Consider the following 288,358-nt stretch of genomic DNA (forward strand, 5'->3'; position numbering starts at 1 on the left):
GTCACACACCTTCCACTGGGCTCTGGACCCTAAATGACTGTCTATCTCATACCCACATATAACTTCAGCACCTTTAGAGATATTCTAAATCCCGTCCCCTCAAGACTCCCAATCCTCTTCCTTTCAGGATTTTATCTCTTTGCTGAGAAAATTAGAGCCATTGACTATGTGCTTCCTCTTCTTCTCTTGCTCACTCTCCTCTCCTTTGTTAGTCTCTGATAATGAGACAGTCCCAAAGCTGCCCTTCCTTGTGTGCTACTGAGCCTCTTCCCTCCCTTTGTCTCCCATGCATCTTTAATCACTCTCCATCTACTGGCTTCCTGCCTTCCTACCTGCCCAAGTCTCCTCCAGCTTTTAAAGAACATTTCCTCAGACTTACCATCTGCTCAAGCTTGTGTGTTACCTTTTCTCCCTTTCTCAGACTCCTAGGAAAAAGCCATCTGTATTTGTTGCCTCAACTTCCCACCTCAACGCTTTGCATTCTGGCTTCCAATATCATTGCTCAGCTGACACTGCTCTCCAGATTTGCTAAGAATCTCTTAATTGCCAAATTGGATCTTCTCTTCTCAGTTCTCTTTTCTTGGGTCTGCTGCATTTGACACCGCTGACTCCCTTCTCCTGTATATTCTTTCCCCTTTGGGTATTTGTGTCGCTCCTGTCCTGGTTCTTCTCCTGATTGTCTAATCACGCCTTCTCTAACCTTTACCGGCTTAATAGCTGTATAAGACCCCAGGAGGGCTTTCCAATTCTGTTCTGAGCCCTTCTTTTTCTCCCCCTTCTCTTTAGTGACTTCAATAACTTTCATGGATTTAACTGTCATCTCCATGCAGCTGGTTCACAGATCTATATATTTAGTTGCAGTCTCTTTCTTGAGATCATTTAGAGTTCCTAGTTAATATTGATTGAAATATTGAATTATTGGTTAAGGAACAGAAAATATAAAGGCTCAGTTCTAGATCTTTGGTTTTCAATCTGAAAATACTAATACATTATGGTTTATGTAGAAGGAAGAATGAATAAATGAAGTGAGTAAATGAATGAAAAAAGCATTTATTGAGCACTATGTACCAAACTCTGTGCCAAATGCTGGGTTAGAAAGGAAAAAAAAAAACTTGAGCCAGTGTCTGTTCTCAAGGAGCTCCTCCTTGAATTGGAGAAGACAACCCATAAAAAAGTTCAGCTGCAGAGTAGATGGAAAGGTTGAAGTCTTCTTAGGGTGTGTTCTCTGATTGAGCCATATTGGCCTGTTGGCTATTTCTCCACCCTATATTTCATCTTTTTTCTCCTATCTGTTGTACTGGTTTTCCATGCCCAGAATGCTTCAGTTCCTTACCTCTGATCCTTGGACTCCATGCTTTTCTTCAGACTTAGATCCATTGTTCCCTTTTTCAAAAAGTCTTTCAGGATTCTCCTTAGTTGCTAAGAAATGCCCTCCCCAAACTACCCTGCACTTATTTTGCATATATTCTCTAGTGTACCCACTCCCAAGTGCACCTCTTGTCTCTCCCATTAAAATGGAAGCTCCTGGAGGGCAGACGTGATTTTGCTTTTATCTTTGTAGCTCCAGAACCTAGCTCAGCACCTGGCATCTAGTAAGTCCCTCACAGATATTTTAGATTGATGGACTGAGCAATGAAACTTTCTCATTAGCAGAGATTATATTTCAGAGTGATGACCTTTTTAGAAATAATTTATCACTCTGAACTTTCTGAAAATGATTACTTTTAAATGGCTGCACTTTCTTAAATGACTACATTTAATGTGAGATCCCCCTCCCACTTCTCCAATTCAGAAGTAAATCACTGAGACTACTCAGACATACTCTTTATATGATAATCAATCAATCAATCAACTAGCACTTATTAAGTGTCTTTGTGTGTGCCAGGCACCGTGCCCGGTCTATCAGTTATACCGGTGACCATTAGGAGTAAGTTCAGATGGTAAAATCTTGCCAGATTCAGCATAAATCCTGACATTGATAAATTGGATTGATGAAAAGAATCAATATCATGGACCAGACCTCCCTTTTGTAATAGTCTGCAGGATCATAAATGATTTACTATAGGAAAAATATGTCAGCAGGAGAAATAATGTTATCTGTGGTCCAAGTGTATTGACAATTTAATTCTTAGAGTCCACATCATCATGGCTTAATGCAAGCCTGATTATATTAAAACTAAGTAAGCCAGAAATAAAGTGTTCAAGGAGATACTGAGCCCAGATAGCGACCATTCATCTCTCTGCCCTTTTCATGGGCATGCATTGTCCCTAGTCCTTCTTACAGGTTATTTTTACAGATATTTTTATAAAGCTTAAACTTTAGCATTTTCTAAAACGAATTTACTTTACATAACACAAATACTCAGATATGCAGCATTCTCAGGCTTAGGGGCTGGGCTCCTTGAGAATAGGACTGACTTTTGCCTTTCTTTATATTCTCAATGCTTAGTAGAGTTCCTGGCACATAGTAGGTGCTTAATAACGTTTAATGATCAATAAATACAGATACAATAAATTACTAGCAATTCCAGTGCTTGGGGCAAGAGATACAGGTGGAAGAAACCTCAGATCTTAGGACACAAGGCTTCTTACTTTCCATCCCTCCAATATGTATGGCAATCTCCTGGGGTCTTGTGATTTTGCTGCTGTGGAGAAGGGAGAAGGGAGGAGCCCACTTGGAAAAGAGCCCATACTTTTGTATGTTTACACATTATTATTAATTGCATGCTAAGCTCAAGGGTTTCTATCTGCCCAGGTGGCACCAGCACTATTAGCGCTGTCCTTGTTTCAATGCAAGCCTTGGTTGCCCTGCCCTAATGCCAGCTTGGACAGATCAATCAACAGTGCTTGTTGAGCACCTATTTACCATATTCTAGGCACCGGATTGGACTCTAGGAACATTAGGATAGAAATGAATTTCTGCTCAAGGGGAACTGATGTTGTCACGACTTGGGAGGGAACGCTCTCTGCTTAGATCCCACCTCCAATATTTACTGGATGTGGGACCTTGAGCAAGTCACTTACTCTCTGCCTTAATAGGGGTAACCCCGACTCCCAGGATTATTGGGAGCACTGATGTTTAAACTGTTATATTAATCTGAGTGACTTTTAATATATTTGTAAGAAGATACTGGGATAAAAGCTCTCTTGGCTGACAGATATTCTTTCCTGGGAAAGACTTAGAATGGGAGTAAAACTTCTTCCTGATTTTCATTGACGTTACAGCGATTGTGGGCCCTCCTCCCCCAGTTATGGCAGGAAGTCAATCCATGGTACTCACCTCAGTGCCTTCTTCCGAGCCTCAGGGGCTGATGTTTCCAGAGCGGAGATGTTGTGTTACGTTGTTTGTTTCTTATATTGTCTTTATTGTTACAGGGATAACTGTGTTTGATAGTGTGTTGCTTTGATGTTTTAAGTTTCCTCTTATGTCTTGTTTGAATCAAAGTTCTGAGTAGTAATAAACTCATTCTCACCTCCTTTAAGTCTGTGCCCATTAAATGTGAATTCCAGACCTGGATTAACCTTAGAGAGTCACGGATGGTGATCTTTCCGGTGAGTCAAAAGCTGCGTACTGCTATCTGACCTGCTGATACATCCTTAGGACCACTGGGCTTTTCCTTCTGCCCTATAGATGAACTCTTCTGTGTTGTCTCCCTCAATCATAGTTCCTTGAGAGCAGGGATTGTTATTGTTTTTTGTGCATTTTTTTTCCCTATTTGTATTCCTAGTGCTTAGCATAGAGCTTGGCATACAGCAGACACTTAAAATCATTTTTCCTCCATTGGTATACTACCTTGTGTTAGTATTTAGATTTGTTTGAAAGCTGGTCTTCTGTATTTTTGTTCAACCCATATTACTTCAATACTCTGTTGCTTTAATCATAGCCAAGTAGATCACTTTATAATGACTACTCCTAAACTAGTGTCCATTTGTCTATAGTCGTGGCTAATAAATATAGTTGTACTTCAGGGAGAAAAATCAAGATATGCGCAAAATGATTGATTGACTAAAAGAAATAAAACTCTGGGAGCAGATACGCCTGAGCAAATTTATTTGGCATGATTTCTGCATGTATTAGAATACTCCAGTCTTGCTGTGCTTTTCTTTATGGGTTTCCCTTTCAATTAATTGGGATCCTGTGCTCCGTGTTGATTCCAGCGACTTATTTAAAACCAAAAATTCCCCCACACTTGTATTGTCCCCTGGTTCCATTAATGATACCCACTAGTTAGGATTTGCCATGACTAATAAATTCAGAGATGGCCAATTTAAAATCACTCATAGGGTGTACACTGAATTATTTGAGATTGTCTTATTTTATACCTACATGTCTATTCAATTCAACAAGCATGCATTAATTGCTGACTATGTGCTACCTATATTGAATTCAGTTTAACATTTATTAATTGCCTACTATGTGCTAGAAACTGGGGATACAAATTTTAAAATGAACCTAATGCATGAAGGGAGGGATGGAAAGAAGGAGACCTCATATCCTACTTTCTTTTCTTTTTTTTTTTTTTTAATAACTTTTTATTGATAGAACGCATGCCAGGGTAATTTTTTACAGCATTATCCCTTGCATTCATTTCTGTTCCGATTTTTCCCCTCCCTCCCTCCACCCCTTCCCCCAAATGGCAAGAGTCCTTTACATGTTGAATGGGTTGCAGTATATCCTAGATACAATATATGTGTGCAGAACCAAACAGTTTTCTTGTTGCACAGGGAGAATTGAATTCAGAAGGTATAAATAACCCGGGAGGAAAAACATAAATGCAAGCAGTTTATATTCATTTCCCAGTGTTCTTTCTCTGGGTGTAGCTGCTTCTGTCCATCTTTGATCAATTAAGGCTCTCTTTATCAAAGAGGTCCACTTCCATCAGAATACATCCTCAAACAGTATCATTGTTGAGGTATATAATGATCTCCTGGTTCTGCTCATTTCACTCAGCATCAGTTCCTGTAAGTCTCGCCAGTCCTCTCTGTATTCATCCTGCTGGTCGTTCCTTACAGAACAATAATATTCCATAACGTTCATATACCACAATTTACTCAACCATTCTCCAATTGATGGACATCCTTTCATTTTCCAGCTTCTAGCCACTACAAACAGGGCTGCCACAAACATTTTGGCACATACAGGTCCCTTTCCTTTCTTTAGTATCTCTTTGGGGTATAAGCCCAGTAGAAACACTGCTGGATCAAAGGGTATGCACAGCTTGATAACTTTTTGAGCATAGTTCCAAACTACTCTCCAGAATGGCTGGATGTGTTCACAACTCCACCAACAATGTATCAGAGTCCCTGTTTTCCCACATCCCCTCCAGCATTCTGCATTATCTTTCCCTGTCATTCTAGCCAATCTGACAGGTGTGTAGTGGTATCTCAGAGTTGTCTTAATTTGCATTTCTCTGATAATGATTTGGAGCATATTTTCATATGTCTATAAATAGTTTCGATTTCTTCATCTGAGAATTGTCTGTTCATCTCATATCCTACTTTCAGATGATAGTTATGAAGCCAGTAGTCATGGGGATGTTTCTTCTCCAATGCCATTTCCACTGATCAATAAATATCACTTCCTCCTGCTGTGTCATTTGCGAGGCCCACAGATTTTGGTGGTGGAAGCTCTTTCTATATCAGTAGTGGCTGTGGCTATGGTCCCAGTAGCAGCATCTCCATGGGAAATACCCCCAGGGATGATGGCTGCGGGCAGCTTAGAAGTTCCAGGACCAGGGCTAGTGCCACTGCGGTCTGAGGGGACTCACTTGACCACATTGTCCCTGACTCTCCCAGAGAGACACGTCTTGATAACTGATGAGTTATGAGAGCTAAGGAAGAGTAAAGAACCAAAGATGATCCAGAGGCTGTGAATCTGATGACAGGAAGGATGATGATGATGATATTTATTTCTATTTTGGCTCCAACTCATTGTAGTACTTCTTCCTCCTCAACCACTTGGAAAAGTGTGGGCAGTTCTAAGTGAGAAATCTCAATCTTCAATTAACTGTGGTGGCTGAAAGCAATATCGTTAAGTGGAGATGCACACTGAGGTATGGGATGTACCACTGGAGGTGATATGATGTATGGGAGACACCTCCCTCTTCTGCATCTCTTGCCTTTCACCACCACTTGATCAACAGGCACCCATGTGGCAATTTGAAGATGCTTTAGAATTGGCCACAAGAAGCACCAGACAATTCCTTCATTGTTTTTGTTAGAATTTTCCATAGTATTTCTTTGGGTGATTCCTTATAAAATACAAGAGACATTTAAAAGGAGTTAATGAGAAGGATTTTTTTTTATTCCCGAATGTCTTATTTGTGGTATTTCTGCTCCTGGTCCTGAGACCAGACAGGGATCGCATCATTTGTAGGTCATACAGGGGCTGCTCGCTCCAGTCAGGACAGCAGGAAATGGAAGCAAATCCACTTTTAAGAAATCATTGACATTGAATGGCTGGAAAGTATGCTGAGAACATGGGGCCTCAGGTCATCCCAAATGAAAACTGGTGAGAATTAACTCAGAAGGACTCAGTGGAGAATGGAGCCATGTCATTAAGCATTTAATGAGTTATCACATGATCACATAAAAACTATTCTGCTCCCTGGGATCCCAGAGGGAAGAAGCAAGAGTAATGGGTATCAGATGAGAGGCCTGATGTCAGGCCCCTCCCAACAACAAGAACAAGCCTTTTTAACAAAGAGCGCTATCCCCCAATACAGTGGACTGCCTTGAGAGGGATGAGTTTCCTCTGACTGGAGGTCTATAAGCAAGGGCCAGATGATCGCTTGTCAGGCACATTGCAGAAGAAATTCCTGTTCAAGGATGAGTCGGACTCAATGACTGCTGAGGGTCTTTTCAAGTTTGAAATCTGGTAACAGGTATTCACTGCTTTATTGTAAATAGGAAAATCCTGGCTATCTATTCATCACAGAGTTATTCTTTATGATCAGAAGGATTAAAATTTTATGATCAGGGATATGGCTCTAAATAATTGATCATCCCTTGAATAGTGGGCCCAATCTGCTATTTAAATTAAGAACACATTTTCTACTCCAAGCTGTTAACACTAAGTGACTACTATTAAGAGCCTGAGACTATACACCCATCATTTTTCATTTCAAAAGGCACCTTACTTTATTAAAAAAAATTGCCTTATTAAATAAAAAAATACAGCAGCTAATGTAAGTGTTTCCTCAGGCTCAAGAAGACCATACTTGGCAGCTATTTGAAGGCTATCTTCCCCGGGGCTTGAAGCACACGACTGCTTCTTTATCATACAACTGTACTTTTTAGCGGACAAAAAGAAAGACACTCTGACCTCGGATGAGCCAGAGATTGGGGATCTATCAGGTTTGTGGAGTTTTCAGATTAGGAAACTAGACCGCTATAATTAGAATTCCGAGATAATTGGTGGAAAAATTCAACAAGATGCACTTATGTTCTTCTCTTAAAGACAGGGCTAAGGAGACAAGTGGCCTGAATTGATAAGCAGCGAGCACCGTAATGTTTGGCAGAATCTGCAGGAATCATAATGAAAAGGCAACTCCAAGGCCTTATAAAGACTAAGCTGATTAGGGATGGCTTCCTTATTTTGTGACTAAGAAAAGGTAAGGACTTCCAGCAATATTTTGGTAAAAATCTAGGGGTAATACAAATACAAATATGCTACAAAACCGCAGAGCAACTTACAAGACTTTTCTTTGACTATCACATTTTATTTTCTTTCTGGTAATACAAATATATAATAAAATAGAAAGTACCCAAATAGATTTTTAACAGGTAAGAAAAGAATACAGTTTCTGGATATCAAGCCATCATTTACAAATTAACACTGCAAAACATATGAATTAATAACTCTTAATTGGTTTACATAAGGATTATAATAGGAAATAAACAAAATCATCTATTTGATACAGAACAAATAAGAAAAAGCCCCCAACGTCCTAAGATTTTGTCATTATATTAGTTCTTCACAACGTTTTAAATGAATATAAATCTGTAAAAACGACATAGCTATTTCTGAACATTCTGTGGTACTTACAGACACGGTTGATTCTCTGCCAAACTATTTTGATTGAAAGTGTGACCACACAACGTGCACGCACATTTTGGGGAACACTTGACAAAGCGTGAAAGCGTGAGATAATGTCTTGCTGGAGGTGGAGGCATCCTGGGTCCTGGATAAGGGGCTAAGCTAGCTCGTAGTATTTCCCCGTCTGGGGATCAAAGTAGCAGTTTAGACATGGATCATACAACAGAGTCAGCACTTCCTCATCTTCTTCAGTGCTTAAGTCATCTTCACCTGTGGGAAAGAAGAGAAAGACATGAACCCACAAAGCTGAACAAAGTTGGAGAAATCCATTATTTATTAAGTGCTGACTGTGTGATCCATGGAGCTAGAGAGAGAGAAAGAGAGAGAGAGAGAGAGAGAGAGAGAGAGAGAGAGAGAGAAAGAGAGAGAGAGAGAGAGAGAGAATAAAGAACCGACTTCCTGTCCCCAAGGTGTGATCCACCTTCTTGAGGTCGGTTATTTATAAAAATGCTTGAAATCTATGATTTTGTTGCTGTGGGCAGTCACCCAGTAGAAGGCCCTTTGGCCAGTGGATTTAGATTGAGAATTGGCCCTGGATACTCAGAGGTCCCCTGATTTCTTGAAAGTCACAAAAGTTAGGAAAACATTCGATAAACAAGCAAATATTCATGTCTGAGGGTGGACTATAACAATATTTAAAGTAGAATGAGAAAGAAAATAACAGAAATTTAAATAAATAAATTTAACTTTAGTGAATATCTAATCCTTTGGGATCTCAACCTAATATTTTGAGTCCTCCCTATTGTATTGCACAAAGGGAGAATCAGTGACTTCAGGAACTCCCTCTAAATTGTTGGTTTTGGGATGGTGGTGAAAGAGAGGAATTGGGCAGATGGGAAGAAAAGCACAGGGACAAGCAAAGCCAGATAGAATAACTGGGAACTGGGCTCCCTGTTACCCTGGTATACACTCAAACCCCACAAGCTGCCTTTATTGTGGTCCTTCCTGAAATGGGGGGAGCAGGGAAAATGAAGCTGGGATTGTACTGGCTTTGATCGTGTACCAACCCTTAGAAAAAGGTAAACAATAAAAATGAATTTTAAAATCCTCCTAGCCTAATTCAAAGGGTCTAGCTACAAAAAGGACAGAAGTAGCTATGGAGACAGGAAAGGATTAATTTATAATCATCCAAGTGGCTAAAAGGATGATGTCTGCTAGGGAAGCCGGCATTAGGTGCCTTTTATGGGCCAGGTTGCCAGACCCCTGGAAGGATGGGGGACAGGCTTTGTCTTTGAGGGGCTTATATTCTGTCACAATATCTTTATCATTTGCATGAAAACGAACAGACCTGAAGCTGAATGAGATCTCAGTTGGTGCCCATTTGACAGAGAAGAAAACTGAGATACTGATGGGGTATAGCTTCTAGGAGAAAAATAGCAATAATCCTGAGGCCCCCTGTCCTAATAAGTAAAGTTTCCTGGTCTTAGAATGCTATAATATAATCCTACAAATGTGGCTGGCTGTTGGTCAGCGATAACAGGGTTTCTGAGACAAATGGTGAGGTGCATACCAGACCATTCCTCAGTTCTACCTCTGGGCCATAAAATTAGCATCTCAGTGTCATGAAGAACCAGATCTGTCTTTTTCTATAAATTTATCTTCTTGCTCCTGGTTCTTGGCTAAATCCTGTTGGAACTTAACCCACTTCAATACAATTATTATTATACAATTATAATAAACTTAACTTAGAGATGGGTTCAAGCCTGCAAATTATTTTGAAATACCTTGTGACACTGGTCTGCAATCCCAACCTTTTGGGGTCTCTTTGAAACTCAACAATACCATGGCTTGCCCTGGCAGGAAAAAAGAAGGCCTTGGAGATCCACTGTTTTTTTGATGGCCAGGCTGGCTTTAGGCCCAGCTCTGGGGCTGGGGGGCCCTTAGAGATCATTCCCTCGAAAAATGGGGAAACTGAGTTCTGGGGAATGAAGTAACCTGCCCAGACACTCAGGGCCAGGATGGGAACTCAAGGCCCAGGGCAGGATCCTTTGCTGGATGGACCTGGACCACAGCTCACTGTGACACAGTCCACTATGATTAACTGAGTTTTGGAATAGACCAGGATTCATTCAGTTTGCCAGAAGCCCGTGGGGGAGGGAAAATCCTGAAGTAAGTAAATGCCCAAGAGGTTAGCTCTTCAGCTGCAGGGAAGGGACTGCTCCTCTAAGGAAGAAATCCCATTCCTTCTAATTTCTGGAAATCCACGGGAATAAGAGAGAAGGGGCTTTGGGTGGGAGTCAGCTACTGGAGGACGTGCTGAAGCTGGGGTGATGGGGACGATTCCAGCAGAAAACTTTCAGGGGCAGATCTGGAGGAGAGGCAAGGGTCTCTTCTGGGCTCCCCAATCACCACATACTGACTTCCTGGGTCTAGGTACATACACCCCCAGGACCCGGCACAGTGCCTGGCACATTGCTGGCATCTGAGATAAGCAGTTTCATCTGATTGGCTCTCGCTGTGGTGGGTGCCACAAAAATGGATGAAGTCTCTGGGAGAGTGAGGGGGAGCAGACAGGAGGGCCCAGGGCGCAACGGTGGGATGTGTTCACTTCAGAAACAGACAAAACAAAACAAACCAAATCTCCATAAAATTGCCTCTACTAATCAAATAGATCGCTTCTTAATCCAATATTGTATTCCCTTACATTAGAACATAAGAGGCATCTCTCACATTCAACTCCAAAGTCACCCCCACTAACTCTGGTTTACAAGGACAGGGCTGGGACTAACCAGCGCCATCATAGCTACCAGGCTGAGAAGCTGGCTGCTGGAGGGGCCTGGGAAGCCCGACTGGGGGGGTGGTTGTGAGCAGGGGATCCCCTGTGCTTATCACTGTCAAGAGACAGAGACACACAGACACATCCCCAGAGTGTGACTACTGCCGTCAGGAAGATTATCTACTAATTTAAGGTTTCGTGGTCTGTAGTTAGAGTGCTAGGCTTAAAGTCATAAAGAACTGGATTCAAATCCTGCCTCAAAGGCTGGCTATGAAAGAATGGGGGGGGGCCCTTACTCTCTCGGGGTCTCACTGAGTTCAAATGCAAAATGAGGGGGTTGGACTGGCTGGACCGGGAGCTCGCTCCCAGATCTAGAGTGAGCACCATGGGACCAAGTCTTCCTTGCACGTGGCCCATAATCGGCAGCCTGAGAGGGTATTTTACATTGCTAATGTCCTCTGCAGTATTTCCCTACCTAATGTTCCATTTTTGCAGATTTAATTAACCCTATTACTTTTACTATGAGAAAAATACCCTTGCTCAGGACCCCGGCCTGGACTACATGATATGCCTTTCTAACCGTAGCCTTCCCTACATATGGTTCTTGAACTCTTAGCCAAAACCCACTTTTTCATGGAGTAAAACTAATTTTCCCAATAGAGATAACCGAAAAATCATAGAGCTGTGGAGGTGAATTCTTTTGCGTCATCAATCTCTTGGGGACCTCAGTCTATTTCTTGTCATGACTAAATAACGCTTTTGGGAAAACTGACCTTTGTGGTGAAGGATTATACGGAATGTAACTGTTTATGGGTCTCTCTACCTGTAATTTATGGAAAGGCAGATTTACGGGCTAGCATTCCAAGATGAGAAACACTGGCATGTTATACGGCCAGTTGGGAATCTTGCCAGGATGGTGGGTGGCAGGTGGGGGATGAATCCTATACCCAGCTGGGCAGGGAGAATCAACCAGGACCCAATTCATTTCTAGATGTTTTGCTAGGAGGAAACCGTGGTCCTGATGAGGATAGTCTGGCACGTGGTAGGGACTGTGTGGTTGTGAAGCTGAATTTTTGTCAAATTTATAATTGTTTCATATGTACATGCACATGTGGATAGAAAATCTATCCCTACACAGACATTATGGACCTACACCCCACCCTCCCACGCCACAAACTACCGGCTTCAGCTCGGTGTGTGAGCACGCACGGGCGTGAGATGAAACCGAGTCACCGCGATGGAGCGTCTTCCTTTCGCACGTGTCCAGCACCTGGAGGGGCCCGAGTGCCGGGGGGGGGGGGAAGAGGGAGGAGAGGAGGGAGGAGAGCTGGATTCGGCCACCGGAGCCCAGGGCCGGCCTCCTCTCTGGGCCCCCTCAGTGCTCAGGCTCCTCACTTGTAAGCACAGAGGCAGCCAGAGGAGGCGGGGGTGCAGCGGGCTGCTGCGGGGCTGGAGCTCCAGCCTGACTTCAGCTGCTTCCTGACCTGGCCAAGTCGCCTAACCTCCACTGGTCTGTTTCCTCAGCTCTAAACTGGGGGTCATCTATGCGCCTGTCATGGGGCTGTTGTGAGAGTCAAGCAAAATAATTCTTGTAAAGTTCAGAGAACTTCAGAAATATGAATTGTTATTATTAATCAATTAACAAGCGTTTCTCGAGTGTTTCCTATGTTCCAGCTGCCGTGCTGAGCCTGGGATATTTTAAATATGTGCTTGGTTATTTTAATTATTTTGCAATATGGCGACCATCACGAGTTGAACCTTGGTGTATCAAAAAACACCTCCTTGGAGCCAAACCGAGTGAAACGATCTCCTTTGACACTGAAATGTTCAATCCAACTTCATCAAAAGATTTTGTTTTGGTTCTAATGTAGTTTTCCCAGACTTCAACTAACATCACTTTGCCATTGTAATCACTATGTAATGAAATTATAGTGTCATTAAGCAATTACCATTATGATGTCAAAGCAATGGGAAATGTTATGAAAAGTAATTACCGTGCATGGGTACGATGAAACTTTCAATTACATTCTTGGATCACACAGGGTTTGTTTTTTCCTCAAAATGGCAAATTGCTCTTTTTAAGGCTGAGCCACAGTACCTCAACAAGGAGATATTAACAAAAACAACCAAAAAAAAGACAATTTCCCATACCACTAGAACAATCTAGACCTGGGTCCAAATCAGGCTTTTTATCTTTCCCCCATAATAAAATGATTTCTGGTTAAATGGAATTGCCTTTTATTTAATAATCAATTTATTGAGTTTCAGCCTCATCCACTCTGAAATTGGTTAACGGTAATAACAGAAGAAAAACCAACTCAACCATTGCTAATGCTGTGATATTGGCTGTCTGCTGATCTGTCCATTAAGAGTTCCTGGGAGGAGTCAATTCTCCAGTTCACCTACTTTTATTAAAGCCAATTAATGTAAATAATTACCTACATTTAATGTACTTATAAAACAAACAAACAAAAAACACCATCCAGCTTGTGAAAAAGAATCGCTCAACTTTTCAATCTAGAATATGTCATTGGAGGCCAGATACCTTGAACACCTTTGAATTACTTTACTTATACTTCGATTTTCTGCCTCTGCCGTATCCCCCCGGCTCCCATACGGAGCTTCAGAAGTGATGGACTACTTTCCTATGTGCATACTAACACACTACTGAAACCATTCCACGGGGAAGGATCTCCATTTGGGATGGCCTGCCCCTCCATCAATAACGATGGCGTTTTGAGAGAGGATCCCACTGAATGCAGGGTTTTCCAACAACCCGGAGCATCCCTCTGGCAAAGTAGCATCCTCGAGGGAAGCTCTCTGTAAGTTGCACAGTGTTCTCAGCAGACGTGAGCCCCGGGGGAAGAACAAGATAAATGAAAGGCTCAAATATGATTTCTTTGACAATACAGAATTAGAATCTTATTGCTGCTCAGAAAGCAAGTGAACGACAGGCAGGGAGTATTGATTGTTGTTCGGGCATCAGCTGGAAAGCGAGTACATCAGACACTGTGGAAGCCAGAAGCAATTTTCTATTCTGGTGAAATGCTACTTAAAAGAGAACTCTGAAGGTTTGCTTCATCTTGAAGTATCAATATTTCACTGTGTAAACAACTTCTTATAAAGCCATTGCCAATTTCTAAAAAGATTGTGCCCCAAAGTCCGTTTATCAATGAACTCTTGAGACTTGTAACAGATTTTCTGTTACAAGTAAATGGTGAGCTGCTACCGCTGTCCCCGGATGAGAGGAGAGGCAGTAACTCAAAGGTGGGAGATGGAAAGTCCTGACACCAGTGGCTGCGAGACCCTCTCCAAGTCACATCAGCTCCTGGAGTGCCAGGCAGCTCACCAGGGCCCTAGGATGCTGCACAAGTACTGAGCTGCCCCGGAGGAGGGTGTTTCTCCACCTGGGAGTTCCTGATGCCGGTGAAGTCAGTCCCCACTGCTGGGTTTTTTGGCTAATAACCAAAGCCTGGTAGAGTGGAAAGAGGACCGGCCCGGCCCAAGACACGGCTCTGGCAATCACTCTGCAGCCTTCCGTGAGTAACGAGAGCTTTCTGAGGCCCAAGGCAGACATAGGCATGGGGGTGGTGCCTTCCTTGTGGATCCCTTCCGAAAGTCCCTGAGCCGCCAGCGTGGCCCTAAAGCACTCGGACCTCAATGCTTGAAAAGCCATGTTTTTCACTGGTTCCTGTCCTTGGGCAGATCCCCAGGGCCCATGTGATGACATGCCTGAACTCAGGGCTCCTTCCAGACCCCAATGAGGCTTTACAACAGGGTGTGTGTGCACATGAATCCCTGCAGCTGGAAGCAACCCCCCCCCCCAATACAACCCTCATCATGGCTTCTCAATTACACCTGACAAACTTTATATTACTGTTTCCATGAAAAAATGAAGTACGAGTTGCAATCGGGAGCCCTAAAGCTATATCTTAAAGGGGCACTTGATACAAGAGAATTTGGGCAAGGGTTCCTTATTCTTAATTTAAGATGGTTATCTGAATTATATTCTTTTGTTTCTCCTTGCCCAATACCTCTCCTGGCTTTGCACTGTTTCCCCCTCCAAAATCACCAAAGTTGGTTGTGACTGAGGAGCTGGAACAAAATCTATTATGTTTCAGCTAAAATGAAAAAAAGCAGGAGTTGCAATCATGACTTCTAGATAAAGCAAAAGCAAAAATAGAGCTAATTAAAAGAGATAAGCAGGGGAACTTCATTTTGCCAAAAGATATCATAGACAATGCAGTCACTATCAAACTTTTTTAAAGACAAATTTCTCTGATAAAGGCCTCATTTCTCAAATGGGGGAACTGAATCAAATTTACGAAAATAAGAGCCATTAAAGCTCAAAGGGTTATTAACAAGCATTTTTCAAAAGAAGAAATTAGTTACCTATAGTTATGTGAAAACTATTCTATATCACTATTGATTAGACAAATGCAAATTAAAACAACTCTGAGCCACCACCTATCAGAAATGACAAATATCAGAAGGAATAAAACTAGAAACCAGATACATTAATAAACTTTTGGAGGAATTGTGAACTGGTCCAATATTTCTTCAGAACAACGTGGCACTAGCCCCAAAGGTTATAAAATTGAATATAATCTTCGTTGCAGCAATACCACTCCTAGCTCTGTACGCAACAGTGATCAAAGAAAAAGGGAATGGACCTATGTGTACAAAAATATTTTTAGCAGCTCTTTTTGTGCTGGCAAAGAATTGGAAATCGAGGGGATACCCATCAATTGGATAATGGCTGACCAAGGTGTGGTATATGACTGCGATGAAGTATTAATGCAATGGTAAGGGGGAGGTTTCAGAAAAAACAAAACAAAACATGGCAGCACTGATATAAAGTGATGCAGAATGAAGAGAGAAGGCAGACTGCTGTGCAGAAAAATAACAATGTTGTAACGATGACTGACTGGGAAAGACTTGGCTTCTCTGATCAATACAATTATTTAAATAAGACAATTCCAAAGGCACCATGATGAAAAAAGTGCTAGATGAACTCTGAGTGCAAATGGAAGTATAATGTTCTCCCTTTTTAAAATCTGTCTTGCTTTTTTGTGAGATAACTAACAGGAAAACATTTTTGGCATGATTTCACATCTATAATATATTTTGCTTGCCTTTTCCCTAAGTGTGGAAAGGGGAGGGAGGAGAGAATTTGAAACTCAAAATTTAAAAATAAAAGAATGTTAAAAAAATGAAAAACAACAAACACATAAACAAAATTTTCTCCTTTCTCAAACTTCTAATTTGGCTTAAAGCCCTGGGAGTGGTGTAGGTACAGTAGGAATATTGGGGGACCTCTTGGACTGGTAACATGTGGAAACAGGAAGTAGAAGACCACAGGCTTCCTTGGTCCACCGAGGCCAGAAAGGCGGTGACACCGGGACCAGGAGAAGGTGCTGAGCCATGAGGAGTTAACATGAGAGAGCCCATTTGGAAAGGACTCATTTGAATGCAATCCTTTAATTTCCCCTCTGGCAGAAGCTCAGTTTATGTTCCACGTAACTGAGTTGCTGCTGTCAGTGCTCGCCTTTGTGACAGTGACTTCAAGATGCCTTTTGAGGCACTATCAGAAATCTATCTCTCGGGTGCCTTTGCTCAAGGATCAAAGTCTCATTCTCTTTGGCTTATTTGGGACATTTAACAGAACAGATCACGTGCTTCCTCCCAGCAAGGTCCCTTCTTGACAGCAAGGCCCTATTTTTCTGTCATAAGTAATTATAAATGCACACCTCCGAAAAGATGCCCAATTGGGGGGGCATAATCTATTTCAGATAGTAAATCACAGAAACAGCTCCATCCCCGGGGCAGCCAAAATATACAAGTCAGATTTATGAGCTCTCACTCTGAATTCTCTAGACCTGAAGACAAATGTGGAAATATCAGTGTTCTCTCCCTTGGGCAATCAGCAGAAAACTGGCACCTTGGGTTGGCTTCGGCTGTGTTTTTTTTGTTTTCCTAACTCTAGGTCTTGTGCTCTCTCTTTCGAGATAAGATGCAGAGAATGTTCTTAGACAGCCATGATGTCAAGGCTGAGCATACATTTATTTTCCTTTGCTACCACTCAAGTTGCTCTATTTTCAGCAGAACTTATGTTGTTGCTGTCTCATCCCTGGTCCTTACTGGTAATGCTGCGATCCCAGAGCCAGAACCAAGTGGGTTACCTGGGCTGAGATCGCTGACAAAGGATCCCCCGTCTCAGGTTTTATCTCTTTATTCTTTTCAAATTTCCACTAGAGACCAGCAGAGTTGCATTGAGTGATTTTTCCCGATAAAAATGTGTTGACTTTGTAGTGTTCAGGAAGTGAGATTAAAATATTACAATTACTTTCTTAGAAGCAATAATTAGAAATCGGGGCCACTTCTTTGATTTGTTTAGGTTATGTATATAGCCTGTTATAGTACAATAAATATTCACTGAAATTATGAAGGAAGAAATCAAGACAATATCCCCCCCTCCTTCCCTCCCCAGCACAGAAATGGCCCTATGTGGCTGGTATTTCACAGCTGAAAAATAGCAAGATTTCTTCCTCCTTAAATGGAGGAGAGGAAGGAGGCAGATGAGATGACCTTAGGAGCCCCCTCCAGCTGTGGGCTTATTTTTAAAAGTTTATAAATTCATTTATTTTCCTTTCCAGCAAATGCTACTATTTAAATTCCTACCTTGGACACTCGAACTTCCTGAGGAATCCAGGTGTTCTGCAGGCTGCTGGCTTGGGGGGACAATAGGTGGGCTGAATACATTTAGCCAATCTCTGAAAAAGAAGAAATCAAACAGATGATTTTAAACTTGAGAAAAATGAGGGTGAGATGATAATGCAATTAACAGATTTTTTAAACTGTCCAATTATATATAAAAACATTCAAAAAACTGCTCTTGATTTAATGATAAATGATAATTATGACTATTCACATTTTTACAGCATTTAATGTTTAAGAAGTGGTTTTCTTGTAAAAAGCTTGGGAGTTAGAGAGTTCAAGCATTATTATCCCCATTTTATAGATGGTAAAACTGAGAATGAGAGAAGTTAGCTCACTATCTCCTGACATCAAGTACAGGGCTCTATTACTGGCAAAAATCCAGTGTGTGTGGTGTGGAGGGCCTGACTTCTATCCACCTCAGCCATTTAATGCTGGGGAGATCTTGGGTCAGTCACTTCAACTTTCTGGATCTCAGTTTCCTCACCTTTAATATAAAGGGATTGGACTGTGTAGCCCTGAAGATCCCTTCCACCTCTAATTCTTTAATCAAATAATGTTCTAATCCTAAATCAGATTATTCTGTATCTCAAAGGATTCCCAGACCTTCAGCCTCAGGGAATCAATTCATATTACCTCCAAATTTGAGAAGCATGATTCTGTATTGTCACTTAGGATCCTGATAAAAACATTATATGGCTCAAGGCCAAGCAGAGATCCCTGGGACACTCCCTAGGACCTCTTCTAAGTCAGCAGTGAACCACTGATGATTATTCTTTGATATGGTTAACCCAAAGCCATACTCTAGAACTGTAGCCATTAAGGGATCTTTGAACTGAATGCTTTTAACACATGTACAAGAGACAACTTGTTGGAAGAGAGCCCTCAGTGATGGATTTTTCTCTACCAAGTCAAATGATCTATCACTTTGCTTTGTCCAGAGCAAATCGTGAAATGATTTCTTAGTAATAAGAACAAAATTTCTACGTTAGAGAAAAAAGCATCTCTATGACCTTTTAGTTTTGACAAGATGGTAATTTTTTTGTTTCATTTATTACACAACAATGCTGGGCTTAACTTCCCACATGGGAGCTTTGTTTCATGGACTGTCGCGTTCAAAGAATTCATCACCCAGTGGCCGCTGGTGTACTTAGGTAGGCTGGTCCTTGGATAATGGACGCTGTCACCAGACCGTAGTGGAAGGGCTCTTCATGCTAGCTCTCTATCACTGCTTATGTTTTGCTGGCAGAGCATTCAAGAATCCAGGGTCACCGATGTATCCGGATGAGTCACATAAGTGGGAATTTTGTGGAGGAAAATGGACAAACATTGGCAGAATTATAGCATCGGTTGGATAAGAATCCATGTCCATCACTGATGACAGTCCCCAAATGGACTCAGCTTTTGCTACTCTCTTTCAGTAAGTGGCAAATGGCATTCAAGAAGAAGATGGTGGGGAGAGCATTGGGACCAAAGTAAGGACTTCCGGACAGAACCATGCCCAGAGGAAGACGGCTCTGAAAACATTCTGAAGCTGAAGAAGGGGAAGGTATATCAAAGGACTGGAAAAATCACACAGAACACTTAAACGTGGTCCAGAGGGCATCAGCAGCTCCCGACTCACACACCCACGTGGTTATTGATGTAAAACTTTATGAGAATGACCTGGAGACTTATTATCAGAGCTTTGGTGATGAAAATACACGGGGGGGGGGGGGGGGAGAGACAGGCGGCTGCCAATGACCTTCTCCAGTAGAACTCGTCTTCGCAGCCACTGGGAGGATAAAGAGGAAGATAGACAAGAACCCTAGCCGAGGAGAGAGCAGGGGCAGGGTGGGGTGTGAGTGCCTATTTTTGAGCTCTCTAACTTATTCACATGATTGAGGAAGGAGAGTCCCCCTCCTCAAGTTTTCAGAATGGTTCAAGGATTCCAGAATGCATATTCTTGAATAAGGCCCTTCAGCCCTAGTTTTGAATAGCCCATGTAGGCCGAACCCCGGGAAGCCCATGGCTGCACAAATACCTTCAGGCTGACTGAGGGCAGATTGTGGAGGCGAAGGAGGACTGGGCTTCAGCTTGACCAGAAGGGCTCTCCTCCCTGCCTTGTCTTCCTGCCTCATTTTTGTTCCATCTCTACCATGATTCCAAAGCGCGATTGAGTTCAAATTCTGGCTGTGCTATTTGGTACCTGGAGGGCCTGTCTGGGCCCAGCTTCTTGAAATGATGGGGAAGAAGCAGCTGCCCTCTAATGTCCTTTCTAACTCTAAATCGAGGAGCCGGTAACTGCTTCCATTCATCTTTTGTATCCCTAGCACTGAGCAGTGTCTGGCGTAGAACCGATGCTTAATGAATGCTTACTGAATTGACTGCATACAGATGAAGGAAACAGAATAGCAAACGGCAGTGGTCACAGGGCTCTGGTTTACTTCCACTGATGAGGGGCTGGTGGGGTGTGAAATGGGGATATTTTTAGCTGTGGGAAGGGACTGAGCTGGGAAGAGAAAAGGGACTCGTTTGCATCTTTACATGTTTATTTTCATATAGGTGACCCACTGAAAATTTTGTATTTCTTATAACTTCTGATTATAATTAAATGTATCCTATAGTTTCGGGAGTAATTTGGTGGCAAAACTGCCTCTACACCTTCCTTTTTACCCACCTCCCCCCCAAATCTATCTAATTTCCCTTGCAGGCTTTAAATCAAGCAAATTAAATTCAAGACGGCAGTGTGGTCCTAAGTCTTTTTAGTAGTGGCTTTCCTTAAAATACCATCACTCACCCTGCAAATGTAGAATGATTATAATGGGGAAATGACTCACTCGATGTATCCTACTTCAGGATACCTTTCTCTTTCTGCTAACCCTGGCTAGCAATAGATTATAGACAGTAAAATGAGTGTGGTGAGCATGCTGTGTAATTGAATTTCATAATAACACATTAAGGAAATCAGAAAGGATTTGTCCCGAACTTTCATGCTAATAGGGTATTTTCTGATAAGCACCTTTTATTTAGTCCATTTAATTATAGCAGACGAAGAAATTTCTACTTTACAGAAATTTTACCAAAGTTACATACAAATTGCTGATATGGTGACCTTATTAGTCACTCAAAATGATGGAGGACAAGGATTCATAGGGAAAAAAAAGTTATATAATCCTACAAAGGAATCCCCAGTGACAAATTATAAAGCCCAGTCATTGATGACATTTGCTGTATGAACATATGCATGATTCCTACAGAAATTCAAACAATTCACTACAGGTGGTTATGAATTATTAATGTGAAAACCAAGGAAGGTCACAGAGAAAAGCCTTTCCTCGTTAATCGAACAACTGTACTAATGTCCTCCTCTTTATTCAGAACCAAACTTGAAAGTGCAGAGCTTCTTTAAGTTACAAAGTTATGATTTTAAATCAGTAGAATATTGGGACTAGAATCGGAAAGATCTGAATCCAAATCTGGACTCGGAATATTCCTGGCTCTGGAATCCTGGGCAAATTTCAATTTCCTCATCTGTAAAATAGGGATGATAACAGCACCAACTTCCCAAGGTGGCCGAGAGGATCAAATGAGATCATATTTGTAAAGTACCAACTATGATGGCTGGCTCACAGCAGGCAATTAATAAATGCTTATTTTATTGCTTTTCTGATTCCCCTCTGAGTACACTAGGCAACTGGGTAAGATACACAGTGATCTGCATTAGCAAGTAGGGCTACCTCAGCCAAGAGGTCAAAATGACCCCTCCAACTGCTGCTCGTTGCTTCCTTCATGCCTAACAGATTTGGAAGGGCCTCCAGAGACCATCTTATCTCCTTTAGCCTCCTCAGTCAGAGTAGGGGATGGAGCTGATGACAAAGGGCTTAGAGGACATGTTTCTTTCCTATGGCTTCTTCCTTGCTGACTTAACATTACATTTTAGCTATTTGTGCTGCTAAACAATTCCTATTAACGTCATGTAGGATGTATGTCTGGAGCACGTAAAAAACCTGAAGTCCTCATGCAAACATACATGGGGTATTGGGCTCAGCCTAAATACAAAGGACAGCAACAACACTGTTTGGTCAATGTTAATACTATCCTTCATCCTAACTTTAGCTAAACAGTTCCTTACTGGGATAGCTTAGAAAATCAAGGGAAAACGTATGGCTCTCACAACATCGCTAAACTTTAAGACCCTTAATTATTAGCAATTTCATTTTGTATGTGATGATCCCGTAAGCTCAGTTAGGAAGAAGAAGCCTTCAGTTTTTCTTGTTAATGTTAAGGTTGACCAGTTTATAGAAGCCAGATTATTTTTAACCACAGCCTATAATCTGCTCACGCGTTCAAGGAATATGTTGAATGATATAATATGAAAAAAAAAACTCCCAATATTAATATGCTTATTCTTCTGGTTCTTGTACTCCAATTTCACTACAATAAAAATATCTGAATGTATTATATAACCTGGTTAACCCCCGTAATTGGTTCCACGAAAATATAATGCCAGGCAGACCCATGTTTCCGAGGGCAGTTTGCGTTACGAGAACAACATTCTACATGATTAGTTAATGTTACCACAAAGTATTACTACTTTGAGCTTGGATTGGCTTATTATTCTGTACATAATGACGTTAGTGAAAAATGGTGTTGATCAGAGGAACTTTGGGCTGCTAACCTATTTTAAGGACAATTTCTTAATAGCTTTTGAGCGTGACTTATCATACATAAGTCATTTGTAACAATCAGAAACAAGCTGTCTAAAAATTGTGATGACTTACACATACCAGAAGCTCTTAATTCATTCTCTGCTAACATACCAGTATCAAGGACTTCCTAAAGTGGGCTCTGAGCACATAGACAGATAGGGAAGACACAAAGATGAGTAAGTCATGGTGTCTGGTCATAAGAAGCTCATGAGCTAATGCTCGTGGTAATTCTAAATTGCACGACAGAAGCCCGATGACAGTAAAAGAGTTAAGGACATAACTGTCTACACATCTGTCCATCTCACTAGCCTAGAATGTTTCAATGCGCATAATTTGGGGACGGGGAGAGGCCGTTTGATACAACAGAGAAGGCAGTGATGGGACTGGCAATCGCAGAGGGGCAGACAAAGGGCTTCTGACGTGCCCACCCTAGGCCAGGAGACCGGGGAAAGCGAGTGAGACACACTAACGAGGGGCACACAGAAAGGAGAGTTGGGACAGGGCTGGTAGGGCGTGCGGGTGTGGAGAAGGCCTAAGTCTGCGCTCCTACACTCCGCTCCAACGTGTGGCCGTACTGTCTGCTCAGGGGAAGCACAGAGAGGGACAAAAACTCATGAAGAGGGAGGGCGTCCCTGGTGGCAAACCAAACGTCTCAAATCGGTTCTCTGCAAGGGATGGCTGCTGAGGATCAGTTTCCAAACTAGGGATGATACTGGAGACTTTTTGTTGAAATTTGTTTTTGGCTTTATGAGTGTTCCAAGAGAAAGCTGGGGAGAGGCCCCCTTCCTAATGCAGACATGAAGTCTCGCGATGCAGACTCTCACAGAGCCGCCTGGGGCCCTGAGGGGCAACGTCCCTTGCCCAGGGTTGCACAGGCAGGTCGGCAGAGCCCCCGGGGCCACAAAGACTCCTGTCAAGGATACTGAAATAAGGCCCTTTCATCCCAGAGACAGTATGGGGAAGGGAAGAGGGAGATTTCTTATTCCAACGAGCAATGTCACGGGATGCCAGCCTACACGGTGTCCTGTGCGTGTGGACACCCGACCTCCAGCCCTGCCGGCCCGGAGGCCAGCCTTGCCCCCTCTGTCATGTTAACTCAGCAACTGATCTTTCGAATGACGTAAAAGGCGGTTGCTGCCTCTGACCCTGCTTTTTCATTTTTGGGCTGTCTGAGCACACCCTGGTTTCCACATACACACAATTTTGGTATTCACAATTTCTCCCTGACAGCCAGGAGAGGCAAGCCTCAGAAAAGAGAAAGCTGGGGCAGATTCCCTTGGTTGTACCCGTGAGTCCACCTCCCCCGGACCCCACCTCATTCCCCAAGTGAGCCTTTCAACTTTTGTCAATCTGAACACAACAAGAAAGTTCTCAACAGTGTCTATTAAGGAGCTTGAGATCTGATTTGGTCTTGGATCTTTGAAGAAGAATTAGGAGGATTTCCAAATATTTTCTCATCATGAATTGGGTTTCTGTTTATTTTTCCTCAGAATGCTAAATAGCATTCGATTCAATTTAATTAAACAAATACTCATTAAATCCTTCCAAGGGATTTTGAAATCTATTGGGTAATTGAGGGAAGGACAAAAAAAACCCCAACAACTAATGACTATCACTCTAAATATAAGTCATACTCACTTTTGCCTTCTCTTTCCTTCGATCTGGCTCATACAAAAATCTGAATCCATTCTGATCTGGCATTAATTTCCCATGTTTACTTATATAGTTTTTCATTTTAGGATATCTTTTAGGGAGGGAGCTTATATTTATATGACATTATAATCATATTTTATGTGAATACAACTCATTAGAGCTTATATGTTTTCCTCTTGAAAACCACATTATAAGATAGGTAGTAGAGGTATTATCTCCATTTTAGAGAGAAGGAAAATGAAGCTTACAGCAATGGCCTATGGTCCCTCATTCCTGACTCTTTCCATGGTGTATGATAATAGCAGCTAGCAGATATGGAAGGTTTAAGATTTATAAAGCTCTTTCCTCCCAACCATCATCGAAGTTATGGTAGTCATTTCATGCAAGAACAAGCTGGGGCACCGAAACATGGAACAGATTGACTGGAGGTCATAGAGCTGCTAGGGATGAGTGCCAGAACTGCACCTCACAGATCCTCAGCCTCCAAGCGCCCTGAGCTTCACCTGGATTAACTCCCTGTCTTCCAGGAGGAGGCAAAAGGTGGCACTGTGAATGACATAGAGAAAACTTCTTTAATGAATTGGTTATGGAACAGTATTGTGGGCAAAACCTGAAGCTCTGTATCCTGTGTGAGTCTCTCTAATTCTTCCTATAAAGGGGACCACAGGACCAATCCAATAGGTTTCCCCTTGGTCTTTTAACATGTCATTGTTAAAGATAATGTGAAAGACATTTCATGGTCCAAGCTGGTGCGGCCCATGGGAATCCATTGGTTCTCTGTTATTTACTTGACCAATATGCAGCCTTTTGTATGCAGACTGCAAGCTAGACAAGGACAAAACAATGACTAAGCTGCCCACTGCTTGTTTGCACACTTACAATGAAGTCCATTATGTTACTTCTTGCCTGCATCATTGGGATGCCTGTACTGGCTTGTATCTTGGCTGCTCTTTGGGTCACCTGTAATTTTGATTGTTTAGAGACAAAGGCTTGTATCTCTGAACATCATGAGGAGATAATAGCGTCAAAAATACAGGCTTTTGTGCTCATGCATGGATTTTGATACATAATTTCCCTGATGCAATTGAGCATGCTCTTTTTATTCTATTTAATTCTGGGCCTACTTATCCACTTCATTGTCCATCTACAGGACTTGTCCTGTTTATATGTACTGATTTAATGGTGTTCCCATTCAACTGCATTTCGTTCCCTGGAGAATAAGTGCCTATATCCACTTAGTTTTTCCTGTGTAGATTATTAGATCATTGACAATTGGAAAATTCACTGAGGAAGTCTTGATTTTTGTTGACTGATACAATCAAATCCATGATACCCAGAGCAGGGTAGTTACAGTGTTTAACCCTGGCTTTTGGATTTTGAATAAAGTATTCTTTATGACAGCATCAAGCACCTTTGGCAAACGTGTCTTCATGTTTTATGGAACAGTTGTTATCTCTAACAAAAGTCACAATTGTGTGAATTTGGCCAGGTCAGCTGTTCTTCTCAATTTTGTATCATTTACAGAACATAATTCAACAAAAGACCATGGAAAGGCAGATTAAAATTAACTTGGGAATTAAATAATCTAATCCTCAAGAAGGAATGGGTCAAAGAACAAAATGGAGAAACAATCGATAATTTCATTAAAGAGAATGACAATGAGACAACATACCAAAATTTATGGGATGCAGCCAAAGTAGTAGAAATTTTATTTTTCTAAAATTTTATATCTCTAAACATTACATCAATAAAAGAAAGAAGTAGATCAAAGAATTTGGCAGGCAGCTAAAAAAAATCTAAAAACAGAACAAATTAAAACCGCTCAATTAAACACAAAATTGAAAATGCTCAAAAATCAAAGGAGAGATGAATAAAATTGAAAATAAGAAGACCATTGAAATAATAAGTAGAATAAGAGTTTGTTTTGTGGGGGAGGGGAAAACCAAACAAACAATAACTAGATAAATCAATGATTAATTTTATTTAAAAAAGGAAGAAAACCAAATTATAGAAAAGGGTGAACTCGCCACCAATGAAGAGAAAATCAAATCAAATATTAGGAACTATTATGCCCAACTACATGTAAATCTGATAATCAAAATGAAATGGACAGATATTTACAAAAACATAACTTGTCTAGATAAACAGAAGAGGAAATAGAATAAATATTCCCATCTTATAGAAGAAATTGGAAGCTCTGTGAGAAAAAAATAACCAGGAAGGATTCACAAATGAATTCTATCAAATATTTAAAGAACAACTAATTCCAGTACAATTTACAATTCCAATATAAACTCTTTAGAAAAATAAACAAAGGAGTTCTATCAAACTCATTCAACAACATAAAGATGGTGCTGATACCTAAATCAGGAAAACTAAAAACAGAGAAAAAAAATTATAATCCAAATTCCTAATGAATATTGATGAAAAGAATTTAAATAAAATACAACAAGGAAACTACATCAATATATCACAAAGATCATACACTATGACCAGGTGGGATTTAAGTTAAGCATGCAGGGCTGGTTCAATATTAGGAAAAATATCAGCATAATTGTATGAATAATAAAATCATCAGAAATCATAGGATTATCTCTAGAGGAAGAAAATTTTGATAAAACATTGATATTTATAAAAAACATTAGAAAATATAGGAACAAATGGCATTTTCCTTAAAATGATAAATAGTATCTATCTAAAGTCATCAGCAAATATTATTTCTAATAGGGATATGATATAAGCCTTCACTATAAGATCAGGAGTGAAGCAAGGAAGCCAATCACCACCACTACCATTCAATATTATATTAGAAATGCTAGCTATAGTGATGAGAAAGATAATTGAAGGGATTAGAATCATTAGTGAGGAAACAAAATTATCATTCTTTACAGATACAGTGGTAAACTTGGAAGATCCTAGATAACTAACTAAAAATTAGTTGAAATAACTTTAGTAGAATTTTAAGACAGACAATAAACCATATAAATCATCAATATTTCAACATATTACCCACAAAAAATAGCAGTAAGAGATAGAAAGAGAATTTTTAATAAAAATAATTGTAGACACAAAATACTTTGCAAGACTCTACTTGTCAAGACAAACCCAAGGGCTCTATGAGCATAATTACAAAATGTTTTTCACACAAATAAACTCAGATCTGAACAACTGGAGAAATATTAATTGCTCATGAGTAGGCTGAGAATATAATAAAATAATAATTCTACTTAATTTATTTATTCGGTGAAACATCAATCAAACTACCATCTTTTTTTTTAACACAGCTAAGAAAAATAACAATAATTAAGCTAGAGGAACAAAAAGTCAAGAATATCAAGGGAATTAATGGAAAAATATGAAGGAAACTGGCTTCGCTGTACTGCAAAGCAAAAATCATCCAAACAATGTGGTACTGGCTAAGAGAAAGAGTGGTAGATTAGTGTAATAAATTAGCTACATAGTGCTCAGTAGGTAATGACCAAAGTAACCTAGTGTTTGATAAAGCCAAAGATCCCAGTGTTTGGGACAAGAATGCCCTATCTGACAAAAATTGCTGGGAAAAATGGAAAGCGGTTTGGCAGAAACTAGGTATAGACCAACATTTCACACTTGTACCAAAGTAAGGTCAAAATGGGCACATGATTTAGATATCACCTGTAAGATCTATGGATAAGGGAAGAATTTATGACCAAACAAAAGACAGAAAGCATTACAGAACGTAAATGGATAATTTTAATTACATTAAACTAAAAAGATTTTGCATAAACAAAACCAAAGCAACCAAGATTAGAAAAAAAAAGCAATGAACTGGGAAAAATTTTTTTTACAGCAAATTTCTTTGATAAACGCCTCATTTCTCAAATATATAGAGAACCGGGTCAAATTTATAAGAATACAAGTCATTCTCCAATTGATAAATGGCCAAAGGATATGAACAGGAAGTTTTCAGACAAAGTAATCAAAACTATTTACACACATATTGAAAAAATGCTCTAAATCACCATTGATTAGAAAAATGCAAATTAAAACAACTCTGAGGTATCATCTCCCATCTATCAGATGGTGATATGAAAGAAAAGAAAAATCACAAATGTTGGAAGTAATGGGGGAAAAATGGTACAGCAATGCACTTCTGGTGAAGCTGTAAAGTGTTCCAACCATTCTAGAGAGTTTTTGGAACTATACCCAAAAAACTATGCCTATCCTTTAATCCAACACTACTAGGTCTGCATCCCAAAGAGCTTAAGGAGAAAAAAGGAAAAGACCGATGTGCACAAAAATATTTACAATAGCTCTTTTCGTGGTGGAAAAGAACTGGAAATTGAGGGGATTGGCTGAGCAAGCTGTGGTTATATGATTGTGATGGAAGACTATTGTGCTATAAAAATAATGAATAGGATGGTTTCAGAAAAACTTGGAAGACTTACATGAATTGAAGTAGCACGAAGTAAGCAGAATCAGGACAACATTGCACATGGTAACAGCAATACTGTGTGATAATCAACTATGAATGACTTAGATATTCTAAGTAATACAAAGTTCCAAAAAATTCCAAAGGATTTATGACAAAAAAGGTTATTTACCTCTAGAGAAGGAACTGATAGAGTCTGAATACAGATCAGTATTCGTGTGTGTGTGTGTGTGTGTGTGTGTGTGTGTGTGTGAGAGAGAGAGAGAGAGAGAGAGAAAGAGAGAGAGAGAGAGAGAGAGGGAGGGAGACTTTTTTTGGGGGGAGTCTGTGTTTTCTTTCATAAAATGACTCATATGGAAATGCATTTTATATGATTGCACATGTATTACTAATATCGAATTATTTATCTTTTCAATGAAAATGGAGGGGAAACTCCATTTTGGATATTTTTGGAATAGAATTTGGAACTCAAAATTTTAAAAATGATAAAAAAATTTTACTTGTAATTAGAAAAAAATCATTATTTAAAAAAAAAAAACAAAATTAAATGCAAATATGCTTGGAAATTCTCCACTGGAAAACTCAAGAAAACCAGAGTGTTCTCTGGAGGTAATGAGATGATATGACTGCAAAGAAAGTGATTGGCTTTCTTTCCACATGGTTTATACATTTCCTAGTTTGGCTTTGAAAACAAAATGGTATCTGGTATGAAGTCTACAATGCTAAGTTCTGACAGTTCAATGGTCCCCCATGAAGAAATAGGCTGAGGATGGGAAATGTTGTTACATTCTACAACAGGGAGTGAGATGGACAAAAAGCACACCTGAAACACAGGATCATAAGATGCAGAATAGGGAGATCAGTTGGTTTAATTCTGTTTTACAGATGATAACAGAAGGTGGGTTTCTTGCTCAAGATCCCCCAAACAGTAAAAAGTAGAGCTTGGGATTCACATCTAAACCCCAAGGGTGCCCTGCTGGCTCTGAGGAGTATCACACAAGTGTATTCGTGTGTATGAAGAGGAGGACATTTAAACTGAAAACTGTTTTCTGAATTTTTTTTTAAACTTGCTAGAACACAAAAGAGCTTCATGAGATATCCAAAGTAAGTCTCCTTTACCCTTTATTTTTCCCTGAAGGAGAATTATATGGGATGAAATTTCTTGAAGCAGTCAGTTTATCTCCTCCAAACAGGAAAAAAAAAATAAAAAACTAATCAAGCATTGTCTGATTAATTAGACATTTTTTTTTTTTTTTTTTGCTATCAAGGCCTGGGGCTCTAATCAATTCAATCAACATGCAAAGAGACAATCTATGGCCTTCTAGATTAACAGAGCTGAATGTTAAACAGCAGATTGACACTGTATTGCCCACCATCTAAAGCAACTAGAAACTAGCTATTTTCCCTGATTTTTACAATGCAGGTTAATTTAATGTTAGTGCTCTCTTTCACAACTACTTCTTAAGGTAGATTACAAAGAAATCATGCTTCTATCTTCTTTTCATGGGCATTTTCAACAGAGTAAATGGCTTTCTGTCAAAAAAAAAAAAACAACCCAGTAACTTGAGACCACTTTCAAGGAGGGGGACCACCAGCAGCAACCTAGAGAGGTAAAGGGTAATCCAGGAAATGCCTCTGGCTACTTGTTTCCCTTCAGCAGCAGATAGTTGGCTCTAGAGTTCTTCCAAAACAATGAGGCAACTAAAGCCAGAGAAAAGTGAGACTCCATCCGTGTCTGCCAGTCTTAGGAAGTGGACAAGGTGAACAAGACCCACTCTGCACCGTGGTTCAGGTGAATCTTCGGCCTGCTTGCTGTACCACAACTGCCTGAACAGGGCATGCCGGGTGGGCTTCCTGCTGATGCCAGCTGCGCTGAGTGGTGCCCACAGCTGGCAAGCACTGCTTCCTGACCACGTTCCCTGTGATTTACTGTTACAGATTTCAGGGTGACTCAGCTTCGAGCAGGATCTCTCCTCCTTCCCCAGAAAGTCAGCTCCTTGAGAGCAAGGTCCCTTTCATCTTTGTCTTTGGATCTTTGGGGCTTATCATCATTTGTCCTTTTGCCTTGGAGGTTGGGAGGCTTTCGCCTGGGGGCCTGACAATGTCTCAAGTTGCATAAAATCATTTCAAAATCCCCGGATTTCCAATTGGATTTGGTCCTTTTGATGTAGTCCTATCAGTGACAAGGTTCCAGAATTCTTCATAAAGATGCCATTATTGATGATAAAATGGAGAAAAGGTCCTACCATACGCATTCTTTAATGCATCATAATGCATGTTTCTACTCTGTGTCTTGGTCAAACTGACCTAGAATGATTCTCTGAATCAGCCCTCCATCTATTCCCAGGTCTTTGGGCTGCTTCCCCCAAGGCCTGGACTTCCACTCCTCCTTCCCTTTGACTCTTTGGAGTCCCTCACTTCCTTCAGAGCTAGGGTCATGTCCTGCGTTCTACAGGAAACCTTTCTACAGCCCTTAGTGCTCCCTCTCTCTACCTCTAATTACAATACACACATTATAATTAAAGATATATATATATACACACATATTGTGTATACACTTGCTTTTGTGTTTTATCTCTAGCAGAGTGCAATAACCTTCTAAGGCAGAGATTCATTTTTCTATCCTCCAGCTACGAATACCTAACAGGTGCAGAATAAACGGAGGCTGGATTTGATTAGGAGGGTGTTCACTCCCCTTCTCTTTCCACCTCAAATGAATATGTACATAGCTGTTTTTACATTCTCTCTTCAATAGACTCATGTTCTCAAGGAAAGATACTACTTTTTGTTTATTTCTGTATTCCTAATCTGAATAAATGGTTGGATTGGATTAGATTAGAGGGCCTCCCCTCACTGTAGGTCTTCCAATGAAAACATTTGTTAGGTATATTGTAGGGAAGATTTCTCATTAAAAATGGCTTGGACACCGAGATTCTTCTCGATTTGAAATACCGTGATCCTAATAACACTACAGAGGCAAAACTATTTCCCATCAGAGACTGCTGTCTCTTTGGAAGGAACACAGAGGTTTCTTATGATAAACTTCTTAAAATCTTGCAAGAAGGGGCCACATGTGATATCCATAGTTCCCAGAATACTTAGAATTTTACCAATTTAGGGCTGTAAAGGACCTCAGAGGTCATAGTACAAGTCTCCTCACTGGCCTTTTACAGATGAAGAATGAGACCGCAGAGTAAAGCGACTTGCCTAAAGTAACCCTGGGCAAGTAGAAAGAACATCTGGGTGTTCACTCCATGCCTTTACCAGGATTTTTTTCTACCTTGCCCTGCCTTCTGCCTGTCATCTCCCTGAGCTTTCAAATAAGCCAAAAGACTGAGGCATAATTATAAAACTGAATGGTAATCATTTTGATGATTAGATGAGTAGGAGTAACTGTGCAAATGACAGAAAAAAAAGATCCAGTCTGAAGTAATTCTACAGTTGTGTATTTTAAGGATCACAGCACTGATGTTAATTTTTGGCAAGCCACCCGATGTAAGCCATGTCACATCAGGAATTGGAAACGTCAATGATTTTTCTAACTTTAAATATAGCTCATTACCTTACAGCTAGAATAAAAAGAAAATGACATCCAAACTTTTTATTTTTTAAAGAGAAATGTGACTCTGAAGTAGTTACACAGAAAAGAAAGGACAGGCAGGGCTTCACTGAATGTTTTAATTTAAATGTATGGGTTTGGAGAAAAAATCAGGAATAGCAATTTCACCATCAACTCTGACAAACTATAAAAAAAGACCAAACTTATGGACTGATTTTATTTTCTACATGTACTCCCCTCCCCCACAAATTCAATAGTAAAATAAAAGTGTTACGAGAAAAGAAAAGTGCTGCAATCTGAATGACAATTTAATTTCACCCAATATTGGCTTGGATGCAAAACAAAACCTTGGAAAAAGATGCCAAGAACTGAGTTGGGCTGAAGTTATTTTCCAGTTCTTGTTAGGTGTGATACTAATTGTAATATTTCAGTTAATGAAAAATATTGTGACATAATGATACTGTTGAATGTTGGGCAATTTAAAAAAACTAGATGAGGGTAAAATATTATATGAATATAATAGTAGAATACAATTTCAGGATTTCTTTATGGACCAAGTCCTAATGTAGGCAGTATTTAACCTGGGGGGGGGGTCTATGAATTTTAAAAAAGTTTCACAACATGAATTATTTCAAAATGACTGATTTCTTTTATAATTCTTTGTATTTTATTTTATATATTTAAAAAAAAACATTATTTGGAGAAGGGTTCTACAGGCTTTTCAAGATTTCCAAAAGAGTTCATGACATAAAAAAGGTTCAGAACTACTGTTCTAAGGGATAAATTGGGAAGACTATTAACTGCCAACTCTTCCAGATCACCATGGCCATCACTACCAGGGACCTCTACCTTTTCCTTCTTCCTTAAATCCCATTGATTCACTATATTTTTCTGGTTGCTGTGTAACTTGTTTGTGGAGTATGTTCCACAGGAAGCTTATTCTCTAAAATGTATGAACATGGAACAATATGCAAATACATGCAAACACTTTTAAAATAAACTGAGGGACATGGCGTCAAAAAGGTGTGTCAATGAATTAAAAATACATAATAACCCCACACATATGTAATATTTCTTAATATTTAACTGTAATTTTTGGCACTGAAGTATTGAGTGAATTGGGTGTAGAAAATAACAACAGTAATAAATGATACTACTATTGCTGCTGCTGTTGCAGAGGCAGTGGCTACTACTCCTATTACTTTTAAATAAAACTTTTTTGCTTTTCTAAGTCTGCAGGAGGACCCTAAAGGGGACCGGGTTGGAAAGCAGGATGTATGGAGTGGGGGAGAGTGAAATACAGCCAGGGAGCCAGCCTGGGGAGAATGGAAAATGCCGGACTAAGGAGGCTGTGTTTTATGCTCCAGGCAAAGGCACTGTGGAGACCTTGGTTCCAGTTGAGCAGTCGAGATGGAAAGTTGATTTGAGGAGTTTGGAGTATGGAAACCAGGTGTCTGATTTCCCCCTTTTCCAGTTACTCAAAGGTTTACTGAACTGAATGGAGGCTGAGGACCTCATTCTAAGACAATGGAAACAGTTTCATGTGCACAAGCCACTTCCAGGTACTTCAAATAAATTTACTAAAAAAAACGCAAACCTGAGCAAGTAGGAGCCATTTCCCTTATTCAATAAGCAAGGTCTCCACTTGCCCAAGTACTTGTCGAACACAAGTGCCACAGTTGTTACACAAACTGAAGGACAAGAAGGTAGGCCTTTACTAACTATAAGACAAATATCCAGCATGGATTAGTTTGTGGAGAAAAATCAGACCTCAAGTTCTAATCAGAATGCTGGGGCAAGGATGTCCCCTGAATTAAAATCTGGCCCCACACTCACGAGCTGGGTGACTCTGGGAGAGTCATTCAAACCTATTTTGCCTCAGTTTCCTCACCTGTAAAAAGAGCCAAGGAAGGAAATGGAAAATCTTCTCTAATAACTTTGCCAAGAAAACCCCAAATGGGGTCAAGATGAGAGTATCTCTCTGCAATAATGGATCTAAGGTAGAGTCCCTCATTTCATGGATCTGAGGGCTAAACTAGCCAATAGCAGTGAGTTGGATTTAGAAAATTAATCATAAAAATGTGATATCACCTGAGAAGGGGATAAGGCAGGCTTCTGTAATAATAAGAACTACCACTATTTACATAGTGCTTTAATGTTTGCAAATATTATCTTGCTTTATTTTCACAACAGCTCTGGGAGATAGGTACTATTATCATCCCCATTTTACAGCTGAGGAAACTGAGGCAGAAGACTTGCATCACTTGTCCGAAGTCACCCACATGTTATTATCTGGACTGAACTCAGATGCACTTGACTTAATGCTCACCTGCTTTTGTGGATACTTTCCTAATGCTTAACCCCAGGAAACACAGCTTTATAGCAGACCATACCTTGGTACATATAACTCACTGAATCACAGCTGCCAAACTGATGTTCTTCAAGGCCAGGTCTCATCAAATCCTTGCCCTCCCCAAGAAACTCCAATGGTTCTCTACCCTCCAAAATAGCATACTGAAGCAGACTCCCTTCCTAATCTGGCTCCATTTTCTCTTTCTGGACCCAGCTTTACCTTGCAAACATTATGCTCCATATTGACTTCTGCTCTCCTTACATGGTACTGCCCAGGTTCCTTCTCCATGACTTCCCATAACCTGTCTGTGCCCCCAGATTGGACGGCCTCATCATCTCTGTCTCACAGAATCTCTCAGCCTCCTTCAAAGCACAACTGAGATTGCTTTTTTACATTTAGATCTAAGATTCTGGGAAATTAAAAAAAATGCTTTCCCCTACAAGGATAACAAAATATGACTCAGGTCACTCGTGGTAACTCATCAGCTAAAAAACAAAGAAAGAAAATTCATCAAAAATTTTATTGCTTGTTTCCAGATTTCTGACCATAACTCTGAGAAGACTGGGAGCAAATTACCCAGAGAAGCACATGTTGCTATGTGAGATTCAGCAGAAAGAAACAAGGTGGGTAATTAGATTTTAATTGGATAGCACCCTGATGGTAATTTGATTCCTACTTCAAATTCAACATAGCTTGCCTTATTAAGTGTCTGCTACCTGAAAAGTATAATGCCCCAATTGCTAGGCTTACAGTAAGAGCACCTGGCATTCTAAGCAGGGAGAACAGGTAAGGGAGGGTGGAGATGTCCGAGGTCCTCTTCTGATCCACACTGAGATCCTCATCTTCCTGTCAGAGTGGTTTCCCTTGTACCCGGAAAGCCAACAATGTCCCTGACAATGTAAAACATCGTGGTCCATGAGCATCTGGCCTTTCTACTGAGAGGGCGACAAAGATGGGCACTCTGGGGCACAGGGCATTAGGAAGGGCAGGGCGATGGCGCTGCAGAGGGCAGAATATGGGGGTTCTGACTTACCTGGACAACGTCTATAGTATTGTTTAGTTATAAATGCTATGTTTTAGGATAAATGTGGATAAACGCTGACAAACTGGAGTGAGTTTAGTGGAGGGTGAACATGTTAGAAATGACTGAAAGAACTAGCATTATTTATAATGGAGAAGAGAAGACTTGGAAGGATAAGTCAGCTTGATCTGAAGGGCCACCGAGTAGAAAAACTAAATTGATCCTGCTTGATCCTAAAGGGAAAAACTAGAAGCAAACAGTTAAAAGTCATAGAGGGCAATTTAGACTGGATGCAAGAGAAATCCTTCCATTGATTAGACTCATGTCAATAAGAATTTCTATGTTCACTATGTAGCAGGCAGTATGCTAAGTGCTAAGGATACCCAAAAAAGCACAAAAGGCAGTCCCTGTCCTTGGGAAGCTTACAAACTAATGATCATATGCAAACACTAAACAAATAAGATATACAGATGTGTACTTATTCAAACACAGGACAACTTGGAGCTACTCCACAGAGGGAAAGACTAGTCTGAGAAGGGATCAGGAAAGGCTTCTTGTAGAAGGTAGACTTTTAGCTGAAAACTGGAGGAAGGCAGGAGATAGAGGGGAGGAGGGAGAGCACTCCAGGGATGGAGAATAGCCAGTGAAAAATCACACAGCCAGAATATGGAGGATCTTGCCCTTGGAGAAAGAGCAAGGAGATTGATGTCACTGGACTGTGGAATATGTGGAGGGGAGTAAAGAACAAAGTAGGGAAGGCAGGAAAAGGTCCAGTAATGAAAGGCTTTAAAAGTCAAACAGGATTTTCTATTTGAACCTAGGAGGGATGGGGAGCCACTGGAGTTTATGGAAGACCATGAGATCAGACCCATGCTTTAAGAACAACAAAATGACAGACAAGAGGATGGACTGGAGTGCATTGGGATGGTCCGGGCCTAGGGTTCTGCCCCAGAGTGCTGACACTGTCAGAGGAGAGAAGGAACATTTCCAAGAGCGGTTACCAAGGCGGAGTCCCCACGCACCAGACTAGATGGGGGAAGAGTGTGTGAGGAAGGAGGCTGACGCCTGGGGGGCGTTGGGAGGGCTGGGGATGCCCTGGACTGTCAAAGGCAAGGAACAGGGAAATGGAAAGAAGGGAGGGCTGTAGGAGGGAAGTCCACGGGAAGACTTCTCCTAAAGAGGGCTACTGGTTAGCAATGGAATTAGAGGGAGTTTTGTTCAGGTTCCATTGGATTAGATGGTGCTTTTAGACCCTTCTAAGTGTGACACATTGTGATCTTTTAATATCTTCATCTTAAAATCTTTTTCTTCACCCAAAGACCTGTATTTGAATGAGAGAGACAGGAACAAATAAAACGCTGAGATGCTGGGCTAAATTTCCCTTGGAGGTAAAGCATGACTACCTAAAACCCAAGGATGCGTTGTGTGAGGGAGCACTTGGTGAGTGCCAGTGGACTGCATCCACTTACTTGTGTTCAGAGTCCATCAAGGACTTAGAAAGGGAGAGTAATCTTTTTATTTGCATATAAGGTTCATTGTATCTCATTATGTAAAACCATTAGAGGTGGAATGAGAGGATAAGTCAATACAAAATGACTTAAACCTCATATTAATATCTTTATATGAACTTGGTCACATCATTAGATGGGTTTATATGCAGCAGAGATTTGATTCTGGACACCTGGCAACGCCTTAATTCAGGGTCACTTTACATAACTGAAACTGTTTTACACAAATTACAATTTTTAATTTACATAAAAAATAGAACAAGCTTTGCCCTGAAGTCCATTAATAAAAAACAATAACAACACACATTAAAAAAAAAAAAAAAAAAACAAGGTTTTCTACAGAACTGTAAGCGGATCTAATTTCTATCCCCAGACTTGGATTCTAATGGAAACCCAGAATTATTTCATCTGCTGCTCTTTTCATTACATACTGTAATCATTTGACTATAAAATAGTCCACGGTGTCTAAGCATATGAACCATTTTTCTATTTACAACAATATTCCCAAATTTAAAAAGTATGCTGGAAATGTGAAGATAATTCAACAGCATTTATGGAGGACTTTCCCTGAGAAAACTGATTTTGGTTTTATGTAAATCCTAAATGGAAGGTCACAATTTCTGTTGAAAAAAATTTAATCTTCTGAAGAAATAGATGTGACATTATTATGCAAAATCCATGAATTAAAACCTGTATTTTCAATGCTGCTTTAGAAGAGATTCTGACTAGAAAGCTTTCTAAAGCTTTCTATTAAGGTCATTGTTTCTGGTATTTCAGACAGTGCTGTTTAGTGATTTAAAAGCTAAGTATTTTAAGAAGGATATCAAAATTATTTTAAGGTCAAACTGGCAATATGTTGATTATTAAAAAATGCAAGGCAAGTGCTTTATTACATTACACTCTGAGAGTGTTATTGTAGTTTAAAAATATCATTAAATCAGCACAAACCAACACTTATCATTTCCTGCACATTTTTCACACTGAGCTGTATTCTGACTATGAGTAATCTGTTAATCTGTTCTTTGCCACGCAATCCGTCAAAGTGACAGATTCATTCCATCCCTAATACATAATATCTTCATTTACTGTATGCCTTAGTGCAACTTTTTTTTTTTTTTTGCCAGCATTGAGATTTGGAAAATCACAAGCAAATTTATAGAATGTCACTTGGGTTCTTGCTTGTTCTCATTCCTTTCATTATTCTAGCAATAAAAATAAAACTCTCCCCTTCCTCCCCCCCCCCCCATTTCTAATGTAAATTAATTGTACTTTGCAAAGTAAGGCAGTTTCAGGTTTTAACAAGTCTCATTAAAGAGGTCAAAAAAAGGGCAATGATAAAATATGGAGAGAATACACCAGTCCTGGAGTCCAAACACTAAACATAATAGAATTTTCTGCCAACGTTTGTGGCTAATGAATAGATTTTTCTCAGCCTCTAGCAGTGAAGAAGATATCATTTCATTAAGCTGTATAAAGATGAATTGCACTAAAAGGGGGTAAGATAAGATTTCAGTTGGCAGACAATTCTTTCCTAATGATAGCTACGTGGTAATTTTCTTTTAGGCTCAACCTTCTTTTCATCATGGGGCTGACGAGACACCCGGATTGTAGATTTTTGCGGCCTGCTATCGAGATGATACAAATGGTACCAATTGAAAAAATGCTTCAAAGTGTTTTATTACCTAATTTAACAGAAAATATTAAGCCCTTTCCTACCTTAATTGCTTTGATTCATCTGTTTATAAGTCTATTAGCTTGGCAAATAAATAGCATTAAGGACTTTGAGAAAGGCAATGTGCTCTTCTGCAAAATTCCGGCTAGTTCACATTTAATCTCCGTCAAATAAAGGATAATGAAGCTTATCAGTTATAAACTATCACTGGTCTTTACTCTTCTTCTGGTCCAAATGCTCATGTACTTTAGTAAAATGTAGATAGGTTTGCTTTTTTTTTTTTAAAACTTCAAGCTTGTTAATGAGGCCATTGATTTTGGGAATGCTTTCACAAAATACTTGGTTAACTTTTAACTAGTCTATTTCTGTAATTTTCTTTACACATTTAAGGTTCAATACTCTTCTGTTGGTTTGAGCTACAGATTTTAGCAGATTTGTCTTAATGGATGACTAAGAGAATAAGACTTTTTTTTATTTTAAATGAACATATAGGGAAGAGTCACTAGAGCAATAACATTATTGTTAATACAATTAAATCTATTCAGAGTTGTTTGCCTTTCCTTCTTTAATTAGAAATGGGTACCAGTATATTTATTACTCTGAAGAGATTTAGTTTAGCCTTCAAACTGATGTTCTTAAATTATGGATTTCCATTCTCCACTCAAAAATCTACAATGATTATCTATCATCCCTAAAAGAAAAACTTCTCTATTTGGTACCCAGAACTCTTTGAAAGCTGGTTCTAATCCACCGCTCCAGATCTGCCTGTCCCAAACTTCACTGCAGTGCACTTCCATGGCCAGCTGTTTTCTGAGCATGACCTTGGGGTTTCTGCTCTCCTGGCTCCCTTCTACCTTCTACTGTCCCAGTCCCTGGCTTCCTCCTGCCTCCCTGTCCCAGGCTTCTTCTTGGCTGGTTAGCTCCTTGTGTGTCTGTGGGTTTCATGTGTCCAGTAGAATATAAACTCCTTGAGAGCAAGTACTGCACTTTGTATGTTGAGTTGAATTTTAAAATGATATTTCTAAATAAGCATAATACAAAGATTGAAAATTGAATAAACATTTCTACAATAAACATTACTGGCTTCAAGGGGAAAAAGTTTTTAAATAGAAATTTTTTAAATAGAAAGAACTCCCTGAAAGGTGGTTATATCATCAATGAGCAAGAGGGGCCTATATTAAATGAACAAGTATATGTTTGAGGAAGAGCAACTCCTTTTTTTTCCAAATAGTACAAATTTTAAGTCTTAAATATTATGATAGTTGATTGTTTAAATATCAAGGGAAACTACTAGATTGGGAATTCCATTCCCATGGGAAAAGAATGTGGCTTAGTACCAAGTGGTGTAGCATCTAAATTCTTAAAAGAGAAATTAAGAGAGCTGCAAGAAGAAATAGACAGTAAAACTATAATAGTGGAAGATCTTAACCTTGCACTCTCAGAATTAGATAAATCAAACCACAAAAGAAATAAGAAAGAAGTCAAAGAGGTAAATAGAATACTAGAAAAGTTAGATATGATAGATCTCTGGAGAAAATGTAATGGAGACAGAAAGGAATACACTTTCTTTTCAGCAGTTCATGGAACCTATACAAAAATTGACCATATATTAGGACATAAAAACCTCAAACTCAAATGCAGTAAGGCAGAAATAGTAAATGCATCCTTTTCAGACCACGATGCAATGAAAATTACATTCAACAAAAAACCAGGGGGAAGTAGACCAAAAAATAATTGGAAACTAAATAATCTCATACTAAAGAATGATTGGGTGAAACAGCAAATCATAGACATAATTAATAACTTCACCCAAGAAAACGATAATAATGAGACATCATGCCAAAATGTATGGGATGCAGCCAAAGCGGTAATAAGGGGAAATTTCATATCTCTAGAGGCCTATTTGTATAAAATAGAGAAAGAGAAGGTCAATAAATTGGGTTTGCAACTAAAAATGCTAGAAAAGGAACAAATTAAAAACCCCCAGTCAAGCACTAAACTTGAAATTCTAAAAATAAAAGGAGAGATCAATAAAATTGAAAGTAAAAAAAACTATTGAATTAATTAATAAAACTAAGAGTTGGTTCTATGAAAAAACCAACAAAGTAGACAAACCCTTAGTAAATCTGATTAAAAAAAGGAAAGAGGAAAATCAAATTGTTAGTCTTAAAAATGAAAAGAGAGAAGTCGCCACTAACGAAGAGGAAATTAGAGCAATAATTAGGAGTTACTTTGCCCAACTTTATGCCAATAAATTCGACAACTTAAATGAAATAGAAAAATACCTCCAAAAATATAGCTTGCCCAAACTAACAGAGGAAGAAGTAAATATCCTAAACAGTCCCATCTCAGAAAAAGAAATAGAACAAACTATCAATCAACTCCCTAAGAAAAAATCCCCAGGACCAGATGGATTTACATGTGAATTCTACCAAATATTTAAAGAACAATTAACTCCAATGCTAAATAAACTATTTGAAAAAATAGGGATTGAAGGAGTCCTACCAAACTCCTTTTATGACACGGACATGGTACTGATACCTAAACCAGGTAGGCTGAAAACAGAGAAAGAAAATTATAGACCAATCTCCCTAATGAATATTGATGCTAAAATCTTAAATAAAATATTAGCAAAAAGATTACAGAAAATCATCACCAGGATAATACACTATGACCAAGTAGGATTTATACCAGGAATGCAGGGCTGGTTCAATATTAGGAAAACTATTAGCAAAATTGACTATATCAATAACCAACCAAACAAAAACCATATGATCATCTCAATAGATGCAGAAAAAGCATTTGATAAAATCCAACATCCATTCCTAATAAAAACACTTGAGAGCATAGGAATAAATGGACTTTTCCTTAAAATAGTCAGGAGCATATATTTAAAACCATCAGTAAGCATCATATGCAATGGGGAAAAACTGGAACCTTTCCCAGTAAGATCTGGAGTGAAGCAAGGTTGCCCACTATCACCATTATTATTTAATATCGTATTAGAAACACTAGCCTTGGCAATAAGAGTCGAGAAAGATATTAAAGGAATTAGAGTAGGCAATGAGGAAACCAAACTATCACTCTTTGCAGATGATATGATGGTATATCTAGAGAACCCCAGAGATTCTACTAAAAAGCTATTAGAAATAATTCATAATTTTAGCAAAGTAGCTGGCTACAAAATAAATCCCCATAAATCCTCAGCATTTTTATACATCTCCAACAAAACCCAACAGCAAGAGATACAAAGAGAAATTCCATTCAGAATAACTGTTGATACCATAAAATATTTGGGAATCTATCTACCAAAGGAAAGTCAGGAATTATATGAGCAAAATTATAAAAAAGTCTCCACACAAATAAAGTCAGACTTAAATAATTGGAAAAATATTAAGTGCTCTTGGATCGGCCGAGCGAACATAATAAAGATGACAATACTCCCTAAACTAATCTATTTATTCAGTGCTATACCAATCAGACTTCCAAGAAAATATTTTAATGATCTAGAAAAAATAACAACAAAATTCATATGGAACAATAAAAAGTCGAGAATCTCAAGGGAATTAATGAAAAAAAAATCAAATGAAGGTGGCCTAGCTGTACCTGATCTAAAATTATATTATAAAGCAGCAGTCACCAAAACTATTTGGTATTGGCTAAGAAATAGATTAGTGGATCAGTGGAAAAGGTTAGGTTCACAAGTCAGAATAGTCAACTATAGCAATCTAGTGTTTGACAAACCCAAAGCCCCTAACTTCTGGGAAAAGAATTCATTATTTGATAAAAACTGCTGGGATAATTGGAAATTAGTATGGCAGAAATTAGGCATGGACCCACACTTAACACCATATACCAAGATAAGATCAAAATGGGTCCATGACCTAGGCATAAAGAACGAGATTATAAATAAATTAGAGGAACATAGAATAGTTTATCTCTCAGACTTGTGGAGGAGAAAGAAATTTGTGACCAAAGATGCACTAGAGACATTACTGATCACAAAATAGAAAATTTTGATTACATCAAATTAAAAAGCCTTTGTACAAACAAAACTAATGCAAACAAGATTAGAAGGGAAGCAACAAACTGGGAAAACATCTTCACAGTTAAAGGTTCTGATAAAGGCCTCATTTCCAAAATATATAGAGAACTGACTCAAATTTATAAGAAATCAAGCCATTCTCCAATTGATAAATGGTCAAAGGATATGAACAGACAATTTTCAGAGGATGAAACTGAAACTATTACCACTCATATGAAAGAGTGTTCCAAATCATTATTGATCAGAGAAATGCAAATTAAGACAACTCTGAGATACCACTACACACCTGTCAGATTGGCTAAGATGACAGGAAAAAATAATGATGAATGTTGGAGGGGATGCGGGAAAACTGGGACACTAATGCATTGTTGGTGGAGTTGTGAACGAATCCAACCATTTTGGAGAGCAATCTGGAATTATGCCCCAAAAATTATCAAATTGTGCATACCCTTTGATCCAGCAGTGTTTCTATTGGGCTTATATCCCAAAGAAATACTAAAGAAGGGAAAGGGACCTGTATGTGCCAAAATGTTTGTAGCAGCCCTATTTGTAGTGGCTAGAAACTGGAAAATGAATGGATGTCCATCAATTGGAGAATGGCTGGGTAAATTGTGGTATATGAATGTTATGGAATATTATTGTTCTGTAAGAAATGACCAGCAGGATGAATACAGAGAGGACTGGCGAGACTTACATGAACTGATGCTAAGTGAAATGAGCAGAACCAGGAGATCATTATACACTTCGACAACGATATTGTATGAGGACATATTTTGATGGAAGTGGATTTCTTTGACAAAGAGACCTAACTGAGTTTCAATTGATAAATGACGGACAAAAGCAACTACACCCAAAGAAAGAACACTGGGAAATGAATGTGAACTATCTGCATTTTTGTTTTTCTTCCTGGGTTATTTATACCTTCTGAATCCAATTCTCCCTATGCAACAAGAGAACTGTTTGGTTCTGCAAACATATATTGTATCTAGGATATAATGCAACATATCCAACATATAAAGGACTGCTTGCCATCTAGGGGAGGGGGTGGAGGGAGGGAGGGGAAAAAAATTGGAACAGAAACGAGTGCAAAGGATAATGTTGTAAAAAAAAAATTACCCTGGCATGGATTCTGTCAATATAAAGTAATTATTAAATAAAAATTAAAAAAAAAAGAAGAATGTGGCTTAGTTAAAAAAAAAACACAAAAAAAACTTTGAATCTCTCTCCTCCAGCCCTCTGGCAAAAGTCGATGAAAAAATTCTACATTCTTGAGGGGGAATGGGATGTGTGTGGGGTAGATCACACCTGTTTCTTAATGAAATAGTATGGCAAGGGCGCATTAAAATCATCTTAGATTGGAACTGACTGTTAAATTTTCAGTGTGAATATGTATACACCTTGGATATAAGCAAATGCTACAAGCCAGGGCTTGAGTTAGTGTTCTACTAATTGTTTAGAATTAAAATGATGGAGAAAATGTTAACTTAAGAGTGTGCTGTGTATAATTTTTCTTTTTCAGAGAGTCAACTGTTTATGTTTCCTAGCATACCACTGTAGTATGACATGATGGATTTAGATTCAGATCCTGTTTTAGATAATTTTCTCTCAAATGGCTCTGTGGCTCAGGTGTCTCATTTGCAAAATGATATGATTGGATACATGACTTTCGAGGTCTCTGTGATACAATGATCTATCAGTATTTGGTGGTATTCCTGGTGTGGAAAAATCCTCCACCCATGAAGATCAGCACTTCCTCTGACAATTTAGAAGGTAGCCTGGGGCAAGGAAAAATTTTGGTCAGAAGCCAAGGAGGGCTCACTTGTAGTGAGAGCAAGGGAGAACCAAGAGATAGCCTACACATTCCATGCTCTCTGAGTGATGTCAGTGGATCAAAAGGAAGGTCCTTAGCACAATGGCTGATGGGAAGACACAAGCAAGAATCATCCACAAGAAGAGGGCAAGGGTAGGCTGCAATCCTCATCACTGAGGGAATGCCCCATCAAAACTGAAAAGCTTGTGTGATGGGCTATATTAATGAACATGCTTGGATATCAAGGGCAGCTAAAATGCGCAGAGACTCATGTTGAAACACAATGATAAAAATCTTAGAATATCTATCCCAAACATGCTTTTCCTATGAGAGAACAATTTGTTATTAGAACATACCCTAATTTTTTGTCCTAACGAATCATGAATCTTTTTTGTTTTAAGAAGCATAATAATAACAGTTGGAATCTAAAGTCACTTTTAAAATTTGCAAGACATTTTATAGGAAATGTCTCATTTTATTCTTGCAACAACCTTGAAAGAGCCAAGATTTTAACAGACGAGAAAACTGAAGCAAATGGGTTAAGTGACTTGCCAGGATAACACAGTCCATAATGTCTGAGGCTCGATTTGATCTAATGCTCTCCTCACTCTGGGTCCAACACTCTCTCCATTGCAACCACTGGCTGCCTCCCATAATGAGTCGGTTATCCCTATTTCTCAATACTTAATGTTACTTTCATGGAATGTTGCATATACTTAAAGAGAACCTATTTAAAGGCAACTTGGTGTCAGAGACTGGTATTTCTTGGGTTCTTCAGACCATTTTATTTTATTTTTTTCTCAATAGTATTTTATTTTTTCAAATGCATGTAAAGATCGTCTTTAACATTCATTTTTGTAAGATTCTGTGCCCTACTGTGCCCAAAAGGCTATCAATTTGTGCATTCCCTTTGAAAACTCCATCAGTGTCTCTACTGGGTCTGATTCCCAAAGAGATCATAAAGGAGAGAAAGGGATCCACAAGTGAAAAAATATTTGTGGCAGCCCTTTTGGTAGTAGCAAGAAACTGGAAAGTGAGGGGATGCCCATCAGTTGGGGAAAGGCTGAAAAATTAGGGTTTTTGAATATAATGGAATATTATTGTTCTATAAGAAATGACAGCAGGATGATTTCGGAGGGTCCTGGAGAGACTTAACATGAACTGATGCTGAGTAAAATGAGCAGAACCAGGAGGACATTTTACACAATAAAGATAAAACTGCTGATTTAGTTGTTGACTGATGTTTTTAACCTGGTGTCCATGAATTTATTTTTAAAAAAATATTGTTATAATTATATTTCAATAGAATTGATTTCCTTTGTAATCCTCTGTATTTTCCTTTATGCAATGATCAGAATGATTCTGTGAAGGGGTTTATTAGAACTTGCCAAATCACCTAAAGGGTCACAACACAACAAAATTAAGAAGGCCTGGTTGAAGACAAGACCATCTAAAACCAAACATGGCCTGTGAAACAGGAGCCATCACATCCGCGCAGCTTCCCCAGACATTCCTCCATGTCTCCCTCTCACCACTGGTTCACAGAATTCCCTGGCTTCCTTCACGGCACTGTTCTGGTGCTAGAACAAAAGATCCTCCTACAGAAAGTCTTTGCCGATCTTCTCCCTAACCCCTTAGACATCTTTCCCCCTGGAAATCACTCCCTTATTTTTCTGCACACTGTAATTTTTTCTCTGTGCACATGCATGCTTCTTGAGAGTGTGGACTGTTTTGTTCTTGTATTCCTGGTGCCCATCACATAGCACAGTAGGTGATTCATATTTGCTGATTTGCATTGTTCCTGAACACTTTCATTGATTGTTTTTAAAGTACTCACTAATGTATGATAATAGTAAACCACACAGCCCTTAGATAATGTAGAATAAAGGTGGTGCTTGGATTGTATATAGCAGAAGGTCTGATTGGGAGAAGAGAACTATTCCCCTGTGTTACTAATGCCTGAGAATACTTTGAATACCACCACCATGGGATGTTGGGTAAACAAAAACATAAAATTAGAATCCATCAGAATGAAACCTTTTCAGGAAATGGCAAATTCTTCAAAATTTTCAAATAAAGGCAAATCAATAAAGCTTGGTCCCTTTCAAAAAAGGGATTTCCTAAGAATCATATGTAACTTCTTTGAGACTTGAAAAGACATGCAATTGGACTGTCATTTACATATGGAGCAATGACAAGGAGTCCTTTATTATTTCAAGGCCAGGAATCATTTCAAGGCACTTCCACCAGGCTGAAGACAATCTTAATAAATAAATAAATATCCAACCATATAAATTAATATATATTATATAATATGCATATTATATAATATATAAATAAATAAATGCATGAAGGAAGTGACCAATAAATAAATAAATAAATGATTAAATAAATAAATGGGATATGATAGGCATGCTACAGAGAAAAATGATGGGAGGCCAAATTGAAAAGAAGATACAAAAGATCACTAAAGAAAATAAATTTTTAAAAATCAGAATTCAGCAAATAGAAGCAATGACTTTATGAGAAATCAAGAAACAATAAAGCAAAACCAAAAGAATGAAAAAATTGAAGGCAATGTGAAAATATCTCACTGAAAAAAGAACTCACCTGGAAAACTGATCCAGGAGAGAGAACTTAAAAATTAATGGACTATCAAAAAGCTATGATCAACAGACAAGCCTGAGCGTCATCTTTCAAGAAATTATCAAGGAAAACTGCTCAATTATTTTAGAACCAGAGGATAAAAGAGAAACTGAAAGAATCCCATGATTCCCTAAGATGAAAACTCCTGCAAAATATTATAATCAAATTCTAGTGCTCTCAGGTCAAAGAGAAAATATTACAAGCAGCCAGAAAGAAAAAAAATACAAGTATCATGGAGCAACAGTCAGAATAACACAAGATTTGTGGATTAAAGGGCTTGGAATATGTTACTTTTTATACTGAATATAATCCTTCAGGAGGAAAAATATACATTCAATGAAATAGAGGACTTTCTAGCATTCTTCAGAAAAAGACCAGAGGTGAAAAGAAAATCTAACTTCCAAATAAAAGGCTCTAGAGAAGCATAAAAAGGTAAACATGAAAGGGATGAGAAAGGAATGGATTGGGAGAAAGGGAAAGACAAAATGAGGTAAATCATCTTACATAAAAGAGGCAAGAAAAGCTTTTGTAGTAGAGGGGATGAAGATGCAAGTAAGAGACAGTGAGTGAATCTTACTCTTAGAATTAGCTCAAAGAGGGAATAACATAAATCTTCGATTGGGTATAGAAATCTATTTTTACAGAAAAGTACAAGGAGAAGGAGATTAAAAAGGGGGGGAGTGGTTATAGAAGGAAAGGAAGATTGGAGAGGAGGGAGTTAAAAGCAAAATATTTTTAAGGAGGAACAGGGTGAAAGGAGAGAGAGAATAGGAAAAAAAGTGAGAAAAATGAGGGAACTACTGTTAGCAAAAACTACTGTGAAGAAATGTTTTAAACAAGTTTCTCTGATAAAGGCTTCATTTCTCAAATGTATAGAAAACGGAGTCAAATTTGTAAAAATAAGCCAGTACTCAATTGATAAATGATCAAAAGATATGAACATTTTTCAGATGAAGTAATCAAAGCTTGTTATTGTCATATGAAAAGGTGCACTAACTCACTATATTTGGAGAATTGCAAATTAAAACAATTCTATCTCATACCTATTAGATTGGCTAACAAATGATGGAGGAGAGGTGGGAAAAATGAGACACTAATGGTGGACTTATGAACTGCTTTGAGCATTTTGTAAAGCAATTTATATAATACCCAAAGGGCTATAAAACCATGCATGTCTCCAATATCATTACTAGGTCTCTGTTTCCCAAAAGAGATGAAAAATAAAAAAGGAAAATGACCTATCTATACAAAAATATTTTAGCAGCTCTTTTCTGGGAGCAATGAATTGAAAATTGAAGAGATACCCATCATTTGAGAATTGGCTAAACAAATTACATTATGTGACTATGATGAAATAGGATTGATCTATAAGAAATGATGAGCAGGATGCTCCCAGAAAAACCTGGAAAGACTTCCATGAGCTGATGCAAACTGAAATGTACCAGTACAAAATAATAAAAATATATAATAATATATGATCAGCTCTGAAGTACTTTTCTCCCAGCAATATGATGATCCAAGACAACTCTAAAGGACTTATAGTGAAAAATGGTACCTATCCGCATAGAAAGAACTGATGATATGTGAATACACAATGAAAGCATGCTTTTTTAAACTTTATTTTTCTTGAGTTTTTTTTTTTTTGGGGGGGGGAGCTATGTTTTATTTTACAACATGACAGAGAAATGTTTTCCATGACTACACATATATGGAATTGTCTTCTCAGAAGCTTACGTTAAAATAAATAAACAAACAAAAAACTTCCTCAAAGGGTCTGAAAAGGTTGAATTCCATGTGACAGATGTAGGGCCATAAGTTCTGATTCAGGGTGAAGATTTCTGACTTGTAAGATCTGGCATCTGTTCAAATCATCCAGTATAATACACTATGATCTGATTTAATCTGATATGATCAAGTCTAACTGAATCTCATCCCATCCAATCAGATCCCATCCTACCCAATCCCATTCCTTCTAATCCCATCTCATCCCAACCAATCCGATTCAATCTAATCTAATTCCATTTGACCAGCAATTGTTAAATACCTACTGTGTGCAAGACCATCTAGCTAGAAATTGAGAAAATAAAGAAGAAACTGAACGAAAGCCCTGTCTTAAAGCACTGTGCATTTTACCTTCTGTAATTCAAATTCAGAAAATAGAGAACCTATGTAATATATTTTTTTAAAAAGGCCTTTTTGTTTTGATGACTTAATAAAAACTTCTTATTGTACTATGGTCTGAAAGAATTATATTGTTAACATGCTCTTAAAAAGCAAGTAGGTGACATAGTATATGGAATAACAGTCTTGGGGTTAGGAAGACCTACATTGGAACTCTGTCTTGGGCCTTCATTAGTTGTGCCATCCTGCTCAAGTCACTTTATTTTTTTCAGTCTCACTTGCCTTATTTGTAAAAAGGGCTGATAATAGCATGTACTTTCCAAGGATGTTGTAGAGATCAAATGAGATAATCTATGCAGCTCTGTAAATCATAAATCACTATGTAAATATTAGTGATAGTTATTCATAAAACTTTGATAGATTAAAATGAATTAAAATCATATAATTGTTAATGACTACTAATTCTGAAACTACTCAGATCAGAAGATAATCTTTAAAACATAAAATGAATATAAAACTTAAAAATGTTTTAAAAGTGGATACATTTTCTTTGTGTTTGGGGAAAAAATATTGACCAATAGAAAAGAAACATTAGATTTACTCTGTTTGGAAATCCCCAATCCTGCAGAGAAAAGAAAAATGATGACAATAAGATCAGTTCGATGTATTGTATGTAGGGAAGGAGGAAAGAGAGAGCTTGCTTCAGTCAGCTTGTGCTGAGCTCGGGTGAAGCAGGGTCAGTGTATATTAATCATCTGTCAAAGACTGGAGGACTTTATCGGCCAATTATAGATAGAAATAAGTTTATAGCACATAAACAGGGAACAGAGCTACCAAGAATTCCAGCCCTAACATAACCAACAGTGACATTTTTAGCATAGAGATAAGAGATGCATTTTATCTACTTCTGCTTGGGTATTTTAGAGTTATTTTACAAAATTTGTATTTCTGTTAAACTAGATATTTTCCCCCAGAAACTTACCAAACCTCTCACTACTCTTACTCCCAATATATCTAAGCTGAAGCAAGAATAGCAAGTGTCATCATACTCTGAAAGAAGGCCCTGATTATGGGCTCCATCCCTAGGATTTGCTACCCAGAAGGTAATCATGGCTTATTTTATAAAATCAAGGACTAAGCAAAAATATCCTCAACTGTTTGGAGGACTCTAAACAAACATATAAATAAATGTGCCTGCTCCAAGAACAGAGCAAACCTAGAATACCAGGGGAAGGCATCTGAAAATAAACTATGTTAACCCGAGAATGGCATCCATTTTGCTTGCTTTGGCAGCATGTCTGAGTCTAAGGGAGGCGGCATTGTTCCCCTGCCCCACTCTCTCTCCATGTCTGGGCTCACCAGGTGACTTTCTGGACTTCCTGGAGGCCCAGGGCATTTGTAACCTAGAGTGTGGACCCCCATGAGGGGTTGAGGTTCTGTTTTACTCCCCAGGGCCATGTTGTTGGAAGAGCTCCACCCAGTTCTAATAGGACATCCCTGCTCTGAGACCTACATGTGCAGGAAAAGTGCTAAATAAATAGGAGTTACATAGTAATTCCTAAAGATGAATTCCTCTAGGTCAGAATTCTCTACCCCTTCTACTTCCTTGTATTCTTTATCACTTTATTACTGTTCTGGGTTTAATGACCCTAATAATATAGCATGGGGTAATAAATGAGAAGCAACTGAAAGAATAAATGAATGAAAAAAAGCAAACTCACATTCATACAGCATCAGTAGGTGTCAGGACTGTGCTAAACACTCTATGAAAATCTCATTTGCTCCTTCTGTGAGGTAAGTGCCATTATTACTCTAATTTTACAGATGAGGAAACTGAGGCAGACAGAGATTTGAGTGCCCAGCCATACAGCCATATCTATGTGAAATGCTGCGGGGGGCCACGTCCGTCTGAAATGCCATGGGGGCCACGTCCATCTGATGTGCTGTGGGGAACCACATCTATCTGATGTTCTGCAGGGAGCCACGTCCATCTGAAGTGCCACAGGGGCTATGTTTGTCTGAAGTACCAAGCGGGACCATGTCTGTCTGATGTGCAGTGGCGGGGCCACGTCTAGCTGACGTGTCACAGGCCGCCTTCAGTTTCTTCCAGACTGATGACAAGGACGCTGGTTCAGCGTGGGTTGTCCGTCAGTTGCTGGCTGTTGCTATAGGACCAACATTTATCGGGCACTTCCCCGTGACAGACCCTTGTGTAGGAAGGGCAGAAGCCAAGCTCTGAACTAGAAGCTCTTCAATAAATGAAGTTTCATTCCTTTCCCTTACCCATCCGACTCTCCAAAGTGAATTCTCCCATATAACAGGATGTAATTAATGTTAGCTAACACCACTCTCAATGGCGGCCATCCACAGGCTTCCATTCCAAGGAGAGACAACATGTCAGTAAACTCATCTTCTCTTCCCATCATTCACTTTCCAAACAATCTCTTTTCCTTTGGTAAGAGAGACTCTCTCACTGAACGTGCTCATGACATCTGAATTGTTTTCATTTAAGAAATCAGATCCAGAGGTAGCTCCCTGAAGTCCCCAACTCTGTGGAGCATTTGCAAAAACCAAACACTCAGCCATGGAAGATATTCCCTCACTATTTTGTGGTCCTATGTCTCCTTAGGGACAGCTCCTTCTCCCCATGGGGAAAAGTACGGTCATCTCGACTGCTCCCATTACCGCCAAATATCAGATTTAAGGCAGTAAATAAAAAGAGCACAAGGTTCCTGCAGAGAATCACACTTCTTTCTCTTGAGGCCTACTATGCTGAACTGTTTGGATTAAGCCCAAAACTCACCCTGAAAAGGCAACTAAGTTAAGTGAATAGAATGATGGGCTCCTACTTTTATAACTCCTTCAGAATTCTTTTATTTTTCCATTTTAATTATCTGTATCCTTTAAAGGATGTTCTTTACTCTGGGGTATAATAGCCTGGGATATAGTTGGTAAGATATAAAATAAATAAATGTCATGAGATGCGGCATGGCTTTCAATTATAAGTTATAAAATTTTTTTTTAACAAGATACGATTTCTCCAATTTTTATATGATGATACATGCTGACCTCATAATTTTATCACCTTTTATATTTATGATCCAATAATGCCTTCTTGGCAAACCACAAAGGCTGCTGAATTTATGACACAACAGCCTGATAGGTAATTTACAGATTTTCTGATTGACTGTAAAACAATTTTCTAAGAAAACTGGTGGATAACATACTGGCAAATTCAGTTGACTATTTTTTTTTTCTTGAAGAAATCTAGCTCTTAATTTCAATAAATGAAAATGTAAATCACCTTTTCTGAGTGATTAAACATTTACTGAATGATATAAAACATGTTATTTATTTAATTGATGAGGCACTTCAACATACTGTTTAGCCTTTTCTGGGCCTTTTTCAAAATCTGGTGCCCAGGACTTAGCACAGTGCTCAGGTATGGTCCGACTAAGCCAGAAGACAGAAGGATAACATTTCTATTCGAAAGTTTGCCTTTCTTTGTATGAGAGTGTGTGAGCATTTTTAGGGGTCAAATCACTGTGCTGTCTCTGAAGGAACTTGCCATTCACTGAAACCCTTCTATCTTTTTCAGGCAAATTTCTAATTATGTCACTCCCAATTTTCTACTTAAAGAGCAATTTTATGGAATTCAAGTATACTATTTTACATTAAATTTCCATGCATAAACTGTTTTCAGTTTAAACTTAAAGGAACTTAAATAAGAAGTTCTTCACCTTTGGTGAACAGATCACATTCACAAATGAAAATGGGAAGTCAGATTACGAAGTAACAAGACTTGTTTTGTGTCTAAATTGGATGCTCAGTCATTACTTTCTTGTGATGCCTCGGGTAGCACAGCAGATAGCAGAGATTGGGGAAGGCTTTGGAGGGTATTTTGAAGATTGACATAAAGGAAATTAATCTCCAAAGACAAGACTGGCTGGACCAAAGCCTTCCTGATAGCTAGCTAGGGGGCGTGGGCCTCCATCCCACTTCAGTGTCAATCCTGGATTGCTCCCACCACATCATATTGCCGCTCTCATGCATTCTAATATCATTCATCTATGCTCTTTGGCAGGAAGGGTGCTTTACTCTTGCATCATCTAGAAAAAGATGTTGTTCATAAAGTGATTTTTTTCCCCGGCTTTAACTTGTAAGCAAGGGTCCTTTTAGTCTGGGAGGGAGTCCTTTAGTCTCCATTTTTGGAGAATGGCAATTCCTATGTCACTCGGGACAGGCCGAGGCCTTCACTAAGATAGCAAAGAGTCAATAGGGAAATTCAAGTCCTGATTCCGGAGTGGTCCTTTACCCTCTCTGTTTCTGCTACCTCTCTAGGAAACAAATGGCAGCAAAAACATTTATCCTAAAGAAATTAAATTTCCTTGAAATACTTCAGAAACAGCTATTTACAAAAAAAGGTCAATGCTGGCAGAAGCTAATTCCATATCCATCTTATCTACTGATTATATCAGATTATAGTTTATGGATCTTGTAAAAAAGTCAAATAGCTTTGTTGAGCAACTTGTATATCCAAAAATGATACAAGTCTATTTATTTCCAATTAGTCTGATCCTTACAGCTATGGGACTTCTCTGCTCTAAGCCTGTTTTCTCTTATGGAATATGGGAACAATAATATTTATACTGCTATGAAAAAGCACTTTGTAAACTTGTAAACAGTATAACCACACAAGTCATGAATGATAAAAGTGGGATTTCACTGAATTATTCAAGGTTTCTTTATAAATTTGAGGTTTTAAAAATAGTGGTATTTGGACCCAAGAAATTCTGAAACATGAAATGGTCATTTAAATTTGCAGAAATATATTTCAAATGCTTTAATGTTATAGAAAAATAAATTTAAAATATAATGAATTATCATTTGCCAATTAAAAATAAAAGTCATGATTAGCATTTTTTTCCCCAAAGCAATTTCTTAGATGGCACAACTTGTAAGTGTGAGGTTGCATTTGAACTCGGGTCCTCCTGTCTTCAGAGATGGTGCTGTCAGCATCACTAGATGACCCTATTACCATCTATTCTGAAGAAAAACAGAACAAAGCCCAAGCCAATCTTCCAAGCAGTTTAAACTCTCCTCACCAGGAGGGTTGAGGATTGCTTACCGAGGGTTAGAAGGAGAAGGAGGATCCATTTCTTTCTGATAGTGACGTCCTTGATTGACGGGCTGCAAAAGATAGTGAAAAGAGTACTTAGAAGATACCGTTGCAAATATTTTATTTGACAAGGTGCTGTTCTTAGGCACATATCCTACCTAGGAATTCATCACAGCTGTCTTAGTTTACCTCAAACTTGTCTTAGTTTATCAGTATGTTGACTGATATTGGGTCATCAATGAGTGTGATTAAAAACTAGCCCCAGCCTCTCAGGCTGACTACTGGAATCCCCAAAGGAGAAGAAGTTCAGTCACTTATTAAGTATAATCCTGTACAAAAAAAAGGACATTCAATGAATTGTCAGACTTTCAGGATTTTGTTGCAAAAAGACTTGAATAGAAAATTGCACCAAGAAAAATATAAACTAAACATCAAAGACTAATTACAAGGTACATAATAAGGACAAATTGTTTTCTATATGGAAATGGAAATGTCCAAGATTATCATTAGTAATTGGGGGTTTGAAAGAAATACTGGAGTAGAGGGCTGAGTATGATATGATCCTAAAAAGCAAAATCATGTAGGGAAAGGTAAAAAAGTCTAATTAGATCATACAAATGAGGTGCAAGAGCAAGAAATGATACAGAGGAAGTAGGGGAGAAGGGCTGGTAGTTCTGGAATCCTACTCACATTGGGAATGGGTTAAAGAGGAAACAAAGTTCAAAAATCTTCTAAATTCAGAAAGAAAGAATAGGGCAAGGAGATAGGGAGGAGGGGAGAGGATAAGAGAGATTTTTAGAGGGAACCCTACTCAATATCAGATTAAGGTTAAAGATGGAACAACATATACATTTAGAAAGGAATAAATGTCTTCTAAATTTATAAAGAAATAAAGTGAGGGAATAGAATATGTGGGAGGATATAGGAATGTATGTGTATAAATAGTGGATAAGGCATATAGACTAATGGGAATGGAATAAAGAGAAATAAGGTGAGGGGAAGAAGATAAGGGAGGTATCTTTGGACAGGGGATACATTAAGTAATAGGAGGGGGCAAGGTAGTTTTGAAAACTGAAGTATCCTTCTTGGCTCTATACTCTCCCTTTATTCATAGTCAGTCCGTGGTAGGTTTTTTAAATATCTATATCTGAAATTTCTCAGCCACCACTGCTCTTAATAGTATTTTTCATGGGTTACTGGGATTGCTTTGTTTGAACAATATTATAAATAACATTTTTTAGATATTCACCGTCATATTCATCATCATATTCAATTGTCACACATGTCTTTTATGTATAATCCTTCTAACTGCCATAATAATGATTTCTTATTAGGAGTTACAAGTATCATCTTTCCATGTAGGAATGTAAACAGTGAATTCCTTTTGATTTCTCTTTCCTGTTTATCTTTTTACGTTTCTCTTGAGTCTTGTATTTGAAAGTCGAATTTCCTTTTCAGCTCTGGTCTTTACATCATTATTTTATTTTACAATAATAATAATAATAATGATATATTATTTAACTCATTTTCCCTCGCAAGAATCACACTCAGTTGTGCTGGGTGGGTGGTTTTTGGTTATAATCCTAGCTTTTTTTGCCCTCCAGAATACCACATTCCAAGCCCTTTGATCCTTTAACGTAGAAGCTGCTAACTCTTGAGTTATCCTGCCTGACTCCACAATATTTCAATTGTTTCTTTCTGGCTCCCAGAAGATCTGGGAGTTCTGGAATTTGGTTATAATATTTCAGGGAGTTTTCCTTTTGCAACCTCTTTCATGAGGTGGAGTCTTTCAATTTCTATTTTACTTTCCTCGATAGTTTCATGAAACGATGTCCAGGTTCCTTTTTTGGTCGTGGTTTTTGGGAAGTTTCGCATCCAGTCCCAGCAAAGGGACTCCAGTAATCTGACTAGTTCATGGGCTGAAAGTTCTGGAAGCTGTTGCTGCTTCTGCTGATTTGGTCACGCTCATGGCTTGCCGCTTGTTTGCTGGAGCTTGAACCGTGCTGATGTGGGCTCATCATGGTGCAACACACTTTGCTTACTGACCTCAATTCTCTTGGTCTGGAACACTGTTTCACCCCATCTTTCTGTGGCTTCTGCCACATTAGAGTTTGTTTTTCTTTTCTTTTGTTAAAACATTTGGGGTTATGTGACTTGCCCAGGATCACACAGCTATTAAATGTCTGAGACCAGCTTTGAATTCTTACTACGGGGGTGAGGTGAGGAGGTGGGATGTGGGATAGATACCATGAGTGATGTACAGCAGAAAGCTCAGTTTGGCTGGACAGAAGATTATGGGAAAGGGGTCACGTCTAATTTCACTGGGAAGATAGTTTAGGGTCAGGTGGTGATGGACTTTAAAAAGTCGGCCCAAAGCATGTAATCCTATAGATCCTATAGGCAATAGGGAGCCACTGCAGAATGACACAGTCAGAGCTACACTTCAGGAAAGTCTCTTTACAAGCTGTGTTTAGGATGGCCCAGAATCAGGAGAGACCAATTAGGCAGGGAGACCAATTAGGGGATTTCAAGATGAGAGATGATGAGGGTCTGAAGAAACTCACATATGCACAATGCATATTCCAACTTATTTATGAAGTCCTTCCTGACTCACTCCAGGTGAAAGTGATCTTTCACCTTAGAAAATCCACAAATTAATATTAACTATGTAGTATTATCATTTTATTGATTTTGTTAAGCATCTTCCGATTACATTTTATTCTGGTTTAGCAGCATTAAGAGATTTTACAGGGATTTCTAAGAGTTTGACACCTTTGTTCTAGACCTCTGATGGTTGCCAACACCCTTTATGAGGTCAAAACTACTCCCAAAATAACATGTTATTTTAATTTCTAATACAGTAACTATGGATATAATCCACATAAACAAAAGCTTCTTTGGAGGGTCCTCAATAATTTTTATGAGTTTAAAGGGGCCCTGACACCAGAGTTTTAAAAACCATGCTGTTATTTTGAGACTGGGAATTGTGGGACTTCCATCTTGGAACTTATAGTTTAGAGAGACAAACATGGTCCCTTCAAAATTGAGAGTGATTTGAGATTGTCAAGATTTTTGAGTTGGTTCATACCTTAGACACACAGTTTAGTGAAAGACAGACTGGGTGGAAGCAGGGGGACCTCAATAGCTGCAATGTAATCAACTTTCCCACCCTTACCCAAGCTGTAATGAGCAAAGTGGGAAAGAATGGGATAACAAGCTAATGAGAAAGACAATTGAGGATTGAACAGAAAAGGGACAGCTTGAAGAGAATCATTGCCACCTGGGAAGAAAAGCCTCAGACTGAATCCACAGGTTGGACTCATCTTCTCTTCAAGGATCTGAAGATCCAAAGACACAGATAAACACTTGTGCTTCAGTGGGTCTCTCTAGGATCAGTCCTCTGTGAGCCAGTGGGGACGATGGTGGCCATTCTTTGCAGAACAGCATTAGCCCAGAGTAGATGACAGAATTGTGAACATTGATCCGGGAATTAAAAAAAGATATTTCATAAAAACATTTGGTACTGAATAGTCTGATCACACAGTATTAACCTTAATGCTCTGTTCTACTTGTTACAAAGAGCTGGATGACAAGATTACCTCGAGCCACAAAGAACCATTTGATCTCCTCTCTTGAGGCTAATAATGGAGGAACATGACTCAATATTGATAAACTAATGTCTCTCAAACTCAAGAAACAATGTAAAGAGGCCCCAGTGTACCTGTGTTATTGCTGACTGTCAATCATACTCCATACACAAATACATAGTCACCATGATCTTACTTCTGTACATTACCAGAGACTGGAAACAGGTGGGTGTGTCTTGGACTCCATCCAAAGGCTTTAAAACTGAACTGAATGTTAAATAAATTTTTGGGTAGCTAGAACACCCAATGAGAGGCTTATTTACTCTAGGGCCATAGAACTTTATAGCTGGAAGAGCCCTTAGAGTTCATTTAGTCTACTCCTACTCATTAACCATAAGGATCTGATGCCTGGAAAGTGGAATTGATTTGCACTCAGGGTCAGGAACAGGATTTAAATGTGTTCTTGACTTTAAAGAGTCCTATGCTTATTCCTCTACAATTCAGTGACTGACTTTGTGATATCAAGGACAGAAATGATGCATAAGGGTCTTTACAGTGAATCCTTTCCCTTTATTATTTCTTTGAATATTCCTATTTAATTCTTAATTCTTAAGCTGGGACCATGAACTTAGGTTTTTTTTTTTTTTAATATTTTGCTCACTATTTCAATAGTGTTAGTTTTTGTTGTAATACTAAGTATTTTATTTTATTCATTTAAAGATATTTCTCGGAGAAAGGGGTTCACAGAATTCACCAGACCGTAAAAGGGAGTTCGTGATATAAAAAAAGGTTAAAAAGCTTTCCTTTAAGTGAAATTGAATATCCAATCTCAGCATCACAATCACTTAATCTGATGAGATATCATGTGGCATAAGTGAATTTAAGTGCACGTGGGCAATCAGGATCATGGCACTTCAAAGCAATGACAATAAAATAAACATAATAGCTGTGAGAACAGTAGAGTGAAGAACACATCCAAAATTTGGTTTTATGATTTCACTGAGTAAAATATTAATTAGTTATATAATTAAGATTTTATTATCAGGGGAGAAAAAGAAGAAATTAAATCAAGAAAAGGTCATAACTTATGATCTTGTCTGGAAAGGACCTGTTCAGGATTACTTGCTATGATAAATAAACATGGAGGGGTTTACTGTTCAGTCTTTGGCTACACATTTATGCTTTACATGATAGAGCATCTACCTACTTATTTTAGACATGCCTATAATTCATTTTTGGCTCACTGTCAGGAAGATTTCTTGATATTCAGCCAAAATGTCCATTTTCTTAATTTTATCCCATTAATTGTATTTACCCACTCCCTTGCACCAGACTAAAGAATTCTTTCCCCTCTCTCAGCCATGCAAACATTTGGATAATTCTATCACAGCTTTTGCAGAACGGTCATTTAGCTATGTTACCAAGAATGTACTCTCAACTTTTTTGCATGTGAATATTTTTGCTTCTACTAACTGTTGTTTAAAAAATAAAACAGAACAATAACACAATAAAAATGACAAGGCAGAGATTACCATAAAATATTTAAATCCTTATTCATGGTTCAAATTGTCAAAATCAAACAGAATGGGAAGAGCAGTAATTTGTATAAAAGGATGCTTGTAGAAGGCATAAAAACTTAGAAAACCACATATTAATATTAGCTCTATTCTGTTCTATTTTTATTTATGTTGCTAAATATTTCCTGAATTCATTTTAATCTGGTTCAGGCTCAAGCTGCACTAGGGATTGTGGTGGCCTCTGTGACTGACACTTTTGATCTAATATGCATCTTTACAACTAATTATTTTATATTAAGGGTACAATGAATAAAGTGCTTGACCTGGAGTCAGAAAGATACATCTTCCTGAATTAAAATCTGGCCTCACTTACTAGGCTGGGTGACTCTGAGCAAGTCACTTAATCCTGTTTGCCTCAGTTTCCTTATCTATAAAATGAATTGGAGAAGGAAAGTAACTTTGCCAAGAAAATGCCAAATGGGATCATGAAGAGTTAAGACGTGACTAAAAATGACTGAGCGACAACCTTTGTAAATGGAATCACAGAATTTCAGAATTGGATGAGACAACATCACTCATCTGTTCTGAACACACCCAACAAAGAGGTATCCAGTCTAGTCAACACTGCTAAGTAACAAAGCTTACTGGAAAGACATGTAAGAATGGAAAGTTGGCCTAAAAGAGATTTTTACTCTGAGTCTCAAACACTGATTTATATCAGGAAAGATTTATATCACTGAGCTGTTTGCTTCAGTTTCTTCAACTGTAAAGATAATAAAGATAAAATTTAGCTACCAGAGTTATTGTGAAGATTAAATGAGATAATATTTATAAAGTACTTAAAATAACACCTGACGTTTAACAGATGGTTAATAAATCCACACACACACACACACACACACACACACACACACACACATACAGATAGATGGATTGAAAGACAAACCGATTAATTCCATGGATGCTGGTTTCCTTTCCAATGAAATCTCTCTCTGAACTTAATATCATAATCAAATTGATATATAACAAGGCATAGTCATGTATATTCTAAAAGGTAATTTTGAGCAACTTCAGCTCTAGGAAGTTGGTTTTGATAGGCAAAGAGTGTCCACTCAAGCAATTTCTCCTGAAGACAGAACATTATTTCCTTTCAGCTTAAGTTAGATTTAACGGAACCTAATGGTTTTCAATGGTTTACTGCACCTGGCAACCAGAGGCCCATTTGATCATCTTGGCGTAACATTCCATTCTGCCAAAGGGCAGTTTTCCATAACCATGCTGCAGAGAACATGCAGAAACTAGAAAGTGATGTTCGGTAGACCTGTGAGGTTATTTGTGTGGGTGCTTATTTCACAGAGAGTGATCAAAATCCTCGGTGCCATTTCCCTACATGCTGAAGGCCTCCCTCTTGGTTTATTAAAAAGTATCTCAAGAATAACAATGGGTTAAGCAATAATTCTGTCCCTCTCTCATTTTTCTTTCAAATTGTGTGAATTATTCACCCCCATTTTCTAGCCGTCCATCTCCTTGACAATGTCCTGTATGGTATTTCACTTGTCACTGGCAACATGCCTGCTTATACCCACCATATATCATCTTTTCATATTCCTTTAAATGATCTGTCATTTTAATTCTTCTTAAATTGTGATGTGCTACAATTTGAAGCCTTAAAGTACCATTGGGAAAGTATCTGATGCCTTTGGGCACTCTAGATCTCCTCTCTCACCCAATTCAACACGTGTCTTTTGAAATATTTCAGTTTTTCCAACTCAATCTAGCCCAAGTTTATTCTCTTATTTAGTTCCTGGCTTGGTTTATTATTCATTTGCAGAATTTGTCTAAGGCATGAGTATTGATGAAACTGTTCTGAAGGGTTCTTTCCCATGAGTATATCTTTCTCTAAGGAGATGATAGTGTTCTGAGGGTTCTATGCAAACAATACAAGGTCATTTCATCTGTGAACTACTTCGATAAGTAGTATTTGGCATTGTGGAGACTATCTATCACGGGAGTAACAAAATCATTGTTTCAGCTCTAAAAGAGTAACTTCATCCATCTCGGTTCAAGGCAAAAGGGGGCAAAAACAATGAATGGCACATGTATTCGGGATGCACACTGATTCACAATTGAGAGTTTATTTATTGACCAATGCAGATATATTTAAGTTAATATTAATGATTATTAATTATATATTATATTTAATATTGTTATATATCATAGATGTTGTTAATATTGATTATGTATAATAATTAATGTATTCAGTTAATCAAGTTTTGCCATTTAACCAGAGATGGCAGAAACAGAATTAAATAACAGGTTGAAAAAGAAACAATTTGCTGTTTGAAGTGTAGATTGAATTTAAACCAACCACTAAACAACTTGCATACTTCAACAATTTCTCTGACAGCATAGATATTACTCTAACTATAAAATACAGTTTTTGGTCTATCATTTTTATAGATGCATAAGAACATCTGTTCATCTGATTTATCCATAGCTTAGCAAAATCAACTCTCTTTTCAGTACTGGACAATTTTTTAAACCTCATTAAAGCTCAAAAGTAGTGAGCAGCTAATGAACCTGATTACAAAGGGGGGAGGGGAATGCAATCCTAAATTAACCATAAAGAGCCAAAGACCAAGTGCCAGCATGTAACACACATAGAGCAGAAGGTCACCCCAGAAAACACTTGAACCCTATGCTAGGTGGGAGACAACCACCAAATGGCACGCCCAGACAAGCTCCACCAAAGCATCCTCTGGGGGCGCTGTTGCCCTTTACTGACCACCCCAATGAATGGCCACTGAGACTAGGGAGCTTTGCTTTAAAGGGTGGTGGTGGGGGGGGAACGAGGGGAGAAAGAATCTTTCTGAAGAACGCTCCCAAAAACGTTTTTGTCTTGTTTTTGGATAACAATGTTCCCAGGTTATTAGCCAGAACAGTAAATAAGTTTCCAAAAACCTTCTCCCTACTAATCAATGGACTAATTCGGTTTCCGAAACCAGCCTAATTTCTCTCCGGTGGTGGGAGCGACGCAAGGCGATGTGCAGACAGATGGAGGCACCCGTCACCTTCTCTCTGAACCCAGGACACAAAAGAGTTCTTCATGAGATAGAGGAACTGTGCAACTTGGAGGGATGAAGGATGCTCATGCAGCACAGATGTCAAGCCCTCTCTTCTACAATTTATCTTCAAATGATGATGACCTGAGAGTCTGGGGGTTCTGCCTCATGGCTGAACCATGGGGTGAGGTCTTCCCCATCTCTCTTCTCCCTTTCCTCCTCCTCCTTTCTGCTTCCCCTCCCTTTATCATCAAAATGCAAGGAAAGGGCAACTAGCCCTCTAAATGTCCTGTATGGCACAAATCATCTCAAATTAGAAGATAAACAATTTTTCCTTGTTTAGATCCTTGTGCTTGTTCATATTTGCCTTTTCTTATAAGTCTCCTGTGTTTGAACTTTGAAGCTCTGATCTTTTCATCAAGTTTTGGAAATCCTCTATTTCAATCAAAGTTCATTCCCCTGCCCCAGTTGGATTATATTCAGTTTTCCTGGCTTTATTCTTGGTTCTTAAGTCTATATCCTTTATCTTCTGGAATATTCCAAATTTTCTACTTCTTTGGAATGGCGCCTGTGCCTGATTATGTGTGATTTTGACCCATTCCTCTGTACATGATTTTTTTTTTTTTGGTTGCCTAGAGAATTTTTGTTTTGACCTAGAATCTCTGGTTTTTGGTTATTGATAAGAGATGCACTTTGAAGTTTCTTTCAGGAGGTGACGAGTGGATTTTTTCTATTTATACATTGTCCTCTGGTTCTTAAAGAGATCTTAAGAGAGAAAAGTTTTCTTTTATGATTTCTTTGTTTTTAGTCATAGCTTTCAGGTCATCCAAATCAATTGTTTTGCTTTACATTTTTTTCAGTCTTTAGATTTTGTTTTAATATTTCTTGTTGTGTTATGGAGTCAATGCATCTATTTGGTTTATTCTAATTTTCAAAGAATTTTCTATTTTTTAAGTACCTCTTGAGTCTTTTTTTTTTTTATGTAAGTCTTGTATCTTTTCCATCTTTTCCCCATGGTCTTGTTTCAGTTATATAAAATATTTTAAACTCTCACTTCTCTTTTACAAGAATTCTATTTGAACTTGTATCCAAGCTGTCTTTTTACTTGAGGTTTTGCTTGTAAACATTTTGGAGTCATTCTTCTAGGTTTGTGTCTTGAGGGTCTCGGTTGCCATAATGACATTTTACCAAGGGATTCTTTTTTTTTTTGTTTACTCATTCTTCTAGTCTGTTTCATGGCTTCAGACTTCATGTCAGGTCCAGGTTCTGAGCACTTCTAAAAGGAATCTTTGGGGGAATCCTACTATTACTTTACTGGAATATTGTGTAATTCTAGGACCTCAGGGAGAGCTCAGTCTGTTCTCAAAATGGTATGAACGAGGGCAAAGTTTGGTCACTGTACACTTTTCTTCTCCATCTTCTCCCCACACTTCCATCTTTCATATCCACCTGAGCTCTGTAAGTTTCTGACCTGGGTTTGAGGAGGAGCCTGCTGCTGGACTCGGCCGCTGTCAGGCAGCTCTCCTTGAAACCTGCATTGAAGTCCTGCGTCCGTGTGACCCTGAGCAAGCCACAAGAGCCTCTCGGTGTAATTACCGTCTCTCAGAGACCGCAGATTGCAGCGGAGCTGCCGTGATGCATCAGCGAGGTTCAGGACTAAGGCTCCCTGGGGCCTGGGATTCCTGCCCTTGTTATTCTGCTGCAGGCTTCACCCTGGACGGAACCTGAGTGGAGATCACGCGCCCCTGGCTCAGCATCTTAGAGCTGCTCAACTTGCTCCCTGTTTGGTACACAGCCCAGGGCTCATGCTCAGCCTGGACAGCCCGTCAGGGCACAGGCGCCGCCTCAGTCAGACTTCGCTCTTTCCCCCAGAACAAGGTGGGGCATCTCTAGCTATAGCCAGGATGAGGTTGGGTCTTTCTTGGATGGATTTGGTGAACAGCTTCTCTCTGTGCTGGAGTGCTCTGGATACCTAGTTAAACCCCCACCTCCAGCATCCACAGACTTCGTTGCTTTTCTCCTTATGTGGATTTGGCCTGGAAAAATGACTTTTTTCTCTTGGGTTTCCCCAAAAGAACTCAGTTTGGTATATTTTCTAAATCTTTTTCATAGGTAATATGAATTTGGGAGGGGGAAAGGAAGCTCAGTTACACTTTTTCCTGATATTCTAGGTACTATTAGAATGATTATCATAAAAAATCTCCTTCTTACGGAAGGTTTTGCAAGGGTCAATGCTGAAAGGTTACCCATGCATATATCTTGTAAATAAAAAGCTATAATAAAAAAAGATAAAAGAATAGATTTGAATTCTAAAAAAAAATCTTATGCTTTAACTGCTCTTTTAAAAAACTTAATGGGACAACTAGTTGGTACAGTGAATAGAGCACCAGCCCTGAAGTCAGGAGGACCTGAGTTCAAATCTGGTCTCAGTCACTTAACATGTCCCAGCTGTGTGGCTCTGGGCAAGTCACTTAACCCCAATGGCCTCAGGAAAAACAAAACAAAACAAAAAACCCAAAACAAAAAAAAAACCTAAAAAAAAAAAACAACCCAACAACTAAACAACCAAAAAAACTAAAAAAACTTTGAGTTGATTTTTTTCTACTGATGTCAATCAAGATGGCTCAAAATGATAAATTCCTTTAAAAATCCATGAGAACTCTCAGTATTCTTTTTTCCAGGCCACCCCAAGTGCCACTCTGAATAGAAACCGAACAAAACTGATCACTTGAGACCTGGTTTTCCCAGAAGTTGCAAAGTATTATTTTAATTAAATTTCCTCACAAAAAATGCTGAAAAATTTGTCTATCAAAGTCTAATGGATTTCCCAAGGGGTTTGATGTACTTAGAGTTGCCCACAAAAGACAATCTGCAACAAGAATAATGACTACATTAACTATACTAATTGAGAAATTTACAAGTATATCTAAATACTTTTTAATTTATACCTATTAATATGATTTAGAGTACTAACAATGAAAACGGGGCATTTCTGAATCTCCTTCTGGGAATTTCTTTGTTATGAGTCATCCTTTATGGAATGGATACACTCCTTCCAATTTCTGTCAAAGTTCCTCATTCAAGGGCCAATTTGAGTGATACCTCCTCTTTCATGAAGTCTTCCCAGAATCCCCTTGTGAACTCTTCCCCACTCAAGCTGTTCACAGCAGCTTCTCTGGACTTCTGCCTGCATGTCTTCTCCCCAAGAACTTGTGCACTTCCTGAGAACAAGGACTAGGTCACTTCAGTCTTTGAACCGACAAGGACTAGTACGGTGTCTTGCACAGAACAGCTGTTCTGTAAACACTTTAATTGTCACCTGGGAAGCCAAAGTTCTGCAGAGACAAGAGGCCTTGGAGGAGTCGCCAGCATGTTGTATTATTTGTGCTCTTCCATCTTTAGAATGGAATATATGTGAAGTTAATATAGAGAATATGTTGAACCAAACTTGACTTCTCTTTGCTGATCACTGAACTATGTGAAGAGTTAGATCTTTATTCTGGGAGGGTCTTTAAACTGTCTGGAATTTAAGCACTGTGGGGGATAAACAACAACAACAACACAAGTGCACACTCAGAGCACCTGCTAATTACCCACTGGCTGATTCTTATAGTTGGAATATTATTTTTAGTAGTACAGGGGTAAGTTTAATAAAAGCAACATGGTACAATATGGAGAGAGGGCAGACCCAGGAGTCAAGAAGACTTGGATTCAAGTCCTTTCTCTGATCCATGTTGTCTGTAGGACCCTGGGAAAGTCAGTGGATCACTCAGGGGCTAAAGTGGCTTGGAGAGGAGCAGCCCCATTGCCTCCCACACAGGAAGGTCTCAATACCACTGAAATCACAGATCCTGACAAAGGGGGGAAAATACCAAAAAGTACCCGTGACTATATGACAAAAATTTCTAGAGGGCTTAATATTACAAAAATTATTACTGGGCTAATTTCCTTCATTCCTTACCCTATTACTGCCCTGAAGTGAGAGATGAGCTTTCTGATGTCCTCCACTGTGAGCATACTAGCTCTAAATCTGGACAATCTTTATATTCCACTGTATTTGGACTTTATACAAAGAACAAGATGCAGAATTTGCTTCTATGTCTTTACATTCGAGACCACACAGATCTGAGGACCCTGAATTTGATGCAATGAGAAATGTACCTTCTGAAATCAAAGGTAAAGCATTAAGTTTTTTTTTTCCTTTGGAGAAAAATAGACTATTTTCAATCTTCTCATTCTGTCCACAAGACAGTGATGTGATTAGAAACAAGAGCAGCAGCACCAGGGAAAGGAAGGAGTTCCAGTGGCTCATTCTCCCTCTGCTCCCAGCCCACCAGAGAACAGAGTGATGGGAGGGAGGATGTGGTATCCAAGGCAACAAGCACCCAGCTCTTTGGGGCATAAATAATCCTGCCTTTAGCTCCTCCTTTATTTTGTCCTTCTTTGAGCTTTTCCACAGAGAGAATTTATCATGGGTTCACAGTTTTCTTTCTTGTGGCTTAAATTACTTTTGTACGATATTTTTATAAGGCAAATCTCCAATTCTGCTGCAAATCCTATTTGCTGCTCTCAAAAGTTGCCTTTGTAGTTCGTTGCTCCCATCCCAATTTCCATCTCCCGGTTTGGTGCATGGCTACTCAATGGGATGATACAGGTCTGCTGAAGGCAGCAAGTCCAAACCTTCTCCTAAAATGACAGTGTAACTGACCTAAAGGGATACCCCCATAGGGAAACCCAGGAAACCCAGCCAAAGAGAGTTGTCTTCTATTCCCATTGGAAGGTTTACCTTCCACTTCACAATACCTTCTCCCCCTTCTCTGAGAGTCAAGAGTCATCCCTGCTGACACCAGGCATTGGGCAAGGAACCACATGTGGGCCTGGCTTAGCTCTTGGACTGCTGGGGGAACTGAGACCTGGTTTCTGAAGGATTATTTAACATGTGTGTCCACTACGTATCTCTCCAAGTAGACTGCAAGTTCCTTGAGAACTGCAAGATTCATGTCTGGGGTTTTTAATCCCATAAATCTTCTGTACATAGTTCTAAAACTACATACATTATTAAAGCTCTCCACAATTGTCTCCAGCTTAGCTTTAATTTTTTTCTTTAATTATTAAATATTTTCCCAATTATATGTGAAACAGTTTTTAACTAATTTCTGAGCTCCACATTCTCACCCTCCTGCTTGAAAAAGGAAACAGGCTGATGCTGATTACACACAAGAAGTCAGCTTCCTTTTCCAAGCTAATTTCAAGTTGTTACCTCTCATACAACCTGTGGTACACCTACCAACTTGGTCTAGCTCCTGCTCCCTGTTGCCAATGCTCTGGCTCTTCCCCCCAATCTGCTCTCTCTCTTCACCTTCATCTCTTACAATCATGCTCTGTCTTTTCAAAGCTAAGCTCAAAGGGTCCTACCCATAGGAAACCTTTTTTAATGGTCTGCATGTGGAAAAAAAATTTTTTTTCCCAATACTGAATATCTTGCAAACTTAATTATGTACCGACTGTTTCCCTGCAGTAGAATGTCAACACTCTGAGAGCAGGGATTATTCCTTTTTGTTTTTCTTCTCTAGTAGGCACTTAACAAAAACTTGCTGAATTGAATACATCCTATACCTCTGAACAATTAAAGAATGCTGATGATTATGAGAGTGAAAAGCAAGATCCCAGCTGGTGAACACGCTCTGTTTTGGCCCTGATTTTCTGAGTTAGGGCACTGTCTAGAAACAAAGGTAGAGAAAGCATTTTGACTTACTGGTGGCAGGCAGGAGTTCCAGGTGGTGGTATCATCACTGCTGCTACTGATGCTGACGTTACAGTTGTCAACCTGGGATGCACTCAGACCATGAGAGGCTCCCACGTCTTCCAGTTCTTCTATCTGTTGTCTTCTCATGCTGGCCAGCATCTGCAGCTCAGACTCACTCATCTGACTTGGCTGGTAGTTTGTCCAGTCATATTCCTTACCAAAATAAAAAAGGAGAGAAAAGAAAAAAGGGAGGGAATGAGAGAGACAGAGACACAGAGAGAGACAGAGAAAGAAAGTGAAAGACAGAGAGACAGAGAGGGAAAAATTTAATAGATAGGAAATAGAATGTGGCTTGATTTCATATTAATGACTAACAAATAACTCAAAAGCAGAACATATGAAATAAAGTGTTTTGCGAGTGCGAAGATCTCCAATCAAAATAAATTGTTATCAGATTTTTTAAACAAAAACTTACTGAATACCACTTTTCTTTTTCTTATTGAGAATACAAGTCCATCTCAGAAGTTTCACACATACAGAAACATAAACATTGTTATTGGAGCAGTATAAATGAGGAATGTGTGAAAAAATACAGTTGTACTTGGGCGGGGGATCAAGGATAACCACATCATAGCAGCCTAAGGTGGAGCATGAGTGTTGCTGAGAAGAATTCAGAAAGCATCTGGCGTTAACATGTGATAGTGTATGAAGAGGGGACTGGTTGTACCAATGACACAGAGAGGCTCTAAGAGGATCAATCTAAAATGAAAGGGAGACCTTAAGGAAAAAGAAAAGGAAGCCTGCTTGGTGCTGAGCAAACTGAGAGCCTTCCTAGGTCCGCTGAACTGAATGGTGATTAAAGCTAGCCCAGACTTTTTATCTGACAAGTTCAAGCTACTACTCCTATAGCCTGTTCCTGGAGCTGCGCTTTTAAAAGGCCAAGAAAAAATGATATGAATTTCCAAAACCTGCTCCAAAAAGATCTGTGGTAACAAAGACATCCCACAATAGACCATCCTCTACTATATTTTACAAAACAATTATACTATCGCATTTTTCATACTACACCATACCTTACTATATTATACTATATTTTTAATACTAAACTATTATATTATACTATATACTATAATATTATACTACATATACTATACTTTAATACTATGCTACATTATACTATATACAGTATACTTTAATATTATACACTATACTTTTTATTTATTTATTTATTTTAAAATAACTTTTTATTGACAGAACCCATGCCAGGGTAATTTTTAACAGCATTATCCCTTGCACTCACTTCTGTTCCGATTTTACCCCTCCTTCCCTCCACCCCCTCCCCCAGATGGCAAGCAGTCCTATACATGTTAAATAGGTTACAGTATATCCTAGATACAATATATGTGTGCAGAACCAAACAGTTTTCTTGTTGCACAGGGAGAATTGGATTCAGAAGGTATAAATATACACTATACTTTTAATACTATACATTATATACCATATACCCTATACTTTTAATGCTACACTATATTGTGCTATATATTATACTTTAATACTATATTTCATCATACCATACTATGTATATTATTTTAATACTACACTACATATACTTTACTACACTGTTATTATTTTATCCTTAATTATACATCATACTATGTATACACCTGTTTTTTAATACATTATACTTTCAATACTATACTCCTATACTTTTCTGTATACTATACTCCTATATATATACAGTACTATATATAAGCTCTGCTATGCTTATGTCCTTTTTCTTTCACGCTTTTATTTTAATAATTCTCTCCCCACTTTTTTCCTTTCAATTAGACAAATACAGTCCCCTTTCCTCTTTTCTTTCAACTAGTCCTGAACAATAGTTTTTAAAATTTCACTTTTTGTTCCCCCTTCCAAGAGGTTTTGCTTGCTCTTTCCATTTTCTATTTTGTTGGCTCTATATCCTCATATCTGCTTTCTCTCTTTTCTCTGCATTCCTCATGAATCAAAGCTTCCAGGGTATTCATTCTGGGATCTCCCTGCTGGGCAGTTTATAGAGCCCAGCCCACAGACTCCCCTTTTCCATTTTACCTCAGGCCCAGAACAATACCAATTATTACTGTAAGTGCCAGAGAAGATTCTGCCCCATGCTACCCCACCCCCAATCTCTGACTATGCAACCTTCCCTTGATCTTTACTGCTCACATCACCATTTACCTTTTCCCCCCCAACATTTCTCTTCCCTGGGTCCACTTGCTCCCACGATTTCCAACGAACTCCCTCCCCGATGTAGGAGGAATGGACTCTTTCCACACGAAATTCCCTCAGACACGACCAGAGTAGGGTCCCATCCCTCTTCACAGACCACTGGTCTTCATCCACTGAAGCATTCACCATGGAACATCCTCTACCAAAAAAGCTTCTTCCTCTCATCTCTTGTAGACTCTTCTCTCTCTGAGGACATCAGAGTTGCCTCCTTGTTACTAACTTTTGATTTGATCTCAGAACATAATCCTGTCTTCTCCCTGACCCCTTACACGTGCTCTCCCAAGCTCTAATAGAGCCCCATTAAAAACAGCAAAATACTGATTTACTTATAGTCAAGGTACCACTGGATTCTGGCCTAATGCTCCCTGTCTACTTCACTTTGCCCATTCCACATCTACCTTCACCTGCCTTCTTGTGTAGTTAGAAAGATGTCTCTGCAGTCGCTCTTGTTGCTTGGTTGTCCTTGTCTGCTTCAATTATTCAAGTCTGCCTTTCTGCTTTTGAGAAGCAAATCTCTTCAGTTCTGGATTTTCTAAAAATGTTTCTAATGCCTCTATTATGAATGTCCATCTTGCTTCATGTACAGTTAACTTTAGATTTGCAGAGTAGATCAGCATGGCAAGCATCCTGAACTCCAGTGCTCTTCGTAACATACTCCATTCCTTCCTACATCTTAAAGTGAGTAAAGAACAGTGTTATATTATTTGAGTTTTCTTTCATTTGTATTTAAAGGTCTTTCACCTGATCACTTGCATCACTTGTTACTGAAAATGATTTGTTAAAATTTCATCCACTCTACGTCTTAGAGTTTGTAACCCTATTCTTCCTTGGCTATCTGTGAATTCTTTCAATTGGCATTTCTTTTTCTGTTTTTAGAAATTCTGGGCAATTCTTCTCCATTGTTTCCTTCAAGGTGTATTCTTCCAAGAGGCCTGCCATCTTCATTCAGGTTTTCTCTATACATCCTAATTTAGCGATCAGTATGTTTTGCTTGCACAATGTCCTAGTCTATTGTTTTCTCTTTTGTTCTTGGGTTTAAGGCTTGCTACTACAATTTTTCTATTCTGTCCATAATTTTTGTTGTGCGGCCATAAGTTTTACTCTCATGATTCTGATTGCTTTTTTGAACCACTGAGAAATAGGATGCTGTGGTTTCATGTTCTCCTCACATTCCACAGTGTCCTCTGTCTTATCAAAAGCTGTATCATTTTCCTTTGTTTTGCAACATTTATTCACAGATGCTTGGAACTTCTTTACTAAACCTAAAAGCCATATTTCCTTCTGTTGAACCTAGTTTCTCTGTTGATTTATCTGCTTATATTTAAAATATGAATTTTCTTCTTCTTTAAACCTTTGGTAATTTCCCCTCTTATTTTATTTTTCCCTCTTGTTCACTTTTCTTCTTCTAACTGCAGTTTCCTCAGAAGCTGAATCTCAAAGTATTTCAGCCTATTCCCAAGCTGGACAATTCAAAGTTCATTTGCCTAAATCTCTGCCCCATTTGAATTATGAGTGGTCAGAACTAGCCCCATTTGGAGGATGTGCTCGTCTCTCAGGCTTGGTGGAGGTGCTGTACAGCTCCCCACATTCATAATGTCCTGTCCTGGTAACCTTTGCCATTTCCTCTGTTCCTTATTTCTTTGGTTCAATGCTGGAAGTTCAGAGCTTTACAGTATTTGTGATTTGGGGTTGTGGCCCCAGTAGGCTTTGCTCTTGAAAGGCTGTGGGCCATGCGGGTTGCCTATTGTAGCCAGGGTAAATTTTTGCACCAGAAGCTGGGTTCCCTGGAAAGAGGGAGGAGGGAACATGGGTTTTATTCTAAGTCTGTCTGGTTCTTGGGTATGCTAGTGTAGCTTTGTGCTTAGTAGCATGGCAGGTGGGAAAGGGAGGGGGCTAAATAATTTAGGGTCAGTGAACAACAATTTGTGAGTTTTGGTTGCTGTTTTTTTTTTGTTGTTGTTTGTTTTTTGAAATCTTCTTTTGGATTCTGGGAGTCCTAGACTGTGGAAATAGCTTAAGTTGTTTTATCTTTGGTGCATAATTGTTTTGGTGAGGTTTGAGAAGTTGTGTGAATCCAAGAAAATATTTAGTTGTACATCTTTTTACTTACATGATCCAGAAGTTCCTCCCCAGTGATTTTTTAAAGCGTACAGAGAATGAACTCTCAAGTTTTTAAAACACAAATATAATAGGTAGAAAAAGATACAGATGTCCTTTTATCCAATGTCTTTCAAATTTCACTTGCCATGTTCAAACAATTCTAGACCTTATATACTATTCTTTTAAACTTGTTTAATCCCAAATTTGTCACCATAATAATAATAATAATATGAAATCAATCTTATCAGGGTACTAAACTACTTTTAGTAAAATACTTTTCACTTACCAAATGAGGCTCTGAAAAAGTTCATTTAATTCACACAGATAAGCAATTTACTTCTAAAGTAATTTACTGATTGGTTCTTTGGAGAATAAAATCCACTAAGGATAAGAACAAAAAGTAAAGCAGTAACCATATACAGAGATTGGAGGGTAATAACAAATAAGCAATCACGATTCAATTGAAAGTATCTTGTACCTTTTAGCCCAAGTTCTCGTGTATAAAATGGGGGATTAAAAATTGCAGGATCAATGGAAGATGAAACCATAGGACTGGACTAAGACTTTTTGCTAAATATAAAGCATGTTCTAGCCTGTAGCATCAATTAGAAGGCAGGGAATTTGGAAAAAAAAAAAAACCCAAACTAAGGACATGTGCTAGGTCTGTATCATTCAGTTAGCCTTAAGCACACTCATCTCCAATTCTGTTTTTGGTAGTTTTCACTACATATTTCTCAAATATATAACTTTGAAAAATTATCTTCCACCCACACTTAGTCACTTTTTGAAAGTTAACGATGTCACAACGTTCCAAGAAGATTTTTACTAGTAATAGTACAATATTTGCTAAGTTTCTGGTAATGCCTTTTCTTAAGGTCACACCTACTCATTTATTCAGTTAGTTATTTAGTTAATCTTTAGTCACTGACAGAATGCCAGGTACTGTTCTAAGCAATAAAGATACCAAGAATAGCAAGAGATTGTTCTCTGCTCTCGAGGAGCTCAGGGTCTCATTAAGGAGACAACATGCAAAAACTATATTTGAAAAAGGCAAAGGAGCATCTAAACCCAAACTGGAGAGAATCATCAGAAGGACCAACCTAGAATCACAATGGCTGTATTTTGGAGAAGAAAGATCTAGCATAGCATTGTGGCTAGAGTGGTGGATGTGGATTTAGGAAAAAAAAAATAGGCTAGAATCCCGCTTCTCCCATCTGCTAGCTGTGAGGCCGTGAGTGAGAAAGTAAACTTCTTCAAATTACAGGTAATCAAGCCTTAGTCACAAAAACATAGCTACTACACAAAGTAGTAGCTACTACTATTATAATTGTTTCACAAATGAAAGACTTGACATAATGTTGTAGTTTGTAAAAATAATAATTTATGAACTAAAAAGAAAACTACTAATACATATTTTGAAATAGTTCATTTCAAAATTCAGCTTGTTAGCAGTTTAGAATTAATTTCCTTACAAAAGCATTGATTTAAACTTTTTATTTTTAATTTTATTTTTTTAATGTTTTTTTTAATGTTTTTTTATTTTATTTTTTATTTTTATTTTATGTTATTTTATATTTTTATTTTAATGTTTTTTATTTTATTTTATTTTATTTTTTATGTTTTTTATTTTAATTTTTAATTTTTTTTAATTTAATTTTATTTTTAATGTTAAACTGAAAGAGTAGCTTGATAATTTTCAATTCTTTGCAGCCCTACTGCTGAAATCGGAGTATTTTCCCTAGAAACACGTTGGCTAATGGTGTTTACGACCATCATGTAATATATCCTGGTCAGGTGTAAATGAAAGATGGGAGTCCCTAATGAAGGAGAGACCTTCCACAAGCTTCTGTTCATGAATAATGTTGTGGAGATGTATATGCGTGTGTGAAAAGAGGCACTGACGATGAATAACAAAGTGGCCCAGGTTTGAAGAGTCAACTGAATGCGGATTAACTTTGGAAAATGACACAGTACAGGGCTTTCAGGGAGCTCAGGCAGCTTGTGGATATAAAACCCCATCTCTTCAACACAAATGTTCTCCTAGTCACTAGTGGTCACAGTGGTTCTCAAAGTATGGTCTAGAGAATCCTGGGGATCTCTGAAATCCTTTTAGAGGGTCTACAAATTCAAAAATAGTTTTTATTTCCAATATGGTAAATGTCTATAAATATAATCCAGATAAACAAAAACGCGTTGGAGAGATCCTCAATCATTTTTAATAGGATATAGATACTGAAAACAAAAGTTTGAGAACCACTGGGACCTAGTGATTCCATGAGGCTGCAAATCTTGAAAACAAATCCTTAGGATACAGGGTGAGCAGAGCAAGTCTTAGCCCATTCTTGATGTTCCATCTTCAATCAAGCCAGGGACTACTTTATTTTCATCTTTATTGTTGCTGTCCAACCCAGACCCTTGCAGTTAATGGCTGGATAAAGAATAATGGAATAAGGGATATCATCAAGGAAAAAGGGGTGGTTTAAGAATAATAGAAGAAGTAATTCAAATACTGCCTTGGTACTTATACTTACACTAGGCGATCACAGTCTTTTGATATCATGGTCTGCTTGTGAGGCTACTGTGGCCAAAGGAAATCTTTTTAGAACCTGTTTTTAAAAATTATTCTTAATTTAAAAATAATTCTTAAAATGCTCACACTCACTTAGTGAAAATATCTCTCCATATCTCTGTGTCCCCAAACAAGTTCAGAAACCTAAAAACTAAGTTAAGGACGTCAAATGAAAGCCTCTAGGTTGAGAATCTTTGACTTTAAAGCAACAGTTTTCAAAGTGTCATTCCAGAATTTTTGGGAATCCCCGACATCATTTCAAATGATCCATGAAGTCAAAACTATTTTTATAATAGTAAGATTCTACACTTTATAATAGAGTAGATATCCAAAGCTACTTTTTTGGGGATCCTCAATAATTCAGAGTGGAACAGAATCATGGGATTCAATAACTGGAGAAATGTGGACCTAGAGGAGGGCTTCAAGCAAATTCTGAGGTTCCTCAGCAGAGAGTCTTTGGGAGAAGAAAGAGGGAGTGCTCTATTCACTGAGCCACCCTACTACTTAAAGGTTCCATCACCTTTTTGGAAAATTGTATGAGTATGTGTTGGGGAGGGGAGGAGGAAGGAAAGGGGGCACACATGCATGTTTCTAGGAACCCCTGTGAATGCATATGCTTTTTTCTTGGGTCACGTCTACTACATCAGTTGTCTGTGGCTTCACAGGACGGGACATCAGCTCACCCACTCATAGTGGGCTCCAAACCCAATCATCCTGAAACACACACATAAAATCCTTTCACTGCTTCTAAATACTTCATAGTCATTTCACCCACTGAATTCTCTTCTGAATTACTGTCAGCATGCAAAAGGCCCTTAGACATACTCTGATCTTTATATATTTTCTACTGAGAAACCCTAGGTCTCTTGTCTTGTGCCTCCATACAAATGAGGGAGCAGAACCACAGGACAGAGGCAGCAGGCCATTACAGAATCAACCTCATTCTCAAGAAAACAGAATACTGGTTTTTTCCCCCCCATGTAGCATGTAGACAAATTCTAAGCAAAAGCAAATATCTTCACTGACAACGAAGGCTAACCAAAATTGACCTTCAAATCCGATCCAATCCAAGTCAATCTGAAAAGCACTTATTAAAAGCTTATTATGGGCCAGGCACCAGGAACCCAAAGAAAGACAAAAAAGTAGCTCCTGTTCTCAAGGACCTCATAGTCTAATGGGGGAAGACAGCAGGCAGGTAGCTAAGTACAAACACAATTTAGACAGGCTATGCCATCTGGAAATAATCAGCAGAGAGAAGGCCCTACAAAGAGTCCACAAAAAGTAATCTTTGCTTCAAGGTGTTTACAGTCAGCTTGGCGATGTGACATATAAACAGGTAAGTTGATGTACCCAGAAATTTGGTGGCTTCCAGCACTAACTTTGGAAAGAAGTCTTTCCTGGTATCTAGAATTGCTAATCCTCCTTCCCCCATCCCTTGGCTTTAAACTCCCTTTATATTTAACTACTTTGTACATATTTGTATTTATTAACTTTATATTTGTGTTGTATACACAAGCTCCTTGGTAGTAGATATTGTTTCATTTTTCATACTTGTAAACCTCTACCTACTCCAGAACTGGGACTATAACATACCCTTCATAAATGTGTTGATTGACTGATAAAGCAAAAAAGTCTTTTCCAAAACTAGTAAATACCTTCAATCTTTTAATTTCAGTTATAGAATTACCAAGTGATAGTAATGTCTTATTTAATATAGACAATGGGGTCCAATCATAGTAATATCCTCAAATATCTTATGTCATAAATATAATTTATGATAATTGTTCTCAAACTTTTTGGTCTCAGGGACTCTTTACATGCTTAAAATTGAGGAACTCAAGGAACTTTTGTCCTAAATACTATTATATCTCTTAATGTTTACTCTATTGCAAATTAAAACATTCTTATTATTTTCTGTTATATTAACAACCAATTATTAAATCAAGAATGAGGGCTTTTCTCATTCAGGGACTAGCCCCTGTCAGTCCGTCAGTCTCTGAAGGACATAGCTGATAGACTGTCCAAATCCTCTGGGTACATGCTTTGCAATCTTGGGTGGAACTTTACTGAATGAAGTGGCCTTACAAACAATCTAAGTGATTTCTGAATCTTAGGAAATAAGTCCCTGTACTTGGAATTCTCCATTGGATTTTAGGGTGATCCAGTTTATGAAGGAGAAACCCAGCCAATGTGATCTGGGTAGAGATGGATTCCTTTGTCTAGATGAGACCCAGTTGAGTCTCATGATCAAGTCATGTTCTCAGCAAAAAGAGCAAAGCCTTTTGGCTTGCCTCTTTCTCATTTGAAAGTCTACCCTCTCATTAAATCTCACCAATCATGATTGATTTTTTACTTGTCAGGGGCACCCCTTTTCCTTGTGGGATCTCTTTCCAAAGATGATCGATGGATTCTTTCAATCAGTATTTCCCCCTCTGTTTCTAGAATATTGGAGTAGTTTTCCTTAATGACCTCTTACAGAATGCTATCCAGGCTCTGTTTTTGGTCATGGCCTCAGGTAGGTCAATAATTTTTAAATTGTCTCTTCTGGTTCTATTTCCAGGTTGGCTGTTTTTCCAATGAAATATTTCATATTTTCTTCCTTTTTTTTTCATTCTTTTTAGTTTGTCTGACTGACTCTTGCTGTCTCATAAAGTCATTAGCTTCCATTTGCCCTGTTCTAGTTTTTAATGTGTGATTTTCTTCATTTGGCTTTTGCATATATATCTTTTTCCATTTGGTTAATTCTACTGTTTAAGGAGCTATTTTCTTCTGATAATTTTTTCCTTTCCTCCTCCAAACTCCTGACTCTTTCATGCATACCTCTCATTTCTTTTCTCATTTTTTTCTTCTATCTCTCTTATTTGCCTTTTAAAAGTCTTTTATGAGCATTTCCAAGAAGCCTCTTTGGGCTTGAGACTAATTTATGTCACTTTCTGAGATATCCTCTGTGGACATTTTGTCTTTTTCTGAGTTTGTGTTCTGGCCTTCCCTGTCCCCACAGAAGCTTTCTATGGTCAAGGTTCTTTTTTGTTTCTTGCTCATTTTCTTTACTTTTTTTTTGGTATTTCCCTTTTTAAAAATTTTTTTTTTACTTTTAAGGTCAAGCTCTGCTCTTGGGTTCCAGGGGGCTCTGTCCCAACTTCCTTTGCAGCTCTGAGCCTTGGCTCAAAGCACAGGGGCCCATTGTATTTGCAGGAGGATAGCTTTTCCTAGTCTCTGTTTTGTTCAAGAAGCAGCCTGGTTTCCCAGAGTTTGCCTTCTGAGCTGAGACTGGAGGCTGCCCATTTCTCTGCTCCTCTACTGAGCCAGAACTAAGGGTCTTGGTTGCTGATCTGCTGTGATTGACCTCCTCACTGGCTTTCCCACAACGTGTGCTGAACACCCTTTTCACCCCAGGGAGACTGATCTTTCTTGAAGTTTTTTCAGTTTCTCTTGAGCTGAAGAGTGGTTTTATTCCATCAGACTCTGCTCAGAGGCTTGGTTTCATGTGGTTTTCGAGGAAAACTTAGAGCTCAAACAACTTTGTGGCTTTACCCCTGGAAATGTCCCCAGAGGCACTCCCTTTTAAAAGGCATTTATGCATTCAAGGATCTCCATGTCTTTGTCTTTGGTTATTGAGAGAGGCCACTCACCATCAACTTATTATTTGCTAACATATTTAGCACACTGATTATTAATTAGCTAGAAACTGTCTCTTGGGTAAATTGCAGTTGATTGGCTAGAGGAGGAGAAAGGCACCAGAATAGGCTTACTCTGAGGAAAGTAGATATGCAATATAGAAAAAGGAAGGAAGGAAAGAAGGAAGAGGGGAAGGGAAGGAGGCAGGAAAGAAAGGAGGGAGGAAAGGAAGGAAGGAAGGAGGGAAACAACCATTTGTTAAGTGCTTACTACATGCCGGCATCTGAGTTCAAATCCCAGTTATTCTTAACCTGCTGGGTGACTCTGGAAAAATTGCTTAAGGTTTTTGTAATTGGTCTAGACATATTTTAAGATCCCTTCCTGCTCAGATATTATAATCCAATGATTTTAGAGCCCACAAAGGGAAGAGCAGTTTAAAACCCTGCACACTGACCACAACAACTCACTTGGGAAAGATAAGGAGCCGAAAATATAAGACACAAGTAAAACCTCACAGTATCTTTATATTAAAAAGCAAACGGCATGGTTTTTCTCATCTCAAGCTGTGTTTACATATGCCATTTATTCATACTGCTAAAAATTGGGTTTTTCCTTCCTATTTATTTCAGTTAATATATTTTGTCACTTCTTCACTAATTGTGCCAACATCTTTTCCACTAAATGGCCACTTGATAAGTAATGAGATCTTTCAATATAAGAGGAAGAGAAATAAAATTCAGAGAGCCACCATCATATGAGACTCTGATTCCTTTTTCACAATTACCCTTAAAAAACATATAATACAGAAAACTCCCCAAATCCATTTTATAACCTCTTTTATTTCCTCTCAATGACTTTTTGGAGTAACACATCTTCTGGATATGGGAAACACTGAATTGCTTTTGGTAACTATGAAAACTCACTACTCTATTATGGCACCTAATGTCACACTCTGGTGATTTGTTGGTTAATTTTGCAAAATATTTGTTACAAGGGAGATGGTCCTCTTGGGAGGGGCGAGGCGGGTAGAAGGACTATATCTAGAAATAAAGGTGATAAAAGTCAAAATATATTGAAAAATATTTTAAGAGAAAGAAATCTGCTGAACTGATACTGAGTCTAATAAGCAGGAAGAGGTAACTGGTCTATCTACTCCTACATTTTCATCACTCATAGTTTAAAAGAGGTAGTTGAGTCACAAATAAGGCACATAAGCCAACATCACTAGGCACATTATCATAATTCAACTGATATTTTCACAAACAAATAAAAAATGGAGTAAAATACAATGAATATTTCATAAAACTTTTTTTTTGTCAAAAAATATTTTTTTTTCTTTTGAGCCACCTGGTTGAATTGTACTTTGTAGCTCTCATATTCACAAATAATATTATATTATATTCACAAATTAAGTTCAACCTTGTTGAAATGACAAATGCAATTTCAGAAAGCTTTCCTTTAAAATCTTCAAGCTGCACATAATGACATTTACATTTTACAACATTCGAATGATTCAGGCAAAATTGTTTGAATATAGTTATACGTGCGAAAAAGTTTAATTACCAGCTATGCGCATGGTTGCAATATTACCTAGAGGGTTCTACTTTTTTCTTAATTGAAACTATTTGAAGTTAATAATAAAACACTGTTAAGATATGAATCAAATATTCCAAAGAAGCTGTTTACCAAATGGTCATCCAATCCCTTTCATTAAGGGTTGCTTTCGTTTTACTTGTACTTTCAGGCCATTGGAAGGAGCAAATCTTCTCGATATCACCACAAAAACTTTTGACAGGAAATTTCCTGTGTCCTAAAGTCACTCCCTTCAGTTTCTCTTGATTATATATTTTGGATGAGAGCAGAGGCCCTTAGTTATAATTCTCTCCAACTGCTGCCTTTTTGGAATATCTTTCTTTACAGCCACTCGAGAGCCTCTCTCTCCAAATTCCTTGGCCTCCTCCTGCTTTCCAGAGACCCCAGGCTCCAGGTTCTCTGGCTGACAGCCCTAATTACCCTTACCTACAGTGACGGGGCTGTATCCCATCTCAGGACATGTCCAAGCATCTCCTATCCATGTCAGAGGGGACCTCCAGACTCAGGAGAAGTCACCAATTTTATTCTTGTACACAAAAGAAGTTTGCAGAGCTTAATGATAAAATGAGAGAGCTCTAGGACTGCTTAGAAGATTTAACATTTTGTTTAACTGATTTGTTGGGAGGCCAGGGAGGAAGGTGGTAGAGACATAGAGTTAGAGTTTGACACTTGGAGCCATAATTCAAGAATGTGAGGCCAGCAGAAAATACTCCTAGGGGTGGGTTTGGAGAGGATGGCCCTGAGCTCGCATGATGGCCCTGCTGGGTATCATATGGGGACCCTGGGCAGCGATGAACTCTCTTGTGCTCCTGTAACATGCAATCAGTCTCTCCAGACTGGGGTTTGACTGGCCTGAGTGTGTTTTTTGATCCCGGCTCATGGGGTTGGCTTTAAACCACTGGCACAGATGTGGCAACTTATGGGGACAGAGCTCCCTGGGAAGAGGATTCTCTGCATTGTGTAGACAAGGAAACTTGCCTTGGGTTTCACTGCTGCTTCTGTACCACATTACGCTGCTTCCCCCCTCACCAAACTCAGATTACCTGGGGGCTGGGATGTGAACATTATCCTGTGGGCAGGTGGGAAGCAGACCTCCAAGACCCCCGCAAAATCTGCTTGGCCGAGTCAGCAAACACAGAGGCTTGCAACTCATGGGGGAGGGTCACCGATGGGAAAGGAACCCAGGGGACACTGGAGACATGGTGGAAGCTCAGGTGTTGGCCTCCCCTCAAACTTCCGTAACGTTTCTCTGTAAGTAGGGCTTGGAGGTGAGCTGCGATCAAGAAGCAGCAGCTAAGGGCTGCCCAGAGGGTGCCTGGGAGCCTGGGGGTAGAAGGTCTCGAGTTCAAATTCAGCCTCAGACACATTACAGCTGGAGAACCCTCTGTCTGTCTCAGCATCCTCATCTGTCCAATGGGGATGACAACAGTCTCCCTCTCCTGGGGTGGTTGTGAGAATTTAACAAGATACTGCTTGTAAAAAGTACTTAGCACTGGGGCTGGGGCACAGTGGGTGCTGTAGAAATGTCAGCTATTCTTAGATGAATACAACCAACAGCAGCCTTGGTGCTCATTGAAGTCCCACCTTCTGGGGAAGATGCAGCTCCCTGGAGGCTTCTCTCTCCTACAACAGCGGGAAAACAAGCCGCTGCTGAGGCCCTGGCCGGCCAGGGCGCTTCCATGACCAGCCAGGGAAGGACACAGCTTTAGAGGGGAGCGCAACAGCAGCCATCTCCTCCTCTTAGATAGACTAACTAGAGTCACACCAACCTGGCCAACCTCTTTCTGTGGTACCTTGTTAAGCACCTGAGTGACAGCAGCCAGGCCAGAGAGGTAGGGCCCAGGTGACCCTTCCCCTTTTACAAATGAGAAAACCTCATAAACCTCAGTTTATAGAAGCTGAGTAACACGTCAATCATCAGGAGGCGTTGTCAGAGTCAGGCCTCTCACATCTGACTCCAAACCGCGCGATCTGTCAGACAATCAGAGAGGAGACGTGGCACTCAAAACCACCCAGCGACTTGTTTACACAGAGACAGGGACAGACAGACAGGCAGAAAAAGAACGTTCCACTTAAAACCACTAAGAGATTTGCAACTTGTTTACAAGACACAGATACAGACACACATACACACAGAGACAGACAGACAGACAGGGAGAGGATCTTCAGCAAACAACTGTGCTCTGCTCACTAGCATCCTTTGGGCTGAGCACAACAGTCAGTCTGTGATAGGCTGCTGAAGCTGTTTCAATATATAATTTTATACTGTGACTCAGGATACATGGGTTATGACTTAAAGAAAATCTTTTAAGTTAAAAAAAAAAGGTTGAATATCCCATTTGAAACAGCCCTATTTGTTCACAATTTACTACCTATAGTTACAGGGGGAATAGAAGAGAAAAGCCAGACTACATGAGAGAAAAATCAGTTTGACAGGCACGCACACAGCTGCCAAACTAGCCTTTGCGATTCAGGCGGTGACACAGACTTCCTGTGAAACTTCAAACATGTGCTTCCTTTTTTTTTTTTCTAAAATGCTATAAAGAGACTATCAAAGGCCCTGACTAATGAGGTTTTTTTGGTGGCTTAAATGCAGATTGTTATGGAAAGTCCATCACTTTCACTTGCAAGTTTTCAACTTTCAAGTAGGTCTGCATTTATAAGTCACAGGCAACAAGTAGGGCCATTGTGGGGGCTCTTACATGATGAAATTAACTTGTTTTACAAAACATGAGGATTTTTATTAATTTTGGGCTATGCAATCCATGCTTTAATATTGAAACAATTGGATTGATTTTGTCTTTTTTAAAAAAAATTGATCCTATTTGCAGTTAATTGATTTGTTCTGTAATTGCCTAAAGTCATGATTTTTTTGTTTCTAAACTTAGCTCAGAAATTCATCTTGCCTATAAGTTTAGAAATTCAATTTTCTCATTAATTACTGTCCTGTTCTTCCGAGAGGGTAATCTGCTAACCCTGAAGGACGTCTGGTTTGCTATCCAAACAAGTCTGGTCCACTATCTCTAATCGTGCAGGCAGCCTCAGATAATGACCATTTCTTAGTCACAGGACAGAAGGGGGGATTTTTGCTCACCTTTTGTTCCCTATTGCTAACTTATCCTAGCTTGTCGGCTGTCTATGAAGTCATATTCTTTGTCTTGCACTTTCCTAAAACTAGAAAAAGGGCAGCCATTCCCCACTTCAAGGTCTTACCTTAGCTGGGGAAATATAATATTCTATTTATTGGTAAATTTTGCTTTCCTAAATTTGACTTAGAATTCTGTTAATTTGTAACTTATCGTAGCTACTCCAGCCTTAGAATGCAAAAGAATAGAAAAGAATATAGATGCCGATTCCCCTCATCCTGGATAAAAGGCCCTATGAAGAGTGGGGGAGGACACAGTAACACAGGGAAACCAGAGGGAGATCACTCACAGATGGGTCGGGGATCGGTCCTGCGTTTTCCGCTGGGATCTCTTTTAGGGAACCTTTGTTTACTGACGCTGCGACTTGCTGGGGTTTGGTGACTCTGCGCAGAGTCTCCCTGGACAGCTCAGGCCTCCTTAGCCTGGGAGAGAGGCATGGAGAGGGCCCCGCGCTCTTGTGAATGAGGCACTTGGACTCAGATGTGTCCACGCAGGCACTTTTTACACGTTCTTTATATGTCCCGCTTCCAGACTTCCCCAGAATCCTTTCTAAGAACAGCTCAGATGGAACTGTTGATTCACGTAACCCTGCCGTGTTGGGACCTGCGGTTGGGCCTGCTGAATCATGGATGAACAGACTCTGGTTGTCCTAAAATATGGGGAACAAAAGGAAAACACTTTTGAGCAGAACCCTGGGGTGGACAAGTTATCATGTACTAACCCGTAAGCCAGTTCTTAATTGGTGATTTTTATGCTAATACAGTGACTTTAGAAACAATAGGTTTTATTTTTTTTAAAACTCTTTGGATATGCTCCCTGGCCAGATGCTCTGTATAAAACCTCTCGGTGCATCCCATATTTACCAACTCAGTGATACTAAAACATTTTATAACTAGTACTCCATGAGTATATTTATTCCAATTAGAAAAGAGAGTCATGTTGTTACCACAAATATCCATGCTTCTCACCTTCAGTTTTATGATCTGAACATACAAGGAAACTGAAATGAAATGTCACAAGACAGACTAGGGACCCATTTAATACTTTCCCCCCTCAATGATTCCAAGATCAGTGGGATGGAATAATTATATTGCATATTATCTTTTCAATTATGGGAAGAGGTGTGCCCCTAACCTGTAAACCATATTAACTAATAGTTGGTAAGCTAATGTCTTAACTATTATTTAAAACTATACTTATCAAGCAGAGCCAAGACAATGGATTAAAGGCAGGAACTCATCCAAACTCACTAATTGCTCTCCAAACAACTTTAAAATAATATCTCAAATCAAATCCGGAAATCGCAGAACCAATAAAAGGTCAGGAGGAAACATTTTAGTGGGAGACAATAAAAAAAAGTTGGCAGCAAGGTCTGTCTCACTGGGGCAGTTAGTGAAGCCATTGTCTCGTAAGCCAGGAGCACCGACGGCGCTATTGATAACTCTCAGACCACAGAAGTGGGAGGAAGGAATGGACAACTGATCAGAAGGAGATTATAGGGAAGTGAGTTCAGGCACAAGGTTCAGGACTGTGTTGCAGTCTAGGTCACAATCCCATGGTGAGAAAAAACACTAGCTCACTAGCACTTGAGCTTCAGTGGAGTGGGACCCTTGGTCTCACTCAGTTCAGAGAGTAAAAGAGTGCTCATGGTCTCTCACAGACCAGAAGATCAGTGACAACACATTTCCTGTGATCATATCAGCTTGCAAGTACTGAAAAACTTAAAGAGACTCCCCTAACTAAAGTCTTGATTGTTTCTATCATTTGTTGTTTACCTCACTCATTCTTTAGAATTAGATTATTTATTTTCCAATTGGTATTTAGGCTATTTTTCCCTGACCTTTATCGAATGCAAATTTTACTGAAAGTCCCTTCCTTCATTGAAGCCAAAATCAATGAGATTAAGCTTTAGACAATGCTCATACCCTCCTTTCTTTTCCCCTATTGTAATAGGTCTTTTGTGCCTCTTCATGTGATCTAATTTATCTCCTAATTCAATCCTTTTTCTACCCCTTAATGTCTTTTTCTTCAATATCATCACATCAGAATTAATTTATACCCACACCCTATGTTTATGTAAATCCCCTTCTAACTGTCCTAAAAAGGTACAATTCTCAAAAGTTACAAGTATCATTTCCCCTTCTGGGAATAATGTTTTTTTTTATTTCCTCTTTACCTTTCCATGTTTCTTTTAAGGCCTGTATTTAAAGACAAAATTTTCTGTTTAGTTCTGGTCTTTTCAATAGAAATGATTCAAAGCCCCTTCCTTCACTGAAGATTCATCTCCTCTCCTGAGAGATGATGCTCAGTCTTGCTGGGCGGCAGATTCTTGATTGTAACCCCAGGTCCTTTGCCTTCCGGAATATGATATTCCAGATCCTCTGATCCTTTATTGTAGAAGCTGCCAGATCCTAGAAAATTCTGACTGTGGCTTCTTTTTAAAGGCTGTGCCTTTAAGAGCAAATTAGGGGAGTATAGAATATTTTACTTGTCATATTTATGAATATCGGAAGAATTTATGACCACAAAAGAGATAGAGAACATTATGAGAAGTAAAATGAATAATTCTGATTACATTAAATTTAAAAAGGTTTTTTTCACAAAGAAAACCAATGCAGTCAAAGTAGGAAACCAAAGCAGAAAATTGGGAATTTTTTTTTAAATAAGCTTTTCTGAAAAAGGCCTCATTTCTCAAATATATAAAGAGCTGAGTCAAATTTCTAAGAATACAAGTCATCCTCAATTGATGATAAATGGTCAAAGGATATGAAGAGATATTATTCACAAGAAATCAAAGCTATCTATAGTCACATGAAAAAATATTCTAAATCACTACAGATTAGAGAAATGCAACTTAAAACAACTCTGAGGTAACACCTCACATCTAATGAGATTGATGAATATAACTGAAGAGGAAAATGATAAACATCAGAAGGGATGTGGGAAAGCTGAGACATTAAAGTACTATTGGTGGAGAACAATGTTCAAAGGGCTATAAAATTTGCATACTCTTTTATCCAGTAATACCCCTACTAGGTCTGTCAAAGAGATTTTTTTAAAAAAGGAAAAGGACCTTTATGTCCAAAATATTAGTAAATGACTCTTTTTGTGGTAGCAAAGAATTGAAAATTAAGGGGATGCCCATCAATCAAGGAATAACGCAACAAATTGTGGTATATTGGATTTTGATGGAATATTATAATACTATAAGAAAAGATGAGCAGGATGCTGTCAGAAATATCTGGGAAGACTTATATGAACTTTTGCAAAGGGAAGTGAGCAAAACCAGGTGAACAATGTACATAGAAATAGTAATATTTTATGATGATCAACTGTGGGGAGAAGTTCATGAGTGTTTCATGAAGTACATAACACTGAACTTGGGCTTAGAAGAAAGCAAAAGATTTTAGCAGGAGTAGTAGAGAAGACAATTCAGTCATACATGGCATGTTCAATATATTAGCTACTCTGATCAATGCAATGATCTAAGACAATTCCAAAGGGCACATGATGAAAAATTTTAGCTACACCAAAGAAAGAATTGATTGAGCCTGAATTCTAATTAAAGCATAACTTTAATTTTTCTTAACTGTCTTCATCGGTCTTGTTTTTTCTTTCTTACTGCTTTCTTTGGAAATATGTTTTGCAATATTACACACATATAATCTATAGCAAATTGTTTACTCTCTCAAAGAGGAATTGGGGGGGGATTTGAAACTCAAATAAAAAATGCTAAAATTGTCTTTACATGTAATTGAAGAAAAAATAATCTCCTTATGACAATAAAGACAATAGTTTTCCTTGGGAATCAAGATGATAATATTCTAGATAAAGATATAAAGACAGAAATTTGCTTTTATATTCTAACATGTATTTGAAAATCAAGTTGGGTATTACTACCCAGGAAATAATAAGTAAATGTTCAAACATTAGGGATTTACATTTTCTCTGAATATCTTGCATAAGTACAATTTTTACTATGAAGATCTGGGGAGGTTTTTGCCTTTCAAAGATCAAATATAGAAAATAAGTTTAATTTTCTCTTCTGTTATCTTTTGTCTTTTTTTTTCTTTGCTATTTATATGCCATTATTTTCCATAATTTTTGGCCTTTACTTTTTATTGTTCAAAAATGAAATAAAAACAAAGCTTATATGTCATAATCTCCTTTGTATTACTGAATAAAAAATTTCTTTTCATAAGCAAAATCTGTAATTGACAAATAATGCAGACTTTTATGAAAATCCCCATAAGCTTGGTCAAACAATTCACTGTATATCCCCAAAGTCCAGAGTTCCAAAATGGGTTTTAAGTTAAGGTCAATTTCTATTGACATGAGACATCATGGCTTAAGAGACAAAAGAAGGTACATATAGAGTAGCCAGTGTACAGTAAGATAAAAATGACTACTTATTTCTCATCACTTCCTCCATGTACTATTCTACCTAAAATAGACCATTCTGTTTTAATCTCATCATACAACATCCCATGCTTAGAATTAATTGGCTTCCCTCTGCCTCCTGCTGAAAACCTTTGTTTTCTCAGGTTAAGTTCAGATCCTCCAAACTCCCAATCTTCTTCCCACAGCTACAAGTAATCCCTCCTGTCTGCCTTCCTCTTTCAAACTCTCATGCTACTCTGTCTTTTCTGCTGCACTCACTTTATTTTTATTTTCTTTTTTTTTAAATTTATTTTTATTTATTTTATTTATTTTTTATTTTCATTCATTCATTCATTCATTCATTCATTCATTTTTTTTTTTTTTTTGTGAGGCAATTAGGGTTAAGTGACTTGTTCAGGTCACATAGCTAGGAAGTGTTAAGTGTCTGAGCACAGATTTGAAGTGAGGTCCTCCTGATTCCACAGCTGGTGCTCTATCCACTGCCTCTCACTCTATTTAAATTGGATTATAGTTACTTGACTCTATCTCATTCCTATTAGACTGAATACATCCTGAGGGCAAGGATTATTGCTCTTCATCTCTGTACACTTGGCACAGTGCTTTGCACACACTAAGTCTCAGTACTTTTACAACTGTCTGAATTACAAAGTAATCAAGGCAATCCATCCGACCTCTCTGATTCTGTCCACAATCAGTTTGGGTCACCATCATCTTCCTGGATCAGACTAACTCCTCTGTACCTTGAATCCCTTGCAACAATTCTCCTCACAATTCCCCCTTGTTAGTAATTCGCTTCGGCTCAGACTTCTTGGACAACTAACTGCTATCTATTTTTCCCATATTGATAATGACTTTGCTAGAATCGCTTACCTTCTCAACTTCCCCCATCTCATCTTTCGCCTCAGCTAGGGCTCAATACAGTAACTGAAGCAGAATCATTATCGCTATAGGAACAAGGAGACATTGTTTAGGCTGAGACAAAGCTTACGGGGGATGATGGTAGAAACGCGGAACTCATTTGATTTAAGCTAGAATAAACTTCCTTGGGCGACTGAGTAAAATCTGGCTATGCTGAGGACGGGCCAGGATTTCCCCTCCCAAGAGACCATTTCTAGAGAAAGGGCTTCACAAAGCTACCAACAATTCTGCATTCTAAGGTGTGACAATCCTTTTCCCTTGTACCACAAACTTTAGCATTTAGAGATTAGTCAGGCAAACAGCATTTATGAAACACCTACTATGCGTGAGATGAGGCAGCTAGGAGGTTCAGTGGATAAAGTCTTGGGCCTGGAGTCAGGAAGATGGATCTTCCTGAATTCAAATTTGATTTCGGACACTCCCTAGCTGTGTGTGACCATGAACATTTCACTTCACCCCGTTTGTCTCAGTTTCCTCCCCTGTCAAATAAACTGGTGAAAGAAATGGCAAATCACCACAGTATCTCTGCCAAGAAACCCTAAATGGGGTCATCAAGAGCTGGATACAATGAGAGAACAAATGTAACGTGTCAAGTTCTGTGCTAAACCCTGGGGAGCTCCAGCCAAGGAGGAGAGACAGGCAAATACAAGGCAAGCAGCGGGCAAGGTGAAGGGGAGGTAATTAGCAGAAGAATAGCCGGGTGAGCTACCAGGAGGTGGGATTTTAGTGGGGACCTGAGGGAGCCAGGGGTGTCACTAATCAGAGTGAAGGAGGGAGAGCATTCCAGGCTGGGGGACAGGAGAGCCAGAGAAAATGTCCAGAGCTGAGAGACGGCTTGTCTTGTTTGTCAAACAGGCAGCGTCAAGGGTCCTCAAATGCCAGTGCATGTTGGATTTGCTCTTAGAGGCAGAAGGAAGCCACTGTAGTTTACTAAGAAGGGGGTGTCATGATAGGACCTCTGGCTCAGGACACTAGGTGGACCAGTGGTTAGAGCATGGATCCTGAAGTTAGGAGGACCCAAGTTCAAATCCAACCCCAGACACCAGTTATGTGGCCTCGGGCAAGTCACTTAACCCCAAATACCTCCACAAAAAACTAAGCAAAAATATGAAAAATCACGTTAGTGGTTGAATGGAGGATGGACTGGAGTGAGGAGGCAGACCTATCACCAACTATGGCAATAGCCCAGTTATACGGTAATTATTACAAAACTCTGGAAAGGGGATTTTAAGGCTCAAGGTAGGCTTTTATACCTAGCACTAGAAAGGACCCAATACACAGTAATTGTAAAGACTGCCATGGTAGTCAAACACTTTGTGTAGGTCTGAAAAGTCAGGCTAAGTTGGGGAGGAGTTTCCTTTCCTTGGACTATTTAACGTTCGTTCATATTCTCTCTATCATTGGGAAACAAAATTGTAGAAAAATGTGCTGGGTGCAAATTGAAGTTCAGGGGTCCTTTGGAAAGAACACCCCCCTCCTTTGGCATTCCAAGACCATGACAATCCCCTTCCCCTTATCAGATCTTTTGAACCCATCTGATAGTCACAATCCCTAAAAAATAAATTCCCCTAGGTTGTCTGCCTTCCCTGTCCCAATGAAAGTACAGATTCAAGTATGACAGATTTTTCTGTATAAAATGCCAGTGATATGTGGCTTCTAGTGAGAGGAAGATGTGAAATGATAGATGGTACTGGGTCATGTTGGGCTAGGGACCCTCCACTCAGATGAGTAAGACAAGCTGTTATGTCTAATTTCACGAGCTTTATGGCTGAGTGAAGGACCTGGTCAATAAGGTAATGAGCTGCTACCAGCTGTGCCTACTCTGTCACGAACACTGGTGTCCTTGGACTTCATCAGGGGACTTCCATCCCAAAGACCATCATGGTGGTGTGCTAGACATATCAATACAGCCGGCTTCCTCCCTTGTACTTGTTCTCGTATAGACACTACAGAGGTAGGTGCTCTTGGAGAAATATTCCACCTACCCATTCATTTCCAGTTGGGGTCATCGTTCCTTTCACACCTTTTTAGAGCCATTTTACCTGCAAACTGATAGACACCTTTCTAAAGAATACTGTTCCCGGATATGATCATTGGCATGTTGGAACTAAATATCTATGGTTTCACTTCCTGACATCAGGATTATCAGATAACATATATTCATTGCTGATGATCAATAATGCTGTGTACTCCCCCCTAGAAAATTGAATTCCTCTCAAAACTGTCGATTTCTGATTCAGTTATTCCTACATTTAGGGTCTAACATAGCCGGACAAATTGTCCATCACGACTTAAGATGTTGGAGGTTACTTAAGTAAACTGTATTGGATGTTGATAAGGGTTACTTTGGAAGCAAAATGGGGCCGTCAATACAAAGTCCTTTTTCTTCTCTAACAATGCCACTTGAGCCCATCCCCAAACCCTTGCCCATGCTCTGTCTGATTCTTGGACTAGCAGCCTCTCTGGTTTTTGAGACTTATTTAAAATGTAGTGTCCAAAAGTAAGCACAATTCTCTAGGTGTAGTGGGACAGTGGGTAGAAGATCAAACTTGGAGAAAGACCTCAGTTCAAAAGCTGCTTCAGACACTTACACAGATCGTAATCGGGCAATGGAAACTATCAATTTCATGGGAATTTAAGAAGGGTGCCAGAAATGTTCTCACTTAGAAATTCTAAGACCAATCTAGTATGCCCTATAGTCAAATGGATTGAAATATAAGGTTAAAAAGAGCCAAGTCAAAATATTAGACTAAGATCTATGGGTAATATTTTAGTTTATTCTGATTTACTTTTGGGGAAGAGGATTAAAAATAAAATAAAAATAATCTGGTAATATACTCTGATACAACATAAAGTTAAAAAAATTAACTGTTCCTCTAAAAACATACATTTCTTAATTGTTAATGTTTATACTGCTTTGATAGGTATGAGAAAACTACAAGTATAATGTAATACATTCTGAACAACTAATATGTTTTTAAAATTTATTTGTTCATTGTTATAAGGAGGTAAGTGCATTGAAGTTATAAATTCTGTTTTAGTGTGAATTCCAGAGATAATGACATTTTTTTGCTTATTATGTGCTACTTAAAAACCCATGTTCTAATCTCATCCTATTAAAATAAGTTAGTGTAATTTTTCAGAGTATTAAAGAAGTTGTCATGCTGTTTATCTAGAAAATACAAACTGATTCTCTAAATCAGAAATTTAAAATATGTTGATTTAACATAATATATTTTCTTAAAGTTCCAAATCTCTTGGATTATTTTTCTTTTAGGCTAAGGAACATTTGTTTGTTAAATATTCAATCATGTAATTGTGCCAGGAACATCAATATAGTTTGCTTGATTAATTGTAGCTCAGCATATGTATACTGAAAATGAGAGATTTCCCCGAGGAATTAGCACTTCTACAGTTAAAACTACATTCCTTAAAAGGACATGCAGATGGTCATTTGGACAATAATTCGGGAATACATAAAACTGATTGCTCTTGCTGGGCTGTAATTCTTTAAAAGAACATTCTAATGATTCTTGAGGACTATCTCCTTGGAACAGATGGGGTACCCTTCCTTTTGTATACCCAACAACTTTAATATTCTGTAACTCAGAAGCTGCTTTTTTTTAGTCTTTGTAAAAAGTGAATGATATTGTTTATTTTTTATTAACACTGCTCTTTTAATTATGTCAAACATGAGAAAAGTTTTGATTTAAAATCTGTGTGACAAAATGAGCTGTACGTTTTTGAAGATCATTTTATTTTCACAGGTAAGAGCCATAGGCGAGGCAACATGATCTCTAACTTTTGTCCAAGCTTTCATGCTTTCACCAACTGAATGCCAATACTGATGGCTAAGTCTCAATCACTCATTCACTTTGAGCTCCCACTATCCTGCAATTCAAACAGCTGTCTCTCTCTCTCTCTCTCTCTCTCTCTCTCTCTCTCTCTCTCTCTCTCTCTCTCTCTCTCTCTCTCCCTCCTCCCTCCCTTCCTTCCTCCATTCTCTCTTTAAGGAACATGTGTAGAGAAGTACGTGCAAAATATAGGGTAAGTCACTGTGAAGCACTGGAGAGGGCCAGCAGAGCTCCCCATCCCACCCGGCCCTGAGAGTTGTTTCTGGGGGATAGGGAAAAGGAATACATTTCGGGTAAGAGCATGGCTAAGTGGGAACACAGAGACGATGGAAGATTGTGCATGAGGGACTCTGATGACCACTTTGGCTGGAGCAGAGAAGGCACACAGGGAAAGGGAAGCAGTGTATATTTAGATATCATCTACTGTTTGGCAGGTATAATACTAAGCACTTTACAAATATGATCTCATTTGATCCTCACAACCACCTTGAATAGCAGGTGCTCTTTTATCTCCATTTTACATCTGAGGAAACTGAGGCAGGTATGTTAGATGACTTGTCCGAGGTCACACCGCTGGTTAAGTGTCTGAGGCTAGACATGAAGCTCTGCCCACTGGGCCACTGACCTGCCTCTGCAAAGAGGAAAGTCCTGTAATTACAGGCCTCTGACAACAGTAAAATTGACTTGTGACTTTTAAAAGACATCAATAGGTCATTATGATTATAGCTAAGATCATTAGCTACAGGACAAACCAAGTTATTTTTTTCCCTAATCCAAGAACAGGATTGGAAACCATTGGGGAGAAATGTATTCATAAAGTTACATCTCAGATTTTTAAAGATGTTAATAAAATAGAAATATTTGGCAAAGATTAATAGTATTTTAATTTTATTGGTAATGAGTCAGTGAAAAAGCAAAGCATTCTGGGAAATGTGCCTGTTTTAAACAGAAAGTTTAACTTCAAATATAAGATTTCATTTAGAAACCATTAGGAACTTTTTTCTGGAACTAATCCTTCACATCACAGAAAATGAAGCTGCTCGATAATTCCCAAATAACAGGAAATTTCTAGGAAACAATATATTTACTAATAGTTCACATTGAAATCAGAGGTGTTGTGGTATAAAACTTCATCCCAGGAAGTTGAGGCAAGTATAGACAGATTAAGCAGCTCCAGCACTGGTACACCACTGAATCAGCCTGCAACCCAAGTCTTTGGACACGAGCATGGGCTTCCCTTCCCTTCTATTACAGCAGCTTCAGAAAAGACAGGCGAGAAATTGCAAGATATCTCAGATGGCAAGGGTTTCTTTCATTGGAGTTAAATATATACTTTTTATTAATAACATTTTTCATACTGACTTCCTTTGAAATCCTGATATATCTCTACCCATCCCCTCAAATCCCGGAACTTCACAAAGTGATGGAACAATTAGGTATAAGTGCAGACCAAGGCTCTCAGGTTTCGGTCTTCTCATCACACTAAAGATGACTGATCAACATTCAACATTAGCATACATGTATATTTTTATAATTACAAAGGATTATTTATCCAGTCCAATAAATTCAGCAGTTTTATAGATTAGGTTGTGATCTACTAATGAAAATCGAATGCAATCGATTCAAAGTTGAGTCCTCTCACTTTAAAGTTTTTTAATACAAATATGAAATATTTTGATTATCTTCCTTTCACTATACAAAAATATATACATTTATTACGCTGAAATTGTGATCCAAACATAGGCATGTTAGGGCAAAACAAAGAGGTCAAATGCATAGAGGTCTCCAGTCATAAAAACTTATATAGAATATAACAAGTATAATTATTACTGGGTTCTATTTGAATTGATTGTAGAAGAAGAAATATCTTTAAAACAAAGAGAGAGATAGGAAATACTGACTTTCAATAAGTATTCTTAAAATTGTCCCATTAAGGCATGTCTAATGACTCAAAAGAAGTGAAGATTTGGCAATTGTGCAACTGGAAGGCTGATCTGAATGAAAGTCCAAGTAAATCTTTTGGGTTTTGATTTTCCAAAGTGGGTTTTACATAGATATAATAAGGGAGTCAACAGGAAAAACCCATTTTCTTTTGCGTTGCAAGCTGCATTTTAAGACACCCAAAGTACCAATCTTTTTATTAAGGAACAAGTGGGACATCAAGAAACAGCTGCATAACTCGGTGGATACAGCATTGGGCCTGAAGTCAGGAAGATCACATTTAGCCTCATAGCTTTATCAGTTGTGTGACCTTAAAGAAGTCACTTCATCCTATTTGCCTCAGTCTACTGGAGAAGGAAATGGTAAACCGCCCCATTATCTGCCAAGAACACTCCATACAGGACCAGAGAGTCAAACATGAAAGAACAAACAGACCTGGTAGTCAGCAAGCACTTATTAAATTCCTACTATATGTAGGCAGTGTGCCAGCTTTGGAAGATACAAAGATAAAATGACACAGTCCCTTAAAAAGCTGATATAAAGGAAGAATTAAATATCAAGTATTCATTTAAATCCAACACAAATGGAAAACAGATTTCATGCCATAAGCTTTAAGAATAAGGCAATTAAAACAATTATAGACAATATAAAACATATGAGATTCTACTTGCTAAGACAAACCCAGGAACTATATACAACACAATTATAAAACACTTTTTACATAAATAAAGTCAGATCTAAATAACAAAATTGCTCATGAATAGGCCAAGTTAATATAATAAAAAAAGGCCAATTTTACTTAATTTATTTCTTCAATGCCATAGTGATCAAACTACCAAAAAATTATTCAAATCCATAAATATCCTTTTTGTCTTCCTTGTTGGAATACGGGCTCTGTGGCAGTAAGGATCACTCCATGTTTGTACCTGTATCCTCAAGCAAATGCTGATTAATTCATTTATGTTGTGTATTAAGGAAGCTGCCATACATTCTGCTTTAGAAACAACTCAAAAAAGTTAAAACATTCTCTGCCAATTATCAGGGTGTTTTTCTGTAGATTAGATGTATTTCTACTGGCTGTGAGTGTGGTAGGTGTAGGGCTTCACGAATAAGTATGACTCCAATTGTTTATCTTTCACCTTTTACAAAGGAATAAAGCAGCAGGAAACAATTCCCTTACAACTAAATCTCTGCACAGTCTTAAAAATGTTCCTATAATTATTTCTCGAGATCTGCTAAACCTTGGTGGCAATGAGGCATATAAAAAGTGTGTTGGAATTGTACAGAGGCCCTGGGTTCAAATAATACCTCTGTGAACAGGTTTAGTCTCTCCATCTCCATGATTCTGAGCTACTAAGTTCTAGGCAGATATTGCATGAAGGGTAAGACACTTTCCACTCTTAACTCTGATCCTATGATCAATTTTTATATACAGATATTTCTTACTTTATGTAAATTCACTTTATGCAAAGTTTTACTTTATGTAAAAATTTCTAAAAGAAATCTGCCTTCCCCCCAAACATCTATATTAACTTTACTGTACAGTATTCTGCTATCTTTCCCCCTACTCTCATCTTTTGACAGCATTTTGTGGCCTCCTGCACTGAAAAAAATTACCAAATTACCAAAAAAATCCCTCCAGATGAAAGCAAGATTCCCTGCGGCTGGATCATGGGCTTGGTTGGAGAGCTCCTGAACTCAGAGAGAAGAGCTGGGTCCTGCTTGGCCTGCCTGCCCACACAGGAGTCCCCAGGGGTTCCCCCGTCCTCATCTGTCAGTGTCCATGTCCATCTCCAACATGTCTGCTCTCTGATGCGTTCTTCTCCTCAGTTCTAGCCAAGCCTCAGCATGTTTCTCCTTTGCTCTTCCCTTTAAGGCCCACAGCCCCTTCTTGTTTCTCTCCTTCTCCATGTCCACGAGTAAATGAGCATTATATAAACAACACTCTGCACAGGGCTTTTCAGAATAGTCTATTTATGCAAGTGAGAACTGCCTATTGTTATTTTTAATAACTCATTTTTATAGGAAAAATAAATTTCTATCATTAAGAATCATAAAGCAGTTTTGAAAGTAAATTCATTTTAAAATAGAAAAATAAAGGCTACTGTAAGATAGGAAGCTCTTAGAAACATGGTTTGAAATAAATTCATTTGATTTTAAGGAATTTAAAAAAATGTTTCCATGAACATAATTGATATTTAAAAATTTATATTCTGGAGTTGGAGCCAAGATGAGGGATTAAAAGCAGGAACTTGCCCTACTGCTGACTAAACCACTCTAAATTCCTTGAAATGATGACTCTAAACAAACTTTGGAGCAGCAGAACACCCCAAAAGATGGAGCAGAACATTTTCCAACCCAAGGCAACTTAGGCACTGGTGCTCAGCAGACAGGGCCTGTGACACCAGGATGGGGCAGCAGGTCCCGCCCCCACCCCAAGCAGGGCTCAGCACCCTGGGTATCACAGCCAGTGAGAGTTGGGGGATACCCCAACAGCTCCATGAGGGCTCGTGGTCAGGTCCCTGGACACAGAACCCCACTTTAACAAGGAGCTAAAAGAAGAATAACAGGGAAGGAAAATGAGGGGACAACAGAAACAGTTTGCAATAAAGCAAAATCAAAAAAAGGAAAACAAAAATCTCAGTGGAAAAATGATTGATCTGGAAAATAGATCCAGGAGAGATAATTTTAAAATTATTGGTCTACCACAAAGTCATGGTAAAAAAAAAAAAAAAGAGCCTGGAAATTATCTTTTAAAAAATAATCAAAGAAAACTGTCTTGATATTCTAGCATCACAGTGTAAAATATAGATTGAAAGAATATACTGTTCAATTCCTGAAAGAGATCCCAAATGAAAACTCCTAGGAATATTATAGCCAAATTCTGGAACTCCCAGGTCAAGAAGAAAATATTGCAAACATCCAAAAAGAAACAATTCGAGTATAATGGAGACACATCAGGATAACACTAGATCCAGCAACTTCTACATTAAAAGACTGGAGGGCTTGGAATATGATATTCCTGAGAGAAATAGAGAGAAATGATTCTCTTTTTCTTTTTTTTCCTACCCAGCAAAACTGACTATAATTCTTCAGAGGAAAAGATGGACATTCATTGAAATAGAGGATTTTCAAGCATTCATGATGAAAAGGCCAGAGCTGAAAGGAAACTCTGATTTTCAAACATAGAACTCAGCAAAAGCATAAAGAAGTAATCAGAAAAGTGACAGCATAAGGGACTTAATAAGGTTTATCTGTTTATATTCCTACATGGGAAGATGATACTTATAATTCATTAGGACTTTATTATTATGATGGCGGTTAGAGTATAAATATATTCAGAGGGCACAGGTGTGAGCTGAATAATATATTTTTAAAATGATGAAATTAAGGGGTGAGAGAGGAATGTCCTGGGAAGAAGGGAAAGGGAAAAGTGGAATGGTACAAATTATCTGTCATTAAAAAGAGGCAAGAAAAAGCTTTTATAATGGAAGGTTATGGGGAGGAGAGGGTGAGTGAGGGAGCCTTACTCTCATCAGAATTGTTTCAAAGAGGAAATAACACATATACTCAATAGGAATATAGAAATCTCTCTTACCCTGTGAGAAAATAGGAGGGGAATGGAATATGGGAAAGAGGGAGTATGGTAGAGGGGAAGGCATAGTGGGGGCAGGAGTGGTCAGTAGCAAAAAAATTTTGAAGATGAATAGGGTAAAAGGAGCGAGAAAATAGAATAAATGAAGAGAAACAGAGTTAGCAATGGTAATTATAAAAAGAATATATTGAAGCAAGTTTCTCTGACAAGGCCTCATTTCTCAAATACAGAGGTAAATTCATAAAAAATAAGGGCCTTGACCCAATTAATAAATAATCAAAAGATATGATCTATGTCCAAAGGGCTCTAAATTCATGCATATCCTTCTACTTAACAATACCACGACTGGACATGAATACCAAAGAGATTAAAAAGAGGAAAAGGATTTATATGTATGAAAATAATTGTAGCAGCAATCTTCTCAGGGCAAATAATTGGAAATCAAGGGTTGATCAACAATTGGGGAATGGTTGAATAAACTGTGGTAAGTGATTATCATGAAATATTATTGTTCTATGGGAAATGATGAGCAGGAGGCTCTCAGAAAAAACCATGGAAAGTCCTCCACGAACTCAAGCAAAGTGAAATGTAATATATATAAGATATTGGCAATGTTCTGGGATGACCAGCCGTAAATGACTTTGTTATTCTCAGCAGTACAATGATGCACGACTACTGAAGCATTTATGATGAAAAATTTTATCCATACCCAGAGAAGGAATTGTGTCTGAATATAGACTGAAGTATATTTTCTCTATTTTTCTTGAAGATTTGTTTTTAAAATTAGGGTGGGAGACCGATGTTTTCTTTTATAACATGACTTTTATGGAAATGTTTTGCCTAATTTCATTCATAGTTTTTAAATGGGGTTGGGGTAAGGGAGAGAATCTGGAATTCAGAAGTTTTAAAAACAAATGCAAAAAATTGTTTTAAATATAAGTGGAGAAAATATTAAATAAAGGAAATATACAAGAAAAAAAATTTGTGTTTTGAATGAATCTAAAATAAATAACATACTATACTAATCCATGATTCATTATCTAAACCTTAATTGTTTTACCTCAGAGACAGAAAATAAGGAGCCCAAACAAGTCTAAAGTGAAACAAGGAAAAGAGTAAGATGCTCTCAGAACTCACTAAACTTAGAAACTGCAATGTAACAGCCACAGAGGGAAAAAACCCAATATTTATGAAAGTTTTATCAGTCTTATCAAATAAATCAGCTGAATTTTATTTTTTATTCTGAGATGAAGATTAAAATGTAAAAACCGCTTCTATAACTGAAAACTAAATATAGTGAAAGCTAATAAAAAATTAGCAACAGTTACCATAACAAGATGTAACTATTGATGGAGATTCCAACTGGCTGCATTTTTATAAATAGCAGACAAGTTTTCCCCTCATCCCCTGATCTGGTGCTAAGCTAACGGGAGAGTGGTGGCTGCTCTACTTCCAAGTCACTCACAAAGCTGTGTACCTCTTCACTGCTGTCGCCTCCACAAAAATCATCTTCCAACTGGGCTCCTCTCCTCCTCCCTCTGTCATTCTCGTTGAAATCCAAAAGAAGGGAGCACTCTTCTGCAAATGCAGGCTGACACCTTCCATGAGGCAAGGACCTTGGCCTTGAGGAGAAGGTGAAAATCTCCTTTGAAATACTCTGGCTTTCCTCTCCCTGATGGCTATTTTCACTTTCTTTGCTGTTTTCTGGCATCTGGTGTGAATGATCGCAGGAATCCTCTTCAAAGGTTATGGATTGGTTGCTGGCGTACAAATGAAAATGATCTCCATAATTTTCAGGAAAAACCCACTCATCTGACAGTAGGGAAGATAAATGAAGATAGTAATTAGCAGACTGTTTGATAAAAATAAAACGTGACTTTAGCTGAGGGGTCTGAGAATAACACCCTGTATTAGAGAACACTGATGAACCAACACGACAACAGTTTATGCATTCTCAACTGGAAAAATAAACACGTATAATGATCCTGTCAACCTTGTGGAATGGTGCCAAGTATTTAACCAACAGGTCAATGTCACCAATGACAGGCAATAAATTCCTTATTCTTGTTCAATTAAGAGAAAAAAAAGCGATCAAGAAATTCAGACGCCTCAAACAGTGATCATCTGGATTACCCCAAGGGGTGTACAGAGAACCGCCCCAGCTGGAATCAGAAGCCGTGGGCACTAGTGCCCAGCCATGCTGGGCATGGCCTCCCTTTTGGGCTCTCCCCAAACCCCCTAATGCTCCCTTCTCACCTCTGACTCCCACGGTCTGTCAGGCCGAGTCCGGCCATTCTTTAAGACGCTGAGGGCCAGAGAAGGCCCTCGAGAGCGCCTGCTTCTCTATATGAGGGATACCCCAGGTCTCGTCTCAGTCCCTGTCTTTCTAGTTCTAGAGAGTTTCAAGCTCACCAGAGACTCCTTCACTATAACTGTGTCTGGAGTAAAGAGGATAAACTTGACAGAGGAAGAAGCTGAAGTTAAATGGATGGTGATGGTCACTGAGCAAACAAACTCCCCTTTCTTTGGCTAAAGTAATGCAAATTAGAAATGATGGAAAGGACAGGGAGAGGTGCTCTCTCACTGGGCCCTGCTCTTGCTATAGAGGCCGGTGCAATGTGTTTCCCCTTCTAATCGGGGAAGTCAGTTCAGTGTGAACATTTCAATCCCTGACATGGACCACAAGAAGACGGAACTAATTGGGAATGTGAGAATGCAGCTGAGATGGGGCAAGGGAAAGGCTGTCTAGGCTGGGTTAGCAGTTTATCTGTGACACAGAGATTCATCAGAAAAAGCATCTTTCAAAGAAATGCAAACCTTCCCCATTTCAGTGTCTCTTTGAATGATTCTGGGTTATCTTGAAAGTGCTAAAAAAATGCTTCTTGGCTGACATATAAAAATAAATATCACAAAGACAATATATTATAATATCAAATTGATATCTAAAATGGGTACTATAAACAAAGGATAAAGACAAGGATCAGAAAGTCCACTATAGATTCACTAATACAAGGAGTTCAATGCAGGTTGATACCTTCTCTGCACCTCAGAGAACGGCCTGGGACACTAGGCACTGAGAAGATACGGACTTGGGTCACAAAAAAAGTAGTTTAAGAGGCAGGACTTGAATTCAGGTCTTCCCAACTTTGAGGCTGGCTCTCTATCAACTATACCAAGCTGCCAAAATCACTGGCAAACTTAAAGGATAATATAATAAGAAGAGTGTTTAATAAAATTAAATAATTCTGGGGACCTAGTGCTAAAAGTAACACTTGACTAATAAAAATTTTGAAAAATTTTTTTAAAAGTTACTTTCCAAATTCTATTATCTGACTATGATATTACTCAAGAATTTTATTTTTACCCCAATTATTTCCATATCAATTGTAATGAATAATTTCGTGTGTTTTCTTAGGAAAATATGTAAATTACTATGTAATCACAATATTGCAGCAAACAAGATAAATACAAGAATGATCACCTAAACATCTAATTAGTTTTCCCTACACAGTCAGATTTATGCTAGAGACTCTAATTGCACCTAACATTTTAATGAAGGTTTCAACATTGCATAAATAAGACTGACAAACTACAAACAATATTCATTCGTTTTCTTTTTTCCTTTGCTCAAAAACAATTTGCCTTTCTAAAAGTACTGCACACCTGCTAGACAAGATATGTGGATGTGTCCTGTCACAGATCTCAGCCATGTTTGTTATACAACAGAGTGGCAGGAAAAGAATAATAGATAATCTTTTGAAAGAGTGATAGGGTTGAATGAAAAATATCAGAAAATTCTACAATTTTAGTATTTATTTTGAATAGGCCAACAAAATACTGCTTGGTTTATGCTACCATGTCATGGCAATGGACAAAATTGTGTCGACTGCAGAAAGTTATTTCTGTCCTGGAAAATGGAATTTACAAAAAACACACTGTTAGATGGCATCCATTTTCCCCTAGAGGATAACAGAAATATCATAAGGTCTGGAGCTAAGAAGGAACTGGAGAGATCATCTACAAAACCCATTTTACAGATAAAGAACAGGCCCAGAATTGTTATATGACTGATCTTGAGTCAGACAGTAAGGAGAACTGGATTTAAGTTCAGCTCCTATGATTTCAAATTCACCTAACTTCCACCAAACTACAGAGCAATATCCCGCTGGCTTTTAGTAGATGTGACAGAATGGAGGCTCTCACCTGTTTGATGTGGAGAGAGTTGCTGATGACAGGTGACATTCAATGTCACTGCGCTGTTCATTCTTTGATGGGACACAGTGGTGAGCTTAGCTGGTGTCGTATCTTCATTATGGCTGTTTCCTGAGGAGCTCCCTTGATGGAAATAAATATTTTCCAGAACCTTCAACTCTACTCAACAAACATTCACTAAGTCCCTACAACATGAAAGGCATATTTCCCCTGAAATCTGTAAAAGCTGTAGACTGCTTAATAATAATCTAAAATTATTTTAGAAGGGGTAATTTTGTAATTAAGTAATGACTGAAGAGTAATTCTATGGAATCTTTCTTTTTTTCTTTCATAGATTATTTTAAAATCAAATGAATCATTTCAAGTAGATTCTTTTTTCTAATTTTTTAAACTGATAAACATTCATAAGAACTGAAAACATTTGTCATTAATAATACCAAAAATGGTGCTTCAAAAAGGTATCAAATTCTATTTCTTTGGGGCCATGAAAATAGTATAAATTTGTGATTGCTAATTTACAGCTATTTCTAAGCTATAGTTTCTGAGCAATTTCTGTCTCATGAAGATGGTTACAGAAAATTCTAGGATTGACTTTGTTGTTCACTGCCTTTAAAAGTCTGATGATAGAAGCAAGGTAGAGTTAAGATTTTTGAGTACCAACTCTACATTATTCAAGCAAGTGCAGTATAAGACTGTGTGTGTGCACGCGTATCTTGACTCGTGCTTTAAATATTTTAGTTTGATACTGAACAAGGGAAAAAATAACATTGGTGCTTAATATAAGGCCTGGCCCACAGTAGTAACACATTAAATGTTTTTTCCTCTCTTCCATACTGTTAATAATATCAATGGCTTACATTTATATAGTGCTTTAAGGTTTGCAAAGTCCTTAAGAAATATTACCTCATTTGATTTAAGACCAACCCTGGGGATGAGGAAACAAAAGCAAACAGAGTCTTCCTGCCTCCAGTTCTGGTAGTGTATCCACTGAGCTACTAATGCCTAAATAGCAGCGTGTGCTGACAGGCAGAGAAAAGGCATGAGCTCTGCTTTGGAAAAGGAGAGAAAAAGTTAAAAAAAAATGGTGGGGATGCATCCACAGAGACTTCACTACAGCCTGTGGGCAGCACCTTCACATACATAACACTGTTAGTCCTGCTGGAGGTCTGCCTGGCTTCGCATCTGGAAAGCGCAAAGCTCTGTTTCTGAACCACTCAAATCTCTGCTAGCCCTCCACAGCAATTCTTTAGGAGGTCTGATTTCCCTAATCTCTCTAGACAGACATTCATATCATCAGTGAATTGATCCATAATCCTTTAGATTCTACAACACACACATAGAGTCTATTGCTTTGAGTAAACTACAGATATGAGATAAGGTCACATTGGAGCCTTACCACTGTGGGTCTCTGTTCTGTCTCTGCTGGTGCTTTTTAGCCGTAATCTTCGTCTACTGTTAGTCTTATCTGCGGATGGTTCTGGAGGGGGATGTGGATGCATAACATGGGAATCAGCTGTACCATTACCATATCAATGAAGACAAAGCAAAAATACAGGATACAATGAGAATTTCAGATAATCCAGCAAATGACACAATTATAGCTACAAAAGGGTACTGACAGATTTACTTTTGAAATATTCTCAAAAAATTTTTTTTTTCTCCTGTAAGATGTATTTGAAGGAGCACAATTCAATCCTGGATAAGAAATGAGTTTTCACTCCTTAATTCTGAAATGTCTCTACAGGAGAATTATTACCATGTGTATTTCTACAGAAAATACATAGTGTCAGAATATGTAAATCAATATATTCCAATGGATTTGTCATCTCATTTGTGGCACCTCTCCGCCACAAGTGAAACCCATCTATGCCTTTGATCCCTGTGTAATTCTTCTGTAGAAAATCCACCTAATGAGCTGAAGACATTGTGTGCTTTTTATATCAATAGTATATGGGATGGAGTATTTGGGAAGCCCATCTGTTATCCTTGATTTATGTCATGTGACTGCGTCTACTAATTTCCTGATCATATATTACCTCAATATCCCCTATATCACTTCTTGAACATAGATCATGCTGGAAATATGCAGCAACTAACTTGAATCTAGCATACATCTCCCCATTGCTTGGAGAGTGGGGAATTCAACAATGTAACAACAGAACACTAGTGTTGAAAAATGGATTTTTGCAACATGAAGCAAATTAGGAAAAACACTGCATAATTTCAAATGTAATCCGTGATCCTCTCTTTCTCCTATTCAAATCTGTTTGACACACTATGTCAAATGCATCTACTGATGTAATCACTAAGAAATATGAATGTTTTTTATATAGGGAACAGAAAAGGGGATTGTATATGGGGAGGGATAGAATTTGGAACTCAGAAATTTTAAATTTGGAACTTAAAATCTTATACAAATGAATGCTTGTAAACAGTTTTTCCATGTATTTGGAAATACAAATAAGTTTAAAATTGCTTTTACATGTAATTGGGAAAAAATAAGATATTAAATTTGCTAAGAAAAAAAATACTGGTCATTATGCAAATTGTTCCTTTGATTCTGTTCATTTCACTTTGTACCAGTTCATATAAAGTTTTCCCTAGTTTCTGTGAATTTGTAATTCTCAAAATTTCTTATGATGTATTAATAGTACATTAAATAGATATAGTAGACTTTACTATTTCCCAGTTGGTAGTTTACTATTTCCTAGTTGATAAGCAACTTTGGTTTCTAATTCTTTGCTACCACAAAAAGTTCTGCTGAAAATGTTTTTGCTTATATGAATGACAGTAGACACTTTTCATCCATTTAGTTTTTCCCACGTTGATTGCACAGTGTCTAGCACTTAGTAGGTACTTAATGCTTCTGGCTTGATTCTTAGGTCACTTGCTTTTAAATAATTATAGGTCTCACTGGAAAAGTCCCCTAATATTCTGAGGCCTAAGTTATCCAGCATAAATTTATTTACAAACAGTCCTCTATTACAGTGGTTGACATCTCTGACAAGCATGCATCACTCGATTTCATGCCTTATTTAATATAATCATTTTATCACTGAACAGTGATATAACTGTCAAAAATTCTGTATATTCCTAAAATATGCAAGAAAACCCCTTTGTATTTTGCTTAACCGATTTCTCCTTCTTCCTTTTCCTCTTTTTTTTGGTAATCAACAAAAAAATAAACACAAGAGGATACTTTATTCTTCTGACCCTTTTGTCAATTGGTTTTCAATAGAGCACCATTTACAAAAAGTTTCATTTCAAGCTTTCACACTGCAGATATATGCAGATCATTCTCATAATGAGTTTTACAAAAAACAAGAAAAGTAGGCACTTGGCAAATTAATACAGAGGTCAGCTCTAATTTTTAAAAATATTTTAATATCATTTGAATTTTTCTCCATTCTTGAAGTATCTTTGTAAAATCAATTCTTTCAAGACTGTCTTCTGCAGCCTGGATTTCCTCAGCATGTACTTAGTTTGATCCACACATGCTTCTCAATTCTGTCTTTTTTAATGACATTTCTACCTTTTAGGATTGATGCATTACAAAAATGGTGGCTTCTCCATCCCTGACAGTGATAACAGATTGTGAGAGAAACAATGACAAATTCTTTGTCTTGAGAGTCTGCTTGTCCTCCTGCCGCCAGCATTCACAGCTGAATGCTCTTGGGCTGAGGGGGCCCTTCTCTTCCATGTGGAGCTCTCTGTAGACATGTTCCTAGCCACTGCTTATCACCACTGTATGAGCTAATACTGTCCAACCTCCTCTGTGGAGTTGACAAATGAGTCTGTGTGCTGAATGCTGCTTCTGGCTGCCATTTGTCTAGGATTGACAAAGAGATCGGGGTGATCTAGCGAGGGGGTTCCTCAGCTTTCCCTCTCCAGCAACAACTTCACATTTGCAAAAGTTCACAAGTAAAAGGTGATAATTAAAGGTAAAATCTTCATCTTTCCATTTCTATTTTTTCTTTCTTTCAAGGATCACATGAATAAGTCAGATTAAAATTGCTGCAATTTTTCACTATGCTATCTTCTCATCTTTAACTTTTCTTCTAAACTGATGTTGATTTTTGCCTCTGTCCTAAGCAGCTGATGCTCTCACTACACAAAAGAAGATGATTCTGAAATGACTCTCTTATACATAATGATAATGCTATAAATTTCAAAAGCACATGAAAATACCACAGAAAAAGATGTTTCAATTGAGATACTATTCTAAAGATAGGTTTCACCCATGAATTATAATATTCCTAATATTTTATGGTAATGAAAAAAATCATAAGGTTTAGGGAAACTTTTTGTCCAACTATATTACTTTGGGAATATGATAAAAATAATAACAACAATAGCATTAGTTGCAAAGTATTTTATAGCTATTCTCTCATTTGGTTTCTACAACAAACCTGGTGGGTAGGTGCTACTGTTATCTCCATTTCATGGATGAGAAAACTGAGGCAAGCAAGCTAAGTGATTATTTTTCAGGGTCATAGAATATTTAAAGTAGGACATGAATTCAAATCTTTCTGACTTCAAGCCCAATGCTCTCCACTGCATCATCTTGCTGCCTCTAGCAATTAGCATGCATAAAGAGGTCTTCCAAATTCCTTCTGAATCTTAATTTTATGTTCCATAATAAAATATTCAAAATAAACTTCTTTTTTGATTATTTGATATTGGAAGTTTAAATCAGAATTAGAAGGAAATTAGAAGAACTTTCATAATATAATGGGATTTTAAAGAAATTAAAATTTTTATATTAATTTTCATCATCACTTTCTTATTACATACTATATCTATTTTATATAGAATATCATTTGTAATGAAATTGGTTGCTAATTAGATCCAAATGCTGCAAAATATCAGCTTCACCTAAGATAATAACATTTTATGAAAATATTTCAAAAGTTTGTGGCCCTTTTAAAAAATAAAAAAATGTTATTTTTAAGAATCTTAAAATAACAAATAATAAAACTTCCTTAAACTCTGAGTAGCTTTTTAGTAGTGTGAATTGATAGTTGTGCTTTTTAAAAAAAAACATCAATCATCAAGTTTTGGTGATTTTTTAAAAAGCAGCAATTTGTTCTCATTTAGAATTTTTATTCCAAAGGCAAGATCTTCAAATGGGAAAATTGAAAACAAAACATGAAAACTACTTACAGTAATGACTATGTGCATCATTAAGAATTCTAAACATATTTCTTTAATAGTTCCCTACTCTTTTCAATATTAAAATAATACTTCCATTGATTTATTTCTTAACAAAAGAACAGGTCTACTATTGACCATTATGACATTATGACTATTGACATTATGAATTAATCTTTATAAATTAATTCTTACCATTAATTGGTGTAATTTGCTTTTCCAGATGAATATTTTCTTTGTCTCCTTGCTCTTCTGACTCATATAACTGTAGGCTTGACATTTCTGACCTGTTGGTACATTTTTCTATGGTAGGCTGTTGGCAAGTTCTGCTACTTCTGGATTTTACAATCTATAAGAAAAGATAAATCATCAAGAGACTGTCAGATTAAATAGTTGATTAAATCTATTTTACCTTCCCAGAATATATTTTAAAGGATATTTGTTTCTAAAAGAACTTGGAGAGAAAAACAAAACACTTAGGATTAAGATTATACATATAGATATGGAAAAGACCTTCTATCATCTAGTCTTTCCTCCATATTTTACTTATGATAAAATGGGAATCTTTGGGTGGTGGATGACTTCGCCAAAATCACATTCTGTACTAGAGCAAGAATTTGAAGGCAGGACCTTTGATAAAATAATGAGAGTTCTTCCCACATCTCTAGACGTAGATCTCAAGTAAGTAAAGAAAAAGCCTCCTTATTCAAAGCTCATTTTGTAACCTCGGGACTTTCCAAGGAGGCAATGAATTTGTAGATATTTTAAAGAAGGATTTATGGGGATTTTTCAGAGTCTGAATTATTTTACCTACTACATATATTTCATTTATGATAAGTTATCCTCAGTAGTAGAAAAAGGAGGACAAAGTTTTTTATGTATTTCATTATTGGAAGAGTTAAGGAAGGCTACAAAATTAAGTAAAGTTAAATTACTGTATATAAATAGGAAGAAAAAAACCAGACACAGAAATGAAAATAAAAATGTACTTCTTTCCTTTTTTAAGGTAGAAACTTCAAAAATCACTCAGGTTTATAATTTTTCACATGCAAGACTTTCAGGAGAAATACAAATCATAATGTTCAAGAATTTGCTCACTTACCAACTGGTGATGTCTAACCCAATTTTAAATTAAAAGAAAGGACATCTATCTCAACAGGTGAAATCTTATCTTTGAGTTTCTGCCTATTTATGCATTTAAAACATTGTCTAAAATTTATCTTGAGTTATTGACATCTATTGAATTCACTGATTTATTCTTATCATATTTATTAAGTCCCTACTGTGTGCCAAGCTCTTGGGTAGATGATGAGGGAAACAAAACATTTAGGAAAAAACATGACCGTTCACCTCATGTGCACCTGGAGTGCAAAGAGAAATAATATTACGCAATTATATATTATAAAAGTATTGGAGTTGCAAAAAAGTGAAAAGTGAGATTAAAGGGGGGAAGATCTTTAAGGATATGGGTTATCCATATATGTGAGTCTATATGTAAATGAGCTCTGACCCATTATAACAAACCAGGAGATCAGTAAATGAATAGTAAATAGCACATCTTTTATATTCCTTTGTATTTTTCTCATAATATCATGGGCATATTATAGTTGGCTTTTCAGTACCAGAACAAAGCATCACTACATCATGTCATCTGTTTAGACAGATCTCTGAACGATTCCCGTACCTCTCCAGATGTTCTTATGCTATTTCTTCTACCAGATGGTGGAGGTGGTCCAAGTACTTTAGATCCAAATGCAATGTGAGAGACATCTTGATTCTTACTGTTTCGTGCACTGCCTGATCCTCTGTTAATAAACTGATCTGTTGAGAGTTGTTTTGTTTTTTGAAAAAATGAAAATTATTAATTAACAAATAAGAATTATCAATTCATATTACTCAACATTTTAATTTCTATAATAAATTAAATATATTGAAAATAACATTAAAACGATTTCCTATTAGGGCAGTTTCTCTATAAGTATCTTTTCACAAGAAGCCAAATTCTAAATTTTTTTAAGTTATTTAACATAAATTCCAGTTTGGAATCACCAAAAATCTTTTTAGTCTTAGAGGGTTGACAGTAAAAACAAAATTATTTTCACCAAAACTACAAGCCACTTAAGAAACATAAATGATAGTAACAATATGAGATGTTATAAAGCTGTATTGCTGAAAAAGTGCTAAGTATTATGAAATCAGAGGGGAATGAGGCATAAGCTAAGAAAACTTGTGACAGAGGTCAGACTTAGTTGGGACTCAAGGGCTACAAAAGTTTGTATAGAGAGAAAAGGTGTTTGAATACATTTAGGATGGACATAAAAGACACAACATATTTGATGGATCCATTATATTAATGGCATGAGAGCTCATGTTACTGACACAGATTATAATTCTGCACACCTGTGTTTGACTATTCTCTACAGGGGTCCTCAAACTTTTTAAATAGGGGGCCAGTTCACTGTCCCTCAGACTGTTGAAGGGCCGGACTATAATAAAAACAAAAACTTTGTTTTGTGGGCCTTTAAATAAAGAAACTTCATAGCCCTGGGTGAGGGGGATAAATTGTCCTCAGATGCCGTATCTGGCCCGGGTCCGCGTAGTTTGATGATCCCTGTTAGTCTTTCTATAAATCCTGAACAGAGGCCTGAGGCCACACAAAGGAAGACATTGTTGGTTCCCTTCATTTTTCTCGTGGTCCATTCCCAACTTTCTGGACTCCTCTGGTTAAACACGTCTCTTAAATTTCTTCACAACTTAGTGTTGCTACATGTTAAAGCTTAAGTGCTATCATATCTTTTTGAGGACATTTTTTGAGGACATTTAAAAAATTAAAAATTGTTTTAATTTTTATGAGATTGTGGTATCTTATGACTCATAATCAGAAACCATTACTGAAAAAAAATTAACATTAATAAGATAGATTTTGGCAGAAACAAGGTATTTGTGAACCTTAAAAGTCCTTGGAAATAATATAGGTGTGATATAGAATGAAATTCTCCTTATCTTTAAATCTTTAATTATCTTTAATTAATATCTTTAATAGGCTAAGACCTATATACTAATATTCTGATTTAATAGGCTTCCCATTTAATATTTAATATGTCATAAGTTAGGCAATATTCAGTTTTTATACCAGGACAAAACATCCTTAACTTCATAGTACAAGTTCAACTGCTAATGGTTTAGATCAAGGTGCAGTGGTTTTTCAAGTGCAATAAGCTTCTTAACACTAAAGAAAAACATTTATCTTCAGTATTTATTAAATACATACAATCCCTTTCCAAATGCATTCAATTATGATTTTCTTTTCTAGGTTAAAGACATCTTGAAGTAGAAATCAATCATTAAAAATTAAAAAATAATCTGATTCTAGAGTTTTACACATAAAGTGAATACATGCAAATTTACTCATAATCCAGAAAAACAATGACCACTGTAAGTTTGAATAATATTCTTAAGGGTAAAAAAGAAACACTTTTAAAACTAGGGTCTTTAATTCTAAATTGTTGTAAAGACATAACTTTATGTTATACACACCCACACACTATTCTGGGTGCAGTAGAATGTGTGTGTGTGTGTGTGTGTGTGTGTGTGTAACATAAAGTTATGTCTTTATTCACAATTTTCATGATCAACAACCAAAAAATCCATCATGTAAATCTCTTCAATATTATAAGAAAATTTAAGTCATTCCTTATTTTGGTCATGATTGTTTGTGTTGGAGGAGGGGATCTTGGTTTCTCAGTAAACTAAGACACTATTTTAAGTTTTACAAGGATATCCTTTGTTGCTTATTTTCTTACACCTTCATTTTTTAAGAACTGCTAAGATTTTATGACTTTGCTAAGGGTGAAGATCCAGAAAGTATGGTGAGTCCCCAAATGACTTTATAGGTGAGAATTTACAAGTTCTTTGTAACTTTTTCCAAAAACCTATTGTTATTATTATCCTTATTATCAGTTTTAAAGCAAACTATACTCAAACAAAATATCTAAGGCATTTTTTTAACCATAACAAAAGAATCTATTAATGATAGTTTAAGTTCACAGAATTTAGATTAAAAAAGGCATTACTCTTCTAATGATATAATTGTATCCTGAGAGGTACCATAGTTTTAAAAAATTAACAGCATTTTTTCTATTATTGTTACCTCAAAATCACAATTCAAGAAATTGTAAGCATTATGTTAATATAAAACAGTATCATGGATTTTAAACATATGCACCATAACTTTTGCCAGTCACTAATTTAGTTGAATGCAATTCTAAATTATCTTACAATTATTTTCATCTGTCTATCAATTTTGACATTCTATACTAGTTGCATATGGAAACAAAATAGAGTAATTATGACCCAGTTATACTTATAAAAGCGACTGAAAACATTACCATTCAGTGCACATATCGAACTGTGAATAATAATTTTCCCAATTAATTTATCAAAGTAAATTAGAAAATTTTGAGTTTTAAGGTATTTAGTATGTCAAACATTTCTAGTAATTGCAATATGGTTTAATACATTTATAATTCTTATTCTTACAGTTTACAAATATTTTAACTCCATGCCACGTTTAAATATATTCTCTATCATAGTCTGTTTTACTTAAAGAGGGCCAAATGTCCTAAGAGGAAAAACACAATCTCTTTTAAATGAGGCCGTATTATAATTTTGTTTAGAACAATCAATCAAAACAAGTCTAGTTTGGATTTAGTTGTAAATGGCACCATATAAAGTCTCAAGTTTTCCAAGAGCCATTCATTACTTCCACTTCAAATTATAGATGCCCCCCTACCTTCTGTAAGTCTACTGCCAAAGACTGAAGTGGCAATTTTGTATTTTAAAATCTCCATTTCAAGTACATTTTTCTGCCCTCCTGAAATATGGCTATTGCAAATCTAACCTTTTTTTACATAAAAATCATGAATGTATATTCCCCACATAAAAGTTGGAACATACTCTTCTGTTGGGATTCAAGGGGAACCCCCAAAATGTTGTGGCTCCAGACAGGTGTCGTAAGGTATCCCAAAAGAATTTGTAGACTCTCAGACTTATATTCAAGTCAAGGGGTAAAGTTTATTATAACTGTAATGCAAATTAAAGTGGGCTAAGTTCCAAAAGAAGTCAGCAAAGGAGCAGGAGCAAGAAAATAAATTTACAGAGAAAAGTGAGAAAGACCAGGTGCTCCTAACATGGTTTAGAGGGAGAGTTGATAGAGGAGCGGTCAGGTTCTGACTTTGTGTGTAGAGCTCCCCCCTTCCAAGATATGTCTTGAGACCTGTCTGTGGATCAAATGGCAGATCCCCCTTTTGTTCTGTGCTTGTGTTAAATACCTCATTATTGTTGCTCATCAGTTAACCCTGACCAACAAGCTGTTTTATGGCAGGCAGTGATATCTGTGGCCTCAGCCTCCTGGTCAGAGTAAATGGGGGTAGGATGGCCCGGGGGAGAAATACATCACTTTCAAATACATTATTCCCAAGGCCAGGGACCTTAGGGCTATTGCTACTTTCTTCCCAAGAGCTGTATCACTTCTACCAGTCCTTCAAAGACAGAATTTTAAAATGTATGTCACTATATTCAAGTAATTCCATGCTGCAAACATACTTCTTTAAATAATTCACGGTAAATATTGTAACTAGATAGAATTCTGAGGATTTTAAATTGTGTTCATGATTCTAGATATTTTGCCATATCAAGAAGAATATTAAAATCAGTGAAATAAAATTCTGGGATCATCAGAAATTTCAAAAATACTTCTAACCAGCATTTCTCCAAATTTACAGGCACAGAATTCTTCCCAAACTCTTAATCTCTTATACTTCTTAATCAAAAAACTCACTGGGAAGGTAAAGCATTCATCTAACATTAAATATGCTTATTCTCAAATTATTTGAGTCTTGATTTAAACAAGTCTCTTTCCTCCCAAGGTGGAAGGAAGATTTGATAAGTGGGTGCTTCTTAAGCATGTGATCAATTTATAAATTGCAGATTGCAAAATGGTTTTTGTTTGTTTCCCTCACTTTTATACTTCACTAGATAAAACTTGTAAATTGATTTCTGTTTTGTTTATTCTTCATCCAGTGAAATCACCCTTTTCCTTTGCCCAATAAATCTGTCATTCTCCAACGAGAGAGAAGTGTACTGTTTGTGTGGGAAAAAAAGTTCTTGGGGTTACAATCCCCCAAACCCACCCGATATTTATAAAATATATCCAAATCTCATTTTCACCATGATTTTCTGAAATGCATTATAAAGATTTCTTTTCCTTGTTGGTTCAAAATTAAGTCTCTAATTAGTTTTCAATGATATGAATTGCTAAAACGGGGATTTCTCTCTCTCTGCATCCCCAACTCTGCCAGAATTAGGAACACAAAGATGAGGCTATAGCTTTTTTGAAAGTTTTAAAACATTCTGTAAGAAAAAGTTCCTACTCTTTTCTTGCCTTTTTATAAAACTTGTTTCCCATGGAAAATTCAAAGGGTTAGTAGAAATACTTTTTTTTTTAGAGAGTAAGTTTAGTGTAAGAATTGTATTAATTACAGATATCAGGGAAAAAGGACTTGAATCTTAAGTTTCAAGTTGAATCTAAGCCTATGCAATATTTCAAAACTAAAAGATTCTTTCCTGAGTCAAGAATATTGCATTTTGGCTTTTAATGCAGTCCATGGTTGGTGCTGGTTATTAAAAAAATTTTTTTTGCCCCTACAATACCAGAATTCCTTTATCAGGAGTAGATTTGACAAAGAATAATTTGGCTTCCAAATCCACAGGCATTGCCATAAAATAAAATTACTATAACTAGACCGGAATGACCAGAATTTGAGGGAATCTATGATAGATCATGATTACTGCAGTGAGATTTATATCAGTAATAGGGATCAAACTGATTCCTTGAGATTTACATCAGATGAGATCAGACAATATCTCCCAGCAATTTAGATAGGAAGGATAGAGGCAAGACAGCTGAGTCATTATAAATAACTACACAGAGAGATAAGTCACTTGCTTAGTTGCCTTCAGAAAATGACAAAATTTTTAGCAAAGCCTTTGCTTTCCAATCACAATTACTCTGCTTCTCAGGGTGTCAGGGTCGCCAGTAGTCAGAGTCCAGTGGTTTATGCCTAATAGATTGTTCAGGCACAAAAGAAACAGGCAACACAGACAAGTACCCAGATCTGTCTCTGATTTCCTAGCTAGGGCTGAATCTTTTCCAGTGAGTTGATTTTTTTCCTTCTCACAAATCTCCCTAGGTTAAATCTACCTTGTATGTGCTGAAGAGCTACCAGGTAAGATCCAACTTGGTCTAAATTGTCCCCTCTAAGTTGTTAGTAATTGAGATAGAAATTATATGAGGGCATAATACAGGGAGTGCTCTCAATCTCCCACATCAATGACACAGAGATACAAGCTACAGTTTTAATGCCCTCAGAGCAGGGGATACACAGAACATTCATTTCCCAGTCAGTGAGTTCAGAGCAATTTTCTATAGAATATGAATACATAAGCAGGATGGGTCAATGGAATCGTACAAAAGGAAGGTCCATGACAGGAAACAAGTAAGAGAAAGGGAAGGGAAGGATGTCTGCATAAGGAAGGTCAGGAAGCTAGCTAGTCCAAACTAGAGAAAGTTTCTATGCCAAGCTTGATTCTGCAGACTTCAGCAGGTGTGTCACCTGCTTGCTTCCAGCAATTCAATGTATTAACATAAAAAAGCAGTCGACAGTCTGCTTATTCTTTTTTCATGTTTTCAATGAAGACACCCTTTGATACAGGGCATTTTCACAAAGATTTAAAAGAAAGAAGACAGGCATATGGGGCTAACTGCTGACACCTTTCAATTTCTTTTGAAAGAAAGCACCCTGAGTTGCAATTCATATTTTGCATTAAAATATGCCTTGTTTTCAATAATCCCAAACTGTTTCCTGACACACAACAAAATTTCCTTTAACACCAATATTTCCCCTATGATAACACTATATTATTTTTGATTCATAGAATACAATGCAGATGACCTAAAGGACAAAGGAAAGATGTATGGTTAGAGCATATTTCTTTCAATTTAATTTAAAAAAATTATATGCATGAAAAGTGTGATTATGATGAAATGCAGACTGACAGTCGAAAGGCTGCAGACTAGTATCCACAAAACATAAAAGACTTAGAAAAAGTCTTCTAATACCTAGGAGCAATCCTCTTGAAAAAATTAATAACAAAGAGCTGAAAAACATTAGATAGGCTGAAGAGTGGACAAGTTATGTTCTATCTTGATTATACTGATGAGAAATAAAAATTAACATCCATTCTCTTTTCCAATATTTTAGAAAATTTTCTTTTTTCAGCTGTTTTTAAGATTTAACACTGAGAACCCTTTAAAACTCTGTCACTGCCTGAAGAGCTGGTCAAGCCAATGCCTTCTTTCTGAAGTTAGGGGTGCTGATTTTGTTCAGCCTCACAAACAAAAAGGAGAATTATTGGGATATGTAGAAAGAGAAAGGGAAGAGAGTAGAGATATGGGCAAAAGAGGAGAAATAATAGACTTGAGAGAAAGGGAACCAGAAACCCAGGTAGGACTGAGGCCTTTCTTCGGAGAATTCATCCAGGAAAGGAATCTCAAAGTCAAAAGACTGCACATCCTTAGTCATTTGTGCAGTAGTGGAAGAGGAAGAGACTAAAGAATGAGGAGGGAATCAGAGGTAGTGATGGAGAATATTAGAGAAAAGCTGACAAACTAAAAATTCAACAGAGAAAAACCCTCCATAAAAACCTAGACTGCAACTTCATAATGTAGTAGAGAAAATCTTAAAAACAAAAGGAAGAATAAGAAAACCCAAAAGTATGTATATTATAAAGGAAAATTTACAATTCACAATTGCCCAATGAAATATGTAATCCTCAGAATTCTCCAGAAATCATGGGAAAATAGTTAAGAAAATTCAGAATGGTTCAAAAAGCAAAAAGAAAACTTTTAAAAAACTATTTAATTTAGGTTGGAAATCAGAGCTTAAAGACACAAACAGTAAGTAAGTAAATACAACAAATAATAAAGTAATAATTTATTAGGCTCCTACTATATGTCAGGCCTTGTGCTCGATCGACACTTTAAAAATATCAATTCATTTAACCCTCACAACAACCCCTGGGAGGTAGATGCTATTATTACTCCTATTTTACAGAAGAAGAAATTAAGACAAATAGGGATGAACGAATTGCCCAGGGCAACACAATAAGTATCTGAGATCAGATCTGAATCAAAGTCTTCCTGATTCCACCAGGTTCAGTACTCTATGAACTGCTCCACCTCGCAGTAAGAAAGTAGGAATAATTGAATATCAGGTATAGTACTTCTTTATAAAAGCAGATTCTCAAATTTGAAATATGAATATATTGAGAAACAGGAAAATTTGGTAGAAAAAGCAGTAATTTTCTTTTTAAAAATCTGTGAAGTCCCTTTTAGCCAAAGCTATTGACCTTCAATTTGGCATTTAAAGATATACATCAAGAATCACAGATTTCCAAAAACACCATTAGAAATAAAAAAAACCTGAATATAATACTCTGGCAAATAATCCCCCCTCCCCCAAATTACTTAAGACTTCTGAAAATAGACCAAAAAACCCTATGTTTAAATCCAAAAATCATAGCCTGAAATATTATTCCAAATTAATCTTCCTGAATACCTTATGACATACATTCCTCTTCTTAGAGAGTAAGATCCTACTAAATATTACTTCTACATTTAGGCTAGATATATTTTTATGTGCACTTACTTGTCTCTTCTATTAGAATGTGTCTTGAGAGTAGTATTTGTATACCAGTGCCTAGGATGTCAGAGTCCAAGAGCCCAGAGCAAGACTAGTCTGTCTTGCAGAACAAGAAAGAATGAATTGTGATTTCACTAGGACCGGGACCTCCCCGCTACACAAACTCCCTCTTCCAACGCAGGCTGAAGCTGTCCCTACACGTACAGTTCTAGAGAGGTAGAGGCCGCCTGGCAGCTGCCTGGATTTTGGACTCAGATACATACCTCTAGGCATAGCACTTATGTCATAGGATTGTTGTAAGGATCAAACAAGTCTATATAAGTAAAGTCCTTCTGTAAAACAAAGCACAATATAAATGCTGCTTACTATGACTGCAATTATTGCCATTATTACTTTAGGGCCTGTGACCTGACAAGGCCCACACAGGCAATATGTGTTAGAGGTACTTCTGGAACCCAGTTTTTCCTGATTTGCTCCCTATCCACTCAGATCAAGTTAATTAATTTATAATATGATGATAATAGTTAGCATTTGCCATGCACTTTGATGGTTGCAAAGTGTTTCACAACAACCCAAGGTAGGTATTGTTATTATCCCCATTTTTACATATGTGTAAACTGAGGCAGAAGTTAAGTGGCTTGCTCAGGGTCATATAACTACAAAGTCTTCCCAACTCCTGGTTCAGTGCTTTCCACATGGTACCAAATGGCTGCTCCTAATCAGGAGACCAACCCAAAAATACACAAAGGAAAAAAACAATGGACGAACAATGCCTATTTCCCATGCTATCCTACACTGTCAGAAGGTCAGTGCACTGACCAAGCTCAGAAATTCTGCTATCTTAGGCTGGCATTTAGGATAGATGATGAGTTAGAACCTGAGTGGAAGAGAAGGCCAGAGAAAGGTGTTTCAATTACTTCCAGGTATTCTCTAGAACAAAAATAATCTTTCATTTAAATGTTCTTTTGATATTGGTTATCAATTTTGGAACACCATAATCTTCCTAAGACTTAAAGTTGCATGTGACCCAAAGGTCAGGGGAAGAAACACATCTATAGCCAAGAAATGAAATTATTCAAGAAATGTACAATAAGAAATGGGGATCAGTTGGTTATATAAGAGCAATGCATAAAATATTGATAGCCTGAATATCGCAATAAGACCCACCCAATGGAAAAAGACCAAGAGAAAGATTGTCTGGGTAGACAATCTGAGGAGGAACCATGGAAGAACATGGAAGAGATTGAAAATATGTGGATGACTTACATTTGGCACCAATGGAAGACATGTACATGTTAAGGAGATTGCAGAACCATTGCAGTATCAAAGAAGTATGTAAATACATATGGAGTTAGGTTGTTATCATCATAAAATCGTTAGAGTTAATATCATTTGATCCTTTAAGAAAATTCATATCAAAATAAAAAGCTTAACGGACAGTTTCTAAGTCATTAAATTTATAGTAACAAAAATTTTTAGATGGAAAATCTATCACTTTTTGGATTCTGGAAAGAATGGAAATTAGTATTCAAAATAACAAACTTAAAAATTGAGATCAGATTAAATTACCACTCTAGGCAATTCTTTTTCTCAAGTTTGCTGAAAATAAACTTAGTGTAGGTCAAAGATGTTACCATTAATTATTTGACTACTTTTGGGAGGGGTACATGCCTTCACAGTTAAATGATAAAACTTAAGGGCCTATATTCTAATTGTCTTTTGAAAAAAAAATAAACATTAATTTCTGTCTCAAGATACAATGTTCTAATTATTTTAGTCATTTAAATTTCTAGGGTTTTCAAAGCTTAACCTATAAAATCTGCTGAATGTTCAACTTTAATCACTAAGGGGGTCATGCTTTCAGCTTCCTTGTGCTATCTGACAATAAAGTCAGTATTAAATGTGACATTAGATGTTTGGCTTTGAATTTGAATATTTTCATATGCTAACTCAGAAAGCTTGACTAAATGAATGGCACTAGATAATGGAAATCTATTTCCACCTCTGACACTTATTTACAATGTAACTTTGGAAAATTACTTAACCAAGACTTTCATCCTCTCATATATCAAGTAAGTATGTTAAGACCTCTTCATATAATTAGCAGAATTCTACGAGTATAATTCAAATGGGTACAATGAGAATTAATGGGGTAGTAATCTAAAGACCAGAACAGATAGAATAGGAAAAATAATGGCCTTTCCTCTGAGATAATGCAGGGCATTGAGATAGTCTCATAGGGAAAGCCAAGCAGTAAGGGAAGCGGGATAAGGAAAGGAAATGGGAAGCCAAGAGGCAGAAGGGAAAAGAGTATGAGAAAAGGCCAAGTGCAGAGATGAAGGCCTGAGCGGGAAACAGAAGGAACATTGATGGACTTAGAACAGGATGAAGTGAAAGGCTGGATAGGAGGGGTCCAGTTTGGGAAGGGAACATCTACATGAGATGCTGGGATGCTACAAGAGATAAGACTGCAAGGGACCAAACATGTGGGCCAAATGTAGGAGGGCCCCAGGTGGGGAGTCTGAGGACCTGGAAGTGACATGGTACCCTTGACAGGAAGAGTCAAGTTCAGGGAAGTTTGGAAGAGAAGACCTTGAGTATAATTTTGTACATAATGAGTTTGAGATGGTCAAAGAAAACCAATATTTGAATAAAGAAGGAGCAGCCTTTAGTGAGTTTAATTTCTCAAATTTCAGCAAAATTTCTAACTAATAATAATCAAGAATTATATTTTGGCTCTCCTCAGATTCACTTTGGATGCCTCATCATAGCATCAAGACCCAAGCTTTCCTAAGAAGGGCTTCAGGGTTCGTCAGCAGGGTGTAGTGACAGACTACACACCTGCCATTCAAGGAGATAAATCTGTAACAAAATTCGGTTGGAAAAATCAAAGTTCTAGAAAATCAAATCACAAAAAGTAAGGATGAAGGGATGTTTAAACAGTCACTAACATGAATTTTCATCCAACTACCTAGATAATTCTTTAAGGAGCATAGTAGCCCAGGATGGCTACAGAGTAATGATTTTGGGGGTACATAGTAACTTTCAAGGACCATCTACCAAGATATTTGTAACAAAGGAGGTTATCTCCAAATTTACAAAACTATACAATTTTGAAGTGTCTTTAATGAGAAGAATTAATTCTTCACACTTCAAAATTTTATAGCTTTGTAAACTTGGAGATACCCTCCTTGGACACAAATATCTTATGCTCATTTATGAGTTCTGGCCAACCGTGAGAGGTACAGTTTTAGAACCTTGAATTTCCCTGACATAATCTGGGCTTTCCTTCCATGACATTTTCAAACATTAATATGTAAATATAAAAGATAAATTGATCCTATAAAATGATTACTATGAAAAATTCAATTAAAAGTTATATAACTAAAATTGTGTTTGAAAGTTAAGTATTTGATAAACTTAAGCAAAAAGGATTTTTTATAAGTATTTTAGAACATAGCTGCTGGATTTCACTTGTTTTTAAAATGAAGACTAATACCCATTTAAAAAAAAGATTTATTTTATATCTTCATTTGGGTTCAACTTGATCCTTTTAATTTTGTCACATTTATTTTTGATTTTTTGAAATACTGTGCTTTCCACTTACAGTGTTGTTGTCATTGTGGACATTTCTCCCTTCTTCCTCCTCTCCCTCCCCCCCAATTCTGCTCACTTCATTCTGTATCATAAGACATCTTTCCAGGCTTCTCTGTTTTCATCACATACATAATTTCTTACATTATAGTAATATTTCATTATAACAATGAACCACAATTGGTTTAGCTATTCCCCAAAAAATGGGCAATATACTTTGTTTCTTATTCCTAGCTATGACAAAAATGTTGCTATAAATATTTTGAGTTATTTTGAAGATATTTTTCTCATCAGTATACACAACACACACACACACACACACACACACACACACACAGGCTTCCTTGGGGTTTGAAACCAGTAATGGTATCTCTGTTACAAAGATTCAAAATGAACATTTTTTATTTGAAAATTTCAGATTATTTTCAAAAATGGTCATGCCATTCCACAGCTTCAACAACAATGTACTAGTGTGCTTCTCTTTCTAACAACACAGATTGTTGCCATTTGGGGGGGATCATTTCTGCCAACGTGCAAGATGTAAGGTGAAAACTTCAATTGTTGTGATTTTCATAGTGATCTGGAGCATTTTATGTGGTTATGAATACTTAGAAATATTACTTTTGAGAACTATCTGTTCTTATCTCTACTAAAAACGGTTATTAATCACATATATAGTTTAAATATCTTAGATAACAAATCTTTGTTCCATTTGACCACTTCCCTTCTTATCCTATATGCATAAATGTCTGAGTAAATTTTCATTTTCAAGTAATGTTATCTATTTTATCTTTTACAATTGATCCTCTCATTTCGTTAAGAATATATCTTCTACTTATAGTTGTGAGAAGTATATATCTGAATTTCTTTTAATTTTAAATTGTGTGAACTTCAGTAATAAGGTCACATATCCATTAAAAATGTATTATGGTGTAAGCTGTTAGTCTTAAGACTAATTGCTGCCAAATTGCTTTCCAGTTTTCCCTTAATTTTTTTTATCCAAAATGGGTATTATCAAATGTGTAATTTCTCTCAAAATTTAAACTCCTTTATATAGTCTGTTCCAGTGACCTATTTTCTAATTTTTTTTTTTATATCGGTATAGCCTAGTCATGAACACTGAAGACTCATTGAGCTATCTAGCTTGTTTTTTAATTCTTTAAGGAGCATCTTGTAACCGGGTGTAATACAAGTCTTTTGTGTGCTTTGGGAGGCTGATCTCCAGATGTTTTATGCATTTCACAGTTATTTGGAATGGGTTTTCTTTTCTATTATTTCTTTATATGCTTTGTCATTCTTATACAGAAATGCTCTAAATTTTGGAATATTTTATACTTTGTAACTTTCTTGAAGCTATTAATTATCTTAATTAGCATCTTTGCTGATTTCCTGGGATTTTCCAAATAAAATATCATATTACCAGCAAATAAGGACAAGTTTCTTTCTTTTTTAACTTATGGTTTATTCCTGTAATTCCTCTCTTTTGACTCATTGCTATTGTTAGCATTTCCGATTTATATCAAATATTACTGGAAAAAGTAGGTATCATTGCTTCACTTCCCATAATTACTGAAATAACTATTATATCCTTACTGCCTACGATGCTTGCTTTCAGTTTTAGACATATGCTTTTTTTTTTAAAGGTCCCTTCATACCTATTCATTGTAGGATTTTTAGCATAAAAGAGTGTCAGAGACACTAATGCTCTGTTGTTGGATCTGTGAACTGATCCAATTATTCCAATAGTAATTTGGAACCATGACCAAAGGGCGATAAAACTGTGCTTAGTCTTTGTAGTGGTAAAGAACTAGAAATTGAGCAGATGCCCATAAACTAGGGAATTGCTGAAGTCCGAACTTTAAAAAAAATGTTATAAAAATTATTTGAACTCAGACCCTTCTGTCTCCAGGGTTCCTGTTACTGTGCCACTTAGTGCCTCATTGAAGGCTTTTTGAGATGATCATATGATTTTGAAAGTTTTGGTTAATGTCACTGTTTTCCTAAGATCAAACCATCTTTACATCACTGGTATAAATCTCATTTAATTATAATGAATGATTTATTGAATAATGGCTGTTGTCTTTTTGATGCTTGTTTAAAAATTTTGAACCAATGTTTATTAATGATACTGGCCTATAGTTTCCTATTTTAGACATTAGGATTATATCTGTCTTATTAAAAGGTTCTGCTTGAATGGTTTCTTTTCTCAATTTTTGGAGTAATTTTTAAATATAGTTAATAATAATTCTTTCCAAATTTGATAGAATTCTCCTATATGGTTTTTCTTTGCTGTCCCTTTACAACTAAATCGATGTTCTTTTCTTATACTGAGTTATTTAAGATCTCTATCTCAAATGTTGGAGGGGATGTGAGAAAATTGGGACACTAACACATCATTGCTGGAGTTATGAATTGATCCCAGCCATTCTTGAGAACAAACTATGCCTGAAGGGCTATCAAACTGTTGCAGACTCTTTGACCCAGCAGTGTTTCTACTGGGTCTGTATCCCAAAGAGATCATAAAGAAGGGAAAGGGACCCACACGTGCAAAAATGTTTAGCAACCTTTTTTTGTGGTGGCAAAAAACTGGAAGTTGAGTTGGATGCCCATCAGTTGGAGAATGGCTGAACAAGTTATGGTATATGAATGTTATGGAATATTATTATTCTATAAGAAACAATCAGCAGGATGATTTCAGAGAGGCCTGGAGAGGCTTACATGAAATGATGTTAAAGAAGTAAGCAGAAGCAGGAGATTATTGTACATGGCAACAACAAGATTATATGATGATTAATTCTGATAGACGTGGCTCTTTTCAACAATGGAGTGATTAAAGGCAATTTCAACAGATTTATGATGGAGTCATCCACATCTAGAGAGAGAGAGAATCATGGAGACTGAATGAGGATCAGAGTAGAGTATTTTCATCTTTTTTTTTTTTTGGTATTGTTTGCTTTGTTCTCCCTTCTCTTGTGTTCCCCACACCCAACTGATTTTTCTTGTGCAACATGACAAATATGGAAATATGTTTTTTTAATCTTTGATAGTTTTGAGTATTTTATAATTTGAAAGCATTCCTGGTTCTTTTGCATTCTCATTTTTTAAAGCACATAACTGCATCATCATCATTATTGTAATTATTGTTATTATCTGATTATTCTTTTTCTTCTGATTTTGCCTTAGTAATTTGCTATTTTATTGATTTTTTTTTTTGCTCTTTTAAATGAAATTAGCTAAGGGTTTAACAATTTTGTTAGTCTTTTATTAGTCGATTATTACCAGGTTTTAATTTTATTTTTTTCAAAAGATTTTTTGTTTCCAATTTATCTACTTCCCCTTTAATTTCTGATCTCTTCTGTGCTTATTTTAGGTTTATTTTCTTATTTTTAATGCATATTTAGTTTATTCATTTTATTTTTTGTATTTTGTTGATGTAAGGTTATGATTTTGATGCAAGACTGCTTTAGCTGTATCCTTGACATTTTGATATAGCATTTTAATCATAATTTTGTTTTACAATTATTTCTGATTTGTTCTTTTGACCTATTCGTTAAAAATTCATTGTTAAGTCTTCATTCCCAAATGGTATCTTTTTTCATGCTTCCAGAACCAATTATTTTTATTATATTATGGTCTTCATTCCCAAATGGTATCTTTTTTCATGCTTCCAGAACCAATTATTTTTATTATATTATGGTCTTCATTCCCAAATGGTATCTTTTTTCATGCTTCCAGAACCAATTATTTTTATTATATTATGGTCTGTAAAGGATGTATTAGCTGTTTTTACCTTTTTATATTTGCTTGCATATCTCTGTGCTCTAGTACCTAGTCTGTTTTTGTACAGGTTCCATGTGATGATGAGAAATATTTGCTTTTTTATTGTTCCATTTAGAAGATACTTTTAAATTTTTTTTAAACTCTAGTTTCTCCAGAATTTTGTTTGATTCCACATTTTCCCTTTTGTTTTTCTTTTAGATCCATTAAAAACTGAGAGACTTTATATTCAAGTTTCCTATCAGTATTATGTTACGGTCTTCTTGAAACTCAACTGTTTCCTCTATGAATTTGGGTACTCAAGCATTTGAAGAGTATAAATTTATTATTGATTTTTTTTTTATGATTCAATTCAGCATATCTTTGTTTTTGCTTTATCTGATAGCATGACGGTTGTAACTTTTACTTTTCTGGATTCAGCTGATGTGAAATAATTCCCCCCCTCCCTCCATTTCCTTGGATTTTGTTATTGTTTTATTATGTCTTTGTTTTTTTAAATGTTTTCTTATAAGCAATCGATTGTAGAGTTTTATTTTTATCCAATCTGTCACTCCCTTTTATTTTTTGAATTGCTTAATCCACTCATGTTTGATATTAAGGATAAGCTTTATGTTTTCCTCCATCTCTAAAATTAATTTTTCCCCCAAAATTATGAGCTCCTTTGCTCCCTTTGGATAAAAACACAGTATTAAATTCTGTTAGTCTTTTTTTAAATTTGCCTTATTCCTACTGGGTCTAACTTTCATTTCTAATCCTCACTCGTGTTATCCCTTTTTTTCCATTAGGATTTTTCTTTTAAAATTAGTTCTTCCCTCCTGATTTTATCTAGTTACAGATTTTCCTCTTTTTCCTTCTTAGTATGGTAAATTCTCCCTTTTTCTCCTTTTTAACTAGTCCTGTTAACTAGTTTTTTTTTAAATTTCATTTTTATAACATTTTGCAAAAAGATATTTCATTTCATTTTCCTCATTATGCATCTTCTCTTTCTGTTTATTCTTGAATCATTTTCTGATTCGTGGACCCTATATCTGATTTTTCTTTTCTCAGTATTCTTTATACAATCAAAGTTTCCAGAGTATCCATTCTAGGTTCTAGCCTATAGGAATTTTCTGCTATTGTCTTAGTAGGGCTTATTTTGTGGATTGCCTTTTTCCAGCGTGCATTATTTTTAGAACAATAGTTATTATTGATACTACCCCATGGTAGGTACCTTCCTTTGCCCCTACTACACTGATCTATATCTTCTCATTGATCTTTCCCCTTACCTCTACTTATACTTGCCTAAAAATCTCTGCTCAGTCTGTGCTTTCCTTTCCTTCCAGTTGCGCCCAGGAATTCTAACTCTCCCCTCCCTGGACAAATAAGACTTTTCAGGTATCCAGTGCACCAGGACTCATCTGATATAAGGTCCCCACATTCTCCTTTAACTCAAAGAAACATTCATCTGTAAAATTCCCTCCAACCCCAAAATAGGCCTCTTTCATTTTCTACCCTTTTCAATTTCTTTCTCTTCCTTATCTGCACCCCTTTAGACATTTTTTTCTTTTTGAAGTGATATAGTCATTATTTTTTTAACCTTTAAATTGATCCTGGTACATCACCCATTCCTCTCTCAACCACTGTTCCCTTTCCTGCTTTTCATGAATTCTCCTATATTGTAAATATAGTCTCACAAAAGAAGTATTCACCTGTAGACAAGGTGCTTCCAGGTTCTGTCCATGCTCCCGTCGATTTTTTCATTGTTACCTCTACCAGATTCTGCTTTCACCCTGTTTCCTTGTATACATTTAGAAAGAAGTCTCTTACTGGTCTTTCTGTGATGGAATTGAAAATGGACACCCCACTTTATTTTTTAATATTTTATTAAGGCTTATTTAAGTCACTATGTATTAATAATCAAGCTATTATGTAATGCTCTCCCTTAGTATATGAACTTGAACTTTTTAAACTTGCCACTATTAATCCCTTATTTTGCAACACAAATCACCCTCCATGCAATAGGTTCTCCTTAGGAGTTTTCAGAGTCAATACCCTCAGCTATATTCTAGTATGTTAGGACTTGCTAGATCACAAATTGTCCTGTTCTTTCTCAGAAATTGCCAACCATGGAATATTCTAAAGAATGTTAACCTACCCGATGTAAATTATATTTAGTGACCTTAGCATTGGCCAATAAAAATGAGATATTCCTTTTTTTCTGCCAGACTGATGTCACTGTCCATTTTCCCCCGTACAACTACAGAAGAACTGCCTTGATTGTCAGATGTATTCTTGACTATTGAGGAGCCTCCCATTTATTGGTCACTGCTAGCCTTGTTAATAAATTAATCATGCTTGGAATTTTTTAATTCAATTTTTCTTTATTGCATCTATCACTGAACTTATTCCTCTGTTGCCAGAGATAGCTGTATTTATTAAATCTTCCTTCACTTCTGTCGCTTGAGGTGTTCAAGAAACAAATGATTTGTTTATAAAAAATGATTCAAAATTCTCTTTATTATATTATGTCTATATTTTGTTCCATGTATTTAAGCTCAGATTTGCAAAACAGGTCATCCTGGTTGCAGTGCTCTTCAAAACACATTATTCTAGTCTCTCCTCATTTTTCTAGTGGGTGCAGAATAGTCTTGTATTATTCAAATGTCCTTCCCTTTGTTTTTGAAGATTTTTCTCTTGATATTTTGCAGAAATTGTTTCTTAATTTGTTAAATTTAACTACTAAATGTCTTGAAGTTTTGAGTTTTTTAATGTTTGTTTGATTTTTTTTCTTGGAGGTAATTTGTCATTTCCTTCTTATTGCAATTTCATTTTCTATATCCAGAAGTTCTGGTTAGTTCTATTCTGTTATTTCCTTCATTATGGTAGTAACACTTTTCATCCTATCGTGTTCTTCTGGGAACTTCCTGATCCTTAGGTTGTCTCAACATATCCTGCAGTGAGTGTATTTTCATGTTTTGTTTTTTATTTCTTTTCTCCCAGGCTGTCTGTTACTTTGTGTGTTTGTATTCTCAATCTATTATTCTTTATTTTGTTTCTTTGCTAAGGCTTGTCATTGCAGATTCCAGTTTTTCTCTTCTACTTGTTACTTATGCTTTATAGGACATTATATTCTGATCTCATAATTCTCTTTTCTCTTTTAAACCACTGTTTAAATACTTTGTTCTGGTTTCATGTTCTCAACTTCATCAGCATCTTCTGTCTTGTCAAATGTTGAATTATTTTTCTTCATTTTGTAGTTTTATTGATAGATCGAATCTTGTTTACTACATCTGGAAACCATATTTCTTTTTGTTGTTACTCTTTTTTCTATTGATTGATTTTTTTTTTTTTTTAAGATTTCTTCTTCCTGGAATCTTTGGGACTTTCAGTCTTTTTTCTTCCTTTATTTTCTTTATCATTTACTTTGGAATATTTCCTTGGAGACTGGTTCTCAAAGTGTCTCAGGGTCTTCCCAATACTAGACAATTCATGATTTACCAGGCTAGGTCTCTGCCCCAACTGGGTGCTGTGCTCTTCTCGGGCTTGGTGGAGTGCTGAACAGTTTCCCCATCAACATAAAATCCTGTCTTGGTAATCTTGGTAACCAAGGAACTACCTATTCCTTAGTTCTCTGGCCTGGCATCTACATTTCAGCACTTGTTCTCTGAAGTTACTGGCAGTTCAGAGCTTTGCCCACTGTACCTATCAGCAGGCTTTCATACCTGAAGAGCTTTAGCAAAGCTGGCTGCCAAGGCCTGAGGAAACTTCCACAACCTGGAGTTGGGTCTCTCTGGCACTGGAAAGAAGGGGTGAAAGAAGGGATGTAGTTTTGATGTAAGCCTGTGTTGTGTCATTGGGTCTGCTAGGGCAGCCTTGCTGCCAGTAGTATAGGAGATCAGGAATGGGTGCTCAGTAGGCTCAGTGAGCACCAGTTCCTGTTTTTTTTTTTTTTTTAACTTTCTTTTGAATTCCAAGTGTCTTAGACCATGGAAACAGATGCACTAGCTTTATTTTTGGTATATAATTTCTGTTTTGGAGAAGTGTGAGAGGCTGTGGGAATCTGAGAAAATGTCTAGTTTGCTATCTTGTTGCTCATACGATCTAAAAGATTGCAATCTATTCTCTAAACAGTTGCTGACACCTTTCTCATAACAAAACTTTTTTTTTGGCACTAATTTAAGAGTCAGGCTTAAATTTAATTTTTACATTTATATGAGAAGAAAAGCCTGCGGTAGTTCATGTAGTAGGTGCTTAATAAACGCTTGTTGTACTGACACTGTAAGAGAAACTGCTGTATTTGCTGTAAATTAATGAGAGCAAAAACTGTTCAAAATGCAAGGAAAAGTAGAAGTTTTCATTTTCAGTGGTTGTGAGATGATACACCTGGATAAGTGTGCTACTGATTTTCTTTAAAACTAACTGACAGGGTCTAAAATAAGTTACGATTTGTTTCTTTTCCACTTTCAGTAACGGTAATCCAAAATCCTTTCATCTCTTTTTTAGATTATACTTCATAGGTGTTCTTCTTACAACCCTCTCTAAACAAGGTACAAATAAGGATTTCAAGAAGGATTTTGTCATTGTGAGAGAAAGAAGACATCATAGTTCTAGAGAAAATACTGTTTTGCCATAAGGTGGTATCATCTTACCAAAACCTGAGAAATAGAGAGAGAGAAAGAAAGAGAGACAGAGACAGAGAGACAGAAAGACACAGATAAAGACAGAGAGACAGAGAGAGGAGAAGGAGGAGGGATGAGATAGAGATAAAAACAAAGAAACAAACATAGTGAAGATCCCCCTTGCCAAATCTCCCCCCCCCCAACTAATGCCACTGTTCAGGAACAAAGATGTTTATTCCAATTACTTGCTAATATTTAAGTAAATTACAAGCTTTGATTTGTGTTAAGTGGACCAGTGCTTCTTGTCATTAGTGAGCCAACTACTCAATTCAAATAATCAGACCTGATTTTCTCAATTCCATTAAATTTGGATACCATGAAAAATAATCAGGTTCTCTTCTAGCTTTACACTCCTTACCTCTCATCAAGTAGACATTAAAGGAAAAAAAAGTTTTCACTTTTAATAATACTGCCCACCATCACACTTCACTAGAAACACAATGGTTTTTAAAATATAAAAGAATGTGTTTAAAATATTTCTGTTTTCTCTCAAGTTAATGAGACTCACCAAATACTGGAAAGCTCTAGACCCTTAGGAGTATTTGTGCTTACTGGAACCCCCCTCCCCCAAGCTTCTGTAAAAAACCAAGCTGTTGTCTACAGCCTAGGGTCTGACAACAATGCACTGAGAAGGCCAGGATCCAGCTCTGGGATTCACCAGCATAGGGACCTTCCTGGGGAGCACACTATGTCTACCAGCTCAGATGGCACCTTCTCAACAACTGAGAGTTTTAGGAAGCTGCAGAAGAGTACCAAGATGTTAAGTGACTTGCTGTGTCAGAGGCAGGACTTGAACTCAGGTTTTCTTGGCTTCAAGGCTAGCTTTCTGTCAACTACTCTATTCTGCCTCCCCATACTTATTCATCAATCAATCATGAAGTTCAATCATCGTTGGAAGTCAAGCTTTTGGGACATGCAAAAACAAATTGTTGGAAATAGAAAAAATTATTTCCTGGGTTTTCCATGATGAAGAAACCTTATTATTTATGATAACTGCTTATCCCAACACCCACTGAGCTTTGAAGTTTATAGAACAGGTTTCTTAGAGCCATCCAATGACACGGGTGGTCCAAGTTCTATTCCTATTTCAGAGGATTAAACCAAGGCCAGGAGAATGGACAAGACTCTAAAGTCAGTGAATGGAATGGACTGTTGGTGCTGGGCCTCGAGATGGCAGCTTCAGGTGGGAAGAATTATGTCTTGGAGGAATTTCATCGAGGACAAAAGAGGGGCTGGGAAGTACTTAGCCCATGGTCCCAAAGGAAGGAAGTGGAAGATGGGAAATGAGAAGCTGGTCGGTCTCTAACCCTGGATCATGGGGCCTCTTCTCTGGGTACAGATGGTAGCCTGGGATACAGCCCCTGGCTTTCAAATCAGATCTTCCTATAACCAGCTGTAGCAATTACTTGCTGCACAACAATTAATCAACAAATGAAAAGGTAACAAATGCTGGAAGGCAAAAGGTACTAGAAGTCAGAGTAGATGCTCATATAACCCTGAGGAGCATCCTAAATGAAAGAATCTCTCCAGCTATCTCACACTGTGGGGACAGAAATGAGGATGGTTGCAAGAGAGCTTCTAGGGACATAAGTTATATGCTGGTTGGACCATCCTTATTTCTCTGTGTATATGAGCCAAGCACAGAATGTTATTATTCACTGGGATACCGTGCTCACAACCTTGCATGGACAGTCTATTGCCCACTTGGGACAAGATGATATAAACTCGGGGAAGGAATTTTAATTTAGGTAGGAAATTGAATTAATGAGGCAGGTAACACCCAAATACCCTCTTAACCCAATGCATACTAACAGTGTCCTTGAACTTTAAAGTAAAAAGACACATAGAAAATACTTGATGGAGGGCAGCATTTTTATTAAATAAATATTTGTTATAATGCTGAACTCAAAGAACAGAATAAAAATTGAAAACACTAAAAATCTAAATTTTATCTAATTGCATCTGAAAAACTATTTGTTACTGAAAATCATCACTAGATACAAAATGAGCAACAGATGATAAAAGATAATTTTGTTGCATTTTTTAAAGAGGTATTTAACAAATGCCTGTTAACTGGTTTGCCGATGCCAACATCAAAAATGTTTATTAAATTTTAATAATTTCCATTTGGTTCTAATCTTCGGGATTCTGCAAGGAGTAATAATGGAGATCCAGGCCCAGATACTGGGCTTAATGTCAGGAGAGCCTGGGGGCTAAATCCTGCAAGTGACCCTCATTCACTGTAGATAAGCACCTTTACCTTTTGGAGACCCAGAAAGAACAATAGCTTTAGTAGTTGCTCCACAGGGCTGGTTTGGGGCTTGAGATTATATATGTCTGGCGAAAGCCTTCCAAACTTCCAACTGCTCCAGAAATGTCTGAAGTTGAGATACGACATTTTGGACTCATCTCAGATAGTGCTATATTTTGTGCCAGAGCTCTTCTCTGTGTTCCCTATTACACTATCTCCTTTGATCCTGGAAACAACCTTCGAAGATTAGTCATTAAGCACATTCCTTGATGTCCACAACTCACAGGATTGTTTCTATCTAACACACAAAGTGGTGAAAGCACTCAATCACTTAAATTAAGGCCAGCTAGCATGCCCACTGCTGGCTGCACGGCTGTTACCACTCACGGACTTAACAGTCTAAGACAGATAAGACAGATGGAGACTAAAATGTCGACAAGATGCGGGCATGGTGGGAATGGACAACTACACTGCCCTTTGAACTCTACAATGCATTTTGCAAAGATTTAGGCCCTTGAGGCCTCACAACCACCCTGTGAGGTGAGTACTACAGACATGGAAATAAGCTTCTGCCTAAAGAAAATCAGAATTTGACTCTAGGTCTTCCCAAGTCCAAATCATGCTGTCTCTCGTAAGTTGATATAAGATACATGGTTCTGTCAGCCCCATTATTTTCACTAAAGATACAACCATGTTCCCGTTCCTTGAGAACTTTCCAGCGCCATCACTAGCCAACGACCCTCCTTGTCACGCTGTCTCCTTTTTCTCAGATTCTGACCCTCCTCCTTTGCCAGCCATCTTCACAGCAGGGACGGTCGCACACCGGCACCTCCCACCTTGATGACCACAATGGCCTCTTACTGTTCCTGGCTCAAGGCCTTCCAGCCCAAGGTGGTCCCTGCTACCAGGCTGATCTTGGGCAAATCTCAGAATGTTTCTGACTAGCAGGACTTCCTATCTGAAGCAGATATATTCCAAAGTCCTCCTTGTGGAACAAGACAAAAACTCGAGAAGATGGTCTAACACAGATGAACGGAAGCCCCTTATCAAGAAATGACAGAAAAAGGCTAACAGGTGGGACACAGGGCAAGAGGCAGGAGGAGAAAGAATGTCAAAATCAGATCCACTCAATGAGGCTGCTGGAAGGGAAGGCCAGGTAAAAGACACAACATGGAGACAGGACAGGGGCACAAAGAATTACCCACAAAAATTTCTCGAAGACTATCTGTAACTACAATGAACCTGGCTGGGAGGGACCAGGCAAGAAAGGGTGCTTCTCATGGCCAAGTGCACGAGACTCCTCCCCATTGTCCCCACACAATCCCTACATACCGAGTCTTCTGCTTACGATTCTGCTACCATTCTCGTTCGGTTCCTCTCTGAGTGATATTACCTATAATTGTCTCCATTTCCATTTTTCTCTTCACACTTGTATGGTACTTGCAACAAATTTTCAGGGTTTCACACATATATCTCTTGTCTCTCTAACTACATAGAAGGTTTTAGAATAGGCTGATGCTCTGTGTGTTTGTGTGTATGTGTTGTGTGTGTGTGCGTGTGCACATGTGTGCGCATGCATCTTAAAATACCTATTAGAGCACAGAAAACACAGCAGACATTTAATGATTATCCATCCACTGGTTTGAACAAAAAAGGCTCCACCAGACAAGTGAGACACTGAGTTGTATTCCTCAAAAGAGCTAAGGGAAAACAGAAGAGGAAAAAAGTAGCCTGGAAACATTTGGTGAAGAGCTTGAAAGCAAATGCTGAGGACATGACACCAGATTTTAAAACCACCAGTAAATGGGTCTGTCACAAAACACTGAATGCTTTATTTGGGTTGTTTTTAGCCTATATTATTTTCTCAGTTTCAAAACATCACAAATGCAAAAGTCAATTAACACTATTTAAGTGAAGAGGAAGCAGGAAATCTAATTTCTCCACACTTTTATTAGTTGGTTAGTAAACAACTTGATATTTCAGTTTTTCACTTCAATTATAAAACAACATTTAAAAGTCAAATGTTTAATTTACTTTAAATAAATGACTACATTTCAAGTCTGGGTTTATATACCTGGTTCTGTTGATGTTAATGGTTGACCTCCAAATTTCATTTCTGTTTGGCGAAGCTTAGTCATATTTAGCAGCTGGGTAACCTGAGGTACATCTGTAGTTAATTGACAGCTTCGAGGAATGATATCTGTAGGCTCATCTGTTGTAAAAGGAGCATCATATATGTCTAAAAATAAAGGAAAAAAATCACTTCACAATGATGAATTCACTGATAAACATGTAGGTATAGATCGCTAGACCTATAAATGTCTGTCTCTCTTTCTCTGTGTCTCTACTTTTCCCTTTCTCTTTGAGTCTCTTTTCTCTCTAGCATGGTTACTACACTGACATCAAGTGACTTGCTCATAAAGTGCTACAAAGTCACAGATGGGATCCGAACACTGATGTGAAAACAAAAGCCAATATAACTTAAGAAAGCCAATGGATGAATAGCCCATTTGGCACATGAATGACTGTGGGCAAAAAGAATCTTTCTGCACAGTAGAGAGGGAATGAGCTGCACTGGTGGAAAGGATGAATGCCTACTTCAATAGAATCAAGGACCTAAACGATCACTTCTGATGTGCTCTCAAAATTAAAGAAAATTGCAGCTGATTACTAGCTAGCTAGAATAAAAAAAAATAACAAACAAAAACCAGAGGCTAAATGTGAATATGATCACTAAAATTCACCACAATAGGAAATAATTCAAAATGATGTCCAAATCTATAATCTGATGAAAAATTCTAAGAAAAGCCATAAGGATCATTCAACTAATCTTCACTTACTAATATCTTTTTGTAAAGAGTTTAGAAAAACAATTATTTTATGAAATTCCTGGGAACAATGAGAAAGACCTAGAATGTAAGTCAGGAAAACTAGAATCATTGCCACTCCTGGCTTCTTACCCTTGGCCATAATATCTGTCTAGGCTTCAGCATCCTAATATATACTTAAGAGTTGATCTGGGATAGCCTTTGAGATCCTTTCTAGTGATAAATTTAGGATCTTACAAATATGAATACATGTTAAATCTATAACTGCAATTAATGTTTTGATTTCATGATACAGACAGATAATGGCAGTTTCCCATTTATAGAATTTCCGAATCTTCATAAGGAAAATGAATATTTTTCCATTAACATATTATGAAATCTGTAATGGGAGTGGTGTGGCCCATTTCTCTAATTACACAGATCTCTGGTGCAATATTACTTAGCAGATGGTCTTTGAAAGAGAAGGAAGAACAAGCATTTATTATGTGACAAGCAATGTACTAAGCACTTTACAAATATCTCATTTGATCATCACAACAAGGGAGATGCTATTATTATTCTCATTTTACATTTGAGGAAACCAAAGCATCTTGACAGTGGTTACATGACTTTGCCAGGGACTCATAGGTGGTGGGAGAGGAGTTATGGTTTAAAAAAATCAACCCTGAGATAAACTGCTTAGGAACCTTTCTCAACTAAGCAAACTGGGTTCTCAGACAACACTTCTGGTGCCATGTGTGAAATCAAGTTTGGCAGGAGATGTTGAAAGATATGCTCTGTTGGTACAGCTTTCAGGAAGCCCTAACAGGTAACTCTTTTACCTTACCTCAGGAAGGGCCTGAGTTATAAACCAGTAGAATTTCCTAGTTGTCTAGACTTTGAAACAGCAGCTCTGGCCCTGGCCTTAAACCTGCCCTGACTCAGCAAAGCAGCAATGCTGGGGATTTTCTGTACTTCTCAGCCCAGAGATGCCAAACGTGCAAGGTCTGCAGGAAAGGTGGGTCAGCAGGTGAGAGGGCCTTGGGAAACCCGCAAACCCAGAATGGGCATAGGCAGTGGTGACAGGAGCTCCCAGAGGCCTCTGCTCCAGGTTTCTCTGTGAGCAGTGAGGATGGACTGCTGCCTTAGCACCCTGGGTTTTACAACTACAGTGTGGGGCGGGGGACACCCCAACAGCTCTATGAGCTTGTGGTCAGACACAAGCTCTGACAATAGCTGCAGCCTCCACCCTGGACATAGAGCCCCATTTTAACAAGGAGCTAAAATCAGAGTATCAGGCTAGGAAAATGAGCAGACAAAAGAAATGGTTCTGACCATGGGAAGTCACTATGATGACAAGGAAGATTAAAATACATACTTAGAAAATGATAGCAGAGTCAAAGCTCCTACATCCAAAGGCTTCAAGAAAAGTAAGAATTGGATTCAGGCCATGGAAGACTCAAATGGGATTTTGAAAATCAAGTTAAGAGAAATAGAGGAAAAATTGGGAAGAGAATTGAGTGTGTTGCAAAAAGAAATACAAAAAGTTAATGAGAAGAATTCCTTAAAATTCGCCAAATGGGAAAAGAAGTACAAAAGACCACTAAGGAAATTAATTCCTTAAAAACTAGAATTGAGCAAACTGAAAGCTAAAATCTTTATAAGAAATCAAGATACAATAAAGTAAAACCAAAAAAAAAAAAAAAAAAAAAGAAAAAGAAAAATGTGAAATATCTCATTATATATATATATATAAACAATTGACTTGAAAAATAGATCCAGGAGAGGGAAAACTTAAAAATTAATGGTCTACCTAAAAGTCATGATCAAAAAAAGAATCTGGACATCATCTTTCAAGAAATTATCAAGGAAAACTGTCCTGAAGTTCTAGCACCAGAGGGTAAAATACAAATTGAAAGAAGCCACTATTCAATTCCAAATTGTGGAACTCCCAGGTCAAGGAGAAAATATTGCAAACATCCAAAAAGAAATATATTCAAGTATAGTTGAGCCATATCAGAATAACACAAGATTTAGCAGCTTCTACATTAAAGGACTGAAGATCTTGGAATATGATATTCTGAAGAGCAATGAAGCTAGAATTACAACCAAGAATCATCTACCTAGCAAAACTGGGTAAAATCAGTTAGAAGAAAAGGTAGTCACATTCAACGAAATAGAGGATTTTCAAGTATTCATGATGAAAAGACCAAAGCGGAATGGAAACTCTGATTTTCAAATACAGGACTAAGGAGAAGCATAAGGAGGTAGTCAAAAAAGTGCTATCATAAATAAGTCAAGGTTTATCTGTCTACAGTACCACAATGAGAGAACGATACTTGTAACTTATTAGTACTTTCTCAGTTTTGTGGCAATTAAAAGGAATATATACAGAGGACACAAGTATGAGTGAAATATAAGGGATAATCACTTTTAAAAAATGAAATTAAGGGATGAGAGAGAAATGTACTAGGAGAAAGGGAAAAGGAAAAATGGATTGATGTAAATTATCTGCCATAAAAAGAGGCTTTAGGCTTTTATATTGGAGGGTAAAAGGAAGGAGAGAGTGAGTGAACCTTACTCTCATCAGAATTGTTTCAAAGTGGAAATAATATACATACTCAATATGGGTATAGGTATCTATCTTATCCTGCAGCAAAGAAGGAAGGGAATGGAATATGGGAAGGGGGAAGAGTGATAAAATAGAGAGCTTACTGGGAGAGGAAATGGTCAGTGGCAAAATACTTTTGAGAAATGACAGGATAAAAGGAGAAAGAATGAATAAAACAAATGGGGGAAATAAAGTGAACAATATTAGTTGTAAGAATATTGAAGCAAATTTCTCTAATAGTGTTTCATTTCTCAAATGGAGAGTCAAATTTACAAAAAATATGAGCCAACCCCCAATGATAAATGATCAAAAGAAATTATACCTAAAGGGCTATAAAATCATGCATATCCTTTGACCCAACAATATTACTACTAGGCAAGAGATTTTTTTTTAAAAGGAAAAGAACCTATATGTATTAAAATATTGGTAGGCAGCTCTCTTCTCAGGGCAAAAAATTTGGCAATTGAGGGGGATGTCCAACAATTGGGAAAAGGCTGAAAAAATTGTGCTATGTGATTATAATGGAATATTATTGTTCTATGGGAAATGATGAGCGGGATGCTCCCAAAAAAACCTAGGAAGTCCTCCATAAATTCAAGCAAAGTAAAATATATTGTGGACAAAGTAATAGCAGTGTTCTGGCCTGACTTGCTGTGAATGACTTTGCTATTCTCAGTAGTACAATCATGCATGACTACTCTGAAGGACTTATAATGAAAAATCTTATCCATACTCAGAGAAGGACCTGATTGTGTGTGAATACAGATTGAAGTATATTTTCTCTCTTTCTCTACTTTCTTGTGGGTTTCTTTTGGAAGGAAGGGGAAAGATCTGTTTTCTGTCTCAACATGACTTTTATGGAAATGTTTTGCATAACTTCACATGTATTTTTTAAAATGGGGGTTGGGATAAGGGAAAGAATCTGGAACTCAAAACTTTTAAATGTGAGGAAAAATATTATTTAAAAAACCAAAAAAATATTAACATGGAAATATGTTTAAAATGATTGTACATGGATAACACATTGCTTGTTACATTGAAGAAGGGGAAGTAAGAGAGAGAGGGGAAAAAAAAAAACTGAACTCAAAATCTTACAAAAATGAATGTTGAAACATCTTAAAGAATGGAATTGGAAACATAATAATTTTATACATTTTATAAAAATATATTTGTGTATTTATTATTATACAAATAACAATGATTAGGAAAACAAAATACTATGAAATTTTTTAAAAAAGATATCATAAAAACGAGGGTGTTTTAAAAATTGCTCTAATGGTATATGCTAAAAGAATAAAATTTTAAGGGAAAAAAGTCAAAATCACAAAAGGTTTTAAATCCCTATTCCAGATATTATAACAGAAACAAAATAAAATGAAAAAGCTTGTGAAATGTTTTCATTAAGCTGACAAAAATTCACCAGCTTTTGCTAAGGGAGCAAGACAAAAGTAGAGCAAATTTCAGGCCTCTAAATCTGGGACCTACAATATGGTGAACAGCACAAATTCCAACTCACCCCAAAGGGATCCAACTATGTTCTGCAATAATTTTTTATTTCTACATTCATTGTTTCTTTTAAATGCAGAAACGTCTCATTGGAATGAAAGGATTGATATGGCTTGTGGGGAAGTCAGGACAGGAAAGATCAAAGTAAGAACTAAATAAGTAAGATCAAACCAGAACTAAATCCAGCTGATGGTATTTCCAGCACTTAATAACCTGAAACTTTCTCCCAAAGTTAAAGAATGTATCTGAAGGGCATGTAAATTTTAGACTGGAATACCTGAGAAGCAAGATTTGGATCTGGATCAGCTCATGGAGATCCTCTAACTTTAACTAAATTTGTTGTTCAGTTTTGTCCAACTCTTCACATCTCTGTGGGCCACAGCACACTATCAGAGTCTATGAGTACTAGAGTGGTTCGCCTTTCCCCCCACAATGGATGAAAGAAAACAGGTTAAGTAACTTTCCAGGGTCACACAATCAATAGCGTCTGAGGCCAAATTTGACTCAGGCCTTCCTGACTCCAGGCCCAGCTCTCTGTCCACTGAACCACCCAGCTACCTCACTGCACAGAAATATAATTACAGAGGAATATAAGGGGCAGAGATTAAGTGACTCCTTTCTTTCCAAAAGAAAAAAAAAATAAAGGACTCCCAAGTCCTGGCACAGAAAAGCAAAGCCTCCAACTAACTCCTTGACAGGTCAGGTTTCTGACTGCTAGAGAACAGGAGGATTTCTCTAACTAAATAGACCCAGATGAGGCTCCATTCCCAGAATCCTCAAGGCTGCTAAGTCATCCTGTGACTGTTTCCTGTCTATCCTAAAAATTAAAGCTGTTGCAGTTCATCCTGAGGTGGCAGAACTCTCACATGCTTGAGAGCCATCCAAATAATACTTCCAGGTGAATTCTTCCATTTTCTCCTTAGCTGGGGACCGGACTATCATTCAGCTGTCACTACCTAGAAAACACTCCACAAACTTCAGAGCGAACGTTTTTCTTCCTCTACCACAAGCAACCAATCAGCCCACAGACGTGGCGTGCCCCTAAGGGCAGGGCTCTGTCATGTACATGCTAGCTCCTGGAAGGGTTTTGTTCAGATGCTCTGAATAATGGCGTATGTTTTCTGGAGACAAATGAAACCTGGGTCAGCTACAACCTGTTAGACGGGGATGGCAAGATCCAGGACGGGTGACAACAGACCAGTCCACAAAGGAAACAAGCCCACAGGACCAGGCAGCAAACACAAATGACATGGAAGGCATATCACGAAACTAAAAATGATTTCATATGCACTTGTTTCTCTCTTCTGCCCCCAATCCATAATCAAATGGAACATTTCACAATCGCTTAGTGCCTATGAAGATCTTAATAGTTTTAAAAACATGATCTTATAAGCTGTAGTCAAATGAATAAGATTAGGTTCTTTGGATTCCTCACATGCTTGTAGGTGGGCATGAGGGGAGGGTGACTCTGGAACCTCCAAGGCAGGGGAGGGGTCCCACAAGGACGCACCTGGAATTATTGTCCAACTGTTGTCTGAGGCCTATCGCCAAAAGGCCGGCCACCAAGGAATGATGTTTTTGGTCCCAGCAATCAGAAAACCAAGGGAGAGAAACCAGGGAACTAATGACCATGGGCTCCAAAGCTGTGTGAAACCTTAGAAAGCATTTAGTCCACCTGCACATCTTAGAGATCTTAAATCACAGTGAGCCTTTGAATCTGGATTCTAAACCCAGTGTTTCTGCCATTACACTGTTATCCTCTGGAGACTAGTAGTATCTGCAACTATTCATTCCTATTTATTTATGTGATAAATCTTTCATTTCTCATGATTATCAAATATTATTTTCTAAGTACTGATTATTCCACGTAGTTTTATCCTAGGAACACTAGAGGGAAAGTTACAAGGGAGGCCACCTGGGAGGTGAGAAAGAATGGTGAGTCTGGAATCAATAAAGCTCTGGGTCTCAACCTCTGAAAATGATCTAACTACAGAATCCTGGCAAGTACTCCTACTACTTTACTTGGTGGCGGCTGTGGGGACCACTTGAGAGCTGGCACTTCGAGGGTTCGGCAAACCTGACCGGCCTGTCTAAGTGCCAGCTATTATTACATCAGCTATTATTAACTATTATGACTGCTATTTCCTCTGTACATTCCACAGTTCCCTACCCAGTGTCTTGTGGAGAGCATGCGCCCAGTAAGGACCCATAACATTTCTCCTGATTAAAGCTGCTGAAGCCGAACTGGTAAGAGCATATGCGTCCTAGATGTTAAGAAACTGAATGAGTACATTGACTTCGTGAGCTTTTCTCTGAAACAATTTTGGAGGAAGAAAAAAATCTCCAACCCTTTTTTTATTTTAGCATGATTAGAAAATACTACGTTCTCTCTCAAATGATTTCCTTAAAATGTTTATAAAGATGCTTAAAATATTAGTTAAAAGAACTATAATGATATATAGGAGACATGTATAATAATATAACTTAAAGAAAAATTTTAAGATACAAAAGACATATCACCTGTCTATCTGTACATACACTCAACTTCTGTGCAATGCTTTAAGTAGGCAGGGAAAGAAAACAATGGGACTCTGGCAAGGATTTGCTTAAGCATCCCTCCAGTAACACTTCCCCTACCTCACCAGACCAGCAGCCCGGCCAATTAACACCAATTTGGGGGCTGTCTACTCAAACACACCATCTCTGTCAGCTGTGTCTCGAGGCTTTGACTTCAGAGTGAAGATCTTTCGGAGCTTGCAGTTCGCAGAGACAATGATTCCATCCAAAGACTGGAATACGGCTCCCTTGAAAATGTCACTGGTGAAGGCTACCAAGTCGATACACAGATTGCACCACTGAAACAGAGGCCAAAAAAAAGAGAAGGGATTAATCACAGATGCACCAGAGGCCGTGGTGAATGGAAAGTGAAGAAAATGGAACAGAGGCAATTAACGAGATACTTCAAACAAGCAGATCATTTTGGTCAAGATGATGACCTGGTCAAGATGATGACCTAATCGAGACTCCATTATCTTATCTCTGTATGAAATACAACTTTGATAATTATAAATTATAAATCCCACCTATAAAATGGTCACACTATGCTTAACCCCAACAAATTTCAGGAAAAATATAGAGACATGGTGCTACTGGGAAGCTATTTATAGACATGCTTCTCTAGTTGCATATTGAAAATGAAATTAAATGTTGCTACAAAGGTTCTAATTTGTCAACTTATTTATTTGTAATCACCTGAAAACACAAGTCCTGGAGTAGAGTCAGGCTTCAAATTCTGTCAAAAATGACTATTCATAATCAGATAATTAGCTGCACCCTAGTGTCTGGTACTAGCCAGCTGGTAAGTTTCTTGAAGCTAAATGTTCTTTTAACAATCACAAAAATAGCTCCTTAAGCAAAGTCTCCAAATGGCCTGGTTGTGTTAAGAAAAAAAACAAAATGATCACTTATAATGTTAAGCACCCCCAAGGGCTTGGAGGCACACAAAGATTCAGTGTCTGGACATGGACTATACAGAAGTAATATTTAAAATTTACAGATTTTTAAGCACTGTATGACAATGCATTTTTAATTTAACTAGGACTTTCAACTGATGACATAAAGGCACAAATTATATTAATGTGCTAATTTATCACAGTTTATAACTACTGTCATTCTACAAAGCAAAACTGCAATATTTCTATCTATAAACATTATGTATATAAGTTGAGATTGTTGCTATACTGAAAATGTAAGTCAATTCTTAATTATCTGATTAATGTGGTGGAGTGGGAAAGTATGGGTCCTAAATTTAGAAAACCTAGGTTCAAGTTCTAAGGTATCTGACAAATAACAATAAACTAGGAATCACATGGGCAACAATCTGATTACATGGGATCTTTCACGGCATGCTCAGTAACAGGGAGTGTACTCCCAGGCTCTGCTCTGGCCCCCTTCTCTCTTTCCACTCAATTCACTTGATGACCTCATCAGCAACCATGGGTTCAATTGCAGATGATTCCCAATTATATAGAGAGATATTTATAGACATCTAGTCGTGCTCTCTCAGACATCCATTCCTGCAATACCAACTACTCATAGGATAGTTTCAAGGAGATGCCACGTAGACGTCTGAAACACCGCTCCTTTGGAGTTGCCCAGATTTGCCTCCTTGGAGGGTTAAGATTTGCCTCCTTGGAGGGTTATTCTCGAGTCTTCATACTCTTTTCTTATCTGCAGCTAAACCTTGTTTCCATCTCCAAAACCTTTCTTGCCTTTCTTTGTCCCCTCCTCTCCACTCCCACAGCCACATCCTCCCCCCCAGCCCAGGTCTGCCTCTGCGCTCAGCAGACTGCAGTAGCCTCCTCATCAACTCCTTTGTCTTGAATCTCTCTGCTCTCCTTTGCTCCGTTAACAATGATTCTCCTAAATACAGGTCTCAATGCTTGCTTTCTCTGCCCATCTGGCTATCCCCTTCCTCCCCCATCAGTCTCTTTATCATGACCTGGGTTTGTAAAGTTTGTAAAGTTGTTCATTTAATTTGGGTTAAATGACTTGGGTTTGGGGCACTGGATCCATTCTAAGTATATCAAATCAAGCAGTCAACAAATGTTTATTAAACTCCTATTATATTTCAGGGATTGTGTTAAAAACAAGAATGAAATAGTCCTTGCATTCAAGAAGCTTACATTCTACTGGAGGAGATATTTATATATGTACATATGCAATCTAAGACATAAGCCTGTCTTAGAAAAAAACTTCTTACCCACAAGGAGATCAAATTCTACTGGGGGAATACAACATACACATTCACATGTCATATAAAGTTTTCATTTGTTTTCTTCTGAACCTGTGATTTTCAGCTGGGTAGGAAACTTGTGGTGACAAATTTCCCTGCCAGTACCTACTCTTCAAATTAGAGTCTTTGAGGATTTCTTGAGAGTTCTGAAAGGTTAAATAAGTTGTCCAGAGTCATGCAGTCTGTATGTGGAAGAAGTGGAACTAAAAGCCAGATCATTCTGATCCAGACACCCGCTCTCTTGACCACCATGCTGCCTCTCATAGATTGCTTAGTCTACCAACCTTGATGCAAAGGCAGGTAAAGGAGATGGATTAAAATATGTTGGTGAACAGTCCTGGATTTTAAAAAGTGGCCAATGGCTTGACAAATGATCAGAATTATTAATATTAATGTATACCTCTAGATTGTGTTGATTTTTCCCACTCAGACAATAAGCATTTATGAAGCATTTACCATGTGGCAGGTATTGTGTAGGTCCTAAGAAATAAAAACAGAGACAAAAGAGACTTTGTTCCAAAGAGCTCACGGAGAAAACAACACGTACCTAAATAAAGGGGCAGGAAGTATTAGTCACTAGAGGAATCAGGTGTCGGAGGTAGCGCCTGAGCTGAAGGAAGCTGGGGACTCTCAAAGGCTGAGGAGGGCAGAGCGCACGTGCTATGGCCTGGGCAAGGGCAAAGCTTTGGGAAGGAAACGGCGCTTCATGGAGAGTCAGTCTTGGCTGACCCACGGAGTCGCTGAGAGGAGTACTGTGGAATGAGCTGGAAAGAGCATCTGGAGCGCCGGCCTCGGGCTTCCTGGGCAGGTGCCAAGAGGTGTATCTGTCTGATGCTCTCCAACTGTTGGGTCCTGTTCCTTAACACACGCTGTGAGGCAGGAGCTGCTGCTTTTACTGATTTGGCTGTTCTTCCCATTTTAGAGATGAACTTCCAAGCAAGGTCAGATTTGTGTTTTAGAACCACTGCTGGGACAGCGTGTATCAGAGGGAGAAGAAAGGCAGAGGCCTGGGGAGAACAGCAGGGTGCAAGGGCCACTCTGGGAATGGAAAGCTCCGGCCATGGAGACTCTGCCATGGGACGCAGTGGAGGGAAGAGTAGAACTGATCCTGAGTGTCCAACTCTTCCCGCCCCTATTTGGGGTTTTCCTGGCAGAGATACTGGAGTGGTCTGCCATCTCCTTCTCCAGATCATTTTACAGATAGGGAAACTGAGGCAAAGAACATCAAATGTCTTGTCCAGGTTGCACAGCCAGTAAGTGTCTGAAGTCAGATCTGAAGTCAGGCCCTCCAGATTTCAGGCCAAGTTTTATCCACGGTCTCACACAGCTTCCCTAAGTACAAGTAGATGCTTTTGTGCAGGTGGACCTCATGAGAGACCAGAGTTCCAAAAGGGAATTCCATAACTGAGATGAGGTGTGCTGAACGGGGGAAACTCCTAATATCACAAATAATGGCACAAAATCTTTCTTAAGGGAGAAGATGGTCACCTATGTCAAGAGAAATTCCCAAAGATGGTCATCTATGCCAGTGGCTCTCAAAAGTTTTTGCTTTGCTTGCCATCTGGGGAGGGGGTGGAGGGAGGGGAAAAATCGGAACAGAAGAAAGTGCAAGGGATAATGTTGTAAAAAATTACCCTGGCATGGGTTCTGTCAATAAAAAGTTATTTAAAACAAAACAAACAAACAAAAAAAGGAATAAACTCCTTAACTTGGTGCTCAAAAAAAAAAAAGTTTTTGCTTTCAGTATCTGATTAAAAATTCCTGAGGATCTGTCCAGAGTTTGTTTATGGAAATGAAAACTAATCAAGAATCTGTAGACCCTCTGAAAGGGTTTCAGAGAACCCCAGGATTCTCTGAACCAAACACTGATCTAAGACAGTGAAATTCCCTAGAGAAGGGATAGTCTTCCTTTCAGATGTTCCTGTTTTCAGATGATACTGTCTTGACTTCATCAAGCCCCAGAAAATGATATGGCCCTCTCAATGAAAATAATGACTACTTGAAAGAAATCCTCTTAATAAAAACAAAATAGATGAAGAAGGCCTATTGTCTAGATTACCTTGGGCAGGCACTGACCTTACAAAGACAATGAACTGAGTACAGCATTAGATAGGATGAAGACATTACACTTGGAAAATGATACAATAACTTTAGTGATTCTTAGCTACCTATGGAGACTCATCCCACAATATCTCTTTTTAATAGGAATAGTGATTCTAATGATACCATATGATGATGACATGAGACACCAAAGTCTACAAAGAGTTAAAAATATACATTATTCAAAAGATAATGAAGAAACTGTCTTTCAGATCTAAACCTCATGTTCTCTGGAGAGCAGGAAGTGAACAATAGCCCGAGTGCAGTCCTGATGGGGACAGAGAAATAAAAGATCCTTGAGGAAGGCCGCCAGTTTATAAACTATCCTCATGGAGAGCAAGATGAGGTCTTAAGAAGGTAAGAGATACTACCTCCCTAAGAACAGAAGATGCTTGAATCAAAAGAAGCTAAAAGTTTAAAAAATAATAATAAAAGGTCTTTTTTTTTTTTTTTTTTTTTTAAAGCATGGGTGGTTTGAATTGCCAGCACAAACTTTAGTTAATTAAATGCGCCAAAGATACACACAGGTAAGTAAATGTGGAAGCATGGAACCCAGAAGGAAGAGCAGGACTAGAGAGAATGGTAATTTAAATTCTGAGAATAAATGAGATTATAAGAGGACAAGTAAAGAGAGAGGAGGTCAAGGCTGGAACATTTCTATTAATGGGTTTGAAGGAGGATGAGGCAAGGCAATATACCTTAGTGGACACAGAGTCTGCCTCAGAGTCACATAGACCCGGTATGTCTGAGTTCTGCCTCTCCCACTCTGGGTGAACTCTAGACAAGTTATTTACCTCCCGGGGCCCTTAGGTAACTACCTAAGGATATAACTTACTGAGCAGAGGCCAATCTGCATGGGCACAAATTCCTGCATCAATGAAATCATAAGGATCCCCTGTGATTGCGGCTTTATACCGGCCCAACTGTTCTGGAAAGTGCCAGGAATTATAGCATAAAAAGGACTAAAATGCCCATACCTTCTTGACCCCAAAATTTCATGAATAGGCATTTACCCCAAAGAGGTCAAAGACAGACAGAAAAGATTTATATACACAAACATATTTATAGCAGCACTATTATAATAATAAACTAGGAGACACATGGCCAACAATTTTGGTATTTGACGGATAGTGAGACAAACCACCATACTGTAACTAAGTTAAAGTCTAGATTTATTCAGAGACTTGCTGCTTCAGTTTCTCCTAGTCCTGTGTTAGCTTCAGAGACAGCAGGTGAAGTGCTCATCTCAAACTTTCGACTTACAGCGGAAGCCTTCAGAATATTCTCTTGGTTCTCCTTCAACAAGCATTTCCTCAAAACCTGCTCCATGCTGAGCAAGGCTGAGAGGAGGAGCAAAGGGAACCCATATGATTACTGCCACAATATCTTTTGGATGAATAGTGAGGTTTACTGCAGCCAACTAGAGATCTGCCTGAATCCTCCTGGATGTTTTAGTAACATAAATATTATTTATGGACTTTATGTAATGGACATATGGGCACAGGATAGATATTAATGAGTACAAATAGAACAACTGATCTCATTAGATAATGGGGTATATACTCTGCTGAATTTAGATGAAGAACAATGTTTACAAATTTATATATTAGCAAAATGTTAACAAACTATACCAATCTATAAACTTGAGACTATCAAATTCACTCCTTTCTAATTATAATAATACACATAATTATTAGAAATCACTGAACAAAATTTCTCTACATACAGGGCAATTGATAAGGCCTTATTCCTTTAAGCTGATATCTTTTCCATTTAAGAACTTCTAGCACTAGAAATTAATGTTCATTTTCAATTACATAACAATTGAAAGGTACCTACAATTTTGCGCTTGATCATAAAAAGTGGAATTTTTGCATGGAGAGGGGTTGCAGAAAGCTCCTTATGGACCGTTGATAAATACAATCTTCGTTTAATGTTGCCTAAATCAGTTATCCTGAAAAAAAAAATAAAGGGAGAAGAACAAGAAAGATTTATCAACCACCAATTTTGGAAAACAATACAAACCTTACAAAATATGGTATAATTCATGGTGTCTCTTTACAGGAAGGATAGGAAACTAATATAGAACTTAAAGATTATCTTTTCATATGAGTAGTAATGAAATTTCTGTATTAAATTCAAACTTGCCAGGAAGGATGCAGTCCTAAGGTCACTTAGCATGTTAATTTTTCTCAAGACTCCATATGAACTCAATTCACATCAACTGAGAAAGACCTGTAATAATCATACTCCCTGCAGCCCTTTATGCTTGGGTTACCTCGGGATACACTGTTACCCATTACAGAGGAAAATGGACTGGCTGTTTTTCACAGGCTCTCTGACCTGCTTCAACACAGATCCAAAAGCAGGCCAGTCCCTTTCGAGGCAGGGGCAATTCCTCACTAAGCACAGGCTTATAAACACAAAGATTCAGTTTGCTTCAAGAATGTCGGGGCCTACTTCCTGTGATATCCCCAAAGACTGGCAATCTTCCTACCTTGTCTCATGGGGTTATCCTGGAGAAATAATGCTTCCTTATAGGCTGCTGTTGCATCTTTAATCTGGAAGCAATGATTAATTCATCTCCTGTTATTAGCCATGCTATTTCTACTACACTAGTAATTTTCTCCAATTAGCAACAGTTCATTAAATGATCTTCCTTTCATTGTTTTTATAATATTGTAAATATATATTTTTTAAAGTTACTAAGGCTTTCTTTTTTCCTGCTCATCATCCAGCAATGTCTAAATCCCTTTCCATTTCCCTATTTTTAGAAGACCCTATTGTCTCTCCTTGTGACTGGGGGATGTTCATTTCTAAATGTAGGCTGAGTCCAGCTGTTGGTGGAAGGAGCAGCTGGCATGAATTCAGGACCTGGTGCCCTCTCCAACACCTGCTTGATGACACCTGGCATTCTTTAATGCTTTCATCTTGCAAAGGGAGGGCTTACGAAATCCCACTGACAAACGCATACAAAGTGCATCAATTTTTTCCCTGAAAACAGTTGTTAGTGGGGGCTAGGATGAAGAAGAATACCAGGGTAAGGGAGAGATGGAGAAGGGCACAGAAAGGGAAGGCTGGGGACAACAAAGTCAAACTTGGTCTACAGAGTTGTTAGATTTTTTTTTTTTTACAGATCTCTGCTTTTATCTGTGTGGGGAATGACAAAGATCTCCTTCTCTCAATGCACATCTGTCCCTTCTGTGCACCTTAGTCTCAGAGATGTGCCCAGGGAATTGAGAAGGTGGGAAATGTTTCCAGCACCTCAGAGCCACTAGGTGTTGGAACTTGAACCTGGGTCTCCAACACTCTTCTCTGTTGTAGGTGAATCCTTTGAGAACAGTGCTGAGCACAGGACTTTCCTGCTCCCCACTCAGGAAACCCCAACTCCTTAACCTGGCTTTTAAGATAGGCCTTCCACGTCTGGTCACAAATTATTGATCACATATTAGCTCATGTTATTTTGAGGTTTTCTCTTTCAGGTATTCTAGACTAAATACTGAGCTGCTTGTCATTTCTTGAACTTAGGAATTTTCTCAGCTCTCGGCGTTTCCTCACACCATTCCCAAAACTTAGACAGGCTTTCTTTCTCAAACTTGATCAGTTCTTCAAGAACCAGCTCAACCACTAGCTTCCCCAGGTTGACCCTCACAGTCCCATTACCACACCAACCACTGAGCTTCTTCTCCCTAAACTCTCCTACCATGCCATCATCAGGACCCAAGAAGTATCTGCTATGAGCAATGCACTGTGCAAGTCACTGAAAGAAATACAAACAGGAGTTTGACCGGAGTGCCCCCAAAGAGCTTACTAGAATCTACTAAAGATATTAATTAGGGTCGCAGGTAAGGATCATTAAAATAGGTTAGTAATATAAAAATACAACATTACCACAGTAACATCAAGTTAAATAGTGCTACTAAGTCAGCTGAGAAGGATCACCTAAGAATGCCTAATAAAAAGATCTTCGAGTGTGTAGATCAAGTACAAAGAGGAAAAGCATTATCCATACAGTTGCACGCCTCATTTAGTGTTGGTCAGTTTGCATAATAATTAGTGATGTATTTATTTCATATAAGATTACAGAAGTAGAACTTAGCCACTTATTCCAATTCCTTAATTTTACAGATGAACTGAGGCCCAGAAAGGTTAAGTAACTAATTTCAAGGAGAAGAAAAATAAATGTAAGCTCCCCATTACACAATCTGGCTCCTAACTATCTTTTCTGCCCTCTATGGGCAGAAAATTTCCCTTCCTGAATGCTTGCAATTTAGTCAAACTGGTGGTCTACTACATATGGCCCCAGGGTCTTTGCACACTCACAATGTACCCCCACCTCTTTTCCTTTAGGAGATGTGCACCTTTCCTGTTCCTCTCCTGCTAGGGCCCTTCCTCCATTGTTCAGTCTATATCTGTATTTATACTCTCTGTATTTTTATGTCTATGTGTTGATTCCACCATTAGGAATTTTCTCAGCTCTCGGCGTTTCCTCACACCATTCCCAAAACTTAGACAGGCCTTCTTTCTCAAACTTGACCAGTAGCAATTTTCATTCTTTAAACTTCCAGTACCTGGCACATAAACTGGTTTATACTTATTGACTGTAATAACTGAGGGGCTTGGGAAATTCAATTCAGTCTCCTCTATTTCCTTAAGAAAATAGGTCAGATCTTCAACAGTGAGGAAGGAGAAAGTGATGAGGGAAATATAAGGGAAGAGAGCAAAGTTTGGGATAGAAACTCTGATAGACTCAATCTAGGAAAAGCAAAAGGACCTCTGGGCAACAATGAAAGCACAAATGATGTTGGATCACGTATATTAGTGAACCCAATGACTTTCTGTTTGGCTGTTCAACAGAAAAAGAGACTGGTAGGAGCAAGTCAGGTCAATAGGACCCTCAGGGTTTGGGATTCTGGAGTAACAACAGTAGCTGATATTTATATCCTGCCATAAGGTTTGCCAAATACTCCCCATAAATTATCTCACTTGAACCTCTAACAACCCCTTGAGTAGAAAGTTAAGCCCCATCACAAAGATAAGGAAATTCAGAGATTTTAGTGTCCAAGGTTGCAAAATTATTGTGTATCTAATAGGTTTTGAATTCCTAACACCAAGTTCGGAGCTCCTGTCACCATCCCACGCAGTGCAGGCTGTGAAGTGAGGGAAAGGAGGGCAGAGTGGGAGAGGGAGAAACTAGATGGGCAAGAGAAAGTGGCAGATAATAAAAAAAGGCTCAGATTTAATGGGTGTACAGCCTTAGAGAGAAAACTCAAAGTTCTAGGCAATAAAAGCTGAAAAGGTTTGCAGATGATGGTCAAAGCCCCATGTGTGGTTGACACAGGATGGGGCAGAGAGTAATGACATCTGAGAACCAAGAGGTCAGAATGTTGAATTGTAGGGGTATAACAATCATGGAAATTGTTCCAAATTTGCACATTAATATAAATAAAAATCTAGCCTGGGGAAATATCTTTAAGCTGTGACATATATGGTAAAGTGTAATGACCGCATATTTAAAATCAGCCAGAGTCAGGAATTCAGGTTAAGGGAAAAATCTTCAATCTTTATTGAAGTGAAGAGGTGAATAAGGATTGTGATAGCAATATGGGCAAGAAAGATTGCGATAGCAATATGGGCAGCTGCGACAGGAAGCCAGCTAACAGAGGGGGATCTGAGCTGAAAAGCCGTCGCAATGGCAAATGCAAGCAGTCTCTCCTTCCCCCTCCTTTTCCACTCCCCTAAATCGTCATTTCCTATACAACACATCAGGACTTGCACAAAGAGTGGGCGGGGGCCATTCTTTCTCCAAGCTTATATATTAATAGAGTATGGTCCAATTACTATTTAGCCTCATGTGCTTGGGACCTCAGTGCATCAACTCAAGCCTCAGCCCATTACAGTAAAGGATTGTAATGGTAATAGATCCACACATGATTGTGAAAGATCATTCTTTCTCTGAATAAAGAAGTCATAAATCTTTTTATTTCAACGACGTGACAAAATGCTTTATATCTCTGGATATAAAGACATGTCACAAAAATTCTGAATCCAGCAATGAACTGAAAATCTATAATATGAGGATCAGCTTCAAGTGGTCACAGAGGAGCTGCAATCTATACCAGTGAAGGAAATAGACCCCATGAAATGTCAGGTCACTAAAGTAGTCAAGAAATAGGAAGTGCTATATCCTTTGACCCAGCAGTGTTTCTACTAGGCTTATATCCCAATGACATTTTAAAGGTGGGAAAGGGACCCCCATGTGCAAAACTGTTTGCGGCAGCCCTTTTTGTAGTGGCCAGAAACTGGAAACTGAATGGATGCCCATTAACTTGAGAATGGCTAAATAAATTGTGGCATATGAATGTTATGGAATATTATTGTTCTGTAAGAAACAATCAGCAGGATGATTTCAGAGAGGCCTGGAGACACATGAGCTGATGCTGAGCAAAGTGAGCAGAACCAGGAGATCATTGAACACAGCAACAAGGGCAACAAGAAAATTATATAATGACTAATTTTAATGGACGTGACTCTTTTCAAAAATGAGACAATTCAGGTTAGTTCCAATGATCCTGTGATGATAAGAGCCATCTACACCCAGAGAGAGGATTGTGGGAACTGAGTGTAGATGATAATAAAGCATTTTCATTCTTTTTGTTGTTTGCTTGCATCTTATTTTCTCTCTTTTTTTTCCAGTCTGCTTCAATTGATTCAATTTTTCTTGTGCAGCAAGATAATTGTTGTGTGTGTGTGTGTGTGTGTGTGTGTGTGTGTGTAGGATTTAACATATACTTCTAACATGTTTAATAAATATTGGACTACTTGCCATTTAGGGAAGGGGGTGGGGGAAGTGGAAAAATTGAAATACAAGGTTTTGTAAAGATTAATGTTGAAGAATTATCTATGTATATGTTTTTTTTTAAATAATAACTTTTTATTGACAGAACCTATGCCAGGGTAATTTTTTTACATTATCCCTTGCACTTGCTTCTGTTCCGATTTTTCCCCTCCCTCCCTCCACCCCTTCCCCTAGATGGTAAGCAATCCTATATATGTTAAATATGTTGCAGTATATCCTAGATACATGTTTGCAGAACCAAACAGTTCTTTTGTTGCACAGGGAGGATTGGATTCAGAAGGTAACAATAACCGGGAATAAAAACAAAAATGCAAATAGTTTACATTCATTTTCCAGTGTTCTTTCTTTGGGTGTAGCTGTTTCTGTCCATCATTTATCAATTGAAATTGAGTTAGATCTTCTCTTTATCAAAGAAATCCACTTCCATCAGAATACATCCTCAAACAGTATCGTTGTTGAAGTGTATAATGATCTCCTGGTTCTGCTCATTTCACTTAGCATCAGTTCTATGTATATGTTTTGAAAAATAAAAAGCTTTATTAATAAAAAACTCAATTCTCAAAAAAAAAGGGAAGTGCTAGAAAAATCATTCTCAAAAACAGCTGAACTCATTTAAAATTCAGAATAGCTTTGGGGGGGGGTTTAAATTTAGTTATTTATAGAAACTAACAGGTATGAAGACCCAAGAGCACTCTTGGTGTAAGGATGATGATTGTGATTCTCTCCATTAATAAAGCAATATTGGGTCTTGCTTTACTTTCTAATTCCCTCCCCACTAAGATTTCATATACTTGGAAAACCAGCAATTGCATCATTACTGTTGTACACAAAAAGACATTTCTAAAGCCATTTAAGAGTTAATATATTTTTATTTCTGTACTTGAGCATCCATATATAAGGGTCAGACATATGATAGAAAAAGTAATGAGACCATGTTGAGAAAAAATGAGGTAGTCAACAAGAAAATCAACCTCATTTATAATAATATTCTAGTGATCAGCAGGTGCATAACTCTCTCAGCTATGGTCATTAACTGTATTCATTTCACATTTAACATCTACATTTGCACAACATTTGAAAGTAAAATTACTTTTCAATTCAATTTTCAATTCTATTTTATATCTTCATCTTTGATTGACTATTTTTTCCTCACAATGGCATGTGCTGAGAGAATGTGAATAAATGGTGGTAACTACCCAAGAGAACAGAACTCATCAGTTCCGATTACTTCTTTACTTTGCTCCTTTCTAGGTATACAAACACAACCACTATTTCTTAATGCTCTCTTCAAGTTAAGAATGGATTTGGGGGGTGCAAAATAATGCCCTATTTCTGAAGGGCTGACTTCTTTTTCTTTGATGACTTTACCTCTAGATTTCTCAAATCCAAAAGCCCTTCTTTCAGCAAGATGAACAAAAAACTAATTCCTACATAATGCTGGATCTAAAGCATTGTCACAGACACCCTATCACAAAGAATAGGCAAGTGCCCGTAGTATGAAATCTTAAATACACATGGGATGTTCAAGTCTCTGCATCAGCTAGTGCTCCAGACTTCGAGGGAAGCAATGGGCAGGGAAGCAGGTTCTTAAAGCTAAGGGGAGAACTTCTTCTGCTGCAGTGGAGGGTCACCTGGGGCTGCTCCAGCCTCAGCAGGGACAAGTGGCTTTTGCAGCCCAGGTCACCTGTTATGCTCCCTCAAGGTAGCCACATTCTCCTCCTTTTAATGGCAGATTCAGAGAAACAGCAAAATCTTGGGTGAACTTCTGAGGAATAACATGAGTAGAACCAGAAGAACAACGGATATAGTTCTCACAACAACCTAAAGGAAAACAACTATGAAAGCACATGACTGTCTAGTCAAAATGACTCGCCATGTTTGAAGGAGACTTCTAAGTGGGAGCCTGCATGCCGGTGATTTAGGCTAGAGAATGATGCACCTTCAGAAATGACTAATGAGTGGATTTGTTTTGCTTTAGCATGTAACCAGGGAGAGCATCTATTTGCTGGGAGAAGGGAGAAGAGAGGCTGAATTAGTGGGTAGTGATTGATGAGAATGCCAAAAACAAAACATCACTAAATTTAAAAATATATATACAGAAGAAACAAAAGGAAGTATAGAAAGGGACATAAGTAAATAGAAGAATACTATTAATTGTAATAAATAAGCAGGAGGAGAGGGAAAGAGAAAAAGAGGGAGACAGAGTGCTTTGATAAAGTAGTTGATACAGATAAAATCATTTGATCCTCATAGCAACTATATATATTTTTTTTATTTTTCCCCCACACCTGCCTGTCTCCAGACAACCTTATTTCTGTAGAGGCGACCATTGTGCTTTTGCTGTAACCCCAGCCCCAACACTAGGCCTGGGAGGGCCTGATGGGCACACAAACTGCTAAAGAAGACTGGGTGGGTTCACAGCTGCCCTCAGGGGATGGTTCCCTCATAAGGCTCCCACAGGGAAGGACTTGTCCATGCCACAAAGAGGGTCCAAGACTGAGAGCTCGATGAGTGCCCTATTCATATTGAGCAGGGGGCCGTGCTACAGGTGACCCAAAAGGAGGGCAAGAGAGCCTTGGGAACCCGGGGTATGTCCTGAAAGGTAACTACACCGGGGCGGGGGGAGAGAATGCACACACATCTGTCCGCTTGTGCACAGAGGGACTGGATTTTAGGTTGGGTGTATTGAAATAAAAAGTACCATAAATGAAATTACCATAATTTCATTAATGAATGCATTGACTAATCTTTTAATCTGCTTTAATTTTGTAAAATGTTATTTTCAATAAGAAGTTCAAATTTTTTTTTTCACTGAAAATACAAATACATTTGTTAATTGCATTAGGCAGCATTTGGGAACCAAAGTACTAGAAGGAAAATAAAATCTCCTTATTCTGGAAAGATAAATTAACTGGAGTCCATAAAATTTTTACTGAACATCATTTTTTCTCCATTCACAGATATTTTCCAATGTTAATGATCGAAGACTCAATTTATGAGCATGAAAAGAAATATGTGACAATAGCGTGGTCAGAAAAGATAGCAGGGGTCCAAAATGATAGAATCTGGATGTAAAACCTGCCTCTGTAGCTCACTCCTTCTATGACCTTGGGCTTTGACTTCCTCATTTGGAAAATTAAGGGGCTGGACTCCATGCATGGTCTCTGAGATCCCTTCTCACTCTAAATTTATGAAGTGAGAAGCAAGGCACTTACTAGTATTCCTTTCAACATAATTTTTGGTGTATTGTGTAGAATTATAAACCCATTATTATTTTTTCTGGTTTGATTTCTCAGACATTTCCAATTCTCACTTTAACGTCTTTTAACAGACAGTTTTAATTTTAATTTTTTAAAACGTACAATACTTCTATACAAATTTCCACAATTATCATGCTGCACAAGAAAAATCAGAAAAAGGAAAAAAAATGAGAAAGAAAAAAAACAAACAAACAAGCTAACAGCAACAAAGAGGTAAAAATACTATGTTATGATCCTCCCTCAGTTTCCACAGTCCTTTCTCTGGGTACAGATGGTTCTCTCCATGATAAGACCACTGGAGTTAGCCTGAATCACCTCACTATTCAAAAAAGCCATATCCTCAATGGACATTTTTAGCAATTAGTTCTCTATCATTTAAAAACAAGGTGAAACTGTGATTCTAAGAAACCTGCTTTTTTAAAGGAAAAAAATTAGCTCAATTAAAAAAACTCCCCAATAATTTGAATAAATAGAAAGATATGGATAAACTCTTAAAATTATCATAGAAATAAAATAGTGTCATTTTACATTTTACCATATGAGAATTTTATGTGCTGAAAAGAAAAAAAAGCAACAGTCCGTGTCTTATTTCTTTAAAAGTAAAAATATCTGTTAGACAACCAGAGGGCTAAAATAAAATGATTAGACCATTAAAAAAAAAAGGTTTATACTCATTTATTTTACTGCTATTTCTACAGAATAACATAAAATCACCAGTTTGGTTTGTGACACTAGACACAGACTGAGTAGCCCTTTGTAGAGCTTCATTTTTATTGAAGAAACACAAATGAATAGGAGTCATTTTGCTTCTGGAGGTCTTTGACAAAAGAGAACATTGTAATATCTACACAACTGTCATTTACAAGGTATATGTTTAGGCTTCCTGAAGTCTAAAGGAGAGAAATTCAGGACATCTAAGTGTTTTTTGTTTTTTTTTTAATCTTCTGAAAGAAGAGAGTCAATAAATAAGAGAATTTAAGCCCATTTTAATTTCAATGTAAATGATAAGTTCTAATTAGTTTTGCCAAAATTCATTGTAAAATGCAAACTTTTGGTTTTATATACATGTTTATATGTGTATACAGACATATATATATACATACATACACACAATATACACATACAAAACCAAAAATTGCATTTGTGTGTATGTATATCACACACACACATATTTTCCCTCTAAGGCAGTCTTCAATCAATAAGGTAATATCAAGGCAGTGTGTGATTAAGAAAACTTAATTTAGTGGTTGGGAGAGGAAGGTTGAGTTGTCAGCAGTAATAATAAATGGCATTAAATAAGGCCTTCAGATTTGCTAAGTCCTTTCTATAAAATCACCTATTCAATTCTCACAGCTATCTAGTGAGATAGCTTTTCTCCCATTTTACAGATTAGTAGGCAGGCTCCGTGAAGTAACTTGCTCAGGTTTGAAAAATTAATTTCTTAGGCAGGAGTCAAATTTCTTCCTGACTCCAAATCCAAGAGGAGTCCAGTCAACATTTATTAAACACCCAACAATGCCAGGAACTATGTTAAGCTTTAGGGATAATCTTTAGGGAGACAACACAAAACCCACTGTGTACAAACAGACATAGACAAGATAAACTGGGAGTTGTCTCAAAGGGAAGGTACTAATTATAAGGAAATTAGGGAAAGGTTTTTGATAGAAAGTGGGATTTGGGCTGGAGCTTGGAGGAAACCAAATGATCAAAAGTTGAAGGGAGGGAATTCCAGGTATGGAGGAACAGCCAGTAAATATGTATGGAATGGGAAAGATGGAGTGGTTTGTGTAAGAAAAAAAGGGGCCAGGTGAGGAAAGATAATGAAATTTCTCATGAATCAGATTTAATATGTATTTATACACACAGGCAGAGAGGAGAGTAAAAAGATTGGGGCTCAAAATTGCTCTGAGTTCACTCTCAGTCAACCAATATTTATTATCCATCTACTCTTAAGCACAGTGGGGTACAGAAGATAGAGAAAAATTTAAAAAATCCCTAACCTTCAAATCCAATGGTTAAGTTGTCTAAGGTTCACAAAGCTTAGATGGTTTGTGCATCATCACAGAGATATTATTGCAGTGGGAGAGCAGGTTCAAAGGTAAGAATTACTTGGACAACAGAGTGGTTTCTCAAAGGAAAAGGCTTTAATGCTGCATAAAGCAGGACAGGACTCAGAGGCATCAGAGGACAGGTTGGTCTGAGTGGGTATTTTAGGAAGGGTACTTTGTAGGGAAAGGGTGACTAAGGAGAAAGATATTGATCCTTCGCTTGATGTTTACTTCTTAATCATTGGCCAAATTTTGAGGAAAACATAGAACAGAAACATGTAGCAGGACCCAAGCTTCCTGGCATCCTACTTACTAGGACCCAAGCTCCCTGTACGGTACCTGTCCTGCTGTGTGGTGTTCTCTTCTTCTGTACAATATGATCATTTTCTGGGGGAGCAGGTTTCTTGGGGAGGTTTTCGGAGGCAGCCTTAGTTGCAGTTCTGAGTAATACTCACTCCAAATACAGCCAGCTGATAAAATCCAAACATTTTCTCCTTCCAAGTCTCATCTCTTTCCTTGGGCCCTGTTAACTTTCTTAGAGGCCTATCTTTCAGTGGAGAAGTGAAAGAGGAGAACCTGCCACCATGGTGGTGTGAGATGGGATGAATGAATCTGGTTCCAACTCCGAGAGTGGGCTTCTTCTGCACTGACCCATTTCACTAATTCAGCTCCTTTTTATGCTCTTTTAGAGGTGTGAATTCAAAGGTTGATTCCTCTTCTGAGAGAGTGGGATTGTGGGTTTCTGATTTGTGACTCTCATACTGAATACTGACTTGTGAATCTCCCAAAAGTGTGAACTCCAATGAGTACTTAAATACATTAGTGAAGTACCAAGCTAAATTAGGCAACTGACATCACTTTGTAAGGATTCTAATATTGCTGGACAACAATTTGTTTTTCTTCCTCTGACCCTAATTACAAACAGAAGCCCTGCTAGGGCCCATTCCACTATCAGACCCTATTTGCATCAGAGTCTTCCTGACTTCAAGGCTCAAGGAAGAAATCATGGCAACTGGCTCCCTCCCTTGCAAATTAGCCCAGTTAGCTTAGGCCTATCTCTCTGCTTGGTTCCAAGAGCTCTTGCAGATTGTCCTTTGCTTCTGCCTCTGTTTTCTTCAGCCACCAGCCAGCCAAGTGGAAAAATGGAATGGATCTCTCTTGCCTTGGCGAGAGGGCTTCTGGCGTAATTCCGCTGAAATCTGTCCGAGAGCCTCTGTCTGTTTCTTTCATATGAGAGAGAGGAATTGTGGATGCCAGAGAGAGGGATTATGGGTTTTCTCCCATAATACTCTCTGGCCCTAAGAGCTTCAAGGGAGGTGTGAATTCACAAAGTTACACAGTTAACTTTGTGAATCTCCCATACTTGTGAATTCCAATGAGTAAAGGTGTGAACACAAGCATTGTATCAATTAGTTCTACTTAGTACCTTGTTTCAGGTTCTAGCCCAAAACATCTTGCAAGATCAGATCAATAATCTATCAACTCTAATGAGTTAGCAGTTTGTAAAGATTCCAACACTCTATCAGCCTATTTAAAACTTCCTCTTCCGTCCAAAATCCTCACCTCCTTCTTCACAGAGACCAGGGGCCCCTGAGGAGAAGGGCTTTTTCCTCATCCTCCCCTTGATACCGTCGCCGTCATCCCTTTTGTTACAGTGACTGCAGGAGGACACGGCTCTTTTTTCACCGAGCCATCCCCACAGTGCGCTTCTCTTACCTTGGCAGTCTGCCTTCCACAGATGGCCACACTGATGTTGAGACCGGCCCCTGCGCTGCCAGAGCTGGCTCAGCATTTGGGAGGCTCCGAAGGAAAGTGTGGCAGAGGAGAAGCACTGACTCCCCAATGGAGGTCTACAGAGCCGTGGGTGACCTCAGGCTGTTGGCCCAGGCCAGGACCAGGAGAATGTACCAGCCGAAGGTCGTTTCTCCATCCACACGGCCACGCTTCCCACTCTGCTGCAGAGAATTTCTGGGGAGGCTCCGCTGTCTGGGGCTGGCCAATGTACGCTGGCCAAAAGACTGTTTTACGGAGACCTCGCAAAGGACAAGTCCTTCCAGGGGATCAGAAAAAGCCATATAAGGACACTCTCAAGGTCTCTGAAGAACCTGAGAATGGATCCTGTGACATGGGAGACACTGGCCCAGGACCACCCAGCATGGCAGGCCCTCATCAGAGAACAATAGGATGTTTGAACATCCTAAGATTTTACAACTTTTTACTAGATATAAATATGATTTTATATTTCATGTAGCATTCCAAATGGCAATCTGTGAATAATAACATGTTTGGTTCTTTAAGGGCTGATCTAGCCCAAATCATTACTTTTTTAAGAAGCTGTTTGGGATTTTCTTTTGCAAATTATAAATCACTTTGAATCCGTCTGTATTACTTTAGTTTTACAGATGTCACACACACACACACACACACACACACACACACACAACTCAGTGCAATGTAAAATTTTTATTTTAATTTAACTCAGGAAACATCTTGGAATGCACATATGTCCATATGTAATGTAACATTTTAGAATATATTGCTATGTTTTAAATATTTTCCTTATGAGTTACAAAATCTGAGGAAAACACCATGAGGTAAAAATAAAAGACAGTCAATTCTATTCTTAATTTTCACTTATCATGAATCAAAATATCAATAAATGTTTCATTATACTTGTTTTGTGGCTACTAATGAAAGCTGATTTATTTGCCTATGCTCAGTGGATGGAAAGAAATGATTATTATCAATATAAGCAATGATTTGGGGGAAGATTCAGATTTCCCCCTTTTTCTTTTACCTTCATCTCAAGATCTCAGTCTCTGAAGGATGAGCTAACCTTCTCCTCTATCCGGACCCCATCCAAGTGAGTTAGACATTGTGCTCTACTCAGATTTGGGTGGGGATCAATATTTTGAATAGACTGTGCAAAGATGTGGGTTACCTAAGAAGTAAAAACAAAGTACAGGTCCAACCCCTCATTGTAATATGCATTCTCTCATTAACTGTTAAGCAATCAGAATTGACTGCCACCCTTAGGAATACCCTTCTTCCAGTGGGCATATAAGCCATGAGCCTGCCTCCATGATCATCTTTGTTCTGAGAGATAGCCAAATGACCATCCTTTTATTAAATGGAGGCATTATTAATAAAATGATTAAATCACCCAGAAATTATGACTTGTGAATCTTTTTAAATGTCACAGAGCATAAACAAAAGGAAAAACAATTTTAATAAGTGCTGGCATCTCTAAAGCACTTTAAAGGTTGCAAATTCAGTGACAAATTTTATTGCATTTGAACACTGGCAATGACATTTAGTTCCAATATTCTGCAATGGCTTCTCAATAATTCTCCAGTTCAACAACCAATAAAGCAAGAAAAACAGATGTTTGATAAGGAATAAAAAGAGGGAAATTTAGTAGTTTGTGGCGAGTAGATGATAGAATTACTCAGGACTTCTTGTGAATTAAAATCTGTAAATGCAAATTTATTACTTCTTCCACTTTCTTTTAAAGTGCTCAAGAATACTATGTGCATTAACATTTAATAATAACAATATTCTTTATAAATTTCTATTTTAAAAATTATCATGTGGTCACATATTAATCTTTAGCATATTTGAAGAATTAATTTCTACAACCTACTATTTAGAAATGGTAAAAAGCAAAAGTTTTTTTTAATAATATAGAGAAAGAGAAGAATTTTTTTTAAGCCCTTAGGAGACTTATCTGAGACAAAGCAAGGGAGCACAGCCAAGAGGACACTTCACTAGTAATGATGATCCTGTAATATGACCAATCACAATTCCAGAAGAATGATGATGAAAAACATTTGGAAGAGAGAAAATAAACCAGAGGTGCAAAACGAGATGTATAATTTCAGATATGATCAATGGATAAACGTGTTTTGCTTTAGGATACTTGTTAGATAAGAGTGCTTGTATTTATTTTTATTGTGAGTTGTAAAGCTATGGGAGGGGTTGTAGTAACAGTAGTGAAAAAAACAAAAACAAAACAGAAAAGAACAGGTCAATTAGATATTTAAAAATATAGAAAGAGCAGAAACAAGTTCAAAAGGAGACAGAGACAAGCAGGACAATGTTGGCACTACTGTGTTCAATTGCATATCCTTTAAAAAAACACCCAGGTTGTGTATTTATGGTTTGTTTCTGGTTTTTATAGTTTCTTAGGTCATTCTTTTTTCCTGTTCTTTGTGGAAATGTCCATATTTGTTGTTTAAATTCCTAATAAATAGAAAATTTGTATGAAAAAGACCTCACAAAAACAGGTCTGTAACATTACAACTGCCTTGCTAATCAGCAGGTCTATGGATTGAGAATATCCCAATAATGCTACTACAACTCCCTCAGGCAACATGGAAGTTAACTCCGGCTCTGAAGTGGAAGGCCAGTTGAAACAGCCAAAGGGCAGAAGAAAATAATTCCAAAACTTTCTCTTCCTCAGAGGGGATTTGAGCCACCCAACTAATCTTCAATTCTTAAGTCCTCAGAACCTCAAAATCACAGGAAGAGGCTCTCCCACTTTCACAATGACAAAGGGATCCTGATCTTCATCCATGGCAAGCCCAGTCAATCAGAAGGGGCTCCGAGCTCATTCAGAGCCTCAGAAGGTTGCCAAGAGCTTCCCCCACCACAAACCACAGAGGCCTGCAAATACCTGCGCCTTGAATGAGGAGAGACTCTCTGGCCGGGCCAGGCAAGAAGCAGCACAGCCCGGCCAGGGCTGATGCTTCTCTCTTTGATACAAGGAGAGCTTCCTTTTACAGGATTTAAGCTACTGAGTACTGCGCAGGGAGACAGAAAGACCAGAGTGCTAATCCTGACTCAGACACTCAGCATTGTGACCCTGGGCAAGCCATGTAACCGTTCTTTGCCTCAATTTCCCCATTATAAAATAGGGACAATAACAACAACATGAGTAGAGCAGACGAAATGATCACTGTAAAGTGCTCAGCACAGTGCCCAGCAAAATAATAATAATGATAACTACCATTATGTAAATGTTAGCTATTATCATTAATTTCTTATTATATATTTATTATATTTCAAATTGATTACATGTTTGTCTACCATATTAAAAAGTAACAATTTAGAGGTTAGGAAATTTAATGTATGTATTTATATTTGTAAAATAACATGAATCCCAGAGTCCTTTTAATAACTCTTTCCAAGTCCTCATCTGTTACTGTAGGAAAGATGTCTGTAGAGAGGAACAAAATGTTAGAAATCTGGAAAGGTAAGAGGAGGATGATTCGAAGACCTTAGATGACAGAGGGAAATTTAGGTAGTTCTGGGGGTAATAGGAAGCTGCTGGATTTTACTCAACGGGGGAGGCAGGAAGAGTAACATGGTGAGAATTGCACATTAGTAATTTGGCAGCTGAGTGGAGGGCTGACTGTTTGGGGAGAGATTTAGGGCAGAAGAAGCCGAGGACTTGTCCCCACACTGCTGGCCATGTGAACCTCTTGGGCATGTGCAGGAGTTGGAGTGAATGTGAAAAGGCAAAATGTGACACAAACTGGCTACATGGAGTGAGTACATAAGGAGCGGAGGAGGACATCAAGGCTGCTAGTCTGGCAAGGCTAGGATTCCCTTATCAGTAACAAAAAAAATGGGGAGGAAGGCCACTGAACCCCGTTTCAGACGTGCTCACTTGGAGATTCCTGTGGAACACCCAATTTCAGATGTCCCAAAAAGGAGCTTAGGAGAGAAATCAGTGCTGGATATGTGATCTAGGAACCATCTGCACCGGGATTATATCTGCACTCATGGGCGCCACTGGGATCACCAAGCAAGAGGAGGAGAAATGAGAAGAGGGCCAAGGCCTTGAGGGACACCGAACTGAACATAACCTGTGTGAAAATCCAGCAAAGGACGCTGAGCAGGAGCAGTCAGGTGGGAAGAGAACGTCAGGAGAGAAATGTCGTGAAAACCTAGAGGGGAGAGGAGATGCTGACCCTCAGTGACAAAGGCTTCAGAGAACCAAAGAACCCGCCATTGCAGTGGAAGGTTTCAGGAAGGGAGACAGCTTCTAGCAGGCAAAGCTCCTCTGAGCTCTGGGCTGGCAGGCCACAGCATTAGGTTCCTGCACAATTTGGTGAAGACACTCAAGAAGTGGAAAGTGTTCAGAGCAGAGTAATCAGTCCCTATCTCCTGAGGATCAGTTCAAAGATCTGGCTGCAATCTAGAAGTCAGGGAGCAGGGACTAAAGCCAGTGAAAAATTAATCCTCTAGTGTGGTAGGGGGCTGGGACAGCTTTGAAATCCTTTCCTTTGGGGATCTGTCACTAAAAAGGAAGGAGTCAGAAAATGGACCGTAAAATGAGAGACTATAAAGAAAAAAGGCTGAAATTGCTAAAAAATCTTAGAAGAAAACTTCTAAGCAGACAGAAGCACAGCAGTCAGCAGGACAGGTATTAATAACAGAAGGGAAGACAAACTCCAGGACATCTAAATGAGTCCAAATAGATATAAATAAATACTGCAAGACAAGGAGAAATGAATCAACAGCTGATGAGATGAGAGGGTGCTGTGAAAATGGGATCATAGCAAGATGTTCTTAAATGGTTCAAGAAAGAAAAAAAAATTGTGAAATTTATAACCTGCAAACCAGAAATAATGCAAAAAGAAAAAAACAAAACAAAACAAAAAACAAAACCTGGAAATGTTTGACTCCATGGTGACAAGACTTTCCAAAGAAACAGGGAGAAAACAATTAATTGGCAATACAAATACACAAAAGTTAAGGACAATCTGAAAGAGGAGAAAAAAAATAGTAGTATTTAAAACAACTCTCCAAGAAAAACATATCGATCTGAAAGACAGTACAAAAATAATTTGAGGATTACAGGTTTCCCAGGAGAATATGACAAAGCACACACACAAAAAAAGTGATCATCATAACACAAGAAAAAATATAAAGAAAACTGACTGGAAATTCTCAACACAGAAAACAGTCTAATCAAAAGACTATATTGATTACTTTCAGAAAAACCTTACTTGCTAATTTATGAATGCTGAAATGTAAGGTTATTTGAAATCAAGGATTGTTTTTGCTTTTTCGCATTAACTCCAGAGCTTAGCACAGTCTCTGGTATATAAAAAGATTTCATAAAAGCTTGAATATGGAAATATTGAAGTACCCACAGAGATAAGATCACAAATCCATTTGGATCCATCAGAGTCTCATTTCACTGATTATTATTCATATGGAATGAGTGGTTTTCAGTATATATGAACATTCTTTTTATTACATGGTATTTTCAAAAAGCAACAAATTAAATATTCTGTCCATAATAGATACAAAAATCATTATCACTTACTATTCATATTTGGTTCAAGAGAAGGAAGTCAAGAAATAAGCAATTTACTGCATCATTTTTGGCAAAGCAACAAGTCATGATATGAAAGGAACTAAGAAAAATGTGATCATAGAGACAGATGTGAGTTTCAAAACTGGTCATCTTGGTTCTAATCACTGGGAGGGCATTGCTTTCATTCATAGCCATCTCTTAGGAGGGAAACTTGCAAGATCATCACATCAGATTGAATAAATGTATGAGAAGCACCTGTAGTGTGCTGACAGATGATGTGTAGTAAAGTTAGCAATATAAGCGATGAAACTAATGCCCTCCCAGTGATTTTTTAATGCTAACTCTCGCCTGAATAAGAATCTACTGTAGAATTCTCAAAACAATATCACTGTTTGGAAAACTTGTTACCTTAAAAATTTGATAATTTGAAAAGAATTGTAAACAACATCCTGTCACATGAGAACATGAATCTCTGCAATGAAGAATGATGTGGGATAAAGAGAACATTTGATTTGAAAATTATACGTCTAAAGAAAATTAGTGATCTGAATGAAATTGGTTTATATGTGCTTTTATATTTTATGTTTGTCCTGACTATATCCTTAAATATCCTTAAACTCTTCAAGGGTAGGAGTTACATCTATCAGAGTGTTCAATCAATACTGAATAAACTAGTTTTTTAAAAGTCTTTCAAAAAGAAAGCATCTAAAGTATTTCTTCTCTAAAACACAGATATCAAAATTTGACAAAACATCAGTGTCATGCTTTTCCCAATCATCTGTCAGTCCATAAAGACTCACATCCAGTATCTCTCCCTGAATGACACATCATTTGCAAGACAAAAAACCAATTCAATAGTCTCAGTGCCATGTAAAAATTTATCAACACTGCACAGAATAACAGTATTCTAATTATTCATAAGCTCTATATTTCTACAAAAACATAACTTAAAATTGTGAAGGTTTAAATTGGTGACCTAATAAAAAAAGTAAAGTTGCACAGAAGTTAAAATACATATGTGAGATGACCAGTGGAAGAAAATGATCAAACCTGTCCAAACTAAGAAGCGTGCTCTCTTCAGACTTCTCAACTCAAATAATGCCTTGCTCTTGAAAGCTTTCCTCATAGGCTATAAAGCAAGCTTCTTCTTTTGATCTCACGTAACACTTTGTTAAAACTTTCTAGTACACTAATTATATAATGGTAGACGTGCTTGTCATGAACTTTAATCTTTCCTAAGGCAGAAAACATGGCTCATTCAAACTTTCACTCTCCTCCCACACTTCATACTATACTAGACCAGAGATGAGTTAAAATCCTGCCTCACTTCAATAGTTGTGGGATCCTGGCTAAATCCTTAACTTCTGCTTGCCTCAGCTTGCCCAACTGATCATAACAAATCTACCTCCCAGAGTTGTGAGAATCAAGTGAGAAAATACTCATAAAGTGCTTAGCACAGTGCCTGGCAGATACTAGACATTATATAACTGCTTATTTTCTTTCTCCCTTAGTGAATGTTTGTCCAAATAATCACAGATTAAAAATAATAATATTTCTCCTTATAGTTTAATGTCTATTCAGAAGAATACAAATTTGGGGTAGTTTTTTTTAAGCCCCCAAAGAACAGAATCAAAATAGTTTCTTTTTCCTAACTTACAGTAAAAAGCCAGTAGGAGTGAATTTTTCAATACATGGTTGAGAAACAGAACATTAAGAGAAATTTAGTTTAAACCATATATCAAAAAAAGAAACGAGACTAAAGATTTTTCATTTGAACAAGTCTCCTTTCCCAGGAATTCGAAAAAGATTGTCATGTGCCATTTATCCAATACAATAAAAATGAGATTTTCTAAATGAGTAGGTTTTCTCAAGATCTAGAGATCACCTTTGAAACTCTTAAAGGGCTTATAAGTGTTAGAGCTGGGATTCAAATCCAAATCTCCTGACTCAAGACTGATTCTCATTTTAATAACCTACTAAGGTCTTAAACTTAGGAAAAACTAAGTAACTATATGTAGTTAAAACAGCAATCTGAATTTATAAGCTAAATTCTAAATCAATATGCTTTGGTCTACAGTTAGTTCTAAGGCCTTTCCTATGAAGTAAAATTATGAGTATTTTTTTTTCCAATTAAGAGCTACTTTTCAGTTTCTAGATTCATTCCCTGGGGTTGAGGTTTTGGGAATCTAACAATTCTGCCTCTATCCCCGTCTCTGTCTCTATACACAATACATATACATACACACAAAGGTACAGATAGATACAGATAGCTATATCTATATTTATATACACACATATATGCATATGTATCTCTATATATAACCCTAATATGTATGTAATTTGCTATCTAGAACTCCATAAGACAACCAAAAAATGTATGTTACAGTCCCCATTTACAAAAGGAAAGAACCCAACCAAATTGAGGGTTAGTAACTTGTCAGCATCCCCAGAAAATGAGGGAGACCATCATGGCTAAAATTTAGATCTTTCCAGTCTCTCCCTAGAGTTCCATTCATCCAATCCTAATGCTTCTTCTCTTCCCTCTAAGTATTCCTTGATGCATATTTTAAAAAATTCAGTGACACTAAATTGCACTTTACTGATAAATGACTTAATGACTTTATTGTAAATGACTTAATAAAATCCAAAAGGTCTCCACAATAGCAAAAACTTGGGGAGACCAATGAAAAAGGTTTCTCCCAAAATTCTGATATTTTAAAAGAACAATTCAATATCCTATCTTTCCATTTTGTTTGTGAAGTTGATTTTTTTTTGTTCCCAGGCACAAAACTTTTCATTTTCCCCACAGAATTCCACATTATTTGTCCATCAAGATCTGAGTAATCCACTGTTTTTGCTCCTTCTTAGGTTTATAACCCCTCCAAATACAATACCCCAATTTTACTAAGTTGTTGATAAAATGTTAAACAGCAGAGGACCAAGTACAGAGGCTGAAAGTACTTACTGCACAAGAATTCTATCACACTGAAATGGAATGATCCACCACCCCTCTAAGTATGGTGATTCAAGCAGCTCAGAATCCTCTTTGGGCAATCCCATCTGCTGCACATCCCTTATCCTCTTCTCCTTAAGAAGAGCACTTTATTAAAAGTTGAAATCTAAGCAAATTATATTCGCACTTCTATCACCTCCTAGGTTGGTGATCCCTTCAGCAAAAACCGGAGTGAGTCTGGCAGGCCTGCTCTCAGGGAACAGTGCTGGCTCTTTGTGATTGCCACTTTTCCTCAAGGATCTGGTCTAGATGTTTCCCAGGATTCCGAGTCAATCCCCTGGCCACTGTTGGCAGATTGTTGCAGTCCCCAGGCCTGTTGAGAACTTTTTCCTGATCTCTCAGCCCTCCCTTCTCTCGGTGACTCAGAGACCCGGCATTCTCTCTCTCTCTGTTCCTGAACACTTGAGGACTAAATCCCTATCAGGCACTGCTGCTGCAAACCCCCAAGCACTCAGGAGTGCGGCCTGCTCGGCTTCTCAGCTCCAGGATAGGGGCGTGCTCCTTTCTGGCCTTGGTGCCCCCTTTAGAGGGCTGGGCCAGGGTCACACATACATAAACCCAAGCGGAAGGAGGGTGGCAGAGGCAGAGCCACATCCCTGGACCAGGACTGAAAGCCTGAGGGAGCCTGGGGAGGCGGTGACCAGCCCGGACTCCTGCTCCCAAAGGCTGTGCTAAAGAGGGAGCACCTTGAGGGTTGGGAGGTCCAGGAGCCATGGCAACAAGCATCTGCTACCCAAGGGTTTCTTTTCTTCCCCCTCATACACTTGCCAAAGCAAACTCCTTAAGGGACACTTGTACTAAAAATCTTTCAGGACCTGTCACTGCTGCTGGGAAAAAAAAAAAGTAAATCCCAATCCTTTTTTTCAAATCTGTCCACAGTCTGGAGCTGGCCAATCCTTGGTCTGTCTTTGTACTACTTCCTTTATGCATGCTTGTGCACCAACCAAATGCAAACATTTCCAGTGGCAAGATATCTGAATACATTAGAATCTGATTTCAAGTAAGAGGGAAGGGAAAGGGAATACACATTTACCAGTCACCTATGATATGATGGGCATTGTGCTACATGCTTTTATTTTCTTGTTTAATTCTCACTTCCCTGTGAGGAGCTGGGTGGGCAGCAGGTAGCTCAAAGAATGGAGCACCAGGCCTAGAATCAAGGAGACCTGAGTTCAAATCTGACTACACTTTCTACTAGCTGGTGTAAAGTCACTTTATCTGTTAAGTTGCTTTACCCCTGTTTGCATCGGTTTCTACATATATGAAATGGGGGCAGCAATAGCAATTACCTCCCAGGGTTGTTGGGAGGACTAAATTAATTAATAATTGCAAAGCGTTTAGCATGATATGCCTGGAAAATAGTAAGCATTACATAAATGTTAGCTGTTAGTAATTATTATTTTACAATTGAAGAAACTGAGGCAATCAGCATTTAAGGGGTTTTGAACTTGATAGAGATGGAAAAGAGTCAATGCTGGCACATAAACCCATGGTGGGAATTTTAAAAATACCTTCACTAAGCTATCAGCTGCACTTTTCTTATAGTTACATTTACACAAAATTGATCCAGTCACTTTTCAAAGTTTTAATAATTAGAGGTTCATTCTGTTGTACTTAAGTTATCTATTGGGTAACAAGTAACCCTCACAACAAATTCCACAATTATAAATACCCATAAGGGAAATTATAACATGTTAACAAAAATGACTGGACAGAAAATGAAATATTTTCTCCATGGTTCAAAAGCTACAAAATCAGAGTCACACTGAATCCATGTTTGCTGGATCATAAAATTTCAATTTTTATCAGAGTATATGAATGTTTTCCAAATTTAAAGCTTTCTCATAAGTTTGCTTAATTTAAATAATTATCATTTCATGAAAATTCATTCCAATATATAACCTAAATCCTCTGTAATAGTCTGAACCTATTTACTCTTCTACTGGCTCAGTACGAATCAGTAATGTGTTATGGCTGCTGAAAAAGTTAATGCGACCTTGGGCTGGCTTAAGACTATATAGCTTTCAGAAACAGGTGATGGTCCCGCTCTACTCCATTCATCCAACCTCATAAGCGGGAGAATCTCTAAAGGAGGAAAAGTATGATAGTAAAAGGCCTTGTCATATTTGGAATGGATGAATAAAGTGGGCATCTTTAGCCTGGAGAAGAGAAAGCCAAAGGGCTTAGGTTAATTGCCTTCAAGTACTTGAAGGGCTGCCATGTGGAGCAAAGAATAGGTTTATTTTCTTTGATCAGAGAGTAGAATCAAGAGGTCAGAGAGAAGCTTAAAAGAGTTTAATTTAGGGCAGATCTTTTTTCAAAAACCTTTTTTCAATTTATATTTAGCACTGTCTCAAAATGTGCCGCCATGGGAGAACCCTTTCCTTGAAGAAGAGGTTGAATAAATCACTTCTCAGTTATGTTATATTAGGGATTCCTTTGATGTATGGAGTAGATCAGAAAGCCAATAAAGTCTCTTCTAACTCATTCCATGAACCTGTAATTCTATGATTTACCAAAAAAAAAAAAAAAAAAAAAAGGCAATAACAAAAATCACAGAGTATGAGAAGGCATAGAGGGATTATAAAATTGACTTATGCAGCCATAATTAGAGACATTTTGCCCTTGTAAACATTTAATTTCCTAATAGTTATGTCGGTAAAATTCCTCTCAAAATGAGGGCTTAGTCAAAAGATTTTTTTATAATTACCAAAGTAGATTAAACTTTAAAAAAGATCCTTAAGTTTCTGAAAACTTTGAGAACGATGTCAATCCTTGCCCAATTTTTTTTTATCAACTGACATCCTAGAATAATCTATACTTGCTGAATCTACAATGTCAAACATTACTTGTTTTCTTTGAAAAACAGGAGAAATTGGTGATTTGTATACCCTTATAGGTATATTTTTTAACTGGGAAAAAAATTTAGAAAAGAAAAATTATTTTCCAGAAAAACAATTTAGAATAAAGTTAATCCTTTTCAAAGCTTAGCTAAATTCATGACATGGATTTTCTGCTATCACTCCAAATCCAACAAGAGTGTTTGTCACACCTCTTACACTCCCAGTGCCAGAAGTTACCAACATCTACTTCTCCATGGACTCTATGTTCTAGAGTGCTTGCCAGAAGTACAAGCATAAGCCACCTATAGTTTTACTTTACACACAAATATTTCTCAAATATTAAGCTATTTTTGCTACTTCAAAGAGGTAACAAAATTCAGAGAACTAAGCATTTAACAACTGGCTACTACATTTGCAATAGAGGACTGCATTAATTGTTAACGTCTTGCTGCAATGTAATGTAAAAGCAAAAATGGCATAAATTTCATGCTCAAGTACCTTATTCATTTAATTGCGAGAAAAATTATTTAGCTCATTCAAACCATTTCAAATATTTTCCAATAGGACCAATACTTATTATGGGATAATGCTTAACTTACTTTCTTTTCATTTCATGCTAGCAAACAAAAGATCAGTTTTCATTTCTCCTGAAATTGTTTTACAACAGATAGGATGACTAATTTAAATAGTTGTTTACACATTCAATATTTATGACAGAGATTTTGCATGACTGGCCCGAAGCAATGAGTTAGAAGGTTTAGCTCAGCTGCTGCCCAAAGTGATGGATGGTTTTGAAAAATTTCTTGTTGATCAGATCAATCACATAACAGAATGCAAAGACCAACCAGCCTTAAACTGGATTCCACATATTCTTGTATGTATGTAACAATATGAAAATATGTACCATAAAGCATGATGTGACTTTGTAAAAAGCCATCACTAAAGAGAAATGAAAAGACAAAGCAAATAGTAACAAATATCAACTTTTCCCCTGAATACTAAGTATAATCTTGAACTAATTTTATGATCTTTAAAATACAATGTCACCTACTACCAGTGTTATTTTGACACAGACTCTGAGAAAGATAGAATTTCCAGGTTTAAACGTTCCTCAGCAGCCAATGAATCCAACCCATGCCCTGATTTTGGACAAGCTGGAGCATCCAGAGGAAAGTAAGCAGGATGGCTGCAAGTCCTGGAGTCCATGAATGAAGTGAAGGATGCTGTAGAGAATGGGGAACCAACAGGACCCCCAGGCAGTAATGTATTTTAAGGGCTTTCTTGTGGAAGATGGAACTGGCTTGTTTCTACCTGCTCACTGACTCAGTTCACGAAAGTCTTCATGTCTTTTCTGCACTTGGTTTCCCAAGGCTTCCTCATCTTGTACTTCCTCATGAAGCTGTTTAGTCCAAGTTTAAGACTTTATATTTTCCACTAGGATTCCTTTTCATCTTGCATCAGATGTGCCTCAAAAATCCTTTTGGACTCTCGCTAGGACATTCCTGTCAGCCTGTTTTTGGTATACTGCATACAGTAGCGGGCTTTGTGTAAGGAAGACCTGAGTTCAAATCCAATCCCAGATGGTTACCAGCTATATGACTCTGACTGTCTCAGTTTCCTTATCTGTAAAATGAGCTGGAGAAGGAAGTGGCAAATCATGCCAGTTTCTTTGCCAAGAAAACACCAAATGGGGTTTAGTGAGAAACAAAGCAACAATGACATCAATAATGCTGGCTGACTAGGAGAAAAGGGTAGACATTGCCAAGGGGAAATTCAGAGTTGATATAAGAAGACACTTCCTAATTCAATGCTATCTGGAAGCGAAGGGGTGTGCTTCTGGAAGAGAGCTCACTAAGTCTTCAAGCAAAGACAGATTGGCTATTTGGCTGGAGTGTTGTCAATAACATCAGAATTTTTTGATATATTGCTTAATGTTGCTAAATTGTTTTGTTATCTTTTAAAAATTTTGTTAAAAAGAAATTAATAACTTAGGTTGTGTTAAAACAACTTAATTAATGAAATTTTTTAAAAAGAATTATTGCAAATAATTTGACTGCTTTTTTAAATGGTTACTTTCATTAATATTTGATTAGTTAAATGTTTTAGATAAGTGTCACTGACACAGATATTATTTAGCAGAATTTTTTTTCAGCTTTTTTCCCTTTTGACCTAGGTAGGGTTTTAAAACTTGACTTATTTTATGACTTAAGAAATTTTTTTAAGCACACCTTTTCTGTTTTAAAAGCAAGATGTTTATCCCTAAATTGAAAGTGCTTTTTACAAGATATTCTCATATGTGAATTACATGATATGTATAATTTTTAAAACATGTGAAAATAAAAAGATAATCAAAAGATGTGAGCAAAGTGAAGTTGATCTCTAGTTGCCTTTGGAATGCATTCTAGTACAACAATTGGATATGGGTATTAACTAGCATCCAACCTATTATTTCAAAGTAATAAAGAAGGTGGAAATTCTAGAGAAAACTAAAAAGCTATATCAATCAGCAAGTACTTAGAAATATCTACTATACCCAAGTCACCTATCTTATCATTCACATTAATTTCTTGTTCCCAAAATCTGTTCTGGGCACTAAATGGAAAAAACAATAACAAACTAAAGCACAGCAATTTCATTTTCTAAGCTCTTGTCTGATTGATAGGCTTATATTATTCAAAATGAAAATGGTGAAATGATTGGTTTTTGTTTTCTTCATAACTTATTAAGGAGAGTAAAGATTGATTAGAAGTCTTGCATAGTACATGGCAACATGGAATACAGTCATCAAATCATAATTGTGTTATTAACATTTTCGAGCAGAGGCGATCAAATAAAAGGCAGTCTGTACAGAACAGGGACTGGCACATAACTTTAGACCTGAAAGCCAAATGTGGCCTCCCACTAGTGTGGGATGACCAGTATATTCATTTTACCTCATGGAGATCCAAGCCAAGCCATTTGGGTCTCAACCTGCTGACTCCTCATGTGAGGGAGCTGGGGTCAAGGTCAGCAAAATCTAGGCTAGAGTCCTTCCTCTGATGACTAATGACCTGTCCAGGCCATGCGACCCCAAAGAAATCATAAGATCTCTCAGGGGCCAATACAACATGGAATGCAAAAGGAGAAGGAGCCTCCTTAGCAAAGATCCCCAGGCCATGGAATTAATTATAAGTCTGCCAGAGAAAATCACACTGTAAGCAAACTAGAAGAACATTATTTTAAAATCATGGAAAGAGAAAGCATTCTTGACCAAACACAACACTGAGCAGATCACAGCAAATAAAAATGACAACTAATTCAATGAAATTGAAAAGCTTTGTATAAAATAAAGACAAAACAGGAAGGGAAATAGTTAACTGGGGGAAATCTTTGCAATTTCTCTGACAAAGTTCTTACATACACACACACACATATGCATGTGCATACACATGAAAACTGGTTCAAACATATAAGAATACGAGTCAATCTCCAGTAGCTAAATTGTCAAAGGATATGAATAAGCAGTTATTAAAAGGAGAAACTAATCAAACTTTCAACAACAATTTCAAAAAAAACTTCAAATCACTAAATAGAAAAATATAAATAAAAACAACTCTGAGGTCCTCTACTTTATACCTATCAGATTGACAATGACAACCAAAAAAGGTAAAATAACAATTATTAAAAGAATTGTAGGAAGCAGATACAGCAATATGAGTAGATGTAATTGTGGACTATTTTAATCATTCTAAAAAATGACTTGAAACTAAACATAAAATGCCACTAACTATACATATGCCCTGAGTTGATCATACCAGTACTATACCATCTCTCAAAGAAAAAGAAGGGACCTTCATATACAAAGATAAGAAAAAAATATTTAAAGCAACACTTTTTGTTGTAGCATGTACCTAGGAATATATTGGCTACCCATAATTTGCTGAATGGTTGAAAAAATTGTTCTACAACTTTGATCGGAAGAAATGATAAGATGAGACTCGGAAGAAATGATGGGCTGATTTCAGAGAAACCTAGGAAGGCTCATATGGACAAGATGGAAGAAAGTGAACATTGACAGTAAAATAGCAAAAATACAGTTTGTATTTTTTAAAAACTGCAAAATTATTAAGAAGAACAATTTTAACAGATCTGAGAACTTTGACTAACCTACCACAGTTCCAAAGATCGGAAGATGAGGTGGGCTCTCTACCTCTTGACAGAAAGTTGAAGGACTGAAGGTGCAGACTAAGACTTTTATTTTAGGGTATGACTAATGTGGAAGTTTGTTTTATTTGACTATACAATAGATTGCAAGGGAGACTGTATTTTGGTTTTTAATTTTTGGAGAGAAAAGACTGGAAAAGTGGGAACTCATGATAGTGATCCCCAACAAAAAAGGAAAATAAAGAAAACAATGTAAATCAAATGCTTAAAAGAATGCATATAAATGGAAGAGGGAAAAAAGGCTATTCAAAAGAAGACTAAGACAAGGGAGAAGCCTTAACACTAATGTGTTGAATTTACTGCATACTTTAAAATTGGAACCAGATGGAGATTTGCAGTTTAATAAGTAACTTTTTAAAATACTGTGTATCAAGGAATGTTCATCTCTCTCTTGGCATTTGTCAAGTTCAGGATAAAACAATTTTTAAAAAGAAATCACAAAAGTCTAGTCCAAAAAAAGACTCAAGAATTTCACTGCTAATTCTGGTGGAACGTACTGAGAATTAACACAAGTATAATCATGGTACTGGAGCTGGAAGTATTTTTAACTTAGATTTTCACTAGCAGAGACCTTCAGAAATATCTTCCACTCCCACCCCTCAGATGCAGAGGCAAGACCTGATGCAAAAGTAAGGACAAAAAAAAAAAAAAAAAAAAAAAGAAATCAGGAATAAGAAAACCCCCCTCAAAAGGAGTAGAAATAAAAGGAATAGCCTAATACTACATGCTCACATTTTTCTCAGGGTCATCTTCAAACTAAGAGATTAAATAAAGATTTACTATTCCTAGGGCCAGGAATAAGCCAGTCATGCTTTCTAAACCTTGGTTCTTTATCTATAAAATGAGAATAGCAATACCTATAGTACCTACATCACACAGATGGCATCAGGCAAAAATAAAAGTATATGTGAAGTGCCCTGTAAACTTTAAAATGGATGATAAATGCCAACTATTATTCTCATCTTGTATTTCTCATCTTTTTTGATGGATTTTACACAAAAATGATCCATGGGATAAACTAGCCTATCATAAATATTTTTATTTAATACCCTATAGAATACTGTAAGGATAATTAAAGCAACGACTTTTTTTGTCATCAAATAAAAAAAAGGCCTCTGGACACAAGCTCATTCTCTGTAGGTTTGCAGCAAGCATCTGGAGAACACTTCTAGTAGCAGGGAGGACAACAAGGATAAGATTCTAGTGCCATTCCCACATGATTTTCATCTCCTCTACTGGGTTTCTATATTATGTGAACAATTTTTTATGAAGCCAGGAAATTATGAGCATTTGGTTTGATGACATCTAATAAAAATATTCTTAATTATTTTATGTGACGGAAGGCAATCATTCAGACTATGATATTGGTCCACTGGCAGCAACTGGCTGGTTGGATTCTCCAAGCTCTGTCCAGTCTGCCTATTTGTGGTCCAGAGACATCATGCATCTTTTCACGAGGGATCCCAACCTTGGCCATGGACTTCTGAGGCTTCCACCAGCAGTTATCAGTGGCACAGTTCCTAGTCTTTCCTTGCCTAATCTATATTGATGATCCCTAACCATGCAACTGGAGCTAACCTTTCTCTGGTACTACCCTGGAACATCCGGGGGGTGTATGGGGTGATCAGAGAGGATTAGCCCCTCTCCTGGTTCAGGGTTGCTCACCTTCCCTTGGTGTCTACTTGCCAGCCAACTCTCACCGGCTGTTGCAAGGAGCTGGAGCATAAGCATCAGCCACATTCTGGGAAACCATCTGGCAGACGGGCTAACCAAGCTAAGGTAACTGACGGGCCTCAAATCCATTGGCGAGCTGGGAACATCTCCCCAAGCCTGTGAAGATGTTGTCTGGTGGAAGGGGCAGCTCTAAGAGCTATGAAGGGACAGGAGCCGCTGGGTCAGGCCTGGAGCTCAGGGCCAAACTCAGCCCTGCGCCCCAAACCTTCACCAATCACCCCAGCTTGTGGCTTGCCACTGGACTTCAATGACTCAAGATGGGCGAGTGAGGCTGGTGATTGCATCTCTCTGCCTCCCTGAAGTGCAACTCAAGTCACACCCTCCAACCAAAGTGAAGAATGGACCACAACAAGGACCTTGCTCTGACCTGCCCTTTTCCAGGAGGATAGTCTGCTTGGCTCGGCTTGCCGCTCAGAGCTTCTCTATGAGCGCTCTTGGCAGAATTCATGAAGACTGACACCCACTGAAATGGGGAGGCCATTTTGGGACCTTGGCCAATTTTTAAGTTCTCGAGATAACTGCTCATAGTTGCATCTGAAAAATCCAATGGCATTTACCTGCCATCAGCTCTGAGGATTGCTCAATTAAGAGAAATGTTAACCTTAAAAAGCTACTATAGGATGACTCCTTGTAAAAATGGTTAGATCTTTCATAAAATCTTTTCCACATCTATCATAGCATGGATAGTTCTGAAAGTGTACATTAACATTTGTAGCTCAGGTGTTAACATGCTTTAAATACTTCTTCCATCAATTCTGACTTCAGGATTTCATTAAACCTCTTAATATATTCACTGACTACTGCCTCTCCTAGGCACCTTTATGTTTAATGTGTCTCTCCTGAAGGAGCCCAAACGAATATGTGGATTTTACTTTTACCGAATGGTGCAATGAAGCCTCTAGATTTAAGACCAAAGTTTTTAGTCACTATTATTACAATTTCTTATTAGAGCAGATTCTAAGAAATGCAGGAGCTATTTAATTTGTTTTTCAGTGAAGCCATAAAGTTAAATGGCATCTATGTGTCTCGATTAAAAAAAAGTTTTGGTTCAATTTCCTTTTAAATTTGGAAACCGTATTTAATACTATTTGGGAGAGATGATAATGGTTAATTAAAGGTTAGGCAGACTCATAATAACCTTGTATCATTGAAAAAGGCTATGTTGATTAATTGTTCTTGATGTTGAATTGTTGGCAGCATGTTTCAAATAGATTAATTTCCCATATGGACAAACACTCTGGTGTCATCACTATAATTGGTGCTAATTTCCCATACATGATTAAGAGATGAATGGAGCCAAAAGATTTCCCATAATCATTTTGCAGTGTTTTGGGGCTACCTGTTCAATAATTATGTCAAATGAAAAATTAAGCTGTTTTTTATATTCCATGGAAATTTTTTGGGGGAGGGGCAAATACATTTCTTGTAAGTTTGTAGACTGTACGCTGTAACAATGAATGCTTTTTATAAAGTATATAAACATATAACTACCTGATGTATAACTGTCACTGAGTTTTATACCTTTGGTAAAAGACATAAGACCTTCCGTTAAAAAAAACAAAAAACAAACAAAAAACAGAATTATAGCTTTCCGTTATAGAATAATAGATTGGCAAAGTACACTCCCAGGAATCTAGATATCACCACCAAGTGTTTTAGCCAATAATCATCAGTCATCTCTGACTTGGTCTAGAGTTTTAGTTTTGGTCTAGAGCTGTCTAGCTTTACAAAGAAGTTTTCAGTTACCTCATTTAACATAACTATCTTGTCATTCAGGAAAAGTGAACAAGTTTCTCCTTTCTCTCATTATGCTGGGCTGCTTGTGAATATGCAAAAAATAAATTGTCCACATTCTACTCTTCTTGGCTACTTACTTTCATGTCTGATTTTTTACTTCTTAAGGTTCTGCATTTCTAACTAGTGCTGAATTCTTCATTTTGTCCTGCTGCTTAGATTCCTGAAACTTTTTAAAACTTTTTGACTTTGACTTTCAGTTGCTAATTAAAGGAATTTTAAAATGCTGACATCATTTTATTTTCTAGAATCCTTTCTTCATGTTTTTCTTTTCTATGTATCTTACTTGTACCTATCAATGTCATAGTCTCCTCCATTAGAATGTAAGGGTAGGGACTTCAAGATAGGGACTAGTTTGATTTTAATTCCAAGATATTAGTATATTATCAGACATTGAGTAAGCCCTTTAAAAATGTTTTTTTGACTAAATGTTTGCTTTTAGTTAGGCAATATTGTATTCAAGCTTTTTTATTTTTTACTATAAGTAACCACTAGATATTGATATCATCTTCCTATTATTCTTACTAGCAATTTCTATACATCAAAAAAATAAAATTTTAAATATTTGCACCACTCTCAAATTATGAAAAAAGAGTAAACTTGTAAACATCTTTCAAATGGCTATGTTCTGTGGTATTAAAGGAATTATGGGACATTTTGAACAGTGTGAAACATTTTAATTCCCTAATTACAAATTGGTAGCATTGAACCTTAGAAAAATTTAATGATAAAAATCTATGGATGTTAAAAGGCAGAGTAGTCTTCTTCAGAGAACTACAATGTGCTGAATACAGAACTTAACTAAATCTTACACAGTTGTCATCAGTGCAGCTTAAGTAGGAAGTAGATATAAATGTGAGATCACTAATGTGAGGGGGCAGATAACTTGTTTTTAATTGCTTTATTTGATGAGTTCATTTTGAAGCCTGTAATCAAAAGTTTTCATTTATAAATAAAAAGTATTCACCATCAGCCCAGCCTTGCAAATGATTACTTATATATTTCTCCTTCCATGTTATTCTCTTCCTTTCTTTTTCCCAACTAGAAAATTCTTCAACTGAATGTTATAATAGAAAGAATATTGGAATTACTTGGTTAAGATTTTAATTTTATTCCCAACTCTTCCAAAATGCCACAAAAAAGTAGGATAAATCTCATAATATATTTAGAAATGTTTCCTTTTCTTAGAGATGAGTAAGCTGGATGAGAAAATGTTTAAGATACCTACACAAACCATCCTATACTCCTAAGATAAAATGACCTCTAATCTAAGGTCTCTTTCATTTCCATGATTCACAACTATTTTCCTGCTTTAGAAAATAGAATCCAAAAGGAAACTCAAGGCTATCTACTCTGTACTTGAAAAAAGAATTCTTACAACAAAGTGATCATTCATACCATAAACACCTCAGGAAAACTCCAAAAAGAAAGTCTGGAACACTCTTCCTTCTCTCATTTCTTAGAATTCTTAGCTTCCTTCCAGACTAAGAAAATTATCTTCCAACATAGTCTAGAATCTATTTAAATGCTTTCTGCCCATTGAGATGTAAGCTCCTTGATGGCAGTTTCTAACAGACAGCAAAGTTTAAGTACTTGTTACCACAGACCTATGGGAAAGATGCTGAAGGGCAGAATGGTCAGGGGTTGGTAACTGGCAAGGTCTGGAGGGAGACTTAAAATGAACAGCACAAACCTGGGTGGCTGCAGGAGCAGTGGTGGGATCCTGACAGAAATGGGGAAGTTAGGAGGAGTGGGAAGGTTAGGGTTAGAGAAGTACGTCTGGGAGTCATTTCCACAGAGAAGATCACTTGAACCATTTGAGCAGATGAGATCCTGCCAGATGGTGAGGGAAAGTGCTGGAAGAGGGAGACAACAAGGGGACAAGGAGACATTATGGTCAGATGAATAACGGGGACTGGCATTTATTTTGTGCTGGGATTTTTGTCTAAATAGACAAGACCTGGGCAGGTTTATCCCCAGAAGCAGGAAAGGACTGAGTGGAGGCGGGGAAGCAGAAAGTTGGGGGGGGGGGGCGGGGAGGACTCAAAGGGCTGAGCAGCTGAAGAAGACAGAAAGGGCTGGCAAGAAAGACTTGTTCTTGCTCCGAGAATGGAGCAGAATCAAGGAGGCCGAGGTCATCACCAGTGGGCAGTGCTGAGGAAAGGGCCTCAGGTGGGTTTAATTAGGTAGGAGGTGACGCCATCTTCCCCAAAGACCTCTCTGGGCCACTGCTGGTGAAGGGAAGTCTGAGCAGGGGCCTTGATGCCACAGAGAGCTCGGCACATGTCTGGATAGAGTTGGGCCATCTAGGTCCTGGAGGGGGCACATCACCAACAGTGGCGCAGACAGGAGAAAGGGAAGAATCAAGGACCAACACCTGGAAAGGAGTAAGGGCAAAAGGAGGAGGCTTTTTGGGGGTCCAGAGTCCAGGAAGGGGCTGCCTAAAGCACGGATTGTGAAAGGACAAAGGCTTTGCTGAAGATGGGGCAGCGAGAAGCCCGGAGGGGCAAGGGCCCGAGGCTGCAGAGGCAACAGAATACAGGTGGGAGGGGGACACTATGACATGTCCAGGGTTCAGGACAAGGGCACTGGGCCAGGCCATCCCTTGAGCAATGGTGCATCTCTCAGCCCACTACTGGTGGTCGAGAAGACTCTTTGAGAGTCTATGGGTCACCTTCTGAATCCAATTCTCCCTGTGCAACAAGAGAACTGTTCGGTTCTGCAAACATATATTATATCTAGGATATACTGTAACATATCTAACATATATAGGACTGCTTGCCATCTAGGGGAGGGGGTGGAGGGAGGGAGGGGAAAAATTGGAACAGAAACGAGTGCAAGGGATAATGTTGTAAAAAAAATTACCCAGGCATGGGTTCTGTCAATATAAAGTAATTATTAAATAAAAATTAAAAAAAAAAAAAAAAAAGAGAGTCTATGGGTCCCATTAGTGGAGTCCGGACGCTCAGAGCCAGGGAAAGGCCCCCTCTGGCTGATGGCTGGCTGACCAGAGGAACAAGGTATCGGGAAAGGTTTGGCAAGCACGTGGCCGATTAACTGGGGGGAGGGAGCAGGGCTACACGGCCAAACATTGTCACTGAACGTGATTCTCCCCCACCGGAGAGCAGCAGGCCAGGTCACAAGGATTCTCAAGCCGCAGTGCGGGCAGGAAGGAAATGGGGAGGGCTCCCCACTAATTCTCTGACTTCTAACTTAAGGTCTGGTTAGGATGAAAGACTATCAGCCAAAGTCATATCTTACCAAAAAGAGACACATAACAGACTTAGAACCCTTCTCCCTACCTGGGAAGGCACCATCTATCTCAGGGGCAGTGAGGCCGTGCCATGCATGGAGCTCTGGGCCTGGAAGATCTGGGTTCAAAGGCACCAGACATTCAGTACCTGGGACCCTGAGCAAGTCATTTAACCTTCGCTCAATTTTCTCAAGTGAAAAATAAAGATAAGACTTCCCAGGGCTGCTGGCAGGGTCAACGAGCATAATTTGTATACAGTGCTTAGCACAGTGTCTTGCATATAATAGGAGCTTACTAAATGCTCCAAGTCTCGTAGGAACAGAGCAATGAGAAAATACTGAACCCTACAAGACCCAGCAGCTACAGCTTTAGGATTCAGAAGTCCAATCCTCCTCCTGTCTCTCTTCAAGGAAAGTTTTGTAAAAATGAACAAGAAAATAGGGAAAAATACAGACCTCATGTACAATAGCTAAGATACATGCCACCTGAAGTAGCACGTTCTTTAAAGTATTATCTGAATTCCCTACATAAAACCTATTTTAAGCTATGTAAATTTGATATATTATGAAAGTCAATATGCAAAGGTTTTAAAATACTTTTTACTAATGCATGTAATGAAATATACTGATTATGCACATTCATTTAATTGGATACAATTAAAATAATGAGATTTAAATACTGAATATTTTAAAAATAAAAGTATCAGTTGGAAATTAGCATATGAATTTAATGTTCATGAAATTTCCAATGCTATTATTAAATATGAGGTAATGAGGAAAGAGGAAATTGGCCTCAGAACCAGGATGAGCTGGGTTCAAATGACCAATTACATCTATAACAATCCATTCATTCAGGAAAGGCTCTCATAACTCAAAGTGAACAGAGATGGGCCCTGGAATTCTCACGCAGACCAGGCCAAAAAGTCATGTAGAAATCCAATGAGAACTTCAGTGCTTTTTACTACCTCAGAACTGCCCGCACACCGGCCTCCGCCACCCAGCAAGCCCAGCATCAATACCAAGGAGCCTCTGGAAATAACCAGAGCAGCCTTCAAGACTGTGTCCAGGGACAAGAGCCAAGGAGACCATTGAGAAAGGTCTTGGAGGGTCAGAAAATGGCAACCACCAGCACACTGCTGGACAGACTGGGCCAGGCCATGCCCAGGAATGGATGCTGATGTTCCTAACACTCTGGCCTCAGATTCTCCATGGACTGCTGAAGAAGCTGGGCTCTGGACTGCAAAGATCCAGGAGGGCCAGACCCCAGAAGGGAGAAGCTGGCAGGAGAACCCAGGAGATTCCAAATGAGACCAAGCCGGGCCAAGCCATCTCAATAAAAAACACAAGGGAAGAGGGAGGGCCTGGCTCTGACATCAAGTCCAAAAGAGATGAAGAAATCAAAATAAATACCATTCACAAAAATGTAACAACCATAGAGAGGAAACAAGAGCTATAGAAATACCTAAAAGAAATGAAGCAGGAGATAGAAAAAAGAAACTCGAGTAGAGTTGGAAGGAGAATAAGGAGCATACAAATATCTGTGTGTGTATATAAAAATACTAGTATATATGCATATAAATATACATGCATATATGGTTAGATATAACATCAGAAAACACCAGGTCAAGGAGAGAGAACTTAGGAATCACCGAACTCCATTGTATTACAAGGGGAAAAAAAAGATCTAGATACGACAAATCACAAAATTATAAGTAAATACTGCCTGGATCTCTCAGAGTCAGAGTGTAAAGACAGAAAGATAGATAGAGAGGTCGCCTTCTGAAGAGAGTCATAATGATAAAGTGCAAATGAGAATGAGAGTGGGAGCTCCCTTCTGGTCAGAGGCACAGACTGCCAACCCGCAATCTGTGTGGCAAAAAGGTACTTATTGGCACCGAGAAGCCCGATGAAGACAGACTTCTTAGTGGGCAAAGAATCCTGGCAGGACAGCTTACTAAGAAGACAGCTTCCTTAGCACACATAATCCTGTTTAGGATTTGGGGTTCAGAGTTGTCTTTTATTAGCTATCCAGGGCTTCAATTCAATTCAAAATTGAATGAGATTCACTCAATGTTGACAATGCCCTGAGCCTAGATCACCAATTGAAAAGAGATTACTTAACTGGGAGTTTGAGCTACTAGGAGTGGCTCCAGAATAATCTTCAACTCAATAAGGGTGCAACCACTGGCCACAATCTCCAACTGAATAAGACCATTGAACTGGGAGTTTACAAGCTTTTCCCAGGGTCTTGGAGTACCCCTGAAGGAGACACAGTTTACATCCGGGCCCCCCCAAAGATCTGTTTATGTCAATAACAATAGCAAGCACTGACAAGAGCTTTCCCAAATGTGGTCTCATTTTATCCTTATAACAGCCCTAAAAAGTGGGTGCTATTATTAATTTCATTTTACAGATGAGGAAACTAAGGAAGACAGTGGTCACCCAGCTAGTCAGCTTGTGAGGCTAGATTTGGATGTGTCTTCCAGATTCCTGGCCCAGTCCTCAGAGCCAAAATCTAAAGCAAGCATCCAGAAAGCAGGAATTCAAGTACCAGGGGATGAGCATCAGGATCAATCACCCAAGATCTGACGCTTAAATTGGAATCCAGTCTTAGGATCCAGCATCAGCAAGGAAACAAGCAGGCTTAGGGGGAGTTTTTAAGGGGTATGACAACTGGGAGAACTGACATCAGCTGGACAAACTTCTTATTCCTCAAACTGTCATTTAAATGGAGGAAAAGAGCTAGAACATGAGAAGAAGCCTTGGGCTGCCTTGTAGATCCAGAGGAAGGTCAGAAAAAAACATTATCACTATAAAAAATGACAAAAGCTAATTCTGGACAATCTTTGGTAGTGTGAAGACAGAGGAGTAAGAACAATCAATAAAAAAATGGTTCTGATGGGAATTCTGGCTAACCATGCCTCCAGAAGAGTGTGGGGGCATGAGCCAGGAAGAAGTTCATTTTGGGACAGGGTCACTGTAGGATAGAGCCTGTTTGCCTATTCATTTGTTATGAGTTTTTCTTTATTTTTCTTAAGGGAAGGAAGAGCAAGAGTAATATTCCCCCCTCTCCCGCTCCCCCCCCCCCCCCACCAAAAAAGGGCCAATGGAACATTGGCAAACAGCCACAGAAGATAAGAGAAGGAAATTAAGGAGGAACTACATATGATGAAGGCCATTTTGAAAGTAACATGTAAACATGTTTGTATATATATATATATGTATATATATATATGTTTTAAAGTAGGTAAAGCAAGATGAAAATTCAAATTCTCATACAGAGTTCTCCTTTTGTGTTCTTTTTCTGGATGTTTCAAGTTCAGTGTTTTGTTTTATTTTGTTTTGTTTTAATTAAGAAATCAAGGTGAATTTTTGAGAAAATAACTTTCAAATCCATACCCTAAGGAATGACAATCTAATAATAGAAGTCTATCAATGTATAAATACCTCTTTATGAAATAAAATGCCTCTCATATCCTGACAATAGAAAATTTAAGAAACAAAAGATCTTTCCAAGCTTGTTAGATAAATGGATTATTTTAAATTGCCTTCAGCTATCTTTAAAAACATGATATAACAAGCATCATATTTACTTGAAGAAAAATCTTTTATTAAAAAAATAAATATATTAAGACTAAGGCTGGAAAATTTGGAGATTGAATAAATCAACATTATTCTATTTTCCACTCTGTGGAAACAAAAGTAATAATAATTTTTGTCAACAATTCAAAAAACTCTTGAAAGATTTTGGTATTTAGTAGAGATATCATTCTCTTATAAAACTGATATATCTGGTTATAAAATCCATCACTACTTCAGGACCCGGGAAGAGGTGTTAAAAACAAAACAAAAACAAAAACAAAACCCAATCTATTCAGTACTTCGATAAACTCGGGATCACAGATTTAAGAAGTATATGGATCTGGGAGCTAGATTAGCTGTGTCATCAAACTCAAGGCTCCCTGGTGCAGACCTAAACCAGATTAAGATATAAGTGGAAAATATTAAAAAAAACTAAACACAATGATAACATCCAGAATGTTAGTTTGTGATTTGCTTGATCCCTTTCAATTTGAGTCTGTCACCTCCTCTCTAGACCAAGGTGAAGAACTTGGCCCAAGTTCACATAGGAAATACAAGATGGCGTGATTACTAATGTACCTGCTGATTCTCTATCCCATCACAGTGCATCTCAAGCTTGACTCTTAGGAAATCAACTGTGTTAATTTACCCAGAAAAAGCTTTATGTTAAACCTCAAAATCTGATTATTTTGGTGAGAATAATGACATTCCATGGCTAAATACAATTTTATATGTAATCATAAAAAAAAAAAAAAAAAAAAAACCCTGAATAGTCTTTAAATCAATGATTTAGCACTCACCTCCAGTTACAGTTCTAGGTCTATAATGAGGAGATGAGAGTTTCAGCATTTGTAATGATAATTTTTGTCATTTCAGAGATTTTCAAAAATATATTTTTATGGAGATCTTTTGAAATTATCTAAGTCTCAAGATGGATCCTTCCCTTTTCCCCCTTAGACAGCCATCTCTTAGATTGAGAAAATTTTTTAAAAAGATAAAAATCAATAATACATTTATCAAGAAAAAAATCTGAGAAATGATTCAACGTTCCATGACCATGAAAGTTGCCACCCTACCTCCAATTCTGTAAGAGTAAAAGAGAACCATCCTCTCATGCATCCTGCCTCCTTTTGCATCATTTTTTATAAATCCACATGAAATCTTTCTATGCTGTATTCATCCTGTTATTTCCTTCAGCACAATAAGATTCCCTTATAGTCAAACACATTTGTTAAGCCTCTAATTCAACTGATGGACATCTACTTTGTTTCCAAAATGGCACTTCTGATAATTATACTGATCAACCAATAGCTAAAGACTTTGTACAGCAAGATACACCTGCACTTATGAGAAATCACTGGAGAGAAAATCCATCTTCTTCATCACTACCAGCAACAACTGTTGACCAATGCTACCAATAGGCTAATGATGCAGGAGCACTGGAAGCAATGATATCCTCCTGATCACTGGTCCTGCTTTTAGTCCAGCCCTCATCTTGGAGGCTGTGGAGAGGGCACTCTCTCTCCCTGCTATCTGCAACCAGTTGCCATCTGCATCTGAAGTCTACCTGAAACAGAAGCCCCCCGAAAAAGATACAGAAAGCAGCAGGGGCCAGGGCCGCCTCTACCATCTGGATCTCCATAGACCCAATGGAGACGGGCCAGAACCCTTGTCTCGGGACTCTTGGGAGAAGCCAGGCCTCAGCCTAGTGGCCTCTGTCACCATCCTGAGAATTAAGGCCCGGGATGATGCTGCTTGGCCACTGCTCCTTCAGGGGTTACAGCCATTGCTATGGGAGACTCCAACAGGGAAGTTCTCCAAAGACCTTGGCCCTGTCCAACATCCCAAACTGACACTTTCCTTAGCAGAAATGACATGACAGACAAAGCTTTACCAGCTGCGGAGCAACTGTTCCCTCAGAGCCATGGCCAACTTTCCTTCTTGAGCCTGAATCCTTCCCTCAGAGCCCTGAGCTCCTTGAGATCACAGGCAGTCTGTGCTTCTCTCTGCATGTCCCCAGGGCTGGGATAGGTACTTTGCACACAGTTATTACTAAATTAGTAAGTGATTACTAAAGGCTTTAGTCATTCCTCTTTCCTGATTGTTACTCAATGGCATCTGTAGCTGTTGATTTTAAATACCTGGAGTAGGATCTATAAAACCCCTGTGACAGAAAAGGGAACTTGAGAGAAGTCTAAAGTCAGTGTGAGAGCAAGAGCGAGAGTGAGAACGAGAGCGAGAGCGAGAGACAGAGAGAGAGAGAGAGAGAAGAGAGAGAGAGAGAGAGAGAGAGAGAGAGAGAGAGAGAGAGAGAGAGAGAAGAGAGAGAGAAGAGAGAAAAAGAGAGAGAGAAAGAGAAAAAGAGAGACAGACAGACAGACAGACAAAGACACAGAAAGAGGGAGAGAGAAAGAATTACATTTTCTTCCCATGAATGCCATGAATGTATGCTTTCTTCTTTTTCTAAAGTTCCCTTCCTCCTCATACTGTGGCTGTTGTAGACATCTGCATTTTTTTAGAAAGTAGTTATCTCATTTATTTATGTTTTGTATTCAAGAACTGCTGACAGGCTAGATGTGTAATAAATATAAAAACTTGAAAAATGCAGATGCCTAAGGAAAAACAGGCAGATTGAGCTTAAATGCTTTAAGGAAGATTACTGGAGTTTGTATGAAAAATGAGATTTGTACCAGAGTGAAAAGATCCACATCTAAACAGCATCTTTCTACTGGGATCCATTCCTCATTGTGCTTCAGAGGATGCTGGTGATTCACTGTCTGATATGATCCTCCTTCAGTCCAGCCTGCCAAGAACTCAGATAAAACTTTATTGTAGCAGTTCTTCCCCAAAGGGTCAGAGCAGGTTATGTATCCATAGCTGTCATGGACACGAACAACACAGGAAAGTCATTTGCTGTCACTGACCTTTCTGTAATCAGGCCTTAATATGAGATCAGCATTGTTAAAGAACCAAGTTCAGTCCTCCTGTCTCCAAACACACATGCAAGAGAAAGAGGTCTATGCTTAAAGTACATGGTTTTTGTTCGGTAATAAAGTAAAGCAATAGTTTCCAAAGTGTCCCATTCCTTGGGGTAGCTTGATGGCAAAGCTGATAGGCCACCAGCCCTGAAGAAGGAGAATATGAGTTCAAATCCAGTCTCAGACACTTCACACTTACTAGCTGTGTGACACTAGACAAGTCATTTAACCCCAATTGCCTCACCCATAAATAAATAAATAAATAAAACAAAGTGTCCCATTACTTACATATATTTTTCCCCCAAAATAGTTTGTTATTATTTGCTACTCTTAACATCCATCCATACTACAAAATCCTCTGTACCGATTTATAGAACACTACTATTTTGTTCTAAAAAACAAAATAACAATAGAACAAGATTTCAGGCAGGAGGACTCTAGGCCAAGCTTTAATGACAGGAGGAGTATGTTATGACAGACTGTGCTCCAAGAGACTCAACCATTTTGCCTGTTTTTTTTTCTTGGCATAACAACAAAGTAAGCCAATTGATTTTATCTTATCACTAACACCAAAAAGAACAACTCAAGGTTCTTGTGACTGATAGTGGATTTATTTGACTGGATCATCTCCAAGGTCCCTCTAACTCAAAAGTGCTTCAATTCTCACCTTGCATTTAAAATAAAGTTATCACCTTCTGACTGTTTGCTGAGAGGCAGTATGGGATGGCAGAGCTAGCTGGTCCCAAAGTCTGACACGCTCTGACACACCCTCACTAGGTGGATATGGACCAGTCATTGACTTCCCCATGCCCAGATAGTCCCCTAAGACCACAAGACAGAGAAGCAATCAATGTGGAGGGATGCAGCCAAAAAAACAAATGGACAAAAATCCTAGGCACATTACTCATTTCCCATGGAGTGAAAATGAAGTCCCATGTGAACAAGGAGGGGGTTCTGAAAAGAAGCCTTCCCCACTTTCCTTCAAGCATCTGTGATTCCACCCTTAGCAGTCTTATCTTGACCAACACTATACTCTTTACAACGTAGTAGATGGAGAACATTACAAACCTGTAAAAGGGAGTAAAGCACAGACTTGTCTGATAGGCCAGGAGGCTAAGGAGTGTCTGGGAACTTGATGAGGCTTTGGGCCAATATAAGAAGGGAAGCTATGGCTATGGTTTCAGTGCCTTGAGGTTCATCTTCTTGAACATTTTTTAATATCAGGCTTGGTTTTTTCAAATATTTTTAAATGAAGTCTTGATTAAACAGTCTTGCCTACCCAGAAATCCCAATTATCTCCGACTTTTTGTGTGTTGTTTTCTAAAGGAAATATTAATTATTTTTAATTAAATAAATAAATTAACTAAATTAATTAATTAAACTGAATGATTAAGAAAACAAGCTGAGACCTTCGACTTATTTAACAATATCAATTTCCATGTTAGGCTTTGGACTTGGTACTCATAGGCATGGTGTCATGGGAAGAATGCTAAACTTGGATTCAGTGTGATCATATATGGATCATTTAAATCTAAACCTCATTCTACTCAGCCATAAAATGGGAATAATAATATCTGTGAAAACTTCTTCATAGAGTTCTGAGGCTGAGAAGACATAATGTACAACATGATATATGAAGGGATGGTGCAAATGCCAAGGTATATGCATAATAATAATTGTACACAGTAATGAACCAAAGAGCAATTAAAAGATCTTTAGTCAAAAATTATTGTAGAGTTCATTTTTACCAAACCATTTTACAAAATCTTCAATAAGATGGAACAAAATAGGTTTAATTTAACAGAACTCTCATTTTACTGGATTTGGCACTAGTCTTAGAGACCAGGAACTTTTAAAGCTGATTAAAACTGGGGATTAGATTGGTCAATGTGACATTCAGCAAGTTATTGACAAAAATTGAAACCAATTAGGTAGTAATAATATGCTATTCAGAAACTTACTATTTACTATGAATATAAAAATAATTTTTCCCCAATTTTCTACTTTCCCACTGAATAGGAGATATCATTACTTCTGATAGTCTTCAAGAAGATAATCTTCAATTAAAAAAAATGTAAGAAGGAAAAACTACCATTCAAGCAAGGAAAAGAGAAGATTATATGCGAATCTTGGGAGCCTGAAAACAGTAAGAAAAGCTTTTAAATGTTCTCCATTAATCATGACTCCTCATTTATATTATGTATGTTCACTTATTGAAAGGGGATACTAGTCAAGCTGCAAAGCAACCTAAAGCTTCAACATTCCAGGAGCAGCTGTACCCTCAGCACAATCTCAGAATATTGGTCTCTTTAGGTCTCGAGTCAAACATCAGGAAACCTGCACTTTCTGCCTCCCATTTTTATTAGGCACATACAAGATCCACTTCTCAGGGAGATATCTTATCTCTATTTTGGCTCCAATGCTATGAGTAATAATTCCAAACATTTTAAATATATAGGAAGCTTTAAAACAGAAAATCACAAAGTCTATCTTGTTAGAATAGTATTATTCTAATCTCATTCTCCTTATCAGTGACAATATTTCTAAGCATAAAATAAATTATATTAAAATGCCAAATTTCAACCTGTTTTGAATATGTATACTTCTATATAGTCAAGTAACAGGAAATACTTATTAATATAAGTCACTCTTGATTACCTGCAGTTTAATGGCATAATTTATTTTTCTGAATACTTTTCCTAAAACTATATGCTCTTTACTGTCACAATCATAATTCTTTTTATTTTCTACATAGAAAGAACTCTTTCTATCCCTGGGGAAATACCAGAATATACTGGGCATCTGAGAAATACGATTAAATTAACTTAATTACTTCATGTTGACTTGATAAGTCACTGCTCTTTAATGCAAAAACTGCCACATGCGATTAATGGCTGTTGGTTCAGCTTCAATTGATCAAGTGTCTGCTACACATAAAACATTCAGGGAAATGAGGTCTTTCTTACAGCAATTCAGTAGAGAAGTCTTGTCCCAGGGGCACGTAGATCTGAAGTACAAGAAACCGCTGGATCAGACCAACTAGAATAAGGGGGAAGAGAAATGGACAACATCATGAGGACCAGGACAGTTATATATACACACACATATACTTTAACACAAACATCATTAATAGGCGAAATCTTTTAGCACTTTGGCAGTGCTGACCAGGGCTTTTTTATACTGACCTCAGATGTACAAGTATATACAATAGGTGTGCATTTACCAATAGTAAATCATAATTTTGTGATCCCCACATCCAATTACAAGACCCCATCTGAGGAACCACAGTTTAAAAAGCTGGGATACAGACCAAGTACTGTAATAAGTGTTGCTATTGCTGACGACTCCCAACTATGGGAAAGTAAATGAGAACTTAAAAAAAAAAAACAAAAAAAACAACTCTCAAATTTCAACCGAGACCCTGCTTCCTTAAAATTTCATATGTAGTCTTAGTGAAATTTTTATGAAAATAAAAAACCTAATTTTTTATTTACCATTTTTATTAGGTTATAAGAGAATGAACACAGAGCACTAGAATCCCTATAGGCACATAAACTTGAACTACAGAATCCCATCAAAGTTACCATAAAAACAGGGAGAAATTATTTTCATTCTCTGACAGTTTTAACTTTATTAAACAACTTAATAAAAACAATCAATCACAAAAAGAATTACAATTAGGACAAGTGTGCAAGCCAAAGTTTAATGAGCCATATCTGGCTCATATGGTTAAGTTTCCAAAGTCAAGTGAAATGGGGAATTACATTTTCATTTATAATGTTAACTTCTGTGAATCTGCTCATGGTATATGAATCACAATCTTATTGGATATTAGAGTTTTAAAATTTAAATATTCCTTATCCCTAATTCCACTTGGACCAAAGGCATTAAATGGAAAAGCAGCAGCATCTTGTGCTTTGGCTAAGCAATACATAAGCCTTCATTTCTTTCTTTAGATCTCTGACCAGTCTAACAAGCCACACTGCCTTCTTCCTGGGCCAACATCTGTTATCAGGTCAAGGAGGCAGGTATGGGCAGGAGACAGAGGGGTCTTGCTTGTAATTCAATTTAATCAGAATAACCTCAGGATAGTATGGGATTAGACAGTAAAGTCAAAGTGCATTCCGAGAAGTAAAGTCTTCAAGGGCTTATCACTAATTTTGTTGATGATGATCCACTATCAGTGCTGCCCTCTCAAAAAATAAGTGACTGTCAACTCTCCAATAGATAAACAATCAAAGGACATGAACAAACAGTTCTTGAAATCACAAACTATTAAAAATCATTTAAAAGCATGCCCCAAATATTTAAAAATAAGAGAGATGAAAACCAAAACTCTGTAAGAGTCCACACAGCCCTCAGAAAACTGCCAAAGCTGATGAAAAGTGGAAATAGTTAATGATGAAGGGATTATAAAAAGATAGGCACAATCATCTCAGAGGAAAGGTACGTAGACTAAGGAGGCTTAGGAAAAGTTTCTTGTTTAAGCTATGACTTTAACTGACATTGGAAGAAAACCAAGAAGGCAGAGAATTTTAGACATGGAGGGCACAGAGAGAAACTGGGGGAATAGCAAGGAAGTCAGTTCAATGATGGCAGAAGGCTGAAAGGCCAGAAAGGGAAGATAGGAAGAGTGGAAAGAGGCCAGGGCTTTGAACAATAAAGGAGGTGTTTTATATTTGATCCTGGAGGTGATTAGAAGCTACTTGAGTTTATTGAGTAGGGAAGTAACCTAGATCCATAAAAATACAAATATATAATACAACACTTTGATAGAGGCAATGGGATGAATATAAAAGCTCATGCTCTAAGGACAAAAGTTAGGAGAAATGCTAAAACTCATCATGAAATGAAGCTTGTGATTTGTGGTTCTTAGCTTTCTCACAAGAAGAGAACACCACATTTTGGCGCCCTGAATGTGGGATTGACAGGCCCCCTCAGTGGATTTCAGTGGAAAAGCTCCGATCCTAATCTCAGTGGAAAAGCCTCTGATCCTGATCCAGTAGAAAAGTCTCCTCAACCCAGAAATTAGGATGGAGAAGGAATCAGATGGGTGCCAACGATCTGTATTTGTCTTGTCCATCAGAGAGAAACAGAAAAAGAGAAAAACCTCAAAACAAAGGAGAAGATTTAAGAAACATCTGACACTGAAAGAGCATGGCTGACAATGAGACTGGTAAAAGAACTTTTAAAATGTTCAGGAATCATTAGATTCCCTAACACAAGATGACATTGTTTCAGCAGGAATCATTGGATTCCTTGAGATGAAAAATTGTTGATGAGACTATAGCAGTACTTCAGAGCTTACAGGAACTATTGGATTCCTGGCACATGAACTAATGGACAATGGATTCCTTTGGGACTATTTCTAGGTCTTATGGACATGTATAATTCTGTATGTTGATTCATGTTATTTGTTACATTACTAATAGCATGTGTTATATTGCTAGGTGCTTATGTATTTTATGTAATTATGTGTAATGTCTCCCATGTTGATGGATTTATTTTTCATGATGAGTTTTAGCATACTAAAAGAATGAGTTAATGCAATTAGAGAGCATCAGAAATAAATGGAAAAATATGAAAAATAGAAAAGGTGTTACTTTTCTGCAAAAGGACAAATTTCCCAACTCTGAAAAAAAGAGACACAAAAATAGAATTTGAAAACAAATCAGTGAGCTTAACTTTGAGTACTCCAATGTATTACTTCAAAGATACAGAAAAATAAATGCTAAACACAAAGAGCCAACATGACTTTATCAGGAATTGGTTATGTTAAACCAACCTTACGTCCTTTTTAGACAGCTTTGTAATACTAAATAAATAGATGAAATTTACCTACATTTTAGTAAAGCATTTCCTAGTTTTTCATACTATTCTCAGAAAAAGACAGAAAAGTTTAATTAAATAGTTTCAGACTTGATTGAATGGGTTGACTCAAAGAGTAGTAATTAATGGTTCGATATCAGTTTGAAGAAGGTCACAAGTAAAACGTCCCAGGGATCTTTTCCTAGCCCTTGAACAGTGTAACATTTTATCTTTTACAAGTCATAACTATCTGCTTTGTTATTGAACCCTAAGAAATTATGGGCCTTTTCTATCTGACTTGCAGCTTTGATAGCAGACACTTTTACTTTTCTAATTATATTCCCAGTGCTTAGCAAAGTGCTTTTGCACATGGTAAGCACTTAATAAATGCTCTATTCATTTATTGATGCACTCTTAACTTCATACCTCTCATCCTTTTCAAATGTTCAGATAATTCAAAAGGAGGAGCAATAGCTAGCATAGTGATGACACCATCAGAGAATCTAAAAATATCTCAACAGGCTAGAATGTTGGGCCAAATATAAGAAGAACTCTAATAGGGTAAATATAAATTCTTAAACTTTAATTTTTAAAAAAATGAAGCCAATGGGAACTCCAGATCATCGCCTGGTCAAAAAGGGGTGTAGACTTTCCTTGGGCTCAGTGCTTCCCTTTACTATCTCCTTGTACAGGTCCAAGGGCCTGCATCCCTGAGACAAATCCAAAGGTTTGCTGGCTGCTGCTCCATTTCCAGAGGTATCAAATTCCTTCAAAGCTTCTTTCAAGCCACTTCTTAAGTTTCTCTCTTGGCATGAAACACTTCAGTCTTCCCAAGTTAATTCAGGACTTGCTCCCATCTAGTTCCTATTTTTAATTGATTGACTCTGTCATTCAATCCTACACTATCCAACTCTTCTCAAGACTCCCTGTCACCTTCAGCTACCTCACCATCTGTCTCTTCCACTCCTACTCATGTGTTTTTGAAATGAGTGAGAGAAAAATCACAAAACCATGATGATTGGGTCCTCTACAAATTTATTTGATTTATTTTTGAACTCAAACCTCACAAGCCTTTTTAATTCTCTCTAATGGATTCTCTGTCCCACTCTTCACAGAGGCTATTTCCTTCTCTTATTTTAATCAAGCATATCCTCAATATATTTGTAAAATATGTTCATCAAGATGTTACAAGGAGGGGAAGTAGTTGATGTCTTCTCAACTGCCATTTTCTAAATAAGAGCATTTTTCATTTTTTCCTATTATACCTCTTTCTTGAGAGCTCTTGTAAAACACTCCCAATATTTTCAGGGTTGTATCTTTTTCAAAACAAATTTCCTACACGGGTATTTAATCAAGCCCTGAAATTCTTACTGATTTCATTTTCTTGAGTGTATTTCAACTTCCTCATATGATGTATCCAGTACTAAGATGTTTGTGATTCCACTATCACTAATAATAATAGGATCTTGTATGCTGACAAATATGCTGACAAACGAGTTCCATTTTTGGTTGCTTTGTTGTCTTCCTACCAGTTTCACTTATAATATTACCTGGAATGATATGATCTCAGGTTGGTTGGATCTTAAGTCAAGCTTTCCCTGTCCTTGTTTTCATTTCTACTGCTTTTCCCTGTTTTGTGAAGAGAACTGGTTCAAGCCGTCTTCTGAAATGCTTTACAAATGAGTTTGTTTTCAGAACCAGAATTGCCTTTAGCTTCTACCTTTCTTCTGGCTGTGCAAGGAAATCAAAGATTTCCTGATGATAACAGTTTCAGAGTTCTTTTAGATTTTTTATTGTAACAATTGCTTTGTACCACTTAATTTTTTGCAAGAAATGGTGATAAACAAGGTCAATATTTTTGCCCTTTTCCAATTTCCTATTTTTTAGCTTAAGTAGCCATTTAAAAAAGTCAGGTTGAAGCAGCTTCAATAATTTTAAGCATTCTTATCATCTTTATTTTCATCTTATTTGATGCTGATTTTACCCTTAGATCTAAGATCTCAATGATGACTTATAAACAGACAGCTAATTCTGATTTGAATCAATCAGAAACCAGATGTTTTCCTTGTTAGGATACAGTCAGTTTCATCTTTTATTGGATACTGAGTGCTTAGCATATCCTGGGCCTTTGACTCTGTTACACAAGAAAATTTGATTTTTAAGGAAGTGATAACCTTTGATAGTTTTCATTTCTCAACTGAAGTTACTGAATATAAAGGTATGTGTTAATTTGGTCATCTTGTTAATAGTATATCTTGTTAAATTTCTTTAAAATCTCCTCATTTATTTTCTGTACCAGATGTTGATGAATAAGCCCTAAATACATTCATCATAGTCTTTTTCTTTTACACATCACAGGAACATGCTATTACTCTTCTTGTTGTCCTTAAGTATATGATGAAATCAATTACATCACTTTTTAAAAATAAATTTGATGTACTTCTATACTTTTACTACTTCTTCCCTTTCCAGAGAGCCATCTCATGTAATAATATTTTTTAAAGAATAAGAACAACCGAAAAACATCAGCAAAATTGATCAATGCATCACAAGTCTAAAAATATATACAATGGACAATACTTGTAGTCATCCCACATCTACAAAGAAGTGGGGGTGAAAGGTCTTCTCCTATCTCTTTTATGGAGCTAATTTTGCTCTCTGCAAATCTGCAGCATTCACTTTTGTGTTTTTTTTTTTGGTGATCACTCTTTCCATTACATTATGGTAATCCTTTTGTAAATGGAGGGAAGGGTAGCATTCTTAAATTCATATAGATCTTTCTGCATGCTTTTTGATATATATCTTAGTCATTTTTCATAGTGCAGTAATATTCCATTACATTCATGTACTACTTTTATCTTAAAAGATATATATGTATATATATATATTTGTGTGTGTGTGTGTGTGTGTATGGTGACTTTCTTCTTATCAATGACCTCCTTGGGGTATAAACCCAAGTGTGGAATCTCTAGATAAAAGACTCTAGATAAAAGGGTATTTCAATCACTTTATTTGCAGGAATCCAGATTGCTTTCAAAAATAGTTATACTGATTCATATTTCCACCTACTAGTGTATCTATCTTCCTCTACCCCTCCAATACTGACTCTTCCATCTTTTGTTATCTTTGTTAATTGTTGAGGCTATTTTGACATGCACATCTTTTCTTATTAATGATCTAGAGCGTTCTTTCACATGGTTAATACGAATCCAAGATTCTTCTCCTGAAATCCATTTGTTCATATCCTTTGATTGCTTGATCTATTGGGCAGTCACACATCCATTTAGATGCAATTTCCTCTCATCTTTCTAGTTTCTTTATTTTGAGAATATCGACACTGAGATAGGTTCAATCCTTCCATTTTTGTCAATTCACCAGTTGGTGAACAAAGATCTTGGAGTTAGAGTATCTATAGTTAAGTCAAAATTTATTTATAGATGATCTCTCTTTTCCATCACTGTATTATTCTTGCACTGGCATTTTCTTTGAAACTAAAAATCCAAGATTGGTTTCATACTACAATGAAGGATCAGAGAAGGACTTTGTGAAAGTCAAAATTAAATATAAGTTTAAATTTCCATTTTAGGTTATTACGACTGATAGATTTCTAAAAAGTATTTTTTCTACCCCTCAAAAATATAGCCATACAACAATTTGGACCTTGATATATACAAGTTAGCCCAAAAGTCCTAGGGTAGTTTTCAGTTGCTGGATCACTCAACATTTAAGAATCCAATTTAAAAATTAACCTGGAATGGGTGCAGAAGAAGTCTTAGTGATATAAAAAGTGAATCAAAAATATTTTAAAGCAAAATAGGGTATGTTAAATCTACAAGCACTGTAGTTCAGACCTCAACTCTTGACCTAGACATAGACTTGAATCTATCCTCTATACATACTTCTTTATTCTTTCCTACTATCATTTCCTTTGTCAACTCAAGAAACTTCAGTGACTCCCCACTGCCTATCAAATAAAGTACTAATCCCCTCACTGTGGCACAGAGTCTTACAACTGGACACAATCTAAATATTTGGCTTTACTAACTATACTATTCTCCTTCATGTGCTCAAGGTTCCAGCCAAATTCTACACCTGGTACTCCTTCCTACTCTTTGCTATATCCATGCATTAGCTATTTTGCCCAAAACGGACCTTCAGTCATCTCTTCTCTATTCTAGTTTTACCTTTCTTTCAAGATCTAAATAAGCCTCCATTTTCTTCATGAAGTCTGACACCTTACCCCTACTGTCAGGTGGATATTACCACTCCCGTTGCAAATTTCACACAGACCTATCACAATTTCCTACACAACCTATCTGCCCAACAGACTGTAAGCTCACTTTCTTTGCATCTCATGCCTGGTGCCTAAGTAGGTACTTAATAAATGCATTTTAACTGAAAGATGGAACATTATTTAAGTTCTTGTGGAATTAAATCTATTTTCACACCAAGATTTTGCATTTGCAATTTCATCCGCCGCACTCAAGTTCTACCCCGATGCCTCATGATATTTTTAAAACTAGCTGGCCAAGTAGATAGATGCTGGAGTCAGAAAGACCTGAATTCAAACCATGCCTCGGACACTTACTAGGAGTGTAACCTAGGGCAACTCATTTAATCCCATTTGCCTCAGTTTCCGCATCTGTAAAATGAGGATAATAATAGCATTCACTTCCCAGAATGGATTAAAACAGATAATATTCATAGAGTGCTTAGCACTCTATAATTCCATAGAAATTACAAAGTACATGGTAATCCTATAGAAATGTTAGTAGTTGTAAATATTACAACTCAAAACATAATGAAGCTAACATCTGGAAAGGTTCTACCAAGTTGGAAATGTCCAGTAACAGACAATCATCCAAGGAGTAGCTGAAGATTAACACAAGAGTTTGGTTATTAGGTGATTTTTTTTTTGTCCAAAGTAATTCATAAAACCATCTCTGAAGGGAAAGAGGGATTTGCATTGCTGGAGGTAAAATTCATAAATAAAAATCATGGAAACTTTGAAGAAAAACTGAAATAATTTAATACATAATAAAAGGGGATGGGGGAACTTATATGGAGTTGGAATTTTAGTAATCCCTGACACAATAATATGAAGACTATCAATGTTCAGTCAAACATAATCCAGAAAGGCTGCCACCTCCACTATTAAAAGATAAGTTTTTGAAGGCAGTATTATTTCAGTTTTGTCTTTGTATACCTCACATCTAACACAACTTTTTAAAAAACTGATGCAAAATAACCTTTAGTTTACTATTTCCCAAATGTTTCCCCACATATACACAAGGAAGTTGCCATTTGATTTTTATCTCTTGTTTGAGAAATATTTCAGACATGCTTAATTACAAAGTGCTCTACTAGTCATCACAAACTTCTTAAAAAATTATTTTCCTTGAAATCAAGAGTATAAACTCAATTCCATATTAGTATTTTTTTTGTTAGTGAAAAAATCAGAACAATAAATAAGAAATGGAATGCAATTTAGGATATTAGTGTAATACTTACGAATCTGCTTATTCTCCTTTGGTAACTGAATTTTATTGGTCTGGCTACTGCCTTCAAGGACAAAGACAAAACTTTTAACTTCTTTATCAAACTCCTAGGGGATATAAAAGAAAAAGCAAACAATACAGGAAATTTCCATTTCAATTCCATTATAAAATCAAAGATAAAATCCCAAAGAAAAAATCCTTCAACAACATGAATTGAAATTAGAGGGTGTATTTGTGTTTGCAAAGAAGGCTAGGTTTTTCCAAAAAAAGTAGTAAATTGGACTAGGTTCTCCTGCAGTATGCACAGGTGCCTGACCTAATGATCTCTCTTTTGATATAAGAATCTTTTTTCCTCACACCACAAGAAAGTTTCCATTGCTGAAAACTCAGACTAATTCTTCTTTACTATTTAATAGAAAGATATAAAGAAGCCAAAGAAGCTTTCACGTTCAAGTGACTTGGATGACTCCAAGTTCTCAAAGGTTCTGCCAATTCTGTGAGATGCTACAGAGTCGGCTTGTATGCTTGTAACTCAGAAAGAGTAAGACAGATATTAGTTGCAATCTGAATGATAGAAGGTATAACCACAGTGATAGAACTACAGATCCTTGAAGTAATAAAACAAAACTACAATGTTATTCTTTGCTATTAGTTGTGTGACCAAGTAACATATGATGTATTTAGGATTGCAAAGTCCTAAAATTCAATTCATAACTTTATTTGACCTAGCATATTTCCTTATAATGAAGAATTATAAATATCTGAAAAGATGATTTAGGATACTTTTGTTAACTATAAAGCTACATTAGCTATAAAGTTGCAACTAATGTGGTCCTATTACAATAAAAGTATTCAAGGTACAATAAGCACAATGAATCTAATTTCAAACATGCAAAGTTTTAATTTAAATGGTCATCTATTATGAAATTAGAAGAAATGCAAGTAATAAATTCTCATAATTAAGTCACACAGCTCTTATGTTTTCACTTTTAACATTGATGAAAACTTTTTAAATAAACTAAAATTATAGTTTGAAATTATATTTAAATTATAATACTTACTTTCCAAATTACAGATGGACTGCCAGAGATCTTCCATTTTGCTCCAGGATTTTTGCCCTGGGCACTGAAGATTTCAACAAATGGCCCCCCCTACAAAATAAAGGTAAATAAACAATTAACAATGAATTATTTAACAAATATTCATTAAATATATGTGAAGTATCAGGAACCTGACAAAGCACGGGAGATATAAAAATAAAATTCTCTATCCTAAAGTAGATTACAGTCTAGTCCACGAATGTGAAGGAGAATGAGAATCAAGATAGTAGGTGCCATTTTTGACTTTCTAACCTAGGGTATTGGATAGATGGTAGAATCCTTAATAGAAATAGCAAAGTTTGGAAGAGGCATGGATTTGAGGAGAAAGATACGTTCAGCTTTATGCTTATGGGACATCCAAGATAGTGAATACAAAAGTGGAAGCTCTAAAGAGACCACAGGACTGGATAAAGAGGTGAGTCATCAGCATAGAAATTAAATCCATGAGAACTAATTCCATTGAGAAAGAAGGGACCAAGATAGGACCTTAAATTGGGGATATGATACAGATGATGTTTCAGCAAAGGAGACTGAGGAGCAGCAGTCAGAAAGGTAAAAGGAGAACCGAGAGAGAACGAGCAATGGTCTAAAATCCCAGAACAGACAATGTTTGGTTGGAGATAGGAGTCAACAGTGTGGAATACTGCACAAAAAGGTAAAAAGAAAAGAACTCTTGAGACCTCTATTTCTGTTAGTTGTACATAGAGAATACAAGTATAATTTGATTTTACTGTTATAATATTAAAAAGAAACTAGAGGTGGAAAGGGGATTATACCAGAAAAAGGGGAAAATAAGAGGCAAAATGAGAGAAATTACATCTCAGGAAGAGGCAAAGAAAACCTATTATTAGGAAATTATTAGGAAAAAAGGGAGGGGGATGAACATTGTATGAATCTTACTCTCATCAGATTTGGCTTAAAGAGAAAATATTAGACATATTTGGTTCCATTGAGAAACTTCTCTCACCTTATAGAAAAGTGGGAGGGGAAAGAGGAAAAGAAAAGGGGTAGACTAAATAGAAGGGAAAACAGAAATAGTAAGGGGAAAGGTATAAGAAGGGGGGAAAGACTCTAAAGGTGGAGAGCTGCTTGAGGCAAGTAGTACTCATAAGTAAAATAATGGGAAGAAGAGAAAAGAGAAAAGGAAAGAGAAAAGTATAATTTGGGGTTAATAAGATGGCAGGAAATACAGAATTAGTAATTTTAACTGTAAATGTGAATGGAGATGAGGAGAGCTGAGTGTAACTGAATCTATACCACAGCTCTGATTAGGTATTAGTGTGGAATACTGCAAATGTCAAGAAAGATGAAAACTGAGAAAAGACAAGTCAGATTTGGCAATGAGGTGAGCACTAGTGACTTTAGAAAGAGGCAATTTCAATTAAGTATTGAGGTTTCTTCTGAGAAGGGAGTGAAACAACGGGTATGAAAAGCAATAACATCTCTTCCTAAAGTTTGGCTGATAAAGGAAGGAAAGATATGAGAGGAGACTTTGCAGATAAGACTCTTGAGGGTCTGTTGGGGATGAGGGAGATGGTATGTTTGGGAGAAGCATGAATAAAAGAAAAGAACAATATTCCAGGGTTAGGGAGAGATGCCTAAGACTGCCAGGTGCTGGAGGAGAAGAGTCTTGGCACAGAGGGTAACTAACACCTGGGACACTCACTGCTCATCAATCCCCCTCTCCTCCATTCTCTCTTCATTCTAGGCTTTTGCGACACTGTGTCTCAGGTCTCCTCCTGTCAGACTGTTCATTCTCTGTCTCCTGAGTTGGTTTTTTTTCACTTCTTCTTTAGCAGAACCAAATCTCTCATAATCCCTCTTTCATCTTATACTATCTCACTTAGGGAGATCATCAGCTCCCATGGGCTCAATCATTCCCTGTTTGCAGATGATCCCCAGACTTCCATATCCAATAAAAGATATGGGATGATCAGTAAAACCAAATCCTTAACTGGTTAAGTTCCTCCTTCCAGACCAGAAATGCAAAAGATTTCTAGATCTGCTGCGCTGTGGTCAGAGGAGTGGCAGGGGGCCAAAAGCCAGCATAATTTCTGGAGAAGAAAGCAGAATTTTGGCTCTCATCAGTTAGCACCGTGGTGAAGGACAAGGCCATTTCATAAAGGAACAAGGAAGACCTCCAGGGGAGGGCATGTAGGTCTCAGGGCCCTTAAAGGGCCCTGCACAAAACAGTATCTGTCTCTGTCATCCAAAAAGACAAGGTTCAAAGCCACCTCCAATCAAGAGGCAGAACACCCTTGTCTTCCAAAAGAACAGAACAAGGAACATGGTTAAAACGTCTAAGATTTACAGGGTTCAGATCAGGGATCGAGTATACTGTACTGTCTCAGGTGAACCTAAAAATGTAAGAAGGCAATCACACTCTCAGATAAAGCAACAATAAAAATGGACGTGATTAAAGAGCGATTCAGAGGAAGTACATGAGAGTTAAACACAAACACGAAGCAATTATAATGCTCAAGAGATATCCATCAAATAGCACAGCATCTAAACACAAGGAAAAGCTAATCACACTACAGTGAGAAACAGACAGCAAAACTGTAACAGGTGGGGAAGTCAATGTGCTCCTGTCAGACTTAGACACGACTGACGATAAAAAATAAACAAGTAGAAAATTATAAAAGGAGTAATATCAACTAAGTGTGTCCCCATCTGAGTGGCCTACGTGGCTATGGTAAGAATCATTTACAAGACTTCCTGGTAATCCAGAACATTAAAAACCCAGATCAATAGAAGTCAGGACCTTCAGGTGTAGCCTGTATTTTACTGCTGTTGGAGCAATACACTATTAGATCATGTACATTTCTTTGTGGAGATGAGGAGAGCTGAGTGTTGCTGAATCTGTACTACAGCTCTGATTAGGTATACATGCTATATAACTAAGTAAATCTGCTTTTAAAAACTCTCAGACAGTCTCTTACGTGTTTCATTTCGTTCCAGGCTTGTATCTGAGCCACCAGACAAGCATAAATAGGTCTGAATTATAACAAGGATTAAAGATCTGAATGAGATTTTTGAAAAGTTGGAGATGATGGATCTCTGACAATTATTGAAAAGGAAATGAAAAGGCAACATACTCTATTTTTCAGCTGCATGTGAAACCTTTACAAAAACTGATGACAGACTAAAGCATAAAAAAAAAATCGAGAATTTAAAAAATGCAAGGAAAGCATTTACTTTACTAACCACAACACAATAAAAATTATAATCAAAAATAATTTATGAAAAGATTCAAACAAATGAAACTTAAACAAAATGATCCTAAAAAAATACAAGTGCCAAAAGAAGAAATCATAGAAACAATACATAATTTCATCAAATAAAATAACAATGAAACAACATATCAAAGCTTTGGAAATGCAGCTAAAGCTGCTCCCACAGAAAACTGTGTAACTAAATACTTTCATCCACAAAAGAATCAATTAATGATCTAGATATGCTACTTAAGAAACTGGAAAACAAAAACAAAAAAAAAAAAACACCAAAAATATTTATGAAAATCAAAGAAATGCTTAAAAATAAAAACAAAAAAATCACTAAAATGATCCAATGAAAATGCAATCTTTAAAAAACTAAATATACAAAATGTGTTAATTTAATAAAGGGGAGAGCCAAATTGGCAACATGAAAAAGGATAATTCAAATAAAGATGAAATAAGTGAAATTATTAGCAATTGTTTTCCCCAATTATATGTTAACAAAATTGATCATTTAAATACAATGGATGAATATTTACAAAAATATAAAACACTCTTAACAGAACAAGAAAAAGATCATTTAAATAGTCTCAGAAAAAGAATTAGAACAACCATAAATGAACCTCCAAAACAAAGGGGGAAAATGGTCTAGATATATTTATAAGCTGATTTTACCCAACATTCAAAAAATGATTAACTCTAACATTTTATCAACTGTTTGAAAAGTTGTAAAACGCATTCTCCAAAATTCTTCCTATGACATAAATCTGATCCTGATACTAAAATAAGGAGATAAAAAGCAGAGAATGAAAACTATAAACCAATATTCTTAATGACTAGGGATAGGGGTAAAGCTTGGGATTAGATACTAAGCTAATGAAGTCGTTGGTATATTTCATAAGACCACATCCCTCCAAGAACTGTTGTAATGATCATTTAGAATGCTTGACAAACCTTTATGCTCAATATAAATGCTGTTATTATTATTATTATTATTATTATCATTGAGATTCTGCAAATGGTCTGGAGCACTAAGAAGTTAAGGGACTTGTCCAACACCACAAAGTCTAATGTAGCAGAAGCAGAGTTTGGACCCAGCAAAGTGGTTGCAACATTTTACATAATATACTATGACCACTTGAAATTACACCAGAAATGCAGAGTAGTTCAATAACAGGAAAGCTATATTCATAATAATAAAATTCATGTAATTATGTTAACAGATGCAGAAAGGGCTTTTAACAATTTATAATACCCATTTATGGTTAAAAAAATTGTAAAGCATAGGAATAAATGGACCTTTCCTTAATATGGTGAAAAGTTAATTATCTAAAACCAAGTGGTAGCATCATTTATAATAAAGAAAATACAAGGAACCTTTCCAAAAAGATGGCAGATAAAGAAAAACTTGTAGTTATTTCTATTAATTATGTTGTTCTGGAGATGTTATTTTAGTTTAAGATAAAGAAATTGAAAGAATAAATATAAAGAGGAAACAAAATTGTTTTGCAGATGATATGCTGGTTAAAACAAAAAAATTTTGTAGCAAATGTCACTGATAAATGTCTAATAGAAAAGAAAATCAGGAATTAACATTAATACTTAAATATAAAATCCAATAGAAAACTACTCAAAGGCCAGGGACAGGTAAGCTATCAATAATCATATGAGAAATGTCCCAATTGATTAATAAAAGGAGTGAAGATAAAAACAACTTTGAGATTTACCTTATAAATATCATATTGTCAAAGATAATTTTTTAAAAGAAACCTTTTGGTCGGACTTCAAAAGCAATTTGGAACTATATCCAAAATCTACTGTCTATTGTGCTTATACTTTGACCCAGGAAGAGACTGACACATCAAAAGGGAAAGAAAGTGGAGAGAAAAAAATGCACATATTTACAAAAATATTGGTCATTATTCTTTTTATTACAGGAATGAACAAGAAACCAAGTATATGCCCAACAAACCAGGGAACAGATGAGCAAACTGGTAAGGAAATGTAATAAAATATTATTGTGCTATGGAAATCAATCAAGCAATATTTATTAACTCTCTATAGTGTGTCAGGCCTTGAGCTAAGTGCTAGGGATACAAAAAGAAGCAAAGAGTTCGTGCCTTCAAGGAACTTACAATCAAATAACCAAAGGATCAGTTTCAGAGAATGCTGGGAAGATTTGAAGGTACTGATGCAAATCGAAATAGTGTGAACTAGGAGAAAATGTACACAATGGCTATCATGATGAAAAGAACAGCTCTGAAAGCTGTAAGAATTTTGATCACTAAAATGATCAAGCATGACTTCACAAGACTAATGAAACTCACATTTCAACTCTTGGCACAGAGGTGATAGGCAAGAGATGCAGAATGAGACATTCATGACATGGCCAATGTGTGAATTTATTTTATTATATGCACCTGATCAAAGAGTCTTTAAAAAGATATATTTCTGTCAGGAAATTCAGGAACTAGCAAAGGGAGTAGATTTGGTGGAGTATACATGTACATAGACTATTGATAAAAAAGAAGCAAGTTTGATCATGAAAATATACTACAGCCACCTGGACAGAAAAAAAGAACATAAAAATCCAGGAAACATCTCAAACCTTGGCACAGTTCTAGCCTGCTAATAACCTATTGATTATCATAAAATTATCAGAAGCATAGAAAGGTATCAAAGGCAGCTAATACATTTTTGTCTTATTTACTAACCAGTTTATCTTGTGAAAAAGTAGAAAAACCAATAAAAAAAAAACCAATTCTATATCTGATTCTCATTAAAAAAGAACAAGTGGCTTCTGGGTAGAAGCAACCTTGGAGGGGAAGCAACTAGTCCATGTCTTAAGAATTTGTGATAGTGGAAAGGAAAGCTGACCTTGGCATCATGTGTACTTTGGATACATGTGAAGATATCAAAAGGCTCAAAGGAAACATAAGTAGAATTTTGCAGACAAATTCTACAGGTAAAGTGAACTCAGAAGGAATGGGAAGACTTCAAGAGTGAAATCCATAAGATAGTGAAGCAATTCTGAGTTTGAAAAATGAGAGAGTTTAATTAAGAACACTGATGAGGATGATTGGGAACTCATTAACTAATGAAGGTTTTTTAAAAGACACCTAAAGATGAAAAGAAAGACAGGTGATAGACATAAAACATGACTGCATGTCACGGTGCTCGATCAATATCATCAAGACTTTAAGGGTCTGAGTGCATGAAGTCTGGCAAAGAAAGATAAGAACAAAAAGATAGTCTCTTAGATAGAAAAAGGTCCAAGAAAGGCTAGGATCACAACATGGAAGAATAAAATGATTGGTGAGCACTGAGAGGGGTGAGCTTTGGTCTGTTTCTCCTCGGGCAAGGAGAATAAATGATGAGGGGGCCAGAAAGGCAGAACATAGGTGCCCAAAGAAGAGCAGACACCAAATCGAAGAGCACTTAGCTACCCTAGCTGAGCTTGTCTCCTCAAGGGCAGAAGAAGCTGGACAGTCTGATAAATCAGCCAAAGTCAAGAAGGAAGAAATATCTGAGAAGGCAATATTCTGGAAAGGCAGGGAACGTGTAGGAGAGAAGTCTGCCTTCACAAAGATCTGGCCTGCTTCCCTCCTAGAAGAGTGGGGGAAAGAAGGGGCTGGCAGTGGAGTGCCCTAAGTGCCAAGCAGATGCCAGAGATGACAAAGGAGATTCTGGAGTTCACTGAGGAGGGATGGAGGGGGACATGGTGGGCCTGCACTTGGGGAACGTTACCTTGGTGGCCGAATGGAGGAAGGCCTGGAGGAGGAGGCTGAAGACAGGAGGCTATCCTAATGGTCCAAGCACAAGGTGATGAAGGCCTCCCTCCCGGGGGTCAGGCCAAAGGAGGAGGGGCATTTAAGAGAGGTTGCAAAGATGAAATCAACAAGCCCTGGCAGAGCTTGGAGATGGAGGTGAGAGTGAGTGGGGAGGCTGGGAGTGAGGAGATGAAGGCACTGCTGTCCCTATACACATGGAGGGGATGATGGGGGTGACGGTTTGGGGGACAGAGAATGACGGCCACTTTGGGCATGGTTAGTCTAAAATATCTACTGGATGTTCAGTTCAAGGCAGAGTCCTAGAGACATCTCAAGTTCGGAAAGGCAGGTGGAGATGGAAGACAGCAAAGTGGCCCAGAGAGAGGTCAGGGCAGGAGGACCCGAGAAGCATCAGCTTAGAGACAGTCGTTATATCCACAGGAGCCGATGAGATGCCAAGTAATATAGTGGAGAGGGAGAAGACACTCAGGCCAGAACCCCTGAGACAAGCAGAGAGCTCCAGCAGAGGAGACAGGGAAGGACTGGTCGGAGAATCAGGAACTGTAAAGAAGCCTCAAATTTGGGAAAGGACACTGGATTGCAACCCTGGAGAGGGGGATGAAAGTGCAATGAGAGCTCAGCAGCCAGACTCTCAAGGGTGAAAAAGAGGAGGGGAGGGGGGAAAGTGGAGGCCCCAACCATAGGGGGCTTTGTCAAGGAGTTCAGCCACAATGGGCAGACCAGCCTGGGATGATAGAAGGGATGGGGGATCAACTGAGGGGCTTTGAGGATGGGGCGTCGTAGGCATTTTTATAGTCGAAGGGAATGAGCCCGTAGAGAAGGACACTGGAAATCAGTACAAGAGCAGGCAAGAAAAAAGGGACAACCTGCTGGAGAAGAAAGGATGGAACGGGATCGTTTGTGCAAAGGTGGAGGACACAGGAAAGAAGTGAGTCACCTCATCGGGTGAGATGGAAGGATTAGACGGCAGCAGAAGACATTCTTCCAATTAATAAGATTCGCTAAGACCTCAGATAAAGAAGCCAGCATGGGGGAGGGGGTTGATCATGCTGCCACGCATTTGCCCAATGTCTCCCCAGGGCGTCGGGCACCCTGTTTCATGGCCCAGGCCGTCTATTTCCACGCCAAATTCTTAGACAAGCTTTCACAAATTACAGGTAGAGTACTTCTAGTCTCCCCCACAAAGACCACCCAACAAGAACTTGAGGGTCTTTTTTCTCAATCCCACGCCTAGATGTGTGAAAAAGCATTAGGAACTCAGTAAAAGCTACATTCATCCGAGGGCCCCAGTAAAAAGAAGGGGGATGTGGATTGGCGATCTACCATCCTATTTACAAATCACAGGATTTAATATGAATAGCAATCCCCTTTGAGCAGACGTGAGTGTTGTTAGAAAACTTAAGGCCATGGAGCCAGCGCTTTAATAAAGGCTTGAGGATCAAATAAATCGAGGGGCACTTTCCTCATCCACCCTCAGGCCTCTCAGGACACTAACCAAATAGCCCGGGCCGTTCGCGGACTGTGTGCAAGGCTAGCAGAGGCAGACAGGGGCGGGGAAGGGAGGAAGTCGGGCGGGGTTTCTGCCAGTGACGTCAGGCCCACTCCTCTGCCAAGATGGGTAAACTGAGGCCGGGAGGGGCTGTGACTCCGCTTCTCTCGGGGCCTTTTTTGAGCCAGCCGGAGCTCAGCAAGCGGGGAGCTCGCTTTCCCGGTGCATAACCTGGGACTCACTGGAGATGGGTTCAAATCCTACCTCTGCCCCTGAGACTCCGGGCCCCAGTTTGCCCACGTGTAGGAGACAGTCCTAGCTCTCCCCCGGACCTCACTGGCCCAAGTCGGGCCTCAGTTTGCCCACATGTACGAGGTGGTGCCCCGGCGGGGGCAGGGCAGGGGGCGGCGCCGGGGGCTCCCATTACCTGGTACTCATTTTTGAACATCCCTGCAGGGAGGGCCGCCGGAGCCGGGGCCTCAGAGCGCTACTCTCCGGCCTCCGCGCCGGTGCATGGCCGCCTGCCCGCCCGCCGCGCCCGGGATCTCGGGGGTGAAACCACGTCACCGGGGCGGCTGTTAACTCTCAGACAACAACGTGCCCCGGGAAACCAACCGCATGCCCGCCAGCGCAGAGCCGGGCGGAGACGCGCCCCACGGACCCCGCCTCCGAGCGACGCCGACCGCGACCCCGCCCCGCCAACGCCCGGCCCCGGGGCGCCGAGGGGCGGGGCGAGTGCGGCGCGGAGCGATGGCGTCAGCGAGCACGGCCCGCCCACGTGAGGCACTGCCTGCTCCGGCGAGGAACAAAACGCTCGGGCGGCGCGAGGACCAACTGCCAGGGGGCGGGGTGCTAGGGAGAGAAGGGAAAAAGGGAGGGGAGAACCTGAAATGGGGCGGAGCACTAGGCAAAGGTGGGACACTGAGAGGAGTTAGCGGCCAGTGCACAGCCTAAGAGAAGGGCCCTAGGAAGGGAGTCCAGGAGGTGCGCTGAGAGGAGAGGGCTTAAAGGCGCCGCGCGATGACGTCAGGACGCAGGCACAGTAGGGCAGAGTGTCTGGAAGATAGGCCCTGGAGGCGCACCAACAGTCTGAGCCCCCGACGGGGCGGGTTAGAAACGGGCCTTAAGTGACGTACGACGTAAGAAGCGGGATGGGGGCGGAGTGTTTTGCAGCTCCCGCCCTCCACCACAGAGATTCCTATTCTGTGAAATGGTCCTCTGCTTAGCCCATTCACTGACTCTTATCGAGCTCAGGAGCAGATGATTCTGTACTGCGCATGAGCGGCTGGTGTCTCGCCCCCGTGTTAGATGTATTTTGAAAAATCTGCCCTACCTTCTGGTAGCTTACCAAAGCTTACCAAAGCAAAGATCCCAATAGTGAGGGCAATTTATATTAGATGAAATTAAGATCCGCGCGAGACCCCGGAGACCTAGTAGGCTGACTTGCTCCGTTGGTCGATGAGAAAATGGAGGCCCGGGGAAGCTAAATGACATTAACGTTTCAGATCAGAGCTGGAAAGGACGTCGGGGTCCCCTAGTCCACCTGCTATTGAATAGATGAGGAAACCGTAGTCCCGTGTAACCGGAGCGGTTCCGAAGCCCAGATTCAGGAGCTCTCTGCTATATGAAGTGCGGAACACTGCGTGAAAAATCGACATGAATACAGAGGAAATGGGAAGGGGTTAAGGTGGGGGAAGGGGATGGACTCGAAGGCCCCGGCCTAGACCTGGAGCAGAAAAGGACCCTGGAGAGAGCCTGGAGCCTCCCAGCCGCCCAACACTCCTTCCTTAAACCCTTTCCGTGGTCCAGGCTCTGTGCCGGTAGATCCAAAGACAAGAATGGGACTGACCCTATAATGATAGGGGTCTAAGTATGTTACAGAGGAGAAGCCCAGAAAAGAGCAAGATCACAGATAGCTAGAGGTAGCTAGAGATGGGGGGGAAGGGGAGGTTAGGAAGCCAGGTGCTCTGACTCATCAAGGTTAAGTGTACCTAAGAGAGTATGGCTGGCCTTGTGGGGCTAGGGCTGCTGAGCTAATTCTTGCAGGAAACCTGGGACTAAGGGAGTAAGAGCTGAAGAGAGAATTTCAGGCACTGGATCCTCAAGGAAAGAAGAGCCGGGATGGTACAATAAAAAGACTCACCTGGACTCTCTCAAATTCCTCTCCAGCTTAATAACTTTAAACCAGTCTAAAACACCTTAAAAATAATGCCTCGAAACATCTGGAGCTGGGAACCCACAAAGGCATGGTGGAAGACAATTTCCTAACCCAAGGCAACTTAGGTTGGCAGGAAGAGTCTCTCACTAGAGTGAGAATGTAGTCCAGCATAGACTCACCAGGCTTAGGGACATAAGCATTGACTGGTTTCTGGAGCTTTTAGTCCTCGGATGGTAAGGAGATCAAAAGGAAATTATAGGGGAATTTTTGTTGGTACTGGGTACAAGACTATTGCAATGTCCATATTCTGGATTGCAGACCCAGGGCGGGGACAAGTAGAATATGTGATTTGTAGGGGAATAGAGGCTATAGTTGCAGTTTCCAGAGTGGAGAAGAGAGCTTGTGGTCACTCACAGACCAGAGCATTGGCCAGAATATGGGTGATCACACCTTAGATCCTGCCACTTTAGTGAAAACTCACAAACCCTTAGAACTAGATCTGAAAACAGCAGCACAAAAAAGCTTGAGACTTGGGACAATGACCTCTCTGTTCTGGAAGCAAAGCCCAGCTTTAGCATAAAGTAAAAGTCAAATACCCTGGGAAAATGAACAAGTAACAACAAAAAAAGTTACTGTGGTGACAAGATCCAAACACAAACTCTGGAAGAAGATAAAGTCAACTGCTACATCTAAGCCTCAAAGAAAGACTGGAGATGTTCCCAGGCCCTCCCCCCCAATTTAAATTCGAAAAGGAATTTAAAAGTCAAATGAGAGATAGAGGAAAACTTAGGAAAATTATACAAGAAAATTATGAAAAGAGTCAACAGCTTGGTAAAGGTGGAGAGTGATACCCTTTCCCCCCAAAAAAAATCGAAGAAAAGATCTTGAAAAGCAGAACAGGCCAAATGGTAAAAGAAACACAAAATTTCACTGAATAGAACTCAATTAAAAAGCAGAATTGACCAAGTGAAAAAAGAGGTATAAAAATCCAGTGAAGAGAACTCCTTAAAAGTAGTTTTGTTTTTAACAAGGGAAAAAAAAAAGTTCTCCTGTGGAACTCAAAATTGTAGGAGAAAGAAGCCATTAAAGGGAAGATGCTATGAGGTGGGACACAGTACATCATAGCCAGCTATTTCTGAAAAAGGAGTTAACAGAAATCTACAGTATGGGCAGATCTTTTATAAGGGAAATATAACCTCAAGGATTTGACTTCATAACTTAGAGTTTCTAGAGACCCTTACCTGAAGTGGGATTGTAATGAAAGTCCACTTGAATTTTAAAAAAAAAAGCAACTTAAGGACAAAAAGCTCACAAGGCTGAGATGATCCCATCAGTGCCTTTTACTACTTATCTACAGGAGAATTATAATCCTACCAATGCTTCAGACTTTCTCTTCTTAGCACCCACCTAGCTACCCTATTATGGGAGACCTTACTTAAATATAACGGCTAATTTTATGGTTAAAAAAACCTTGCAAAATACTTCAACAAAATGAAGGGAAAATCAAGAAATGAAAGGAACAGGGGAACAAAGTCCCTTTTAAGGATAAGAAATACGGTAGTTTGTTTTGGATTACCAAGACCTTAAGAGTAAATATTTTGACTTCAGCATTTTGTACTAGCATTGAGTGTTCTCTCCCTCCAAATAATTTGGCTCAAATCAGGTTATGTCACTAAAAGGAGATAGCATTTAGATTTCCTTTTTTGTTTGTTTTTATAAATTGTTACATTTATTTTTAGATTTGGTAATCAACTAATTTGTCAACATTAAGAATTAGTCACTTTACAAATTTTTATAAAATTAAGTACTTTTTATCTTTATTCTACAGAGAAAATAAAATAAAATATTAAAATGTTTTTGTATAGCATTTAGAATGAATTTAACTGGGGGCAGCTAGGTGGTGCAGTGGATAGAGCACCAGCCCTGAAATCAAGAAGACCTGAGTTAAAATCTGGTTTCAGACACTTAATACTTCCTAGCTGCACGATCCTGGGCAAGATACTTAACCCCAATTGCCTCAGTTTAAAAAAAAAAAAAAAAAAAAAAGAATGAATTTAACTACCCCTCTGTCATGGAAGTTAACATGTTTTGAATATAACATCTAGTCAATCATTCAATACAATGTGATAGCAAACTTGCTAAAGACCTCTATCTTTCTGAATTGTATCTCAGAGTAGCTTATATCTTAATAAGTCATAATTCAGTCCCCGAATTACTGGAGAAATAATTCAATTTATTTCATATATAGTGAAATAAGCCTTATTCAATAACAGCATAAGAACAAATAATCTAAGGAACTTATAAAAAAGATATTAATATACAAAATCACTGATATGTTGAATTGTTATACCAACTAAAGCCAAACCAAATAACAAATACCAAACAAGAAGTTCTTTTGTTATATATTGTGGAAAAGCCCATTTAAAGTTTCACAGGCCTTTTATCTCTTCTACCACCTCTCCTTTTCTTTTTCCTCAACCAATAATCCTTTATTAAATAGCTACTATATATTTGTAGGGTTGTGCTAAGTATTGGGGAAAGAGTAAAAGGTCCCTCCCTACCCTCAAGAAGCTTGTGATCTCTTCCTCCTTTTTTTCCTTCTCCTCTTTCTTCTCTTCCTTCATTGTAATATTTTACTTGTACTTACACAAGTGCAATATTATGCTTGACCATACTGCTTTCCAAAATTTTTACAATGATATATATTTCCGTTTAGTTTTACTATCACTGAATTTTGCCTCCCCCCCTCACCCCTTTTCTGCCATTCTAGTGATACTTGAATGGCATTTTAAACATTTCTTCATTAGCTTACTATAAATTATCTTTAAAAATTATCATTTGTTTAAATTTTTTATTTTCCATAGAGAAGTGTGTATTTTATAAATAAAGGGGAAAAATCCTAAAAATATTTAGATTTCAGGTCTTAATCTGACATGTTTATATAAATATTTTTCACCAATCTTTTCATTCTGGAAATGTAATTTTTGGTGGTGTAAAATCTTTTAATTTGTGTAAAATCAAATCTGTTACTTTTTGTCTTCAATAATTTTTTCCACCGATTTTATAGTCAAGATAAAATGTATTCCTTTTCTTCCAGATTCAAAAAAATAGATTATTGAAATAGCTAAATTTTATTGTGTATTTGGTGTGAGGAAAACTCCAAATCCATTTAGAATTTAGTTTTTCAACAGTTTGAAAGAAATTTCATTTCCTAGTGTATATTTTAGACATGGATTATCAAACACTAACCTCTAATGAGTGTTCAGTTCAATTTCTGAATTCTGTACACTATTCCATTAATTATTTTTTCTAGTACCAGCTATTTAAAAATAGTGCTTTATAATATATTTTGAAATCTAGTAGGGCTAGTTCTCTTTCACTGTTTTTCTCTTGCACGGTTTTTTCACGGTTCCATTTTAATGTTATCTTTGTATCAATTTCAGTCTACTTATAGTTTGGTGCTATGCTATATCTATCAATTTGGAAAATATTGACCTTTTAAAGATGTGTGTATGTATGTATGTATGTTTAATTTGTTTTTCTAACCTGTGAAGAAATACTTCAGTTTCTTGTGTAACCTATTCCAAAGTAGGATATAATTTAAATGGGACTGTTAAAAACATGAAGACAAAAAAAAAAAAAAAATACCTGTAAGATATTAGTCACTAGGGATATTGGCTAAGGTTCAAAATCTAGCCAAAGGATTTGAGTTACCTTAATGAATATAATGTATTATATCCAGAAGAGAGAAATTGCCATCAGACCCAGTAGCGCTGCAAGCTGATCCCACGGGGAGTTATATGGCATAGTGTGCTCAAGGTCTCCACATTCGTTGATAATATTGGGATGTCTCTGAGACAGTCAGCAATGTTATCCAATGGGAGTTTACTGGAAGTGGAAGTATAAGACTTTGTCTCTTTCTCTCTGTCTTTGTCTCACTCTGTCTCTCTCCCTAACCTCCTTCTTCTTCCTTTCTATATCCTTTATATATGTATGTGTGTGTGTGTGTGTGTGTGTGTGTGTTTGTTTTATTCCCATTCTGAACATGCTTTTTACCTTAAGATAAGATAGGAGTTACATTTATCATATACTCCAGAGCTTACAAAGTGCTTGCTTTACCTATATCATCTGTTGATCCTTGTAACTATTGGATGAGAGAGGTAGATGCAAGCATTTTCTTTAAGAAAAGATGGGATAAAGCTCCACATGGTTAAGTGACTTGCTCAGTGTCATCCATCCAAGGTCACCCACCTAAATTTCTCTACTACACCACTGTTTTCTTAAAAAAAACCTCAGGGCTTGGTTCTAATTTATGTTTTTAAATGGCACATCTACATTGGGTAGATAATTGTTCAGTCATCTGATTTTAGAACCCCAACTGGAGTTTTCTTGGCAAAGATACTGGAGTGGTTTGCCATTTCCTCCTCTAGCAAATAGGGTTAAGTGACTTGGCCATGACCACACAGTAAGGATCTGAGGCTAGATTTGAGCTTAAAAAGATGTCTTCCTGATTCCAGACCCAGAATTCTATCCACTGTGCCCCCTAGCTGCCTCAGTGTTGGATATAGGAGTATGATAGTATACATGTCAGTTCATACTGGCTCATTAGAGCCAAGGTTAAATTTTCAGCATGAGCATTTACATAATGGAAACCAGCAACTTCTAGGAATTAGAACTTGTTTTGTGACCTTTTTGGTTTTCTAAGACTTTTAAAAGTGATGGAGGAAATGTCAATAATGCAAATTAAATTTTAAATTATATCATATGTACATCCCCCCGCCCCCCATTCCCACCCCATCAGAGCTGGTTGTTAAACACTTGCCAGCATTTCCTTGGTTACATCTGAGCTTATGAAACATGTAAGTAAGCTTCAGGGGTCTAAAGCCAGTATTGATTTATGGTGGAACACAAACACCAGAGAAAGAATAATGCATCTCATATGAAAGAAGACAAATTCTCCAATCCAAAATATTTATAAAGTAGGTTCATCATATTACCAAATATTTTTTAAAAACACTGTGCAAGTTAAGATGTTAAATGTTACTTAGCTCTAAAGATGATCTCTTTTTCATGATAGAAGTAGCAAGTACGACTATTGTCATAAAACTGCAGGATTACCAGGAAAACTCATTGCTTAATAAATAACAGTGATAATGAATTCCTGCTTATAAAACGTGGAAGGAGAGCTTGCATAAAAATATCACTCCTAGAGATGCATTTCTCTAAAAGATACATGTCTTAAAAGTCCATGCCTTATGAAAATGAAACATTTATTATCCAAGATGATCTCTTGGAATAGTTACTTTTCAATAGCAATGTAGAATACAAATGGCACCCATCTCTCCTGAAGGTCAGTGGAAAAATACAGTGGAATTAAACCCAATGTGTTGTGACCTTTCCACCAATAATGACCCCTCAGCAAAGGGAGATTATAGGCCTTCTGCCCTGGGAAACCATGGACCAAGCCAGCCAAGAGGGCAAAGGTAGTATGTCTTTAAAGACTACCATACAAACTTCAGAATTTTGGGGTCTGGTCTCTCATGTGTTTAAGCTGATTCATCATCTCAGTATAGGTGATGTCAGCTTCCAAAGGCTCATAGCTCACTCTAAGTACTGTGAGTTATGATTGCCCTTTTCATCATCTGTTTATCCTAACATTTTCCTGGATACTCCCTCTGTACTTTTGTTTTCCTTTTCTCTTTTTATCTCTTACCTATTAAGTGATTACTCACTCCACAGCTGATATTGGTGAAAGCTTTTTCTACCTGTGCCTTTTCTGATTTTCTTGTCTTTCCATCTCTCACAAGGTCCTGGATTTGGGGTTCAACACTTCACTCATTCTCTAGCCAGGATTGTTAACTAACCTCAAGATCCATGACAGTATAAATGTATTTCTGACCAAAATGGCTTTATGAATGGATGCTTAGCTACCCCATATCTATGCCACAAAATCCTGAAATTCACATCAGATTCAATAATGTTCAAGAAATCCAATGAGAAACTGTAACTTTAACTATCCCCGTGGTCTTTGACGTACAAATGTATGGCGTGGGCACCCAAGAGTAAGGCCGTCAGTCAACAAATTGTAAAGCACCTCTAGTGTACCTGGACATAGTGCTTTGCCTACATTTGAGAGGGATTCTCATAATAACCTTGCTGATGAGAGGAGTCATAGGTTTTGAATTAGATTTCATCTTGGAGATAATTTTATTCATCCTTGTCACTTTATAGATAAAACTGGAAACTTAAAGAAGTTATATAAATTGGCCAATATTACATGAGCAATGCATGAACATAGTTATGAAATGAAGCCAGGTCTCCTAATTAAGTACATCATAAAAGTGTACAGCATCTGGCACCATTGCCACCACCACTATCATCATTTTTACAAAGATATTTACAGATAAGATGTAGCAACAACAGTTAAAACCATTGCCCCGAACAACCGGGGACATACTCTTATGCTGCCCCAATCCCAGGTTTAATTTAGTGGAAGAACTGGTTAAATGCTATTGATAAAAGGATAGTCTAAAGTATTGTCTATAGTGGAAAACTTTATCAAAGAGTTATATAGATGAGCTAGATTGGTCATTGAGGGGCTCATACCCCTCAAAGATTTGCTCATACAATCTGCTCAAGAAATAGTCGTCTCAATTTGCTTGAATAATATAGGGGAACACTAAACTGCCCAGGGAACCCACTTCTCTTAAGCAGAGCTATACTTATTTGGAAGTTTTTTTCCTGAAACTAAATTTAAATTTGCCTCTTTGCAATTTCTACCCACTGCTTAAATTCTGCCCTCTGGAAATAAAGAGAACAAATCTAAAACCCTTTCCACATGACAACCCTTTAAATACTTGAAGGCAGCTTCAGGCTAAATATCCCCAGTTCTTTGAAACAGTTCCCAGGCTGGCTTCCTTCTTGATTCAACTCAAATCCTACCTTCTGCAAGAAATCTTTTCCAATGCTCCCCTTTCCTCACTCCTTCTTTTCCTCTGAGGTTACTTTTCATATGTTCTATTTTGCATTGCATTGGTATTTATGCAGTTTCCCTTCATTAGAATGTGAACTTATTGAGGGGATAGACTATGTTTTTGCCTTAATCCTTATTAAGTCAACAAGTCAAGTTGACATTTATTGAGCACCAATTACATTTTAGGCTTTCTGCGAAGTATTAGTGATACAAAAAATAATTCTTGCTCTCTTAAAACTCAAAATCTAATTGCGGGGACAACATGCAAACAACTATGCACACCTGTAATATATATGGGATAAATGGAAGATAATCACAGAAGGAAGATTCTAGCATTTAAGAGGGATCAGGAAAGATTTTTGGTAAAAGGTAAGATTTTCCTGGACTTGAAAAAAACCATGGAAACCAAAAGGAAGAGATAAAGAGGAAGGGAACTCCAGGTACAGGAACCAGTGAAAATGCAAGGAGTAAAGAGAGGGAATGTTATGCTGAGGAATAGTTGGATTTGGAGTCTGTAGAAGGGACAAAAGTATAAGAAGACTGAAAAGATAGAAAGGTGCCAGATTATTAAGGATTTTAGAAGTCAAACAGAGGATTTTATATTTGATTCTGCAGGTGATCCTCTAGGAAGTCCCTGGAATTTATCGAATGGGGACAAGACCTATGCTTTGGGAAGGTCATTATGATAACTGAATCAAAGATGAAGCAAAGAGTAGAAAGATTTGTGGAAGAGAGGCCAATCAGAAGGCTGGTGCAATAGTCCATTTATTTATTTAGATTTTCTTTTTGGACTAGGTGAAAGAGGAGATTCTTTGCCTCAATTACTACCTAGCAATTAATCACCCAATGGTGGTTGCCCCAGTCAAACTGAGACCTGTTGAAGACCTTAACTTAAAAAGTTCAAGGTGTCCCAGTACATCAGGGCCATCTCCAGTCATCCTGATCCATATCTGGCCATGGGACCCAGATGGTTCTGGAGGGGAAAGTGAGGCAGGGGACCTTGCACAGCCCTCCCTCACTTCAATCCAAATCATTTGCAAGTCAAGACATCCCCTCCCTGATGTCATGGTGCTCTTAGAAAATGAACAACAACCACGAGATGTTGAGCATCTGCAATAGGATTTTAGTGGCAGTGGCAGTAGAGAGAAGGAGGAAGGAATAAGAGATATCACGAAGGCAGAATTGACAAGACTTGGCAAAAAATTGGACATGGGTGGGAATAAAACAGAGAAAGGAGTTGAGGGTAACATTGCCTTGGGGGAATACCCAAGATTAATGGGTATGGTCTACATGAAGATCCAGCAAAGAATACTGAAAAGCAGTCTGACAGACATTGACTTGTTTCTGTAAATGGCTCCTGCATTAACCCTTGACCCCATCTCTATGAATCTATATTTTTCTATCCAGTCACAAATTCTTTTTTTCCATTAGCAAAAGAAAAGGGTTTCTTTTCGTTTAATGCTGACCTCCCTACTAATGCATATAATTTGATTCCTCTCTGAATTGCAATGAAATTCACTTCTGCACTTATTCTTTCCCTGTTGAGAATTGTCTGTTTTTGTTTTTGTTTTTTTTTTTTTATTCCTTTTCCAGTGGCATCTTTGCCTTCTTGAACACTTCTTGGACAGTGAAGCTGGCAGCATCTTTTCTCTGTGTCCCAACACCTACAAGGAGAACTCTTATTTCCCCAGGCATTTTTCTAAAACAGAACTTTTGGCCATGTCTTTGAGATAGTGTTCATTCTGATTAAATCCACGCTGGTGTGGAAATGCACCTCTTTGCCACTAACTTATGTAGACATACTGATTTCCGTGGAATCCATTTATTACAATTATAGCTTATGACAGGGGGTCAAAAAGATGCCAATTTACATAGGTGCTGTCTCAGTAGAGAGATTACTGGAGGACAGAGAAATCTGAATTCAGATTGCTATAGTCCTGGGCAAGTCACATAAACTCTGCCTCACTTATAAAGTGCTTAGCACAGTATCTGGCACATAGTAGGCACTTAATGTTTGTTTCCTTCTTTCTTTCTCTTCCTAAATTTCAATATGTCTATTTACAACATGTTGCCTTTGGGGACAGCTAGAGCAGTAGATAGGTCATCTGCCCTCAGACATTTAACTCTTACTAGCTGTATGACTCAGCTAGTCACTTAATTGCCTAATAAAAAACAACAACAAACAAATGGTTGCCTCTGGTGTTGGTTATTTTATGGCTTACTGTGTTAGTTGGCTTGTACCAAAACCAAACTGAATTCTTGGGGACTGAGGGTAGGAGTAGGTATGAGATTCCACAAACCTAGGAAATACTGAGCGAGTTTTCCCAGATACTGTAGCCCCTCAGTAGCCACTTCAACCCCAGGCAGATCACAGACACTTAACCAGTGGATATAAAAGAGATCAGAAACCAAACTGGCCAATGAGAGATTTCAATAGCATTCTACTACATCTGAATGATCCATACTGAGAACCGTAAAATGAGCCAGGAACGCCACCAAAGAGCAAGCTCAGAGACCATCACTGAAAAAAAATTGTTTCTACTGCTCATATGGAGCATGGCCTTTAAGAAAGGAATAATAGCCACAGATTTTGGTGTCCTTATTTGAATCCCCAGTTTCAGGTGCTTACCCTTTTTTCTCAAAATATGTTTTGCTTTTGAAAATTCACAAAATAAACATTTCTTCAAATTTATTTTAAAAACTATCCTGATCATCAATGTTATGACTACAACTATAGTTGTAATAAACTAAAAGTTTATAATTTTATTTAAAGAAGAAAAGATTGATAGTTGCCATAGCAGTGTGTGGATATACTAGCTAATAACATTGTGTAGGATGATATCTTCTGTTATTTAACATTATCTTCTGAGCAAGGTAGTTTGGATATACTGTAGACCAGGATATTTTAATTTTAAAATGTCATAAATAATGAAAAAAAAGGTGTAATGCCATTTTTAACATTAAAATATTATTTGTAGTCATAACTAAAAGGAAAACTGTAATGGGCTGAGGCTTGAGTTGATGCACTGAGGTCCCAAGCACATGAGGCTAAATAGTAATTGGACCATACTCTATTAATATATAATCTTGGAGAAAGAATGGCCCCCGCCCACTCTTTGTGCAAGTCCTGATGTGTTGTATAGGAAATGACGATTTTGGTGGGTGGAGGCAGGGGAATGGAAAAGGAAGGGGAGGAGAGACTGTTTTTTGCTTTTTGCCATAGCAACCACCTTTCTGTTTGTTTCTCTTCTTCTTTTTGCTTTTGCTTATTAGGATTCTGTTTGCTTCTCTTCTTTTTTTTGCTTTTTGCTGAGGCAGTTGGGGTTAAGTGACTTGCCCATGTTCACACAACCAGGAATTGTTAAGTGTCTGAGACTGGATTTGAACTCAGGTCCTCTTGACTTCAAGGCTGGTGCTCTATCCACTGAGCCATCTGTCACAATGGCAAAAAGCAAGAAACAGTCTCTCCTCCCCTTCCTTTTTCTCTCCCCTGCCTCCACCCACCAAAATCATCATTTCCTATACAACACATCAGGACTTGCACAAAGAGTGGGCGGGGGCCATTCTTTCTCCAAGCTTATATATTAATAGAGTATGGTCCAATTACTATTTAGCCTCATGTGCTTGGGACCTCAGTGCATCAACTCAAGCCTCAGCCCATTACAGAAAACTCCATTTGATTTTTCTTCCTTAATTTATAATTTTGATGTATTTTGTATGTGTAATAAAAAGTACTTGTTATTTTAAATTCAAGAAAGAATTAAAGAATTTCTTCTATTTAAAACCAAGTTACTATAGAAAATAAAGACAATATTAACATTTCATTTTCTGTTTTTTTTTTTTTTTTTTTTGGTACTGCCCATAGAAAAATATTTTAAAAATCATTTACATTTAGTTGCAACCAAATTTTTTTAAGCAATGTGGGACATATTAGATATTTGTGATGAGCAAAACAAGACATTCAAAGCAATTAACTGCTCAGAACATAGAGAATATATTACTAAAATCAGTATTTAAAAATTAATATTCCTAAACTGTAATATAACATTTTTATGTTGTAAGCCTAAAATATATGTGAGACTTGAAAAAAATGTCCTTAAATTGAGCAATGATGTTTTGGTATTTCAGGTTAGAAAATAATAATATTACTATCAATGTTGTTCATGATATAAGTTTTTGACCAATCACTTTTCTCTGATTAAGTAGAATTTTGTAATAATAAATAAGGTTCCTGCTTATTATTGTTGCACATATGTATATAGATTATTATTAAATTTATAGTCTGCAACAGCATATTCAATAGAGTGTATTTTGAAGTGACTCATAGTTAAAAACTATATTTCATAGATGAAAAATAAAAATTTAAAAGGAATAGCAGTTTATACATAGTAGATTTGCAGTTTCATGTATAATCATCTTTTTATTATGTTATAGAAATGCTTGTTTTATTCCAGAGGTTAAAAATAAAATAAATTTGAAAAAATAACTGACAAATAAATGAAATGTTTTGTGATTCACTGAAAAAAAAGGAGAAAGTTGAAAATGGGCAAATGTGAAATACTTTTCAGGTCTCTTGGAATCTAGAACAATGCCATTTAATATAGGATGATTGTTTAGTTTAATTTAGATATATTTTAGTTCAGTTTAGTTTAATTTAGATATATTTGGAAATTCACATATATCATACAATATTTTCTGTAGAAATAGGTAACATTTGATTGGTTATGTAGGTTGTTCATAATTATTTTTCATCATTCTGCATATTTCATTTTTGCCTTAATAATTTTATACTTATAAAGAATAGGGATCTCCAAAGCATGCAGAACTCCTGGAGGCATAGGGCTGAGGAGGGGAGCTAAAGGTAGTTCTGAGAATGTCTAACTAGTAATGGTTTCTTTGGCTATGGCAATCTAAGAAGGGGAAATGAAAAAAAATGACTCTTAGTCCTATTTTAATTTCTTCAATAATGGTGGCAGAGGAGGATAGAGGTATTAAGAATCACAGTTTTTTTTTTTTTTTTAACCATCTATAGACTTTGATTTAGCTGTTGGTATTCTAAATGTGAGATACTTATCCAGTGATCAAGGAGTGGACATTCTATATTGTCATTATAGAGGATATTAGAAGAAAAAAGGAAATTATTGCTCATTGAGAAATTCAAATAAGAGAACAGTCATTTGTTTACCAAATGCACAAGACACATCCTTTCATGAGATATTTAACTTTCTTGTATTACAGTACCCATGATAAGCATTAGGAAAGAGACCACCATGAAAATAATTGTAATTGATGTGTTGCAGATGGTGACATTGACTCTACAAGGATCTTAGCATCTTCCATACAAAAGTTGACATAGGGAGAAATTATGAAAAAAATAGATTGGAAACACATTTCTATAAGAAAAATCATGAAATGTGCATAGTGAGGACTAAACAATTTCAAGAATGAAATTGTGTATATGTATAGACAGTTAGTGACTTATTCATGTGAGAGTCATTTCTGAAACAGCTGTCATTTAGACCACCAATTATTAAAACAAAGTTCAAAATCAGTGTCTAAATAAAAGAGGGAATAAAGATGAGAAAATACCGTATGCACTCTAGCCAACTTAAATGAGTTAAATATGTATATTTGTTATATATATTTAAAATACATTGTTGATGTCAAAAACTGGGCAATAGATAAAACATACGCACAAAAGATAGATATAAAAATAAAAAGAAAGCCACATGGATGCCATTTCTAATGGAAATAGGCCCTTAGACTAATATCTTCATAGTTTCTTTGAAGAGACTCAGAAACTTGATGAAAATGAAGATTTCAATGGAAACAATAAAACTCTTCATATTTTTTGGCCCAGATAATCCATAACTTTGTGTATGTCCCATGGAGATCAAATATGGGAAGAAAGGCCTCAGACATATTAAAACATGAATAAAAATACCTTTTACATTGCCCCAATTGCAAATAAAGTAGGTTTTCCCCTTTGACTAAAGGAAAAACTATAGTCTTTGAATATAGTGTAATACTGCTGAGCTATGAAAAAGGAAAAATGTCAGGAATTAAGAAATATGGGAGGATTTGTATGAACTGACAGATAGCAAAGAAATAAGAACCAGGAGAATGAAATACACAATGAAGCAGCAATACTAAAAGACAGCTAATTTTGTTTAAAAAGCAATGGACCATAATGGTTCCAGAGGATACATAAAGAAACAACACTCTTTTCTTGTTAAAAGAGCTTTGACTTGTGTTCCCTGGTAATGGGGAGGTAGTAGAAAGTGCGCAAAGGACAAAAGGCATCAATAAATTTTAAAATAAGCTACATCCATCCATCCATCTATCATCTATCTATCTATCTATCTATCTATCTATCTATCTATCTATCTATCTATCTATGGTTCCAGAGGATACATAAAGAAACAACACTCTTTTCTTGTTAAAAGAGCTTTGACTTGTGTTCCCTGGTAATGGGGAGGTAGTAGAAAGTGTGCATAGAACAAAAGGCATCAATAAATTTTAAAATAAGCTACATCCATCCATCCATCTATCTAATTATCTATCTATCTATCTATCTATCTATCTATCTAATCTGTCTGCCACATTACTTGGAATATACCCCAAGCAGACCAAAGACAGAAAGAAAAGTTTCATGTAAATGAAAATATTCCCTGAAAACTTCAAAATTTGACTGTGAGTTTTTTTTTTTAAGAATGAGGATTGTTTGGTTTTTGCCTTTCCTTATATCCTTAGTACTTAGTACAGTGCCTGGTACATAGTAGGTGCTTAATATATGGTAGTTAATTTACTGTCTGAAATAAAATGCTGAAACAGTATTTGGTGAATGTCTGCACAAATGTTTTCATAGAATACAACAGAAAAGTATAGTTCTATAAGAATTGAAAAATAAGAGAAATTCATAAAAATCTAGAGTTTTATGAAGTGATGTAAAGAGAATCAGAAGAAAAATACACACAATCTGACTACCTTGAAATTAACTACCTTTTTTAAAATTTGTATTTTTTCTCTTTTTGTGATCTTTCCATTCATTTGTAGCTGAGACCATATACATTGTCTCTTCTGTTAGAATGTGAACTCCTTGGGAGGAGAGCTTGTAAGGTAATAAATGCTTCATCATTAATCTATATTTATTCTGTATATGTACTTGTCACCCTTGTTTGAATTTAAAGTACTTGTGTGTAGTGATTTTTTTTTGGCCTTTGTATCCCTAGTTTCTAGCACAGTTCCTGGTACATAGTGGGACTTAAATAAATGCTTATTGGTTGATTGATTAATCATTGATTAATAGTTACAATAATACAAATTAAAAAAAATTATTAAAGTAAGGTGAACGCTGAGAAACTCTAATAGTAATCATAACTGCTTGTGTTTATCTAGCACTTTAAATGTTTTATGAATATCTCATCTTTTCATTCTCCAAACAATCCTGCAATAGGTTTTATTATCATTTTACAGATGAGGAAATTGAGGCAGGCAGAGATTAAAGTAACTTTTCTAGGGATACAAAACTACTGAGGCTGGATGTGAACTTAGGTGTTCTTGATTAGCCTGCTAATCACCCCACTACCTAGATATAATGCTAAATATTGACCTTAGAGAAATGATGATGAAATTCACTTCATTCCAGTCAGAAGAAGAATGATGATGATGGGTGAAAGGATGGGGAATGATTTCCTATAAAAAGATCATACATACTCTATACCATTACTATGCTGCTGGTTTTGTTGAACCCTTTTTCCTTTGTTACCAAGGAAAGTTTTAAAGGCGAGAAGGTTATGTTGGGAATTTATTGTCACACAAATAAAAGGCATCAATGAAACTTATTAAAGGAAAGATAAAAATGCACTTTTCTCAACTAGATCTTCATCCTGGAGCTATCTGTGAATCCGGAATAAAGTTGCCTTCCTCCAACACAAGGTGTTATGGATTACCTCTCTTATTGGATTCAAATACTAATATCCAGTTCCACCAAGAAGACCTAGTCTCATGATTCTACAAAACACAATAAGCAGATCTTTTGGTCTAATAATTATCTGCAAAAAGGGCTAATATTGGGACAGCTAGGTGGTACAGTGGATAGAGCACCAGCCCTGTGAAGTCAGGAGGACCTGAGTTCAAATCTGGTCTCAGACACAACACTTCCCAGCTGTGTGACAGTGGGCAAGTTACTTAACCCCAATTGTCTCAGCAAAAAAAAGACTAAAATGAATTTTCTGATTAGGATATAGTCTCGACTGTGTGCTCACAGTCCACAATTTGTCATATAGCCTCTGACAGTATGATTCTTAGATTGGCTGGATTCATTGTGACTGAACCAATCAGAGCCATGAACTTTCATGGAATAACAGATTATGTCTTATTCTGCTCCCTTAATTTTATTAAAACTAAGTGATGAACAAATAGTATATTCTTAGCAAGGTTTTTTTGGGTGTCAACTCAGCAGTGTTAAAGAATATCTATGTTTTTGTAATGAAATTCTTGGTTTCTTACATTTGTGGTTTTTAAATGATAGCATTATTAATAAGGATATCCCTGTATTCAGTTAGTTATAGGTCGTCAAGTAGACACTGCTTAGAGGTCAGCACTGTAACTTTTAAGAGGAACATGCTCTTGGAAGGAGCCAGAGCCGTATAATTTACAGGTGACTTTGAACTGTAGCTCCTTTTTATTAGGCAAAAATAGGACTGTCTCTCTAAGGAGGTCAAGTCAGGAACATACAAATTGTTTATGAAGTACCCTGCAAATTAAAAGTTAGAAATTATTAAATATTTTAGGTGCTTTTATGGCACAAGCATAATTAGCAACCTCCTTAACAGGCCAGTTTTCTCTTTGGTACCTTTGCATAACTGACTGGCTTCTGCAGAGACACAGGAAGGACGTGTATGGCTGTGGAGTATGCTCCATTTTGGTCCTTCTGCAATGATCTACTCAATGAAATTTATCCTTTATTGTAAAATAATCAATTTGTGATGTTTAGCATAGTAAAACAAATTATCACCTATAAATAGTAAATGGTGAAGAGTAGTCAATGTATGGCTGAAGAGACTTCTTAAATCTTTTCTTGGGGTTGTTAACAAAGCAGACATTTGTCACTGATCTGTGTTTCCTATTACATGAAACAGAAACACCCAGTTCTTGGTCACATTCAATTAACCATAGCTAATAAAGTCACAGCAGGCCCCATATGAGTACTCCCTTTCTTTTCTTTTTTAATAGCATTCTTTCATTGCTATTTGGAATCAGTCAAAATCATAAAAATAAATACTCAACTAATGATAATAATAATAATTAATAATAATAATAATAAACAAATCAATGCATATATACATGTATATGTATATATATATATATATATATATATATATATATATATATATATATACGCACCTACCATGAGCTAAGTGTTGTATAAGGCCCTGAGGATATAAAATAAAACCTAGTTAAAAAATTTAAACCTCCAAAGAATTTTTGTCTGAAGGAGTAATGTAGTACACATATAGAAGAGGGCCAAAAATGTAAGATTAGGAGGGCAGGTGGTGGCTGTGTGCTTCAAAATTTGGGATCATCACTGACCTTTAAGTTGTGTGGTAGAATAAGAATGGAGGATCCTTAACTTTCAACCCACGGGATCTTGTGAACATAGAAGGGAAAATTTTCTTTATCTCATTAACCTCCAACTGAAATTTATCCTTTGATTACAAATGTAGGTTACAACTCTGAAAAGGGTCCTTGAGCTTCATCAGATTGCCCAAGGTGTCCGTGATGCTCCCTAATTCAGCACTAGAGGGGTCTTAGAAGTCACTGAGTTCAAGCAGACCCAGTAAGATTAAATAAAATCTTATTGGGTTAAATAATTTGCTTGGTATGATACAGCCAGTAAGTATCTGAGGCAGAATTTGAATGCAGGTCTTTCTGACTCAGATCTTCCTGACTACTTTACCCATCACTCCAGGTCTATTGCTACCTCCACAGCACCTTAAAGTTTATAAAGCATTTTACATACACCATTTCCTTGGAACCTCAAAATAATATTTTTGCAAGTCTAAATACTTATCATTCCATAAATATGTATGGATTATTTGCATTGCAGATTTCCCATAAACTTATAAGAACCATTTCTTTCCAAATGTCTAATAAATTTCAAGGAGAGATCTGATCCTTTGTAGTGGGAGTACTTGGAGTCTAATTAGATTGTCCCTCCCTTCTTTGAACAGCTTTACTTAATAGCACTTCTGGAGTTAGCATTCTCTCAATGATACCCTCACATAATATTAGAGAAAATTTCTCTGCTCCTCCAACCCTTCCTTTCACTCCTCCTGCCTGACAAGCAGTCAGAGAGACCAGTGGAAGTAGATACTGTAGTGATGAAGTGGCAATGGCAGCAGTAGCAGGGCCAACCTCTCCCAGACCAGGGGGCAGGATTATACAAGCTAGCCAATTACCTCCAGATGTTCTCTACATGATGCTAGGTACAGGCTACTTGGGAATCATCAGTGATTTGGATTCTTCTTCATTAATTTGGATATTGGTCCTTGTACAAACACATAAGAGAGAGGGATGATATCGCACCATTTTGTCAAAAATCTAGTTTATGTTAAATTTCAAGCCTAGGAGACTGACAGTAGTTTTATCTTTCTTATTACTAATTCTGTTAATCTGCCAATTAATATAGGGGATGGGACTGAGTTTGACTGAGGTTAGAGGATGTGACCTGGAGGAGGATCCAGCAAAGGAGACAGTGAAGGAGTGGGCAGAGAGATGGGAGGAGAATCAGGAGAGACACATACAGAGAAAGAAAGACACAGAGATAAAGGGAGAGAGAGAGAGAAAAAGAGAGAGAGAGAGAGAGAGAGAGAGAGAGAGAGAGAGAGTCACAGAGACAGAGACACATAGAGAGATACACAGAAAGAGACAGATCTCCTGAAAACCCAGAGAAGAGAATACCAAGGAGGAGAGGGTAGTTCCTCCAACAGTTGGGTCTGGCCTTTGTTGGCTTCTGCCTCCCCCCCCCCCCTTCTTGTCCTCCTTGATGGTCAGCCATAAAAGTAACAACACATGCTCTCAATCTCCTCTACTGCTCAAATTTCCAAATGCTAATTTTCCTTTCCTACTGCCACTCTTCCTCTCCTGCAGCAAGTTCTCTGTATGAAATAAATTAAAAAGCGACACATCAACAACTCAATTCAACCAGCATTTATTAAATGCCTACTGTGTTTGGGATTCTGGGCTAGGTGCTAGGGATAGAGACAAAAATGAAGCAGTCCTTGCCTGGAAGGGAAATAATCAAGGTAAATAAACACTTCTTGTATATTAAAAGATAAGAGTTACAAGAAGGGGGATGTTGTCATAACAAGGGATCATAAAGGGCTTCTCCTGAGAAGAAGCTCTTAAGCTGAACCCTCAGTAGAACTGGGGAAGGGTCTTTGAGGGGCAGAGGCAAGGACTGAAAGCCCAGAAGGATAAGGCACAGCCTATGCAAGAGCAAGGAGGAAAGAGATGAACAGAAGAGCTGGAGCTGGGGCTGGAGCCCAAACAGACTCTGACAACGAGCAGGACCCTGGACAGGGAAATGAGGGTACTAAAAGAGTGGCAAGTTTGGAACCAGATGCCCTCAAGTCAAAGCCCAGCTGTTACTCACTCCTTGAATGACCAGTCCAAGAAGGAAGGGGCCTCCCCCCACCAGGTGCTGGCTCACGTTCCTTCCGGCTTCACAGCCAAGGAAACCTTTCTGAATTTCAGTTTTCCTCTGTAAAATGAAGACAATACGCGTGCCCTCTTCTATCTCACCTGGTTGTTCTAAGGTATTTGCTACACCTGAGGGGGCTGCGTAAAGGAGATCTAATCAGCTGTATATTTAGTTTTTTCCAGTTTAGGAGGCATAGATGACATTTGCACAGTGCTTTGAAATGCTTTACACATGTTATCTCTTTGATCCCCATGATAATTCTGGGCTAGAGGCAGTACGGCTCTACAGATTTAACAAAACTGAGGCTTGCCATCATGGAGGTGGTGAGTTTTAGGTCTCTTTTCATAGAAGGCCTTTCCTGCTCCCCTCCCACCTCCCACAGCTGCTAATGCCTTCCCCTTTAAGACCACCTTCCCACATTACATGTATTTATCTAGCTTTATCTAGATCCATTTTTTTCTCTCCAGTAGACGATAAGCTTCCTGAGGGCAGAAATTGTAAATTGTATCCCCAGTGCTTAGCACAATGCCTGGAACATAGTAAAAAGTTAATATATGCTTCAGAAGTCTATTCCCTGGATCACATTGTCTCTTAAGGATGAAAGTCTTTTTTTGTCTCCTTGCAATGCCTGATTCCATGAAAAGCATGAATAAGTCCAAGCCGACTGACTAGTTGCCTTCCATCCTTGGGACCCTGGAGCCTCTTACTGGTTCACTTTCATTTGGAAAGAATTGGGGGTACCAACTGCTCAGTGCAACAGGCTAAAATTTCCTATTGCATTATGACTCCCAGAATTGAACAGCGAATGGGCCTCAAACATGTGCAAATACCCATGGTTTAAAATGAGGAAAGCATTTCCATTCCACTGAAAAATGAAACCATCATGAATTCACGTCAACATTTCAAGGAGCCATGTGGGCACACGATCCTTGGAAACAGATCACGACTCTTTCAAAACTTAACATAGTTCTTGTGAGCTGTTGAGAATGAGAAGCTGTGAAAAACCATGTTTTTGGTGATCATCCTCTCTAACTAATCTTATTTCTGAACTTTGGGGACAGGTAGGTAGTATGTAAGTCAAACAATCAGTAAATATTTATTAAGTGTCTACTATGGGCCAGGCACTGTGTTAACTTTTAGAGACTATTCATTGCTCTATCTGGAGCCAGGAAGGCCTGACTTCGAATCTAGCTTCAGATATTTACTAGCTCTGTGATCCTGGGCAAATCGCTTAACCTTCCTTACTTCAGTGTCTTCATCTGTAAAATGAGGATAATAGCACTAACCTCCCAGAATTGTGAGGATTAAATGATATAATAATTGTGAATTTATTGTACATTACATAGTATTTTTTGTCTCATAAATTATAAATTTACAAACCTTAAAATAGTAGCCACCATCATCATCATTATTTTCACATTATTATTTTTGTTTTGATCTTGGCCTGACCTCAAACATATGGCATATTGTTGCACTTAAAGTCTTTCCATCTTGGTAGGATTTGTAAAAGAATGTAAGCTCTTTGAGAACAGTGGGGACACAAATGAATCTCTCTCTGTCTCTTTCCTCTCTCAGCCTGAGGCTTCTATTAGATATTAAACAGAAGAAGAGATTGAGGTTATGAGGTGATGGCTTAGTGGTTTATACTTGATAAATTCTGTGTGTTAGGAGGAGCAGCAGCAAGAAAATCTGGTAAGAGTTCTTTGTGGGAGATCCAAATGATTGATTTTATGTACCCTCTGAATTTCTAATATAAAGAGAATATGATGGGTCTTGATCAGAGACAAGTGATGGTCCTGGTGATCTATAAGAGGTATGAGGCTGCTATTGGTGAGGTTCTGATCATGATGATGATTCTGGGAAAATAATTTGGCCACAATGTCCTCAGAATGTAATTGTCAAAAGGAACTGCCATCAGATTAATGTAAAATGTTAAGGGGAGGGAGCTGCTGTCTTTCCTTGTAATATATTTTTTTTATATTCCAAGATTTTTGTGAAACACTGCTAGTCTACAAGGTAGACATTTGCTGTCTGTGCTCAATGTAGTATATTCCCTTCTGCCCAGAATAACTCAGCAAGATTCATATGGCTAAGGAAAGCAAAATAGTAGGGAATTTAGGAAAACCTGATGTAAATTACAAGTGATATAAAAATAATGCTGGCCAGTCTTAATGCATATAATATCAAATTCTGTGTTTAATTGAGCGAGTATTTCAAAGAAACTTGTATGTGTCTGATGCTGTGCTGAGTACTCTAGAGGCAAAGAAAATATGAAACAATAAGAACAACAACAATTTCTACTCTTAAAGAGCTTATTTCTGCCAAGGAGAAGCAGGTAGACCAGTCTAGCTATGTGATACTGGGTAAGTTACAAGACTTCTTCTTGTCTCTCTATAGAATGAGGGCTGGATTCAGTGGCCTCTGAGGACCTATCCAGCTCTAAAATCATAATCCTATAAGTCAATATAAAATATAAAAAAATTCAAATATAAAATGTGAAGTTAACTACAAACATTTTGGGAAGTCCTAACAAGGGGGGAGACTGAGAAAAGCCTTACAAAGAGGGGAAATTCAACTGAGACTTGATTGAAATTCAGGATTTTAGCATTCCAGGTGCAAATGCTAATTTAGGTAAAGGCACAATGGCAGGAGACAGAAGATCATGGTCTGGAAACAATGGGACATTTTGGATGAAAAATAGAGTTCATGGGAAAAGTTCATGAAGTTAGAGAAGTAATTCTAGAAAAATAAATTAGGGCCAGGAAGGGAGAACTTTATATTCCAAATTGATGTAAAAGGGGATAATAATAGCATCTACTTCCCAATGTTGCTATAAAGATCAAATAAGAGCTCTCTCTGTCTCTGTCTCTGTCTCTGTTTCTCTCTCTCTCTCTCTCTCTCTCTCTCTCTCTCTCTCTCTCTCTCTCTCTCTCTCTCTCTCTCTCTCTCTCTCTTTCTCTCTCTCTCTCATGTTTACAAATCTTAAAGTGCTACATAAATGCTAATTATTATTATTGGTTAGGAAGGTAGAAAAGCTTTTGGAAAAATAGTGAAATAGATCAGAAAATTCCAAACTCTCCAGCTTTCACCCCAAAAAAAGACAAAATAACACCTTAGGGAGGACATAGAATAGTAAAGATAAACAAGAGTTGGGGGCAGAGCAATCATTCTTCCCGAACAACCAGAGAAGATCTGAAGAAAAATCTCAGGAGGCTTGCCCCATGTGAAGTGTTAACACCTGTAGGCTAGTTCCATGGAAAGATCAAGGAGTGAGCCCTGGGACTGGCTGGGTTGGAAGATAGCCTCAGCCCCAGACATAGTGTGGGGAGTCAGGCATCTGAGTTGGGGAACACTGAGAGAACTCTGCTGATAAGGGATGCCAGGCTCTGCTGTGCGGCTAAGATGCAGCCCTGGGCAAGAAGGCACCAAAATATGCCTGGTGAGTGCAGGAGTAGTGGTGCAGTGGACACTTACAGGAGAGCCAAGTTCAGGCCATAGGGAAGAACTGAAGGAAGACTGAAAGCCAGAGACACCACTCTCCCTCACTCCAGGACTAGATGTAATGATTACACTAACAAGCTGCTATTTTAAAAAAGCTATAAAAAAGACAAAGGAGAAATAACAGCCATAGAAACACAGCCATAGAAAACTAGAGAAGACTGGGGTTTGTTTTCAGAGGAGGATATTATAGTAAAAAAAAGTCTTTATTGCCTCAAAGAGTGATGTCAAATAGTCACTTGCCCAAAAATCAAGAGATTGAAGAAAAATTAAAAAAAAAATAAGAAAAATCCAACAAATGCAAGACTATAAAAAAGTTCATTTTCTCTCCTAGAAAAGGAGATCCAGAATCTTAAGGTGGAAAATAACTCCTTGAAATTTAGAATTGAGCAAAGGGAAGCCAACAAAATTATAAAAAAACAAGAAATTATAAGACAAAATAAAAAAAAAAACAATGAAAAAAATTGAAGAGAATGTTAACCATTTCAAAAGAAAAACAACTGATCTGGAGAGTAGATCAAGGAGAAACAACAAGAATAATTGGACTACCTGAAAGCTATGATCAAAAAAGAATCTTGATACAAAAATAAAAGAAATAATTTAAAGAAAATGATCCTGAAGGGTTACAACAAGAAGTGAAAGTAGAAATAGAAAAAATCCACCTCTCACCACCTGAAAGGCATCCTACAAGGAAAATCTACTGGAATGTCATAGCCAAATTCTCAAGGTTCAAGAAGAGAATATTGAGAGCAAGAAGGAGAAAAAAGAGCAATTCAAATATGGTGGAATTAGAATCACAGATAACCAAGCAGTGGCTACACTAAAAGGTGTTGTGACAATATACAATGAACAGCAAAAGAATTAGGGTTGTAGCCAAAAATAGCACACCCAGTAAACATCATAATATTACATGATCTTATTGCAAAAAGACCAGCTCTTAATAGAAATCTGACATACAAGATCCAAGAGAAATATAAAGTAAACATCAAAGACTAATTACAGGGGACTCAAGGACAAGATATTTATTTTTTATATGTGGAAATATAAACTGTGTGTCTAAGATTGTCATTTGTAATTGGGTAGTTAAAAAAAAGATTGGGATAGATCTGAGTATGATCTATCTAAAAGCAAAGTCGTGTAGAAAAAGATAAAAAAAGAGTATGTTATACAAATGAGATGTGAGAGAAAAAACTAACACAGAGAAATTAGATGGTGGAGTAGAGCTCCTTCTCTCTCATTGGGAATGGATTAAAGAGAAAACAATACATATATATCTAGAGGGATATAAAAATCTTCAGAAAGAAATAAGAAAGTATTAAGGGAATAAGGAGGAGGAAAAGGATAAGGAAATGATTTTTAGAGGGAACCCTAATCACATCAAACTTGGGTGAAAGAATAATTTAGAAGGGAATAGAAGTCTTCTAAATTTATAAAGAAATATGAGGATGATGGAATGGCATAAGGGGATATAGAAGGATGTGTAGAATAACACAATAGGATTAAGAAGGAACTCTTTCTCTCTCTCTCTCTCTCTATATATATATATATATAAATAATTTGGAAGACTATAAAAGTCTTCTAAATTCAGATAGAATTAAGAGGGCAAGGGAAAGGGTGGGGGCAGAGAATAAGTGAGGGATCCTCAGGATGTTATGCTAAGTAATAGAAGGACAAGGTAGCAGGTAGAGGAATCAGGAAGGATAGGAAATAAGAAATATACACAAACATAAAATAATGATCAGTGGTAGAATTTATTAGGGTAAAAAAAGCACAGGTAGTAATCATGATTTCAGATAAAGTTAAGGCTAAAAAGATTTAATTAAAAGAAAAAATAGGGAAACTACACCGTATATAGCTATATTAATATTGTTTTAGACTATTTAAAAAATTCATGTAAGGTTGGTATATTGCTGCAGTATAGAAAATGATGAGTTGGTGGATTTAGAAAAACATGGAAAGACTTGGACTTATGAAAAAGGATGTTATCTACTTTTAGAGAAGCAGAAGACAAATAAGCATAATATAATTTTATGTAGATATATACAAATGTATATGATTATATATTCCTATGTGTATTGTGCATGTATGTACATACGTGTATATGTTTGCATATGTATATATACATATAAGTACACATACTATTTTTTAAAAAGGACAAAGGATAAATAACAGCCATAGAAACAGAGCCATAGAAAACTAGAGAAGACTAGGGTTTGTTTTCAGAGGAGGATATTGTAGTAAAAAAAAATACTAGCCTTCTTGGGTAGAAGGGAAGGGAGAAAAAGAATAAAGTAAAAAGTTCACAGTAGAGAACAAAAGAAAACCTACAAAAAAGCAAAGAAAAGATCGCTTTGAACACAATATTTACTGTTTATTATATAGGCTTTCTTGAAATGGAACCATTTCTTTATATTTTGAATCTTCTCTTATGTTCTGTTATGCATATGGCAGTGTTTTCCTTCTTTTCTATTTTGTATTTAATTTTTACTTTAATAAATTTTTAAAAAGGAAAATAAAAAAAAGATGTGATGAGGAAGATTAAATAGCTGTCTATTTAATGTAATGACAAATATTCATCAGCAAGCATTTATTGAATGACTGCAAGGAATTGAGGATACAAAACAAAAATGAATTTTTCTTTGCCTTTAAGGATTTTTCACATTCTTGAAGGAAGCAAGATTTGACAGCTATATAAAATATATAGAAAGTAATTTCTGACAAAGAGAGAGAGAGAGAGAGAGACAGACAGACAGAGACAGAAAGACACAGAGAGAGATAAAACACAGAGCAGGGACAGAGACAGAGACAGACAGACAGATCTAGTGGATAGAATCCTGGCTATGGAGTTAAAAAGCTGGTTCCAGTGTTTTCTCTGATACTAGTTGTGTGACCATAAACAAGTGACTTAATTTTTTTGATCAAGAGGGAGAAAAAAATATATAACATATTTTTCCCAGTGGTTTTCATTGGAGACACTATGCTTTTACTAATCATCTCCGGGATATAGTTAGCCAGTCACCAAGTGTTTATTAAATACCTCTTATGGACCAAGCACTTTGAGAAATTTTTAGTAAGAGAGCAAATTCAAAGGGAATGTTTGGTTGAAAAGATATTGAGTTCAGCTTTAAACATATTGAGTTTAAAATATCTATGGAATATTTCATTTGAATATCCAATAGGTACTTAGAGATGTGAAACTAGAGGTTAGAGCTGGGTAAATAGATCTGGGAATCATCCTCATAGAGAAGATAATTGAATCCATGGGAGGTGATGAAATCACAAAACAAAATAACATAAAAAGAAAAGAGAAGAGAGTAAATGAACACTAATGTCCTAAAGGACAAGTTGTGTCCTGTCCAAACGCACAGAGGTTGAAAAATAGGGATGAAAGGGAAAGAGAATGGAGGCATTTTTTGAATCCCAGATGGCCTTTGCAGAGTTTAGCAAATAGCAAAGGGAAAAGAGAATTCTCATTGGTTGGTTATCCAAGATGAAGATCTGAACAGATGGGGACTTGATAGACTCATTCTAAAGCCAGCATCTGACTAACAATAGACATTCAAACCACTAGAGTTGGTTTTTCCTAATGGCTTGCTCTGAAATAAATAAGTATATCAGTTTAACATAACTCAAATTCTTGGCTGAATTTTGTGTATGTCCTGGGCCATAGAACAGCACCGTGTGCTTATTCATTTCATTTACAATCATAAATTACTCTAAGACAATTTTAGACTAGCTACAGATTCTTTGTGATTCCATTTTAACAGTGGAATATCCAACATATCGAGACTATTTTGGTTGCATCCACCTAAACCGAAACCCTCTGCTGTCACCTACATAGCAGTGTATATGGCAGGTGGTATTTTTTTCCTCAGGAGAATATAACCATTTCTATTCAATCAGAATCTTGAACTCAACTTTGTGGGGGTTGGAAGTTTGTGACATTTTGTAAATTAGACTATAGTTGTTGTCTACCAGAAGCTGCAGGCAGCAGTTGGAAAGAACACTGAATCTACCAGCCTAATTCCTAGGATCCTGCTCTGGCTTTGATACTTTGACACAATGTCTAGAAGACAATGGACAAGTCACTTAACCTTGTCTCTATCTCATGGGACAGTTAAGAAGATAGCACCATAGAAACTATTCCCCAAATCCCTAAACCGTATGATACTCTGACCCAGGTATATCATTTCTAGGTTTATGCTCCAAAGAGATCTAAGGTAGGGAAAAAAGGAACCTTGAGTACAAAACTTTTTGTTGTTGTAGCAAAGAAATGGAAGCAAAATAGGTACCCACCAATTGGGGAAATGATTGAAGATATTGTGGCATATGAATATAACAAAAATTCATTTTCTCATACAATCCTCCTGTCTGCACATTAGAAAAATGATAAACACAAGGATTCAGTTCTAGAGATGAAAAAGAGATCATTTTGACATTAACAACTCTTCCCAAATTTCTCTCCAGGAGCTCTTAATCTGTGGTTCATAAACTTAAAAAACCCTATAACCCACAGCTTTGATAACCATATTTCAATATAATTGGTTTCCTTTGTAATTCTATGTTATTTCATAGATTTAAAATATGATCTGAGAAAGTATCTGTATGTATTTCCAGACTGAATCCCAGAAGAATTAGGTTAAGATGGATAAAGAGCTTGGGAAAGGGAGCAGAGACAAAAAAGAATGAAATGAATGACAATTACAAAACTTGAGTTATTAGGGACCTCAGTGGCTGTCCATTCTTCAAAAAGAATCTCTGCTCCCACATACCCAACAAATGGCCATCTAGCCTTTTTCTTAAAACTCTCTTCTTAGGAGGAATCCCACCACTGCCTGAGATAGTCCTTTCTACTAACAATTGATTACATTTATTTCTATAGTATTTTGAATGTGGCATCCAAGCCATCTTATTTTTTTTAGCTGTGTAACATAGGAATATTTATTATTAACCTTTATTATTTATTATATTATTTATTTTTTATTATAGTTTTTTATTTACAAAACATATACATGGGTAATTTTTCAGCACTGACAGTTGCAAAATTTTTTGTTCCAATTTTTTCCCTCCTTCCCCCCACCCCCTTCTCCAGATGGCATGTTGACCAATACATGTTAAATATGTTGAAGTATAAGTTAAATACAATATATGTATACATGTCCATACAATTATTTTGCTGTACAAAAAGAATCGGACTTTGAAATATTGTAAAATTAACCTGTGAAGGAAATAAAAAATGTAGGTGAACAAAAATAGAGGGATTGGGAATTCTATGTAGTGGTTCATAGTCATCTCCCAGAATTCTTTTGCTGGGTGTAGCTGGTTCAGTTCATTACTGCTCTATTGGAACTGATTTGGTTCATCTCATTGGTGAAGAAGGTCATGTCTATCAGAATTGATCATCATATAGTATTGTTGTTGAAGTATATAAGAATCTCCTGGTACTGCTCATTTCATTCAGCATCAGTTCATGTTTCAGGCCTCCCTGAATTCATCCTGCTGGTCATTTCTTACAGAACAATAATATTCCATAACTTTCATATACCACAAGTTATTCAGCCATTCTCCAATTGATGGACATTCACTCAGTTTCCAGTTTCTGGCCACTACAAAGAGGGCTGTCACAAACATTCTTGCACATACAGGTCCCTTTCCCTTCTTTAAAATCTCTTTGGGATATAAGCCCAGTAGTAACTGGGATTAAAGGGTATGCACAGCCAAGCCATCTTATTTGATCCTCACAAGAAGCCTGGGGGGTTAGTGGTTTGTAGATACAGTTTACAGATGGAGAAACTGAGGCAGGATTTAAACCTGACTCCCTGGAGACTTCCAGATTCCAAGTCTAGACACATGCCATATAATATCACTTCTGAATAGCTCTAATCATTGAGTTTTTCCTGCTACATTAGTTTCTTGGCAACTTTGGTCAAATCAAAATAAGTTCATCTTGGTTTTGTATGACCAACATATACTTATTTTCAGCATTTTCCAAAGCCCCTTTCTTTGTATGGGAAGAAATATGTCTAGGTAATTTGGAATAAGAAGAAATTCAGCTTAATTAGGATACTTTCATCTGAGGGAATTAATTAACCTGAGAAGCAAAGACTGGAATGACCTCGTGAATACATAAAGCATTAGCCCTTCCTAAGAGACCCAGTCAGTGATCGTCAGAGATTTTTGCGTTCTTGGAAAGATTTAGTCCTTCAGTGAAAAGCATGGAAGTTCTTCCTTTGTGGACTAGGAAGGGAAAAGAGAAGACACTCAGATAAAAGCTTGAGGAAGATATTACAGCAATTCACATTCATTCCATTGGGCACATTAAAAATGAACCCACTGGCCAGTTCAACTCCAACTCAGAGTAGAAGCCTACTGCGACCAAGGAACCATACTTAATTCATGTGCAGAGCTCAACCATTGCAAGCATGAAAAAAAGATCCAGGGGATGGATGTCTTCTACAATGAGCAAAGAAGGGACAAACCTGACAAGCTGGGCTAATGCTATGGATTTAGAAAATGTTACTCTATTCCTTAGAAGACAAATGAAAAAAATGACGAAACAGTTCTCCAATAATTCATGCTACTCAGGCTACGCTGTAAAATAAAACAGGTAGATCTCCTATAAGAGAGGAGAGGGGGAAATGAATAAACATTTTGGACGCTACTATGTGCCAGGAATTGCTAAGTATAATGATCTCATATGATCTTTTCAACAATCCAAAGCTATTATTATCCTCCTGTTATAATTGAGGAAACTGAGGTAGACAGAAGTTACGTGATTTGCTCGAGTCATACAACTAGTAAGCAGCTGAGGCCAGATTTTATTGCCAGCTCATTACTCTATCCATTTGCCATCTAATTTCCTATGCTGAGAAGGAAGGCGTCCTCAACTATTTGTGGAAGGACTATTGCAATCATTGCAATTGAACAAAACAAATCCAGGTCACATTTGATAGCTTTCAGTAAAGTATACTTTTATAATTCTAGAAGCAAAAGTGTGTTTATTAATTTGGTGGTTTCATTATGCATAGCAGTATTCCTTTATTTAACAAAATATTTCTACCACAGGTCATATGTACTATTTCATAAGTACTATTTAATTAAAAATGGTTATCTGTTGAACTCAGGGCATCTGTATGTCCCAGTCAACAATAGCTGAAGAATTGTATCCTGAAGCTAAAATCATCTTTCCTTGATTATTTGCCTGGCTGATTAGGTAGTGATAATCAGACTCCTAGAAAGAGGCAAAAGGGGGACTTTGTAGTTCATACCTTTCTCTTTTCATTTTTCTGGCTTGTTTCCCTAAGGCCGAATCTGTTGTGAAAAATAAAACTAATGGTATCCTCTGCTTATGAATATTGTTAATCCAATTTCAGATAAAATGAGTTTTCCATAATTCTTTTTAAAAAATAATGATATCTACTAGATATCAAACTGAATTTCATTAGACAAGTCACTCAATCACATTGAGCCTCAGTTTCCTTGCCAATAAATAAGGGAGGTGGATTAGATGGCTTCAAACCCTTTTCAGTTCTAGTTCTATGATGTGAATTTAAGTAAACCTTTATTAAATACCTACTATATGCATGACATACTTGTTAGATGTTCTCATACAAAGGTATCAGTTACTATCCTCAGGGCCACATTGAATTTGTGCTTGTATTGTATAACCCAGCTATAGACAGTTTTTAAAAAACTTAAATGCTATTGGTACTGTAATTACCTTTTAGAATTTTTTTCTTCTCTTTGCCTTCTCAGTCTCCTTTTTGTCTACTCCAAAAACAAGAAACAGGACACATTCTATGAGCAAAGGAAGGAAAAGAATTAAGTCAGCAAGCATTTCTTAGGGGCTTACTATGTGCCAGTCATGTTGCTAAGCGCTGGGAATACAAATATAAGCAGAAAGAAAGACAATCCCTGCCCTCAGGGAGTTGACATTCTAATGGGGGAAAACAACACATAAAAAGAAGCTGGAGAAGTAAAGGTGGGGGAGGATGGAGGTGAGTGGTACAGGGACATTTTAGGGAAAGTTCAGGAAGAAAGTCAAAAGTAGCGCTCGGAGAGGGAAAAAAAAAGACATATTGGCCTGTACACCCTTCTGAAATATGAAGTGCTGGGAGGAACCAGCCAGCTTGAGGGGTGGGCAGTGGGAGAAATATGTTCAATGGATGAAGACCAGGGCTGGAGTATACTGCCAGAGTTTAGAGGTTTCTGTGGGGCATTGTAGACAAAATCCATTTGGAGAGTTAGACTGAGTGAAAGTGAATAAATGAAGGTGAAGAGTATAAAATTTTTTTTGGGGGAAGGAATAACCAAAAGTAAGTCAATTTGCACAAAAGGTCTCTGATTTAACCAAAGAAATCAAGAACTCTTACACCAAGATGTAGCAGCTTCCACTTTAAAGGGTTTAAAGGCCTGGAATAAAATATTCCAGAGGGCCAAGGAGCTTAGATTGCAGCCAAGAATCAACTACCCAGCAAAACTAAGTATTATCTTTTAGGGAAAAAGATGGACATTTAATGAACTAGGGATTTTCAATTATTTTGATGAAAAGACCAGAGCTGAGCAGAAAATTTGATCTTCAAATACAGAACTCAAAAGAAGCATAAGAAGGTAAAAGGAAGAAAAAACCCTGTTTTTTAAAGGTTAAAATGTTTACATTCTTACATGGAAAAATGATATGTGTAATTCTTGAGAATTGTATCTTTGTTAGGGATATACTTAGAGGCTGCACGTATAAGCTGACTTTAAAGTGATGATATAAATAAGAAGCTAGGAATAGAAAAGGGATTGTACTGGAAGAAGAGGAAAGGAAGGAAAAATGGAGTCAATTACATCACATGAAAAGGCAAAAAAGACCAATTATAGTTGAGGAAAAGAATAGAGGGGAAATGAGCATTTTTTGAACCTTAATCTCATTGGATTTGGCTCAAAGAGGGCAAAAGTAGAAAGGTAAGGGAATAAAAAGGGGGGGGTGGCTGAGAAAAGGGAGGTCAGATTGAGAGAAGTGGTGGTCAGAAGTAAAATACTGGTGAGGAAGGAAAGGGGGAAAGGAGAAAGAAAAATATGATTTGGGAAAAATAGGATGGCTGGTAATTTTAACTGTGAATGTAAATGGGATAAACTCTCCCATAAAACAGAAGCAGAGAGCAGACTATATTAAAAGCTAGAATCCTATAATATATTGTTTACAAGAAACACATTTGAAACAGAGAGATGCAATTGAAGGTCAAAGACTAGCATAGAATCTGTTATGCTTCAGTGGAAATAAAAAAAAAAGCAAGTTGTGATCCTGGTCTCAGATCAAGCAAAAACAAAAATAGATCTAGAAATCAAGAATTCTTATGGTCTTTCTCTTGAGAAGAACACTCTTTTAAAAATATTTTATTTTTCAAGAGATAGAATGGTGTACTGGATGGAAAACTGGTCTTGAATACAGGAAATCTTGGGTTCAAGTCCTTTCTCTGATCCATACTAGCTGTGTGATCCTGAGAAAGTCACATACCCTCCCAGTGTTCTAGGTAAGTCTCCATTAAGTGCTAACCTGAATCGACTGAGAGGTTTCATTTGAGAGCTGGAAGGGACCATAGAAGCTATTAAATTCAGTTCCTTCATTTTATAAATGAGAAGGTTCAATCAACCTGCTCAGAATCAAAGAGTCCATGTTAGAAGCAAGATCTGAACAGGATCATCTACACTATGTGCTATGTCTGGCGTTATGCTGTGGATCACTGTAGCTCCTGGTGGGCTTTTCTTTGTGTGACATACTCCACCAAAGTAATGTCTAGGAATGAAATCAAAAGGGAAAGATTAATTCTAACCATGGGTCACAAAAACATAAAAGATATATATGGAAGACATCTCAGAGGGCATTTGGTTTGTTTTAAAGATAAGTCACTGAGACCCAGAGAGATAAGATGACTTTAGGTGACAATGTGTGAAAGTGGCAAGGTTACCCAGGTGATAAATGTCAGAGGCAGACCATAATAATTTTTTTACTGTATTATCCCAGAATGCACTTCTTATGTGGGGTTACCTGTCAGAGTAAACACTTTTAACATCTTTCTACTCAATTGATTGAGAAAGTTATAGCTGCAGGTGCTTACAGGATCTATGATATCAATTCTAGCTGCACTGGGATCCATGCTCTATCTTTCTTCCTCCATTAAAATCCTATTCTGAGGACTTTAGTCAGCCACTGATTGCAAACTTTATTCAATTCCTCCAAGTAGAAAAGCTTAGGAAATTATCCTGGGGATGGAATGGCTTATATGTTTCTGACAAATAAAACATACAAAACAAAATAAAACAGCCAAGCTCAAATTGCAAATGCTCATCAGTGGGATGGCCATCAAAGGGTGGTTAGAATGTTTTGATCACAGGCTGATGAGTTGGTCTATCAAAGCATGAAGCCACTGTGAATATCACTGGAGGTAATACTCATGTAAACAAGATTACAAATCTTTGAAATATTAAAATTAAAATAAGCAAATGAAACCAGAAGATGTTTGGGAAGGCAAAGTTGATATTTTTTAAATGTTTTATACTTAGGAGAAAATGAAAGGAATAGATTCATTCCAAACTAGGCCTTTCTCCTCTCCATCCCAAAGGAGGCCCTTTCCTTTGGCTTTCCTTTGTTCTGAACCCATTTCTTTCCCTCTCTCAGCACAGAACTGGTAGATTTACCTAAGATGCCATTCTTCAAGTGATCTGACTCATTGCAATATTGACTCACAAAATTTTAATTAAAGAGTAAAATGGCCCACTATCCCATGTGGATTCCATTTTTTATTATATTAGAGAAAGTATAAATAGTCAAAAGTTATTAGTGACATTATTTGCTCAGAGTTCCTGAGCACTGGGCTTTGAGCCAGACAAACTCATCTTCCTGAGTTCAAATCTGGCCTCAGACACTTTCTAGCTGTGTGACCCTGAGCAAATTATTTAAACATCTTTGCTTCAGTTTCCTCATCTGTAAAATGAGCTGGACGAGGAAATGGCAAACCCCTCCAGTTTCTTTGCCAAGAAAAACCCAAATGTGGCCACAGAGAATTGAATACAAATAAAATGACTGAACAACAACAAAATTCACGTTAGATACTCTCATAATCTAATTCTCTCCTCTCCTGAACAGAACAAATGTATATGACCACATATGGCCACTGCATATTGTTTTTCTCTCTCCAACTTTCTTTGTATAACTATGTCTATACTAGTATATTGATATAGTTTTATATATAGCTTATCTATTGATATCAATATGTCAATATCAATAATCAATATGTCAATCTCTCTTTTCATATATATATAGAGAGAGAGAAAGAGAAAGAAACAGAGACAAAAAGAGAGACATAGAGAGATAGAGAGAGAGAGAAAGGAGAGATAGAGACACACAGAGAGAGAGACAGTGATCCATAGTACAACTCCAGATATAGCATGCAGTGTAGATGATCTTGTTCAGATATCACTTCTAACTTTGACTCTGAGCAGGCTGATTGACCTTTTCATCTATAAAATGAAGGAGCTGGACTTAATAGCCCCTATGGTTCCTTCCAGGTCTCACATGAAACATCTCAGTAGGAGGAAGGAAAGGAGGGAGAGGAGAGGCAGTGCAATAAACAGTGCTCATAACTGATCATAGACTTTTATGATAAAGGAAATTACAATCAGGATAAAAGAGTAGCTTAAAAATCATATAAAACTGGGAGGGATAATTTTGAGAAAGTAAAACCATTCAGAACTTTTCCTTAGTTCTTAAAGGGATGACTATTCTCTCCAGATTCAGGCCAAATTCTTTTTTCCATAAAGGTGAAAAAACACCATAGGACTAGCCTTGCTAGGCTTAATTCCTAGGTTCAGAACACACACTACGATTTGTCCACAGAATTCAACTGTCTGCTGCTGCCTCAACTTCTCCTTTGGCCTTGTGTCTCTGCTATTGTCAGCCTGTTTGTCTGATTCAGATCGCTCTTTCACACAAACCTCCCAGTCTGGCAAAACTCCATCCCCCAAATTTCAGACCTGCTGATGATAGTCTAGTCTCTTCCAGGTCTGAGAGAGAATGCTTTCCTTTCAGAATTACAGCTCCCAGGATTGCCTCAAATGAATTCAACATTTTTACCCTAATCCACAGGGCTGTCTGAATGCCTGGTTATATGTAGTTTTAATAAAGATTCCTATTATTTCAATCAATTAAATATCAGAATTTACTTTGTTGAAAGCACAACCTTCTTTGGCAAAAATATAATCCTTGCTAAGACTGTACTATGGCTTTATTCAGCTGGGATGTATATTCAGAATATGTATTAGTAAGGATATAGTGTTTTGACATTTTTAAAAGATTATTCATATATTTGTCTAAAGTTGTCACATCCGATTGGGTGTTTGGAAGTCTAAAAATCTCAAAGCTATTCTGGAGAAAATATGAAAAATATTAGATTCTGAATTAACTTGTATAAATATTTTGTCAAACTGATTCTTAATTGATTTTTATGAATGTAGGATGTAAATTATTCAAATAAGGCAAGAAATAAGATTTTTCTTCCAGATAATTTGACGGTATTAAACATTATGGCTACTTATGAAAAATTACTCTTGGATTTTTAAAGTAAAATTCAGGAATCAGCTAGCTGACACCTATAGCCTAGTTTAAACTCTTACAATAGCCCATCATTTGGGAATTTCACCTTAAAGCTCTCCCCTTTGATCCTTTCCCTACAGAACTATCAACAATGATATTCCTAAAACATAGAACTGATTAATAAGCAAGCATTTATTGAGCACCTCTGTGTGCCTGGCATTGTAGTACTTGCTGAGAATGAAAAGACAAATAGTCTTTATCTTCAACAAAGTACCAATATATTTGAATGATACACCACAGTGTCAAATGCAGACTCCTTTGTTGGAGTCTCCTTTTCAATCTTGTTATACATTACTCCCTTTCATATACTCTATGTTCTATCCAGCTCCTTATACATGGTGCCTCTGTGTGGGCTTTCATTCCTCCCAAATTATCATGTATTTATTTTATAAGAGCAGCTGCTATGGCACAATGAATAGTGAGCTATACTTGAAATCTGATGATCTGAGATGAGATCTTGCTTTTGCCACAAACTGGTGTTAGCCCCAAAGATCACAAAATTCTAGGAAATTAATGAGAAAAATGTTTTGCATGTTACCAATTTTATTTTGTGTACTGCATTTTATAGATTATTTCATGGTTACTGTGTTAAGAAAAGGGCACATTATCAAAATTATTGTCTTATTATAAAGAATTGTATGCAGGAAAAAGTGTTTGCAGCAATCTCTAGTGAAAGAAAGATTACAGTTTTTGGTGATCAAAGAAACTTAACCTTCCTGTTTCCCATAGGTTCCATGAATCAGCATTTGTATTTTTTATTTTTCTACTATTTTCTTGGAAAATTACCCCATGAAAGTTGAGCACTGATTATAATCTTTATATGTATGTATGTGTATGATTCCTACAATATCCTTATCACCTACTATAGTGTCTGATACATAGTAGGTATATTTTTCTAGGATAAAATAATGCTAGTTCTATACTCTTCCTGATTTTTCAGGTTGCCTCTTCTAAGGGTCAGTGTTACCAAAAAAGAAATTACCTTTTTCATACCAATGAATAATAAGATGCATTGCCAGTCTGGGTTCTTGAAAAAAAGTTGAGGGATTTATCTTTTTTTTTTTTTTTTGGCAGAGACTTAAACACAAGTAAGATTCTTATGAATTATACATTTAAATTTTATAATAATAATAAATTTTATAATAATATATAATTATAATTTATAATATAAAAATTTATAATAATTATCATATTTCTGGGTGCACTCTAGATGTAGTACAAGCCAAATTATGCTTCAAAAATATTAATTCTGGAGCATATAAACCCATAAGTGGTTCTGGGCCATATATTAGTTAAACTTCATTATCACAAGAAAAAGAAGGATTGTTGTATTTAGGAGTTATTCTAACTTGGAGTTCTCTGTTTAAAACCTATGACATAAAAGTGGTTTTCCTTATAGGAGGCTTAGTTCAGGAACTCCTCAGTAATGTCAATGTCACTGACTTGGGTTCCCAAAGCATCTAGATTCCAGCACAAACACTTTACTTATTTATTTCTTCTTCCTCTAAGGATCTGTTTATCTTGAAATCACAGGATCATACCTTAGAGTCCATCCAATGCATCTCCCACATTATATAGATGAGAAAGCAGATCCAACAGGTCAAGATGTTGATAAGCACTTTTGATGTGCTAGACACATAACAGTGTCTCAAGACCTTAGATACTGTCTCACTACACTTCTGCCTAAGAGAGACATCTAGATAACACAGTAGATAAAATGCCGGATATAAAATAAGAAAGATCTAAGTTCAGATATGGCCATAAACATTCAGAAGCTGTGTGACACCATACAAGTTACATGACTACCTCAGTTTCCTCATCTGTAAAATGGAGAATACTAGCAGCACCTATCTCTCAAGGTTATTGCAAGAATACAATTGTACAGTTTAAATGCTATGTAAATATTAATTATTATTATTATTACACCTTCAAGGCACTTGGGAACTTTCAGAGTATCTGTGACATCATCAGAAGTAGTCTTTAGGAAAACTATTTTAGAAATGATATTACAGGAGCAAGTGAAATTAGTACCTCACCAAAGACTTGATCTTGTCAGAGATATGATGCTTCATTAATGAGACACAAGAAGAATTCTGGGTCCCAGGTTCCTCCTGAACATACCCTTTGTATTAAGAAAATGTCTAATGTACCTGATGGACATGGGTGCATATAATAGGCATTCTTTTATTAAAGGGATTAATATATTTCAGGAAAAAAAAAGTTTCTCCTGTTTTGGGGCTTATACTTTCACTAAATAAATGGAAAAGCTGTTTGCAACCGAATAATGTGACCTGCCTTTGGTGTCTATCTCTATAATATGAATTATCTATAAGTAAAATTAATTGCCTAAGGGGCTGGAAAAACTACAATGTGGCTTACCATAAAGTCTACTTTAAGCTAATGAGACAATCATGGTAAATATCCTCCACCTGGCATGCATAAGCACTTGGGCTCCAAGGGAATGACGCCAGTGAAGAACTACATTTTACGCTTGGTTAGTGTTAAATGCACATGCACTTAACTGTACTTGTGATAAAAGGAGCTTTAAAAATATTTATTAACATGAAATAAACCTTATGACTTTTTTTTAAAAATAGCTTTTTATTTTCAAAATATATGTATAGTTTTCAGTATTCATCCTTACAAAACCTTGTGTTTCAAATTTTTTCTCCCTCTCTTTCCCCCATACTCTCCCCTTAAATAGCAAGTAATTCAGTATATGTTAAACATGTGCAATTCTTTTATATATATTTCCACATTGATCATGCTGCACTAGAAAACTCAGAGCAAAAAAATGAGAAAGAAAAGAAAAAGGAAGCAAACAACAAAAAGTGAAAATAGTAAGTTGTGATTCTCTGGGTGCACATGGCTTTCTCCATCATAATAATGCTGTTTGAATGGTCTAGATTGCTGGTGGTCTAGAGGTTAGTGGCTATAAGAGAGTTGTTAAGAATCCCCTTTAAATTGGCCGCAGGTTTTAGGAGTGAAAGAATTCACTCATTCCTGAATTATTAGTTGCAAAATGAAAGTTTATCATTAGATAGAAATCAGTTTATCAAGAGACTGACTTTTATAGGGGCAGATCTATTGGAAAATGGAGTTTTGCACTGAGAATGCAGTTCTCAGCAGACAGAAAGTCCTGGAATCTGAGTGAGCTACCGAGGTCCATCTGCAAAAGACCTTTGTTGATGGAAGCTATTATATTGGGTGTCTTGGTTGGGGCTGGGACAGCCCAAACAGGTCAGACTCAGTGGGGGCTGGGACAGCCCAGATCTCCTATTGGAATTAACAGCACTTCAAAGGGGTGCTTTTTGACCAGGATTTCTAATTGAATCAAAGGCTCTGGCATCCTGGAAAGATAACTTATCTAGGGAGGATATGCCTTGCCCAGGAATGGTTGAGATTCTGAAAGGGATCACAGATCAATAGGAAATATAGTTTCTTAAAAGGACCACAACCCACTTCAATGAGACCATTGGAAATGGTCTGAATTACCTCATTATTGAAAACAGCCATTTCTATCAGAATTGTTGCTATGTACAATGATCTCCTGGTTCTGCTCATTTCACTCAGCATCAGTTCAAGTAGGTCTCTCCAGGCCTTTTTAAAATCACCCTGCTGATCATTTCTTATAGAACAATAATATATGCCACAATTTATTCAGCCATTCCCCAACTCATGGGCATCCTCAGTTTCCAGTTTCTTGCCACTATAAAAAGGGCTGCTATAAACATTTTTGCACAGAATGGGTCCTTTTCCCCTATTTGTGACCTCTTCGGTGGGATACAGTAGAAACCCTGCTGGATCAAAGGGTATTCACAGTTTGATAGCCCTTTGGGCATAGTTCCATATTGTTCTCCTGCATGGTTAGATCAGTTCACAACTCTTGATAATTGCACCTACTTCATAGGATTGTGGAAAGGGTCCTAGGAGACAACACATGAAATAGATTAATTCAAAATTTGTTGGGACCTTCTGATGTGCTGAGCACTGCTAAGCACTTTGGGGATCTTGAAATACTATAGATAACAGTTCACCAACTCTTCAAAATTTCAATATCCCTATGATTGACACAGACATTATTTGCATCAGGAACTTTAGGCTGAGCGTGCATTCTAGGGCTTGGCCCAAATTTCTGGTCTTTCTCGCCTTTCTCTTAGTGTCCAAGACAAAACAGGCAAGGAGAGATTCTGTATTTGGCATGGGGATGGGACAGACTCATACTTAATAGACGTGACAGAAGGAACCACCCTGGCTCCATGGAGGGACTGAGAGAAGGATGGGAAAGTCTCCAAGCACAAAAGCCTCTTGTCCCTATTTTCTGTGGTAGTGGAGGAGTGGTTGGCAGCAGAAGGCAGTCACATGGGTGGGATAGCATAGTGAGCAGAGCATGAGACATAAGGCAAAATATCTTGCTGTTTCTTCCTCATGTGTTTTTGGCTCAATCATTTAACCTCTTAAGGACTCATTTCCTCATCTATAAAATGGTGATATTGTATTATACCATCATCAAGGGTTCCCTCCAGCTCTAAATTCTGGGATAAATTTCATAAAGGCAAGAATCCATGTCTGCTAGATAATCTAAGTACAGCTCATATGCAATAATAGCAGAGGGGGAATGGTGGGGTTAGGAAATCATTGTATAAACAATGATTTGCATTGCAAATTGCAATTGGCAATTGCAAATGCAGTAATGAGGGGTAGTGGGTTTCACTTCCTTCCATGGGCTAGGAATTGGAAGCAGAGCTATTTAAGGTATCATCAAAGGATAATTTATTAGTGATCTTAATATTGATCAACCTGGGCTTAGTGTGCAGCCTTTAAAAAAATAATATTTTTGTTACCGTATTTTCAATATTAAACATAAACTTTTTCTATCCTTCCATCAGAGAGCCACTCTTTGTAACTAAGAATAAAAAGACAGCCGAGGAAGGGAACAATGAGCAGTCTAGTGCTGTCCAACTCTTTGTGACACTCATTTGTGGTTTTCTTGTCATGCTTTCCTGCTCCAGGCCAGGTGCTCTGTCCGTTTGTTCCATCTAGTTGCCCATAGAAGAAATTAATGCATCTCTAGTGGGGTAAAAGTTGGGAAGAGGGATAAAGGTGCTGGAAAGCAGCATTGAATATTCATCCTCCCCAGATGAGAAAAGTCTTATACAAATAAGCTTAAGTCCCTGGTAACATTTATCTTTTGTTTCTATATTTCTACATTTCTCCACGACTTTTGTTTCTTCCCTCTCAGAATCATCTCATCTAGTAAATATAATTTTTAAAGGAAAAAAAAGAGGAAGAAAAAATTGACAAAACTGATGAATACATCAAAGAAAGCTGGAAATATGTGCTATGCTCTATACCTGTAGATTCCCAGCCCTATCTCAGTGCCAAGTCTGTTTTTTGAAATTTTACAGCATTGATTTTTGATTGTTTTATGGTTGCTTTTTTTCCCTCCTGTTTTACACTATTATAGTCACGTACATTGTTTTCTTTCCTTTGCTTATTTTGTATCCATTAATATAAATCTTTTGATTCTTCTCTGATAACACATTTATCATTTCTTACAGAACAATAAAAATACATAGCATTTACACACATATTTTGTTTATCTATCTCCTAAATGATAGATATCTGCTTGTTTCCAATTCTTTGCTCTCACAAAACTTGCTGATAGAAATATTTGGTGTAAAGGGGAGTTTTCTTTTTATTAATGACTTCCTTGGGGTCAGAAGGGATATATTTATTCTGAAGTCTACCAAGGATTCTTTAGTGAGCTGATGTTTCTATGCTCTTTCCAATATTGACTATTCTCATCTTTTATCATCTTTGCCACTTTTCTGGGTTTGAGATGAATAATTTTAGGTGTTTTGCTTTATATATTTTTTTATTGATAATTTGTAGCTGTTTTCCCTATGGTTGTTAATAATTGGCAATTCTCCCTTTGAAAATTATTTTTTAAATATTCTTTAACCACAAGGGCCAGCTAGATAACCCAGTGGATAAAGTATTGGTTCTGGAGTCAGAAAGACATGAATTCAAATCCAGCCTCAGATACATAGTACCTTTGGGGCCCTAGGCAAGTCACCTAACCCTTATTGCTTCAAAAAGTATCCTTTAACTACTTTCCTATAGGGGAATGGCATTTGTTTATATCCTGGATATCAAAAACTTAACTGAGAAATTTAATACAAAGATGTCCCCTGATTCCAGTTTGGTCATTTCTCTTCTACTATATAAACTGATTTTATTTGTGTGGAATTTTTTGTTTCCATATAATGAAAATTATTTATCTTTTGCAATTATCCATATCTCTTCTTTGACTAAGAATGTCCCCTCCCCGTAATTGTGTCTATAATCTGTTGTTTTTTCGTCGTTTTAGTCATGTCCAACTCTTTGTGACCTTATTTGCTTTCCCAGCTCATTTTACAATTTAAGAAACTGAGAAAAACAGGATAAGGGATTTGCCCAGGGTCACACAGCTAGGAAGTGTCATGAACATGAGTCTGTCTGTCTCCAGGCTCAGAGCTCTATCCAATAGTCACTTAGCTGCCCTGCATCTATGTTCACTTGTCTAATTTTTTTAGTGGTATGATTTTTAGTATTCATGTTATACATGCATTTTGAATTTACTATGCAATAAATATATTATGAAATATAGAGTAAGCTTAGACCTAATTTCTGATTGAATTAATTTTAGTTTTCTAGTTTCTTATCAGATAGGGAGTTTGTTCTTAAGTAACTTATATTTTATAGTTTATCAAACATGTATTTATTGAGTTTTTTCCTCCTATGTCAAGTCTATTCTGTTGAGCTACTTTTGTTTATAATTTTAATGACTGCTGCTTTACAATATAATTTGAGATCTAGAAGTGCTATTCTACTTTTATTTCTATCTTCCCCGTGATTTCCATATTCTAGATGGCCAAACCCTCAAGTGGATTTTATTATTTAAATTGGTTTGAAAGTTTGATTGGTATAGAATTAAAATTATTAATTTAGATTGTTTGCATTGTCATTATTACTATATTGCCATGGTCTAGACACAGACTGAAAACTTAGCTATTTGAGTTCTTTATTTCTTTAGGAACTATTTGTAATTGGATCTGTGAGTATATTGAATTTGGTTTGGTAAATTTCTTCTCAAATATTATATGCATTTTGAAGTTATTTTGAAAGAGGTATTCCTTTATGTTATTGCCTCTTACGTTCTTTTTATCAATACTTATTAGTGCTATTGATTTTACATGCTTATTTTGTAGCCTGTGGTTTTGTTGAAGCTAGTAATTGTCTTAATTAGTTTTTATTTATTTTTTACTACTTCACTAGGATTTTCTAAGTAAACCATCTTGACATCTTGAGATAAATATTATTTCTCTCTTATATTAGTAACTAATTATTGAATTAGGGTTTAATTTACCCCTTATTCTACTTCCTCATTCAGAAATCAGCTCCAGGTAGATTATTCAAGCAATCTTTGAAATGCAGGGAATAATGCTGAGAGGGAAAATTCTCAGATATTAATTCTCTCATTAATTATTAACCAGTCTACTTGATTGCCATGCTCAAGAACACCTCCCTCTTCTGAGGGCATATAAGTGTCAAATCAGTTCCATGAAGGATATTTGGTATTAGAAAATGTCACTGATTCTTTTTATTAATTATTACTGGCACGATTAAGACAATGATTAATTACCTAGAAACTATGTCTCTCAAACTGCTTATACATCACAATATTCAAATAGAGATTGTTTCATTTCCTTTTTGCCTATCTTTACATTTTAATTTTTCTTCTCTTATTGCTATTATTATAGAAAACTGTATCAAATAATAGAAGAGTGTTTTACCCTTGTATTTATTGGGAAACAGTGTCTCCTCATTGAATGTGATTACTTTTTTATGATGTTAAAAAAAACCCCACAGATCCTATTATCCCTATACTTCAAAATGCTTTTTAGCACAAATAAGTTTTGTACTTTGTCAAATACTTTTTCTGCATCTATCGTGATAGTCATGTGGTTTTGGATGCTTTTGTTTCCATTGTGATTAGTTTTTTTGATTGTTTTCATAATGTTCATAATCTTTGCCTCCCTGATATAAATCCAACTTGGTAATAACTAATTTGGGGGGATAAATTTGTTTGACAGATTTTCACTAAAAGTTTTAAAGCAATATTCATTCACATAATTGTCCTTCATTTTATATTTTCCTAGCTTAGATATCAGGATCTATACAATGAATTTGGTAGAATGTTTTTCCTCCTTCTGTTTTTGAGAATCATTTGCATAACATTATTATTCTTTAAAATATGTGATAGTATTTTCTTGCAAATTCGTCACTACTAGGACTTTTATTTGACAGCTAATTATGTTTCTTTTTCTGAGATTGGGTTATTAAAGTTCTCTATTTGGTCTTCTATTAGCTTCAGAATGTGATAATTTTTTAAGGTAATGCCCCATTTCTTTTGTGTTTTGTTTTCTTATTACTTAACTGTGCCTAGTAGTCTCGGCTATTTTTTTTATTATTTCTGGTTTTATTTTGATTTCTTCTTGTTCACTTATTATTTTGCTGATTTGTTTTTCCATCATCTTTTAAGTCAGATTGGTTAAAGGTTTATCAGTTTTGTCAGACTTTTCAAAGCATCAGCTTTTAGTTTTGTTTATCTCTAGTCTTTTTGGTAAAAAGCTAGGAAAAGCTATGTTAAAAAAATTCACTGAAGCAGCTGCTGATTGTGATAAGAAGAGAATATCATAAAAAGTCTTAAGACAATTTTTTCCTGTCTTCCTGTACTTTGAGTGTAGGTCCTCTGGGGACTCAAGAATGAAAGCTCTGGGTCTCCAGGGAGGCTCTAAAATTTTTTCTAATAGGCAACTAACAAAGATTCATACTCTTATCTAAGGCAAAGGAGAGAATTTTGGAATCCCTTTGGACAGTAGTCTATGAGGCAGCTGGCTTCTTCTCCCCTAATCCCTATGAGTTAGGACCTAGCATATTTGGCCATTCTGGGAAACAAGGATAACATTTACATGGAAGCTCTAGGAGTAAATGTGACAGCCTTTGCCTTCTCATCAGTATTATTCAATGAACTTATATTGTGGAGAGACAAGGAGAATAATGATAGGGACTTAATTATATATAGGTTTATTATAGACATACATACATAAATACATATCTAGCTTTCTCAACTCCTTGAGATCAGAGACTTAAAAAAAAACTTTGTCTCTTTATACATAATATTTGATATAAAGTTGGCTGTTAATAAATATTGGTTGATATGAATTATATATGCATATATAATTCACATAATCCATTATTTATTATATACACCCATATGCACATACATGTATATATGTATATATGTACATATATGATTCATATCAACCAATATTTATTATATAAACACATATATACATATGTATCTGTACATCTGTATTTATATAAGAGAAGGTAATAAAAAAGAAGAGAAAAACAATAACATAAGAGGAAGTTTAGGAAATTATTAGTAGGAGTAGAACCTAAGTTGAGTCTTCAAAGAAAGGTAAGAATCTAAAAGACAGATATGAGGGAAGAGAGCATTTTAGGTATGGAGAACAATATATGTAAAGGCACTGAGATCAGAGAAGAAATGATGAGTTTAGAAAATAGCAAATAATCCAATTGGCCTCTAATTTACTAGAGAGTTAGAGTGGATACTATATTAAAAAGCCTAGATAGAGAGACTGGAGCAATGTTTTGGGAGCTTTTCTTTCCTTTTCTTAAAAAAATGCATTTTTATTGATATATTTTATTTTTATGGTATCCACATTTTCCATTCTCTCCCAAGATGCCATTCCTTATAATAAAGAATAAAAGAGGAAGAAAGGAAAAAAAAACAATTCTACAAAATTAGCCAATATGCAAAGTCAGATTACATGCAGTATTTCATGTCCATGTTCCTCTACTTCCGCAAGGGAGGAGGTAAAGTTGTTCTATATTTCTTCTCTGGAATTTAGCTTGGTATTATTAAAATTTCACAGATTTGTTCTGTGATTGTTATTTCTGTTTTTGTTGATATAGTAATTGTGTGCATTGTTGTCCTTCATCTGATTCATTTTGTATCATTTTATGTTGTCTTCCCAGTGTTTTCTGCATATATCATCTTCTTCAGTTGTGATGGCATAATAATATTCCATTCCACTCATAGATCACAGTTTGTTGAACTCTTCTCCAAGTCAAAAGTTAACTTTTTGTTTCTAGTTCTTTGATACAAAAAAGTACCTTTCTTTTTGTCAGTGACTTCCTTGGGCAATGTGACTGGTCCTGGAATCTCTCTGAGTCAATGACATTTTAGTCACTTTCCGTGCATCATTCCAGTTTTCTTTCTAGAATGGTTGTCTCAACTCAAAACTCTCTAACAACATATTAACAATCCTATCTTTTGTGGAAAGCAAATGATTCCTTACTGGAGATTTTTTTTAATCCTAGAAGCAATAGGGAGCCACTGAAAATTTTGAGCAGGGGAATGTCAGACTCAAAGTAAGGACTGCGACACTGTAAGTTATGGAGCTTCCAACCTCTCCCATTCCTTATAGGTACATATTCCTTCTTTTTGTGCGAATCACACACATCTCCTGCAAGATTAGAGGGTTTGCAGGGGTCCTCAAACTTTTTAAATAGGGGGCCAGTTCACTGTCCCTCAGACTGGAGGGCCGGACTATAGTAAAAACAAAAACTTTGTTTTGTGGGCCTTTAAATAAAGAAACTTCATAGCCTTGGGTGAGGGGGATAAATGTCCTCAGCTGCTGCATCTGGCCCTTAGGCGGTAGTTTGAGAACCCCTGGACTTTAGAGGGTGGGGAACCCTTCATCTTAAGGAATGTTTAAGAAGGGATGAAGACGAGAAACAACAAAAAGGCAATTCTTCATCTTAACCCCTTCATCCCAACGTGGTTCTCTACAATATCACATAGATTCTCAGGGTGCTGAAGGGGAAGGTTATATGGAACAGCCTTTGTAAAATAGACAGAGTGCTGGCTTTGAAGGGAAAAAGAGTAGGTTCCAATGCCTGTTTTCTTAGCTTTTACCTTTGTGACCATGAACAGCTCATCTCATTTCTCCGGGTCTCGGTTTCCTCATCTGAAAAGGAAAGGGTTAGAGTAGCTAGCCTCTGGACTTCCTTCCAGCTCTAACTCTAGGACCCCAGATCTCCGCGTGTCTAACATAACAAGTCCATCAAGGAGTTGGTACCCCATCCAGGCCAGTTTCTGAAGAGCAAACATCATCTGGCACTAATCTAACCGGAGAGGAAACTCAGACATGTACAAGAGGTGGCGGTCGAGCCCCATGCTTTCCCGAAGACAGCTGCTTCATTTCCGAGTTCAGCCCTGATACCCGCCCTGTGATTTTTCCTTCCATCTTTTCCTGGTGGCAGCTCTTCTACCAAGTCATGCTTGCTGGAGCATATAATCACTTAGCAATGTCCCAAATCTGTGCAAGACGATCACTGATCAAGGAGATTTTTTAATGACAGTCTCTGGCATCCAAGCTTGTGAATTTAGCAAATGCTAATGGGGAGAAAAAAGGCAGGCAGCGCAGTATCTCCCGCTAAGCCCCCCAAATTGAAGTCAAAGTACAGTTTCACTATCATGCATTGCAAAAGGAAAGAATAAAGTTGCAAACGACACAAGAGTTAGTTCTCAGACAGACACATGAAAAGCAGGTTTAACAATCACCCCATTTTCTCTACTCACATAATCACCAAATCTAGTCTAGGCAAGTGCTCAGTTGCTCTTGCCTATTGTAGTATCCTTCTATTTAGTCTCCCTGTCTGAAGTCTCTATTCTAATCCATCCTTCTAATTACCAAAGTAATTCCTCCTAAAGATCCGTTACTACCCTACTCATGAACTCTGGTGGTTTATAGTATCTTTAGAATCAAATGTAGGATTTTTTTGGTACGGTTTGGAACCGTATTCTTCCACTGCTGTAGTTCCTGCACTCTTTGGGCCAATCAGAGTGGCCTTTTTGCTGTTCCTCCCACTTGATTTGCCATTGTCTGTCTTCATGCCTTGACCCTGGCTGTGTATGCATGGAATACACTCCTTCTCTACCTCCATCTCTCAGAATCCCTTATTTCCTTTCAAACTTAACTTGGACCACCTTATGCAAGAAGTTTGTTTTGATCTCCTCGATTTCCTTCAATTTATTTTTTTATATGTTCTGTATGTATTGAGATATTGCCTCCTTTCACAAAGCAGGGTTCTGGAGGGGAAGGGCCTGTTTCATTTTTGTCATGGAGTCCCCCATATCCTACCTGGTAGTTTAGTAAATACCTGTTGATTGGCTATTAAATGTCTTAAGGTTTTCATTGATTCATTGCTATCATGGAACTAAATTTACCATTAGAAATTTTTTAGGCAATAGAATAGAATTTAACAATAACAAAGAGATCTAACTAGTAGGACATATTCATGGGATCCTGAGATCACTGATAGAACATAGCATTATAGATCTAATACTGTATGGAGCCAAACAGATCATTGCAAGATTCAAGATCCTGAGCTAGCAGGAACCCCCAAAGTCATTTTACAGGAGGCCCAAGAAAATTAAGTGAGTTGACCAATTCCATACAGGCAGTAAGCATCAGAGGTAAATTTTAGAATCTTGATCCTCTTGTGTAATAAATGTCAAGTTATAAATCTTAGGAGCTAAGATTTTACTTCATTACATCAAAAAATGTCCATATCCTTACCATGAACAAAATTTGTCATGCGTTGTAATAATTATGCGTGATTTTTTTTTTACTGCACATAAAAATACAACACTTTCTAGCTTCTTTTTGAGAATTATCAGTCACCTTCATCTTGAACTTATCTTCTGCCGCTACATGAGGACGAAAATAGAAACATTTAAGAAATCAAAAAGTAGTGATTTGCACCTGAGCAATGAAGTGGCTTTCATCATAATCAGTGCTAATACCATAGTATGATTCTTAAATAGAAAAACATTAAAATAAACTCAAAGAAATAGGGAGAATTTCTAAGGAGGCGGATATAACTTTACTGTCAGACAAAAAGCAACCCCCCAACCCTTCTTAATAGAGCCATTCAGAAATAGATTGGGATGTTTTTAATCAATCAGCAAGCATTTATTAAGCACTATCTGTGAGACATGGTGCTAGGTCCTGGGGCTACAAAGACAATGTGAGATAATCTCCAGGATGTTCTATTGTACTAGATGTGGTGGATTTCTTCCTCCCAGAAGTGGAGGTATTTAAGGGAAGGGAAGAAAGTCTCTGGTTGGTAATGCTTGATTAGGTATTACTGTTTTGGCTAGGGGCTCTGATGTTCTGTCCAACTCTGGTATAATAATGATGATGATATCGTAATAGTGAGAATGATATATAGCCTTCCAGGAACTAAAAAATAATTTTCAATATTCTTTTCCATTTTTAGAAATACTTAAGAAAAAAAATGGGGGATAGAGCTCCCTTTGCATTAAGGCTGTTTCCTTCATTTACTTGATAGAACATTGGGCTACCCTACCAAAGGACTTCCTCATCAGAAGTTCTCTGAAAGGACTTGATACCAGAATTTCAGGGTAACAATATTTCACATTTACAAAGCACTTTTAGAGTTTGCAAATGACTACATTTTTTATCTCCCAAGATCCTTTCCCAGATCCTGAGAGAAACATTATTATTAGACAAGGAAACTGAGAGTAACAGTGGCTAATGGCTTACCCAGGGTCACCATGTCCATTTTCCCTCTCGTTGTCTTTACTTCCTGGATTCCCTGGCTTCCTTCAAGTCTCAGCCCAAATCTCACTTTTAAGGAAGCCTTTCTCAGAACCCTTTAAAGCTTGTGTTTTCCTCTGAGATAACCTCCTATTTGTTGTTGTTTGGCCATTTTACTCATTCAGTCTGTGGGACCCCATTTGGGGTTTTCTTGGCAGAGGTACTGGAGTTTTTTTGTCATTTTATAGTCAAGGAAACTGAGGCAAAGAAGTGACTTGCTCAGGATCACAGGGCTAGTGAGGACCTGAAGCCAGCCCAGAGCCTCCTGATTCCAGGACCAGCACCCTGAATAATGTATATTTTTTTACATATGTAGTTGCTTGTACATTGTCTCTGCCATTAGATCAGGAACTCCCTGGAACAGAATTTTAGCCTTTTAGCCTTTCTTTGTATTTCTGGCACTCAGCCAGTGACTGGTACAGTGGCAGCACTTAGCAAAAGCTTCCCTACTGAAGTGTCCCAGGCAGGATTTGAACCTGTGGCTTCCTAACTCCAAGTCTAATGTTCTACCCATTCTGCTACTTAGTATAGGATCACAGCAGCCCTAGGTACTGAGAAGAGTCTTCTTAGCCAATATTAGTGTAAAGCCCTTTCTGTAAAAATTGTATATGTGTCTTCTATGTAGAGCTTATATTCTAATCAAGGTAGTAAGAGCCTTAGGATGAACTGCCCCCAACTTAGGGTTAATTATTATAATATAGAACCCACCATTGAATTTTCACTCACTTCCATAACTATTCTTACACAGTCACCAGCTCCTATCACTTACATCATAAACATTGCTATGCCCTTGGTACTTCTTACTATTTAGATCTATGAAAGAAGCACAGTGATGTCCAGTTTTGCTTCATTTACTAGTGCAGCACCCAGGGGTTCCTCATAGGTGGATTTACAGTTAGATACTCAAGATTCAAGTTATTTTTACATCAGAATTCATTCAAACCCAGAGCTCAAGAACCATTACTTCCTCCTAACTAGTCATTAGCACTCTAGAACTTTAGAGTTGATTGTATGACATGGGAGAGAGAAGGTGCTGTACTCTAAGGGCAAAGCAATGGTGGACTAGCTCAGAAGAGATGTGAGATATTCAAAGTTAGGGAGTCCACCCCAAATGTTCATAGGGACTATCTGTGTCCGGTCTGTGGCAGGTCACTGCGAGCTTGTATCGGTCTGATCAGCTACAGTCAGAAGAACAGCAACTCAACTCTAACATACTGATGTCATTTTGGTCCTCTTTGAGAACAAAGGATAACAGCCAACACTCTATACTAGAAAATCATGCAGGCAAGCTTATATTTCTGTGAATTTTCCCAGAAACCCCGAAACTGGAAGGGATCTCAAAAGTAATTTAGTACAAGTGGAATCTTCATAGGAATTCCCTCCTATGATATTCTTCATAAGTGGTCCTTGAGGCTTTCCTTAAGGACCTCCAGTGATGGAGAGCTCGCTGTCTCCATTTCATTTTTTAAAAAAGTGTCTATGTAAGGAAGTTTTGTTTTAGACTTATTTGAATTCCTGCCTCACTATTTCTATCCATTCTTCCTACTTCTGCCCTTTGGAGTTAGACATCAAGCTTAGCAGGGTACTTCTAAGTCTATATTTTCCACTTGTTTTTAAATTGGGATGATACTTTGTCAACGTCTTTAAGTGACATAGGTTAAAAACTTGAGGAAACAAAAATTCTTAATATCTCTTAAGGGCTACAATGGGTCTATTTTGTTCTTCCTGGCATAGGACCAAAATGCTATCTTTCATGGCTTCCACTTCAGTTTTCTGGATTTTCTTATGCATGAAAGTATATATTCTTAGTATTAAAAAGCTACTTCATTGCTCTTTGATCTATATATCCTTGCAGAGATATATCCCACTTGTGAGTCTCATTTCACAATGTCTCGATGATATTTATGTGTGAGGTCAATTTTACTTCCTTACATTAAGATCTCTCATTCCTCTTAATTACTCATATTTTGAATGTTTGTGTATAGACATCCGAGGTCATGGATGATATTTCTGGCCCTCTTGGATATTGTTGTTGGTGAATTGCTCATCGTCTCCTATAATATTTTCATTCTGAAATGGCTATTTGTTATTCTATTTGTTGCTCTTGGTAGAATGTCTTAGTGGATAGAAGTGGGCAGCTATTTCATTTCCTCACAAATTCTAAGGTTCTTATGATCAGATCTGCACATTTTTAGAGAAATGTATTTTTACTATTTGCCATTAGGAACACCATACCTCTGATCAAGAGCCCATCATTTCTACCTCTTTTACCATGGTTCAGAAATTTAAAATTCATTTCAGCCACTATTTTTTTTTGAAGTGAATGGAATTTTTAACTTTTAAAATCTGTCTTTTTTTACTGGAACCTTTTATTTTTAGTTGATTCCAACAATGACAATCCCTGTGTCCCTGGGTCCCAAAGGTCTTTTAGCTTCTTGTCTGGGCCATTTTTATCTTCTGAAAATGGGACAATTATCTTAATATATTGACAGGATAATAGATCACAGTGTCAAATAAACAGTAAGATGAATATTTTCTCACAAATATCCAGTTAGCATAATTGAATTTGTTACTATTGACATTTTCTTATATAGCAGCAGGTATATGGAAAAAGAACTATTACCTCTTCAAAAATTGAGATCTTAATACAGTTGATCATGACTACTCTGAGAATACTGGAGTTAAAATGACTGTTTAGGACAGGAGAATTGTGGAGGTTTTGAGAGAGAGAGAGAGAGAGAGAGAGAGAGAGAAAGAGAGAGAGAGAGAGAGAATAAGGAACAAGAGGCAAAACTAAAGGAGAAAAGATTAATTACACATGTCCTAAACTAAAATATGCCATGACTTTGGAAATAGAAACAAAATATGACCCAGAGCAGCTGGTTTGTGGCTCTAGAATTATAGACTGTTAGAATTGGAAGAGACCTTTAATATCGGCTAATGTGGCTTCGGCCTTTTCAAGTTGAGGAAATTGAAATCTAGAGCAGTGATGTATAGGAAGGTTCATCTGGCAGACTAGGTTATACAGTTGGATGAATAGACTATTAAATTATTACATTGTTGGGAAAGGGCACAGTGGAGAATAGAAATAGCTTCAACTGCTTTCCAACTAATTCCTTTTGCTAAGAAGACAATTCTCTTAGACTGTAAGTACTTTGAGGGGAAGGACTATTTTGCTTTACATTTCTGTTTGCACAGATCCTGGGCAGCTCAGTGACACAGGAGACAGAGTGATGAAGCTGGAGATAGGAAGATTCTTCTTCCTGAATTCAGAACTGACCTCAGATACTGACTAGTTTTATGACCCTGGGCAATTCACTTCATCCTATTTGCCTCAGTTTCCTCATCTGTAAAATGAGTTGGAGAAGGAAATGGCAAACCACTTTAGTATCTTCACTAAGAAAACTCCAAATAGGGTCACAAAGAGACAGACATAACTGAATAACAATAACAATTTCTAATTTCTAGCACATAGTAAGCACCGAATAAATTCAATTTGTTGAATTGAATGAGTTCAGACCAGAGAAGTAAACAGTACAACAGGAATAGCTTTCTTAGTCTTCTTGAGATAAGAGACTTGCCCTAGCAGCTATTACTGGGCACTCTTTGGCAGATCTATGAACTGCTTCACAAAGGTTCACTTACAAGTGAACCAAGTGAACCAAGGCTAAAGCCCATGGGGGAATCTATATGGGTGTCTTTTTGTCCTTTTCCATGAGATTTAAAATTAAATGATTAAAATTTAATTTAAAATTAAAATCCAGAGATTTAAGTATATATATATCTGTGTGTGCATTTTCATACTCATGTCGTGGAGGAGGATTAGTGTGTCACAGTTGGTAGAAAGTTGGCCTTTGATTAACAAAATCTGGATTCAAGTCCTTGCTCATTGGTTGTGTCTCTGGGTAAAAAGGGCCCAAGGCCCTCTGCAGGAATTCCAGGTACCAGTGAAATTATAGATCTGGTCCAAGGGGTGTGTGTGTGTGTGTGTGTGTGACAGAGAGACAGAGAAACACAGAGAGAGACACACACACAGAGACACAAAGAGAGACAGAGAGAGAGAGACAGACAGACAGACAGACAGAGACAGAGACACAGAGAGAGACAGAGAGAGAGACAAAAAGAGACAGAGACAGAGAGAGATACACACACAGACAGAGAGAGAGACAGAGAGACACAGAGAGAGAGAGAAAGAGAGAGAGACAGAGACACAGAGAGACAGAGACAAAGAGAGAGACACAGAGAAAGAGAGAGAGAGAGAGACAGACAGACAGACAGAGAGATTTAGAGAGACACAGAGAGAGAGAGACATGGACAGAGACCAGAGAGAGACACAGAGAGAAAGAGACAGAGAGACAGAGAAAGAGAGAGAGAGAGACGTAGAGAGAGAGACAGAGACAGAGAGACAGAGACAGAGAGACAGAGACAGAGAGAGCAAGACAGACAGAGACAGACAGAGAGACAGAGACAGAGAGAGAGACAGAGAGAGAGAGAGAGAGGCAGACAGAGACAGAGAGATAGAGAGATAAAGGACAGAGAGAGACAGAGAGAGAGCGATAAAGTAATTTTTAGTTAAGGAACATTTCTCCCACATTAACAATTCTAAAGACCTTTCCATTTCTTTTCCTAATTAACCATCATGCTTTGATATGCTGATTGATCTATTCTATGATTTCATAGTTTTGAATTCTTCTACCTTCAGAGGTGCAGATCATAGAAGTCAAACTCATGGAATGAGTGGGAGCCGAGCCAAATTAAAATGTGATTAGGAAATGTTTGACAAAATAAACAAAAATTCAATACAGCATAATGTCAATTTGTTTTCTAAGTCTTTATGCTGTCCAGAGTTAGTCTTTCTATTTGAGTTGGACACATCTGCAGATCACAGCCCATCTATTTACTCCTATTCTTTGTGCTCTTGTCCCATCTTCTAGTAAATCTCCTCAAAGGACGTACTCAGTGGCCTGTGGGTAACGGAAGCTTCTTCTAGAATTCTTGGTAGAATGAGTAGCAATGGAGCTGTCCACTCAGCATCCCTCACTCCAGCTACATGACTGCTCCATGGGCTTTTCTGATATGAGATCTCACACTGCTTCTTCTTTGCAGTTCATCACGGATGGGCTACAGCCTTAAGATTTATCTTGCTCTTGCCTTTGGTTGGCCTAAAGTTTCAGTTCTTCAGAAAGCTAATATTTCATGATCTGTTACAGACATATTGTATCACTGGAAGGATATTGTATTTAAAAGACGGACTTTCATTGTCAGGGGAGAGACTGGGTCCATTGAAAGCACTGAACAGTTTCCCAAATGCATTCCAGCCAACTTCCTTTCTAGTCAAGTTTGACTCCAGTCGCTCATCCATTCTTGCAGTCTGTTCAAGCTATTACAATCTTAAAACTTGAACTAACACGATCTGCTTATGAAATCGCTGTTCCAATCAGAAACTCATGATTTGGAGAACCAAATTTCCACCCCTGAATTTACAAAATAGAGACTATATTGTCCAATAAATAGTAAAAAAAAAAGAAAAACAAAAACCTAAAACCAAAAACTATTCTAGAATATTCTCAACTGTTATCATAGTACAAGACTCAGGATGCTGTGACCTAAATTGGGGTTTCAGAAGTGATGGCCCTGCCCATGTCTGGAATTAATTCTTTTGTATCATGGATCCCTTTGGCAGTCCATTCAACAAGCATTTGGTAACTGAACAAAAGTTAATCACTGGAGATACAAAGAAAGTTAAGATCAGTTCTTGTGCTCAAAGTGCTCTCTGTTCTAATTATGGAGACATGAAAATAACTATATATCTAAAAGACATATGGAGCTCTTCTCAGAGTAATTTTTTAGATGCAGAAAATAAAATATAGGATTACAAAAACCCCGACTATTTTGAAATAAAGATGGGCTTTTTCCGATCCAAGTTAACAAAACTTCTAAAAATCTATCCACAAATATCGTGGGGATCCAGGGATCTCAGTTTCAGGACCCCTGGGATAGCCATTTAGTATTAGTTCCAATATCTATCAGAGATAGATAGTGCATCCCTGGTCCATGAATGGCTTATTGTGAGAAGCATATTATAACATCTTTTACAAAAGTATCCTAAAGAACAGCAGTTTTGAGAATCTCAGATTTTGAATGTTATTTTTTGAGGGGAGGGATTAGTGAAAAGGATTAACTGTCCTGGGAAAATTTTTCATGGTATGGGTAGGAGGGAGAGAGGAGTCTTTCTTAACTTTTATTTTCCTATTTCTTTATTCTGTCTCCTTTTTTAGAACACATTTTTTGACCTTATTAAATTATGTATAAGATTTTTTCTGTCTTTCTCTGTCTATGTGAATCTCCCTGTAGCGTTTCATGAGACTTCACAAGAATCAGGAAATGGATAATGTTGCAGAACTTGGCAAGGTATAAAAGTACCATGGAGATCCCAGCATACAAATTTTTACACTAAACAAACACAAAACCAGCTGCGGGAGATTGCACAGATCACCATTCTGTTACCTCAACTGTGTGACTTTGGATAAGTGACTTAACTGCCCGGGGTCCCAGTTTCATCATCTGTATAACAAGTGGGTTGGACCAGATGGTCTCCAAGTCCCTTCCAGTTCTATGGGCCTATAATCCTATAATGTGGAAACTGTGATTGCAGAACTGGATGGCCACGTGGTGGAGATCCTTGGTAAGATACAGATTGGTCTGGAGGCAGATAGTACCTGTGAAGTTCTTCCAACTCTGAGATTCCATACCTCCAGTCACTTTTATATGTGCTGGGTTGTGGTTAGGGCAAAAATCAAGTAATAGGGGATCACGAGCTCAAAAAGATGAGCCAATGGCAGGCATGGATATCAGAGTATTTCAGTCAATAAACAATTATAAAATACCCATTAGGTACCAGTTACTTGCTAAGTTCTGGGAATACAAAGAAAGGCAAAAAAGACAATCTCTGTTCTCAAGGAACTCAGTCCAATGATCTGAGATGTACAAGAGAAATTAAATTTATTTTTTGCTTGGATGAGCTAAGAGAAAGTTTCAGCAGTTTCAGTGAAGTTCATGGCTTACTTCAGCAGGTAAGTCATGTTGAAGAAGATTGAAATGTGGGGACATGGGAAGGAAAGAAAGGGAGTTCTCTTTTTGAAATTTTGTTAAGTGAAAGAAAAGGAGAGATTCAAGAAGTTATCCCCAGGAAATGGTAGAATTGAGAGAAGAAACCCCGCCCCACACACACACACACAAAGAGGTATATATATATATATATATATATATATATATATATATATATATTATATATATATATATATATACACACACACACACACATATATATAGTAACTGAACAAAAGACAGAGACAAAGGGAAAAATTAACCCCTTTTCCCCCTTTGTCTCTGTCTCTCTGTTTCTATCTCTCACTATGCACGCGCGCGCACACACACACACACACACACACACACAAAACAAGGGATACCTGAAGATGTTTGTGCACAGAAGGGAAGGAGTTGGTGGAGAAAAATTAAAAATGCAAGAGAGAAGGAATGATTGATGGAGTAACTTTCCTGAGGAGTCAGGAAGTAAGTCATCCAACATTTATTCAATAACACAGGAGGCCCTTGACCAGGGCTCCTGTTCAGAGCCAATGCTATCCATAAGCCACAGGAAGAAGCTAGAAGGAGGCATTAAATCTTAGAGAAATAAGTTGACTCTGATTTCTGTGTATCATAGGACAGGACATAGCATGTTTGTGGGCAGAGAGGAATGAGTCAGTGTTAAGGGCAAAACTAAAAACTCAGATGAGGAATTGGGTCCATATAGAAGTATTCAAGTTAGAGATATATTTATTTTTCTTTCCTTTTTTATTGCAAAAATGTTTATTTTCTCTCTTTTCTAATGACAGTTGTGACCATATATCAGAATAGGTATAAGCAAAAGATTTGCCACCTTAGAATCATTTTTGATTTTTCCCTTCCCCTCATCCTGCTTCCACTCCCCATTCAATGATGTGTCAAGATTATCAGTTTTTACCTCCGTCATACCTGTTACAGCTGACATTTCTTCACTCAGCTTGCCTTTATCCTTGTTCAAGCCCCTTTCAGTTCTCACTAGCCCTTGGCCTCTTAATTGGGCTTCCTGCCTCCGGTCTCTTCCTTTGTCAATCTATCCTTCATACAACTCTGCCTGTCTATCTCTCTCTGTCTCTGTCTCTCTTTCTGTGTGTCTCTGTGTTTCTGTCTCTGTCTCTCTGTCTCTGTTTCTTTGTCTCTGTCTATCTCTATCTCTCTCTGTCTCTGTCTCTCTGTGTATCTCTGTGTGTTTCTGTCTGTGTCTGTCTCTCTGTTTCTGTTTCTTTGTCTCTGTCTCTCTTTCTGTGTATCTCTGTGTGTTTCTGCCTGTGTCTGTCTCTCTGTCTCTGTTTCTTTGTCTCTGTCTGTCTCTATCTCTCTGTATCTGTCTCTCTGTGTATCTCTGTGTGTTTCTGTCTGTGTTTGTCTCTCTGTCTCTGTTTCTTTGTCTCTGTCTGTCTCTATCTCTCTGTGTCTCTGTCTCTGTTTCTTTGTCTCTGTTTCTCTTTCTGTGTATCTCTGTGTGTTTCTGTCTGTGTCTGTCTCTCTGTCTCTGTTTCTTTGTCTCTGTCTGTCTATCCCTCTCAGGCTCTCACTCTTGCTCTTGCTCTCTTCTTTTTTCTTTCTCCAATGGATAAATGCTAGGTTTGGAGTTAAGGAGATTTGAGTTCAAATTTGGCCTCAGAAACTTATTGTGTGGCTCTGAGCAAGTCATCTATCCTTTCTGCCAGTTTAATCAACAGCAAAATGTGAATAATACCACCTTCCTTTTAAAGTTAATATAAGGAATAAATGAGATAATATTTGTAAAGCCCTTAGCACAGTGCTTGGCATTTAGTAGGTGCTTAATAAATGCTTCTTTCCCCCCATTTGTCTATCTAATCTATTTCTTCTGCTGCCACGTGTCTATTAAATCATGGCACCTCTGTTTCTGTTTTGTTTCTTCTTTCCAGGTGAATGAACACACTGCAATGGGAATGTGTGGGAGACTTGTGAGACTGGGAGACCCAGGAGAGCCAACCAAAGTCCCCATGATAGTTGTAGCAGCACTAGCCGAATCTGGTGTTAGTACCAGCCACAGAGCCAGGGAACAGTTTCAGCCAATTTGGCAATAAAATGACCTGCCAGTCACTTCCTGCAAGGAGCTGGTCTAGTTGAGCAAGGGAGAGATTCACCCATTGCCTGTGTCGGCCATTCCTTGAAGTGAATTTGGTGAGGGACTCCCCAAGAAGTCATGAAGTGTTCCCAATTTGTGAGGTACTTGGTTCCACACGGTCTTTGCCTGTGGGTTTCATTATCTTTCTACTTTGAGCAACTAACATTGAGTGTATCTCTTCTCAGTAGATATCTCTTATTAAAACTAATGAACTTCAACTGGTTGACTGACTTTGGGAAGAAGTCAATTAGCTGATTGATATTGAGAAGAATATTAAAGATTTATAAGGGATACTATCAGTAGAATCCTGAGGGGGTGGAGTGGTTAGTCACCTTTTGGGGACCCAAGTTGCTAATACAAATTGGGGTTGGGAGATTGAGCCCAGAGAACCACATTTATATAAACCTAGATGTGTATATTGTCTCGGTCAGCAAAGCTGTAAGATCCTCAAGAACAGGGGTCATTCCACCCTTGTTTTATTTTATTTTGTTTTTGCTGAGGCAATTGGGGTTAAGTGACTCACCCAGGCTCACATAACTAGGAAGTGTTAAGTGTCTGAAGACACATTTGAGCTCAGGTCTTCTTGACTCTAGGGCCCGTGCCCTATCCACTGTGCCATCATGCTGCCCCATCTTTATTTTTGGATCCCCACTTTGCCTGGCACATAGTAGGTGCTAAATAAAAACTTGTTGATTGCTTCTTAGCTCACTTTTTATGTCATGAATCCCTTTGGCAGTCTGATGATTGCCTATTAGAATGATGTTTTTAAATGCATAAATTAAAATGCAGATATTATTATAATGTTGTTATCAAATTATTAAAAAGACCAAACAAGTCCCTCTGGTCAAGAACTTGAGAAAGATGTCTATAGTCAAGAATGATTAGAAAATTTTTCAGGCTCACATTGATTCTTCGGGGTGTTATCAGCAAAGAAATAATTTTTTTCTTTGATGTTTCTATATTTATTTTGTTCTCTTGTCTAGTTATTATAAATAGTATTTTTAGACCTATATCAAGTATTAGTGGGAAAAGAGGGCATCCTTGCTTTACCTCTGCTTGAACTAAGAAAGCATCTAGTGTTCTTCCACTGCAAACAATGCTAACTCTTTTAAATACATCAAATTTAATTATTTGTGAATTTTGTCTTACTCTCTAAAATGTACTTGTAACCCCAAAATAAATATTTTTCAATGCTTTTGTGAGCATTTGTGGACATGGGCAAAGTTGTGAAAAATTTGAGTCCCCTTAGAACTTTTTCATTGGTAGCTGATATATATTTTTTCCATTTTTGTGTTTTTTTGATAGTGATTTGCCTCTTGAAGATTCCACTTTTCCCCCCTCCCTTCGTTGTAATGCTGAAGGGCTGACCAGTTTTTCTAAGCTCAAGAAGGCAGTAATATGCCATATGGAGAAAATACACATTAAATAATCTTCATTCCAGCATGAGTTATGCTGTTATCTATAAGTTCAATGTTAATGAGGTATCTTTAAACAGAAACACATATAAAATAAGTTTGTCAACCAATTGATGAAAATATTGCAATTCAAGACTTGCAGGAACTTAATCCTTTGTTTTTCCCTAGGATCCATGATTCAGTATTCATTAAATCAATGTTCAGGGTAAGAATTAACTATGTATGCTTTTGATTATATTAATGAATGGCTTTTCCATGCTTATGTCATCATCATCATCATCATTGGCTTCATCATCGTCATCATCTTCTTCTCCTCCTGTTCTTCCTTTTCTCTTTCCTCCTCCTCTTCCATTATTTTTTAAAATTTATTTTCTATTTCTAAAGAAGATATTTGTGCTTGTAAGGTTGTCTTTTGATTTTCTAATCTTTTTAGGTTTATGCTCATTTCATTGATTATTTTTTATCTTGTTGATATAAAATTTCAAAAATAGAAATTTTATTTTGAGAACTATTTTTGTTGTGTTCTATATATTTCAGGATGATATGTCTTTGTTGTTATTATCTTTAATAACACTACATATTGTTTTTATGATTTGTTTGTTGATCCATTCATTATTTAGGAATTTATTAGTCCATATTAATACCTGTCTTTTGTTATTTTCTTTATTCATTACTTTTTAAAAATACTTTCTTTTTATGTTTGTGATTTTTTATATTCTAGCAAATGCTTATATAACACAAGCACTATTTTAAAAAAAGGTACCATGAAGTGCTTGAAAAAATGAATCCTTCCATATTCCAATTTAAACATTTTGAAATTTTGATCAGCTCTAGTTTATTATAAAATTAATATCACTCCACACTTTCTTCTTCATCTTTCTGTTGGATTTATTCAACTCTCAAAAAAATGATGTTATTGTTTCTATAAATGTCTTTTTGCAACTTATCTAACTTTTCTTTTATGAAATTAGCCACTATGTTCTCTGACGAATATACATTAACTATTATTACTTTAATTGTCTCTGTGCTTATAAACATGTTTTTCTTTTTGATTTTATTAATTTTATTCTCATTTCATCTAAGATCATAATTGCAATTCCTACTTTTTTGGATTCCTCTTAGATTGATTTAAGCTGTACACTTTTATTTTGTCTCTATTTCCTTTTCTCTATGTCCCTATCTGTCATATATTTCATACATTTCAGAATTTAACATAGTGCCTGGAACATAATAGTTCCTTAATAAATGTTTAATGATTGGCTGATATGTGTGGGCACACACACACATACACACAATTTTTTTTTTCTTGAACCAGATGTGTGATTCCATTGGAAAGGAAAATTTCTGATGAAGAAACTCTGTTTTTATCAATGTTGTTTCACAACTTCTACAATTTATAGCCTTAGAGAGTTATTCTGGGCTTTCAGAGAATTTAAACCCAACATTGGCTTCAACACTAGTTTTTCATTTTTTTAACCCAATAATCCTGATGATAGGTCTTAAATATTTATCTTCTATGTAGCCAATTGCTGATTAAAAATATCAATTCTGCTATGTTTTAAATTATTATTGGGAATTTAATGCATTAATATTTCATTTATTGTTTGTTTTTTAAATTTTTCATTACTCCTATGTATGTATAAAAATAATTTATTTTCCTCCTATTTTGTCAGTTTGGCTCTCTGTCATTTGTTTTACTTATACTAACCTGAATCCCATCTTCTGCCAACTCTATGATCTTCCTGATAATGTTTTCTTTTCTTTCTTTCTTTTTTTTTAAAATAACTTTTTATTGACAGAACCCATACCTGGGTAATTTTTTACAACATTATCCCTTACACTCGCTTCTGGTCCGACTTTTCCCTTCCCTCCCTCCACCCCCTCCCCCAGATGGCAAGCAGTCTTATACATGTTAAATATGTTATAGTATATCCTAGATACACTATAGACGTGCAGAACTGAACAGTTCTCTTGTTGCACAGGAAGAATTGGATTCAGAAGGTAAAAATAACCTAGGAAGAAAAACAAAAATGCAAACAGTTTACATTCATTTCCCAGTGTTCCTTCTCTGGGTATAGCTGCTTCTGTCCATCATTGATCAATTGGAACTGAGTTAGATCTCTTTGTCGAAGAGATCCACTTCCAGCCTCAAACAGTATCGTTGTTGAAGTATATAATGATCTCCTGGTTCTGCTCATTACACTTAGTATCAGTTCATTTAAGTCTCTCCAAGCCTCTCTGTATTCATCCTGCTGGTCATTTTTTACAGAACAATAATATTCCATAACATTCATATATCACAATTTACCCAACCATTCTCCAATTGATGGGCATTCATTCATTTTCCAGTTTCTAGCCACTATAAAAAGGGCCGCCATAAACATTTTGGCACAAGATAGTGTTTTATTTTCAACATTTCACCTGTATAAGGCAAGGGAGAAATTGAAAGCCTTTTGTTAACTTCTATTATTGAGTCATGATAGTCATTTCCTCCCCCCATCCCCTTCCATCTTTACTTCTTAATATTTGAGAAGTCTTCATTTATACTATCTACATAATATGGATTTATTAATGATGGGGTTCTAATTCCACCTTGAAATATTTCACGTTCATTCTTTTCTTATTTTTTCCCATTATGTCTTTAATGCTTTAGAATATTTAGTTCTTTAATATTTTTTTGCCTGCTTGCAGTTATTCAGAAAATGAATTTTAAAAAGAATATTGCCTTTTCCACATTTTTCCTAGTCCTAGTCACATATAAACATTTTATTCTTCTTCTAAAAAGTGTTATTTTTGATAATAATATATTTTTCATATCAAATTAAGTTCTGAATATATTTCCTCTTCTATCCAGTGTGCCATCCCTTATAAGAAAGAGTGAAACCACAAAGCATCTCTTGGCTTTAATTGTTGTTTGAAAGTATTTAACTCTTTGTTGTTTGATTAGTTTGCATATTGAACACCCTGTTTATGTCTGAGTTCTTTTGAAAGAATAACATGATTGTTTTCCTTTTGCTGAATATCAAATTATTTTCTTTCATGTGAGGTTCAGATTTCTTTTTTTTTTGGGGGGGGTTTGTATTGAGAAACCATCATATATTCTTTGCTCTTTTTAATATTATATTCCAACTTTGATTTATTTTCATCATGAAATGACCTCTCCTATTCTGATTCATTCTTCTAGGAATTTTAAGAATTTTTTCGTTTTGTATCTTAAATTTATCCTTGGATAGTATAGTTCTAAAATTTTACTATACTATTTTTGATGTGCTAAACTTGGGGTTTATTTCTGTTGATGTTCTGCATATTCTCTTTTATCTGAGCTTTATTGCCTGCTTCTAATATTTCCAAGAAAATTTTCTGTAGGATTCTTTGGCCGTGATATTCAGGTTTTCTTTAGATGATGGATATCTATCTCTATATCTATACACACATATGCATATAAATTTCTTTCTGGAATATCTACAGTCATTTGATTATTCCTTTGATCTTATCATCAAGTTCAATATTATTAATATTAACTTTCATATTCTTCCAATCTTGTTATTTTTAAAAATTGCTTTTTTTCCTCTCTCAGAATTTTTCCATCCCATTTTTTTGTTGTTTTCTTTTCCCAGAGATTATAAAAAGTATCTTTAGCCCTTGTTTTATCATTTCAATTTCCTGCTGATTCTTTCTTGGGAGCTCTAATTTTTGTGCTTATTTCTTTGATATTTTAGCTTATTTCTTTGAATTTTTTTGAACTATTCTAGGGACTTGGTGAATCATTATATTGTATTATTCTGGATCCTTGAAGAATTTGTTGTGATATCTACACAGGCGATTTTGAATTAATTTTCTTTGTTGTTTAGTACTTGTCCATTGAGAAGATTCTTTTAAAAATTGCTTGTTCATTTCCTTTTCAGTCAGCTTTTGTCTGGTTTAATAACTCAAATGATTTTTCTATGATATCCTCACTAACTGCAAGCCTATCATAATCTTTTGTTTCAGAAATTCCAGTAGATTTCAGTCTCTCCTTTAGCTCCCTAATACCTATTCAGTCTCTCCTTTAGCTTCTTAATACCTATCCTTTTCTCCTCCATCCCTCCCTTCTTCCTTTCCTTACTTTGATCCTTCCTTTCTTCCTTTCTCCCTGCTTTCCTTCCTTCCTCCCTGTCTTCTTTCCTTCCTTCCTCCTTCCCTCCCTCCCTTTTTCCCTCTCTCTCTCCCTCCCTCCTTCCCTTCCCTTCCCTTCCCTTCCTTCTCTCCTACCTTCCTTCCTTCCTTCCTTCCTACCTTCCTTCCTTCCTTCCTTCCTTCCTTCCTTCCTTCCTTCTCTCCTACCTTCCTTCCTTCCTTCCTTCCTTCCTTCCTTCCTTCCTTCCTTCCTTCCTTCCTTCCTTCCTTCCTTCCGTCTTTCCTTTTCCCTTTCTTCCTTCCTTCTACTTTTAACCTGGGCTGGTTCACTCTTAGATATTGTGGTGATCTCCCTACTCCCATAAGCTCCAGGCATAGAATGAAATTTAATGTTTATACCCAATGACATCAGCCCTACTAAAGTTTAGAATTCTTGAACTCAAGTCATCTATCTATCCATTCACCTGAATTGCCCCCATACCTGTCCCTATCTATTCTCTGTTTTCTCAGATATCTATAATGGTACTGATGTGGGTTGTGGTGCCTTTAAGAATTGATTAATTCCTTTCTGATTCCCAACCCCTCCTCACTGATGGATTATCAATCCAGGAAGCTAGGACCTTTCATTCACAATTCCTGGTCAAAAGCATCCCTTTGAATTCTAGTAAAAGATCTGGGCCTGCCCCAGCCCCCACCCAGATCTGAGCCAACTTGAACTGTCCCAGCCCCCATTCTAATACTCTGCTCAGGTTTCCCAACCCCCCACCAAGCAAACTCTAGCCCCCACTGAAATCCAACGAGGAGCCAACTTAGGACTCCACCCACAGGCCCCTCTTGCTGAATCTCTCATTATAAAAGAGTCAAGCTGGAGTCCTCTCTTTGCAGAGCTTTGAACATGCCAACACTGAGGACTCTCTGTCCACTGGAACTCTGTTTCCGGTGCCCACCTCTCTTTATCCTCACCTATTTCCTTAACTATACTTTAACCTTACTTCCAAATCCCATAATAAACCTCTTTTATCAATCTAGCTTTTCGGGCATAAATTCTTTTATTGGGAACTCGTGCCACCATTAGACCTCATTTAATTCCGTATCCTTGCACCGAATCCAAAGGGGTTGCAGGGGAGCTCTATTTGACTCCCTGTATCCCAAACTTGCCACTAGACCTCAATTAAACCCTAATTTCATTTGGGTACCCCATATCTAGACCTCATCAATACCAGGTCTTTGCCTTTCAAAAGATAATAACAACCTTTTGGGATCCTACTTTAGGAAGTCTCTTCATGTCCACTCTAGTAGTTTTTAATCTTCATTTTGACCAATCTTAGCTATGGAATTTCTTCATTTTCTAGGCTTCTTTTTTTTTTTTTAACTCCCAGGTCTGGCCACACAGAAGGATCAAGGAAGCGTTCCAAAAACTAGGCACTTGGGATTTTTCTTTAACTTTCTCATGACTTCAAATGGCTTCCTCTTTCTTCTGGTAATATAATAATTAATTTTCATCAATGCCAGATATCGCTGTTCTCCATCTTCCTCCAATATTTTTTGTCTTCCAAATTTCATTCTTTCTACTGGTATCCCCCTTTCTTCTTCAGACCTTTTGGGGCTAATTGGATTCATGGATTTCAAATTGGCCATAGTAGCAGGGGTCTGTGATGCTGCTCTGGGTTTAAGTCCAATGGTTCGTTACAAAAGTTGTGTCAGATTCAGGAGATTCTTGGTCACTAAGAAATAATACCAGGAGCCATTTACTGGTGAGTTGGGTCTCAGTGGTGTTTTGTTCAGTAAGATTTACTGCAGATTTGTCCACATCTCCTCTTCTTGTCATTGCTAAATTTCCTGTCCTTGTGGTCTTAATCCTAGGGAGCTGTCCCTCATATGCTTCTCACTCAGTTGTCTTTCTAAGATCCCAGTCAATGGTGCCTTATAGTCTGTGACCTTTTAATTAGCATTGATTGTAATTACTGTGCGACCTTTCAACCTTCACTGTTACTTAGTTTTGAAACAAAGCTTTTTGCCAAAAGGGATAGGTATTTAAAATCCTATATGGGTTTTCTCTGTGATTATACTAGTGTATCCAACTGAATCAATCCTGATTGAAATGAATGTCAGCAGTTAGTAGAGCAAGGTTTAGGGACTAAATGAAAATGTGAGTTAGCAATCGATCACCCCTTTCCCTCTGACTGCATTTGGAATGACTGCAAACAAAGGAGGAGGATGGGAGGGAGTCCTAGATGCTGGGAAGCAAGAAATGGCCAACTAACTGGGCATTTGATTAGGCCTTTGTCTTTTATCCCTTTCACGAGGAAGGAAATAACACCCAGTGGCCAAGTTTGAATCCTTCCAAATATCACAGCGTGCAAAAGTTTGTGCTATTTTTTGCATGCAAGAAACAAAAGGTGGGGTGGGAATGGTTCATGTGTTCTTTCCACAGAACCAGTAAAGCGAAGGACTACTTTCAGAAATGGTTTAAAATAGGATGTTTTGACATAGAGCTTCAGATGGCTTATCTTTGAAAATGTTTCAGTGATTAGCAAATAAGATGCTGTCCAGGATTTGACCTATGGGTCCTCTATTAACAGAGGCAAAAGACTAAAAACATGATTTATGTGTTTATGTGAATATATGTGGGGAGGGAAAAGCAAGTCGCTTTCTTGTTAGACAGACATTGTCAGCCTGAGTCTTTGTTCTTCAAAAATAAATGAAGCTGGGGCACAGATTTTATGGCCCCAGAATATTCCTGAGATTGAAGCATATTCCCTGAATGTCCAAGGGAAGGGCTGATGTATACTTAGTCACCTATATAGACTCTATTAGCTTTATCCATTTGTCATTCTTTTTTTTTTTCTGACTCCTCAGTTGTTTTAGTCGTTATATATGGCAAATGTCTTTTTGATATTCAACTTTTAGTAAAAGTGCTTTTTCTTAAGGGGAAAGTGATCTTTCTAAAGTATATTTTTGATCATTTTATCCCTCCAATCAAAAAAGTACCTTCATAATCTGACACCTTCCTAACTTTCCAGTCTTATATTTTATTTCCCTCCATAGAGTCTATGATATGCTTAACCTAACCTACTTACTATTGCTCCTTATCCATGGAACTCCATCTTGTAGTTTTGTGTCCTGGCATTTTCTATCCCTCATGTCTAGAATACACTTTCTCTTTCTTTATCTGGCTTCTTGGTTTCATTGACTTCCTTCAAAGCTCAGTTTACTAAATCTTCCACATTGCTAGGACTTTCCCCTAGGAGATTTACTTTTACTTTTACAACATATGGTATGTTGTGTATGTATATGTTGCATCTATAATTTATATTTATAATAGATGAAAATATTTTAATATAGCAAATATATTTAACATATGAATATGTAATATTACTCCTACTTCTACAATATATAGTATCTTATGTGTGTATATGTTGTATCTATAATTTATATTTATAATAGATGAAAATATTTTAACATAACTAATATATTTAACATGAATATATAATATATAAAAACCACATAATTATAATTGTATATAACTATATGTGTATGCAAATATGTGTGTGTTCATTTATTTATTTGCATGTTGTCTTCCCCCATTAGACTGTGAGCTTGTTTAAGGTAAAGATCTTGCTTGCTGACTTTCTTGTATTCCCAGCACTTAGCATAGTGCCTAGCACTTAGTAGGCACTTAATAAATGCTGATAAGCTGATTGACTATTCACCTTTGTATTTTTAATCTTTAATAGCCCAGCATTCTTCTTTCAAACATATACAACTGAATTCAAAAGACTCTTAATAAGTACCTACCACAGTCCAGGCAACATGTATATAGATAATGTCAAAATGGATCTGTAGTGTCATTGCTAATATGACACATAGATCCTAATCCTTCTGTTCTTGCAAATGCTTTTTGAATCTTCCGTGACCTTCTATAATTTTGTTATAGAGGGTCCACCCAATATTCTGAGCACCTTCCTTGATTTTCTTGACATCATGATGATATCAGTGGAATAGAAAGAGTGTTCTGTGGTTAGGTCTTACTCTTACCACATAGTGAGTTTAAATCCTGTTTTTTCTACTTACTTAATACCATTGGAGAAGGAAATAGCAAACGGCTTCAGATCTTTGCCAAGGAGAGTATACCCCATGGAGAAATATATATATATATAATATATATATATATATATATATATATATATATATATATATATATATTTCCTTTCTCCTTTCTGCTGCAGGTCCTATGACCAGTCTAACTTCTTTTCCAATAAAGCATATCTTTGCTGTGGTTCTTCATAGCTTATAATTTGTGTGTGTCCACTGTGCACCTTTCCATTATCAATGGAGTGATATTCCATTCTAAATTTTGGAGACTCAAGCTTAGCAGGATTTATAGCTAATAGCAACAGCAAAAAGCTTGGCTCAGAGTTCCCAACTTTCTCTTTGTATTGTTCCTCGTGTGACCCAGATAAAAAGATGAGTGACTCACTAAAATCCCATTTTATACTCCAATCCAGGTGAATGTCAGACTCTCGTTCACATACACTTTCAGAAGTTTACTACATTACACTCTTCATTGCTCACAATCTTGCTAAATTGGATTGACTTTTTCATTTTTATAGGGGAAAAATCAATAATCACTGGCTACATCAAAGGACTTACCGCTTGGCAATGCCTTAAAATAATTCTGAAATGTATTTATTTACATCTTAAAGATGATTTTTCGCTAAACTGTTCAAAGTCTCGTTTCCACGGCTGCAATTAAATGGCTTTTTTAGGATGATGTTTCATTTGGCTGTACTGTGTTTATAATCAGTTGCATGCTGTACATCTTTCCCAGCTTTTTGTACCCATGAATTATTCAGAACGATTCTCTCTTAAACTCAGGGTGAATGATTGGGATTCTATTTTCCAAAGAGCTGGGCAGGCTTAGCAGAAAGAACAAGGTACATATGATTCATCAAGTTGTCTGTAATTAATATACAATTTTATCAAGGTCTTACCTGAATCATCTTCAGTGATTGTTCTTGATGTTTGACAATAGCTTGAAACTTTAGGTGTCCAGATTCTCATGAGATCTAAAGGTCACTTTGTACTGAACAAGTTTTTTGTTTGTTTTTTGAAATATTTCCATATGAGTTTTGACAAAGTGAATTTCAACTAAGTCACCTAAACAATCACAAAACACTACTGCTTTGAAGAGTACGTAGATCTGTTTAAATAAAGGGCAGAGTTGTGTTTAACCAGAATAGGAGAAAAACATAACTTCAGAGAGCCAGGGTCCCATTGTTCTTTCTTAAACAGTTGTGTCTCAGACAGGGTGAATGGGACCATATTGAGAGGGTGATGACATTATGGGTAGTTCCTCAGTAACACAGAAATAGCACAGGTTACACTGAGTTAGGAAGAATATTTAGTTAAAATACAGATGTTATATTAGGATGAATTCTTCCCCTGTTGCTACTACAAGTTGTGTGGCAAGAGATCTATTTTCCTTTTTTTATCAAGTGATGATGTACCTCGTGCTACTTGCCCTGGGACTGTTTTGTGATATTTGCTATTCATAGAAAAAAAATCCTACTTATAGCTTTGCCTTAACAGTTACTGGGTGTTAGATTTCCTTTCTTGGCAACCTGGTTAGGACAGTGTGTGTGTGTGTGTGTGTGTGTGTGTGTGTGTGTGTGTGTGTGTGTGTGTGTTCCCTTCTTTCTAGGTGATGAGGGGCTGACCTGAGTGCTTCCTCGGACATATGTGTTGTTTTTGGAAGTGTCCCTTACTCTCCCAATTTACTTCGTACCCATCCCAAGCACAGAAAAATCATGAGTTCTCTGTTTATTTTCCTCATCTGTAAAATGGGGTTAATAATACCAATGGTAGAATAAAATGAAAGTAATGTTCACAAATAAGTAAAAGCAGAATAATAGAGGATATATACAAATCATGATCTTCCTACTCACTTCTACTTCTTGAAACCCCTATTCCTTTCCAGGGTTGGTTCAAGTATCATCCCCTTCAAGAGTCCTTTCCTAATTTTCCTAATGTAACCCACATTTCCATCACTATTTTTCTATATATCCTATATTTATCTCTGTCCATGTTATCTCTGATAAAATGTAAGATCCTTTAGGGCAGAGACTACTTCACTTCTGTGTTTAGAATCAGAGGGACTGGCACTTAGTAGCTAGCTAAGTGTTTGTTGACGGTTTAATATGTCTTACAAATCCTGAAGTACTATATGACTACCAGCAATTATGATTAGCTTAATTATTCATAAAGTGGTAGGTAATGACACCAAAAACTCTCATGGAATAGTGGGTAAATGGTTGACCTTATAGTCGGGTTCTGCTAGCTCTGTGATCATGAAAAAATCATGTACCCACCCAGGCCCTCAAGTAACTTTCTAATGATAGAATATGAGCTTCTTTCCTTGCATGGCACATAGTCAACACTTAATACATGCTTGTTACAGACAAGTTGCTTAACTGGATGAAGGGAGACAGTTTCCATATAGGGAATTCATTATCCTGATGAAACCACAGATCTAGTCAGGACTAAAAGAATAAAATAAAGTATAAACAAAGTATAAACAAAATCAAGCAAAAAACAACAGAACCTTGTACTATGAATATGATATTATGAGAACTATTTGTAATTTACATCATCATCATCATCATCATCATCATCATCATCATCATCATCATCATCGACATTCATCCACTGCTTTATATGCCTTTTCTCTTTTAAGTCTCACTACAACTCCTGTGAGTTAGATGCTCTTTCCCTTTTTAATAATGAAACTATCTGAGTCTAAGGCTCTTGTCCATGGTCCTGTATGTGAATGTGAACTATTACTATTGACTACCCAATGGTCCCAGCTGCTCTTTTTATAGTAATGTGAGTCAATGATCCTTAGACAGGGACTGCAGGTATTTTTCCAAGCTTGGGCACAGGTTTATGCTGACCAATTTGCATTTTCTGACTTGCTTTGAATTGTCTGACTTGCTTATCTTATGATCAACAGTAGATTTGTTTGGAGAGAATCGGTCAGATTTAGGAGCTCAGCCTGTTTGTTGTTATGGTGTGGAATCACAGGATTATATCATAGTTGTTAGATGAGCTGAAGAGTCTCATCTCAAGCTCTCCCTCATAAAAAGTTAAGTCTTTGTATTTTTTCCCATTCAGAGTTCTTGGGGTATTCTGTGGGGGAAAAGAAGCTAAGTTGTAGTTTTCTAATGTTAACAACTTGAACCCTCTTTCTAGTATGTTTTTCCTTAATATCAATTACCCATCATTAGTGCCTCAGTATAATTTAACCAATTAACTTCATTTGCTTTACATCAGTTTGTTACATTATCTTTTAAGGAAGGAATTATTTTTTTTTCCTGAGGCAATTGAGGTTAAGTGACTTGCCCAGGGTCACACAGCTAAGAGGTCAAATTTGTACTCAGATCCTCCTGACTTCAGGGCTGGTGCTCTATCCACTGTGCAATCCAGCTACCCCAAGGAAAGGAATTTTCTGGGAAGATATAGTAAGAACAGAAGTTACAAAGCATTTACCCCCAAATAGGGGAAGGGGATCATGCTGTCCCAACTATCACTTCAATTCTTATCCAGAGTGGGCTCGGCTCACACTTTTCTAAAAACATCACTCTAATGAGTTGACTGCTGCTTAAAAGGTCATAGCCATCTCCAAAACTTTAACTAAAGTAATAATAGACACAACAGAGGCAGAAGTAATAGCAAGGTCATATACCTATGGGTCATGTGTCAGCAGTCTTGGGATCAAGATAAAGAAATGCCTGAAACCTAAAAAAAAATCCCCATCAAGGGCTTTCATCAGACTTTACCTTCACCCTCAGCCACAGCTAGAAAGACAAAAGTTCACTTTGGCCAATTTTTTTTGGCAAAGGGGAGAAGAAGTAATGTTCAGCAAATGGCTTCATTTTTTTTTAGTACAGCATGAGAATTGGTTCTCACCTGAAAAGGTGCAAAGGGGAAACTTTTGGAGGTTTCAATTACAATTTTAGTTTGCTTTTTGAAGTTTACTAAATAAACTTTCATATTATTTGAAAAATCAATTGTTTTCTTCCTTGCTGGGATATATCCCTTCACATTGCTATAGCCAGTATTTCTAATACTAGGTAAAGTAGTAATGATGATAATGGACATCTTTGTTTTACCCCTAATATTATTGAAAAGGATTTTTCCAGCTTATCTCCATTACAGATGATGCTGACTCTTGGTTTTAGATAGATACTACTTAGATTTAAAGAAATATTTGTTTAATTTTATGCTTTCTAGTGTTTTAAAAAATAGGAATAAATATTGTCTTAATCAAAGTTGTTTTCTGAATCTATTGATATAATTTTCTTCTCACCATTAATAATGTTCTGTTTCTACTCTATTTTCCTAATATTGAACCAACCTTGCATTACTAGTATAAATCCAATGTGGTCATAGTGTATCATTTTTGTGATATGTCACTGCATTCTCCTTGCTGATATTTTATTTAAAATCTTTGCATAAACATTTATTAGAGATATTGGTCCATAGTTTTCTTTCTCTGTTTTGATGAGGGTTAGCGACTTAGGATCAGCAAATCTTATTACAGTTATTATCTCATTTGATCCTCACAACAACCAGGTATGACAAGTACTGTGATTATTTCCATTTTTTAGATAAGAAAACTAAGCATCCGAGTGGTCACACACGTGGTAAGTGTTTAGGGTGTAATAGAGCTCAGATCTTTCTTTATTCCAAGTCACCACTCCTCTCTGAGGCACTTGTTTTGGAGAATGACACAGATAATGAATAGATCCATGCCCTTTCCAGAAGCAAAGACAAGATTTTGATTACTGTGTTCAAAGAAAGAGGTAGGAATTGGGAGCATGAGGCACAGGACTGATGGTAAGATGGACAGATAGTTTTGTGAAGCTTATTATGATGTAGGGCTGGCTCTACAGAGTGGGAAAGGGCTCATGGATCATAGTAGTTCAGACTCTGGTGGGAGTTCCAAAGATTCACGGATTGACTTCCCCAGGGACTGGGGGATGATTTTTGGAGAACCAATTCAGAGCAGGACTCCTGCAGTAGGAAATATGGCAGAATGGCTGAAAGCGTTCCATAGGATTGCATCAGGAATTAGGGCTCACAAAGCCTTCTGGGACTCAAAGCATTTTACAAGGAAATCTGAATGCGAACCTAACAAAGACATTTAGGAAATCAAAAGAGCACTAGGACAAAGACATTTGCACAGTCAGTAACAAAATCATGTTTATGGTAAAGGATTTTTTCAAGTTCCTTTGTAGCATTTGTAAAAGAAATCATTAATCTGGCAGTGCCATGTAGTTCGTCCTCATTAGGTGGGAAGAAGATTTATTTATTCTGAAAAGCTGTAATTTGTTAGTCGAAAGTCCAGTTTAAAATTTCAGCAAGTGTTGATAGAGCATTGTTGGCTTGACAGCCAAAGTAACCATAAGTTACACTTAACAAATGCTTTTGTTGGAGCTGCCCTGCTCTCCAAGGACCTCCCTACTTTGAGGGCTGAGTCAATGGCTAATCTCAGCAAATTCAAAGCCCCTTGCAATCAGGCAGCATCTGGGGCTTTTTCAGAGTTCTGTCTTCATATTCATGAGTGATGCTGCTTTAAAATACATTTTTATTGTTAGTTTTTTTTATTGTTATTGTTATTCCTCCATTCAGAAAGTGCCAGATTTGAAATTGGAATTAGAAAGAGCCAAGTTCAAATGGGGTCTCAGACATTTACTAGCTGTGTGTTCTTGGACAAGTCATTTTGCAATGTCTGCCTCAGTTTTTCCAGTTATAAAATAAACATATCTCGTACCTACTTACCAAAGTGATCAAATGAGATAATGTTTGTAAAGTGCTCTGCCAACCTTAAAATATTCTATAAATACTAGTTAGCTATTGTAATGATGATATAAATAGCTCGCACTTTTGTCTAGTGCTTTAAGGTTGGTAAAGCACTTTATGTGTGCGATCTCATTTCGTTCTCCAGATAACTTTGTGATTTGGATGCTACAAGGATGCCCATTGTGCAGCTGAGAAACACGAGGCTGAGAGATTAAGTGATTTAAGATGAATGCTAGAGAGGGTGTTTTTATCCTGCCCTTCCTCTCACTTCAGAGACAGCACAGATAGACTTAGACTACCTCAATTGACCATGATGACACTTTTAATGGTTGCTGGACCAGATCCCAGTGGATAACCTAAAGGGGAGCAATCCCTTTCCTTCAGGCTCTCTTCTTCCTTCTGATCGTGAGATGTAGGAAGAATTCTCTAAGATCTAAGATTTTCTCCCCACTATGGTGGTTTCATTAGCACATGGCTAATCTTTTGTCTAGAATGGGACTGCCTTCTGAGATTGTTTTTTCTTTTGGAGTTTATCCTTATCAAGACTTTATCTTGAGTAATTTGTAGACATCTGTTTCTCCAAGTCCTCCCTATACCAAAGGATTCCTTTGCTTCTTTTATAATTCATAGATAATAGTATCATACTTGAGCTATCCATCTGCCACTCACCCCACTTTTGATAATATGACTGACCTATCTCATTTTCTGTTGTTAATTTCTGTAATGATGCTTCCTAGGCTACTTCTTGCCTCTAGATTATTGTGGGTGACATGTTGCAGCCTTCTGATGGTCATCAGGCATATTTCCATAGTCCTTTGGGTCTCTTGTGGCCACGCTTCCTTTGAGATCCTGATGTTGAGTCCCAGCTGGACAGCGTCCCTAGAAGCATCTTGCCTTTCATATCAAGGAGTCATTTGAGATTGTTCAAAGTGTGATGGCATTTTTTAAAGGCAATCCAGTCTGCAAAGCCCTCTTAGTTAATTCTGGGCTTTGTTCATTCACCATTTGCAGCTCCTGTCCAACTGACAGCTACTAACAGACTCCTTAGTTCAGTCCAGATCTATAATTTCATTGGTTTGGAACCAGTGTAGAAATGCCATTTAACAATGAAGCTTTCAGCCCTTTTGTACCTTATCTCAGAGAGCTGCTGGGGTCCTTAGTGGTACCCCACTGAAGTGTGGCCACACATTTAGTATCATCAGGGCCTAGATTTGAATCTCACCTCTTTTTTTTGACTCCAATGCTGGTCTTCTCTCTCTACTATGCCATGCTACCTCTCATAGATAAATATATTTGAAATGGGGAAAAAAGATTAAGCTTTGCAAATAGTTTAAAAAACAAACCCATTGTAGAAGGAGCAACCACTTCCCAATGAAGCGAAATACCAGTTCATTTTAATTTTTAACTGAAATTCTCTTTGTCCTATAGATTTTAGTTCTGTCTAATTTATTTCAGAGCCTATGCCAGTGAAACCATCCAGTTTATTTCAATCCCTCATCAGAACAGAAGAAGGGCCAGGGAGATTCCCTTTTGTCTACCGGAGAAATATGCCTACAGCTGTAATTATTTTATGATGGCCATGCTGGTTCCCTTTTTCTACTATCTTGAAAGTTTTTCACAAAATCACCTCATTTTAGAAGTAGAAAGGGACCTCAGGGCCACTGAATGCAACTCAAACCTGAAAGGAGTCTCTTCTATAACATACTTGACTTGTAATTATCCAATATCTGCTTGTAAAGAGCACCCATAATATCCCTAGACAACTCAAGTGACTTGTGAACAGTTCTCTTTGGCAGGAAGGCCTTCCGTATCAAACATAAATGGGTCTTTTTGTGATTTCTATTCATTGCATCTGGTTCTCCCTTCTGGGGTTAGACACCATACATTTTATCTCTTTAAAATAAGAGCCTATTAATGATTTAAGACTTCTATCATGTCCCTCTGACTCTTGTCTTCTGCAGTCTCATGTCCTTCAACCTATACTTAGTTTGGGGTCTAAGCTCTTTTCTTTTTCAAACTTTCACCTGTAGAAAATTTCCTTCTCTTTTCTATTTTGGTCTTTCTGGGAGATTTTAGAATGATGAAACCTAATCCCATAAAGCTCTACTGTATTTATACTTGGGAGCTTTGAAGGCAATGGATAACACTATTTAACAAAGCCCTTCCCTGCAGGGCCTTCTTTCCTGTATGGAGGACCTTGGAACTGCTGGGAATAATGAGTCATCATTAGAATGGGGTCCTAAGTTTTTCACTCACTTTAGAGAGAATATTGTATTTTCAAAGGTCTATTGTGTCTTCTTAGTTGTGGGTACAGAGCAGGAATCTTTCTTCTTGGGCTGATCCCAAAGCACAGCCATCACAATGCACAACTCCCATTTGTCCCAAACTCTTGGGTATCTGAATGATCATTTAAATGCTTTGGAATAGACCCGGACCGGGCTGGTGACTCAGAGGGGGATCACTTTTAAAAGCTCTGTGTCTTTCTCCAAAGAGCGGAATGGGTCTGGTCCTGGTATGCTTTTCTATACTTCTTTTGAGAGAAATTGAGACCAGTTGAACAGAAAGTGCTCTTGAGTTCCAGATGTCTCTGGGAGAATTGAACATTTAAAACACAGTGACATTGTTCTTATTTTTCAGTCATTTCAGCTATGTTTGACTGTTCATGACCCCCATCTGGGGTTTTCTTGGTAAGTGGTTTGACATTTCCTTTTCTCATTTTACAAATGAGGAAACAGACACACAGAGGTTAAATCACAGCTAGTGAGGGTCTGAGGCTGGATTTGAACTGGTCTTCCTGACTCCTGGCCTGCTACTTTATCCCCTGTGTCACCTAGCTGCCCATGTTCTACCCTTTATTTAATTCATCTATTAAATTTAAACCCTACAATAAAGTTCTACCCTTGACTTTAATTTAATTAGTTAATTAAAGCTTAAATTATTTATTATTTAAATCAGAAGTTAAGGAAATAGCAAGTGAGATACCAAAATATGTGTTCAAGTCTCAGTTTGGCCATAGGAGAGAAAATAATAAATAAAATAGGGAACCCCAAGATCTGAGTTTGAAGGGACTTCAAAGACCACTTAACCCAACACATCCCTTTCTGTAGTAGACCCAACAAATGTCCATCCCTTCTGTACTTGGAATCCTCTCTCCTTCTCAAGGCAGCCCTTTTTCATTAGCTCCAATTATTAGGAAGAACTTCCCTATCTCAGGCCAACATTATCTTCTTTGGGACTTCTCCCCTTCGCCCCTAAATCTGTGCTCTGGGGCCAATAGTATTGTGCATATATGACAATTCTTCAAATGCCTGACAAATGAAATATTTCTTGAGTGCCAGACATTGTGCTAAGGACCATGATACAAAGAATATAAACAAAAAAACCCATAACCTTCAAGAAGCTTATATTCTTTTTAAAAATTTCAATAGTGTTTTATTTTTCCAAACACATGCAAAGGTAGTTTTTAACTTTGCAACTTTATAAAACCTTGTGTTCCAAACTTTTCTCTCTCTTCTCCCCACACCCCCTCCCCAAGACAGCAAGCAATCTGCTATAGGTTAAACGTGCAATTCTTCTAAGCATATTTATATATTTATTGTAGAACTTTATTGTAGGGTTTAAATTTAATAGATGAATTAAATAAAGGGTCAAATGGGAAAAAAAACATGAGAAAAAAATAAGCAAATAATAACAACAAATGTGAAAATACTCTTCTTCGATTCACATTCAGTCTTCTTGATTCTCTCTTGGGATGTGGGAGGTATCTTCCATCACAAGTCTATTAGAATTGCCTTGAATCACCTCATTGTTGAAAAGCCAAGTCCATCACGATTGATCATCACATAATCTTGTTGTTGCCATGTACAATGATCTCCTGGTTCTGCTTATTTCACTCAGCATCAGTTCATGTAAATCTTTCCAAGGTTTTTAGAAAT

General features: G+C 37.4%; 1 protein-coding gene and 1 long non-coding RNA gene across 4 annotated transcripts; one reads left to right on the forward strand and one right to left on the reverse strand.

Moving 5' to 3' along the window:
* Positions 1 to 7,700: 7,700 nt before the first annotated feature.
* CFAP20DC (CFAP20 domain containing) lies at positions 7,701 to 209,722 on the reverse strand. 3 transcript variants are annotated; one of them, XM_051979875.1, is made up of 17 exons: positions 209,503 to 209,719; positions 200,539 to 200,628; positions 199,491 to 199,584; positions 191,138 to 191,210; positions 147,115 to 147,229; positions 141,079 to 141,235; positions 133,531 to 133,695; positions 109,100 to 109,236; positions 107,611 to 107,764; positions 103,661 to 103,777; positions 102,256 to 102,387; positions 99,530 to 99,864; positions 83,633 to 83,992; positions 68,062 to 68,265; positions 54,150 to 54,211; positions 17,496 to 17,587; positions 7,701 to 8,308 (listed from the first exon to the last, which is right to left on the reverse strand). In XM_051979875.1, exons 1-17 carry the CDS (start codon positions 209,521 to 209,523, stop codon positions 8,196 to 8,198), a joined length of 2,421 nt encoding a protein of 806 aa, XP_051835835.1. In that variant the 5' UTR covers positions 209,524 to 209,719; the 3' UTR covers positions 7,701 to 8,195. The 3 variants fall into 3 exon arrangements, with proteins under 3 accessions (XP_051835835.1, XP_051835841.1, XP_051835848.1); XM_051979881.1 differs by lacking the exon at positions 103,661 to 103,777 and having other exon boundaries at positions 209,503 to 209,722; XM_051979888.1 differs by lacking the exon at positions 83,633 to 83,992.
* On the forward strand, positions 140,523 to 148,798 carry LOC127550783 (uncharacterized). Its single transcript, XR_007950946.1, has 3 exons — positions 140,523 to 140,627; positions 145,488 to 145,632; positions 148,412 to 148,798. It is a non-coding gene; the product is annotated as an uncharacterized LOC127550783 (long non-coding RNA).
* Positions 209,723 to 288,358: the final 78,636 nt, after the last annotated feature.

The sequence above is a fragment of the Antechinus flavipes genome, chromosome 1, assembly GCF_016432865.1.
Source record: "Antechinus flavipes isolate AdamAnt ecotype Samford, QLD, Australia chromosome 1, AdamAnt_v2, whole genome shotgun sequence".
Taxonomy (NCBI): Eukaryota; Metazoa; Chordata; class Mammalia; order Dasyuromorphia; family Dasyuridae; genus Antechinus; species Antechinus flavipes.

Coding starts and splice junctions, on each gene's coding strand:
- CFAP20DC (XM_051979875.1), bottom strand. CDS start 209,523: ATGTTCAAAAATGAGTACCAG. Junction 133,696..141,078: donor AGACACAGCTGACAGAGATG/GTGTGTTTGAGT, acceptor CTTTATTTTTAG/ACATATATGATGCTCCTTTT. Junction 8,309..17,495: donor AGGAAGTTCGAGTGTCCAAG/GTAGGAATTTAA, acceptor TCTTTCCCACAG/GTGAAGATGACTTAAGCACT.